Source organism: Magallana gigas, chromosome 6 (genome assembly GCF_963853765.1).
Source record: "Magallana gigas chromosome 6, xbMagGiga1.1, whole genome shotgun sequence".
NCBI classification, from domain to species: domain Eukaryota; kingdom Metazoa; phylum Mollusca; class Bivalvia; order Ostreida; family Ostreidae; genus Magallana; species Magallana gigas.
Window position 1 is genome coordinate 18083050 of NC_088858.1, and position 225276 is coordinate 18308325.

General features: G+C 33.7%; 14 protein-coding genes and 1 long non-coding RNA gene across 48 annotated transcripts; 8 read left to right on the forward strand and 7 right to left on the reverse strand.

The window, feature by feature from the left end:
* Positions 1-2829: 2829 nt before the first annotated feature.
* On the reverse strand, positions 2830-6940 carry LOC105341365 (sodium-dependent phosphate transport protein 2B). Of its 2 annotated transcripts, XM_011447874.4 has the most exons (8): positions 6365-6940; positions 6153-6225; positions 5856-5984; positions 5157-5300; positions 4672-4863; positions 4243-4361; positions 3978-4119; positions 2830-3804 (listed from the first exon to the last, which is right to left on the reverse strand). In XM_011447874.4, the coding sequence occupies exons 1-8, from the start codon at positions 6449-6451 to the stop codon at positions 2903-2905; spliced, it is 1788 nt and encodes a 595-aa protein (XP_011446176.3). In that variant the 5' UTR covers positions 6452-6940; the 3' UTR covers positions 2830-2902. The 2 variants fall into 2 exon arrangements, with proteins under 2 accessions (XP_011446176.3, XP_065943379.1); XM_066087307.1 differs by lacking the exon at positions 5157-5300.
* Positions 6941-13931: 6991 nt separating this feature from the next.
* LOC105341345 (sodium-dependent phosphate transport protein 2B) lies at positions 13932-19932 on the reverse strand. Of its 4 annotated transcripts, none has more exons than XM_011447833.4 (8): positions 19673-19932; positions 18580-18655; positions 18240-18368; positions 16994-17137; positions 16541-16732; positions 16321-16439; positions 15790-15931; positions 13932-15647 (listed from the first exon to the last, which is right to left on the reverse strand). In XM_011447833.4, the coding sequence occupies exons 1-8, from the start codon at positions 19787-19789 to the stop codon at positions 14737-14739; spliced, it is 1830 nt and encodes a 609-aa protein (XP_011446135.3). In that variant the 5' UTR covers positions 19790-19932; the 3' UTR covers positions 13932-14736. The 4 variants fall into 4 exon arrangements, with proteins under 4 accessions (XP_011446135.3, XP_011446134.3, XP_011446136.3 ...); XM_011447832.4 differs by having other exon boundaries at positions 19667-19931; XM_011447834.4 differs by having other exon boundaries at positions 16994-17148; positions 19667-19920.
* Positions 19933-24160: 4228 nt separating this feature from the next.
* On the reverse strand, positions 24161-29398 carry LOC105341344 (sodium-dependent phosphate transport protein 2B). The gene is made up of 10 exons (XM_011447831.4): positions 29232-29398; positions 27611-27652; positions 27390-27431; positions 27157-27235; positions 26828-26956; positions 26417-26560; positions 26105-26296; positions 25875-25993; positions 25622-25763; positions 24161-25523 (listed from the first exon to the last, which is right to left on the reverse strand). The coding sequence occupies exons 1-10, from the start codon at positions 29262-29264 to the stop codon at positions 24652-24654; spliced, it is 1794 nt and encodes a 597-aa protein (XP_011446133.3). The 5' UTR covers positions 29265-29398; the 3' UTR covers positions 24161-24651.
* A 17443-nt stretch (positions 29399-46841) lies between these two features.
* Positions 46842-54428, reverse strand: LOC105322974 (trafficking protein particle complex subunit 6b). Its single transcript, XM_011421890.4, has 6 exons — positions 54277-54428; positions 53666-53727; positions 53157-53274; positions 49886-49969; positions 47312-47405; positions 46842-47067 (listed from the first exon to the last, which is right to left on the reverse strand). The coding sequence occupies exons 1-6, from the start codon at positions 54370-54372 to the stop codon at positions 47036-47038; spliced, it is 486 nt and encodes a 161-aa protein (XP_011420192.2). The 5' UTR covers positions 54373-54428; the 3' UTR covers positions 46842-47035.
* Positions 54429-54546: 118 nt separating this feature from the next.
* Positions 54547-58663, forward strand: LOC105322973 (pinin). Its single transcript, XM_011421889.4, has 9 exons — positions 54547-54701; positions 55598-55675; positions 55796-55858; positions 55949-56024; positions 56293-56396; positions 56732-56807; positions 57030-57185; positions 57318-57456; positions 57565-58663. The coding sequence occupies exons 1-9, from the start codon at positions 54583-54585 to the stop codon at positions 58230-58232; spliced, it is 1479 nt and encodes a 492-aa protein (XP_011420191.3). The 5' UTR covers positions 54547-54582; the 3' UTR covers positions 58233-58663.
* Positions 58664-60579: 1916 nt separating this feature from the next.
* LOC105341342 (DNA repair protein RAD51 homolog 2) lies at positions 60580-70118 on the reverse strand. 2 transcript variants are annotated; one of them, XM_011447829.4, is made up of 10 exons: positions 69959-70118; positions 69750-69863; positions 64379-64492; positions 63792-63928; positions 62710-62829; positions 62212-62395; positions 61903-61957; positions 61645-61763; positions 61283-61361; positions 60580-61160 (listed from the first exon to the last, which is right to left on the reverse strand). In XM_011447829.4, exons 1-10 carry the CDS (start codon positions 70043-70045, stop codon positions 61075-61077), a joined length of 1095 nt encoding a protein of 364 aa, XP_011446131.3. In that variant the 5' UTR covers positions 70046-70118; the 3' UTR covers positions 60580-61074. The 2 variants fall into 2 exon arrangements, with proteins under 2 accessions (XP_011446131.3, XP_011446129.3); XM_011447827.4 differs by lacking the exons at positions 60580-61160; positions 61283-61361; positions 61645-61763; ... (3 more) ...; positions 63792-63928; positions 64379-64492 and adding an exon at positions 65288-67195.
* A 1416-nt stretch (positions 70119-71534) lies between these two features.
* On the forward strand, positions 71535-95025 carry LOC105341341 (kinesin-like protein KIF28P). 5 transcript variants are annotated; one of them, XM_011447820.4, is made up of 26 exons: positions 71535-72081; positions 73936-74124; positions 74623-74829; positions 76893-77021; positions 77314-77448; positions 80606-80769; positions 81885-81996; positions 83423-83490; positions 84042-84175; positions 84401-84482; positions 85809-85942; positions 86116-86170; positions 86309-86432; positions 86578-86838; positions 87081-87185; positions 87443-87588; positions 87769-88029; positions 88433-88596; positions 89097-89117; positions 90170-90213; positions 90340-90384; positions 90501-90618; positions 91390-91413; positions 91740-91754; positions 92444-92551; positions 92908-95025. In XM_011447820.4, the coding sequence occupies exons 1-26, from the start codon at positions 72031-72033 to the stop codon at positions 93063-93065; spliced, it is 3054 nt and encodes a 1017-aa protein (XP_011446122.3). In that variant the 5' UTR covers positions 71535-72030; the 3' UTR covers positions 93066-95025. The 5 variants fall into 5 exon arrangements, with proteins under 5 accessions (XP_011446122.3, XP_011446124.3, XP_011446127.3 ...); XM_011447822.4 differs by lacking the exon at positions 91740-91754; XM_011447825.4 differs by lacking the exon at positions 91390-91413.
* A 1725-nt stretch (positions 95026-96750) lies between these two features.
* LOC105341340 (uncharacterized) lies at positions 96751-99658 on the forward strand. The gene is made up of 2 exons (XM_011447819.4): positions 96751-96996; positions 97515-99658. Exon 2 carries the CDS (start codon positions 97527-97529, stop codon positions 99030-99032), a length of 1506 nt encoding a protein of 501 aa, XP_011446121.3. The 5' UTR covers positions 96751-96996; positions 97515-97526; the 3' UTR covers positions 99033-99658.
* Positions 99659-102657: 2999 nt separating this feature from the next.
* On the reverse strand, positions 102658-105043 carry LOC105341339 (CREB/ATF bZIP transcription factor). Of its 4 annotated transcripts, none has more exons than XM_066087661.1 (3): positions 104935-105043; positions 103275-104837; positions 102658-102881 (listed from the first exon to the last, which is right to left on the reverse strand). In XM_066087661.1, exon 2 carries the CDS (start codon positions 104789-104791, stop codon positions 103985-103987), a length of 807 nt encoding a protein of 268 aa, XP_065943733.1. In that variant the 5' UTR covers positions 104792-104837; positions 104935-105043; the 3' UTR covers positions 102658-102881; positions 103275-103984. The 4 variants fall into 4 exon arrangements, with proteins under 4 accessions (XP_065943733.1, XP_065943729.1, XP_065943732.1 ...); XM_066087657.1 differs by lacking the exon at positions 104935-105043 and having other exon boundaries at positions 103275-103362; positions 103659-104928; XM_066087660.1 differs by lacking the exon at positions 104935-105043 and having other exon boundaries at positions 102658-102878; positions 103275-104928.
* A 1833-nt stretch (positions 105044-106876) lies between these two features.
* Positions 106877-108525, forward strand: LOC105341338 (uncharacterized). Its single transcript, XR_010714977.1, has 2 exons — positions 106877-107788; positions 108191-108525. It is a non-coding gene; the product is annotated as an uncharacterized lncRNA (long non-coding RNA).
* Positions 108526-111036: 2511 nt separating this feature from the next.
* Positions 111037-117287, reverse strand: LOC105341337 (uncharacterized). Its single transcript, XM_011447816.4, has 4 exons — positions 116759-117287; positions 113188-113379; positions 111792-112016; positions 111037-111121 (listed from the first exon to the last, which is right to left on the reverse strand). The coding sequence occupies exons 1-4, from the start codon at positions 116998-117000 to the stop codon at positions 111037-111039; spliced, it is 744 nt and encodes a 247-aa protein (XP_011446118.4). The 5' UTR covers positions 117001-117287.
* Positions 117288-117756: 469 nt separating this feature from the next.
* Positions 117757-162019, forward strand: LOC105341336 (ninein-like protein). 13 transcript variants are annotated; one of them, XM_066088654.1, is made up of 33 exons: positions 117757-117774; positions 121267-121351; positions 124284-124500; positions 130332-130608; positions 130753-131015; positions 138436-138550; positions 141736-141905; positions 142260-142540; positions 143048-143120; positions 144942-145084; positions 145397-145537; positions 146941-146973; positions 148773-148935; positions 149222-149338; positions 149615-149704; positions 149861-150053; positions 150696-150791; positions 150942-151129; positions 151676-151815; positions 151929-152349; positions 152560-152722; positions 153158-153348; positions 153437-153472; positions 153995-154189; positions 154895-155050; positions 155400-155513; positions 155618-155728; positions 155942-156055; positions 158158-158271; positions 158920-158988; positions 159394-159589; positions 159792-159913; positions 160153-162019. In XM_066088654.1, the coding sequence occupies exons 3-33, from the start codon at positions 124309-124311 to the stop codon at positions 160339-160341; spliced, it is 4866 nt and encodes a 1621-aa protein (XP_065944726.1). In that variant the 5' UTR covers positions 117757-117774; positions 121267-121351; positions 124284-124308; the 3' UTR covers positions 160342-162019. The 13 variants fall into 13 exon arrangements, with proteins under 13 accessions (XP_065944726.1, XP_034323588.2, XP_065944732.1 ...); XM_034467697.2 differs by lacking the exon at positions 117757-117774 and adding an exon at positions 118345-118536; XM_034467704.2 differs by lacking the exon at positions 117757-117774 and adding an exon at positions 118348-118536 and having other exon boundaries at positions 149861-149936.
* Positions 131598-133429, forward strand: LOC105341334 (galactose-3-O-sulfotransferase 2). The gene has a single exon (XM_011447802.4). The coding sequence runs from the start codon at positions 132175-132177 to the stop codon at positions 133411-133413; it is 1239 nt and encodes a 412-aa protein (XP_011446104.3). The 5' UTR covers positions 131598-132174; the 3' UTR covers positions 133414-133429.
* Positions 133919-136546, forward strand: LOC105341335 (galactosylceramide sulfotransferase-like). Its single transcript, XM_034467708.2, has one exon. It carries the CDS (start codon positions 135067-135069, stop codon positions 136351-136353), a length of 1287 nt encoding a protein of 428 aa, XP_034323599.2. The 5' UTR covers positions 133919-135066; the 3' UTR covers positions 136354-136546.
* A 33003-nt stretch (positions 162020-195022) lies between the features above and the next one.
* On the forward strand, positions 195023-219243 carry LOC105341331 (probable G-protein coupled receptor 139). 10 transcript variants are annotated; one of them, XM_011447794.4, is made up of 3 exons: positions 195023-195162; positions 202762-202818; positions 217802-219242. In XM_011447794.4, the coding sequence occupies exon 3, from the start codon at positions 217808-217810 to the stop codon at positions 219005-219007; it is 1200 nt and encodes a 399-aa protein (XP_011446096.1). In that variant the 5' UTR covers positions 195023-195162; positions 202762-202818; positions 217802-217807; the 3' UTR covers positions 219008-219242. The 10 variants fall into 10 exon arrangements, with proteins under 10 accessions (XP_011446096.1, XP_011446097.1, XP_065944403.1 ...); XM_011447795.4 differs by lacking the exon at positions 195023-195162 and adding an exon at positions 200796-200946; XM_066088331.1 differs by lacking the exon at positions 195023-195162 and adding an exon at positions 201444-201504.
* The last annotated feature ends 6033 nt before the right edge of the window (positions 219244-225276 follow it).

Consider the following 225276-nt stretch of genomic DNA (forward strand, 5'->3'; position numbering starts at 1 on the left):
ATCTTATTTTATTTTCTACGAGAAACATAATCAAGAACAACAAACATCGCTGTTTAAAGAAAACAAGCAACACCCCGAGTTTACTTTGTTTGCAACGATGGCTCCTCCGTTCAAAAAATGAACGCAGTTTTATTTGTTTTTGGTGATATTTGAGTTTTGAATGATGTCTGTTTAAAGTGGTTACGTAAGCTTATAATGAGTGCTCTTTGGGCTCCAACAGGTTTGTCATAAACATTTTACAGACAACGTTCAATCAAAACATGATAAAAATCAAAGTACTGAAAGTACTGATAGACGGAGGCATCATTTCGAATGAAATTAATCTAATGAAAATATGTGATTTTTTTTTTATTTAAAAAAAAAACAGCGCGCTTACCGCTTATCATGTTAGAATATTCGCGAAGCAGTTTAGTATTATGGTAATTTAAGGTCGCGAGGATATTTTCCAAGTTGACATCAGAGTTAGGTAGATGATATTAAAATAATTAGTGTTGTTCTCTTATTTTAACCATATAAGCTTGTTATATTACTAAATTAAGGTGTTTATTCTTTACAAAAATGGAAGTAGGAAATTATTTTGCATCACAAAACAACATGGGAAACTGTACATGTTATTAAAGGCATACAACTCGAACTTGAAAAATACAATGCAAACTATTTACATGTATGTACACGTTTCTTTCCTTGTGTATAATTAGATTAAGTCGATATGATTATTTTCCGTGTATAGTGATTTGCAAACCCAAGGTAGAAAACGGCATGTTTCCACACCTGTTCAAGACAAAAGATAACCTCTAAATTGCAAACAACTTCGTCTTACCGTACAACCCCCTTTCTATCTTACAGAAGGGGTTTCTTGATTGGTAGTTGATTTTATTCAACTCTCCTATGCAGTTACTCTGGCAAACCGAAACTGAAACAGTGTTTGGACCTAAGCACAAATCATCACCGCTGACAAGACTTAGTTCTTGAAAATAATCGATATTTTCGATGTAATATACGCTGAAACAATTTATTAAAGGGAACTTATTTATAAATACCTTAAAAATACTAGTAGTCAGATTTGAAATAGTACGAACAATTTAGAATTTTTTGCAGTGGTATGTATTCCTACGCCAGCGTTCAATATAGTCTCGTTCAACCATCAGCTGTCTCTGTACATCTTCGGCAAGCAGAGAGTCAGTCTATAGCTAGAGGTCGCATCATCAAGCTATCACGTGATCTGGTATCTTTTACTCGTGACAGCCAAGCATCTGGTTGAACGAGACTAGAGTTCATTATTGGTTGGATCCATACAATTTTTGAAATATTCCGAGTACCGATAAATAGTTTGATGAAATCAATTCTATTTTTAAATATTACACAACGTGATTCATAAAAGGTTTTCTCGAAATTCTTGTCGAAAAAGTCCGAGAATTCATATTATAAAAATGTGCGTAATTCAAATACAGATTATAAACTACTTGCCAAGCAAAATAATTAACATATCCTTAATTTTAAGATAAATAATAATCGATAAAATTAATTCCCGTCTGTACTTCAGTTCTTTGATTAATGAATGTCGTCGATCCAGATATTTTCTTATCATGATCATTATGAGAGAGAGAGAGAGAGAGAGAGAGAGAGAGAGAGAGAGAGAGAGAGAGAGAGAGAGAGAGAGAGAGAGAGAGAGTTTTAGGCGTAATTTTATGTACATTCATTTGAAATATTGAAATATACTAATATTATATATTCATAAAATTAGGATCCACAAAAGAATATAGTACATTGTGATTTCGATCCAGCATGCAGTCTCAGTCTGAGTCCACGTGTTACCTCTGTTAATCAAATCAACGCGCGAGGTGTACCAAGATAAGGGGGAAAAGTTTCGTTCTAATAGTTTTTATTTCAAGTAAGGAGAAAAGAAGTATGCCTAACAATAAAGTATTCTACACTGTTTGTGATGTTTTGATTTCCAGTAAAGAAAAAGGAAGCATGCCTAACAATGTAGTATTCTAATCTGTTTGTGATGTTTTGATTTCAAGTAAAGAGAAAGGAAGCATGCCTAACAATGAAGTGCATGTATTCTTTACTGTTTGTGATGTTTGATTCAAAGATTGATATACTGTGTTTGTGAAGATTGATTCGTATACTTCTTTTTTCTCAACAGAAATCTCTCTCTCTCTCTCTCTCTCTCTCTCTCTCTCTCTCTCTCTCTCTCTCTCTCTCTCTCTCTCTCTCTCTCTCTCTCTCTCTCTCTCTCTCTCTCTCGTTGATACTAGGGACACAATAAACACATGAACTTAATTTTGCTATTTATTTTGAATATGCAGAGAAATCAAGTTCAGTTATATCGTACCAGTTTGAATGATATATATATATATATATTATTGTTTGCATCTTATTAAAGAATTTTTGTTATTTCTATCTATTTTATTTCACGCGCGACACTCTTATCAGCTTGTAATAACACTCTGACTTCCCAAATCACTTGCAAGGGGGGAGGGGTATTGCAGCTGTAAAGAAAGATACGTCTCCGCGGGAGATTAATTGATAATACGCGAACGATATACGACAGAGACAAAGAAGCACACCATGTTTATTCACTGAATCTCATAATTATTCATTATTTCGTCCACCGCTAGATGGTGCTTAAGGAATCCTCATTATTTGACGTCACGGGCAAGACAATCACAATATACGGAGGCTGTTATACAGCCTCCGTCTAAAAATTGACAAGAAAAGGCGTTTCACACCAAGGAAGTCGGAAAATTTTTTCCAATTATCAAATTGAAAGACCCCATATAACATTTCCATCTATTTCATAAGGAACGACAACGAGATAAGAACTTGGTAGAAAATAAATCTATGATTAGTGTTTATTAAAACTATTACCATGATTACCAATGAATATTTTTAATGACTACAACATCGAGCTTTCTTTTTCCTCTGCATTTCCCGCCATTTTCTCTTCTTCCTCATGATGATGATGATGATGGTGATGGTGGTGGCAAACCTTGCAGAAACCAAACATGTGTTTAAATAGTCGATCCAGCGGCTCTAGTGAGCGAAAATAAATGGGTAAAAACTTCCAGTCTCGAAGCTTTTTTGGTAGCCACTGGGGCCTCTTCCTCTGAAGAATTTTGATAATACAAATACTTAAAATAAGGCAAAGGAAGGTTGTTCCAACAGCAGTCAGAATTTCCCAGCCTGCTTGTGACAGCCCGAACACAGCGAGGGGGAGGAGGAAAAAGGCCATCAGCAGATAGAACAGCGCAAACCAGCGGAACTTCGCTGTTGTGTTGCCAAGAAACTTAGACATACGTATCGGGAACCTCATGAATGGGATGGGATACCATAGGCATATGGCTGAAAGGTTGAAAAACAGATGGCACATCGCAATGCGGAGAGAGTTTTGAAGTTGTCGAGTTCCATTTTGTGTGTCTGTGGCAAGTGCTGCAAGTATTCCTGTTGTTGTTGTTCCAATGTTGGAGCCAATAGACAAGGGGTACATTCGGTCTATGCTAACGACCCCAATGCCTACTAAAGGGGTCAAGGTCGAGGTAAAAATGGAACTAGACTGGAGTAATATCGTAAATCCCATTCCGATCAAAATGGCAATGTATCCGGTAAAGTAGGCTGCTTTCCCCGGGAAATTGTAATTAATGAACTTTTTAATAAACTTTCGGATGTTTCCTTGCAGGAGAGAGTTGAGCAACTTGACTATTGCAAACAGACAAACACACAAGAGAATTAGAGAGGCAATCAACATGATTGTTCCAATCACAGAATCTGTCAGTCCTGAGTCAACAAACAGATGGGTACCTGATTAAATATATGATAAAATTTCAATTGTTGTTGAGTTATATGTTGTTATTTTCAGTGACATTTGGAGAAAGTGAGACAAACGTTCATTTTTTAAAAACGCCTATTTCAGCATTAGTAAAAACAAAAACGCCTTTGAAATGTTCGCGAAATTATAAGACAGTTTACTTAACATTTCTTGAGACAATCGGTTTTGGTAAAGTTGTATCCCGTTTCATTGGAAGTTGTAGTTGTCTTGGACAGACAACACGTCTTCAGCAAGCTGTAGTCCTTATCTCCTTCTTTTGCTATCATACCGATCTTCTTGGAGTCGATCTAAAGTTTATAACTTAGTATCTTAGAACGACCAATATATAAAAAGTTGTTCACAATTTAAATATTCATGTACTGTACAGGTATGTGTATATAGTGTATTGTGCAACTTCCGCAATGTCTTGCCTGTATTATAAGTTCGGTAAAGGGTTTTGTCACTGCTTTCAACAAGTCTTTGTTGGCGTCTTGTGACGTTTCCAGCCGCATATTCTCGACAATGGTACCGGTCAGACGATAAAGATAGTCTAAAAAAGAAACAGTGACAATACTAATATAAGGTTGTAGAAACTTGGGACACATATGGTATCCTTATTTCAAAAGTGTAGTAACAATATGCAAGCGCATTGTCACGAACGAGTTAATAATCCTTTGTATAATGGCATTACATGTTTACAAGCCAAGGGTTAAATTTTCGGTCCACTCCGCTCCCCATAAACCCGAAGAGCAAGATGGGCCCGTACTCCGCTCCCCATCAATCCGGGTAGCAGAGTAGACCGAAAAACCCTTGACTTGCGAAGATGGTGGTCTATTGGAACACTGTAAGACGGTACTGACCAGTGGCCACCTCCAGGGGAAGCAGTACGATGACAGACAGCCAGTTAAACATGTCGTGGACCGTGGCGCCCGCAAACGCCCGCCGGAAGTCGTTACGATGAGTTATCTCCCCCATGGAAACCAAGGTGTTGGTCACAGATGTCCCTATGTTGGCACCCATGATTATGGGAATGGAAAGTTTCACCGTTAGAACTGGAAGAAAAGAATCATACTAGTTTGCAGACGCAGATCAAGGATTTTTTTACTGGGGGTCCCTCGTCTTTAACCAACTCACTCCAACCCCAAAGCAGTTTCTTAGAAAAATTTTCTCAACTCAAAGCTTTTCCGACAAGTATTTAATAAAAGGTGGGTTAACTCTAGAAACTTTGAAAATTCTACGATGAGTGTGCCCGGTGTCCCAGACCCCTTCCCCTTTCTAGATCCGAGCATGAGTTTGTGTTTTGCTGTTCATTTCACAGTAAACTGAGCAGCAGACGTCCACTCACTGTCGGCTGCCACCATGCTGACTACAATGGAGGTGGTGGTGGAGGAGCTCTGGACCAGCACTGTAGACAGCAGGCCTATCATCACCCCACACACAGGGTTACGGATCAGCTCACTGTCCTGAAACACACGACCAGCCGTCTTACCTTCAAAGAACAAACAAAATTTTCAATAGCTTATTTCACGTGATTTGAAAATCTTTAAATTGATCTAAATGTCATCGTTTGTTTTTGCTAGTCTTTTTAGTACTGTACTTTTCTTAACCCATGAAAAAAACCCAACGTGCTTTAGCTTTAATTTTATTTTCAATGCCACAAAAACATAAATGAAATGCCAAAACTATTGGTATACATTTAACTATCATCAAATTAGGTAAGGAATTGCCAGTAGAAGCAAAAAAGCCCCTTAATTTCAATTTATTGTCAATTCTGTTATTGGAAGTTCTTTATTCTTTTGAAAAATACGGGGGGAAATGTCAATTCGATGCAATTTCTTCCGCCTTCGTTTTATGTCATTTATAGTCGATCTCAAATCGATTATATGTCGAATTTGACATTTTTATAAACAGATTATAAAGTTCAAGGTATACAGTGTTATAAACAACTAAAACTGTTATTTTATCATGAGAAATTATAACTTTTTTTGTTTCTGTGATTAGATAAAAACAGGAGATACTGATATTTCAATGTCAATGTGTTTACCTCCGAGCAGTCTAAAAGCCGAGCCAAGGAAGTCCAAAGAACAAATGAAAAAGTAGAGGCTTGTGAATATTAGAATTATCCTTGTAAAGGCCCATGTACCACGGAGTGCCTTCCCTTTGGTGTCCAAGTCTGCGGTAAAGAAATAGTCCAACCAATGTTACCAAAAAATAGCAATATAACTGCTTAACGTGTGTAATTTTGTGTATATAGTTTGAAAACTGTTTATCGTATTTATTGTTTTCTCCTAAATTTCCTGGCGATGTGCAATCGGGGTTGTTTCAAATTTCACAACCATACCTGTCCAAGGAGTCCCAGTGTCTTTAAGTTCAGGGCATGCCCACGGATCCTCTGGGGGTGAGATCTTCTCAATCTGTAGAGAAATTTTGATTCATAAACAAATTTTATCTTACCACAAGGACACTCAATTCACGTGGTCTAACCGTGCAACCAAAACAAAAATGCGTCGCTTAATTTCACGCAATAAATGAAAGGTCAATGGGATGCTTTACTAAATGTGACGCATTTTCCTCCACATTGGCGGTATGTAATGACGCGGTATGGACAAGCAGCGCGTCCCCACCCGCGTGCGACGACATCTTGCTTGTTTGGAAACTACTTCTTTCGTGTCAACGATTCACATATATTCTCGAATACATTTATAAGATAACGCATTGTAAAGATTACAAATTTAGAATGTCAACCACTCGTATACTAGTGTTTAGTCTGGTTAATTCTATTTGCAAATCAGAACTTCAAAGGTTACATTCGGAGCACAAAGTTTCAGAATGTATGAAAAAGCTATGAAAACACGATTTTTTAAAATATTGTTCAAAATAAAAGGACATTTGTATATGCATGCAAAAATATGTTATATGTCTGTTAAAAGCCTAAACCATACATTTTTACATGTATCGAGGTATATTGGACTTTTGACCCCCAGCCTCCGTTGTGAATTTTTTAATTTCAAAAGTTTCATGACGTACGAGTACTAACAAAGAATCTATTTAATTTCAATCTTTATGAATATTTAATCACTAAATACCCCGTGTTAGGAGGATAGAATTACCATCATTTTAATTTTTTTGTTTAGTCTCTTGACCGCAATCACTATTTTCTTTAATTTTTTTGTTAATAACGTGAAGTCCTCTTGACCACATAAAGGTCATTTAGACTATCAAGGCCAAAAATGGCCAGGTAAATCATGCAATCAACTGACCCAAATGTCGCGGCTAAAACCATACCGCCAAAATGAAAGAAAGAACTCTCTTCATTTTGCCCACTCACTTTACGAAGTTTAACTAAAATTTTATGCAATTAAACTGTTCATTATGGTATATCACTCCTTGATGTGGTTGTATCAAGAATTTCATGAAAAATATATCATTGAATTTTGTAGACAAAACATACTTTAAAATATCTCTAAATTTAGATGCATTTGATTTGACCTGATTGCACTTGAAATGCAGTTTTTTGGTGTTGGCTTTCGTGGCAAATATTTTTTAATAAGCAAAATAATCACATCAGTATGTTTTAAAAGAGGAAAAGTTTTGATTAAGAAAAATATGTATATTAGTACTTATAAAGTAAATCAGAATACATATTTTATCTAAGCAATTTGAATAGCATTTTTTTTTTTAAAAAGTCAGTTTGTAAATAGATATGCACCTAGTATTTGATTAACATAAAGATACATTTTGTTCATAATCTAAATTTTTTGTTGTGCGTGTGTGTGTGTGGTTTTTGTTTGTTTGTTGCTCAGTTGATCTAAAATGTGATATCTAATATATTTGTGTTTTATGACATGTACATTAATATGTATATATTTTAGATTTAAAAAATGGGTGTTAAAAAGTCAAGTTTTGCAAATTACGGCTGAAAAAATTCAGACTTTTTCTATGTATTTGCATGCTTTTACGTTGAAATTCATTCAAACTTATCAATTTTGAATTCTTAATGTTAAACAGGGCATGTAGAATTTCTTCTAAACATACAATGTAGTTTAAAGTTTATTCATAGTTAAAAGATGAAATAAAATGTAAAGTGTACATGTATTTTCCATTTTTATTTTGCATGATTTTTTATCGTTTTTCCACGAAAAATGTTTTTTTTCCCCGGCAAATTCACCTTGTTATTCAAATTGTTTATTTGCCTCTCTCTAGTATACGCTATACAGGCGTATCGTAGGGAGCGGTTTTACAAGTCTAATTTCAGTTTTTACATGTATAAAGCCCCTTTCACAATTGGCGCACGATCAGAAGCAACAAAATATTTGTGCGACCGAAAAAATTAGATATGAATCGTAACCTGTTGCCGAAATAATCGCATTTGAAAAAAGTATTCGTACGAAAATCGCACGATCTAAGCGAGCGGTGTGCGATCCCAGCGCGTTAAATCTTGCGATATATATTGTGTCTATATGCGACTGTTGTACAATGAAAGCGACTGTTGAAAGATAATGCGATAGGATCGCGCGAGAGACCAGGGGATCGGACGATTGAACGTGCGCCAGTGCGATTGGACATGCGATCATGCGTTCCATAATACGAATGCTCGTGCGAGTCAGAGTATATATCGCCCATCTCCGACGCTCTTCAGTAGACATAGTTGTAAGCGAGAGAACATGCTGCCGAAGAAGAAACGGAGATGCAGCAGCATTTATTATTATCCTTAATATGATTATTCTATCTGATTGGTCTAGAAAGTCACGTGACAGGGCGATTTCATAGGAATAAAAAAGCCGATATGAGCATACGATGTAGAAAAACATGATAAAATAAAAAATATTTAGTAATTATGATTCTCTTTATATCACAAAACCAACTTAACTATCTATGATTCGAAATTATGAAAGAAAAGTGAGACAGTAACATAGGAATTCATGCTATCACGATGTTATTGCTATCGAAAAGTCAAACAATTTTTATAAATCAAATTATTTTGTTTAATCATGATAATGTTGTTCGATATAATAAAACGTTCATTGCATTAATGTTCATATGGCAAAACCCTCGGTTAATATGATTTTTTCTTGGAGTAATAAATCTTCATATTTTCCTCACCATCATGCAATAAATGTATATTGTCAATTGTGGTCTGAAACAGAGATGCTTATACAGGGTATAATGTTGAATACTAGTGGCATATTGAGGGTGATAAGTCGTGCAATGATGGTAAAACATTGCAAGATTACATAAGACGTGTTGAGCAACAGTCTCATGGTCGCAAAACATACACATATACAGCAGCGATTCGTTTTACGACCTTTAAAAATCGTGCATCACTCTTTGTCATGGGACTAAGAACACTTATTTGATAAATTGAAATTGAAATCAAAAACAACAACCAATTCAGCAATTACATTAATTCATGCGGGTATAAAGGCAGCGACATTGCAGAAAAAATACTTGTACATAACCAGTCTTCGCGGATATGCTAATTTTTATTTGCAGTGATCACTATATTCCTAGCTGGCATGAATCATCAAAGAAAGCATGCATTTTATTGTTTATATTTACATATTTTTTTTAACAAATATGAATTGATCTCAGATACCGGTAGCATTTGAAAGTAACTTAATTATTGTTTATGTACATCAATGCATGTACGTTAGATAAAAGAAACAGCCAAATCATCTTATATAGGAATTTTAGATGAGACCATCATGGTTATTTCGTAGAGTTCGTTGCTCTCATGCAATGTAGCAAATAAGTTTTGATCGATCACGAAATAAATCAATTATTACAAAACTCAAAAGCATTTTTTTTAAAAGACACCTATTATCTGGTAATAACGATGACATGTTTTATTATATGTATTTGTTTTGAATTGCAGTTGACATTTAATTTTCCTAATAATGCATTTAAAAGATGAATCATGTGTTCGTCATATGCAGAAATATCTTATTTTTTAAACTATTTTGAATTTATATCATATAGATTTCAGACTTGCCAATTTCTATATGAATTACAATCAATTTTCTTTGATAAAAATCGCGGAGAAAATACTTCGTGCATGTTAGTATAAGCTTATAAAGTTTTCTTTATAATTTAACTTTATCGGACGAATCTTGGGGTGACTTGTTCTTCCCTCAACTTTAACAAAAAACTTGTCCTTGATCTAGAAAACAAGTGAAGTAACAAACAGCCATTTTGTATTGTTATGTTAAGAATGCAATTAAATAAGTAATGCTTGACCTACCCGTTTCTACCACGTGTAATTGAAAAACGTGCTCGTCATCAAATTCCTTAAAATTGTAGATATTTATAGATTGGAAACATTATATGTAAAGTGAAAAAAGATTTATGTTTAGCAATAAATAATTAAAAAATGAGAAACTATTTCATAAGAGACTCACCCTGCAAAAGTTCTCAGTTAATGTTTGTGTAAGAAATTTGCCATCTCATAAAAGAAAAAGCCTACAGAGGTTATTTTAAAAATGAATTTAAATAAAGAAAAGACTTAAATTATTCAGCAACACCGGTGAAGCAATCTAGGATAAGTATTATATACTTGTTTTTATGTTTATTTTTTACGGTAAAAGAATTAGTGCGTGAATTTTCAGAGACCTTTTTTCAAAGCGAAATATAAATCATTGAATTTTAAATGTATAAAAAAGCTCAGAAAAGCAAGGAAAAAGACCAAAGACCACATGTTATTAAATCAAAAAGCTAAAAGTCCAAAACAGGTTCTCGCTTTTTATGGCATACTTGAATGTAATTGATATGGATACATTTAATGAAGACAGTGCTGTTAGAAAATGGACAACAAATACTTGGTCCAAGGGAAAAAAAGGAGGATGGATCTCAGACACCACGTGGAAAAAAGAAGAACAGACGAACGAAAAGAAAAGAAAAATTTGGTCAACTAAATCAATGAGGCAAAAATATAAGCTCCAGGTAGAATATCGAGTTTTAGATAAGAAAGAAGTACCCCACCCCCCCCCCCCCAAAAAAAAATGCTTAAAATGTAGAAAAAGCCGCATCTAAGCAAATTATGCAGACCATATATAGAACATGCAACAAAAACACTAACTGGTAAATTCCAGTCATCAGATTTACCAGAAATGGTTCCTGTGTCTATAAGGTAAGGACACGCCAAATGATCTTCGGGAGGTGAGTTCTTCTCGTTATTTGAAGGTCATTCGTGGCCAATATTTTATCATGACACAATGACAAATGATTTAACAAATCATTTAACATGATTTACGTTCAATTTGTTAAAAGAGACGCTTTACCAAATGTGACGCATTTTTTTTAAAATTGGTGACATTTAAAGGGGAAGGAAAGTAAAATTTATATAGTACCCTAATTCGATGAATTAACATCATTTATGATTCTAGATCATGTTTTTCTCAATAAAAACCCACGGATAAAGAATAATTCAAGAATTTTCGATTGCTTATTTTAAATTTCCCGCCGCTAAGGGAGCTGCCATTGAACTTTAAATTATGACGTCACACCATCTATTCCGGTTTGTCTCATCAACACAGTATAGCAGAAGTAAACATCATCGTTTGTTATAGCAATACCCTTTTAATGGCAAATTCTGATCAGTTAGGTATAGAGCCATATAAATTTGAGCCTATTCTCTCTCCTGACGAAACTGAAGCGAGAAGAAGTTTCTCTGCATCACAGACAGAACATGTTCCATCGCTGGACGAATGGTGTATATAGTTGTGGAAATTGACTTTGTTGGGTCCGGAATTTCAAAAAAAAACTTTTCCTGCATCTTCCCCTTGTGTTTGTACAGTTAATTGCTTGACAGGAAGGCATAAATCAGCTTTTTTATACACTAACAATGCTAGTGATGTACCAAAGATGTAGTCCTAAACCGGAATAGATGGTGTGACGTCAAAATAATTTATTTTGTTGGTTTTTAATACAGAAGAGTTCCACATCATGTCAGCCTCCAGGAAATGCAATTTTTATAAATTCAAAGCGGCATTGAAGCTTATTTATAAAGTTTATCGAAAAAATATTTTGAAATATCTTAATTATTTAAGACATTCTATTATTTGAAATATGAACAATATTTGGGTTTCCTTCCCCTTTAATGACGCATCGTGAACAAGCAGTGCGTCTCCACCCGCGTGTGATGACCCTCAAACTTTGCTTGCTTAGGAACTATCGTATATCGGGTAATTTTCGCGCTGATCTAATTTTAGGGGTTTTTTGCGATCTCTTTTATATCGCAAATAAGTGAATACGCAGAAATTATATCCTATATCATTTTCTATAAGAAGCTTTTAAAATCGCAAAAATGACTGACGTAAATTGAAAATGTTGAGAATGTAACAGATTTCCCCCATTTTCGCAAATTTTGTGACAAGCGAAAGAAAAAAACCCGGATATATGTTACTTATTTCATGTCAACGGCCAAGACTTGAAAGAGCAAGCAATTCACATATATTGTTAATGCCATATCTACGATAAAGCTCTGTAGAAATTACAAAAATTGAAGTATCAGCTCCGAACTGTTTTGATGTTGCATAAGTCATCTAAATACATGTAGTCCATTCTTTCTTTCGTTTTGATAAAATATACATGTAGATAGATGAACGAGATTAACAACAAGCTATCAGAATATACCCCTCTATGATAGATTTCTACTTTATTTAAATTAAAAAGATAAATTGACATTTGTATATGAATGCAAAATGCATGGTTATATATATATCGGGGAATGTTGAACTTTCGTTGCGAATTCTTCAAAAATTTTCAAAGCTTTCATAACTTCTAACCCTGAATTTAGTTCATGGATATTTAATATCTAATCTCCTGTGTGAAGAGTATAAAATTACAATCGCCCAATATTTCTTTTGGTTAATATTATAGTAAGTGGAGTCCTTTGACCACAAAGAATGAAGGCCAAGGAATGGCGACGTATCATATTATAACATCAAGTGACCTCCATGTCGCGGCCTATTTGCACTCAAATTCATTTTTTGTTGTTGCTTTGACTGTTGCGGCTATTATTTTTAATCACATCAAATCTATTGGTTTAATAATTTTTTGTGGCCTTTTTGCAATTAATACTGGCTTATATAAGAATAGTAACGAATTAAATTAATTAAAAAAAAATTAGCAATAGTTTCATAAATTTAAGGCACTTTGTATTTAGAAATGCCTCCAGTATTTTAATGACATGATAATACATAGGGTCTTTGGTATAGTTGTTTAGGGGGAAAGCTGTTGAATTTTTGTTTTTGTTCTTTTTTAGAAAGGTCAAATTCTTGCAGAATAGGACTGACAAACTTTTTATCTACGCTTTTATCTACGTATTTAAATATTTTTTTACGTTGAAAGTCATTTAATTTTTTTAATTTTCAATTTCTAAATGTTAACCAGCCAATTATAGTCAATCTCAAGAGTATTTAGTATTTTTTAGTCTTGTCAATTTCTATTATGATCGGTATGATCGGTTTCCTTTAACAAAAGTTGCGGATAAATTGAGGGATTCTTTACATTAATGTTTTATTTTGGGGTGCTGTAGAGTTTATAAGCTCGAGTAAAAACAATATTTTAGTGATAACAAGCCCACCTCCTCTCTTTCCTGAAATATGTATGCGTTTTATCGCTAAATTGTTTTGAACAGAAATAAAAAAAACAAAACAATTTAAAACATTATTTTCCTTTCAGGTATGCTACCCACCACAAGGAAATCAATAGATAATTTATAAAAACAAATGTTTAAATGTTGAACTTACACTGTGCCAAGTTTAAGACTACATTTTGAATCAATCAAATCAACTTTCGCGGTCGGATAATATAAACGAATTCGAAAGAGGGATCCAATCCCCCCATTATTAACACTGTTTCGTGATAAAATGAACCTTCAGTGATCCAAGTTAAAACTCATATAATATCGAAAATAGGACTGCATTAAATTTAATCGAATACTCTTTCAAGTCGGATTCACATAAATAATAGGAGGAATGAAATCATCCTGCGATTAGTTTTCGCAATTATCAATATATGATTTTTAAAAAAAGTAAAATGCAAAGCATTCATAGGTAATCACCTCTATTTGATCGCGTAAAATACACACCTAACTGTAATAACTCTTAATCAAAACTCAATCAATTAATGCTTTTATTATATATTTTATCTTTCTTGTTAAAAAGAAATAAGAAACATACATATTAAACTGACCCAGCTTTCAGTACTCTCAATGCTTTCATTCATCATTGTAATCACTTTGACTAAGGATCCAGTTGTGTAATATTTCAGACACGACATCAAGCGTTTAACTTATTCGGTTATATTTAGAGATAACTAATTAAAAGTGAGAAGTATTTTATAAGAAGGCCTTCTGCAATTTAATAGAGTTCTCAGAAATGACACATGTTATGTTTTTTGCAAGAAATTACCATCTCACATCAAAGATATAAATCTAAACTGAATGTAAGGTTAAATAAATGAAGATAAAAATTACTCAAATTATTTAGCAACATTGGTGTTATATCAAAAGACTTGAACACAAAATCTAAGACAAGTCTCAGTGTTATGCATGGGTTTTTTTCCCTTCTTTTTCTCAACTGTGATAGAAACGAGTGAATATATTCTGAGACCTCTTTTTTTTACTTTGATCTTAAGGTTAATATTAATAGCAAACATTTTAATAGATACCGAAACAGAAATGTGGCTTTCTTTTTAAATTTAGATTTCAAAATATGTACTGAAATAAATGTCATTTGAACTCGTTATCCTTCATTTGTCTGTACTTGGACACAATTGTCACCGACGCCGTTAATTACTATATACTACTTTATATTACTATATAATTACTATATAATTACTATACTATTACATAAGAGGAGCCTGCTTACAAAATGCCAAGTAGGCTAACTTGTAGACGTGCAAGAAAGCATATGCTTTGATGATTATAACATTTTTTCGTTCTCCGTTGCATTGATCGGTGCACTTTCTGCATGATGTTGATTATGATGATGATTATGATGATGATAATGATGATGGTGACACATTTTACAAAAACCAAACATGTGTTTAAACAGTCGATCAAGAGGTTCAAGTGACCGAAAATAAACAGGCAAAAATTTCCAATTTCGAAGCCATTTAGGTAGCCATTCAGGTTTTTTCCTCTGAAGAAATTTTATAACGCCAACGGCAAACACGATAAAAAGGAAGATAGTTCCAACGGCAGTTAGAACTTCCCAGCCTGCCTGAGCTAATCCAAAGACAACGAGGGGAAACAGGAAGAATCCAACTACCAGATAGAATAGCGCGAACCAACGATACTTGGCCGAGGTGTTGCCAAGAAATTTAGATAGACGTATCGGAAATCTCATGAAAGGTATCGGATACCAAAGACACATGGCTGAAAGGTTAAAAAATAAATGACACATCGCAATGCGGAGGGAGTTTTGGAGCTGTCGAGTTCCGCCTCGTGTGTCTGTTGCAAGAGCTGCTAAAATGGCCGTTGTTGTTGTTCCAATGTTGGAACCAAGAGACAATGGATACATTCTATCGAGACTTACGACCCCAATGCCTACTAGAGGGGTCAAGGCCGATGTAAAAACAGAGCTGGACTGGACCAAGACAGTAAACCCCATTCCGATTAAAATGGCGACGTATCCAGTAAAGTAGGCAGCTTTTCCCGGGAAATTGTAATTTACAAATTTCTTTATAGCAGTACGAATGTGTCCGTGAAGAAGAGAGTTCAGTAACTTGACAATTCCGAACAGACACACACACAACAGAGTGAGGGAGACAATCAACATGATTGTCCCTATTACGGAATCTGTCAATCCAGAGTCCACAAATAGATGAGAACCTGATAAAAGAATAAATATATCCGTAAAAAGAGTTTTCCTGACAACTCAGAGAAGAGCAATGCTAGTTTGCAGTATAAAATCATTATATATACTTCAAGTTTTCTCTTCAGTTATTAAAAGTTTGAAACAGTTTAACTTTACATTTCTTAAGACAGTTGGTTTGGGTGATATTGTATCCCGTTTCGTTGGTAGTTGTGGTTTTCTTGGACAAACAGCAGGTCTTCAGCAAGCTGTAGTCCTTATCTCCACCCTTTGCTATCAAACCAATCTTCTTTGAGTCGATCTGAATTTTTAAAAAAAATGCCTGATGATTTGACTCAAATCACAGCATATGGTTTGATTGTTTATAATGTTACATGCGCGAAAATTATGCGCGTACGGTTCGCTGTAGAATTCACGTTATTCCTATATAAAAGCAGTAAAATTTTCTTAAAAATTAAGACATTCAGTATAACAAAATAAATAGTGCCTGTTTGGGAGGATAACAGTTGAAATTGACACCCCTCGAAAACCATTGTCAACCTCCGCTTTGCGTCGGTTGACAATGGTTTTCTCGGGGTGTCAATTTCAACTGTTACCCTCCCAAACAGGCACTATTTATAAAATATCACGGAATATTGACAAAAAACTTCAATATGGTATATAAAAGCATTGAGTTGCACGATAGCGTACTTGTATTATAAGTTTGGTAAAAGGCTTTGTGACTGCTTTCAGCAAGTCCTTATTGGCATCTTTTGAGGTCTCCAATCGCATGTGTCCAATGATAGCCCCAGTCAGATGATACAGGTAGTCTAAACAGTCATTGAAAATCCATGCATGTACGACATTATCAGTGTTTAATGATTAACAAATTAACTTTTGTGTACATGTAGCAAAATACATGTATACTAACCCGTGGCCACCTCCAAGGGAAGCAGTACGATGACAGACAGCCAATTAAACATGTCGTGGACCGTGGCTCCTGCAAACGCCCGCCGGAAGTCGTTACGATGAGTTATCTCCCCCAAGGAAACCAGGGTGTTGGTCACGGATGTCCCTATGTTGGCACCCATGATGATTGGGATGGACAGTTTTACCGTCAGAACTACAGGAAAAGAATCACACAAGTTTACATGCTCGGGTCACGAGGCACCATCTTACCCTTATGATGGCCTTAACCACCATCGCCCCCCCCCCCCCCCCAAAAAAAAGATTTTATTCCCAATTCAAAACATTTTCGACAAAAAAAAGAGGAGGTATAAATTCAGTAATTCGAATGATTGTTATTGAATCCCATTTAAATCGTGCATGAGTTTGTGTTTTGCTGTTCATTTCACAGTGAACTGAGCAGCAGACGTCCACTCACTGTCGGCTGCCACCATGCTGACTACAATGGAGGTGGTGGTGGAGGAGCTCTGGACCAGCACTGTAGACAGCAGGCCTATCATCACCCCACACACAGGGTTACGGACCAGCTCACTGTCCTGGAACACACGACCAGCCGTCTTACCTTCAAAGAAACTGTATTGTCTAATCGAAATAACATTTAGTCATATCATCCATTTCCATATGTTAACTATATGATTAAACCATTATGAAAGGTCAGAATTTTAAACTCTGTGAAAATGATATTTACACTGCATGTACACCTAATACACTCAAAGAAACTGTGTTGTCTATTCGAAATAACGTTTAGATTTATCATCATTTCCATTGTAACTACTATAGTATATGATTAAACCATTTATGAAAAGGCAGAGTTTTAAACTTTGGAAAACGCTATTTATACTGCATGCACATTTACTGCATTCAAAGGTCAGAGTTGAAACGTTAATATGGACAGTAACCTTGGAAAGGTCGAGTCAAAGCAATGCAAGGTGAAATGTCATCATTGTATTTAAATCAATATGGGTGTGTTAGGTATTTATAATATTCAAGTTAATATTTGTATCAATTTAACACAATAATATACTTAACATCTTCCTTTTTATTACAAATATTTGTTTATACGTTTATATGTATGAGTTTGCTTAAAGAGCTATATATGTGGTCCCGATTCACAACAACAGCAACCCCTCCCCCGCAAAAACAAAATTCAAATTTACATTTTATTGCCTTGTTTTGAAAAAGAGATATTTGCTCTTTTCATCATTAAAACATTTCTCTCTCTCTCTTTTGGATAGCACTGTCATCTTATCCACCAAACGCGCAAGTAAGGTAAGAGAAAAACACTTAACCTAAAAGGATTAACATAAAAATCTTAACCCTGAAGGCTAAACTTTCTCTATAACACTTATTAAAAAACTCTCCTCACAAATAGCTTGTTTGTTTGTTTTTTTTGTCTGAAAGGGTCTTTCCGGATATTGACAATCGTTTTTATTCGTGGGGGTCAATGTTCGTGGATAGCCAAAATTTTTCTGGTTCGTGGGCATGTAATTTCGTTGGTAGTTAAATCGGGATAATTGTAATAGATATTAAACAAATGATTGAATATACATTCGTAGGGATGTAAATTCGTGAGCAAGGTTTACCCACGAAAGCCACGAACATTGGTCCCCCACGAACAATGATGATTCCACAGTACTAGTAGTCTATATAGTATTTGTTTATACCCCCTAGAAGTCTGAAGGCTGAGCTGAGAAAGTCCAAAGAACAGATAAAGAAATAGAGGCACGTGAAGACTAGCGAGATCCGCAGAGAGGTCCAGGCACATCGGAATACCTTCCCTTTGGTGTCCAATTCTTTAGGGAAAAAAATAATACAGTATACATGTAAAAACGTTTAGAAATCAAATAATATTAGTCTACTGAACTTTCATACCTAAAAATAAATTTATGCGCAATCTTAGATTGCTTTTGTGTTTTAATTGGAAATATAATATTTGCGTACTTTAAAGTAAATTAAAAACATGAATTTTTTTATGTTTGATAAATCATCATGTAATAATGCCACCTTCCCATGGAGTTTCTGTGTCTTTGAGTTCAGGACCAGCCCAGGGGTCTTCTGGGGGTGAAGTCGTTGTTTGATTCTGAAAATCAGATTCGATATACCAGTAGGTCTGTTTATTTTGATAATAACCTTACTAATAACTTTGTAGATTGAATACTCAGTAGCTTGTAAGAAAAGTGGTTTTACTTCCAAAATGTATCACACCCTATATCTCTAAGAGAAAATGCGCTTGCATAGAGGCAGTGTGGGTTACTCAATATTCAAAAGCAGTGCCCTAAATGTTACGCCCGTAGCTTTTCGTAAAAATCGTCATTCTATTTCTCTAAAGGAGTTCGATGTTATTTAACACAGGCACGTAGCATTAGGGGGGCCAGGGGGGGCCTGGCCCCCCCCACTTTTTCTGGCAGCAACATTTTTTTTTTTAAATTTACATATAAAAAAATGAATTATAATGGAGTTGGGCCCCCCCCCCCCCCCCCCACATTTTTTTGGAAGTAAGTAAAAAATTGATATGAAAATAAGGAAATGAGGAGTCAAATTGAAGTTACCTCCCCCCCCCCCCCCCCCCCCCCCCCCCCACGGATTAGGAATATCATGATTTGGAGGGAAAAAAATTTTGGTATTTTTTTGGAAGTATAGTTTTGTCTACCCCCCCCCCCCGAAGATTTTTGGAAACTTTAAATTTTTTTTTTGCTTGTCAAGATTTTTTGGATGGGTCTGCCCCCCCCCCCCCCCCACTTTCAAAAACGAAAGGCAAAACTGATGAAATACTGTACATCATGAGCCAGGTATAGTTTTCATTTAAACGCCTTCGGTACATACGTAACCCGGCAGCCTACGGCAAAAAAATCTTACACATGTATCTTATACGTTTGTTTTAGATTCATACTTGTAAAGATGATCTAGGAAAACAAAATATCCTTATTCTATGAAAATCTTCAGTTTTCACAAAATACCATCACATAAAAAGAGCAGAGACGCTGTGGGTGTTTTCTGTACATTCCCCAAATCGACCGACAGATAACCCTTTGTACACACATACTCGTATACTAGTATTTCAAAACGGACTGTCTAAAAGATAATATTTTACATTCACAGTCAAACTTGTCCCCTCGCCTGGTGGTCCCTCCGTGAAATGGTCGGTTCCCGCCACACGGGAATCACCTCCCTCCCCCAATGGTTCACAGCTGATTGCCTCTGGGTCGTTCTGCATCCCTGGGTATGTAACGTGTTGTTCAGTATGGTAAAAACTGCGAATATCCTGCCACTTTGTCACTCCGACGGGAGATGGCAGCTCTTCTGCTGATTGTGTGCATGCTCCCTGTGTTATAAGGAGCTGTTTACGTCTTCTTCATCTCTTGTAATTATCATTTTGTTTTCGTGTATGCATATAATTACATCCAACAGACCGAAACCTAATTCGTTTACATTGTACATGCAGATATATGTGTCGCAAATAACAGCGTGTTTGTGAATGTAACTCTGTTTTGGACATCATCAATTATATGTGACAAAGTACATGGAAAATAGGTTTAAAAGGAAAAACAAAACTTCAAGATTTCTTATTATCATAATTCTTTAGAAGTTGCATTATACTAGTACTGTTTCTTTATTTTAGTAAACATTTTCAGTTTAAAAAAAAATACTTTGAATAAATGCGTTGATTTTTTTTCAATGACTGTCAATAAGGTCAAGGACCATATCATCATGCTTGTTTATGAAGATCTTGGATCAGATAAACCGTCGTTTTTCCCTCCCAACGAAACAGATAAATGTATCAGCAGGTTAAGCGAGTGACATTTAGTATACGGCTGACATGCCAAGACACACGTCGCAGATAAAGAGAATCAAACAATATTTCCCCACAATGTTGGTATTGCGCGTGGTCTTAGCTTATGTATACAATATATATGTATGCACAACAATAAAGCCTGTTTTGAAAGGATCCAAGCTAAGGACAATCCCAGTTAAATTAATTATGTGGTATGGAATCATTTTTATAATACATATATCAATTTATTGTAAAAGACTACGTTTCTGTAATGTTACAGCTTTGTTAGTGATTTTTAATCCCCCTCCCCCCGATCCATTTGTTTATTTTTCTGAAATTATCCCCTGCTAAAGTCACAGCGCTTGGCGCGGCGCAGGTTTGAAATCACAGCGAGACAGTTCGATTCGTGGTATGCTGACCCCATTCCATGAACTGAGAGTATACTTAATTTAGGAAATTGATTACGTGAAATACATTAATTGTAAATAATAAAGACTCATAATTTGTTTGATAAGTAGCAAAAACAAACAAGAACGAAAATAACATTAGGTTTTCAATTTATGTTCTTAGAGTCATATAGGACTGAATAATGGTCACAGTCTGAATAAAGTCTGGAATAAATATATGAGCGTGATTAAAGTACAAGCGCTCGTGTGCCAGTTGAAATACATTATGCGAAAAAATCAAGGTTTTCTGGTTTGTGTTTAAATCTTGTGATCACAATATGCCACAATAGAATTCAATGTCAAAACGTGTATGAATGTGAATTAAGAAAACGAACTTCTGGATATTGCAGGGAAGAAACGCGCTGTTTATCCAGGACAAACTAATATCATTTACTATCCACGCTTAAACGCAGTCAGGGATCTTTTGTGAGGGTCGAGATTTGAGGAGGGAAATTTTGATCTATTTTGTTTAAATTCAAGACACAAAAAGCTCCTTGAAACTGATATGGTTATGCAAATAACATTCATTGGGCCGACAAAGAATAGCTTTTATGTAAGCAGATCACTCCCATGTCGTTTGATTTGAGTGGTCTCCTATTAGTACTTCAGGCTTTATTGTTTGACAGACAGGAACATTTGTGTAACCTCATTTTTTGTCCAGTGTTGCCATACATATATACCTCTCTCTCTCTCTCTCTCTCTCTCTCTCTCTCGTGTGATAAGTTGATGTAAGCTTCTCTCTCTCTCTCTCTCTCTCTCTCTCTCTCTCTCTCTCTCTCGTGTGATAAGTTGTTGTAAGCTTCAATTTAGCATCGAATACAATTAAGAAAGATCAAAACATTTCAAGAATAATTATGATGTAATTTTTGGTCTCAGACAGATCCGTAATCTTGGTTATTGTTTAGTAGGATTATTTTTCTGGTTGGAACTAGTTTGGTTTAGTTTTTTTTCATCTTTTATAGATTGAAAGACCCTGCGGGTATAAGCTGACCATGTAGTAACTTATGGCGTTCTTTAAACAACAACCTGTCAATCTCATATATTGTGTTACTGTTTGTATTAAATCTTTGCATCATAAATGCCGACCATTTATCAAGTGTCTGTAAAAGGCGGCGTCAGAATTTTTGAAATGGCTTTGATGATAATAATTTTAATCTAAATGTATGTTTTGTGAAAAAAAAATCAATTTGATGAACAAATTGTAAATAGGGCTGAATTTGTGCAAAGTAATTGATACTCCTTTTAGTAATAGCCAATTTTAAAATACACGTCTCTTGATTCCCCCGCCTCAAGCCTTAATCTATAACTTTATACAAGACTCAACAATGAAATCGTCAAGAATTTTTTGTCATGTCATAAGACATCAGACGTAGGCCATTACTAATGTTTACCATTCCCATCCCACAGAAGAAAGATCCGGAGAAGTCAAATTTTCTGTTTGGTCCTCATGATCGATGTTCTTATTATTTTCTAAAAATTTATATCATCTTTCCTGCCTGCACTTACAAAAAATGCGCAAAAATATAACATTGAAAGCTTTTTAAAAGCTCTTTTAATACATTCATTTCACTCTTGGTAGTTCAAGATTTTTTTTGCTTGGTTTTCCAAAACTTTATACACTAATGTCATTTGTTGTCATCTACGTAAATATAAGGTGAAAAAAAATTGAAAATCAGGAGTAAACTTGAATAAGATCTTTTTAAAAATAAAAATGCATGAGATGCATTATCCAATGAGTGCTGAATGTCAGAGAGGATTTATATATAGGCAATGCCTGCTATCCCATCCGTTTACATGTATGTGATATATTGAATAATTAAAGATTTTTTAAAACAATGTAAGCTGTGTTTTTTAGAATTTTATTTTGCTGCGAAAACCTGCTAGTATTATAAATCTGCATGTAACTTAAACTTTCATAATGAATAAGATATGAAAAATCATCAACTTTTGTCAGAAGTAAGGGATATATAGCAGATCAATTTTTGTACAGGACGACAATAATTCAATTTTGCTCCGATTAAGGCTTCTAAACGGCTTTCCCCCCAAAAAATATAATATGGCTGACAGAAATTTAAAAACCATGATATCTTTTGTCATTTTAGTAGAAAATTACATTTTTGTAAAGAAAAAATTTCGACATGAAAATGCAGCTCATATATATTGCTTTAAATTAAGACGCAGAATGGTAATTGGGGATTTTTGAGCGTCTGATTTAGAATTGCGTTTTGATTTTCAAAGCAATCAAGCGAATATAGGTAAATGTATGATTTGGATTAACCAGGTGCAGCAACCCTGAAATTCAAGATTTGTTTGATACAAACTACAAGTAGTGCGTGTGTCTTTTCTGAAACAAATTACATGTATAAAATCTGCAATATAACAACTTTAAAGTTGTCATATTGCCGATTTTATATAAGAAATAAAATGTGTCAGAAAGGACACGTTTACATGCATGTATATGTAATTGTTTTTATATTTTCTCGTCTGATTCAGTTCTTTACGTATGCATTTCAATCTTATATGATGCTTGGATTTTTTTGATCAATGAACGTACTAGTATATATTTTCGTATGATAATCTCCCTTCATTCTCGTTGCATCTGGCATTTTTAAACATCATTTTGAGAATCTTTCGTTCACAAGACGTGGTTACGGTTGTATACAATAATACTGACGATCGGAGAACAAAAAATCCAAGTAACACGTATTTACCAAGAATCTGGACTTTCGGTGTGACGTAACTTTCCATAGATAACGCATCAAAGACATCGAAACAAGTTGAAATTGACGCTGGTCCTCAGTGATATATACGCCGTTAATTATTTATTTCACGAGAGAAAGAAATACGTCAACCTTTTGACAGTGGCTTGTTTCGAATCCCCCATTTTGCCAAATGTGCCACGATTGTTTCAAATCAGACCTTTCATCGCTTAAAAAAGAACGTGGGCAGCTTGCTCACCTTCGCTGCTTGGAGGGCGAATTCAAATTCAATTAAAAAATATGACGTCATTCATGATCTTATGACTTATTCCTTTCATTTCCGGCTGCCTTTGTATCATCGATATCAAGGTAACGTTTAGTCTTATTTTTTATTTCATTTTACTGATCATTCGACACTTAAGAAAAGATTTAATAATCAGTTCTCGCTTCATTTTTTATATATAATTTTTTTTTACTGATCATTCTGACGCACTTTTTTCTCTTTAGATACAAAGAAATTATTTAGTAATCGAAGGTTGGATTATTCTTATTTTCCCGTTTTTGTTTTTTTCTCCTTTGCCGAAAATAAATACCGATTACAATTGCGCATTACACCGAAATACTCTATGATTAAAAATTGAAATAATACAAACAACAGACGAAAAAAATACTATAAAATATAAAAATATATTTCAGGCATATCTTATAGGTCCTACAAATACATAACAATACGTGTATAAAAATAATATACAAGTAGTTTCCTTCAAACGAAAACTTTATATCACAGTTTTGTTTCTTTTTTGTCAATTAAACCATCCACATCAAATACCCCAGATAAGTATGTTCCATCTGTGTGTCTGTCTCCCCTCTCTTTCTTTCTCTCTCTCTCTCTCTCTCTCTCTCTCTCTCTCTCTCTCTCTCTCTGTGGATTTTAACAGATCGTCATGGTTATGGATATTTACATTGATTCAAATGATGAACACATTCTGTTACAAGACCTAATCGAAGAGCATTTTGATTTACGTTGGCATTCATAATTGGTTTGCAGACAGGAATTCCAAATTTTATAATAGACCAGATAATTTACTCTGCAAAAATTCAAAATTCAAAATATGTATTCTTGAGAAAGAATATTTACAAAAGGAGGAAGAATGCAATACTACAACTTGGTGTCTATTTGTTTTTCAATGTCGGAGTTTGCCTCCTCGTTTTTACTACATATCTTACAGCAGCCGCACATTTTGGCGAAAAGTCTGTCTAGTGGTTCCAGAGAACGGAAGCAGATAGGAAGGAATTTCCAATTCTGGAGCTTTTTCGGAAGCCAATGAGGCTTTTTGTTCTGAAGCACCTTAATGATAGCGACAAACACAAGCAGACACAGGATCGGAATTCCAACTCCCGCTAGAACCTCGATTCCGGCCAGAGAAATTGCAAAGACTGCGAGTGGGAAGAGGAAAAACATCAAAATCAAATATAAAACGGCAAACCAGCGGTATTTGGCGGTTGTATTGCCTAGAAACTTTGCCATACCAATCGGAAAGCGCATGAAGGTTAGTGGATAAAAGATGAGGATTGCACTCAAGTTGAAGAACAGATGACACATCGCAACTTGCAGTGAATTTTGGAGATGCATGTATCCATCGGATGTATCCGTTGCCAGAGCAGCCAAAATCCCAGTGGTGGTTGTTCCGATATTGGAGCCAAGGGTCAAAGGATACATCCTGTCAAGGCCTATCACGCCCACCCCCACTAACGGTGTCATGGTCGAGGTAAATATAGAACTGGACTGGACGAGAATGGTCAGACCAGTTCCGATCAAAATGGCGAGGTAGCCAGTAAAGTAAGCGGCTTTCCCGGGGAATTCGTAGTTGACAAACTTCTTGATGACTTTTCTGATATTGCCTTGCAGAAGGGAGTTCAAGATCTTGACAATGCTGAAGAGGCAAACGCAAAGGAGGATAAGGGAGACAACCAACATAATACTTCCTGCCCCGGCGTCCGTGAGACCCGAACCCATAAACAAATGGGAACCTGTCAATCAAAAAGTGTTATTTGTGAAATCCATAGTTCGAAGACATAATGATGGGGTTTTTAGGTTTTAAACCGAGAATTTTACAAAGTTGACTTACAGTTTTTAGTGCAGATTTTCTCGCTGATGACGCTGCCAGTCATGTTCAGTTTAGTGATGGTCTTTGACTTACAGCAAGTCTTCAACAGACTGATATCCGTCTCCCCGTCAGTAGCGATCTTGTTGATCTCTTTTGAATCAACCTTAAAAAAGAGACAGAAAAATGAAATTCCTTTTGCTTCATTTTTTTTAGCATTTACCTGTCGATGAAATGATTCTTTAAAATGGGGAAGAAGATTGTGAATTATACTCACTTCGACAATCAGCTTTGTGAATGGTTTAGTTATTGCTTTCAACAAATCTTTGTTGGCATCCTCGTATGTTTGTAAGTGCATACTGTCCACAACCAATTTGCTCAGTTCATACAAATAACCTGTTGGATTGGGGAAAAATCCAGACATTTCAGTAAAAGCAATGATGAATTAATGAAAGGATTAATGATTGAAAGAATTGCTGAATGGGATCTTAGAAGACAATGACTTACCCGTTAGGACTTCCAGAGGCAGAAGAACAATGACAGCCAGCCAGTTAAACATGTCGTGAACCGTGGCACCTGCAAACGCCCGCCGGAAGTCGCCGACGTCCGTGATCTGACCAATGGAGACAAGCGTGTTCGTAACGGAAGTTCCGATGTTGGCACCCATCACGATCGGGATAGCTTGCCTGACGTCTAGGACTGAAAAAATAGATGAACAATTTATTGAGACTGTACTAGCATCTTTGAATTGAGAATGGATCATGAATCCTTGAGAGGATTAACAGGATTTTGACTTTGATTATATAGTTGTTCACTCACTATCGGCTGCCACCATGCTGACGACAATGGACGTGCTGGTTGATGAACTTTGAACCAGGACCGTGGATAGGACCCCGATCATCACTCCACAGATCGGATTACTCAGAAGTTCGTTATTACTGAACACCTCACCAGCCGCCCTACCTAAAGGAAAGTATCGGATGATTAGAAATCATCTATATAAAAATTTTTCCTCTTTTTTCGAAGTTATAAAAAAATTTGCTACCTTCTGGAACATTGATCTTGATTTAAAGACATTTCACCATCATACAACGTATTCACGTATTTGCAAGCTAGCCAACATCGTTTGATTATAACAATTTTAATTCCAACTGCATACTAGTATTTTTAATGTATTCATTGCACGGTTGGTCTAATTCAGTATAATCCATTGATCAAATGCAAATTTACCTCCGAGCAGTTTAAAAGCTGAGCTCAGGAAATCCAGGGAACAAAAGAAAACATAGAGTGCGAGCAGAAACAGCAGAATCCGTACTATGGTCCACACGACGCGGACCACCTTACCACAGCTGTCCAACTCTGTGGAGTAAATAAAAACAATCATTTTTAAAGGAAATCATCTGATTGGATGATTTGAATTTTTTTTATATCATCAAAACTCAATTGTAATTGTACCAGAATGTACTATGTAGAATGTCTTTATCGTCAGTAATTGTAATTTTTTGTTCGTTTACAATAGTTCGACCATTAAATGTCATTATGTGTACAAATGTACGTACCATTCCATGGAGTTCCGGTGTCCTTAAGTTCCGGTAAAGCCCATGGGTCAAACTCTTCCGGTTCCGTTGCAATGTCCACCTGCAAATGGGGGGGAAATAAAACCGGTTACATTAAACTGTGTTCAAAACAAAGTTAAAATTTTCAAGAATTGTTAAAAAAAAATCAGTTAATGGTGACGGTGTACGTAATTCCTTTACGCAAAATTGTGACAAAACTGTTATTTTCAACTTACTTTTTCGTCCTTGGTGTCAAAAGCCTTGTTTTCAATCCCTTTCTAAAATCGAAGAAAAACAAGTTGTTTACACATTGGTTATACGAGATAAATGCAGGTATTAGTGATTTTCAAAAGTTCCCTCCAAATATTTTAAAACGAAATTAGTATCACCATCATGTATAGATGAATCTTATTACATTCAAAGAAATGACCCCTAACAATGGCTATCAAATTCTTACCAGCTGTCCGTTAACTGTACCATTTTTCTCAGACTTCGTCTCCTTAAAAAAACAATTCATGACAATAAACACCCTTATCTATAAATGTGCACAGGTAAATGCGCAACGTGAAACAGATTATCTGAGCGAATCAACATATTATTTTCGGTTTCTTAATGCGACTTTTATATTTATGTGTCATCTTGTTGGGTTTATTAGGTGCGGGTGTAATATAAAATACTATGACTGAAAATTCCATGCTTGCAAACAACAAGTTCATTCAAAATTTATGCTGCGGGATTTATTTCTCAAATATCTAAGCGTGTACAATTACTAAAATATAAGACTAAAATAAGTATCTCAAAATTAAGAATAAAATATATAGGTCAAGATTTTTTTTAAAGGTATTCTAAAAGAGTTCTTATTATTTAGAATGAAGTATCGTATTGCGTATTTTAGAAATCTTGATGATTCTATAATTTCTTTAAAACTGTTAAGGTACAAAAAATAGTTCATGTCATTAACTTTACCATCAACAACTCAAATTCTAAAGAAAATTTAAAGATCCTTGCATATGCATCATTAAACACCAGAGCAAGGTCTCAAGCAACAAAAAACAAGTTAACATATGTTGATGGAAGATAAAAAAAAAAAAAGCCCTGAAAATTTCATTTTGAAATGTCATTTATAGTACTAGTAATTTATAGTTTTGTCTCCTGGTGTTGACAACAGAAAAAGAAACAACATGTTGAATGAATTCCGAGCATGTCTTTACACATTCCGTGCACACAATGAAAACCGAATTATGTTGACCAAGTGACAGAATGTCACCGCCATTTGTTTTCGTCATGCATCAATGGAAAAAATATGCGTTTGGGTGAAAAATGTGAAAAAAAGAGTGCTTGTCGCCTTTGATGGACAAGAATTACCTGTGTTTAATGCTGGTAAATTACTAGGATTTGCCTTACGCATTCTGTTATTTTTACCTGCCTAAGGTATGACAATGACGACATATTAATGACGAAACATTTCCTGTATTACAAAGATTTTGTCAGCATAAATCTAGTGGTAATGCCCACATGTGGCAACAATTTGCGGTTTTACAGTTTTCCAAAAATTATTAGTGCAATACATGTATGACGTCTTCGTTTATTTCCTTTAGTTACCGTTACATCCCTGTCCAAATATATTACTTTAGGTTAAGAAGAAAGTACATGTAAGTAAATAAGTAAAATATTAATCATATTGACATGTGTTGTAGATTTATAGAATTATATACAAAAGCTGTTATCATAAAGCATTCGGACATTTATACGTATATTTCTTATTATAAGGAAAAACAAATTATCAATAAATTAGGTCTACGTGAGGAAAAGTATAAAATGCACTTTTTAAAACACATAAAAGAATAATGCTTTTCTCCAACAAAAAATTGTATGTACCAAAGAACTAGGTATCAAAATAAAAAAAAAAATATTTGTAAAATCTTGATTTAAATCTAAATATGTATAAAATGACAAAAATGACCAGGAAGTCTTTACATTTTAAAGAATGCTAGCTCTGAGAGAGAGAGAGAGAGAGAGAGAGAGAGAGAGAGAGAGAGAGAGAGAGAGAGAGAGAGAGAGAGAGAGAAACATCTCACCGGTATCTCCGAGTAAGGAGGTGGAGAATCCATTGTTCCAGAATGTGTTTATCTTGCTGGTAAGAGATGATGTATAAATGAACATTTATTCCGGATCATGAACTTTACGGGCTTATTTGCCTTTTTATAGACTCCAGTCTGAAATAGACAGGTAAAATGGGCGGAGTCTTACACACCTGCTCCATGCCCCTTTGTCAGTTTGTTGACTCTAGAGAACGCATGAATCACTGGTGATAGACCACGTGGGCGAATTGTCTCAAAAGTAATTACTTCATTGGATAAACGGTACAAAGGTGCGATAATTTCCAAGCAAATCCTACGCTACTTAAATTTGGTTTTTGAAAGTTGCGACATGCAGGTTTGAAAACCTGTTGAATTTTGTTCGGAAAATAGTTTTCTTTGTCACATCTGACTGCTGAAGAATCAAAAGAGACCAAAATAATAGGGTTTATTATCATTTGGCATTAGAAAATTTTTAGAAATTGAAGAATTTGATATCATAATTGATAATAGTGCATTGCACTTTGTTCATCTAATATCAATTCTAGTTTTAAAAAAAGGCTGCCTCCATTTAAAAAATGATAAAAGGTCATTAACTAGAAAAAAAAACCCAAAGTTTTATAATTTTTGATTGAATTTGAATATGTTTAATAAATGAAATCGCAATGAGCACTCCAAACACAAGTGAAGCATGAAGAATTGGGCTCTTGTTTTTATAAATTTTCAGTTACAAGTTATTTTCATTTACAGAAACAAAATAAATCTTATTCGTCACATTTATACAAACTTGCACTTGCATAACTTACCATCTAATTTATACAAATTTAATGCCAAAAAAAACCATGAGAAATTTACCTGTATTAACTCTTTAATCTTTGTTTATAAATCCAGTATTTAATTGTTCATCTTGACTACCTACATATATCATAGATTACCGCAGTATTCTACTATAATGTACAGGTATTATATAAATTTTCAATAAACGCGTGTTTTTCATTCCACATCATCATTTTATTATTCATATTCAAAGATTGTTCTTGTGGTGCAGGGGGGGGGGGGGGGTTGGTGGTTCCACATGCATTTCGACATCTTATAATCCCTCCTTTACATAATTAAGCCTTCAAATGGGGAGGGGGTACATGTAACTCCATTCAATTGACACAATCACACACTTATGGCTTGGAATTTATTCACTCGTGATCTACCATTTACAAATCCCTTATTCATTGACCCACATACCCCGGGCATCAAATTTACAATGTACTCGGTATATTTTTAGCATACACCCCGCGCGCATTTGTTTCACGCCAATTTATAGCAAGGCACATAAATAATATTATATAAACCGTAAGTTTGCAAGTGAAATGAAGTTTGCAAGTGAAGAGCTTCTTTAAATATGATCAATTCGCATCAACCGTGAAGGAATTTTGTCAATTAATATGCATATTATTAAACAAGTTACAATGTCTTAATATCCTGAAGAAAATTTATGCATTTTTATAATATCCTTGTATATAGAAGAAAAAACGTTATTTGTAAGAACGTATACAATTACAATGATGCATTTGGATTTTTTTAATTCAACAAATATTTATCATGCAAATAAGTACATAATAGGATTGGACTAAATAAGTCCTCTCCCCAAGGATAAAAGCTACAACTGATTCGTCTGGATGAAATTTCAAATTCGCTTGTATAAATTGGAATTAGACAGTCCGTATTTGAGAAATTCGAATAAGTTATGAAACTGGTCAGTTTCTAGGTCAAACTGCGCACTTCTGTTTTGGAATACTGTCCACTGATATTATTAAAACATTTTATCCGGAATATCGTTTTTTGTTATATTTTTTGGAGATGATCTTTCAAATTTCTTATTTGTAATGACTGTAGTCAGGTTATGCTAAAGAAAAGAAGCGAATTAGATAGCTTTTTTGCATAATTTTCTTAACAAGCTTGATTCTAGATACGCACAGTATTACAGCATTTAAAACTAGTATTTTAATTCTATTTCACCAAATAATGTTAAAGATGTTAACTGTACGACATATAAGTACATCTTTGTTGATAAAAACAAAACAAATAAGTATTCGTAGAATTCCCGGTACTCATAACAACGGGACCAGAATGTCTGACCATAGAGCAATAAAATTTCATCTATCTGTATATGATAATGAACGAGGAAAGGGGTATTGGAAACTAAATACGTCACTTTTAGGAAGTAATGAATATAAATGTCAAGTCAACAAAATAATCACAGATATAAGTAATAAAGAAGGTTCTTCTATTGAGAAATGGGAGTCTCTAAAAATATCAATTAAAGATTTTTCTATAGCTTTTTCCATCAAACGCCAAAAAACATATAAACAATTAGTATTCCAAATTGAACAAGAAATTTCCGATATTGAAAATTCTAACCATAAAGCAATGGATATGAACAGAAAACGTGTTAGTGATGGTGAAAAAAAATACAAAATATTTTCCTAGTTTAGAAAAGAAGCACCAAACACAAAATGTTATCCACGAAGTTTTAAGTGAAAATAGTCTTCCGAGATGACGATATTCTTGGTGCAATGTGTGACTACTATGAAAACCTGTATAGTTCAAAACTAATATCAAACGAAGACATCGACTTATATTTAAAAAATTGTAAAGTAAATACACTATCTGAAACTGATAAAAACATGTGTGATACATTTCCGTCAATGAATGAGTGTAAAGAAACCGTTATGAATTTAAAATCAAATAAATCCCCGGGCCTCGATGGTATACCCAATGAATTTTATCAATGTTTCTGGCACCAACTATCCTCCTTATTTTATAACATGTTAAAAGAAATCTTTTTGAACGGAAAAATGACATTTTCTCAAAGACTTGCAGTTATCTCCCTTATACATAAAAAAGGAAGAAAAAATGATTTGAAAAATTACCGGCCGATTAGTCTTACTAATACAGATTACAAAATCATAGCATTTATTTTTGCACGTAGATTACAAACCTTTATTTCAAAGCAAATTGGTAATGAGCAAACAGCTTATATAAAAGGCCGATATATAGGTATTAATGCCCGTTTCATTTTAGATATTTTTGAATATTGTGAAAATTTTAACAAAGAGGGGATCTTGCTATTTTTAGACTTTGAAAAAGCTTTTGATTCAGTAGAATGGAATTTTTTATTTAAAACACTAGAAAAATTCGACTTCGGGGAAAACTTTCTAAATTGGATAAAAATTTTATATCAAAGCCCAATATTCAGATTAAAGAATAACGGATGGATTTCAAAAACATGCGAGATGAAAAGGGGAATAAGACAAGGCTGTCCAATATCAGCCATTCTATATCTTTTTGTTGCCGAAATTTTATCTGAAAAAATAAAGAATAATGAAAATATACAAGGCTTTAAAGCTAACTTTATGGAAAAAGAAGTAAAAAATATACAACATGTAAAACTGTGCTTGGTCCTTTTAAAAACATGTTTACAGAAATCGAAACAATAAACAAGTTCTGTATTCATGCGGGATCTAAGGTTAACATTAGTATATCAGTCACGAACAAAGTCATGATAAAATTGAATGTTATAATAAAAATTGGATGAAAATTTATCATGATATAGACACTTTATTCGAATCTTGGAAAAGAAGAAAATTAACATTATTTGGGAAATGCACCGTAATAAACTCTTTAGCATTATCAAAACTCATATATGTTGCAAGTATTTTGGAAACTCCCGATGAAGACTATATCAAAAGTATTAATAAGTTGATATATAATTTCATTTGGAATAAAACTGATAGGATCAAAAGAAATACGTTAATTGGTCACGTAAAAGAAGGCGGACTAGGTATTACTGACGTCGAATCAAAGATTAATGCATTAAAAGCCGCATGGGTCCCCAGATTAAAAGAAACAAAACATTGTATTAAAAGTTATGTAAATAGTTATTGCACTCCAATCAACATAGACATAAACTATTTAATTAATACAACTGAAAATAAAATTGAAAATTATGAAATATTAAAAACTATGCCGCTATTCTATAAACAAGCTTTTGCATGTTTTAACACATGCAAAGACTTACAAAACAAACCAAGCCCTGAACATTTTTGAAGCAACCGATATGGTCAAACCTGATGTTTTTATACAAAGGGAAAACAATATTTTTCAAAACTTGGCTTAAAAGTAATATTTTGTTTGTTAAAGACTTATACTCTGAGGCGGGAACTTTAAAATCGCCCGAGGAAATAGCAGACATATTGATAAACAAAAATAACTGGTTGTGCGAATATAAGATAATTAAAACAATATTCAAGAATTATGAAAACAAATTGGATCTTAGAGTTTGCCAGTATATGAATCAAGTACAATCATATACCCCTTCGTACAATCAATACTCAACTAAAGATTTCTATAATCATTTTATAAAGAAGAAATTTCAAAAACCAACCATGCAATCAAAATACAATAAAGAATTTGATATTCTCAAAAGCGATTGGGAAAATATTTATATGAATAAAATCGACAAAAAGATTTCGGAATTTAATTATAAATTGTTAAATAATTTACTTTCAAATAATTATTTTGTGAGTAAGATAAATAAAAAATGTGATTATATGTGTAAAATATGTACAGAAAAAATTGAAAATTCACACCACCTTATTTTTGAGTGTGTGAATGTACAACATACATGGAAGTTAGTGAGCAATATTTTTGGTTTTGATGTTAAATGGAAACACATAGTTATTGGTTTTTACTCTGTAAGAAATGAAACCACTGGCATGTATAATTTACTTCTTTCTTTTGTTGCATTAAAAATTTACAAATATAAGATGTTTTGTAGACTAGAAAATATTGTAGAAACATCAGAAGGAATCGTATGTAATTTGAAATTATGCATTCAGAAATACTTAGAAATTCTACATTGTATCGGAAATACTAGATATTATTCATTCTTCAAAACGCTCTTGGATAAATTGTAGATAATTTTATGTTTCCATGGGTGACCTGGCCCATGGTTTTTCACATAAATAGGGAGGTAAAAAGAGACTGTGGTGACGATGGATCTACCTCCCTACAAAACGCTTTTCTTATTACAACCCATCAACTTCAATATTTCTGTACACTTCTCTTTATTCAGATCAATCAATAATAATATTATCTTTGTAAAAAAAAAATAACAGTGATTTGTATAAAATATTATTGTAACTTTATACACACATATATATATATATATATATATATATATATATATATATATATATATATATATATATATATATATATATATATATATATATATATATGGTACTTAGTCAGATATAATAGCTGTTATTACTACTACTATTGCTCTTATTACATGTATTATTATTATTATTATTATTATCATTATTGTCACTAATATATTAATTATTATATATTTGTTACTACAAATACATTTGAATATTGTAACATGTACTTTTGTAAATAAATAATAATTAAAAAAAAAACAAAAAAAAAACTGTACCACATCGTAATAAATCATGTATACATCAAGGATAGAACTATGGAAGTTTTTTTTTTAAGAACTTGTGTCCGATCCTTTTGGCTTTTAATAGTCAAAAAAATATGTTTAACTCATTAGATAGTTCAAAATAATATGACCCTTGTACATTTTTCTTAATCATTCAAATTAGTTTATCATGGCATAGAATTTTGATCAACCTTGACTCTAGACATTTTTGAGTGAAAGTTACATTTATTTTCTGAATTAGTTGTTCCTAAATTAATTATATATCATTATATCACACCTTTGGGGGGAAACCTTGATGTTTTAACAGAAATAATTGCCTAATTATCTATAATTAAATCTAAACATAGGCTTGATTTAATCGACGCACTCACATACAAGTTTCACTCAGATTTCACATCCGTCACTTAAAAACGCTCTGCAGAGACTCTGAAGCCTACTGGCTTCGCATTTTGCGTGCCTCGCATATGTTTATAAATGTTATTATGTTTAATGCTGATGAGCTTATTGCTCAAAGTTGAAATAAATAATAAAAAGATTATTGCTATTGTTCTTGGAGTTATTGATGTAAATAACTGTAGTGTTTATTTGCCAAAATTCAAACGAATTTTAAGCGACATACACTACGCTGGAACAAAGTTATAATAGCCATATATGATATCGATAATAATATAGAAACTGAAAATCCATGTGAAACATTTTTATAATAACCACCTATTTCACTCGGCAATATACTCATTGTTTAGTGTTTTAAAAATAAAATACTATCGATAAATTGTAAAATAACATTTTTAATGAATTTATCAGCTCGCACAAATTTGAATTTTGGGTAAAACTGTTTATAAATTCTAAACATCTCAAAATTACAAAACTTTTTTTATTTCGATTACAAAAATCCGCATATATTGAACATTACAAATGATAAAGGGAACACGAAAAACTAATACTCCCCATCGTCGTTTAATCAATAAAATGATAATAGATTTTAAATTTTAACTTTAATCACAGAAATATGGATTGATTCAGAGTACAAATAAATCATAATTTCGTGTTCGAAGAAATTTAATGCGATAGCTACAGCCAATATTTTCATATACATGTACATACATATACATTTTATTAGATTATAAAATATTGAACATGCAGAACAAACTTGGGGTGAATTACATTGTAAAGTAATGCATTACATTACCATTACTTCATGAATTTGGGCATTATATTACCATTACCATTACTTAAATTTCTTGAAGTAATGCATTACATTACCATTACATGAGTAAAGTAATGCATTACCATTACCATTACTTTGTGAAAAATTGACAATAAGTTTTAAAAAATTTAAAATAATTTAAATGCTAAATAAAAAGTTCTTACAAATGTTTCATATATAAAACACGCTTACATGTATTAATAAACATATTTACAGGTTCATGTTCACTATCAGGTTCAAATTTAATGACTTATACAAGATTGCTGTTGCACTGTATGATCAGCAATGTTTCAAAGGTTTCATCTTTTAACTGCATCCTGTCGGGTTTGAAAATCTAAGATATGAGTGTTCAGGCAATAATAGAAAAAATACATGAATCTTGTATTTTCTTTCAGTACAAACTATTAAATATACAAGACTACAACACAGATGTTGAGAGAGAGAGAGAGAGAGAGAGAGAGAGAGAGAGAGAGAGAGAGAGAGAGAGAGAGAGAGAGAGAGAGAGAGAGAGATTGCAGAGTAACAAGGCAGCGCTCCATTAAACTGAATTGAATTTTATTGTCAAAGGATTGGAAACATCTTCTAATAATTTAGATTGTCACCTTCATTTATAACAATTATGTAATGTATTTTTACAAGTGACACGGAAATAAAATAATTATTATAAATGTTTGTAATATTGAGTATAAGCAGAAGTAGAATACAGTCTTATCAGAGGAAATGTAAATACATTGAACATTCAACTATTTCAGACTGACAAAAAATATCTTAGGTTTTTATATTTGAATAATAAAGTTAAATTTTTCCACACTCCTGTATGAAAGTGTGAACAGCTTTATATATTTTCCCATTTTCATCGTCAGACAAAGATTAATCACCTCTATTCTAACGTCTATCTCACTCGTATACAGCTTCAAATATACACGCACTGAATTTCATTTTTCTGCCCTACTTTATACAATCCAATTTTTCCCCATTCTGTTCAGCATAATTCTACTAAATATTTTCATTTAACCCTGTTATCCTTCTATAGTTGGCACAGTTATACTCAGATTTCCTTTATTAGGAAGCTTGATGAGACATCCCTCTTTCCACTCCTCTGGAACTGTTTCTTCTCTCCACATTTTCTTATTTTAATAAACCAGTAATCATAAAATATATTGTCTTTTTACGACAAACTGCTGAAGCTATACTGAGTACCCGTGCATATCATTTATGTAGCCCACTAAAACTAGACGGGTTGATGTTCCGCCGCTTTGTAAAAAGTTCTAGGTAAAAAAAGTACATTCTCCTTCAGATGAGTGATTTTATGTTTGAAACTTTAACCCTAACACTCTCCTATCATAAATTCCGTCTATTGGTTATGCAGTTTTTCAGTATTTGACATACATGTACTTGAAATATGTATAAGCGATAAAAAGAAACCAGGTCAATATAAATATAAATTATGCATGGTGGTTTACATGAGAGAGAGAGAGAGAGAGAGAGAGAGAGAGAGAGCTAGCTGTATATTTGGTCCATTCATTGACATATTTGGCTGTTTACATTTTTAACTGAGAGCGAGGCCTCTGATAAGAATACGACAGAATCCTCTACAACTGGAAATCTAGACCTCCGTGTCTTGATCATCCAACAAAAGACCCACAGCAGCAGCCAATTATTCATGTGTCGGGGGGAACCTTCCATTGATTAATGGTACTAGTACCATAGAAGTACCTTCCATTGATTAATGGTACTAGTACCATAGAAGGTTCGAAAGTAAGGACATCAGTCCTTACTACTGTCCCGATTTAAACTTCGACACACCTTCTGACCCGTACAGATATCATCCGACCCCATTTTCCATCAGATGTTTTCTACTTTTAATTATCACAAATATTGTCTTTGGCTTCCGTTGAATTAAAATTAACATAGCTCATATTGTCTGTTTGAAGTCCTGTTTCTGAGAAAAGTAACAATTGTCTGGATGATGAATACGGATATACAGTTTATCAGTATGTTAACAAGATACAGTTGTTTAATGTACCTTGATCAAGACGAAACCCACCCATTCAGAAAGTTTGATGGTCAACAAATTACATTTACTATCAGATTCACCAACACCAATTTGAAATAGATTGTCTAGCCAAAATCTATTACTTAGAAACAGCAAAAATCCGAAACGTTCTAGCTCTGAAATTTGAAAATACAAAGTTCTTACTTTTACAGATGGCGATAAAGCAATAGATGAAAATGATTATCCATCCCTTTTAATAGAGAATGCTGTTCCTTAACCTCAGTTTTGTTATTATTGATAAACAATTGTCGAGCAAACATTGTATTTTAAGAGAGCTGGATGAACGTGGCCATTTTAGGCTATATATTCACCTCCATTATGCGAAGATGTAAGAAAATATAAAAATTTAAAGTTGAGTTATTCTTTTACGAATAGGTAATTAATGGCCAAAAACAACATATTAAAAAATTTATGGCAAATCTGAAGGTTAACTTGTTGACCACCCATGCACCGCCTTAAATACTTATAACAGTTTGTTGACGATGCACTAGATAAAAGTATTAATTAATTAAGTTTTTTTTTATATATTTGGATCAATTGTTTTCTTTTAAATTAAAAAAAAACTGGTATTTGGTTCATATCGAAAGTTATGAAAAAGAATTCTGACAAGAATTCAATTAAGCATTGAATCATTATTTTTTGAAAGATATAGTCTCATATCTGCAGCGGTGTGTGCATACAAATTGAATAACGCGCGTTAGCGCGTTATGAAAATTTGTATGCACACACTGCTGCAGTTATGAGACTATATCTTTCAAAAAATAATGATTTAATGCTTATATTTACATTTTTTAAAACTTCTTTCCTTGTTTGCAAATGTGATTTTTACGTCAAAATTTCTTTTTCATCCTAAGGGTAAGTTCAAATTAATGGAAGAGCCACTGTAACAGCCACAAGCGTGAACTTTGCTTCTCGCTTGTGACGTTGCATTTTACAGCGTTCAATGTTTGTTATAACTAGAGTATCTTTTCACACACTTTACATGCAAAAAATATTTGGAATGTAAATATTAGTCTGTAAGTAATCCTTAACAGGCTAATTAGTATATATAATGATAGAGTTTAAGGTACATGTACAATATATACATGGCGTATTTGTGCATCGTTTTCAAAAATAGAATCACGTGACCAATTTAAGCAGAGTTATTATAAGCGGTTAATTCGTGATACGATATTGTTGTAAGAAGGGCGGCTTCAGAATGTGTTTTTGCAGGAGGTTAATAACAAGTAATTTGGGAAAGCATTTCTTCAAATTTTAATCATAAAAAAATATGTTGCGTACACCTTTAAATGAGCTAGAAGGAACAATGCAAAAATACATGATTTTCGAAACTAAAATTTTTGTTTGATCGTAGAAATCCATTTTAAAAATTCATCATTATTAACTTTTTCAATATTTCTTTCTTCTCTCATTAGTTTTTCTTTTAATCGTGTAAAAATCCGGACAACCTTTCTTTTTTTCCAAGTAATATTAACCACAGCACATTCGTATCCTCTCCCATCTGGCGGGTGAGCGAAAGGGACTCCAGACCGTAGCCCGAGACGATGATATAACAGTTACATCTAATATTTCGACACAACGACAGGATTTTAAAAAATATATATAAATAAATCTTTTTGTTGATTTTCTTTACCCGTAAATTGTACTTTTGAAATCACTTTAAAAGCAAATCCCTTTACTTCTCCGCTAGAGGTAGATAAGAAAATCATGAACCAGGCCGGTTTTTACGTGTCTCTATACAATAAGCCATTCCACATTTCCGTATTCTAAACTATCTTACCTGGGTCACCAGTACACGTAAATACCTTCCGTCTACAACCATTGGGTGTCGCTAGTAAAAATACACCATTTCTCTTTACTGATATTCTTGGTTTTAAAGATATCATTTTTCAGGTTTATGACAAGGTTTTAGAAAGAGAATGAAAAAGGAATGTCGAGAAGAAATAGGTTGTCCCTTTACTAGGTTGTATACAAATTAAAAAAAAAAACCCAGAGCACAAGTGAAGAAACTGTCGATGAATTAAGGCTGTGTTGTGAATCACGATCGTAGGCTGTGATCACAAACATTGGCGAGCGACACAGAGACCACCTTAACCGTCTACCAATATTAAAAGTATAATATAAATATACAAAAAGTACACAGATCGAACATTTAACATATTAAACTCAGACAGACAGATAGATAGATAGATAGATAGATAGATAGATAGATAGATAGATGAATGAATGAATGAATGAATGAATGAATGAATGAATAAACAAACTAAAACGGTGATTTGGTTTTTAAGGACATTTTACCTCTTGAATTACATTTATATTCCCATCATAGAACGGACCTGTGACTAGACGGGAAAGGCCTTAATTTTTTGTTTGTTCTTTTTTTGATGCGAAGCACTTTAGCTTGTCAACCCAAATTATCCAGTATCTAGCATATACAAGAATTAGTATTATGTCTGGATCAAAAAATCACGGAAACCTGAAAATTGTAGGTCTGAACGGAATACAAAAGAATGATAAATAGCCTTAAGATGTGTGAAAATCTCGAAAATAAATGATAGACTAAATGGATGTGCGTTTCCATAATCTAGGGCAAATGTGCCAAACAATGTTTGGTTTGTTGCATAATCTGAAGGGAAAAAACCCCACACATTGGAAATGGTATCTAGTAAGGTAGCCTAGGTCACTCAAGCAAAACAGTGCATTCATTGTCAATCCAATGGGAGAAGTAACGGAAGTGTTGGCTGAATGAATGTTTATTTCCCTCAAACCATATCAATGGTACATGAGGTACAAAAAACAAAAATATTTACAAATGTACAAATGCAGGGTCAAGTTAGGAAGAGTACAGAGTTAAATAAATCGTGCTAATATTTTTTTTACAAATATGGACAATTTTTTTAATGAGTCAATGTCATTGGTATTCATAAGGTTCCCAAATTTATAAGTATTAACATTTGTTGAATATTTTTCTTCAATTAATTTGTTGCGGAATAAAGAAAATGCCTGGCATTCCATAACATAGTGGTATTCGGCACCCAAAGTGTTTTTATTACATAATGAACAAATTCTATGACATCTTTCTATGTTATTCCATCTCCCAGTTTCAATAGGTAATTTATGATTACAGGTTCCAAATTTTGTAAATATGAATCTTAGATCATTTGGAAGTTTCGTAAGATAAATTTCCTGTCCAAAGCTTTTCTTAAAGATTCTGTAATTAAAACATTTGGTTGAATTTTCTACACTCCTGTACCAATCTTGTAAACACTGATTTATGAGTGTCTCTTTAACAATAGATTTTAGCCATTTGGTACTACAAAAACTTTGATTAATCCAGACATAGGAAAGACCACATGAATTAAGAATATCTCTAACATATTTCAACCATGGGTGCATAAACGAACCTTCAGAAAAACATTTATAAAAATAACGATACATTATATGTGTAAGTTTACAATCATGCGCCACTAAAAGTTTAGCCCAGTAAGTAATTATCCGTACCTTGATTAAGATTATCAAAGGATATCGCCCAGTTTCCCCATAAACCATACAATTTGGGGTACTGGACTTAATATGCAGTACAAAAGTGGCTCAATCAAAGAAGCTGTGTGCCATCTTTTGTTTATCATGTATATAAGTTCCTCTTGTATCAAATTATTTGATTTGAGTGATAAAACTGAACTTGAATTTGATAAAATGTAAATAAAAGTACAAAAAAAAACAAGAAATCATCGGGTTATTTTGACATTTTGAAATTAACAAATTTTGACCATAAATTCTATTTTTTATAATTCTCGCGTAAAAAGTTAAAAAAAAAAGGCAAGAGTTTTCAAACTCAAGACTTGTAAAGCGACAACTTACGTCAATTTTCAAATTTTTAAATTTGGCCGGAAAAGTTCAATGGTTCCATAAGGGTCCTCCACACTTTTTTTAAGGTTGCGGGGGGGGGGGGGGGGGGTTAAATGTGCGCGAACTGAACTGGTGTATTCAAACATATAAGAAAAACATAGAAATAATAATTTTCAGTTAGGGAAATAATTCATTGTTAACATTGTTTTTTTTATTTGCACTTCATGCCATAATTTATAGATTAATAATAATAAATTAATACCGTTTCAGTAGCCGTATTCGTTTATTGGATCTAAAGTTCTGTAGCCTAAGACTGTTCACAGTGCTACAAAGATACACAGAAAAATCATCAACCATATTTCACACGACCTCCATGCTCCATTGCATGCGGATGCACGATCATATATGCTTAAAAATTATAATTTATGTCACGGAGCATGAACGAATTTTAATACGATCTGACGTCTCTATAGATTTAGGAACGGTGTTTTGACTTTCAAAAACGCAGTACTACACGCAAGATCTGAACAGTTGTATAAATGTACTAGTACCTATGCCAAATTTTATAAAGAAGCCAAGGAGCGTTTTTTTTTTACGGTGGATAATAATTTTTTTTACATGATTCCTGCAGATAAGACCCAGCAGAATGCTTCGTTTATCCCTCTATACATTACAAAACGAACATTAATCGAATTTTTCGTATATGCTACGGTGATAAATTTTCGTTCGTTGTGGTTAACAATGTTTTATTTTTATTTTTTTCGGAAGAGGGGGGGGGGGGGGGGATGAGTACTACCAGTTTGTTTATTTCAGGTTTGTAAATAACCTTCACCCCCTTCCACTATTTTTGAAAAATCTATATATCCGCACATGTTATAGAGAACCTACGACTATTAAATTCAGTTTGTGGTTTACACTTACATGGTGCTCGTCTATCAAAAATTAACATTTTTTTTTAAACTTAAACTGTAAAAACAAAAAAACAAAAACAAATTATGCATATTGCATATATGTGCATTTTTAATGGATTCTACATTAACACTTCCTTCTTGGGAATCGACATCATTTCACAACGGGAATCCTTGCGCAAATTAAGTACATCACAGCTACATTTTTACATGCAATAAACAATGCTGTTTAAAGAATATGAAAATTGAAGCACTTTTCATACCGGTATAAACAGGCATGTTCTATGGCAGTCTATAATGATAAAAACCATCCGAACAAGAGTAAGGAGGGTGATGTGTTTACAATCAGAATGGTTTCCAGATCAGGTCTACTAGCTCATCTTCAATATCACATTTGTTGTTTTCAAAGAAGAATTTATTCCTCTCGAAGTTCAAACGATTTTCCGAAATTGCTTCTATTGATGGGACTCGAAAGTGTCTAATCCAGCTATAGTTATTTTCATTTAAATAGAAAAATCACAAAATGTTCAAGCAGACAATTTCAATCTTAAACATGCTTTGCGGATCCCTACTTAATTATTTCTTCTGCAAAGGTGCTGCGATTGCAGGATTATCATTGTAAAAAGTTAAATAAAAGTTGACTTAAAACACGAGTAGGTAAATGCGAGTGTACCCAAGATTAATCTATAACCTTCCTCCCCATTGTTCAGAGTATTGATATCATAATACATGTAAATATGTAATCTCTCTTTCTTTTTCTCAAGTGCTCACCTCAACCAGTTTTATTTATTCCGGCGATTTTACAGGTCCTCATTCTACAGGCATTTTATAATGCAAACATCATTAACCTGTATAAAAACTGTATTGCACGTACCGATGACCTTAATGGGTTTTCATGACCGAGTGCAAAGGCACTAGGTTCATGCCAGCCCCCCCCCCCCAATTTTTTTTTAATAGAAAACAATCGAGGATTGGTGCATATTTTACTGTCGGTTTTCTCTGCACTATATCTAAAATGCATTTTTGATCCTAGATCGAGTTTTTTCTTCGTTTTGATTTGCATATTATTTTCATTTTGTATCTGTGGAAAAACAAGATTAAAAAATTGTGTTGGTTCGATATAGATTTTCAAAATGGTTCGAAACGGAAGGAGATGTTTGGCCCAAGATCTTTTAACATATACCTGTATGTGCACCCCCCCCCCCCTCCACAAAATTGCGAATTTAACTGTGTCAAATATTCATTTTGTGAACCGCTGAACACCTGCATTTATGTAAAAAAAAAATAAAGCTTGTATGCCTTTTTGCCCACACCATACTGAAGCTTCTCCTCTATCTACATGACATGGACACATCAAACATGGCTTCTGGTCACGTACGATGAATTACAACACCATACAAGAATGTCAATTTGTCCATCTCAGCAACACTGCAAATCCGGGTTTTGTCAAACCATAACTAATCTTGAGTCAAAGGTACTGTAATGAATACTCAGATATAAATAGCATAAATGATGACGTGAAGATGTTTTGTTTCTCATCACATCGGCGTTATAATGACCAAGGTTGAGTTATTTCAAAATGTTAAAAAATAAGTTTATAGTAAGGAATTTTTGGGAGACATTGTGGCACGCATTTATCATGGACTGCATCTTTCAATATAACTGAAATCCTGAAAATCGGCTGCAAACTGTAGACTTATGTGTTTCTGATCAATGCTCTACAAAAAATATAATGTGTGCAAAGCATGCAGCTATTATATTTTGTGTCCATGAGACTGAAGAACCCTAACCTTGGCCATATCAAACATAAAGGTCAGACATGTTCTAGTAAAAGGTCAAGGTCAAATGTCAATATCAACGGAAGTCACGCTTAAGACCTGGCCTCCTTGTCTTCGTCTGAAGTTACTATATAAAGTGCGTTACGAAAAGTGAAAACTGAAATAATCTACACCTTTCATTAATATTATTTACTTCATTATGAACCAAGTACCAGAATACCATTCAGAAAATCCAAAACCACAATGCTTAGGGAAAAAATGGTTAATAGAAAAGAAAACTATTTTGATTATTACTATAGCAAGAAAGAAGGACACAACTTATCAAAATAAATACATACGTAAATGTAAGGCCTGTTTTGGACACACCCTGATTTCATATTACTATGTACATTCATATTTTGAACATTGTTTTAAAATTTCCTTTATGCTCAAAAGGGGTGTGAAAATAGTTCTAATTGATATATTAATGTCTGTAAAACCGTGAATATGCCACACATTAACTTTGTGGTGTTAATATAATTTATTAAGTGGTTGCTATGGTGTGTAGTTTTTGTCTCAGTGCAAAACAAGTTCAACAAAAAGGCAGACAAGTGGTTTATCATTTTAAACATCGTTAATCAAATAAGCAAAAAAAAAAAAGAAAAGATGTTTTTTAAACACTTTCTAGTTTGTTTTAATGGGTTTTTTTTATTGGACACACTCTTTCCTCTACTTAACAAACATTCTGTATGTTTTTAATACCAGTAATTTAACATTTTTGAACGATAGTTATAAGAATCTTTTCAAGAATATAGGGCCCACGAGCAACTGAATATAAAATTTCATTGCAAATGGTGCTGTACCCCTTTCCATTGTTACAATAATTTCAAAGAATAATTAACGCCCTATATTGCACACTACATCATATATTTCCCCAAGAAAGGGATGGAAAAAGTTTTTCTTTACCAAAACAAGTTTTACGTTAATGAAATATTAGATACCGTACATGTAAAATTATACTCCAAATTTTCACACACTGGTGTCTGGAATAACCATGAATTAATGAAATGAACTGAAAATTCCAAAAGCTGATTCTTTATATATTTTACCCATTATATTTCAAATCTTGGGTTATCCTGAACTTTTCTGTTGGTTTCATAATTTTTGACAAAGTTTGATTAAAGTACCAGTAGTACACATACAGTGTACAGTAAAACTCGTTTAGTACGAACACGGATATTGCGAATTCACGGATATAGCGAAGTCATCTTGGATCCCCAGCTATGTAAATTTAATGAATTTCTTATACGGTTATAACGAATTACGGATATAACGAAGTGATTTCTAAAGTCCCAGTGACTTCGTTATAACCGAGTTTTGCTGTATATGTTAATTCTCCTAAGCCCCGCTTCCCCATTCTCCATTCAAACAAGCACCGGCACATATATTAATGAGAACACAAACTTTGGTCTGCCTAAGTAAACTCTAAATAAATCTTTCAATTTATTCAATGTTTGGTTATGTTTACAATCATAAATATAGAGGACAATATCCAAAAAATATCCACTGTGATGAAAATTACATAGGAGGCGCATGCTATCATCCTACAGAAATTGGTTTTCTCCAACTCCATCAAAATAGACACGTCATTGAATGAAATTAGATTGCTCTTTAAAGCTACAAATCTTCTCCAAGATTAAAAGGAACCACTTAAACCAAAGACAGTGCATGCATGGCATTATATGCAGTCAATCAAAAGTAAAAACATCAAATTTCTGCATGATCTGTAGTCAAATACATGTAGTTATAATCAAAATAAATCAACTTCTAAGAGACAATTCCTAGGAAGAAAAATGGTGTACCAAAGTACAGTGACACCACATGCTAACAGATGTAAACTGTTAGGCAGATTGGTAAGTGTAACTATGTGAAAGCTTATAATGGCCCTTGGCCAAATAAAATTAATGAAAAGATTGAAAATTACCAGACTATACAAAATTACCTTCATATTCCTCTCTCTCTCTCTCTCTCTCTCTCTCTCTCTCTCTCTCTCTCTCTCTCTCTCTCTCTCTCCTGTTTTTGTCACAATCATTAATTCATAGCAATGATAAATAGAACACGCATTGCATATACCTATAAATCAAAGAAACCTATTGCATGCACTGCTTACACATGCAGTGCTGTGATCTATTCCCTGATTTCTTTTTTTTATTCTGAAATAAAGCCTTCAAAAAAAGCTAAATACTGATGCATAGTGGACACTGATGAATGAAGATGTATATTCCTCATATTTCTCAGGTTTTTTTTAAAAAAAAAAAAGCTCCAAAAAAGTCAATCAATCATCCATTTATAAATCATATTTCTAAACATGAAATCAAAAATCTGCACAAATACATGTTTAAAACATACACTTTAACAATAATTCATAAAAAGAAGTTTATTTCAAATGGAATGATTTCATTCAATTTGCATACAGTATCTATTGCACATCCTTCAGCAAAATCACAAGCTCCCTGATTCACTATCACGCTCTCTGTATCTGAATTTGAAATTTACCTGCAAAGATAAAGATAAATAAATAATGAGTACCGCTTCTAAGTGTCTAAATGATTTCAACACCTATTCAAACATCTTTTGTGTGAAGCATTCTAAAATAACATGTAATAATAAAATAACTGTACAGTTGTTAAACAATGAATTTCACTAGAACCTGTTTTGGAGAATTTAGGGCTTCTAGCTCTAACTTGAACATTACATTGTGTATTTTTACAGAGTTGCACCACGAAGGAAGTTGACTTACAAGCAGGCATTGCGCTGACTTCCGCTGTTACAACACAATTCACCCCTAAGTTGGACAATGCCCCTCGTATCATTCCACAGGGTAAGGCAAGAAACTAAAAGTAACATGAGAAATATTTCACAAAAAAGAACCATCTTGGTACTTATGACACAGTTCAAGCTAGACCACTCACCTTGACCTATATCTCTACTGTATTATATGTTTCATAAAGACCAGGAATTTTTTTTAACTGAAATGGACCTGTTTAGGTTATAGATGAAATATTCATGCAGATTTGCTATATATGTAACAATGATCTACAATGTCATACCAGAAGTGAAAATTATATACTGTAAAGTGTTAAATCTCAATATATGAATGCAGACTATGGCATTTTTTATCTTTAATTATTCATACAAAATATAAATACGTCCATTTGGTTAGCAATTGACATTATGAGACATAATATGGAATGACATTCCAATTTTTTTATAAATTCTAACAAACAGGTGTATAAATACAGTAACATGCATATCAAACTAAAATTTCTTACACAACGCAAATGGGGATATAACAGGTTAACACTTGACGTAAAACCCACAGCATTATGGTGTCATTTCGTAAACTGTGACTCAAGTCAGAGATTGAAATGATTAATTACCAAGACAAGTGCTGAAAATCATTCCCTCTCATTAACTTTATACAACACAAACATGTACATTCAAATTAACAACCTGATTTTTGAAATGTTAATTATTTACAGGTAACATTAAAGGAAAACAATTACATAATGATGGTTGGTTAACCGTTTTTGTCATTAACTTTTTTTAATGTGGGGATGGTAATTGGAAATAATTTCTTAAACCCACATATTACCATAAAATTTTCCCTTCTTGAAATGATCCATTTTAGTGATGTAATGGTAATTCAACTTGTAGATTGTTGGAACTGACTTTTTTTTGTTTTAAGCTTTCAATAATAAAAATTTCTGTTTAATAATTGTTGATTTTTTTAAATTGTCAAAAAGTGGGGGAAGATATTGTACCTTATCAAATATAGTCCATTACTGAAATGAGTTAGAATAATATATAATTTTGTATTAATTGGACCGCCTTTTTCTTCTTTTCTTCATTTGTTACACATTTGATACGCACAACAACAATCTTTCTTTTAAACAATAAAAACTTGATTTATACTCATGGGCTCCTAAAACAAACTTCCACATACACTGCCCAAGTCGTTTTTTTATCCACTTCTGCCTATTGACAGACAATAAGAGATATATAAAGACAGGTGTCAATCACAGTGATATAAAAAGTCATTAAATTGCTGGTGGTTGGGGGGGGGGGGGGGCTGGGAAATTGTTGTTGACTATTGGGCATACATCACATATCTCGCTGTGGGTGAACTTGAAGCGACTAAACTTCAACTAGAAACAAACTGTCTTCTTGACAACAATTCAGACATACATGTTTGAACAACGAAGCAAAGACTTGAAAACATTCTTTCCAGCTAATTTTATTCGGTAACCTTGTTGACTTTTGACATGCAGGATTGCATCAGGAGAAATAAAACATGAGAATGAAAACAAATGTTTAAATCAGGGGGGCTCTAAATCCAACTTTCAAATGCAGTGCACAACAAACTCTCTTGAAATCCATATAAATATACTTGCATCAATGGAAAGTACAGAAATACGAATTTCCAATTTATTACAGTCATTTGAAATTTGAATTGTATATTTACACAGGTGTAAAAAGACACTAATGGTTTAATTTACCTGTATTCTTATACAAAATGTATGATCAAACAAACTTTTTCACCTCATCACTCATTATGCAAGATTAATGGTTTCGCAAATTCACATCTTGCGATGTATTTGATCTACTGTACATGTTTAACAATACAAGATAAACTCAACAACACATTGCTAACACTCTTATAACAAAGATAAAAAGAAATTGGAAAGGAGAGCATGAGTGACATGAACATGTATATACATGGTCTTTGGTATGGTTGATAGCAACTACTGTGGAATCATTTAAATTCATGGGGGCCAATTTTCGTGGATTGTGGGTTTTTTGCTTCTTCATGGGGATGTTAATTTGTGGATGCATCGGGGATGTAAATTCATGGGGGAGAGCTACCCATGAATAACAAGAAAATTGAGCCACCATGAATTGTAATGATTCCACAGTATACTTCTTATGTCATTCTAACTGTGGGTACAAAATGATACAAAAGAGAGATTTTCTACATGCCATGTATTTAATTAACCATTTATTAAAATTAAAAAGGTCACATCAAAGCATTAGCCATCACACAATCAAATTTATAAAATTCTGAAAGAGTCAACATTGAACAGGTACAACTTGTCAATGAGAGGTGTCCCAGTCCATATACATAAGGTCACCTTTTGCACAAGCTTTTGTTTGGTCTTTACAGATTGACTTAAGAAAAAGTACCTTACAAAATATTTTTATCACATATCTGAGCAATTTTTTGTTTGTTTGAAGTCCAGATATTCACAGATCAAGCTACTATAGAATTTTCCTGCAATGTTATTCAGTGAAAAGAAAGATAACTTGTACAGACCTTTGGTGCAGCCTCCATGAATTGTTTCCCATTTGACATCTGGGTAAGAAATCGGAACTTGTTATCCTGCAGAACATACACTCCCTGAAACAGGAAAAAATCACCACCTTATTCAGCAGTAGTTGACAATATTCAAATCACATAATATATTACGTAGTACCATTGTCAAAAGTTGTAACATTTTTACAAGTATTCAAATATCCATAGACATGCAATTCACACATTTACAGTACATTGTAAATGGCAGTACGAATTTATGAACAGAGTGATATACCCAGTATATATTGAACATTGGGAAATAGCATCTTACATTTAATGTAGAAAAGATATAAAAGAAAGAGTACTCTTTGTGTACATATTAATGTCTGAAGATGTACCATTATGTAAGGTAGATATACATCAGATATTTATTCCACTCACACAAGTGCCTGTGTCCTCAGCCAATGTATTCTATCAGATCACATAACAAAGATCAGTTGATATGCTCATCTCTAAGTCTAATGTTCATATTACTTTCTCTTTAGGTACCAGTATCTTTGAATGGTTTAAATTGCTAAGTTACATGTAGGATACAAAGATTAGTTTTTTTTATGTAAAAAGGTTCTTTGCAGTGCTTGTCTTTCAAGTTCCACACAGACCACACTACATGTATTATATCCAACCTAGTATCATAAATCTCACATTAGCTTACTGATCTAGGGCTACGGTAACTTTTTGAACTTTTTGAGAGAATAATTCCTACTCTATTCTAATTGTTTATTTAACTCTTTCATGTACAAAATATCATTGATGGTGGGAAGTTGAAAACCCACTCATAAAGAGGTGCATTAATTCATATTGTTATACTTTCATGTTAAATACTGAAATCTGATTGGTTAAGACGCAGTTAATAATATTTACTATTACCCTCAGCGTTAGCAACGCACTTGGCAACGGGTGACATTAAAAAATGTTACATGCGCGAAAATTATGCGCGTACGGTTCGCTGTAGAATTCACGTTATTCCTATATAAAAGCAGTAAAATTTTCTTAAAAATCTTAAAAAAGACATTCAGTATAACAAAATAAATAGTGCCTGTTTGGGAGGATAACAGTTGAAATTGACACCCCTCAAAAACCATTGTCAACCTCCGCTTCGCGTCGGTTGACAATGGTTTTCTCGGGGTGTCAATTTCAACTGTTACCCTCCCAAACAGGCACTATTTATATAATATTATCTGTGTTTAAAACATGTATATTATACATGTACCTCAAAAATTTAAATAGAGTTTTACTTTTTCATTAGTGGATTGAAAATAATGAACTTATGAAATCTAGAAAAGATAAACAAATGAAGTGACCCTCTGTTAGTAAACATTTTGAAGATTTAAGCAAGTTTCTGCAGATGCAAGTATATAGTATCAGTGATTCATTTTGAGGTGCATCCTGCATAAAATATGCACATATTTCGCTAATGAAAAATAAAAAGATAAAATTACTCCTGAACCAGAGTAGATTAACCAGAGTTTAAGAAAAAAAAACAAGTGGCAGTTCATCTGAAATAATAACATGCTGAAAGGGACGCTGATCCAGATTGTGAAATAAATGAGTCGTGATAAACAGAGAAAACTCAAAAGGGTCCCAGTGATAGCACTTATCCTGTCTCTTAATTTGTTTGGTGATTGAGAATTTAAGTTTAAATATATGTAGCTTGTTTTATATTCATGTTCTTTGTGGAATAAAATATGAACTCATTGTTTTCCTCTTGGGACTCATAGTTATGATTTAGAGGGAATGTCAGACACGTCGGCCCAACAACACCTCGGCCCAACGACACTTCGGCCCCAGGACACCTCGGCCCAGACGGGTTGGCCCAAAATTTGAGACACCTCGGCTCACGTAAAAGACATCTCGGTTCAAACAAAATTAAAACAAAAATATTTGATTTAAATATTTTTATTTTAATAACATATATATTTTATCAAAATATTACATATCAAAGACGTGTAAAAGAAATTGAATTAATAAAAAAAATGAGACCATTAAGTTCTAATTGTTAAGCGAACAAGAAAGTAAAATTAAGAAAATGACGACAATTTCGACAACGACAATGACACTAATAGTTAAACAAACAAGAGGATGCAGCACTTTCCTTTTGAGTCGCAAACGCGTGTCACGGGTGACAATGAAGATTACATAATGAGCAGTTAATTATAAGATGATAATCACCGAAGTCCATATATATCCTTTCAATGATTACAACACCATATCAGATTTACAAAATCGTCAGAGAAACAACACATCATGATATTTCATTTCATTATTACGCAAAATATTTTTATTGTGTCCACTTTCTGGTCAGTCTTTGTAGATTTAATAAATTCATGAAAATATCTAAATATTCCAATCTTTAAATCCTAGATTTAACACTAATATATATTTCAAGTGTGTCATCAATTCCTGAAATTTCCGATCTACAAAATTCACATATTCTATTATTATTGTAGTGAAAGTAATAAGATTTCGACAACCTTAAAGTCATAAAATTTCTATTGGCTGTTGACAAAAAAAAAAAAAATGAGACGCGTGACCATCCAATGAAACAAATACAAAGAGTTTGATTGACAGGTTTAGTCATACATGTATGCAAGTGTGACCCGATATCCGAAGTTATGCGCGCTTATTGTACATATCGATGTAAATTTAAAAACAATAGACATGACCTGTTCTCTAAAAGTTGATTTAGGTTTGTTTCTATCTAACCTTCCACATAAAAAATATTTTTTATAGACTTTAAATGAACTTTATTCATTAATGTTGTGTACTAACGATATACTAATCATTCAGTGTTGATTAAATAAATATGATCATACTAATTTTAAATATAATGATCATGTGCCCGTCTTGTACGAACATTTTGATGCTAAATATCATCTGTAAATTTTATCACATTTAGCAGCAATTCAATATTTCATGTCGTTGGTCATTATCTTCAAAAAAGAGATAGAAAGAAGAAACAATGAATAGATAAAGTAATTATCTGCCCCTATTTTTTTTTTTATTATTTATTTTTAGTAGAACCTAAAGTTTCATTGGGCCGAGGTGTCTTTTACATGGGCCGACGTGTCAATAAATTTGGGCCGACCCGTCTGGGCCGAGGTGTCAAACGCCCTTGGCCGAGGTGTCGTTGGGCCGAGATGTCCGTCTACCTTTAGCGGGGTCCTATGGACACATAAAGATCATTTTAAAAATGAATCACTGAAAGTATTCCAAATAATCTGACATTGCTTACCTGATGGTTTGTTCTAAGATTGTCAATCTGTTTTTTGTACACATAATTCCAAAAGTCTTTGCATATGAATTTCATAGTGTCCAGTTCATCCTTAAATCTTGGACTTTCTTTAGTGAATCTATCAAACAGACACAAAATACCTATGTATTTTCCTAGTACAGTAAAACTCGTTTAGTACGAACACGGATATTGCGAATTCATGGATATAGCGAAGTCATCTTGGATCCCCAGCTATGTAAATTTAATGAATTTCTAATATGGTTATAACGAATTACGAATATAACGAAGTAATTTCTTAGGTCCCAGTGACTTCATTATAACCGAGTTTTGCTGTATAAGTGAAACAATTAGAGAAAATTGTATGCAAGTTAACAAGAATTTTACAGAACAGTTAAGAAGTACAATGTACTTTTATCTGAATGGACACAAAAAAAATTTAAAACATGTAAATAAAATTCTCTTATTTTAGATGTTAACTGATGATTTTAAAAGTATAAACTGAAAAGTACCTTTCAACTAAACTTTGTCCAATTCTAAATCCAAGCGATTCTAATTTTGCAATACACTGGTCCTGAAAAAAATAAATAATCATCAATTTAACGAAAACATCATGAAATATTGGCATCCTCATTTGCAATATGATATAATTGTGTAGACCAAGAGGCAGTAAGAGCACAACTTTTAGTGTGAAAAAAGAATAGAGAAGCATATTCAACAAAGCACAATTCAAATGATTTAAGTTGCAATGTAATAATAAAAAAGACCCTTGCTGCAGTTGCACATAGTATGATAATGTGTAGGAAGCAACTTAAAATTGCAACTATATAGTATATTCATGGTTTAATTTTTCACCAATAAAACGAATAAATTGCAGACATTTTGTGACATTACTGATCTGCCATGTAAATCTTGACCAAATCTTAAAGGTTTTCAATCAATATTTTACGACAACTTAGATAGACAAAAAACAAACTTTCTATTAAAAACCTTTCACAGTTCGAATTTCCTTATGTTGAATATATTGACAGCATAAAAATACAACTAAATAAATTAATTAAACAAGAATAACCATATATTTTATCTTTCTGTTAGCAATAATACGATATTCTAAATATCATACTTGGTCGGACTTTTCACAGGATCTGTAAAACTGACTTATTATTTCCATATGAAGATACTCTAAAATCACCTCATCCGCCATTTTGAATTTTTTCATCAATATTAGTTAATACGGTCGTGTAACAAGTCGTACACACATCCAAACTAGTAAATATCCAGAGTATATCTCGAACGCATGTTTATTTTTCCATATTTTGACAACTTATTTCGAATTAAAATTGACTGGTGATTGTGGAAGTACAGTAAAATCTTAAACATTTTTAACAGTTTATGAACGACTTTACTTGTGAGTTGAGTAGAAAAAAAAATGGCGGAGGTGCGTGGTGTCTCAGCTCTGCAAAATGAGATTGAAAAGGCGAGAGAAAACTTGAAAGGTGTCGATGAAAATATAAAGAAACTGACTGGTAGAGATCCAACAGAAAGGAGGTTTGAAAATTTTGCTTGTGTCTATTATTTGCTTAGTTTTACTTTCATATTTATTGATCTGCGTTCAACATTGCGTCTGCACATAAAAGTAACCTGATTTGGACTGAGTCGACACCTCCCTTTTAAATAATTTATAATATTTCTTGATCCATTAATTACAAGTTTAACGGACTTTTTTAAAGGGTTATTGCATTAATAATCTATTAACCAGGAAGTCGGGTAAAAAAAACTAAAGAAGAATTATGCGTCTCTAAAATTTTGTTGTAAGAAAATGACACCAGAATAACACTTTAGCTTTGTATGTTGCATATTTCTGCATATCCGGATATGTTAACAAAAGAAAGGCACCAAGTTTTTTAAGTTCACACATATACACTTGCATGCATTGTAACAACTATTTCAATAATAGTGACATCTTCGCCAGCCAAGGGTTTTCGGTCCACTTTGCTCCCCATAAACCCTTGCTTTATGGGGAGCAAAGTGGACCGAAAACCCTTGGCTGGCGAAGATGTAATAGTGATAGACATGATAAACATCCAAAGAGTTGAAAAAAAATTAAAAAAAAAAAATTTCAGCAATCTGTTAGAAATAAATAACTTTTTGATGATAATGACATGTAAGCAAAATGAGAGTAAAGTAAAAAAAAAAAACTTCTCTTTGTTTCTTTTTTTCCCCAGCAGTGGCAACACTTCTTTAAATTTTAAAACACACACCTTGTATTCTTTTGTAGTACATGTATTTCTTACAGTAAAACAAAAATTAAACAATACAGGCCATGAAAATCAGCCAAATATGAATACTTTTTAAAGACTGTTATAAATATATACCCAGAATACTGTGTATACATCATTTCAGCTTCATATTGCTGATAACTGATTGTTGTGGTATTTTTGTAGACAATTTGCTCCTAAAAGACGTGTGGTGTCTGTATCTGGTGAACTTAGAGGTAAAGAAAGGCTTTTTAGCCAAGCCAGGTTAGTACTAATATAACTGTAAACATCACTTTAAAAGACTGCTTAATTATTTTTGAAATTTCTTAATTTACATCACTGTAAATTACTGTAATGGAACAAACTGCATTTTATTTTTTATAGGAGAGAGATTGAAGCGTATGTTTCCCCAGTCAAGCGAAGAGTTGTTGGAACTGCATTTTCGAGGTATATATAATTAATGAATGAAATCAAATTTACTGTTGTTGATTACCATAACCAAGCAATAATCACTGACTTTCTATAATGATACTGCAGGCTGGGACCGCCTCGTTTGGCTGGGAGAGACAGACAGAGGGCTGACAGTGGTGATGAAGAGGACCTGCCCAACAAGGTAAAGAATCTACAGCCAGAGAAGCCATCGTGATCAGCGCATATATGATTTAGCTTGTCTTTTTCTGAAGTTACATGAAAAATATTTTTGCATTTATCATACATTTCAAGAAAAAATCATAGATGTAGCAGTCTGATTTTACACTAAAAAATGAATTTTTCCCCCCAATACATGTTTATGAATTATAAAAAAGGTTCTTTATATAGCTTCTACATAGAGTAAATTGTTGATGTTGTAATTTTGCATGGTCTTAATTTTGTCTTTTTAGCCAGCTGTTCAGTCTTCAGTAGGAAATGTCATTACCTCTAAGACACCAAGATCAAGAAAAGAGAGCATGGATAATCAAACTTCTGACAGGAAGGGTAACGCCAGGTAACTGAAAGACTGCACAACAAAGTGTCAGATAAAGTTTTATTTGCATCGAGAGTAATACAAGAATTTGATGTGGTCAAGAGTTCTTTGGGAGACTTTGTTTAAGGTTTATCACTTCCCTGTTAAGTTAATTTTGATTTTGTTAGAAGGATTTTCTATCCGAAATTTTATTCAGGATAAAAATTATGCATATAATATTATGAATTATTTATAATGCATAAAAGTTAACAGTGATTCAATATACTAAACATTTTGATAATAAGAAATCTAATTGTTGTGAGTACTGGAACATCACAAAAAGTTATATTGCCACAACATTTTTTATTTAAATTTAGAAACAAGAGAATGTTCGGACTACTTCTCGGGACTTTACAGAAGTTTAAAACAGAGGCCAAAGAAACTGAAGATAAGGTAAATATCTAAAACATGCAAGCATATTTGTTAATATGTTTCATGTCAAAAGTGTTTGCCATAATGGATGTAAAATTATTTCATTTCATTTTTTTTTTGCCCTTGGATTACAAACTGATAAGATACATGTAATAATATTTAAAGACAAAGTTTAAATGAATAGAAATATTGGTAAATTGAAAGCAGAATTTAAACATCTAATGACACATTATCTTTTTAAAGGAGACACACAGAAAAGAAATAGAGAAGAAGTTGGAAGACAAATTTAAACAAGAAAAAGAAGAAATAATCAAAGAGAGGAAACAACTCTTTGAAGAGAGGAAAAACCAGCAAGCTAAAATACAGCGACTAGAACAGAAAATGGAACTAGTTGAAATGGTAAATAGCAAATAGAATCTTAGAAATATCTAGGATATCTTGTAGAATCAAACTTTTGATTTTTTTGTTTGTTTGGTTTTTTTTCATTATTAATATTGCATAAAAATATGGTGTTTTCCTTACCTAAATTAGCATGATGATTCTGAGAAAGAGGTAAAGAAGCTGGTCAATTTTCTCCGTACCAAAGCCAAACCACACATTTTCTACATGCCAAGGATTATGAACGAAACCTTGACAGCAAAGTTGGTGGACACCAAGACAGCAGTGGAAGGTATTATTTAACACCCCCTTTCCAAACATGAATAGACTTTTACATAACTAATTTTTTGTTCTGCATGTGTGCAATTTCAAAGCTGATTGTTACATGTGAACTTTGTAGAAATGATTAAAGAAAGGAAGAAGAGACTGGAGGAGGAAATTGAAAAACTGATGGCTGAGGACGACCTTCCAGATGAAAACCAGAGTGATGAGGAGAAAGAAACAACTGAGAAAACAGATAAAGAAAACATCAGGAATTTTAGACGTAGGAGTCAGTCGGGCCATCAGGATGAGGAGACTCCTAGAAGGGGATCAGAAATAGTTAAAAGGGAATCCCCTAGAAAGGGGCGGGATAATAGTGGGGGGAGACGTAAAAGTCATGAGGGAGGGTCACATAGACGGGACTCTTATGAGGGGGATAGGAAACGCCGAAAGTCCTCTGCTGAGAGATATGAGAGCTCCAGTAAGTATCGAAGGAGGAGTGATGGGGATGGGGGGCGAGATAGGCATAGTAGAAGGGACAGTCACAGGTCAAAGAGGGATGATGCACCAAGGGAGGTTAAGATAAACTATGATGATCCAGAAATGGAGGAAACTGAGGAACCAACAAGTAAAGGTGAGTTACAGGTCAAACCTCCAGTGGAGACAGAGGAGGAGGTCGTGGTTCCTGATTTGGCAGATATCCAACTGCCAGAGGCCAAGAGTGAAATCGATGAGCGGAAAATAGTAATGCCAGAGGATGCAGAGGATGGGGAGTATGAGGAATCAATGGATGCTGTGGATGAATGAGGTGTGAAAGGGTGTTATGTGAATCTTATTTCATGCATCATGGAATATAATTTGCCGGTGAGTATGTGTGTATGATGTACTGGGGTGAGGGAACTGAAAGAGAAGGGGGGAAGGGTTTTCATTGATTGTGTGAGAGGGATTGATTCACAATACAGCAAGAGGACCAGTACTGAACTGAAACATTGTGGGGATAGAAAAGGCTTGAGGATGAGTGTTCATTTTAAATCAAGAAACCATGAAGCAGTTACAGGGATAATTGATTAGATTGAATAAAATCCATCATAATTATGACAGTTCATATACATTTGATACCCTTTATTGTTAATGTTGTAAATAAAAAATTGAGTTGGTAGAGAATTCCATTTTTACATATTTCATTTAATGATTTAACCACTTAATATTTGTTTGAAATAAACTTATTCAATACACATCCTGGTACTTGTTTTTTATGAGAATCTTTATGATCTTTGCCAAATCATTCCCTGGTTAATAAATTGTTACAATCTCAATTATAACTTGCTCACAGGCACCTGACGTTATAAATTTTTTCTAATAAAATCAATACCCTTTACCCAATATTAAACAGGTATAGGGTATTCATTATTATTAATGTGAGAAAAATTTATGATGCCAGGTGCCTGTGCTTGTACTTTTATTTAAATTAATTGAATACCATATTTAGTTGGTTATACACCCCCTCCTGAGGGATTAACTACAGGCAACATTATGGCAACAAAAATGAAACCAGGAATTTAACAATGTACCCTGATAGTAACCAATGGGCAAATACAAACAGAAATAATCAGTAATGATATCAATGCTGGCATTTTGTGTAAGATGTTGGTTTCTGACATGTCTGCTTTATTCTTGAATAATATTTTGAATTCTTTCAAAGGTAATATTGGAAATTGTTACCCTTGAAAAACCGTAGTTGATCTAGAATGAGCCTGTATCTTGGTCACCAATGCTGCATACGAGTTGTCAATTTCTGTTGCTATAGCTTACACTTGGGATGTTATTGATACTTCTATGAATAACTGCAGATCTGCAGCCAATTTATGCAATACCAGCTATTATTCTCAAAATCAATAATTTACCAAAGGCGTAATGTTCACAGGCGCAAAAATCAATTGCACCAACGATATACTGCATATTCTTAGTTGTGTCAAGATAAGTCGGAGCAGATAAGTAGTGCAGGTATTTTTTGATTATCTGACTTCCTGGTTCTTAACCAATCACAAACCAGATCATAAAGACGGGCATTGTTGACACAATAGCTCCCCAGCTGTGTATGTGGCATGTCGTACCAGTAACCATCAAAGCAAACTTCCTTACAGATTTATACATGTATTGAGATTTGTTTTATTGTTAGGATAATAAACAATTTTCAGTTTGTGATGTTCACAATATTTCACAAATGTTTCTGAAAACAAAAAATGTTACACCAACCACTGAAACAACGAGGTATAGAAGCTAACCTTCAACAAAACAAAACCTGCCTTAACATAAATAGAGGTCATTATATTGTGAAGATCAAGTTGAAATTCAGGAACTGGGATTTCAACTTGCCAGATATATAGATCTTTAACATATAGCTCAATCTGCTACAAGACTGCACAAATTCAATAGATTGGAAGCCATTTCATTCCTAGGTTTGGTGATAATAGACAATTGCAAAGTAGTTTTGAGATTTGTTTAATTGTTAGAATAATAAACAATTTTCAGTTGTGATGTTCATTTTGAGTACATTTTGTTAAGGTTTAAAACTTCACTAAAAAATACTGGATACTGCTCATCCATACTCATTACTTTGCGAAAGAAATCAGATGAGTAAGATAAATACCTCGGTAATTATTTTAATTATCATTTATATTGAAATGAAGTAACCATTCACTCTAATTTATATCAATGTAAGCACATCTTTCCATTATCAATAGTTCCTTTTTAAAATAATGGTATTTTGTAAGATTTTTACTCATGATAAAATTCATTAAAATAAATTTTGGAAGGTACAGTCAAACTTCGTTATCTCGAACTAGATGGGACTGTTTAAATAGTTCGAGATATCCGAGTATTCGAGATATTGAGGGTAAAATACTTAAAAAAATAAGTGGTTGGGACTTAACAATTCACTTCGACATATCCATTGTATTCCAGACATCAGGGTTCGAGATATCTAAATTTACCTGTATACAATGGCATTTATTAACGTGTAATAAATGAGTAGAAACAGAAAACCTTTTTCTCAAAGTAGCTTACCTCATACTGGTTTATATATTGCTTTTTTTTCTATTAATCACCACAACAGGACCTTAAGATGCATATCATCATTTTTTATGTAAAAAACAACATATACTTCAATAAACATTTCTTGAGCTGCAGAACTGTAGCTCTACAGGAGAATCTGGATTGATAGGCTAAGAGCTACTGCAAGTTTTTGTGAACATGTACAGTGTACAGCAATTCCGAGTTATTTTTAATGTTCAAATGCGGAACTCCAAGGTCTGTAAACAAGATTTTTCCTGTACATCTACAATTCAGTCCTCTGAATGCACATTATTTGCAGAATGAAAGTCAGTAGCAATAGTATGTACAATACATCACCATGTTTTGCAAGACACAACTGGTAAATCAACACTTTATGTGTACCATACCAGGTACATGAAGTGAAAAGCAATAATGTTACATATTTCAAACTACTGTTGATCAAATACATGAAGATGCAGAACTCCACTTCCCCTTGCTCTCTTTCTTTTTGTCCAATTTATTACAAACGAAGATGTCCTATGCTATAAAAATAATCCATCTAAAGATCTGTTCATTCATACTTTCACAATCTGGATCATGTGTTGTAAAAAGGCAGTGAAGTCCTCACGTTGATTTGTTGGACTCCAGGATCTGTACCAGCATACAGACCAGCTCCATCTTCTAAAATCAGAAAATAACCATGACTTCTTTAGCTGATTTTTGGTAACTTTCCTAAATTTATAATAAAACAATTTCTCAAAATTGTCATATCTTTAACAACAGGCAAGAAACCTTGTATTTACCTTCTTGTACAATGCCATCCTTCTGTATTGTGTAATTGAATGCTGTAAATGGAGCAACAGGAGACTTGGCCACCAAAACCTGAAAGATTTTATTCATTCAGGTAACAACTGTACTTATGCATCGATTTCATTGTTGTTGGACATCTACATGTAAGAATGCAGTTCATCTAAGCAAAAAATCGTAAAAAAAAAAAAGAACTTAAGTTGCATCAATAGTTTCCATGAGAAATGCATAGAAAGACATTTGAAAAAATATCTAACATCATGCAAAGTATTTTTGTTGTTTTGAATCTTCCAATTATAATAAAATATTCCAGTTCCAAAATAACACGAATTCATGACTGTTGAAGCTTAAAACTCACTTGTCTTTTCTCTCCGACCAGATACTGGAGAATCAGGCGAGTGTTGACATTATGACTCCACGTGTTACCAAGAGCGACAGTCACATAGCCATCTGAGATTTCTGTGGTCTCCTCCTCATCTTTAATGTAAATCAAAGAAAGTTACTAATAAAATATTGACAACTGTAACAGGCAATGCAAACAAAAAAGCGACTTCTGTGAGTTTAGAACGTAAAGAAAGCAATAAAAGAAGGATGATTATGCCTTTTAAAAACTCACCTTGTTCTGTTGCTTGACGACCAAATCTTGTTGTAATCTGATTGGTTACTATCACCTGTATGTACAAAAGTATTTAAAGTTTAAACTTAATGCATCGTCGGATACCCATGGGTGATCGCGTCTTTTACTTATCGTGATAAGTAAAAGACGCGATCACCCGTGGGTATCTGACGATGAACTTAATGATAATTGCTGGTAACTATTTGAGTAAGACTACTTTTTATTGCTACTAAAGCAGAAAGTAATTTATGTCTCTATCTTTACAGTTAATACTTAACATCAAACAAGACTTTTAGTTCTTTTACTTACAGGAATACAGAACACCTCGGCTATGTACTTGAGGAGGGCAGCCTGGCGGGACAGGAAGTTAGTTCTCTGGACCAGGTTAGACCCCGCGCTAGAGCTGAACTCCTTCCTGACCAGGGACGCAATGGAGTCCACAATAACCAGCCTTATTCTGTTGGTGATCACTTCTTCCTCCAAGCTCTCCAATCTTTTCAACGAAAAGAAAGTAACTTTAATGAAATTAAATTTTCTTACTTGAACATATTTTTGCTTTAAATTAAACTTCATGGAAAATATCCAGAGTCAACGTATTCCTGTTGAAAGATGATTCATGAATTTTAAATTCTCTAATTGTACAATATTTGTCTGTTCTTGTGTACTTTTAACATGCATTTGGAATTGAAATAAACATGGTAATACAGTAATAAAAATTTGTTTTTCAAAATTTTTGTTAAGTGAAACACTTTTCAACCCATTTTACCGGTATATAGCACAATGTAATAAAATATACCAGGTACTCACTTTTTGATGAGTGAAGCACAAGTTTGGTGATTATCCACCAAAACATTCTCTGCCATTCTACACAAATCTTCTTCACTGTTATATAAATCTGGAAACTTGTGTTGAGCAATTTCTACCAACCTACAAATAAGTAATACATAACCACCTCACAAAGGTCTGAGGTACTGATAAATATATCTATATATAAATAAATTATCTAGTAGCTAAACTATATTGTATTTTCAAAAAGCATATTCATACTGTAGATTCGAAATTAAACCCGAGTAATTAAATTCTGCATAAAATCGAAAGAGCACTTTTTGCGGATTTTAAAATCTGGCCATTATTTTCTGAGAGTTGAGAACTATATAAGAAATTAGGAGAAAAGTTCAACGTTTGTGATTTTATATTTAAACCGGCGGGATTGCGGAATTAAATACTCGCGTAATACATGTATAAGGAATTTACAGAAAGTCCCATTCAATGCACTTATGTGCACCATTGAAGTCCATTTTTTTAACAGGGCAAAAATACAATACATGTATTGTCATAATCAAAATTGCCTAAAAGCTGCCCCTGTTTACTATACCTCTGTACACTCACTGAATGCTGCAAGAATGTGCCCATTATCTTTATTCTAACATTGAGTCCATAACCTCTCTGCACAGAATGATGTCAGATTGTGACCAATACCTTATTGTTAACAGTATGTTCATTAACTTTCTTCACTGCATGCTGTCGACTTTATATTTACCTTTCTGCACTGAAAGCTGTGTGTCCATTGACTTACTACAATCAGTGCTAATAATTTGTCCATTTTGCACTAAATAAAAACAACAGCAAAACTCTGTTATAGCGAAGTCCTAGGGACCAACGGATTTAATTCGTTAAATCTGTAATTCGCTTTATCCTTATAACGAATTCGTTATAATAATAGCAAATTTATCGCAAACAACTTTTCTTTCACCAGACTATAATTTTTGCGAATTGCGGCTTAGAATAAAAATACATTAATTTGATATACCTTTAATTACCTTTCTTCAATGAACACTTACTCGATGTCTTTAACCTTTTTCATTGAAAGCTCATTTTGTGTCCATTACCTTTCTGCACTAAACGCTGACTCTGTGTCCATGTAGAGGACTTTTCCCTCCAGACCTCCTCTGTTCCCTGGGAGGGTGGCCAGCACACTGAGCATAGTACAAAACTGGGTCTTACCACATCCTGAAGGACCAGCTATCTGAGTAAATTAAAAAATCAATATCAAAGCAAGTCAAACACAAATCTTATAATATCTCCTATTACATATACAACAGCCAATATTATATGTACCAGTATTATTTGATTTTCATATGGCTGAAAAATGTGTTGAACATTTTTTTTCTAATTCAAAGACTGAAGAGATTCTGAACACTAAATTCTCCTCATCTAATTTTCAACAATTTTTTTTTAATAGATAGGTTCCTGGTGTGAAAAACAAAGTGCAAGAATATTTTTTCAAACAATTGGAAATTATTGAAAAAGTGCCTATTTCAGAAGCAAAACACAATTTAAACTTTGGAAATCAAAGGCATGATTGAAGCAGCAAGATTTTTGGTTACTTGTTAGATGCCTGTTATTTCTATCTTTATCAGTTGAAACAATTTTTCACTGGCATCTGAATCATCAGAGCCATCAAATGAAAACTTACTTCAGTGACAGTTCCCATGGGAATTCCTCCATGCAGAACATGATCCAAGCCATGTAAACTTGTTTGGAAAAACTGTCCATTTCCTTGCTTTCGTTTGGTTAGTAGCTCAAAACCCTACAAATGGCTGCAAACTTTTCATACATGTTGGTATATTCGCATCCACTGCGTATTTTTCATTTCATTTCTTTAGAAAATCGATAGTAATTATTTCAGATCTACACTGACTTGCCAGAAATCTACGCAATCAAGTATAAATAACATTTGTGCACTAGAACAAAATGCGTGTATCATTAATAGTTTAAAACTGCTTTCAAATGCATTTTTAGTTAACTACATATGTACATGTATATGTCAGCTTTTTAAGTAGTTATAATGATATGATTCCCAAATCATTCATGATGTCTTTTTCGTACTTTTAGTGCTGTCTTTGCATTTAGTAGATTATTTTTTTATTAATCACAACTAAAGCTAAATTTAGAGCATGTACTCCAAAGAATTGCATGGGCTGACATCCAACTTCTTAGTAGTTGTAGTCACCATTGTAACATTTACATATAAGGAAAATTTGCTGTAACTTAACACTTATGTGGAACTTTTTTTTATCAACATTGATCATAATTTAAATATTTTGATACCTTTTGCATTATCAATTGAATCAATGAATCAGAAAATGACTTTGTAAGTGTATATTTGTGTAATTAGTGTGACCAAACGTCACATATTATTTTAGACTGGTTCTTGACTTAGTGAATCATGTGTCACTGCAAGTGACGACTGATGTTTAACTGTGCACACTTTGTTGTGTATGTCCATCTGTCGGATTTAGTCATTTTTGTCCGATTGTGTGATTTCATCTTTAATTTCATTTAATAAATCTACCAGTATTAATCATACACCCGAAATCATGAGTCTTCCTGTAACACATTTTATTCTTTTAAATGTACACTTTTTATACACAAGTAAATGTACATGTACATGAAAAGTAAAGATGTTTCTTTTAAAATTTGTTTTTACCAATTCTGCTTTGAAATTCAATATTTCTTTAGAATCCATCATTACATTTGTAAGTAACATTTTGTTTTCGTTTTCTAGTTCTCCCATGAGACAAAACACTCCCTTGAACAGGAACACTCAGAGCAACATCTCCAAGCATTTCCAAATTGTAATTCTCTAATGTGTTGCTTTTGGATGTGACACTTTCTTTTGTGGTAGTCTTTTCATGTTGATTAGCTATGGCTTCCTCTGTGCTGGGATCAAATCTGTCCTTGCCTTGCATAAAAGCTTTTAAATTTCCATCCTGGAACATATGAGCACTTGGTGGAGAGCGAGATGGTCCCATATCAGACAGCGATATCTTTTGTCTCTTAGCTTCTCTTTGAGTCTCATGCCTTGCCGGGTGCTCCATGCATTCACTACTGGGTTGAACAACCGTCTGTGACAAAACTGTTGTTTCAGTGGGTTGCTCTGAACTGCTGGAATTGTGTTGAGATGTAGATGAGCATGCTGACGCATTCTCTTTCTCCTTTTTAAAAGTCCTTCTTTTCTTTTTACTTTTACCGATTTCTTCAATCTCTGAAGAAAACTTTGTTTGAGTCTGAACAGACAGATCATCCATCTGCTCTGTAAGTTTTATGCTTTCATATCGAACTGTCTGCAGCTGCCAGTACCCGTCCTCCTGCATTTTATACCTAAAACGTGAGTGTCCTGACGGCCATCTGAATTTGTGCTTCTTCTTGAGATGTGCGGTAAGGTTAGACCCACGAGTAAACAGAGTAAAGCATACATGGCATTTGTATTTCTGAGTGTTGATGTCCTGATGAAGTCTTTTGAAATGATTTTCTAAACTTTGAAAAGTTCTTGAAGTGTACGTACATTCTGGTATATGGCAGTGATATGGAACATCCATACTGTGACTTTCAAGGTGCTTCTTCAGATCAGCTACTGATTTGGCCCCATGTTCACAATGATCACATTTGTATGGTGTCTGGGTTGTATGTCTGTACTTCAAGTGTGATTTCAAACTAGAAGGCGTGGGACATGTCATATCGCAGCATGGACACTTATACTGGTTCACGTGGTGACGGACATGGTCCCTGAGCAGTCTCTCTGTTGTGTATCGTTTGTCACAGTGGGAACATTGATAACACTGAACATCCGTTTCTTCCTGCCGTTTCATATGGTCAAGAAATTTTGTTCTGTTTGAAAACAGACCTCCACAATTTGGACATGCTATGATTTTTTCCTGCGTATGGCTCCTAAGGTGTTCACGTAATTTATATCGACTTTTGGACACGGCATCACAACCTTCCCATAGACACTTGCAGCCCCCGGGCACATTGTTTCCCTCTGGAAAACACGAAACATGACTATCCACATGGCGATAAAAGGCTTCTGGAATGTCCATTATTGTCTCACAATGCTGCCATCCACACTGCAGTCTCTCTGGTAATTCTGGGATCAAGTTATGACTTTGTCCATCTAACTGACATCCTTTAAGATGAAGGTTCTCTACCAATTGAGAACCCAACTCTTTAATTTTGACATGGAAGGAATGAAAGTACACATGTCGAACAAAATCAGTGACATGGCCGGTCACCTTCATTTCACAGTCTCTCCACAGGCAGCTGTACTCAGTAGCTTCTTCCAAAATACCATTGCTCATAACTCCTGTCAGATGTACTTTTAAGTGGTCAGTAAATTGTTCCATGCTCGAGAATTTTTCGGAACACGACGCCCATTCACACATCATTGACAATGGAAGGGTTCTCAGGCCCGCTAATGATGTCCTTTTCTGTTTTTTAGGTGGCATCTCTCTCTCTAGATTAATAAAAGTTTTTTCTTTTTAACTTGGAGACTTTGAAGTGTAGATTTTTTTTAACCAAGGATGTATATTATTTGCACTTTATATCTCTTATCTATTATAATTACAATGAAGTTTCTGAAATACACAAGACCACTTTTACCCCATTTTTTGAGACTTATGTAGAGGGTGCCTATCCTATTAGTATAAACATGTACTTCCTTAATAGAATGGTCCATCCAAACAAGTGACAGTGAAGTTAACATGTTCAATTTTTTTCTAAAGTAAAGAAGTGAGGGATATGTGATGTGGGTTGAATGAAACTTTTGAGAATACCCCTTGGCAATTCGGTTTGTAAATAAACAATTTTTTTTTACCTAAAAATAATTGATATAGATGTATTAAAAACTACATGCAAGAAATGTCATCATAATATCTGGGGTAGAAAAAATGTGACTCGGACGCGTTAATCTTTTTTTTCCTTTTTCCTCTCCAATGGTACGACACCTGAGTTTCAAATATATTAGTATTGGAATATTTCAAGTAAAATTTGATTTGACAGGCAGCAGAGGCTGAGCTGTACCCAAGAGAATTCAAAACTTTTTTTAAAATTACATTCTCTACATTAAACATCATAGCAGTATAATGGTACGATAATTCATGGCCCAGCCCATCATTTGGTGGTCAGCCTGATGCCTCTATGGATACCAATTTATTACCTACCAAACAGGGATCAATTTTCATTCATTTTGTATTTTGTTTCCTGAAGAAAAGGTGCATCACGTTTATCATTGAGGAAAATGTAATCTCAGCAAGATTCGCTGAGATTAAGGAAAATATTCTGATATGCTTACTCTGAATAAAACATTGGGCGTTAAAAAGAGGTTAAGACAAGATTCATTAAGGAAGTTACATATGATTTCTGTCTTCAAAAAGAGATATAAATATTACATAACCTTATTCCTTGGGCTCTTTACATTCAACTACAATCATCTGGGTAATTGAAAACAATTGAAGCCAATGAAAACAGTAATCTTTAACATGTTCAGATACGTCAAAGCTCAATTGAGATAAATACATGCTTATGTTTATATAGATGATAAGAATCAAATATAACATGTCCGTGGAATGAGGCCATGCAGTATTCAGGAATAAATTCAGCTTTTCTGAGAACAAAAAATGTTGTTATCAACACAAAAATTGACAATCCTATTTTTTTTAGAAATTGTTTTATCTATTATGAAGTAAACATGTCAGAGTACTCGCCCTGAAGATAAACATAATGGAATTTCTTCAGAAAAAAATTAACCCAAAATGTGACTCACGTTCAGTTGGTAAGACACAGGGCAGGGGTTGAAATATTCCAGGAAAACTCACTAGCCCAGGGGCTACTAGTCAGTAAAAAATTACTAGCCCAAAGCTGAAATCAGCTAGCCCAACCATTTTAAGATGCAAAATAAAAATATATGTATAACACAATTACAGCTGTTTAATTCATTTTGAAATAAATTCTTCTCAGAGATAACACATTTTATGTTTAAGCTTTATTCATATCAAAATACAGTTCTGAATCCCCTGATTTGCTAGCCCGATGGACTATCAGTTGGTAAAAATGAGCATGCCCAAGTTTTAAACTGACTAGCCCCGGGCGCCGGGCTACCATATATTTCAATCCCTGCACAGGGGCTTGCATAGGAAAAACATAGCTAAAATTGTGACTATCTCAAAGGGGAAAAAACTAGAGAGGATGCAATCTTAGATACCACCTCACTTCATCATCAAATTTCTCATTCAAAACGTTATAGAGTCGTTTTACCGGTAACGAATATTTGCCAGTATCAAATAATTTTTAGAAAAATTATTGGTGAAAAACGAAGTTAAGGTTTTTAAAAAATCCAACCTAGGTAATTATAATACAGAAATAAATATTCTATTAGTGTGTGGAGTTGTTTGACATCGGCACGATTATTTACCATATTATTTACAAATTAAAAAGGTGACCCAGATATGAAAATGGAGGGGGTTTTGAAATTACTATCTCCGTAATTCATCCTTTATATTTTTGGAAGTTTGATACTACAGTTTAGAAGGACAAAGAAACGTGATTTAAACAAAAAATAAAAACATTTGGAATTTCGATAATAAAAGTCGCATGCACGACGAAACCGCATACTGGTTCGTTACCAGTAAAACGACTGTACTGGAAACTTTCACCGATTTGTATTCCTTTGGTACTGTTCTTTTCCAGTGCAAAATGACAGTTTGGTGAAATATGACGTAACATTAATTGTTTCATTTACGTCACTTAATTATCTACCGACTGAAATTTCAGCAAAGTATATCAATTTGCCCTGCAAGAGAGCAGTACTGCAGTTATCATGAAGGGGTCTATTAGCTGATGAAGCGAGGCCTTATCCAAGATGGCGTCCTCCCTTGATATTTTTCCTCCGCTATTTTAACAAATTTTTTTTCTATACAAGCCCCTGTGGGTAAGATAGGTGTGTCATAAAGGTGTTTGACCACCAAATGATACAGTCAAACCACCAACCAGATACATATATGTAAACTTACAGTTGTACACACAGGGACACACGCCAGTGAACACTGCTGTCGTAAATTGTGAATAGTGAAAATTCCGAATCCCAGTAATTTTAGCAATTCCAAGTCAGATCTTGACAAAACGTCCTACAAAATCCAAAACAAACTTTATGAAACTAATTTCATTATGAACATGCAGCGTAATTTTTTTCTGGTTGTATTATATATGTTTAAATGAATACCTTGCATGTGATTAAATTATTTTTGGCCAATCTCTCAACAACATCGACAGACAAAGAACGTATTCGCCTTGTTTTCTTCGAAGACATTTGACATGACGATGACTGAAAATTTTTACATGGGAGTTGAAATATGGCGGATTTCGCGGCGCCGGTAAAGTAAAGAAAATACAAACCAAGTTCGGTTATGAAAACCGGATTTGATTTGATACTTTCGTGCATTGGGTGAACAAAACTAAGCTTGTGCAAAGATTATTGCTATTCATAAAATTGTATAAATGTTCATTGTTGACTTTCTTTTTTAGATTCACATCAAATATATCATATTCAATCTACATTGGTCATATATTGAACATACAATACAAGGTGTTTCTCATCTACAATACAAGGTGTTTCTCATCTTCAAAAAACAATTTGCAAAAATTACACAGACGTTTTTCTGTTTGTACAGGAGGTTTAGATTACATGCATCTACCAGTTTCAATAAATTATGGATGGGCACTGTTCTTAGGTTTGTTAGGACAGATCTGTCACATTTTTTTCAGTAAAGATAGTTTTAAGTAATGTTGTAATTCGTATTCATTTTGGTTTACAATTTTGCTATCAATTTTAAAAGACAATTTTCCAGAGACAGCTTTACATATATTGTTTTTAGTTGTTCATTTTTTTTTATAATGTTCTTGTAACTTTTTATCTAAAATTTTGTGACATATATATTTAATCTTTGTAGCAACGAAGACAGTTTTGTATTCCATATCTTCCAGTCTCTTATTAAATTTGAACACTATATTCGATACATAAAAATACAAATTTGGCTATTGTGTAATTCACATTAAACAGCAATATTTGGTGCCTTTCTATGTACGCCTAATTGAAGATATGAGAACTTTACACCCGTTCGGCCCCTTCCAAGTCACATGAATTAGGATGAGAGAGAGAGAGAGAGAGAGAGAGAGAGAGGGGGGGTGGGTAGGATTGTGGTTGCATCATTGGAACGATTACATTGCTTGTTGGGCCGGTCTAGTAGAGCGGGGTCGATTTATTGCTAAATTGGTTCAAATGTACTTGAGGACAGTATACCGACCCCTCTCCTTTTTTCATTATTTAAATTATCCTTAAAGTTTTATGACAATACTCTTCGTTGCGAAAAAAATACCATAAGGGTCCTCCACACACCTGGGAAAACTTCTGCCTACAAGCCCATTCTTCTAAATCACTTAAAAGATGTGGATTTTTAGCATGTATTTGACTTGAAAATGACACTAAAAATCTCACTTTTTGGGGGAAAATCAACTACCGCTGTTCATGAAAATAAAAACCCCTTCAATTCGAACTCGGAATAGACTGAAGGAACATCCACTGCGCCACATGCCACAGAGACAAACAACAAATATTAATTGGTTGTATAAAGTGTTTCACAATGCGCTAAAATCGCCTTGTTGTGACGTACTGTCATAAAAAAAGAAGTCACGGGGTGTCGAGGCTCAATGGAAATTCTCTCTCTCTCTCTCTCTCTCTCTCTCTCTCTCTCTTTCAGCGGATAATTCTTTCGCGAGTTATCTCCCTTAGTCCACAACGTTTTGAACTATTGATCGGGTGCTCGACTGGAGTACCCGACGTTTGATATTGAACACTTGTCACGTACTCGGCACTGCGCAGAAACAACGAAACAGCAGAGAATCCCACGGGCATACAAAATAATCTTCTAATCTGCATAATTATGGACTGTATAGCAGATTAAACTAAAGCGGTAACAGTGTATACTATACTCTAATAATCGCACGAGCCTGCATGCACTGTCAAAGCAGTGGTGGTTTAAATGGTCTGGAACCTTAATATTTATCTACTGACACAGCGCTCTTGGAATTTTTATACCTATTGTTATTGACCATATCGAATGTGTATGGGAAATTCTTCACGCTCCCCTTTGGAAGTATGTGCGCACGTGTGATTTTGTTACAATGATGCGGTGTTTGTTAAGCTTTTTGGGATGATCACTATATTTAGGAATTATTCATACCTGGGATTTATATCAAAGTGTTCAGTAGTAGTATAGATTAATTCTTCTAAGAGATATGCCGGGTGACAGTGTCAAAGTAGCTGTTCGTGTCAGACCATTCAACCAGGTAACGAGTTTTTGACTGCTTTTTTTTTTCATTTTCATACATGTCATTTACTGATCAGTAGAAAATTCAAAGTACTTGGAGAAATTGTCCTGCCATAAAATTCTTACAAAAATTCTCAACATGCTGTAGGTTTTCTATCCCCCTTTTTAGCAAAATAAAGAAAAAGACAAACTCTTAATTACTGCTCCCCATGCTATTGGATTAATTTAAGAAAACAAAAACAATACTGCACCAATTCAGGCCACCTAAATTCAAAACACAATGTATTTTATAATGTAGCGTTCTGACGGTGTTGGATATAACTGATTTACTGATAACAATTGGCACACGTACGATACATTTACCATTCCGACAACTATTATTTTTTTTGAACCAGGAAGGTATATCTACATTGTAAGTGTATATACAGGTATTCTATCAACTCAGTGACCACAACAATCTGCATTTTAGAATTTCAATATTATCTCCAGGTAGATCAAAGTTTAACAATGATCATGATGACAAGCCAATATAGGTGGTTAAATATCTTTGTGTTCTTGAGTTAAATCACACATTGGTAGGTTAGTGCAGCCAAAATAAAAGGATTTAAACAAAAGGGTCGATCTGCATACAAAATCGAACTCTTACAGCATGGTACAAAGGATTTTAACAAAAACAACAACATTTTGTTTTTTGATGATTTGATAAAATAATCTTTCGAAAACTTGAAAACATGATTTTGTAAAACACATTGTTTGGAAGAATTAAGGTGCATTCTTAGAGCGCAAGTGTAGGAATAAATTGCGAAGAATGACCTTGAGTCAATTTTGCGCAATATTTTCAGTGTTTTATATATAGAAACAAAGTAGTTTTGGGAGATAAATACCTACATGTAGATTTGTAAGATTATGACCACACTTCAAAGCTATCTACAGCTAATCCAAAATAAACATTTATTTAGCAACACAACAATGCCACAATGCATTAGTCCTAGCCCATTCTTTGTGAAAATACTTAAACTACATTGTTATGTACAGAATCTACTTAATAATGTAAAGCCTCAGTCTCGTTTGTTCTGAGGTGTCAAAACCAAAGAGTTGGTTGGAACAATTGTATGAATTCACAGGTAGATGCAACATGACCCCCTACATACTATATATATTGCAATAATTTTTCTTCATGTTCCAACTTTTACATTTATAGCTTTTTTAATATCATATCGGAAATGATCCGTTACATACCAAGGAAAAAAATCTCAAATATATATGTAGTAAATAGAATATTTTCAAATACGGTGTTCTTTTTCGGTGCTGAAAAGTTTAATAAAAATATTTGTAGAATTATCAGAATACTTTGTACATGTATATTACGGTACCATTTGACGTATACCAGAAAATCCAAGGAGGTATTTGTCTGGCTTAAGAAGATTGAAGTAAACCAACTACCCAGTAACTGTGAAGATTAATGCATGCACATGCAGATCGTTTAATAGTAGGCTAAATGCCATGTGTATTTTCCTGATAAAAAATAATGAAAGTTTCATATGCGAGAGTGCTTTTAAAAAAAAAAAAGGGGGGGGGGCATGATTCCTATTGGAAATTTATTTGCTAGTAAGATAATGCTCCTGACATTAGTCTTGTTATTGGTCAGGGCTAAAATACTCTAATTAGGAGCCATGCATATACATAGTGATATTTATACAGGGAATGAGAGGTTGACCATAAAGGGGGATAACTCTTTGACGTGTGAAGAATGACGTTGAAGTCCATCAATTTCGGAATACATGTACTCGACAAGAAATTCCATTGTTTATGTACATAACGACCATAAATGTCTAAGCATTTTTTATACAACAACCTTTATCTAATATTGCAGAGAGAGAAGAATGCTGGCTCCAGTTGTATCATTTCTATGAGTGGAGATTCTACAACAATCAAAAACCCTGAAAATGGATCCACTAAAATGTTTGCCTTCGACTACTCCTATTGGTCACATGACAGCTTCCAGGAGAATGGAGAGGGTGTGTTTACTCCGAGGTCTGGCTCCACTAAATACACAGACCAGGTACAGATTCCTGAATTCATCAATATTATTATGTAATGGTAACCCAATTTTTCTATGGAGTGCTTAAATATTGCTAAATTTTGTTGCATTCAATCTTAAATGCACCATAAAGAAATTAATCCCCAAAACTGCATGTGTTTGGTTTTGTTCCAAGAGCAATCAATTCAAAATCTGCAAAAACAATGGCACCTATACATGTATATGTTTCAGAATAGAATTGCAAAAAAAAATGCACCTACAGAAAAATCAGTCACACAATGCCTTTTAGCACTGTGATCTGTGAAGTACATGTATTTTGATATAAATTATCATAAATTCTATTTATGAAGGGCAGGCCTTTAAAAATCTGTATAATTAATTTTCAGAGTCAGAATAATTGCAATATCACATATTGTTTTGACATCATCAAACTTTAATGTCATATTTCATTTCAAAATTCTCAATATTTTTGTCCATGTGTAAATAGTATTATATCAGTATTTTTGTTTTAATTTTCAGAGACGAGTGTTTCAGGACCTGGGGCAGGGGGTGCTGGACAATGCATGGCAGGGCTACAATGCTGCCCTCTTTGCCTATGGCCAGACTGGGTCAGGGAAGAGCTACTCTATGATAGGGTATGGACCAAACAAGGGCATCGTCCCCATCACTTGTGAAGAGCTGTTCAAAGCAATAGAGACCAATAAAGACAGCCAAAAACAGTTACAGGTAGGGGCATCTGTGACCATTTGGCACTGAGAAATGAGGAAGTTTATATCTTCAACTTTTATTTGTATGGTTAGGGACTCAGTGTAATAAGGAAATATGGGTATATCTTCGATTTTGATTTATATGGTGTAGGGACATAGTCAATATATTTCCCATTAGGTTGTTTTATAGCATAAGATTAACTTGAGAGCTTGAAGGATATTAAAGGTGCCATGATGTTGCAAAATGTTTCACATTAACGTGAAATGCTTCAATGAGCAAAAGGTTTTCTTCCTGATATTGATGAAGACTCCAAGATAGAAATGTCTGTTAACAATATGTAACTATAATGGGCAATTTTAAAGAAACATTTATTTAGTAGGATTTCTTTATTTGAAAAAACCAGTATAAAGTGTTTGCAAATTGACATTCTAGCCTACTTGTGAAAATGAAGTATCCATGGAGGTACAAGTGATTGCAACAATTATACCATATATGTTGTTCTCTGCTCCAATCCTAGTTTAATTGCATTATAGTGCATCGGAAACATCTTCGCAGAAGATCCAAGAACTATTGCATGCCCTGAACAAAGAAAAATCGCATTGCATGGATGAAATGTAAAACCTGAATTTTTCTTTCTCCTTTCTCTTTTGCCTGTCTTGAAACGAGGATAAGAAGATTTGAAACATGTATGCAAATTGTTGTTTTTTGTGCCAGCCAGTTGGTGGCATTTTTTGTAATCAACTCAGTCTCTTTAAAATTAAACACCTCTCTGTTGAATATATCAGCACCGCTGTCTGTTGCCCAGTCACTAGCCTGTGTCTTGGTTCCCTCCTTTCCTCGTTTCTCTGATTTATTGGACTGATATATCCTATTTTGATGATGTGTTTCTGTTAAGTCCAGCCTTTATTTCAAATGTTCCTTTGTACATCCTGTAGACGTGACTTGTACAATAAAAGTCCCTCCATATTTTGTTGCACAATTAATTTAATTTATGTTTGTATTCATGCATACTGAAAATGTTTTGGGATTTGGGGAGAGGGAGAAAAAGGGGGAGAGGGGGGAGAGGTAGTAATAGCAGTATTTACTGGTAATTGAAATGGGAATACCTGGTGAATGTACTGGTAGTAGTAGACAATAGGACATATCGAATTGCCAAGTCTGAGGATCAAGCATTCGCATGATTGATCAAAACCAAATGAAAAGGTTTTTTTTATGACCTTCATAAAGAATAGAGAATGCAGAATGGCACTTCTGTTTTCAGAAATAAAATTAAGCAATAGTCTTATTTAAATCCTTGATTTAGCTGTCAAGATGAAATACGAACTCCTGAAAAATTTGAGCTACCCAATACCCAAAATATGTCTTGAGATAAGAGGTTATAACAAAAACAGATGATTATTTTTTTGTTAGTGCTAGGGTTGCTTTATTAAAACAACCAAGGCACGTACCTTGGGACACAAAGAAAATTAAATTCATGCATATTCTGTAATGTTAACATACAATGTATTATCATTTATTACAGTCTGTTCTATGAAATCAAGTTTATTAAATATCATTTATCATGTTGACCTGATTATTTTCATTATAATGCCCCTTTTATTGACCTTAGAATCTTTTTTGAACCTTTAAACTTCATCAATGACATTTTTCCCCTTTTAAACTGATAATGCCTTCTGAATTGATTATGCTTCTTTAAAAAAAATCTGCATGTAATCATAGCTATTTAAAGCAAGAATGTTTTAAAGTTAAAAAGAATTTATAGAGTTTTTAAGACGTAATTTGGTTCATGTAATGGTTTGAGGGAAAATGAATTGTTATCTTTCCAAAATCATTCACAAACATATATGTTAAATTATAAAAACATTAAATTACAAAATATATCTTAATTACTTTTCAAAGTTATAAAATCCAATGATACTGTTTTAATTACTGTATATTTTTTTCATTTTTTTTTTATATGCACTTAACTTATAATTTAGCTCTGCTGCATCATAAAATTAGTACCGGTAGTACGACAATGTCCAGAAATATGAAAACTATGTCAGCTTGAGTCTGATTTATTTTCTGTAATTCTATCTAAGGTATCCTTCAGCATGCTGGAGATCTACAATGAAAAAGTCAAGGATCTGCTGGTGAAGTCAAAGCAGGCCACGGAGGGCCTCAAAATCCGACAAAATCCGCAAGCCGGATTCTACGTGGATGGACTCAGAGTAAGACCTAGCAGCTCAATCTGACCTTCTAAGACTGTGACAATAATTATCTGAAAAAAACAATCAATTCAGTATGTTGTACATGTACCGGTTACATTCAAGCAACAAACACAAGAACAGGAGTACATCATGTTTTATAACATTATAAAATATTTACCAGTACATAATGACATAATTTGAAATAGCTTTAAAACTTGCAATGGCAATGAAGAAATATTCCAAACAACAATTTAACTTGTGATGTCTGACACAGCAATATGTAATAAAACTTTTTTTTTGTTTTATTGGTAAGAATGTACCAGTGAGGAATTACAAGGAGATAGAGAAATTGATGGAGCAAGGAACGGTGAACAGAACCACCGCCTCTACCAACATGAACGCCACCAGCAGCAGGTCCCACATGGTCATCACCATCCGATTCAATCAGGTAATTCATCATCATCATCATCATCATCATCATCATCAATGTAACAGAATTCTCCTTCCCCTTAATATTTGATTACATTTTTGAAGTTATGATATAAAGGATTCTTAAATCAGAAAACCTATATGTACTACATAGCCATCATCTCAAGCCTCGGGTTTTGTGTCCATGTGGAAATAGAATGGACACAAAACCTGTGACTTGAGACAATGCTTTACAGCTATAGTTTCCATAAAATCTAATTGAATGCAAAAACGAAAATGCACATATATCACCGCAACCCACCCCATGTCAAGGACATGGATAAACTGAAAAAGAACGGCCTTTGTCTTGTAAAATGCTAGCCTTTCTGATTTTGTTGGGAGAAGACAACTAGTTGTGACGATTAATGTCTAGAGGACTTAATATGTCATGGATTTATTGTGAATCTTTAAATGGTAACCAAGACACTGAAATGTGCCCCTGTTATTATGTTTACACACTCTGGCTGAAATACTTAATGAATTATGCAATGATTTACCTTTGAGTAAAAACATTTTATGAGGCATTTTTGAAAAGAATTTGTTTCTTAATTGCCAAGGAACCAATGTGCTTTTATGGTATGGGAGAGTGGGGAATATGACAAAACATGTGGCAATCTCTCGTAAACGGAAATTACGTCTTAGTGTGGCAAAGTCATTTTTATTATTAGGCATGTCTCCCCGCACCAGTCACAATGGGTTTATTTCATTACCCCCTGCAGGTAACATAAGTATGGACATTAAATTACTTATGGGATCGGAGCATTCTTCCATCATAACTGATAAAACAAAATGTTTTTTGAATTTAAAGGATATCACTTCAGGTTTCCAATCTAAAATGTGTAGCTAGGTAACTTAAGGACTATAGAGACATTGAGAAAATCTATGTTTTTTATTAGAACAAGTCTTGAATTTATTATGATATGAGTTAGTCTGAATTATTAATACATTAATGATTTACGCAAACAAAACTACGGAAGAATTTCTAATCATCTGAATTGGATATAGAAGTTTGCACGTATTGGGGTAGTGGTGTGATAGAGTAAACGTTATAATGACCATGAAGTGGTCTGAAGTAGTTTACAACCACTTATCACAACAGACAGAGACCATAAAATCATCCTTTGTACCGAACCAAGTACTGAGCCAAGTCCCACGATCTGTGGGTACTCGGAGCCTCTTGACAGCTCGAACAATTGATAACTGAAGAATCCATCATTGTTTCGTTACATTTGTCAATCAGACATTTTAGGATATTGAAGAAATTATATATTACTGTTTCTTATGTAAGAATTGTTATGCTTTGATGAAAAGTCACAGGTGAATGTTAAGACAATTTTTTTTTTTAATAGAAAAGATTGTATTTCATACGTAATGTCACAGAGGGGTGCAATATAATAAGTGTTGTAGTTACCCAGTAATTGTTATTCAGATAAGGTTGGTACAAAGGTAAATGGAGTTTTTTGCAAAGTGCGTAGAGGTAGACTCATTATCTTGGAGTTAAAGTCCTGAAAAAGTCTCAAGATTAACCTAAAGATTTAAAAAAAAAACAAAAAAAAACAAGGCCGCGCGCGCCTGCTATATATGATCTAAGCACACACTCGGTAATTTATTCAAAAAATGTGGGGTTGAGTGATTTTTTTTAGAATGAAAATAATGAGTGCATAATTCATTATTTATGTAAAATGTCATTTTAAAAAAGACTCAAAATTCTAGAAGGTATTTGTCCAATATTATCTGAGATATATGGATGGAAACTTTCATAATTCAAGAAGTGTTTCAGAATTCGCAATGATCAGTCATTTTCCAAAAGGCTGAACAGCCCGATAGTGTTTGACAGAAATGGGAGAAATATGGTCCATATCTCTGATAGCAATGTTTGTTGTGGGATATAATGGGTGCTGCAAGTTTGCCCGGCAATTGAGTATCAAATATTGTGATTGAAAAAGAAGTTCATTCAGTTGCAGCTTTAAACAAATTATTGAAATCAGTTTGATTGAGACGGGAGGTGCATGCATGTTTCGATTTGATCAGTAGTAACTATTGTCAGAGTTCCATCAAAAGGAAGGAATGAAAGTGTGCTTAACAACATGCATTGTACCAACTGGTACAATGTCAATATATACACACAAGAGAGAGAGAGAGAGAGAGAGAGAGAGAGAGAGAGAGAGAGAGATTAACACTTCATTCCTATGCTCTGCCATGCATTTTGGGTAGGACATTCAGTGTTTGTTCCTTTCAATTCTTCTGTACCTTAGCCCACCAATCCGACAAAGGAGACTCTCTAAGGACTGTATATATTATCTTACTTAATGACCATGTCTCTGCTCTTCTCCAATTTTGAATTCAATTTTCAGAGAAAATAATGTACCGGGGTAATATGATGGAACCAACATGTTGTGGATTGGATTCAATTTGTACCTACACTTTAATACGTTAGATTTTCAAATGTACCCTATCTGACCTCGGTCAGACTATAAGTTCTGGATTATCTGTGAACAGTTTATTGAGTGTGGAAACTTTAATTCAAGACCAAATCCTGCTTATTCAAATATGGACGCACATCCTTTGACCTTTGAACAAAGTTCATTTAGTACAGATTGAACATTTTGGTACAGGTATAAGGTATTCTTAATAAAGAAACTGAATATTTCTACAAAGCCCCTGCCCCCCCCCCCCCCCCCCCCCTCAATTTAGAAATAAAGTCCATTTAAAGATATAAAAAAAATAATTAAAAAGGCAAATAAAATTTTTTAAGAAATGCCACACAAATGTATCATGATATACTTTCCATTTCAAATTAATGAATTTTGGATACTGTGTTATGTGGTATTACAGCTTGTTGGGGATCAATTTTGAAGATTTTGTGGTAACATCCCCTCATAAATAAATTTCCTTATTCAATATTGTTACCATAAAATTACATATCAATGGTTTCAACTTATATTAAATTAAAAGATACTGTAAACCAACTTTTATTCGTGTGGGAGAAATTTTCTTGAGGTCCGTGAGAGCCACCCAGCCTCCTTGATATATAATTGTACTAAGAACCAGTACATATTAATACTATTAATAAATTATATATTAATATATAATAATAAGAACCTCAGTATGAATTAAATATAGCCATATTTTGACAGGTCATAAGGAACGCAGGGGGTGAAAGTAACACGAGAAGCAGTGACATTAACTTGGTGGATTTGGCAGGAAGTGAACGGGCCGACTCGACAGGTGCTACAGGGGATAGGTTAAAGGAGGGCTCAGCCATCAACCAAAGTTTGTCCACGCTCGGAAATGTTATTAGGTATGACACTATCCAACACTGGGAAATGTTATCACTTAAACAATATCATACACTGGGAAATGTTATAAGGTATGACACTATCCAACACTGGGAAATGTTATCACTTAAACAATATCATACACTGGGAAATGTTATCCGGTATGACACAATCCAGCACCAGGGAAATGTAATCAGTTAAATACTATCCAACATTGGGAAATGTTATAAGTTAATCACTGTCAAACACTGGGAAATGTAATCAGGTATGACACAATCCAGCAGCAGGGAAATGTCATTACATGTAACACTATCATTATTTGGAAATATAATCAGGTATGACACTATTTAATACAAGGAAAATATTATCAGATGAAACACTATCAAAATTGTGAAAATGTATTGATACTAATCAGGTACATGTATAACACAATCCATTATTGGGAAGCTTAATTGAGAACAATACTAGCCAATTTAAGGGAAATGTAATCAGATGTAACACATTCAAAAATGTGGAGATGTAATCAAGTAAAACACCATCCAACACCAGGAACTGTTCACATTTGTTACTATCCAATGTCAAGAAACATAATTAGGTATAACTTTAGAGGTACATTTTTGCAGCAAAAGAGAAATGCTTTCAGGTATTACACTATCCAAATAAAGGAAATGTAATCAGATATAACACAACACTTGGAAATACATATATAATCAGGTATAATACAAATCAACATTGGGGAATGTTAACGGGGTATTCGGTATGAAACTATTTAACAGCAGTATCTGTAATCAAGTGTAATACTTTCAAACATAGGGAAATGTAAGATGAAACACTATCCAGCACCACGAAATATGATCAGGTATTAAACTATTCGAAATTGGGCATACCAGTATATATTATCAAGAACATGTAAATGAACTCAAATTCAAACCATGATTGGTGTATGCCATTATCACATAACATGTATATGTTTTAAAACTAACAGTCTATATCTATACTTTGTTTTTGTTTTTCTTTTTAGTTAAAAAATGTTTTACATTTTACGAAAATCTTGCTGCTAAATGGTACTCTCTAGGGAGATTTTAAAATTGGGGCATGTACTGTAATTAACTTTTGACTTTAAAATGTTTTGTTTCAGTGCTTTGGCAGACATTGCTGGGGGAAAGAAAAATGTATTGGTCCCTTATCGAAACTCTGTTCTCACCAAACTCCTACAAACGGCCCTCGGAGGCAACAGTCGAACCATCATGGTAACTTTTCATGTATTGAATGAAATTAATGAAATTACCTTGATGAAATCGTAAGATTGATGCAATGAAAAGGCAGTAAACTTTTAAGTGTATCAGAATTAAATGGCACACATCCTGTTCCTGTGAAATTTAAGACATTAATCAGTTCCATTACGATCATTGAAGTATGGATGAAATGATGATTCCTGAGAGAAATAACTACGTAGAATAATGGTGATAAATAAAAGAGGTAGAATAACATCAGTAAAGTCATGTTAGTCTAAAAAAAAAAAAAACCCTGCAAGTTCTTTGACATTTGATTACTTTTCTTGAGAGTTTGATAATTTGTTTCAATCTGGTATAAACTTCTGCTGTTATAATGAGATCTAATAGATTGGAAGAACTTGAAATAGCATGAGGTTTTAATTTAATGAAGCGGAATACCGTAATTAAGATGCAAACTTGTATTTACATAGTCACAAAAAGCGGTAATTATTGTCACTGGAGGTCTAAAATATATACTACATTGTATAGATTTTAAGTAATATAGACAGACAGTGGACTAATCTTGCAAAGAACTCGGTGTCAAAGGGGATAAAATACATTATTAACCTGGATTTCTAAATTTCTTAATAGTGGGTGTGCCTAGATTTGAATAGCTTGTGAATGAAAATAATAGATGTCTTGCTGCCCATTTTAATGTTGAATATGAGAGCTCGAGGTTAATTCATTGGGAAATTCAAAATTTTAAACCACTGGTTAAGGTATTTAAAGGAATTAACTGAGAAAGAGGCTATTGTAGATGCTCATAGGCAACCCTTATAAAGGGAAAGGTTATAAAGGAAATAAAGGCATGCAGTATTGATGACGATCGACCCACTGGGTACTCAGCCTATTTCTCTGTTGTCTGGACAACCTAATGCGGCCATTTATTGCTATAATCACCGGTAGCTCATTAGTACCAGTGACTGGTCTTAAGATCGGAAAGCAGCCGTCAGATTGGCATCATAACCAAGCAGAAATGCCGGGGCTGATATCAAGAATTCATGCTGTTTTTTTAGGGTACCTGGTATCAGTAGTACTGAATCTGCTACTCTTACTTATTTTATTGATCGCGATTGATCTGCAACCCAACGCAATTTCCTGCATGCTTGTTAATACATGTAACGGAACTATTCAGAGAATATTCAGGAGAAATTTGATAAACATAATCAATTAGTAAATATTAAAACACACTCTGTGATGATGATAATAGCAATAACAGCAAACAAGCACTCAATGAACCTAAATTAATATTTCATTTGAGATCCACGGCCCACATTCTTTTAATGGACATTAAATATTGATGCTTAATACACATGACAATTGATGCACTATTTCTTTTGTTTATAATGTACCAAAATGGAAATAGTTAATCATTATTTATTATTTCATATGAATATTGTAGATAGCTGCATTAAGTCCTGCTGACATTAACTATGATGAAACATTGTCAACACTACGATATGCTGATAGGTAAGGCTGCAAGAGTTATCTCCCTGGAAACAGCAATGACTGAAAGATGAAGTTAAATTGTTAGTAAAATGTAAAAACATTTCAGATAAATTCAATTTGATTGATCCTTTCAGAACTACAGTATGGAATAACAAAAAAACTGCAGTGCATTATTAATATTTTGTTTTGTTAGCTATCATATTAATAAGGACACACAAAACTTTCCTCAATTTTTTATCACTTTCCTTGATATATTATTCCAAATTTATTAAAATTTAAACCTGTTAATTCCCAAAAATTCAGAGTACATTACCAGGCTATTTTTGGAGCTAGAATATTTAGAATTCTACTTAAAATAGCATGCAAAATGCATTTGAATGCTTATGAATGAAGTCATAGTACATGTATATATTTTAAATTGAACACTTATTATTTAAATAAAAAAGTATCATATAACAACACAAAAACATAATTATGGAATTTCTTAATTGAAATCTCCACATTGGGGAGATACAAAAAATAGAAATTAATGGAAGATAGGTCGCGTCTGAACTTAACTGTTTAATAATCAGGGCCAAGAAGATCCAGAACAAGGCCGTGGTCAATGAGAGCCCCACTGACAGGCTGATCCGTGAACTGAAGGAGGAGAATGCCAGGCTCATGGCAGCCGTCGGCAAAGGCGGAGGGAAAGCTGATGACTCAGAGGGTGGGGACATCATGTTATGTCAATGATACATCACAAAATTTTATAAATATAGATCTATGACGAACTTAATCTCATTAATGGTAAACAAAATTTTTCATAAAGATATCTTCAGTTAGTACTGTTTTTGTCTGCCCATTGCAGTAGGGATAAAAATATTTTTTTTAATGTGGCCTCATACAGGAACTACATGTATTAAATAGAATGCTTTCAATTGTATTTCAACAGAATTGCAGAGACTTCTAAGAGAGAATGAGAGAAGAATGGCAGATATGGACAAAACATGGGAGCAAAAACTTGAAGAAGCAAGGTAGACCACTGGGTCAAATGCTTTTCCCTTTCTGATTTGACTCTATATTTTTTTATTTAGGGGGGAGTTAGAGAGACAACACTGTTAACATTTTGTGTAGGAGGGAGTTGGAGAGAGGACATTTTACAGCGTATGATATTTGTCTGTAGAGGAAGTGGGAGAGAGGACATTTTACAGTGTATGATATTTGTCTGCTGACATTTTGTGTAGGAGGGAGTGGGAGAGAGGGCATTTTTACAGTGTATGATATTTGTCTGTTGACATTTGTGTAGGAGGGAGTGAGAGAGAGAGGACATTTTACAGTGAATGATATTTGACTGTTGACATTTTGTGTAGGAGGGAGTGAGAGAGAGAGGACATTTTACAGTGTATGATATTTGACTGTTGACATTCTGTGTAGGAGGGAGTGAGAGAGGACATTTTACAGTGTATGATATTTGACTGTTGACATTCTGTGTAGGAGGGAGTGAGAGAGGACATTTTACAGTGTATGATATTTGACTGTTGACATTTTGTGTAGGAGGGAGTGAGAGAGAGGACATTTTACAGTGTATGATATTTGTCTGTTGACATTCTGTGTAGGAGGGAGTGAGAGAGAGAGGACATTTTACAGTGTATGATATTTGACTGTTGACATTCTGTGTAGGAGGGAGTGAGAGAGAGGACATTTTACAGTGTATGATATTTGACTGTTGACATTTTGTGTAGGAGGGAGTGAGAGAGAGGACATTTTACAGTGTATGATATTTGTCTGTTGACATTTTGTGTAGGAGGGAGTGAGAGAGAGAGGACATTTTACAGTGTATGATATTTGACTGTTGACATTCTGTGTAGGAGGGAGTGAGAGAGGACATTTTACAGTGTATGATATTTGACTGTTGACATTCTGTGTAGGAGGGAGTGAGAGAGGACATTTCACAGTGAATGATATTTGTCTGTTGACATTTTGTGTAGGAGGGAGTGGTAGAGAGGACATTTTACAGTGTATGATATTTGTCTGTTGACATTTTGTGTAGGAGGGAGTGGGAGAGAGGACATTTTACAGTGTATGATATTTGTCTGTTGACATTTTGTGTAGGAGGGAGTGGGAGAGAGGACATTTTACAGTGTATGATATTTTTCTGTTGACATTTTGTGTAGGAGGGAGTGGTAGAGAGGACATTTTACAGTGTATGATATTTGTCTGTTGACATTTTGTGTAGGAGGGAGTGGTAGAGAGGACATTTCACAGTGAATGATATTTGTCTGTTGACATTTTGAGTAGGAGGGAGTGGGAGAGAGGACATTTTACAGTGTATGATATTTGTCTGTTGACATTTTGTGTAGGAGGGAGTGGGAGAGAGGACACGGAGGAGTAGATCATGAGGAGGAGCAGGCAGAGTGGAGGAGACTGCCCTACTTCACCAATGTCAATGAGGACACACAGCTCTCTGGGGTCATCAAACACTGCCTGCGTGTAGGTCAGTGGCTAAATAGAAACACTGTTAAACCTTTCCTTGCTATAATGTTCTGTTGCATAAACACTGTTAAACCTTTCCTTTATATAATGTTTTTATGATTAAGGTAGAGTTCATGTATTTTTAAAATAAGGATCCAATGCAACAGAAATGATTTCTGATATCCTCTTATTCAGGAGAAACAACCTTTGGTAAAAGTTCTACAGCCACATACATCATACGAGGACTGGGGTATGTAAATCTTACCTTATTCTGAAATAAGAAGAGCTACCAGTACATTCATCTGATACATTAATTTATATTGCCACCTGTGCTAATGAAGTTATTTTCATATAACTAGGGATTGAGTGAACTGACTTTTTCTTTCAGAATACAGGAACAACACGCAATTATCAAAAACAGTGGTTCAAAGGTTACCATGGAACCAGTCAAAGGAGCCAAGATTTACGTCAATGGGATAAAGCTCAAGGCCAAGCAAGAACTCTGTCACTTGGTAACTTAAAATTGTTATAGTAAAGTATCATTACTTGTGATTGTGACAAAAGCAACCTACTGTTTAATTAATGAAGGAGAAGTAGAAAATCCTATTCAGTAATTTTACATTTATTTTTTATGTGAACAAATTTTTAATTTTACAGAGCAGAATAAAGTTTGGGTCCAGTTGCTTGTTTTTGTATGTGGGGCAAGTTTCGGAGAGGAAAGCAAACGACGAGAAGGAGTATGATTATGATTATTTCATGGCTGAATTGGCGGAGCATCGAGGAGTGGCCATAGATTTGCAGACGCCGAAGATTAACGAGTCAATGGAAAATCTTAAGTCCTATGTCTTATTCCAAGAATTCATGGACCTATTGCCACAGATATCTGAAGCTAATGCAATTAGTTTAGAATTAAATAAGGTAAAAATGATAATATTAATTTTTTTTTTATTACAACTGAGTTAATTACCACCTCTTGCCATTTCATATTTGAAACATGTCAGTATTTTAGAACCTTGAGTTTGGTCAGTTTACTTAATAAGTCATCATTTCTGCCAGCCATTGCTTTATCTGATCAAAGGTTCAAACAATCGTGATAGAAATTAGATTATATAAAACATAAAGGTTTTCTCCATTTCCAAAAAAAATCTTGTTAATTGTAGGGAGTGAAATTTGAGGCAGAAATTAAAACACCTGCTAGTCATGACACACTACAACAAGGAGGAAAAGAAGTTATAATTCAAGTTACAAATGAAAAAACAAAAAAGGTAAACACTTTATGTAAAAGAATCTTTGCCATTTATGTAGACCAGAGATGCATGGATGATGCATTTCGGTTTCATTTCCTGGTATCCAACCAATATTTACTAGATGAATTAAGCCATGCAGGAGAGAGAGAGAGAGAGAGAGAGAGAGAGAGAGAGAGAGAGAGAGAGAGCAGTTATTTAATGACATAGTCAATGCGATCTACTACATACTGACGTTTTTAAGATGAATTTTTATACAAGTATAATGCAACTGACAGGTTTGGATCTGGTCAAAAGAAAAGTTCCTCCACCGTAAGGATCTGATGGAAGAGCTCTACTGTAGGTACATGGATGGGGAGAGTCTTCCTATGGGCAGGGACACAGACCCATTCTGGGATCCAGTGGAAGATATCTTCCTGGGAAGGTAATTCTAGAAAGAATATTTCAATTTTTCATTGTTCCTTCTCAACTAGAGTTGGACTATTATTTTACTATTATGTGAGCACTGCAATAGGGTTGAATGTGTAGAGTACATGCAGTCTCCGACTCCGTGGTAATGTTTGAAAATCTCCACTTTCCACCTCATAATTTTTTATCATTGTAGCTGCCATATAATGTTACAAAGTCTGTCCTACTGTGTGGAAATAGATGAACACTTTACCTTACACAATTACCATGGGAAGGAAGAAGCTGTGATGAGGGTGAAGATCTTCCCACTGAATGACAAGGGAGAATATCTAGGAGATGAAAGTATAGTAGAACCCCGGGAATTACTGGGAAAACCGTTTAACTTTGAGATCTCCATACCCGAGTGCATGGGAGTGCGTTGGTGTTCAGAGGACAGATCTAGAGGGGTCTACTGCAAGTATGTATCATTGGTCAGCCTGGTTTCTATTGAAGACTGTATCAATTCAGATGATTGGGATTCAAAGTTTGTTTAATTATCTAAAAACTGTACCATTAATGGTGGTGCAATTCTAACTACCGATAATAAAGTTCCTTACACTCAAGAATCATCCTGAAGTCCTTTCAAATGGTTTACTTTTTCCTGTAATTTGTATGTTAATTTGGTCATGTTTATGCTTAAAATCTCAAATTTATGCTAGATCAATTTCAAGAATGCATCCTTGGATTTAGATCATACAAAAAGAAATACATATGTATCATTGTCTAAGTCTAGAATTAATACTCAATCAGTGTTGTTCATTAATCTAAGAAGCATTGACATGTATTTAACTCGGCATGAATATGCACTGTTCTGATTTCAGGTTTACCATCATCAGCAAGGAACCAGTGAAGAGTCAGACGGTGTGGGGTAAGGGCTACTGTGACTTTGGTCTGAAGCATCGAGTCCGGGAGAAGAAGGTCACACAGGAGTTCATCAACTACCTACAGACTCACTCCCTGGTGGTGGAGCTCTGGGGGTCACAAGGTACTCATCTACCTGGATCTACCTGGGTTTTTACCTGCATATTTTTCTGATCTCCGTGTCAAAGATGGGTATAAAATATTTCATGAGATTTTCATAAGATTTCCATTTTAACTCTGCTATTCTTTTGGATTTATTTTGCAAATTTTTGTCAATACAAAATTTAGATTTTAATCAATATTAATGAGACTTGAATTTATATGAACTAAGCCACCCGGAGTATTATTGCATGATACATATTGATGTCAAAGCTGTACTTCTTTTGCATGGCTTTCATTTAAGACAATATGAAGAGTATTGCATGTTTGTATCAAATATTGCTCTCAGCATGTAAGTCAATACATGCTACCTACCGGTACTTGTATTTCTGCACGTATCCCTCTATGATCAAATTAGGTTTGAGAAGAAATTAACAGAAAAAGAGAGAAAATAAAAAGATTATCGATACTACATGTTTTATCCTTGTTGGTCAATAGCACGTTGAAATCCAGGCTTGTTTTTAGGTGGACCATACCAAAATACATGTATGTAACCACAAAGTGTGAACATTTTCATATTTATAAGAAGCGATAACTCTCTGCAACAAGTAGCTTTAGTTGTCATTGAATTGCACTTCTTAGGCAATATTCATGAACATGCAATCATGCTTTTTTTGCAAAACAATTTATATAAAGCTGTATAGTCTTCAGCATACTATTAGGGGTTCAGAGTGATCTGAATAACTAACTTTAGACAAATACTAAGTAATGGTCAATAAGGAAGGTTTAAGTGAATCAAACTCTTGCTGCTGCTTGCATAAATGGCCATGCAAAAATTGACAATTTGAGAATTTAGCTGTTAATTAAATCTTTACTCTATAGTGTTTAGTGTTATGCTTTGTTTGGAAATTATTGCAATTCTATATGTTGTGTAGCAAGATGAAGAGTAATTTACAATTTAAAAGAAATATGATATTACAGTAAATATTCTTATGCAGCCATAATGCTTCTGATCATTATAAATGTAACGCCAACCCATCTCAATTGCCAAATGATTTCAAAGTTCCAATGTCCTCGCTACATAGTATGTAAAACCCTGCTATAACATTCTTCTCCCTGTATACTGTCACCATAGATATAATTATGTTTGAATCGCCATGGTACTATTGTTGGTGTTATTGTAGTTATTTTACGCAAGCACTTAATTCCGGGATTCAACTGTTTTCCATCAAATCGCGAAAACATAAATGCGAATTTTTATCATTATTTTATGTAACTTACATATGTCTAAAAAATAAAAGCGAGATTTTTAAGTAAGCGAGATGTGTTTCTCATGATTTTACACGGGTATTAATTCCTAGCGTTTAGTTATGAATTTACAGTATATAACTGTGCAATCTCTACAGGTATATGACTTTTAAAGGTCTGAATTATGTTTTGATCTGCATGTTAGTCCTTAAAAAATATGTACCGTACCGCTGATTTTCTAGAAAGCTTTATTGGGGTAAATGTTTTACTGAACAATGCGACTATATGCATGTACTATAGATAGCAGTAACTGAAACTGGTAAAATTTAAAATGATTTTTTTTTTTGTAGTGAATGAAGAGGACCAAATACATCAAACGTTTAATGGAAGCAATGTAAATAAATTTGAAGATTTTAAATAATTTTAACTACATAAAGATATTGCAAATTGGACTCAGTAAAATATACCGGTATATAGACTTAAATGACTCACAGTATTATACACTGTTCATACATTGTAGGGTCATGCACAGTCGGATGATGTTTTTTCACAACTGAAAAATAAGGTAACTGAATCAATATATGATTGTATAAAAGGTATCCATTTTTAGTGTATCTGTAAGTCCCAGTGTCTCAGAAAGCTACTTGTATGTCAGAACCCTTTTTTTCCTTAAATTTCTAGGATTTAGAGATAGAGCATTTGACAAAAGATTTGGATGCCATGAAGAAAGATAATTTTAACCTGAAGAAAAAACTGGATAAGCAACAAACTCAAATTGACATGAAAAAACAGAGAAGAGGTTAGTATATATATAACTGCATGATAGACACGTACAACAGTGTGATAAGGCTTGAATATATCCAATCTCTGATGAATCATTTTTTTCTTTGACCTATGCAGAAAACTTAATGTAATTTGTAACATAAAACATGAGAGTTTGATACTCAACAGTATTGCCACCTAAAAATGGACAAAGTTAAAGTTGGTCTACTAGGCAAATATCAATTTATTTGAGTCTTTGTACTAGAAGTACAGTCGCACCTGTTTTAAGCGGCCACCTGTGGGACAATGACAAACTGGCCGCTAAAGACAGGTGGCCTCTTATTCCAGGTTTCAAATTAATAATAAAAAAAAACACCGAGTATTTTCATTTTGGCTCTATTGCACAGATTTATTAATAGCATCTGTAATGGCGGCGAACACAGAGATGGTGAATGCACAGCTCGGAATGCTAAATAAACTGTACTAGTATCTAAAAATGTTGGTAATTCCCGATGTGATTAAAACTGACAATAATTTTGTCTACAAATAACAGATAAATAAATACTGGGTACTTTTTCATTGGCATTTCTAAATTGACAATTTTGTTCTTTATTTATATACAGCCTGCAGGGTCAAACTTAAAAAACTTGTTACTGGAGCATTATTTCTTCAATCCCCATGCTTAAAAGTCTGTGCCGAGTCATATTTTTGTCCTTTTCAAAATCCTTTTTTAAGTCCGAGATGGGTGTGGAATTGTCATTTTTCTTCATACCATAATAAACTGATAATTTGATTATATAATCACAAGGTTTAAGCAGTGCTCCTCCAGTTGGTGAGTTTTGGTGTTTGAAATAAGTGTAATATATACTTACTGCTTTCATTGATGTGCATTCTTGGATGTCTCTACCATATTAACCATTTGAAAGATCAGTCATAACAAAAATGATGAATTCTTGTCTTCTGGATTTTTTTAAAGTTATTAAAAATCTATATGTTTATTCTTTGGAAAGGAAGTGTATATATAAATACTTAGTACGAGTTAATTTTCAGCATCCAAGGTTTCTTTTCAGTATTTTATGTACAATTCTCTCTCTGGAGTATTTACGTTACAATAGAGTATATGTATTCACAGGCTCTTTTGTACATTTCTCTTTACAGTAGATGTGTCACAAGGTACTGTGTGCTGAGTTTAATATTGTGGGGTTCTTATAATCTTCTTGTTACTGTAACCTTCACAAATTGTCAATCATTGATCTTGTGATTTTGTTTTGATATTGCTTCACTAAACAGAATTGGTGTTAAAATTCGGAAAAATAATAAAATCACATACTACTGTACACATATCGTTATCTTTAACCATGCATAATAAGCACAATGGAAGATGGTGGGTTGTTAAAAAACTGTACTTACATGGTTTTATAATAGTTACGAAAATTACAAATTGAATCCGTGCAGATTTAATCAAATTGCCAGCACCAATGTTAATCTATGGATTGAAAAATAATTCTTCCACATTTCCTAAAGATATTTACATATAATTACACATAGATAAACATATTTATATACTTTCACACATTTTTAAAAACTTTATGAATACTGGTAAACATTTTAATTTCAAAAAGTTTGTGCAAGATATAGTACAATATCCGATAGATATCTGAAATTGATATATGGCATCTATAGTTTGTAATTATTCTGAAATTATCATCACTTCTATTTGAAGTTATTAACCAAGTGAATAAATATACTGTATTTTCATTCACACAATTTTTGAAACTTTCAGTGTAGTGTCATGTTGTAAATTTTGAATTTACCGGATGGCAGTAAATACAAAGTACAGGGTTTTTTTTTTGTTGTTGCAGCCAGTACAACTGATGTAGGACTTGATGCAGACCTGGCACAGGCACTTAGGCTGTTCTTCAAGGATGTGAAAACTGTGCAAGCACAAATCACAGAAATCAAAGAATATGGTAACTTAAGAGAACCCCTAGTGAAGGGTTATTTATTCACCAAACTAGGGAATATAACATGAATTAACTTAACTATGTTATTAATTACATTTATTAATTATGATAACTTACATATTTAGTGTATATATGCGCGTAAAGCTTGTTAGATATTTATTGGGTTTTTAAAAAAATATATATCATTATAAGTTAAACATTGATTCAAATTAATTAATAGCAGCATAATGATAAATGGTGCTTTGAAGTTGTATCCTAGTTTTAAATTAAAATGAAAATGACCTTGAGATTTTTAATTAGTATAAATTCTGTTATAGCCTATGTCTATGTTATTATGGGATACTAATTTTAATTAATTACAGCTAAAATGTCACAACATGGGTCATCGGACAATGGTAATATAAAGAAATCCCTGGGCAAACAGGAACAGAAACTTCACGAGGTGGAGAGCAAACTCTCTGGCTGTGTCGATTCTCTGAAGGAAAGTGTAGCCAACACACTCCGGAAAGCAAAGAGATGACAGGCCGCTTAAAAGATATATATCATCATATGTTAAAAATATTTGAGTTGCACCTAAGTCATAAAATGGCATATAGTAAAAACTGTGATGAACCAATATACATGTGTTGTCTTGTCCGCCATCATTGGGACATGATTCATGGCACTGCATGAATCAAGACAAAGATTGGGTTGTTAAAACAGTATTAATACAGATATCTAAATCAAATATCTATCTAAAAGTGTTCATATGCATTTTGTCTCAAATCTTTTATCTATCATTATATCAAATGCTTCAGAATCAAAATAGATTAATCTGTTTGGGTTTAAGATGAAGAATATGTCAGATTTCACTAGATCCTAAAAGACAGAAACTATTGAGAGTTTAATACAGGTTGTTAAAATATGTACTTTAGTGTGTTGATTGTTGAAACTGCCATATGTGTTTTCATAATGCTTTGTATGGTGTCCATTTTTTGTTTAAATTTATCTGGAGCTTCAATGTATTTTAATCTGGTGCGTTATTTGTGTATCCATAGTGAATCTGCTGATGATTTGATTGGTGCAGAGATAAGATATGTTTTTTTTTTAGAAAGGTTTTATTGTAGATTTGGTGAATAGAGATGACTGATTGTGCAATATGTTGGGCCGTTTATAATTACGTACAAGGACTCTCTGACAAGAAAGAAAACTCTTCCTGGGATTACTAGGCCACTTTTAATACATTGTCTGCTTGACGGTGCTTTGAATGGACTGACAAAAATGGCACTAACTCCAAACATCAGTGATATTTTTCTGAAATCCCTGCTGGCAAAACATTTTGTTGAATTAAATTTTTAAAGGAATTTGATGTAAAAATATGAATTGTTTTACTTAACAGACTTTTAAAAAAGTGTACCAGTAAATACCAATTTGGAAGATGGCAAAATAAAAAGACTTGGTTTGTTAATAAAAGGGACTCTTTTTTTTCTTCATTGAAAATTTGTGAAATTTAGCTTGCAAGGAATGCTGATATTATATGCATTTTCATTTCTTTTGGAAAATCATTATTCATTTTAGTTGTTGTTAGATTATTGATAAAAAAACCCATGCACTTTTGTTTGGTCGAAAAGACAGTGAACTTTTGCATTTGATGCAGTTTTCCTTTAGAGTACAAGAAATGATAAATTTTGTTAAGGCAACATTAATTAAGTGACTTAGTGTGAAAATGGCCATGGGAAAGTTGGGCTTTATTCCCAAAATTATTTTTGCTTTTTGGTAATGTATCTATTTGGTTAGTGATATTACATTAATATCCATAGATTGGGGGAACAGGTCTCTCAGAGTCAACAAAAACTTACTAAAGAGTTAAGATGGATTATGAATTAAATGGGCCACCTTTCATCCATGTCTGTCTACTGTTTACAGGGAAATATTCGCCCCCTTTTTATTTTCACTTCTGTTGCCCTCGTTGTCAGCGGGCGAATTCTAATGCCTCACATTATCTCTCTTTAAACACAACTCATCTTCGCTAGCCAAGGGTTTCTGATCCGCACCGCTTCTCACGAAGCGAAGCGGTGCGGATCAGAAACCCTTGGCTAGCGAAGATGAACACAACTGTGTCTTGGCGAATTCAAAACGAAGAGAAACCGTTTACAAGTGTAGAGGGACGAAAAATTACAGTGGGTGAAAATAACCCTGTATACAGTATTAATTATATGTATAAGACATAGGAGCTGCTTGTTTACAATATACAGGGTGTGTTTTGACTGTTGGTGTACAATTTTCTGTACAAAATGTGTCTGTGCTGAACTAGTCGTGTCTTTATTTTGTGTTGTATTTATATATTGTATATAGAATCGGAACATGTACTGATAAATTAATTGATACACAGAAGTTTTATTTTATTTGTTCATGAGTTTGAACACCTGTGGATTGTTCAAGTGTAAATGCACAATTTGTATTCAGCAAATCTGAGGGAAATTAAAACGAAAGGAAAAGATGCTGTTGCTTTTTTGTTGTTTTTTTAAAGTGATGTTTATAGCCTTTTAAGGCTGAAAATATCCGAAATTCTACAATCAACTGCAGGCTATCGACAAAATAGATAGCAAGAGGTCATTCGAGATACTTGAAATAAAATGAGGGCCATATGCTTGCTTGTTGAATATTATCCCCCTTCAGTTCCTTTATCCCATGTTAAGAATGGCACGCCAAATTCACAAAAATGTGCTAAACATATACTCCACAGCTGATGAACTAGGTATATTGACTGTAAACTATAGTTTACGATCCGTGAACTTTAGTGAACGATTCGTTAACTATAGTTTCCAAGTTTACGAATGCTAATCTTAGTTTATCTGTCTGTAACTAAACGTTAACAATAGATCTTGCAAACAAAAATATATACATGTATTCACATCGGTAAAACTATAATCTACAATCACAAATTGTGAAATTATATTTATCTGATAACGCTAATTATATTTGTTAACCACAGTTTTCAAATTGTGAAACCGTATTTATTAGATAAATCATGTTTAAAAACGTCTCGAATGAGGTTTGATGGACTAGCTAGATGTATTATCTAGTAGTAAAATATATTGCAACGATCCTTTTTCAATTGTAACAACAGTAATTTTGAATTTCCATGTATGACTAAGTGTTGCCATGGTTATTGTCGATATAGATGTATTGAAAACCAAACTACAGCCGTACACGAGCCCGAATTGCAACTCAAAAGCAAAAAGAGACCTATCGAAAAACGACATGAATTATACAAGCGAACGAGAAATGTTTGAGAAGTTTGCTCCCGATCAGTTAGCGTAAGTCTGCTCATTTCAGTGTGTATCTTTGTACGTAGTTGGAGAAAAATGTAAACTATAAACTAAACCATGTAAAAAAAAAAACAAAACAAAAAAACTGAAGAACAAACAAAAATTATACATGTATAAGAATATTACGACATAATTCTAATTACATGTATGCCACTGGGGTATGGAGTCTGATTAAAAAAAATCTTTGAAACTGAGCCAAGCCAAATGTATAACAGATAGTCGGACGGAAGATTAATACCTAACTGAACCCGTACATGTAGTTGAAAATTATAAATGTTAGAGTTTTCTTCAGAAGGAGAAGTAACAGAGAAAGTACTATATCGCGTCATAAATATGGTTTTTTGTTGTTTTTTTTTTATAAATTTGCTTTTTTGGTCCTTTGTAACTTTTACTTTCACATTCGCATTAATAAATGATCCACATATATAATTGTTTACATATCAAATCAATGTTCGCAATTAAGAATGCAATTATTGATAAGAGTGAGAGAAAGAGAGAGAGAGAGGGGACAGACGGACAGAAAAGGAAGTCAATGTTCGCGATGTAGAATGCATTTTTTGATATCAAAAAGGGGTGATATTAATAAAATGTGACTATTTGGGTATTGCCAGTCTACCCCTAGCTAGGAATAGGGTCAATCATTAGTCCATGCAATCTTTCATCTTACTTGATTTACTAATACATTAAAAGTTATATACGTAGTAATAATACCACCCCCCCCCCCCCCCATGGTTGAAATTCGTCTAACGTCTCATTTTTTAGAGATTGAATGCTTTTGATTTTTTGAATTTATTATAATACTGGTATATTCTATGACCAATAAATGTGTACACCCCTTAAAAAATTATTGAACCATGGCATAAACTGATTATGATATAATGCAAGTTGTACAGTTTAAAAAATTCCAGACAAAGCCCTTTCAGGTGATCTGTGAACTCAATGTAGGAATATTATTTTAAACTCTCGGGAATGGAAAAACACTGCAATCGTGCAAATGATAATCATTAGTATTTCGCAAATTGCATTGTATTGCAAAACAGAAAATGTAAATATTGACCAGGGTATCCCCAGAGACCGACCGTGTACATTTAACTTGATGACGACCAATCTAATAGCCATTGACGAAGTTTGTGCAAAAAGGTAGGTACATTTAATTTTTACGTATAAAACATATGTTGGCATGTTCTGTCATAAACCGTGAACTTTTTTGGAAACAAGGGTCGCAGTTCGGACATAGTTTCTCAAACTGAAACGAAAAATGTATATATACATGTACTTTTTACGGCGTAGTTTTTGTCATTCATTTTGATTATATTTACTTGGATCTACCTTTTATAAAAAAAAAAACAAAAACATTCGAGAACTGTCATTTAAAACCCAAGACAATGAGGGTGTTGGCACACTGTCAGGTGGCCCGTTCTAAGTGTGGTTAATAGTATGTGCCATGATTAAACTGCGTTTTAAGAGATAGTTTTTTTGTACATTTACGTACTTGTATGCTTGGGCTTGATAAAGTATGTCATATTATTTCAACCCTTAAAAACACCATGTCTAATAAAGGATAATGTCTTGCAGTTTTTGCCTTCAAAAATCGATATGTTTACAGCAGTTCTATATATGCGTATCAAACGAAAATGATTTTTAATTTTTCTTGACAGACTAGAATCGATATGGGGTGTTCTGCCAGCACCGAGGTGAGAGCGGTGTCTCCTGAATTTAATGCGAGACAGAGAGCGGGAAACCAGAACAACCCAGGCCCGACCCCGGGGCCTCAGCACAGCACCCACCCAAACCAACATCAACAAAACGAAAATAAAAACCACGCAAACCAACATCAACAAAACGAAAATAAAAACCACACAAACCACATCAACAGCCAACAGCTCCACGATCCTCCTCCTGCATACAACCAAGTCCAGCAAAACCCTGCCCCCCAACACGTGGAACCAAGAACAGCGGATCCCCTGCCGGAGGAGACCCCCATGGATGAATCAAAGTCTTATCTAAAGATAAGGGCGCCATTGACGCCCCTAAATCCCAATTCGGGCCTAGCGGTTGACATGATTCACTTTGAGGGACTAGAATCGAAAATAGCCAAATCTAATGCTATATTGAGTGAAGAAAGTAGTGAGAATATGCAGCATAGACTTGCAGCGTACGGTGTCTATGCGGAAAGTTATAGCTTAAGAGAACTCAATGAGCACAATAATGAAAAGGGATTCGTAGATTTGTTAAGTTTCCATGACGATGCTGTTTCTATGCCTGCTTTATTTGATCTATGTAGCCCATACACGTTCGCTATTAAAAGAAAGAAATTGCTAGAATGGAACCCTGATCTTCAAGAATCTGATTATTCTAGTTGGGGGCATCATTTCAAAAGTCCCTTTTCTGGACCGTTCCTCGATTTGCTCTTTGATGGACTAGATTGCAAAACGATAGTTTTGTGCATGAAAAAATGTCGGGTGAGCAAGATAAGAAAGGATAAAAATGAGGAAATCGCAGACCTCAAACAGGATATCAATGTCGTTATGGAGGAAATATCAAGGAATGTTGAAGAGCTTGGTGAAAGTTTGCTCGAGTACAAAGACCAGCTCCAGCGCGCATGTGCAAAATATAACGTCACTCTTGCTTCCACGGGTGAAATAGAAGAAACGAAAGTTTCCGCTGAAGATTTGAACGAAAAGGTATTTCCACTTCCAGATGTCTTTCAAAAAAATCCTAAACTGTTTCGAAAATGGGCTGAAACATGGGAAATTTTCGACACAAAAGGAGATGGATGGTATTTCAATTCGAAGCAGTGGGAACTGTTCGAAAAGGACAGCAGTGAGATGAAGATTGATGACACGAAACTCCACCGTACAGAACTGGACGATTTACCGTCTCTCGATTTGTCCATTGAGGGAGAAGCCGGGTGGGACGTGATTCCGGTGGATATAGTTAAGAATGACGTCACAACACCGCAGCAAGAGAAAACTTGGAAAATTCGAGAGAAGCGAACGGACTTGAATGATCCGGTGGTTATGGAGAAGAGACGCATGGCTATTGAGGAATACTTCCAAAGGATGTACGCAGAGAGGTTCACATGGGCATCTAAACGGGTGGTAGAACATAGAGGCTTTGCTGACAACTTGATTAAAGGTGAACAAGAATTTTTGGAGCTGTGTGAAAAAAGTTAGCTAGCTTCAAGACAAAAACTTGCACCAAAACACATAACCTTAAAATTTTACTTTTTGTATGAAAATAATATGTTGTTGGTTGTTGGGAAGTATATGTTCAGTACGCGTTTTGGATTTTAACTTTAAGGGATAGCGTGTACCACAGGACTCCAGCCAATTCTTCCTCATGTCTTCTGTAAATCTGTTTAGAGTGTATTGTATTATTGTTTACAAATATTGGTGTTCGGTACTCACGTCTGTAAAGAACGCCTTTTTGGGGCAGTTTGCATGATTGTGGGTATATAGAGGAATAAATCAGTCGATGAAGTATACTAAAGACCAAAAGACGTTATATTTGATCTATTTTTACAGTGTCCGTTAATAAATATAAAAAAAAGAAAAATAAGCGTGTTGCTGAAGAAATGAAATGAAAGCGCTGACGTTTTACAAATAGTGTTGCTTTTTTTTTTCTTTTTTTCATATATTTACATTTTCCTTTCTGGTAACCGTCATATTTTGTTAACAATTTGTCAGCAATTTTTATTATTTAACGGCCATCTTGAACATTTAAGGACAAAAGCATATACATTTCTTGAACTGGCTTGTTTCTGTCCAAAATTGTCAAAAGATAAATAAGCAATAAATACGAGGTTTTACTTGTTGTTTTGCAGCAAATTAAGCATACAAGGACAGAACAATGCTTTTAAAAAATCTCTGAACTGCATGGGCAGCTACAGGCTTCAATTGAAGATTAAAAATCTATAAAAAAAAAAATATGAAACGAGGCCAGTAGTGTCCAGTCGTCAACCAGGTCGAAGCTTGCCCATTTCAGTTGTAACGGTCTCAAAAAAGGGTACTCAATTCTTAAAATGGGTCTCAGAAACTATCAGTGGGCACGAGATATAATATGTCTGTCTATTGACGTACATTAAAGTTATAATTTGTTTGAAAAACATAATTATGTACATGTATATTCTTTAAGAAAATATTTTTACACCTATATCCCACTTCTCAAAAGGGATTCTTCTCTTGATCACTAACCACTGGCAGATTTCGCTAGAAAAAAATGTGGTTGGAAAATAAATATACGGATTACAATAACTGACCGGAATTACAGATGTGGCTAAAAACCTAGTTATTTTTTGCATTCCAAGCTTTGCTCTAGTTCGTCGTCTTTTAAGCAAAGATGCATGAATATTTGAAGTGCTTAAAATCACCAAGTTGAACAGTTTTGTTTTGTATTAAAAAAAACCCCAAGATAATGCGATTGGTCCAAAAATTGCCTAAAAATTGTAAACAAAGAGGCCCAAGGACACAGCGCTCATCTGAGAAACAACGGGGTCATATATACAAAATATATATGGATAATGTAGTAGGTATTCTGTACATTATTATGGATTCTAAATTTTTTCTCCAGATATTCTTATGTTAAACATTGAGCTCTTCTTGTAACAGGGTGATTTCAGAGTCACATCACATATTGAGTTTCGTAGTTCTGAAAATCTCAGACAATTGTTCACACATACAGTAAAACTCGGTTATAACGAAGTCCTAGGGACCAATGGATTAACTTATATCCGTAATTCGTTATATCTATATATTTACATCTACCAAGTATTATTCCCTCTATTTCTTACGAAAACTTACAGTTAATTCATAGCTCTACAGAAACAGCCAGACTGAAATATACATGCCCCGTTTATCGATTGGTCGAAATCTACAGCAGCTGAAACTGAGAAGATATTGACAGGTCTGAAATTGACACGCCCTGTTTATCGATTGGTCTAAACCTTCAGCGACCTCCAAATTATCACGGACTGCACGAAGTAATCATGATGATGTCAGACTCAAAGTCTCACAGGAGACGATTTGGCTGTTTCTTCTCGCTAGCGTACGTACATTACCAGTAATTTAGTGATTTCTACTTATTTTTCATAATCAATTTATTAATTAGTTAAAAGAGAGATGTTAATATAAACAATAAAATGCTTTCTTTTATGATTCATGCGGGTTATGAAGGTAGCGATCATTGCAGGAAAAAATTACATATATGTATTTTTTCTGCAATGTCGCTACCTTCATATCCCGAATGAATCCCCAATGTTCAAATAACGAATTCGTAATTTATAATAACTATAGGGAAACTTTATTCACTATATACATATTTCTTTCACCAGACTATAATTTTTGTCCATTGAGGCTTAAAAAAAAATACGTTACTTGGATACCTTTAATAATAGGATTGAGTTGAAAAATATTTATGAAAATTCATTCAAACTGTTATGTTAAATGATAGTGCAAACTTTTTTAACTGTAAAGAAATTCGTTATAAGTTCGTGTTAAATGCCGTTATTATTCACCTCTACGGAATTCAAAATGAGTTCGCTATATCCGTTAATTCGTTATATCCGAATTCGTTATAACTGTAAAATTTTGCTGCGATTTGGTAAGAATTTTACCGGGGATTCAAAAAAACTTCGCTATATCAAAGAATTCGCTATATTTGTGTTCATACTAAAGGAGTTTCACGGTAGGCCTATATGAAACAACGTCACACTTTTAACGCCCAATAATTGTAATGGGGCCCCAAGTCTTAACTGAGAATTAACAATCTGTCACGGTACTTGCATATAAAAGAAGAGATAGTCATACCATATATTATATTATTTGATTTTTTTAGCACAATATAATTTCTGTTCCCAAGTAACCCCCCCCCCCCCCCAGCTCTAGGACCCCGGCTCGATTAAATTGGAGTATTCATTTCCTGAGGATGCCTCTACTCAAATTGAAGCTTTTCTGGCCAAAGAGTTTTTAATAATTATGAAAAATGTCCACAATTCCGGGCAATGCACGGCCAACAGCAATAGATTACTTTATTCAAGTATTTATTTCAGAAGCCCCATCCTAGAGCCTTAAACCCCGACCCATGAGATTTAAAATTCAAGTAGAAAGATTCCTGACAGGTTTTTTAACATTCAATAAATTTTCACTATATGGCCCAATGGCCACATCCTTGTCCCTGTACCCTCACCTTAGGGGGCTTGAACTTCACAATTTAGGTAGAGGGCTTTATAGACATCATAACTTTGCATTTCGTTTTTTCTCAAAAATACAAGATATAAGCCCCCCCCCCCATTCAAAAACCCAAACTTCTGCCCTATGTGCATTAATTTTCTCAATTTAAAAACAGGACATTATAAAAATAATAACAATGCAATAAGTTTATCTCCTGACTGCGATACTAGTGTTACAGAAATCCCCCCCCCCCCCCAAAAGATTTCTAAGACAAGGCCATATTGACACAGCGCAGAGGGCCTCAACTGCTGACCCTAGAGGCATTAATTTCACAATTGAAGAAGAGGGCTTCATAACATCATAATACATTTAATTTTTTTCAAATAAATATGGGAGTAGAGAAGATTTTCTAAGATATAATACATTTTCACTATATTATATGGACATACTGGCCCCACCCTCAGGGCAATGAATTTCACAATGCTGGTAAAGAAATTTCTGCTTATCATAACCATGTGCTTTAGTTTCTCTTCTGAAAGTCAAATTTTAAATTAGCACTAATTTTGGCCAAAATTTATGGCCTCTGGGTATGGCTCTCATGGATAATTTTCTTAAGAAAACGCAAAACAAAGCAACTTCACAATATTTAATGTTCAAAATATTGTACAGTGTAGAGATATATACATTTTTTTATAAGCTGGAGTCAACATATTTATTCCTCCTGTCCAACCAACATAAGAGTCTTTGCAGAATGTCAGATCACACATCACTTACATTATTACTTACACTTTACACCAATGTTTGCATCATGCAGGACTTCTGGACTTGTTTATAAAATGTCAATCACATCCTCTTCTGATGCCAATGTTACATGAAAATGAAAACAACTACCAATCTAATACAATGATCACCAATATATACAAGATTTCAAAATTATGCAAATCATTGAAGTCAATAAATAGTGCAATATGCACAAGATGATAAAGTATACAGAAGTTTTCAGAGATATCATTTCTTATCAACATTTTTCAAGATTACAAATTGTTGTCTCTGGCACAACATTTAAAGTGTTTTTCTACTCAAAAATGCTCAAGAACAACAAATGTAAATTTTCAACCAAAAGAGCCCAGGGTCCCCATTCAAATTGATAACTTTTATAAAGTGGGTTGCAATTCCCCTAATGAAAATGAATTTTAATTGAAATTTAAGTAAACTTTTCAATTTAATTTCAAGCAATATGAACCTTACCATGTTCATGAAAACAATTGGTATCGCTTCTCTTAAACACTCGCTTCTCAAGCCAACCCTAGCTTAAGATAGTCATTCTGGTCATCAACTGAAAGAGAAAATAAAGTCATACATTAAATATGCAATTTTTCACATTAATTGTACTAATTTTTTTTAAATTTTTTTTAGGGGGGAGGGTGTTAATTTGTGATTTCAAATTATTATCATATATATTTTTTGTAAACTAGTGGTAAAGCATTAATAAAATCAAACAGGTGAAATTATAAAGAAGAGTCGCTTGCCCCTTTTCCCGGGTTCTCCCAAAGTTAAAATGATAAAGTATCATGACTTAAACAGATAATTAAATGCAAACCTAAAAAAAAAATATCAAATAACGACACATACATTAGTTTTTATTTATACTCCACCGTTTAGATGACAATTTCCCCAACAATCTTGTCAATGGAGGTTGAGCTGTAATTGTAAACAGATTTGTTTAGATTCATTTTTCAGAAAAATATGGGCAACATTCTTTTTGATTTGTTGTTCTTAAGCAAAATGCATTCAAATAACAATGATTTAAAATCAAATAAACATTTCAAATGTACAAACTAAAATCATAAACAGAAAAACAAGCATTTCATAAATTTAGAACGGCTGTTGTGGTAAAAACTGCTTATGGCTAATCTTTTGATATTCACTTCTTTATTTTATGATTAATTGATCACTTTTTAAACACTGATTTTGCCATAGCTGTGGTCTTTTTCCTGGTTCTTTTTAGATTTCTTTGAACACACTTCACACAATTCCACAGAGACTGAAGATCCAGAAATGTGCAAACAAATGCCTTTGGAATTTGCAGACATATCAACACTTTCAGATGAATTCTCACATATACCTTTTGTAGATGAACCATTTTTGGTGGACTGCTGTGCCTGTTTGGAAGATGACCTTGTAACCTTGCATTTTTTAGACTCAGATACATTGTTTTTTCCTTCGTTCTCTTGATTTTCTAAACACCTTTTTTGATTCGAACGTTTGGGTTGGGATGTGACTGAATTATTGTTTTTTTCTGTTGTTTTAAATGATGTAGACAGTGACAGCCCTGGGATGTCGGATATCTTGTGTAGAATAGATGCTAATGTGGACTGATTAGCAAGTACACCCTTTAAGTACTCTACCTCATCAGTGAGGTTTGTTACAGTTTTTTTCAAAGACTCGCACTCATTTTTCAATTCCGAATTTTCCGACTTCAACATGTCAACAGATTCCTCTAGATTTTTCACATACTCTTTCTTTTTCTGTCGGTTTTCCCGTGCATTTATAGCATTTCTGGACATGCAAGGTGCATATTGTTTGTCCTTCTGAGATTGTTCTTCTTTGACAATTGAAATAACTTTCATGTTCTTTTGAGAAATGTACCCCAAAAGACGGGCGTCTTGATTTGACTTAACTGCTTGCATCTTTGGAGTAACGGTATCTATACGATCTTGCTCAGCGAGTGAAACAAGACCATCGAACAAATCCAGCTCACTCATTTGTGCTGATCCGGACAAAACTGAATCAGAGTTATCTTCGGTGTCACTGTCAAGAAACGAAAGGGGGCTAATAGATAACATCTTCTTATCTAATAACCTGAGAAATCGAAAGATTTTTTTAGATTTCTCCCAATAATTCTCACCTTTTGCTTTTTTTCTAGTAATGGCGGTCTTTCTCTTTGTTTCGTTGCATGTGCGTAGTTCTTGCGGCAGATGAGAGCGCATGCGCAAACATATTATGGACTCGTACTATAACATATTCGATTTCAAATCAATGTAGTGTTGACAGTTACCCTGTATCAATTTATATTAATTCTTAATTAACTGATTAAGGGTGTTGTTTACTCAGGGTTTGAGTTCTAGAATTCGGATTGTTATAAAGTTCAATGTCATGAGTAAAATTTGTTCTAAACACAAAAAGTATCAGTGAAATGAATTATTATTGACATAACATTCGATATTTCTACTACATTATGGAATTATGCCAAAACAAAAATAGACTTTTTGCCAAACAGAGGAAATTCGGACTAAATTTTGCAGATTTTGTTTTCTGCCAAAACATTTTTGGAAGTACTCTAATATTAAAAGTTGAGAATTTATATTTTAGTCTATATAATTTTGCATATTTTCTGGTAGTTTTACCTCATTTATTCATTATAATAACCTTATGGCATGAATTTAAAAAATATTGAAATATGCTTAAAAATGAGAAAAGACACCATATCTCAAAATTTTGATCATTGACCTCATATAAATTATATGCCAACAGAATAAGATCAATATAAGTAGTTTAATACTATAAATGTTTTTGTATTATCATCATTCAATTTTTTGTAAAATTGGATCAAAAATGGATAGGAATTTGAAAAGTGATAGAGGAAATTCGGACTGGAATATTTATAAAAATTGTGAAGGAAAACTTAATGCTTTGTATGAATTTAGTATCAGTGCCATTCGTTAATTGTATTTCATTTTCAAAAGTGTTGAGCAATTTGTATTATTTTCACAATTAAGAAAATCTCAACCATAGTGTAAAATTTTAGGTGATTTCCTTTAATTTTCCAAAAATATACAATGGCCATTAACTCAAAAAGTAGGTCATTGACCTACTTTTTTGAAAATGAAAAATAACACTACAATAAAAGGTCTATAACACACAATAGTTGGTTTTTCATTATCATCAGTGGAATTTTTTTTCATTCTGAGTAAACGTCATCCTTAAGATCACTCATCCGAAAACAACTTCAATACATGTAGCATTTAATGTATTTTACTCAACGGAACGAATGCTAAAAATTCGCTTTTGACATACTATTTATAGCATTCATAGGCAGATATCGGGGGGGGGGGGGGGGTCCGCCCCCCCCCACCCCCCCAAAAAAACAACCCCAAAACACATTCATTTTTAAACCACATTGCAAATTTCCCAAAAATAGGCCTCGGACCGCCTGGAAAACAAAATTTTTTCATTTTTTCTTCATTGGATCATGTTGATAATTCAAATATTAAAGTTAGCAAGAAGTAGAATCATTTTAAGAGCTTGGACTTTGGTAGTTGAGTCAAACGGCAATGTGACGTAGGCCTGTCTATTTCAGTGTAGGTCACTCGGCCGTGGCTCTTTAAAATCAACCAGATTTTTCTGGCTTTTGAGCTAAGACAACGCCGACAATCGCGGTGTTATATTTCGCTTGAAACCATGCAGCGACATTTTTAACTTGATTTGACGCAAGAAATAGAAAATTTCGATCTATACTGAAAGTTCAGGGCTTTGTTAATTAAAATGGTGTTAAATTAACATTAATTTAACGTCAACATTTCAAATCTTATTTTTAACATTCTAGTAGAACAGATATATCATGTACGTAATTGTTTAAGTACATGCACGTTTTTTTTTTCAACGTTAAAAATATCAGAGGTGGTGCGCTTAAATAGGATAACGTTTTTTTGTAAAGTAAATATAGTATATGCAAAGGATGAAACTTGAACCAATAGCGATGAATTCTCCATATTTAGAGTTTAAATGTAGTTTTTCGTATTTTTGCATGTCAACAATTAATCAATGGATAACTTTCAATAGACATTGCATTTGCTTGAATTCATTTACTTAAATTAAAAGATGCTGAAAGCTTGCATATTGTCAAGCAATTGCGTAATATGTAAAATCAAACAATTCTCAGCGATGTGAAACAAACTTTTAAAGTTCCGCTGGTGGGTTTGATGACCAAAATAAACATGTATGTGTGTAGGTTAAAGGTGGCCAAACAAAGCATGATTAATGTCGTGCCATTTTGGTTCCATGCACTCCTTTTAAAGAGATTATTATAGTGTTGTACATACCCTTATATTTTTGACACCATATATACATATAATCTTTTTCAATGCGCTTTAATCACATTTGACTTACTAAGATGGCTTCGCGTGAAAATCAATTGAAGAATGTAGGACAGACAAATTTAAGGATGAATCCATTTTTTCGCTGTTTATTTATCATTTGTGGTCATCAAAAGATAAATGGATCTTGTAAAACTGATTACATAACCCCTAAGAATAAAAGAAACCCACCAGCGGAACTTTACAAGTTTGGTCTCACATCGCTGGAAATCAATTGTCTCGCGACTTTAATACATTGAGGGATTAAAGTTATAGCCCCAACACATACATTTTATATACAACCGTATCTTTTTAATGTTTTTGTTTGTGTTAATCATTCCCGTGTACACAGAACAACAGAATGCCCCCTTGTTGTGTGTGTAAGCAATAGGCAGGTCTTTTGTTTGTTGATTTCGGAGTTCCCACCGATCAATTGAGTTTACTACGATGGAATCTCCAGTCGATTTGTAGCCCGATCACAGAGCCCTTCTTCAAGCGGACGGTCAGCATGTCAGAAAATGGAAGATGAGTTAACAGATTTGTTGAATTTTGGAACCGTTTGCGTTTTCCTCTTAATAATCCTCATCGCTGTCATCGCTCTCTGTGTTCACACCAAAAAAGCTAAAGGTACGGTTGGTTTATTTATATTTTTGATATCGAGATATATATTGCGATAAGAAACTAACCACATGGCCGAAGGAGCGTAGAAGTCTGGTTAATTAAGAGAGTGCTCGGGCAGAGATCAAGTGGTCAGATGATTCTTATAGTATAAATATAGGAGAAAATGGACAAACGACTGGCTAGAGTATATTGCATCAACTTTCAATTTTCATCATTGTTAACAAACGAAACTAGAATATGAACGCCCTTCTAAGTTTCGATCTTGTATCACTATCATGCTGCGTCATTTATCATTTAAATTTAATTACATGTATGTACTGATCGAGTTGAAAATCAATGAAATGCATGTGCATAAAGGTACCTATAATTAGAAAGACATGTTCGTATACAAAATAATGTTTATTTCAGTTGCCTCATCAACCCGGCGAGACCCCAAAAGACATCTTCGAGCCAGTGCAAACTACAAAGGCAAACATCGAATCAACAGTAACCGCAGTATCGTCTCTAGTGTCGTCAGCTCAAACGAGGATTTGGCGTCATACTACGAAGTCTACACGCTAATTGTGCCCCCGACATATAACCCGACAGACATGAAAACTAGCGGTAACTTGATAGAGGAAAATGAAAATTCCGGTGACATAGCAAAACCTTGCATGCAAGATCAATAGTTTAATACATCATAAGGAATTGAAGGGTCGTCATGGTTTTTTTTTTCAAAAACCGTTTTGCCAAAACATTAAAAACTGACAAAAAGCTTCTGAACGGGACATTATCATGGACTCTTTAAGGGAGCCGACGAGTACAATGAACGCTAATATAGGCCTAACCTTATTACATTATTTTTGAATGGATTGGAATTAAGGCCATGTATTATATTTTTGCAAGCTTGATAATCGGTTATGTAATACTCTGAATAAGGATGGAATTAACATATATAACGTTATGCCTGCTAAAACAAACATGTTCGTACATGTATATTCCAATTAAAGTTTCGTAAAAATGTACATTAAAGCGTTTTATTCTAAATGTCATTGTAACATTATATTTTTAAATAAGTTAAATTACTACAATATATAATGTCAACGTATACAAGTATATACAAGTACAACATACTGAAATTTGAAGGATTATTTATTTTCACTGCTGAAACTTGTAGAACACTGCATATGCCGTAGACTTGAGGGAGTTATGGGGTGTTCAATCCCTCAAATTTCTCCCCATTTCCATGCTTACATGTACGATGCTAGATTACTACTTCTGTCCACTCCAAAGTCTGGACTGAAGATTGGCCGGGAAGAGAAGGGGGTGTCTGGGGTTACATTTATTTTTTTTTTTTTGGGGGGGGGGGGGTGGGTGGGTGGGAGTGAGGTACTACAAACACTTACGTTGCAACACTAATAGACTATTAGTTTATTACATCGCCACATCGATCCATGTAAATCGTCCGTTTTAATCTTCAAGATGAAATATAATCTCGGCTCAAGACGGACGTTTATCAATAATGTGTTCAACATTCGACAAGACAAGCTTTTAGGATGGTAGATTTGTGACTTGGAAACTGCATGGCTTGCTTTTATCTCGATGTCATTGGAAAAAGAAAACTTTCTCAGGATCTGCGTGCAATCATCAAACATCAAATCACACTGATTTAGTTTAAACACGCATTTGTCATTTATAAATTGTTATTCAATAAAAGAAGACAAAACTCAGATACAAATTAGAATTTTTGTTTATTTCAATGTTTTATTTACTTGAGTATGAGAGCACTATGAAAAGCTTCCAAAGGAGGAACCTACTTTTTTCTTTTATGTAGAATACTTTTATTCAGATTATCTATGTTAGACTAAAACTTATATAATTCATATGGATTTTGGCAAATAATACACTACTTTATCCTTGGTAACGTGAATGTGATGGTGTGAAGCCCTGCAGGTCTGTAGCTATTCCCGAATTACAGCTACAGACCTGCAGCTAGTGATGGCGACTGGTGAAACAGTAGTACAAATAGTTCAGAGAGAGAATTAAGCACGATAACACACGGAAGAATCTTTCACTGGATAACGGAAATCCATTTGTTATCATAATTAACTAAATAGTTCAATAATTCAGATAATACAAGTATTTAGAGTGATCGTTCTTGATACTATATGCACGATAAAGCGTGATAATATTTTTCATAACATTATACAATAGACATAGAAATTTCACGGTCTTTGTAAATTAAGGTATGGCTGGATGGTAGGAATATTTTTGGTATATATTGAGTTCCCTAAGAAGAAAAGCTTTGTATAAAGATAAAGAAAAATTTAAAGCTAAAATATATTTTCTTTACTCATTTAAAGTGATAGTTTTGAAAATATCATATCTACAAATATGAGGTACAGGCACGTAGCATCGAGAGGGGGGGGGGGGGGGGGGGGCTGGCCCCCCCCCCCACTTTTTCTCGCAGAAAACATTTTTCTGAAATTTACTTATAAAAAGGTGAACTAATATGGAGATCAACTATTCCTTTAGCTTCATTTTCACCGTTGATTTCCTTCATTTACACTTCCTTTTAATACATGTTCTCAAAAAAGTAAAAATTTAAATGTAAATTTAAGAATTTATGGAAAAATGTCTTCTGCAAGAAAAAGTGGCGGGGGGAGGGGGGCCGCTTCTTTCGATGCTACGTGCTGGCTTCCAATACAGTAGAATCTTTATTTACAATCCTCAACAATGTTAGATAACTCTTATTAATTGGTATAAGGCTCATTGATATAGGAGACCAAGAAGTTGCTGTTGCACTGATCAAAAGTTTTACACATATCACCACTTTTCATCCGTATAATTTTTCATTATGTCTTAAAAAATTTGCATTGTATACCGGTGTCTTTGTAAAATGCATGAATTCCAAACTAACATTATGTTTATTTAAAGGATTGGGATAGGAGATATTTGTTGCCCCAAAAATTCATCTAGAGATGATTTCAATATTTTTACTCATATCCAGAGTTGTTGCACCAATCAAATAATCATGAGAAAACAGTGATTTCTGAATGATTGACCATTTGAGAATCTGGCACCTGAAGCATGCACGGATCTAAGGGTATTCTGTTAAATCCAAATCCACCTCCCTTGGAAATTTCAAACTTCTTTAATTTACTCAGTGAAATTCCCAAAAGTAGGCCTCACCCCCCCCCCCCCCCCCCCAAAAAAAAAATAATTATCCCTTTGAACCCCCCACCACCCCCTGGAAAAATTTTCTGACTCATAAGTCAATCTTGTAAAATCAGAATCGACTTTCCCAGCCATTCCCAACACCATCTAGTAAGTTGTCTGTACCCCATCTGTTGCATGCGCCTACAAAAGATATTACAATCAGTCTTTGTAAACTGTACTTATGCGTATGTGTAGCCAAGTCCCCCAAAACTTTTGCCAAACTATTGGCGTACTAGTTCCTTTATACAGGCAAAGCGCAAGATTTTATATCTCTTGGAAAAAAAACATGCTATACAGTATTTTATGAGTTTTGCATTGTAAGAGCGAGTTATCTCCTATTGGTTGTTAAAAGGCGAAAACTTGGCTTTTATTCAGTAAAACATTAGACCTTTCAACCTACAACAGGTATTAGTATAACCATAATCTTATCACCTTGACCTATACTTTTAAGTTCTGCAGTACTTGTAAAATCCCCCCCCCCCTTTTTGCTCCTCCTTTATGGAATAAACCCCAAATCAAACAAGAAAAGTGTGGTATGGATATACATATGTACCGGTAATTGAAACATCTAACATCTAAATACCAGCTTGCTCCATATTAATTTTAGATCAAAAACCTTTATTTCTCAAGACTATCCTCCTCACTGACAATGTTTTTATATTTGTAAAATGTTAAAAAAATTTCTCACGAGTTTGTCATTAACAATGATACAATTCAAAATAACAGTGAAAGGTCATTAAACATGTAAAGAGCTATAACACTTAAGTATACAATGACTTCCAGAATCGTAAATTACACTTTTTATAAATACCTGTTAGTTTCGGGCTCTTCTTCATCTTCCTCATATTGTTGTCTGTATGCATAATAAGCAATGTGAAGAACAGTCGGATTTAGGCAAAGTGGATGAAAACCTTGATGCTCTGTTATACATGGCTTCCCTGGGTCCTCTGCAAGCACAGCTTTTACTTGAGGGATTTCCTGGCAGCACACAGACTCTTTAGCAGTTGTCATTGGTGGGCAGTGTCCACACATGCACCTGTACAGAAATTTTTGTTACGAGGTTTTTGTAGTCTTTAATACAATTAAAATTGGATGGTATGGTGCTAATGTTGCTCATTTAATTTCTAGAGAGGGGGCCACAACCTCCCCATAAAAAATCAAACTACATGTAATCAAATTCATTTAAGGAATAAGGAATCATCTTTGGGTATTACCAGATAATAGGTGATAATTTCGGTCGCAGCATGGTCAAATCCAATAAGCCCAAATGGCTTTATAATAGGTTTGACCTTGCTCCGACCGAAATTATCACCTCATTATATTCAAAGATTGATTCCTTATTACTTACATTTATATTATTTCCAATTTGTACACTTTAAAATAACATTAATTATAATTAATCAAACTATAATTTGTTTACAAATAACATTTTTGTACCTATAGAAATTACATAAACTCTGGTGCTTATATGAATAACATTACAACATTACTTAGATTTAGAACAAGCAATCATAAACTGCCAGTTGAGACAGGCAAATGGAACAATGTACCTAGAAATCAACGATTTTGTAATTTATGTAGAAATAACATTGGCGACGAATATCACTATACATGTACCGGTATAATGATATGTCCAGAATTGAAAGAATATAGAAATTTTAAAGCTTATTTACCATCAATGTATTTTAGAAGACCAAATGCTTTCAAATTTTTTGAATTATTTTCATGTAACAAATTAGCTGTTATTAATAACTTATGTAAATTTATCAATATTATAAATAAGAGAGTCAACTCTCCAGGTTGATGTGTACAGTATACAGTCCCCATTGCTTTTTGCATAATATTGTCTGTATTGTATATTTTCTCTATGTTGTTTTATACAATATGAGAATAAATAAAATGAAAATGAAATAAAAACCCTATATTTTTTATGTAGCACATGCTATGTATTACCACGCGGCGCAGTCAATACCGTTTTTCAGTTATGCTATAAGACATGCCCATTTTGTGTCACTCATGTTTTATGAAGTTATTGGGCATTAGGGTTCAAAATTGATTCATAATGTTATCACAGAAAAAGACAGTTGAAAATGTAAATACATAGTAATATGTCACCAAAAGGAGGTCTTAACATAAAGAAATTATTTAACATATTTTGACAGATTGAATATGTTTCCATGCACTTACAGGCCTATATATAGCCTTACCATTCATTGTTTCCTTGTCGTTCTTTATCATCCATTTCATGGGTAGATTTTTTAGATGTAGTTGATTCTTCATCGGAACTGACTTCAGGCTCAAAGAGATAAGGTTTTGAGCCTAGAGGAATCATGCTGTCAAAATCTTCAAAACTTGAGGAGCCATTGGAAGTAAGGTTCACACTACTGTTGCTTCCATCGCTACATGTATATGTGTACATGTATAAATGTAGCTATATTACAAACAGTAATCAATGAGTTATGAATGTACACTGTCTTTACTATTTTAATACCAAAAGTTGTTACTTTGTATAATTGAATTAAAACAATATCTTTTGCAAAATAAATTTTACTTTACTTTTCTTCATGTAACGTTCTATTTAATGTTATTTGAACACCCTTATAGATAAAAAATCATTTCACTGTTAACAGTTTTAAACACTACGAGCTTAGAAGTATAAATTAGCTTTGCAAAAACTTTTTAAATGCAATACTGTATAGAACAAGAGGCCCATGGGCCACATCGCTCACCTGAGGAACAATAGGTATGATAAAATCAGCTCAATGGAGTCATAATACAAACAATCTGGACAATGTACAATAATTCATGTAAATCCTGTATAAATAAAATCCATTTTCCCCTGGATATTCTTATGTTTATAATCATTAGTCCCTTTTCTAACAGGAAGATTTTATAGTCATATCATATGTTGGGTATTGCAGTTCTAAAAAAGATCCCTAACAATAGTTTATATATGGGATATAAACGTACATCAAACTCTGAACCTTCTAGTGAGGCCAAAGAATTGTCCTGGGGCCAAAGTCTTAACAATTATAAAGAATCATCTGGCTGATTAGCTTCTGAGAAGATTTTTAAAGATTTACCCTATATATTCCTTTGTTAAATTTTGCCCCCCCCCCCATTGTGGCCCCACCCTACCCCTGGGGATCATTATTTTCACAACTTTGAATCGACACTACCTGAGGATGCTTTCACACAAGTTTCAGCTTTCCTGGCTGATTAGTTTCTAAGAAGAAGATTTTTAAAGAATAACTCTGTTTATTCCTATGTAAAACATCGACCTCCCATTGTGGCCCAAACCTACCCCCAGGGGTCATGATTTTCACAAATTTGAATCTACACTACCTGAGGATGCTTCCACACAAGTTTTAGCTTTCCTGGCTAATTAGTTGCTGAGAAGATTTTTAAAGATTTACTGTATATAATCATATGTTAAACTTCGATCCCCCATTGTGGCCCCAACCTACCCCCAGGGGTCATGATTTTTACAACTTTGAATCTACACTACCTAAGGATGCTTCCACACAAGTTCCAGCTTTGCCGGCGAATTAGTTTCTGAGAAGAAGATTTTTAAAGATTTACTGTATATATTCCTATGTTAAACTTCGATCCCCCATTGTGGCCCCACCCTACCCCCAGGGGTCATGATTTTCACAACTTTGAATTTACACTACCTGAGGATGCATCCACACAAGTGTCAGCTTTCCTGGCTGATTAGTTTCTGAGAAGAAGATTTTTAAAGATTTACTGTATATATTCCTATGTAAAACGTCGATCCCCCATTGTGGCCCCACCCTACCCCCGGGGGTCATGATTTTCACAAATTTGAATCTTTACTACCTAAGGATGCATCCACACAAGTGTCAGCTTTTCTGGCTGACTAGTTTCTGAGAAGAAGATTTTAAAAGATTTACTTTTTATATTCATATGTTAAACTTCGACCCTCCATTGTGGCCCCACCCTACCCCCAGGGGTCATGATTTTCACATCTTTGAATCTACACTACCTGAGGATGCTTCCACACAAGTTTCAGCTTTCCTGGCCGATTAGTTTCTGAGGAGAAGATTTCTAAAGATTTACTCTATATATTCATTTGTTAAACTTCGACCCCCCCCCCCATTGTGGCCCCATCCTCAGGTGAGCTAGAAAGGTTATAATAAGTTTACAATTCAATAAGTTGGTTTCTGGAAGAACAGATTTTGAAAATTTTCGTAATAAATATTGACAATTTTTTTTACTTTTTTAATCTTTAGCTTTTAAGATCTGTGTACAAACATAGAATTGTGAGCAATTCTCTGTATCTTGCTTATAATTCGAAGCTTAACACTCAAATATGGTTACTTAGTAAATAGAAATTGTAAACAATTAAACACAAGAAACATGCACTACATGTATAACAAATAAAGAACACAATTTATTTTTTCGAAATGAATCATATATATACATGTATAAACCTACATATTTCCGTAAGCGATATCAAACTCTATTTAAACTGAATAAACTAGAGAAAATGCCGAGCATCTCAACAAAACCTATTGCATTAATCTACCATTACGCAAAAGATAATGCCGCATTACCGATAGAATGAATTGTATTTCAGTACCCCTACATCAGATTTTGCTGAATTTGCGCGGGTAAACAGTTAACATAACTGTTTGATTTACCGAAGTCTCTGTTTGATTTGATACGTAAAAATCACGAAATACAGACGATAGTTTCCAGGTTACAAAGCATAAATAATGAATTGAAACGAAAATCAGAACAAGCTAACACCAACGTCATGTGTGAAAACTGTCAACACATTGAAATATTTAGCCTCAATTTACTTCACAAAATCGGCACCAATATATTTTTCATGTTTCAAAATTTCCCTTCATACGCGAACTGTTGCACAACAAGCAAATTCATCATAGTCAGATCGACCCTTTTTCGTATAATGTCATGTCTGCTTTAAACAAAGAACCTCGTTTTAGAAGTATGGAATACGAGTCTTGGTAAAATGGGTATGCAAACCCGTGCCGTGGCAAAATAAATGCCGGGGCAGATCGGCAATCGTCAATTCCAAATACGCATTATTTTGCAGCAATATCTACAGGGAATACAAATATACTAGTCCATCAAATATCCTAAAATTTTAATGAGATTGGCAGATTAATAACTGCCAATCTTTTGTTTTGCCCAGGGCAAGTCTTGCCTACCCATTTTACCGGATGCCGAGCCCGAAGCTATTAAACTGGTTGAAACACGCCTTTCCTTTATTATTATTTTCGTAATAACTTAGATTTGAAACACAATTACCCCTTAATTTTTGCAATTTATATTTTCCTTCCCATAAGGATAATTTATGCTAAACTACGTTGAACTTGCCTCGGTAGTTCTTGAGAAGAAGATTTTTAAAAATGCACCCACCTTTTCCTACAGTTTCAAGGTTTTCTCCGCTTTGAATACAGATCGGACTTTTATTTTTGCAATTTATATTCGCCCTCCCATAACGATGCTTTGTGCCAAATTTGGTTGAAATTGGATAAGCAGTTTTAGAGAAGAAGTTCAAAATGTAAAAAGTTTACAGACGGACAGACGGACGGACGGACAGACGGACGACGGACAAAATGTGATCAGAATAGCTCAGGTGAGCTAAAAAACAAACATATTGACCACAGGCACCTGACGTTATATATTTTTGTCACAGTAAAAAAAACCTTTTTAATAGATAGAGTTATGAGAAAAAAATATCTCGTCAGGGTGCCTGTGATATTGACGGGTCTATGTAATCCCTACCATTCACTGTTTTCTCTCCGTTCTTCATCATCCATTTCAGACTTTTGGGGACTTGATGCAGTCGTTTCTTCATTGGAGTTGACTTCAGGCTCGAAGAGATAAGGTCTTGTGCCAAGAGGAATTATGTCGTCGATTGATTCATCAAAACTCGACGATTCGTAAGACAAATTAAGGGTCAAACTGTCATTACTCCCATCGCTGTATCTTCTGATAATCGTTTTCGCCGCCATCATCAATTGCATCTTCTCGAGCCTCTCGGACTTTTACTTACCTCGGTTCTGTGGCAGGGTGAAAAAGGCCCGAGAAGTTGCGAGTGTAATAGAAGGAGGCAAACGGCTGCGAAACATGCTAAAGACACTAAGCCTTCTTAGTTGCCTTATTCAATGGCAATTTATGAAAAGAAACTTTCAAAAGATAAGTACACACATACAGTGTACACTGTACATATTTTTACAGGTAAGTTACATATACATGTATGTCGACAAATGGGGTAGAGTATTCTCTTTTGAGAAGTGGACAGGCATAGCCTACGTGGATGAAGGCTATGCCTGTCCACTTCTCAAAAGAGAATAGGGGTAGAGGGGTGATACGGAATCGGATGAAACACACAGTGTGGTGATCTGGAAAATCGGATCACACTCAAATTGATAGTATCATGAAGGGAAAATTTATGGGTATATAATTAATATATAAAGCAATACTATAGTATAATCCTTAATTCTGTTTCAGATTTCTGCACTGGCATATATTTTAAGGTTGTTTGGTTGAGGAATAATCAATGATGCTTGAAGGAAGACAAGAAAATGGACATTGATGGACCAGGAAGACATGTCCTTGACCTATTTCATCCTTTAGACTGTGTACGGCAAAATGAACTTGTGCTTTTTGCTGTCACTGGTTGGCAAATGGTTCGCAAATTTTGTGGATCCAGGGACTTTCTTGTTAGTTAGGTCTTTTAGGATGCCACAGAAAATAAGCCAAACATTACAAGAACATTTTTACCTGAATCCATTAAGGTACATATAACATAAGATGCAAAGATTGAATTACTTGTGACATTGAAGAGAAAGTAAAGCCCTAAAAAATCTTTTTGAATAAAACAGATAAAGACCTCGAGTCTACATCAATAAATGTGAGAAGAATGCAAACCAGAGTTTGTTCAAGGTATTTAAATGCCCTCATTGTGAATTGCCTGTTGACTTTACACACGCACACAATTGTAATATGTCCTGTAATCTGTGAAGATAAACTAATTGGATAAAACAAAGACTGAGCTAGATGTGTATTCTTTTGTGTAATGTGTTAAATGCTTAACCATGCAGTGTTTGCCAGTTCAAAATATGATAATGCAGTATAAGCACTCTAGGTATCCTCTTACGCCAGTAATTGTCATTTAAACTGAAAATTCCATTTCTTTTACGAAAATGCCATTTAAATAAATGGGGGTTTAAAACAATATGTCAACTGGTATTTAACCATAAATTTTCACTTATTGATCCCTTTGAATTTTCAAGTTAAAACAGATTATTGTGACAATTCACGTAGGTAATTTCAAGAGGTAAAAAAAATTCTGGATATTAGACAAAGAATAGATTGGTGATTATCGGGTTTATGTGGCTTTATAAGTCTTCTCTTAGCTCAAGAGCTGTGATATAGATATTTGTATACTCAATGCACAGAAATTCCTTGGCACGGTATTAAGCTCCTACAGGATGTGTAACGGTTAATCTCTGAAGATTTTTGTGTTGGAATGAAATTTGCTGACATATTAAATCTAGGTAAATAATGTCCTTTTTATGTAATTATTAATTGATTTATTAGAAGTGATTTTATGATGAGCAAAACTCTTATGAGCATCTCGTTCTTTGGTTTGATTAATTGCGCTGATTTCAGTATTTGGAGAGATCGAAAATTTGCCAAAGAGTTTAGTACCATATTATAAGTAAGTTTTTTAAGAACCTTTTTAGGTATTTCTTTTAATTTTTAACTTAACAGTCAACTTAGCAGTCATAAAATTATTTACCTGTAAGGCTTAATACACGTATATGTGCTAAGTTTGAACGTAATTGTGGCATTAATGATTGAAATAGTAATTGGTACTCTTGAACGTAAAAGCCAAAGTGTGAAACACTTCAGCAGAAGTATTTTAATGGTGTCTGGGGTGGTATTAATGTAGTGTTAATGCATTCTATTAATTCTCTTTCTGGAGAAAATTTTCTGATTGTCAAATCTATATTTAGTTAATGCAGATATGGTATATGTATGTATTCAATCAGAAAAAAGGACTGAAATGGGCTACATAATACATTATAGCGTTGTGATTGTTTTCAGGGTTTGTATGTGTTTCAGTATTCATATTTTGATCATGAGAAATTAAAATGCTTTGTATGCAAGTAATCATCGTACATTGTATTACATTTGTAGTGTATATGTGTGTGTCATAAATTCTACCTCTGGGTTTAATATTAAAGTAATATTTTTACCCTAATAAGATTTGGTAGTTTCTTTGACACATTTCAATAATTTACAGGATGCAAGTAGTTAGACTGTTTAAAGTACATGTATTTTGATTAGAAAATTTCACCAATGACTGTTGATAAAACATTTTCAAAGCATGGGCATTTCAGGCACTTTAAGATTGGGCTAGATTAGGATTAGTTTGATTTAGTTCCTGTGTGTAGACAATGTGTATTCAGATGATGGCCGTAGCAGTAAGATTTGGTAAGCTAGATTAAGTTTTAACTTTTTAATCAAAGATTTTAAAACCCCATATTACATATCTACATTTAAGTTAGAGTAAGCTGGATTTAATTGAATGCATGCATATTTGTATAAACACTAGTAGACTGTTGGGTAAGAATAAGCAACAAAATAAAATGCTGTAATGAAATCTGTTAAAAACAATGGAAAATATTGCATATAGTGACATCCATGGTTTAGTTCCTCTGTATGCATTAATAGCTAGCTGAAGATTTAGGAATTGTGAATGACAGTGAAACGTTCCATATTATTACTGTAAGGTGCATGTGAACTATTAATTGGAGTTGAACTGAGGTGAAGAAAATTCTTATGTATTTCTGCTTCTTAGAATGCTGAATGTTTTAGGACTTGTCATTTACAGGGAATTAATAGAAAGCTCTTATTGTGAACTCTGGTGTTCTCCCACCAAGGGTAAGTCTACATTTTCATGGTTTAGTTACATGTAGATTACATAGATGGTTTTATTGACCACTGACTTGCAACCCCTCTCTTCCCCCCCCCCCCCCCCCCCCCCCCCCCCCAATTACAGTTGTTTAATGCAATTTGAAGCCTGAGGTGTATGGTTTATTGATTATATAACAGGTGTATTCATGAGACAATTCAATTAGGCAGATCTATAATATGGTAACAAATGATATTAAATTGCCAGTCATGGCGTATTGACCTAGCCATCCATCACTCACAAATGCTGCCAGCTTATTTCACAATATGCTAGAGATTTCAGAGTGACAAGCAAGGTAAAAAATATTGCATCATGTCCACTGGTTAATTTATATATTTTTCTCTTCTTTAAAATTTATTTCAATGATTTTGATAGTTTGAATTGCATCTAGTTTGATAGAGCTGATATTATATATAATTATTCAATGATCCAAAACGTTTTAATTGAATCATATATGTCTGTACAAACATTCTGAAAATAAAGTAGTAAGAACTAGACGCAAGAACGTGAATTCGAGATATTTATAATAATGTAATGGCACTGAGTCGTCAAGCGGCAGGTCATATAGGCTAAACACATTAGAAAAGAAGAGAAAAACTCGGTGTGATTTGACTTTGAGATGATAATATTGACACATATCTCACTCATATCATAGATCAAATAAATGGGATTTATTAACTTAATCTCATTGGCCTCTAGTATATGTGCATCAGGTTAAGGTAGTCTGGAATAGTATTGTCAGAAACTGATCACTTTTATGATAATAGAGTGTAAAAACACAATAACTCTGTTGATCTTGGGGCGTAATTTAAATCAACATTCTCTTAAAGCAGCGGCCTTAAAATGAACAAGACTGCGGATTTTAATTATGTCATTTTTTTTTTAGAAGAGTGTATATAAAATTCAAGACATTTTAATGGATTTTTTCCCCCCTGTTTTTAATTATGAATTTTAAAACAACTTTTTTGCCACCGTAAGATTTTATAGGTGGGTCGCGTTTCTGGATCAGAGTTTCTTGAAGTTATGTTATCAACACTGTTTAGATTTAACAATTGAACATGTCACTATGTGTCATCAAATTTCAATCATATCTTCATTAAAATACCTCCTTGTCTAGAACAGCCTTTACATTGATAATTCAAAGGTATGTTAACTTTACATGATCAGAGTTGTGTATTCCGTTTAATAGCTCTTTGGTTGTGAAGGTCTGTTCCTCAGAAATATGAATCTGATTGTTTCCAACTCTAGGTATGTCTTGTGCGTTAAGTACAGTACTTGAAGGTCTCTTTCAATATCATTTTTTCAGGACTAAAAATGTGAAGCAAGTGGAATGATCCTGATTTGAGAGAAATAGAAAAAAAGATCGAAATGGAGGGAAACTTATTGTTAAGGTAAGGTATATGCTATAGTGCGTGCACTACAGCTAGATAAAAAAAGAAACAAAACAGTTAAGGGCCATTAGTTCTTTTTTTATTAACAAACTAAACTTTATACCTGCTCGTTGAAGGTGAATCTTTTAGCATGTTTTTCGATGAAATTGTCTGTATTGTAAAACATGATTTGTGTTCTCTTGTAAATCACACTAATAACTTTCTTGGACAAAAAGGGCACATTCGTCTAGTGCATACATAATATAATTTCGTCTTAGATTATAAATGCACTAAGATTTCAATGTCAGTTGAGAAATGTATTTTTAAAAATATTTTAGTTGTATGCCAGTATGTTTGTCACTTGCAATTGCTTTACAAAAAGCTCTTATATTAGTTTTGTGCAACAACTGAAAAATGTCGTCAGAGCAAGATTTTTACAATTGTCTTGCACCCAATGCAATATTACATTCATAGTATTTTTATAAAACAAATCCTTGGAGAAGTATTATGCAAATATTTGGATGTTATACATTGAAAAAATCCTTATCATTTCATGAATTGTTAAATGTTATATGAGATGTAACTTGTAATGTTCTTGATGTTCATTGCAACATGTGCGGATCCAGAAAATTTATCCAGGGGAGATCCAAGGGATATTCAAGTTTCTAGGGGGGATCTAAGACATATTCTTGGGTATTTTACTATGTAAATTAAAGAAATTTGAATTTTCCAATGGAAGGGATAGTCCTATCCTTGACCCCCGCGACCCTTCCCTAGATTCGCACATGTGCAGGTTAATTAAAATGACAGCATCCCCCCTTCTCCATGAGCCATTTGAAAGGGGAGGGGGTGGGGGGATTAATGTTTCAATACCACTGTGTTTTAATACATGCATTGCATTCAAAAATCATACTTTTCACATGAAATGTAGCATATGTCTTATATGAAATGTAAGTAAAGATAACAAAGAGAGAAAATTACAATTTGATTATAAAGATTACAAGTTACACTGAAATATTTTGGCATCTTTTATTCCTTTATGTTTACATGCCGTGAATATTAATTCAGTGAATGATGAAAGAAGTAAATTATTTTATTATTACATAGGGTACACAAATGCTGATTTTTTTTTATTCTTTTGAACTAAATCATCCTTAGAAGAGATCGAAATTCAAGATATACTTAAATGTTTTAATTATAACTACATACTTGTAACTGATATCCCAATAAAAAAATTTTAGTGCTTTGATTTTCGATGTATATGCATTATAAATATTTTAGAAATGATTTTATTTGTTTATTTCTAATAAAATTATGATTGAGTCAATCAATAATTGATAAGGAAAATGTCTGAAATTTAGAATTCTGAAATGTCGTAAATATGAAAATGTAATTTGCCAATGTAATTTCCCCAAAATTTTTCGAAAAAATACTTGGACATTAAAAAAATACCTAATATTCCATGATAAAACATGTCTATAAGTGTGTTGTCTTGTATGGGTTTGAGGAGGAGATAATAACACTGATTAAATAAGATCATTGAGATATTGTTATCATCAAGTAGTCAAGCATTAGTTGCATAGGTCAATATAAGGCAGCTGTGTGTTTTATCACAGGGGGTTGAAAGATATGTTGGTAAATATACCTTCTAGTACAACTGTCATATCAACACAGGTACAAGGTATTGTTGATTGATTTAGAGCTGAAAACTAAATTAAGCAGTCAAGGTGAAATAGGTGTTGCAGATCAAAGTTGAACATAGTTTTGAGGTGCATCCAGCATAAAAGATGTATGGTGAAAGTTGGATGGCTTTATTGGATTGGCTTTAAATGGATTTTATTTCTTTAAAAAAAAAAGGAATGTTTTATTGACCTAAGATGGAGTTGGAACATGGTAAACCATAGGTAAATACAGGTAAATCATGATCAACAGAAGTTAAGAGTTTAAAAGATTATCTACTGCATTGATAAAAAGGGGGGCTGTCTGGAGGAACAATAAAGTTTTCTGTCTGTTATCGGAGACTCTGAGAGGTTCCCAATGATAGTTTCTGTTGTGTTTGTAAGTAAACAGTTTGAAGTTTTATTCTCTAAAATAGAGTTATTGAAAATGTTGTTCATCTCATCATTGAATTTTTATATTGCTCATTACCAAAATGAGATGATCTATTTTGAAATATACACATAGGAGTTATTTCCCTTTGATTGCATTTTAGTGACACTGCTTTTTATTCTGTGTATTCTTTGGTTCTTCGTTCTTAGTGCAAATTAGTTTCTTCTTTATTCACTGATATTCTGTCTGATCTATTAGAAAAATATGAAAATAAACAAATATTTGTGAGTGTAAAGAGGATATATTATTGTGGTTTTTGGTCATATTTTTTATGTAATTTCATGTTTAGATTTTTAAAGCCTATATTGATTGTTATAACATGTGTCTATGTCAATACCTATCTATTAGAAGGTCAAATTTGGTGTATTCTTATTGGATTCACAAAGAAACCTTCTTGGAAATATTCACTTATTCACCATTCATATGTGTCACTTTGTCGGTACATTTTTATTGATAACATTCTTGAGAAACTGATTTCATAGAAAACTTTGTTTAAAATTTGTGGGTTAATTCAGTGGGTTTTTTTTCTCTGAAATTTCAAAACACTTACAGTTTAATTTGCTCCTTTTCTATTGGCATAAAAGACATGTAATTTCCCCACAATTTTTGATATGGTAAAGGTTGGAAAGCTAGACACATGCATGAAAATTATTGTCAAACGAGAGCATATCAGCTGTGTACCAGTACAAAGGAACCCTCAATTTTGTGTCACTAAGTAGAATAGGGAAGGAAACAGAAATTAATGATTTTTAAACTAAATAACCTTCCTTGTATCATAAATTGTTTTTTTTGTTCTTGCATTTCTGATAAAAAAGCCCTAAAACGGTGATCCACATTTTAACAGACAAGGTGGATGAGTAAGTGGAGAGATGGATGTGGAGGATGTTGAGGATGTGGATCAGTACATCGCTCAGCTGAGGGACGTGTTTGATAGCTGTGACATCTATGACCAGGGCTACCTCAGTCGCAGCGAACTCCTGGCTCTGTGTCACAAGTTACAGCTAGACGACCAGGCGGAAGACATAGTTAACCATCTCACAGACAATGCACAGTGTGAACAGGTAGGGGAGATATTTATCTCAGACAATGCACAGTGAAGACATGTAGGGGAAATAATTGTCATATACATTGCACAGAGTGAACTGGTAGGGGAGAAATTTGTCATAGACATTGCACAGTTAAGACAGGCTGGGGAGATAATTGTCATAGACATTGCACAGTGTAGACAGGTAGGGGAGATAATAGTCATAGACATTGCACAGTGTAGACAGGTAGGGGAGATAATAGTCATAGACATTGCACAGTGTGAAAAGGTAGGGGACATAATTATCATAGACATTGCACAGTGTGATCAGGTGAGGAGATAATTGTCATAGACATTGCACAGTGTGAACAGGTAGGGGAGATAATTGTCATAGACATTGCACAGTGTGAACAGGTAGGGGAGATAATTATCTCAGACAAGACACAGTATGAACAGTTAAGGTAGATAAATTTCTAAGACAGTGTGCAGTATGAACAGTTAGGGTAAATACATATTTCAGACAGTGTACAGTGTGAACAGTAAAGGTAGATATATATCTCGGACAGTGTGCAGTATGAACAGTTAAGGTTGATAGATATCTCAGACAGTGTGCAGTATGAACAGTTAAGGTTGATAGATATCTCAGACAGTGTGCAGTGTGAACATTTGGGGTAGATACATATCTTACACTGTAGGCAGTGTGATACATAGTTTTGACTGTGCAGTATGAACAGTAAGGGTGGAAAATATCTCAGATAATGAGCAGTGTTAACAGTTAGGGATCGAGATACATATCTCAGACAGTGTGCAATGTGAACAGTTAGGGTAGATAAATATCTCAGACAGTGAGCAGTGTGAACAGTTAGGGTAGATAAATATCTCAGACAGTGTGCAGTGTGAACATTTGGGTTGATAAATATCTCGGACAAGGTGCAGTGTGAACAGATATTATTTCAAGGTGCAATGTGAACAGGTAGGGGAGATAATTGTCACAGACATTGTGCAGTTTGATCAGGTAGGGGACATAATTATTGTCAAATCAGAGAATGAACCATCCACTTATCAGTTGCTTCCAGTGATTTTTGTTTTTGATTTTTCAAAATTAAGGGACATATAGCTTTTTAATAGGAAAAAATCATTGAAGTATTTGATGTTTGGAAAAAATACATTTTTTGTACTGGCACATTGTATTAACAAAAAACTGATTTTCAAAATTTTTGTGTTCTTCTCTTTTATGCATCTTTGCTAGCCAAGGGTTTTTAGTCCACTCCACTTCCCATAAACCTTGGAAGATCTCATTGCGAAAACTCGGTGATGCATTTGCGCTATCTAGCAAGCAACTTGGGTGTCGTCCGTTGTATATTTACATTTTGATCAAATAAAACAATGGGTAATATACACTTACGTCATAAATTCAAATTTAAAACATGTAGACTAGCGAGAATTGGAACATAATTATTGATGCTATTAAATAGGAATGAAGATCTAACCCAGATAAAGCAAGTAAGGTTTTATTTATACATACCTGTCAACATTCCAAATATTTCTTGGGGGAGAAAACGCGCGACGACCTTTTTTGATAGTAAAAAGTCATTGCGCGTTCTTTTAGTTCATACTGAAAACTAAGAAATAACAAATATTACACTTTAATGTTCTTTATTGTAATTGTAAGCTGCTGATTTAGTTAGTTTTAGAGTGTCCTTAGAAGGGGTCACTTGATGGCATTCCTCTTTACAGTTTATTTGAGCACATAGAAGACTACATAGTGTCTGATTGTCCATGGAAGCTCTTTGTTCTGTCTGTATTTTTCTCACAAGGGAGAAGTTACACCCTCTCACAATCTGCATTGCTGTTTGGGATACAGCACATAGACTGAGCAAATTTACTAAGACGTATCTTTTCTTTTTTGGCTTTGGTGGTGTATTTTCCATGCTTTAAAACTTCATACATGATTATAATAAGGAATGTCATATTTCCAAAACTTATTTCCATTTATAAGCCGTTCATTAGTATATTGTCATATTTTGCTGCAGAGTGTCAATTTGACACTAGCTGGTATCCCGTTGTCATTTTCTAAAATTTCCACATCTGGCATGCCTGTCTCTGTTAATAAACTCTGCTAATGAGAATCGGAAGCAATTACAATCCCAGTAATCACTGGTAGCACAGTTGACACCTTGTTGATTACCTGTTATCAGCGGCAATAAACATGTATCTACCGATAAACAATGAACTGCCATCTTCTCTTTCACAGGAAATATGGTATTATTCAAAGCAAAATCAGTAAAAATTCCGGATTTCCTAAAAATCGGTAGAAATTGGGGGTAAAAAATATAACGTTAGACAAGCGATAGAATGGGTTCAAAATCGGTAGACTCCCCAAAAAATCGGGAGAGTTGACAGGTATGTTTATAGTGTTTGTAGGGACTTGTACCGGGAGTGAAAATGTCGCTAATATATGAAAGCACACATACCATAAAACCAGGTATCTTCGATGTGAATATTGCGGACAAAAGAAATTAAATAAAACGCAGCTCATTAAACATTTAAAAGCAATTAAATAACATAAGCAGGGACGTATATACTAACGTGATAGGCAAAACTTGTTGAAAGCACCAAATGTTATACCAAAGATCACAAGTGTGTTTCTTCTAAAGTTTATTCTCAAGTGCCTGTTTTAAGCACTTTTAGTACTTTCAGTGCTTTGATTTTTTTGGTAATGTTGTATCTTCCAAATATGGGGTGCTTCATCATGATAGCTTCTCTGAATTTTATTACCGAGGAATACCGTTTTATAAAATAATCTTCAAAATTAAAAAAAAAAAACAACTTTCCATCTCTTTTGTTGCTAGATTTGACATTTATTGACCCATATCAGATTGGTTTTGATTCCTGATGCTTAATTGCTCCCTGGACATACAAAGTTGATCCTGACTTTGTGACTTTCATTATCCATGACCTTGGTGGTGCCTATTGGAATTCAGATTTTGCTTACATTTCCTTAAATCCCATCTACTTCTTCTACATTTTCAAATAATTAAGATATGTCATCAAATTACACTCAGCTAGATGAAAAATTGCTTTATCATTCACAGGTTCACTTCTGATATTAAATGATTGACCATAGGGTCTTCAAATTTATCAACACTTTTAATTGATTTCATGATGGTTTAATAGTCAATTGATTACTTCCCCTACTCAGTGAGTGCTTAATTTTGTGGTACCCTGGGGGTCAATGAAGATTAACACTCCTCACAGAAGCCAGCAATATTAAGGGTTAACAGAATTATAGGAAATTGTTAAACCTCAAACCCCTGTCAATGAAATGGAGTTAAATGTCTCAGAGGTATTCCTTGTACATCAATTTGGATATAGGTCAATTTACAGAACTCTTGATAAACAAATGTTAATGAAATTTGGAATGATGTTTATTGAGTTGAGGTCACCTTATCAGTGTTAGCAATATGTATATAACAGTAGCTCTTAAGTGATTTGTTGTGATAAGTAAAAGTGTAAATCTTATTTATGTTCTAAATTACCTAGATTGATTAATAAACATATTGATTTCTTAAAGAGTTGCTTATGTACTTTCCAGTATAAAAGTTGTTTTGAAAAGTAGATACTGTCGCATTTGTTCTAATTTCTGATTGGGCATTGTTCGATTTGCTGAAGACTTAGTTTTTATATATTTATCCCATTTAGAGATTGTATATATAATGTATTGAAATCAAAGGAAATTCCAACAAGGAGTTTGTGCAAAATAAATTGTTAAACCCAAGAATTTCAAACTACCTGGTAACAATACTGTTACAGTAGATTCCTAATTAAGGTAAAGGTCCATACCCCACTTGATAAATAAAATGCGTACAGATTTTTTTCATATTTTTCAAACATGTATATGAGCATATGTTCTTATCAAATTTTACTCAGTTGGTTGGTCCATCGGTATCATTAAAGCTATGGCCGTGGCTAAAAATAGAACCGATTGCGGAAAACGGCGCTTTTTTCATACATAATGAATCTAAGCCTAAGCCTGAAATTTTACTTTCACAAAATCATTTTTTGCCTTGTATCCTATGTAAAATGAAGGAATTATCATTTCAAAACAAATAATTTTTTGTTCACTTGCTTATATATTAAAATATAGATAAATCTGCTAACAAATGAGATACAATGATTTAAATTTTCAAAGCGAATTTAAGCTCTTGTAATTTTATTTACGTACAGAATTCTCTGAAATATTGATATTATTTACCCCCTAACGTCCTTAATCAATTGGAAATAAAATTACCCAAAGGACCGGCCTTTTCAGGATCACAATGGGCATATTTTTGGTAAAAAACATTAAAATATATAATTTGAAAAAAGATCCGTAAAAATAAAATTGTGCATAGGTTTATTCTTTCATCACTCTAAAAAAATATGTTTAGCTTATTGTTAAATAGAAAACATGATTTAAACAAACTGTTGATTAATCTGTATTATTTAAATCGCAAAAGATGGTTTCTTTTGGAATCTTTAATTATAATGGATCGAGATCGGTATTTAGAAATTGCAGACACACGCGTGGATAATGCTAACTACCTGATATGCTTTTAAGACAAACCTCTATTCAACCTTTTTTTTAACTGGTTTAAAGACTGTTCTTAAAATGAAATAACTTTTCTTCAGCGTATGGTTTTATTTCTAAAAACATTTTTTGTGTGGAAAATATATATATGCTCGTTGCTAAGCGAAAAGGATAAAGATGATATCGGTCAAATTATTTCCCCTTGTGTATTTATCTCCCTTATGCACTGGAATAGATCTCGGTCAGGATTTCATTTTGGGTGTTTATGGACTTTCGGGGATTAATGTTCAAATATTTGGATTAAATTCAACCTTATAATGCATTGATGTTTATGCAGGAAAACAGTAAGAGGTCTATATTTTCAAAACGAGTACGCAATCGACACAACCCAGTCAAGTTTTCATATCGCTGATTAATAGGCCTAATTGATTGCAGTTGTCAGTATTTTGAATAGCTTTGTTTTGAATCAATTTCTAGGTCAGCTTGATTTCAGAACAAATATTAGACCCGGCCTCGTTAAATTACACCTTTTAACGCTAGCTCTCAATTAGATCGGGCACGGACAAGACGTAATAACGCGTGAATTACGTCAGACGTTGTTTTGTGACGTATGGATAATTACCTTAAATGTTAGGTATTAATTTCCACATAAAATCGCGAGAAGAAACCCTCGCAGATTTTAAAATCTGGCTTTTACAGGTTTTAACTATAGGATATTATTACAAAAAATTTGTGATCGCAATTTTATATTCTCACGATTTGATATGAAACAGCGGAGTCAAGGAATTAAGTACATGTACTCGCGTAAAAGAAGGAATTTACAATATGCAATTGGTGTTCTGATTTACCAATGAGCCAATCATTGATGATTACTGCAAACCAACCCGTGGTCTAAGAAATTTTTGCAAGGTTCATGAGAGCCTTGTCCTTGCAAATATTTCTTGCCATGAATCAGTCCGCAACGTCTCTGATATGCTATCTACCAGACAGTCTTAGAGTACCTTTTGATTGCAAAAATAAGCTGCCGTAAACCGCTGTATCCCTGGTAATTCGCAAAATAAAGTCGCTGCAAATAAAAATTGGTTTACAGTATCATATTGGGTAATAAGAACAATGATTATACATGTATACAGATTCTAAACTAGAAGCCAAATTCTTTAAAATATTATATAAGCATATGAGATAGAACTATTTCATTCATTGCTGAATTTCAAAAAAGATTTGCTGTATATGAATATTTTGCTGTACACACTTTATTCTTGAAAGATAAAATGTATTTGAACTATTAATATTTTCAGATTGACTTTGAACAATTTAAAGACAATTTTGTGAAGATCCTCTGTCAGTCCGCTGTGGAAAGAGTAGAACAGCAGAATGATGTTTCCCTCACTGACAGCGTTCATGAACAATTCATGGACGCAGACCAGTTTGAAGATGCAGATGAAGAAGAGGAAGAGGAAGAGAGCGATGATTTAGTGGAAGAAGGGGGTAGAGAGTCGGAGGAAAATCCACAGGAAATGCCAGGATTTGAGAAACATGAAGAAGAAGATACAAAGGAGCAGGAATTTATTGCGAGTATGTCAGACTCTTTGAAATATACTGATTTAATTTCTTGATCTTCTGCAGGCTTCATGCATGTATTTTATAGATCAATAAAGAAAATTATGGAAATGAATGAGAGATGATTTAAAGAAGCAGTGTTGGTATTGAATTTTGCAGCGTCTTTTGATTTGTTGGACTTGCAAGAAGAGGAGCTTTCACCAAAGTTTGTTATGGGGAACAAGAAATACGGCAGAAGATCGCGTCCATTCGAGTCCAAGGATTTTGAGGAGCTGATGAAATTAACTACAGAGAATGAGAGTGCAAATCATTCCGATCATACACAGGCGGAGAAAGTCGTCCCTGAACTGGACAGAGTGTGCAAGAGGCCCCCGTTACCTCCAAAGAAGGGGAAACAGCAGAAAGACTCCCAAAAGATAATAGTAAGATAGTATATTTCTCTTATGGTGGGGTGTAGTTAAGAGTTTCAATAAATCATTCATAAGTATTGGGAAAATATCAAAGTTTTAATATGTTCAGGTTTTGTCATTTTCCAATACCAATTAGTTGTATAGATTATATATAAATATGATATTTAAAATGAAATTCATTTATGCATAAGAATCTTCACAAAGATATTTTGATTGACTGTAATGATAAATAGATCAGCAGTTTATAACAAAAGGATTGGGCAAAAATTCTTTAAAAACCCTCTCTTATGTAATAATTCTATTCAGTATCAAGTACAGTGATATCAAAGGTCATTATCTACTATTCAGAAAAATGATCATGATGTGTGTATATATTCAAGTAATCTGCTAGGGGTCAGGTGTCAGTTGTCAGTCAATTAGTCAGCTTTTATTTGAAGAATTGTATTGAAAAAAACATGAGCTGGTATTTTAAACCTCTTGTCAATATGTGTTGGTAATCAGATTTAAAAAACTAATTAATTACAGGTAATCCAATGGCACTAGATAGTTACATATATACATGTGGTTTGAATTATTTTTCAATAACATGCACTGATGACAAGTAATGTTTTGGGATGTATGTGGGTACAATCAAAGTCAGTTGGGTAGTTACAAATATCTCTACTTTCACTTTGAATTACCTGTATGTGTTGTTAACACTTACAACTGCGTTAGTCAAGTGTAAACGTGAATAAAAGTAAAGATTATAGATTTTTAGTTTGGACTTCATTCATGTAGAACTGACGTGTGTTAACTTGATCAACAGAAACTCAGACAATGAATATGAATTTATACAAGCATGGAAGATATATTTGTCTGTTAAATGCTGATAAAACCATGTCAAACGTATTGATTGTATTGTAAATGTTCAGGTGAGTGTGGATGTGTGTGTACATATACAAGTCTTAAGGATATACACAAGTGCATGGAGGACGTAGACAATTGAATTTACCCAGAGTAATGGTTTTGCAGTATAGTTAGAGAGACATACATGTAGACCAGGATGTATATGTAAATTCATGTACAATATCACTTGTTTATAAGCTTGTCAAGGACAAATGTATGGCTGTGTGAAATACCGGGTTGACCTGCTTAAGAAGGATTAATTATTTACCTGTAGACCTGTGCTTTGATGTATGCCATAGTCATGGTGGCCCCCCGTTTCATCATCAGAAGAGTTATACCTGTTGTAATTTTCCTGATCTGTATCATACTGTTGACTAGACATTTACCAGTAGATAAAAGGGACAGAACTCTGGCAGTCTCAGACAATTCAGCTTTGGACGAAGTGAAATACTGGGAGGAGCGAGTTTCAAACGACATCAATACTTCAAGTGAAAGAACCAACTTCGTGTTTATTAAGTGCATGAAGTGTGCCACACAAACCGTGGCTAATGCTCTGCGCCGCTTCGCCTTTACCCACAGGTTGAATGTTCTCCTCCCCAGGGACAACAATATATACCTAGGGTGGCCGTATCTGATGGATAAAGTGGACTACAGGCCCTCCGACAAAAAATTCAACTGTCTCATTGAACATGCCATCTACAGTCGAAATATTATGAAGCCGCTGTTTCCATCAGACACAAAATACATTACAATTATTAGAGAACCGTGGAGTCATTTTCAATCCACATTTTACTATTTTAAAGTACATGTTATTACAGATATGAATAACGCTTTAGATCCATTGGTAGAGTATCTAAAACAAATACGAAAATACGAAGCCATCTATAAACATCACAACTCGTATCCTTACCGCTACTGCATCCCTGACGGGTTTTCTGTGACTAAGAATCTACTGTCGCATTGTTTAGGGATGCCATTAGGTTTCCCAGAAAATCGGACTGACACTTCCCATAATGAGGCATCGGTGTATTCATACCTCAAACAACTGGACGGGGAGTTCGGACTTGTCATGATAATGGAATACTTTGATGAATCAATGGTATTTCTGAAGAAACTAATGAGATGGTCATTTAAAGATATTGTTTACGAGAAAGTGAATGTTGGTAATTATTCAACTGAACCTTACCCGGATTACATTAAAGATATCCATAAAAAGTGGAGTTCTGTTGACTATTTACTGTATGACCATTTCCGTAAAAAAATGGAGTTAAAAATAAGAAATGGAGGGCTGGAGTTCCAAAACGAATTGAGACAGTTTAAAAAGATTCTTCGTGAGGTTAACCGATTTTGTAAATCTGTGAAACAGTCATCAAGACTTACTGCCAAGCTAACTCTAAGGGAGTTCACTTTTAGTGGTCATGAATGTGCTTTTATGGCTGAGGATGTTAACCATTTGGATTTGTTGCAGAAAAGAAGTGATGCGGAACTGAAAGGAAAAATTCCGTCTTATAAGAGGACCTGTTGATTGAAAGATTACAAAAAACATTCTTTTAAAAGGGTTGGGGAGGGGGGAAGGAAGGGGGAAGACTTCAATTCAGTAATTCAGTTTCTTGTAGACATTTAGTCTTATTGTTTTTTAAAGAAATCATAATACAGTGTGCCATACAGTATTATCATTAGAAATAAAAATATTTTTGGATGCTGATATCTTGCATTTGAAGATATTATTTGACTTGCTCAAGGAAATTAGTCCAACATATTAATGTCCGATCCACATACTGTCTCTTACCTGCATGTATTTACTGTCGTGTTGTAGATCGTATCGTTATATTGTTATTCATGTACTCACAGGCACTTGTTTTTGTGATGAAGTTTTCCCCATACTCTTTATACTAAATAACGTGCCATATATTTCTATATACAAAATGTTAAGGTCAGACACAGCCTATCATCCATTATTTTAAATTTTTTTGTATCTCCGCAATGTGAAGATTTCCACTTCTATAATTTCAATGTTATATTTTCATGTTAACTAATATTTTTCTATCTGGATATATAGTTTCAATTAAAAGATATATACTATGACATAATTAATAAGCACTGAATTGCATTTTGCATGCCATTAACAGAAAAATTCAAAATGTTCTAATTCCAAAAATAGCCAGGTAATGCACCCTGAATTTTTGGGCATTAACAGGTTTAAATCCAAATAAAGAAAAAAAATAATCTATTAAGGAAAATGATCCAAAACAGCGGAACTTTGTGTGTGCATGTCCTTAAACAAGGGATATTTAGGTCTTGAATCATGCCTATGAATTTTTTTGATTGATCACAATGTTAAATGCATATATTAAGAGAGATTCTAACTTCTAACTGCAAACAACATTATCAATTGCTTCAATGATTTTTATTATTAGAACAGAAGTAATGAAGGAATGCTGAAATCTTTTTTTTTTTATCAACATCTTATTTTTATGTATTTTTAATGTAAGAGGTAGAAATAAAAGCATATTTTATGAGGGGAAGTATTGATGAAGGGTTCACTGAGGCATCCCCAAAAAAAACTTCATTCAAAGTTTCTTATTTAAATGTGTGCAGATTAACAATTAACGGTGTAAAAAAAAAAATACATAATTTTCCTAAACCTTGAGAGCTGAGAAACAGGGTGATCACAAGAGATAAAAGTACAGTGATGTCGATACATTGGTGTGAGAGCGAGATTGTGTGGTATTACTGGATCAATGAGAGCTAAGCTGATGCACCGGAGAAGACACTGGTTAATAAATATATTTCAGATCTGTGACATACTGGGGAAAGACGGTGACAAAATATTTCTTCAAGGCATTTATGCGAGTCAGACATAATGATGTGGACCTGATTTTTCAGCTGAGAGCTAACTTACTAAATTGCAGTAATTCACTCACATTATGAACTCGCAGAGATACCTAAAATGTAACCAGGCCATGGGGATTTACCGGTAGTTTAAAATTCTTTTTTGAATATATATCTTGGTGACATATATGAGATATATATTTTTTCTCGAATGAGTGAGCAGATTTTGGCATTGACAGATTTGCATACTTTTGATATTATAATAGTCCTGCAATATATTCTGTGACTGCAAGACGTGAAAAGTTTATGAACTCTGGAGATGATATGTATTCTGTGTGAGGGCTAGATGATGAAAATTGCAATGCTCCTATGGAGGAAGAGACTGAAAATCATCATGTTCCTCATGCTGTTTTTTACAGCATTAGTTTACCTTTTAAATGTTTCCTTTTTAGTCCTTGACTGTACCAATGCAAACGTTAATAGAAAAAGGGCAAGCTTCCGTGAGAGTGATGTGGGAAAGGGACACAGCTGCACAGAGAAGACCAATTTTGTCTTTATCAAGTGCATGAAGTGTGCAACAGAAACTATGGGGACAATAATCAGAAGGTTTGGTCTCGTGCGGAACTTAAATTTTGTTGTACCAGTGAAAAACAATATCTATTTAGGATGGCCTTTTGTAATTGAGGAAACGGATTACAGACCTTCTAAAAAGCCTTTTAACATTTTAATGGAGCATGCAGTTTACAACAGCACAAAAATGGAGAAAATAATGCCAAATAACGCTGTGTATATAACCATCATTAGAGAACCATGGCGCCGATTAACTTCTTCTTTTTGGTATTTTAGTCTTGGTTACACAGTAGAACCCCCAGTCAATTTCAGTGAGTATATTCAGAACATTCAGAAATACGATGAAATCTACAAGGAACCTGAGAAAAAAGCCTTCAGATTTTGCTTTCCTAATGGATTCTCTGTGGTGAAGAATTTAATGGCACACTGTCTAGGTATGCCCCTAGGATTTCCTGCGGGTCACAAGGATATCTCCATGAACGACACTGCAATTATGCAATATATTGGAGAATTGGATGCCCAATTTTCTCTCATCATGATTGCCGATTATTTCCCAGAATCATTAGTTTTGTTGAAACGCTTGATGTGTTGGACATTCAAGGACATTCTGTATCATAGCAGTAATGTCAGAAATCATAAGATTCAGGAAATCATCCCTACTGATGAGGAATTGAAATTGTATTATGATTTTAGTAAAATTGATTTTATCCTTTACGAACATTTTAACAAATCTTTTTGGAGAAAAGTCCAGAAACAAGGCCCAGACTTCTTTGATGAGGTCAACCATTTCAAAGTGGTGCAACTTTTGATGGAGAGATTTTGTTTTGTTGAAAATAATGCTAATTCCAAAGGACAATTTTTGACTATTCCAAAGTCCAAATTTAACCAAGAGTTTAACATATCTAGTGAGTACTGTAGTTACATGACAAGATATCTTCTAGAGGACATTAGAAAACATTATAACAGAAATGAACTCGATGGAGATGCATCAAAGTACTGGTATGCCAAAGAGCCTGACAAAGGAGAGATTCCAAAAAGAGGCTGCTCATTTCCCCTGATATAGTTTAACATGTTTGAAATTTCAAAATCATTTGATATCAATTATATACAGGTATTGTGGAACACAAATGGGTTACATTTTTGTTTTGTTAGATTTTTTTTTTGGTTGCTGCTATCTTTTAAAGTTAGATGATGTTTATGAGAAATATGATATTTATACTTGTGATGTATGCTTGTGCGTTCAATAAAATGTGTATCTGAGGTCTATACTTATCTATATAACAGAAATGACTTGGGAGTTGAGATGATAATGGAAAGTCCATTGTCACCCGACCACATGATGCCTCTACAGCTGTGCTGGCTGTCAATAATGCATGAATGCATCCGAACAGTATAAATCTGTTGCTGGCAATGCTCAAAAGAAAGAACGAAAGATTTATGTTGATAACCTTGAATCCATTTAAGGAGGAAGCAATTTTTATTGATTGAAGTGCTTAAATGTAAGTTAATTGAAAAGATAGCTTCTCTGATCATGCCTGTATGTAATGAATATGACAGAAGTGCTTTAAATTATATCTATTGCATGGTTAAAATATTCCATGCAAGTAATTAGGCAGGTACAGTACATACCATCATGATCAAGTTCTAATACATAAATCTATTAACAATGCAGTCATCTGTATAAGTTGTTCTATTTCTTCACACAAGCCCTTGTTCTTTCCTCTTGCATTTTGAGGTGGACATGTATGACAAAAAATATTGAATCTGTAAAATACGAAAATCACTTCAGAAGCCCGATCAATACACATTAAAATCCCTTTTTCTGTACCTTGCAGTAAATGCATGAGTCAAAGGCAAGAGTTGAACCTTACATACAGACATGAAATTTGGCACTCATCGTCCCGGATTTGTATTTTTAAAGGTTCATTGCTTATTATGTACCTCAAGAATTTAATAATCCTTTCCCCTCTAAAACGTTTTCCACTTTTGCGCCCCGGTGTTATGGGACTCTGAGTGGGTTATGTCGGGGAAAGAATAACATTGACGACTGGGGTATTTGATCACTGGGGACACCCCAAAACCATCAGCCAGATAGATTTAAATGTTTTGAGTTTTCCCTGATACACTCAACAATAGATAAGTAAATTGACTGGGGAATGTGTTTTTCTTAGGATCAAGCCGGTTCCTTTTCGCTGTGTTTGATTTTCTTATTTGGATGTATTTTCGGTGCTGGGGCCAATATTTTCTCAGGAAACGATAAACTGAATCTGAACAAGTATGAGAGGTGTTGATTAAACAGTCATTGTGTGTCTAAAGAACCTGGATTGCATTGTGAGAAAAAAAAATAACAATATAATTTAATACTAAGGTCCAAAAGACGTCAGAAATGGGAGTTCTTTTACCATTGGAGGTGTTTATAAAGTTCCAAGCTGAGGTTAATGGGAGTGATGTTTAAAGTATTGGTCCTATCGGAAGTATATATTGATATGATGAATGCCTGCTACAAGTAGTTGAAATTCATATCTTTAACTGCTGGGAATTCTGTTGAGGGGTTTTAAAGATATTAAAGTGACTAGAAGAAAGGCCCTGTTTTCAGTTGATAAACATTTTTGATTACTCCTTGTGGAACTCTTCAGGTGTTATTATGTCGTTAACGGTGCCAGACCAATATTCAACAATTTGGTTCTATTCAGATTAAGAAATTTAAGGATTTGGAGTCACATTCTATTTCTGGTTATAAGACTCTGAAGAAAAATATGTCGGCTCATGTCTGAGGGGATATTGGAATCATGATTAAACAGAAGTTTCACCTTGCGCAGTTAAATCTTGCCGAATTGATAGATGTAAGTATGGCATTTCGGGGAGTTTCTTTTCTGTGTCATATTTTGTTCTTTGATTGACAAGTTAAAATATTTTCGCTTCAAGGTAAGTCTGAACAATCAAAATACATCTGAGAATTGATCTGCACATTGTGTGTAAATGGATCAAGCATACGGTGAGATCACAACGGTAACTGGCAAAACCTGAACAGTTGACATAACACAATCAATATAGAAGTGAAGTACTGAGGGACACATACACAACGTTTTATGGTGAAATGCCAAGTTTTACAAGATGATTTATGAAAGTTTCCTCTGTGTTATAGGACGATGAAGAGGCTGGGGACCAGGGCTCGACACCCCGGGAGGAAGACAGAGAAGACAAAGAGGAGGAAGAAGAATCAGACGGAGAGATGGAGAAAGAGATGTTTGAAGCAGAAGGTATTATGCATTTAGAAATCAATGATGAAGGATTGAGAGGAGTTAAAAAGTTATTACTGGTTAAAATGAGATGACACCTAGTAAATTGTTATAGCATCTATTGGTCTTATTCAGTCATTTGCAGACACCAATTTATCACTATAAGGAATTATTTCATGAGCCTTTATTTCTGGCTTGTATTCTTAGAAGATGTCAGTTAATCAGTTCTCTGAAAAATGGTATTCATTATCATTTTCAAGATTATGACTTGTTATAGTGTAATTAATGAATTGTTTAAGCCATGCACCTTGCTACAAATACAAAAAAAATGCCCAAAAGCATGTATGATATGATTGCCTAGGCTTTTATTTCTGGCTTGTATTCTTAGCAGACACCATGCAATTCTCTGCAAAATAGAATCCTATATCAATTGATTTTCAAGATTATGACTTTGTCTAATGTGCATTTAAGTTATAATTTATGAAGTGTTAACACATTTTGAGACACAGTTGTGAAAAAATGTTCATTGACAAAATGATGCCATGCAAGGTTGTATGCAAGATTGATTACGGTAGAAAAACCCAACAAAAAACGATGCATTCATTTGAATTATTTTTAGAAATATGCATTCAGTGATTGGAAAGTCAGAGAGAGAGAGAGAGAGAGAGAGAGAGAGAGAGAGAGAGAGAGAGAGAGAGAGAGAGCACCCAGTCTGTACCTAATGCTTATACCTCTACAGACTTAATTGCAACACTTAATTATGTTTAAAGAATTTGTGAATTCTTGATGTCTTGATGTTACTGTATTAAGTTAATGTGTGGTGGTAAAAGAAACGTGAATGTTTTTCTGACACCTGTATTAAACAACACCGATACTTGTGACAGCATTGCTGAACATGTACATGTAAATCTATCCATGGTTAATATGAAGATACACGTATTACACAATCCATGATAATATGACAGCTAGTGATTATAGCTAGCTGGATACTTTTCTTATTTGATAAAGAGGGACAATTTGATGGCTAAAATTGAGTGACACTGTCGTCTGCCTGATTTTTTGATCATATTTAATATTAATACACAAATCAAATCTTCAACAGCTGACCTCCACCTTGACCCTACCTTTGTCAGTTATATAAGTGTACTGTATATACATATAATTACATGGAAATTCTTATTTTGCATTCTTGATTTGTCGTAGTTCTATAGGTTAATCAGCCCGGGAGCTGTCAGGCCAAAGGGCTGTTATACAGTGAACGAAGGTTTATATAGAAAGTGATTAATATATAAGTTATTAAATAGTATTTTTTGTATCGCATCCTATTAATTAAGCTAGCTGACAAGGTCTCAGTATATCAGCCAGAGAGCAGTGCAGCTATGGGGAACTAAATGATATAGGAGATGCAACATGGAAATGCCATGTCATAATTTTTATATTAATAGAGCATATGGAAAAAAAACCAGTACCAAAACATTACGTCAATGTCAGTTATTCTTGTTCAAAAAATTGTGCGGGAGTCAAAAAATACTCTTAAATATTTATCACACAGCTCTTCATTTTCTACCATACATGCAGGGGTATTTTACATGGTTTTAAGCTTACCGCGTAAATTTCCCCCATGTGTAAATAACCACTTTTACAGTAACACAGGGGAAATATATATTCCTAAAATATGAAATGATGCCGACTTGGTGGAGAAATGCTTTCAGTACTGTTTATGATAAATCTTATTCATGACCAGATAAAATTACTGGGTACATTGAGTTTACTCAAAATACTGTTGTCATGTAAAATAACTGCTAAAGTCTTCATAGCAATCAGAATTCACAATATTTGACCTGGAAATAATGTTTTTCATGTCATGAGAATAACCAGACCATATATGAACAGTTAAATGGGGTAGAGATGGAATGAATTTGTTTACAAAACACATTCCAAAACAACATCTATAATAGTACATGAGTTCTCTGGGCTAGCTTTTTAAACATTAAAATTTACATTGGAAGCTTTTTACCAGTAAATTGATCACCGAAGCAAACTTGTTTTTTATATTTCAGTGTTTCTATATGCATTTCACTCTGTTTTGATCATGCTTTTATCTTTATATTTCAAAACAGTATGTAAACTACAAACCTTCATTCAAATGATTTAACCCACCCAAAAATAGGAAGTTCCTGATTTGCATGAAGGTCACAAAAATGCCCATTAAAGATGGCTTTTTATTGATATCTCAAAGCCAAATGAATTTTTGAAAAAAAAAATATGAGAGAAGTTTTCGTTATGAACAAGTAAGAAGACATTAAATATTGAAATTGTTTATGAAAAGAGAATCTTTTTCATAATTATTTTTTAAGAGTCTTTGTCACCCCTTGACTTTTACTTTTTAGGACAGTACGTCACAACATAGCAATTTCAAACCATTGTAAATCTGGTTATGTCACTAAAATTTGGTGTCTATCTCTGTAGCGCAATGGGTATAATTTCAATCTACAAATCTGCAGGTCCCGAGTTCGAATAAAGCACAGACTTTTGTTTTTATAAACAGCAATAAATTTTATAAAGTTGATAATCAAAGTCTTATGTATGCTTAAATTCCATATCTTTGAGGAATATATAAAATGGACTTGTATGCAAGTCTTTTCCAGAGGGTGTGGAGAACCCTTAAGATGCTTTTATAGCATGAATAAAGATTTGAATAGAGAAAAACTTTCTATATTTGTCACGAGACATAAAATTGATCACTTTATTAATCGTAATTGCACCACCTTTAGGATTTCAGGAACTTTATTTATATTTATGTATTTTTTCCCATGCCTCCACTTTAATATTAAATTTAATTTCTTTTCAATGTTTTATGTCCATAGCATTAGTCCTTTGATAACTGCAGTTCTGGTGATAAATTAACACAGAAACATCAAAAGATTATTATTAAAAATGAAAAGTTTGCAAAGTTATTGCATGTATAAAATTTGGTTGAGAGTCAAAGTTATTGTCTTGATCTGCTTGGAACACAGCTGTTTTTTATAATGCTTGGAGCAATTACGCTTGTAGACTGCAGCAGCTCAAACGTTGTTTTTATTTATATTGAATAGATGTTGGATAAGGATGGGAATTTTTATTGCTAATATGGTGTAAACGGTATTATATTTAGATCAATCCTAAGTTGCTGAGTGATGCATCTTTATGATTAATTCTTATTTCAGGACAAATGAACTTGAACATGTCTGAACTGGAGCAAGCACAAGAGATGAGCGGAACTGAGGAGTATCTACGCAACATCTGGAAGACCTTAAATGTGGGACTAAATGGCTATATTACTTCACAGGAGCTGGGCCAAGTCTGTGATCACATTGGCATGGAAATGAACAAAACTGTAAGCAGCTGACAGCTAGCTCTATCTGAAGGAGTTACTGTTATCAAGATTGCTGTTTGAATTATTGTCAAGATTTTTTTGCCTCTACATGTATTTAGGTTTTATTTTGAATAATTGCTGTTTTTTTGTCTTGCCAAGATTCATTCTTTTATTTTAAGAATAATGTTTATAATTCTCAGGGTTTGAGTTTTTCAAAATTAATTTTTTAGTAAAGTTCAATGTCATTGCATTTTGAGTTAAGGTCATTAGTAATTGAGACATGTGATTTGTAAAGAATTAAGTCTTCATTTTATGAATTAATCAAATATATGAGTTCTCTCATGTTTATGACTGGTAAATGACTGTGTTGTGTAGGAGCTGCAGCAATTGTTTGACAGACTCGACACAGATAGTGACGGACGCATCAGCTTCGATGACTTCGTGGGCGGTGTCTTCCAACACAACAGCGGTGGTGCCTCTTCTGGTCAGTCTCGGAGTAGGGTGGGCACCCCACGCTCCCTGACCCCCAGGGCTCACTCTGCCCAGAAGAAGTTCCGAGCCTCGGCGCAAGGGGCAGAGGAGCGAACAACCCCGTCCCTAATTAGTGGAAGTGGGTCATCCGGACTGTTTACTGTCCTAGATGATGAACATACAGGGTGAGGATATTTATACATTGTACTTTATCAAGCAAGCAATGTAGCATATTGCTTTGCAGTTGTAGAATGAAAAATTCTCACATAATAACCATCTGTTGCAGTGATAATGCCAGGAGTTACATTTTATTAATTTGTTTCCTAAGATGTGAATCTAGATCAGAGTTTTATCCTTGACTGATGTTATGTGGTGATTTTTTTTTATATTGGTTTACATTATTCATGATATTTTTTAGCTGCAAAATATCTCTTTTGATCCAATGATTAAGATTTTAAAAATGAATTCAATGAATAGATAATTTACGTTGGCAGGTGTTTTGTTAAAATCAATTGGTTTATCAGTTTTGAAGTTTATCATTAATCTTTTTAAAACATGTAACTTATGTGATAAAAAAAAAATCCTTCAAAAGTTCACTTATTTGACATTCTATCAACTCTTGTTAAATGATAAAGATGCTGATTGTCAGCAGTATATTGAATGACTTGACCTTTTACTATTATATTTCATAGGTTTGCTATGCCAGAAAGCATAATTGATTTGTGGGAAAAGTACAATGTTACAAATGGTGCTGATATTATTCTTGTAAGTAAATACCGTATTTTTCGGGGCATAGGCTAGTATTTTTTTTCTCCGATGAGCGAGCCCCAGCCGATCCACCGGTATCGGCTGATCTTAGACTCAAATTTGAAAAAATTTAACAGTAAAATACCACACAATCCACTGTTTTTATCCGTTTTACTATTGTAGCAGTTTATTATGAGGGTTGGTTTTTTTCATTTGTTTGAACTATTGTTCGATAGTTGTCCCGTTGATAATTTTTGTAATGACATCGTGAGTAATAAAATGTACTGTACTGTACGAGGTATTTCTTTACAATCCCAATCAAAAGAATTTTTTTCCCACGTTCGTGTATGAACCCTGGAAACTATTATTGCGTAGTAAAAAAGAAAACGAAACCTGGTAGAATGTAATATGACAGAATTTTTGTGAATTCTTCATGTCTGCGCTCGTAGAAAACACGGTTTCTCTCCTTTTGACTGCCTGTTTAATCTGTTTATTGAAGGATATGCTCTCAATTTATAATATGACTATAGTAATTAAAAAAGCGTTACATAATTTTGTTAATGTATGACTTTTTCAGGAGGCGTATATACATGTAAAGATGTCTGCAAATAATCCATTCTCATTTAAGAAATTTTGTGGTTTATGTATACCACTAAACCCAGATAGGCTAAGACTTTAACATGCATAGCCTCAATTGTTCCAATGTCTCATTATAAGACAGATACATGTATTGTGATATTGGAATAGCTAGTCCTTGTTTACAGCCATCTACTATATGAACACACTAGTGTCCAATGATTATGTCAGAGGAAATGCAATTCAAACCAGGGAAGTAGCTTTCATGTGTAGGAGAACTTATTATTAAACAATCACTGGTCTTGGGTGTAGAATAAATCAAATGCTTTGTGTTTTTCCAATTAATTTTCTGTTGGATGAAATAACGGTATTCTGGTGTTGTGTGTATATACAAAGGTGTGAAACCTGTGACATAAAACACAGCCTGGGGGCACGTAGCCTAGTGTACACCGTTACACTTCATTGCATTAACTGTGTTTTTAACATTACAACTTCTCTGCATAACGGCAAGTCACTATTTAATTAATTAATGGAAAGAACACAAAAATAAATATTTTATGTTTGGTATTTCGTTTTCTCATTCATAGCGATTACGGGGGATAACTCTATTTGAATATGAAACCACGTGTTCAGCTAATGGATGCCATACCCCATATTTACAAGTGGCTTTCAAAGTATAACTTGATTAAATGAGATTTAGCAATAAGGTATTAATAAAATATAAAAGGTTTGGTAAAATATTATACCTATTAGTCCTACCAGACAGAACCACGGAGGTTGGTGTTGCAATTAAATTTACACTATGTAAAATTACGATACATACACCGACGAATACGGAAGAGACCAAACAGCCACAAAACACAGATTAATTTTTAAAAATTGCTTAAAATATATATGTTAAGCAAATTTAATAACTTTAATTACTCTTTTAACTTTCTACATCAATATTCTGAAAGTATATACTTAATATGATGACTTCCTTAATCAGCGGTCATACTTTCACTACATAGTAATCATCGATTGAAAATCGGCTTATCCCCCAATTCGGCTAGTCTAAGGATTTTTCTTGAATTTTGTCTAAAAATTAGCAATTCGGCCTATGCCCCACATCGACATATGCCCCGAAAAATACGGTATATGGTATACTCTCTCTCTCTCTCTCTCTCTCTGTTATGAAAGGAACTTAAAGGTTTTTTAGACCTTACCCAATTGCACTAGAATTGAAATTTATTTTTCTTGTTATGTGACCTGTATGTGTTCTAGGCCCTGGGCTTTGATTTGGTGACAAGGATAAACCTCTGTGACCTCTCCTATCTTCTGGAACAAGAAATGATGGCAGCAGATGAGGAGAATGCCATATTTCAAGCTGCATTTGCCTCTTATCAACAGGAAATCATACATTTGAAGTAATTCAATTTAAAATTGTTGGTACATGTATAATAAAGTAATTTATACGTTTGTTAAGAAATATACTCTGGTTTCATAAATATTTGTCGGCATCATTTTTCCGGGATTTAGTCATATCGCTTTGTTTAGGACACTAAAATTTTTGACATTAGTTCAATCTATAAGGTTTATTGTCACTTTTCCGACACTTTGACGTACATTAAAGTGTAAAGATTAACACAACAATGAAATCCAAAATGGGTTGTCAACAAATACAGATTAAACCATAGTAATTGATGGCAGGAAGAGAGATAACTCCTTTGGTGTTTCAGATCTTCTCTAGAGCAGCAAGTCTGGGCTACAGAAAAACTCAAGCAAGATTTGACAGAAGCTAATGCTCGGAATGCACTTTTGGCCAAAGAAGTGGATGAGAGACACCTGCAAATTGAGCAGTCCACAGAGAAGAAACTGAGGTAGGACACACATCTGAACATTTATAATGTTTATACATGTGTTTGTTAGAGCACTGATTTCACATCTTTATTCAAGTATCGTACCTTATCATATCACCTGAGTCACTCGGTAGACCTATTGCTATCAGTTTTTGTCCATTGTTGTGCATTGTGCGTCAATTATGTATACCTTTAAGTTATACTGTTGGCTTATTTTCAAGTACCGTGCTTGAACAGAAATTGTGAAATTTTAGATCCACATCTCCCAGGGGCCATAATATTTCAGTAAAAAATGTTTTAAAAAAACCATGCAATTTTAAACAAATTACATTCTCTACTCATGGGTATCTAGCAGGCACAGTGAGTGCATGTTACAGATGGGCAGGGAGGCTTCTACCAAAGTTGTGAAATTCAAGATGTCTGGGTTAGTGTTTTAGGACTGGTGTTATGCAGGAATCTTTTCATCATATAGTGAAAATAAGGGATGGGAGGATCCACCGATGCATCGGTGCATCACTGTATTTATTTTGATGATATTTGGATCGATACATTTACCATTAATACAACAATACCCAAGTGAACTTTTTTTTATTTTCCAAAAATATCTGAGCTTCATATATCGGCTATTTTTAGTTTGCGCGCCTAATATGAAAGTACAAAGATGGCGGAAACCTTGTAAAGTTGTCAAAACTGTTAGGAAGATAAATCTGGAGTGTGGAAAACTTTTGGATTACTCTTTCATTAAAAAGTAATGTATACGAGACTAAAGTAATTTATAAATTGTGCAACGCTCATTTTAAATATAATGAAATAACTTTGGATATGCGGTAATACATCGACAGATTGAATAAATTTTAAACCCTTATTCATGTTTTCATTAAGTTGCAATGTATCGTGATATGTATCATATCGCATCTTTTGTATCGTGATATGTACCGAATCGGTTAAGTACAGTATCGTCCCAGCCCTAGTGAAAATGCATTTCTAAATAAAATTGTATTAGCTAGCAGTCTAATTTTGTAAAACTGGCGCCCCCTGGTTGTTGGGTTCTGACATTAGTAATAAAATGAAATGTGCATAAGTGCATTGGTATTTCTAAAATACTTCCCTTCTCTAAATTCTTTGTGAAGGGAATTTAACAGAAATAGAGAACAGCTTTATACAAGTTTGACATATGCCATCTTCCAAGTTATAACACCTCTTCCCCAAGTCCCTCCTATCTTGAAAACTATTGAGATATGACACTCTAACTCATATATTCATGTATTTATAAATTGTAACCAATTAAATAAAGTATGAGACATTTTATGATTCAAATGCTGTTCTATCATGAATTTTTCACTGGGTAGTATGATACTCAGGTGACTGTTGCGGCCCATTGGCCTCTTGTTTTCTTGTACACATTCTCTAACACATATGTTTAGGAGAATTCTGATTCAGATCACAGAAACTTACTAGTAAGTACAGAGGGATTCAGAATGACTTCATTAGATCCCCCAAACCATCGTCCTGTAATAGATATTTACCTTTTAGTTGTAATGAATGCTCTGCGAATGATAAACCATTTTCATTTGGGATTAAGGTTATTAGTTTTTAATTTGATTTCAGTTTCTTTTTGTTTTGTTTTCAGATTGAATAGATTGGGTGTTAGTAGTATTTTGCTTTGATCATTCTGTAGTTATGATAAACTACAGAACTTACAGAACTGGCATATCTGGTTTACCGTAAACTAGCCTTTTGTTTGCATGCATGAAAGATGCTGTTGCAAATAGTTCTTGTTCAAAACCTAATTTTATTTGTTTAAATCAATCAATATATGATTAGGGGCAGTCATAAATTTAGTCACTTTGCAGTTTTCACAGGCTACTGCAATTGCAAAATAACGTCGCAGGAATTAAACACAGGTTTACTGTTTATAATTGTTATGATAAAGTGGTGGGTTGATGTAGAAGTAGTTGGAGTTTTATGATTAATACTGTATAAAGGAAAATATTCACCACCTTTTTATTTTCGGCCCTTTTGCTCTTGTTGTCAGCAGGCAATTTATAATTTAAGACTAGGTTAATTCCTATGTCTTAAATTATCTTTCTGTAAACACAACTTTGTCTGGGCTAAACTGTTTACAAGAGAAAAAGGGTGAAAATAACACAGGGAAAAATTGACCTTGTGTACAGCATACAATTATTATGGTATGATACCCAGAAATTTGGTTCCCACCCCATGTCCCCCCCCCCCCCCCCCCCCCCCCCCCACAACCAAACAATATGATTTGATGAGAGCAGACTACTGATACATAATGTCAAAAAACTTATAAAACATATCGATAGCAAAGCTACTCAAATCTAATTTGTCTGTCAAATTAATCTTGTTATTTTTCAGAATTGAAAATCTAATGCCATTTGCATTTAATTTACCTTTAAATTCCCCAAACTCTTTGTACATATAAATTCATGAAACTCAGATTTACACCAAGTCAATGGAGTTTAAAGCCCAACATCTTTACTTCCAATCTTTATGATGGGAAGTTGTAATTATTCTATAAACATACTTGATAAATCCATTGCCAAAGGTAAACAAGTCAGAGTATGCATGCCCTCTGTCTTATAGCTGTGACCAGGTATAGATAAGTCTACTCTGTGCTCAGATCAGCAGGTAATTGGACTGTCAATATTTGCATTTTTCTGCAAAAGGGAATAAGCTCGTTTCTTTTGTACTTGTCTTCAAAAAGGTGTAATTTAATGCTGAGTTATCTGGGATTTGCAATGAGATTTAAGAAAATTGACACTAATAATTTGTATAAATGCAGCATTAGATGTATCATTAGTTTGTGATTTCTGGTATAAGTCTTGCTATCAGATGACAATTCAAGGTAAGCAGTTTTCTGTCCTAACTCCTGTTTTATATTCTGTAGATTAAGTAAGTAATAATATTGCAGTAAGGGTGGGGCTGCTGTGGAAGAGGGGGTAGGGTTACCAAATGTATCGAAAGTTATTACCAAATGTATCGAAAGTTATTACATTGGTCAGATTCCTTATTAAAGTTTCATCCAGTTGATTTCATCAACATTTCATGAAATACTCCAAGTGTTATCAATATACATTTATTATAATGATAAATGAGCAAAACAAAACAAAAAAGGAGAAAATTTTTCAACCCCATTGAATTGAAGCTGTTTACATTATAAACAGAAAACAATATCATTGTACTTAAATGTGATCCTAAAGATCATTATTGATTTTTATTGATATCTAATCAGTTCCATAGAGAAGAAATACCAAGAGCAGTTAAAGGTCCTCCAGTCTGAGCTGGAACAGGAAAGGGGACAGAACAGCACCCTGAGGAACAGACTGGACTCAGAGAAAGAGAAGATTGAGGAGGAGGAGAAATCTCTGAGGCTCAGGCTGATGGCCAGTCAAAAGGTGAGGACAGGGCTTCTGTTGTATCATAAATTTCTGAGACTGCTGCTAATTGCTAGTCTAAGGTGAGGACCGAGCTTCTATTGAGTAATAAATCCCTGAGGCTTAGGCCGACGGTGGGTCAAAATATGAGGACCAGGTTTAAAAGAATTATAAAACTCTAAGATTCTGGCTGATGGTTAAAAGGTGAGGACTATGCTTCTAGTGCATCATTAATCCAGTAGATATAAGGACTTTATTTTGATAGTTTTGCTTTTTAAGTAATTACTTTCGATTGTATTGTTTTCAGGATATGGAAAAAATGGAGAGAGAGATGATTGAGACTAGTGAGAAGCTGGCAGAGAGCGAGAAGTTAAACTCAAAGTTACAGAAAGACTTGGGAAGGGTCGTAGAACTACAACAAAAGGTCAGCACAAACACCAGTCACATCAAGGTCATCATAGTCTATGAGGAGTTGTAATGGCACTGACTTGTAGAAAGTAGCATTGCCCATCATACATGTATAATTGAATGTTTTCAACAGAAGTTTATCTAATTTAAGAAACTCATTCTGAAAATATACACTCAAATAAATATGGATATAGCAAAATACCAGGGACAAGCAATGAAGGTTGATTTGTAAATTCATAGCTTTTGGGATTCTGTAACATTATTATGATTGTCTTTATTTGTTCCTCCACAGTGGGAGGAGTATGAAGCCTCAGACCTGATGACGCCTGACCAACAAAGGGCTCACTTGGACAAACTCACAAAAACTACCTCAGAAAACCAGGTATGTTGGTCAATTCATTTACTACACCTAATGCTAAAAATGTCTATGATATTGGAAGAAATGTCTGGAGAACTGTTAGATAAAAACTTGTAGATGTTAATCAATGGTGACTGCAGTTTATCATTTTGCAAAACCTTTTTCATTTTGACCTTTCAGAAACTCAAAGACATGAATGACGAGCTGACAGCCCAGGTTCTCGAGCTTCAACAGCAGGTCCACAGCCGCAATAAAAGTGAGCACTCGGGCAGCCAGACCCCCCACTTTGGGTCACGTATCCCCATCAGGGAGGGGTCCTTCTTGTCAGACTATGTTAAGACCAAGCGAGGAGTTCGCTCCTCAGTGTCCTCAGGTAAAATGTCTCAACTTGTCACCATCCACCTGTAGATGTGGACTAACAGATATACCTGGGATGTTGTGACTTTTCTCTCGCTTGTATGTATATATATATACAGTATACACCCCTCTCTCTATCCTCACTGGTCATTCTTTGATTAATCGATGTATAAACGGTTGTTTACAGATTTCAGCAAATGTAATGTATATGAACAGTTGTATTCCTTTAGACTTCTCTGTTTCTGCATTTCAGATACATACATATATGTATTCTGAAGCATTCTTTATTATTTTCTTTAATATTTGATAAGATGTACTCTTAACGCAGCACCCAGTATATAGGATCTGCCTATCATGATTACTAGTTTTTTCTATAAGTCAATGATCTGCTTTTACCATTGGTAACTTCCAAAATTCTTCATTTATGAATACTCTGTATTTTTGCAAGCATTTGTAAATACACTTTGCAAAGCATTTTTACTGCAAATATGCATTTGATATAAAGAATTTGTTTTTGCTTAATATGATAATTACTTCCAGCTAAATATTATTTATTGCAATTATATAAACATGAAATTTTTTTTTGTTAAATTTGACATTCTTCAATGAATAACTTAAAAATGGTCCAATATACATGACCTTGATATCTGATTAACAGAGAACTCGGAGGACGAGGGCCTTCACATTCCTAATCACCCAGGGCGGGTACGTCGACGCCTCCCTCCAGCCCCTGCTGATGACGACGACACTTGCAGTAAGTGCAAAATTATACTCTGTGTCTGAATCATTTTTTGCATGCTGCTTTTTTTTTCTTTCCTAAAACCAGCTTAAATAATTATACTCCAAGGATTAAGTTTAGGAAGTTTTATGATCCTTCTTTGGTCTGTATCCTGAATGTTTGTAGGTGTGAGCAGCATTCAGAGTGACAGAGACTATATCGAGATCTTGAAGAAGGAAATCACTGACCTGAAGATCCACCAGGAGCGGGAGAAGAAGGACCTGGAGCTCAGTCACAGAAGCGAGATCCTCCTGCTGGAGGAGAAGTTCCAGGCCGAAAAAGACCAGCTACAACAGAAGTTTAAGGAGGAACAGGTTAGTCATACAGTCTGAGTAATTATTTAGTTCAGCTACTGACTGATGGCAGTGGTCACTCATAGACCCTTTCTTAGTATCTGGGGTACTGCTATTTGCAAATCGAACAATTTTAACAAATTTTAAGTTGGTAGGTAATTAAATGACGAAGAATAAGCAATTGTTGTTTTATCATTATTCCCCAAACTATGTCAGTGTGCCCTGCAAAAGAGCAGTAACGTAAGTCTATAGACTGAAGGAGTCTATAGATGTTATAGGTAAGTTGAATGAAACATTTTTCACCTCAAGTTGATGTATTTGGTATTAACTAGTGGATTCCACTTTTCTTAGTAGGATTAGTTTTAGTGACAATCTGTATATCTTAGTCTAGATTTCAAGTAAAGATTAATTCTTGTGATACCAATAAGGTGAAAATGTAACTTATCTCATCTGGAGTTGCCTCTCTTTGTTCATCATTCCTTATAATTCAGTTTGATGTAAAGATTTTATTTTTTGTTTGACTTCCTTTGTATAGGATATGTACTGTTAAATCTTTCATAATTATAGGACAAACTTCTGAAGGAAAATGAAAAGAATCTGCAGATGGACTTCCAAGCGAAATTGGAGGAGACTGAAAGGAAATATACTGCTGCACAGAAAGAGATGGAGGAAGAATTTCAGCAGGAAAAACAAAAAATTATAGACCGGTAAACTAAAAAGATGCATTAAAAAATGAACAAATGGATTCCCAAATTTATTTTAATGTATGCTGTGGCTTAATTCTAATGACAATTGATGCATGTAATTCAATTGTTTTTAGGTTACAAGAGGAATATAAAACCGAACTACAATCCCAGATCTCACAAATAGAGAGTGAGCATCAGAGGGACAAAGACTTGGAAATGAAACTGGCCTGTTCTATGGAGGAAATTCAGAAGTTGGTGCAGGAAAAAAATGACTTGCAAGATCAACTTGCTTTCCAGAAGGAAGAGATCCTAGCCGAGTATGAGCAAGAACAGTGCGAGCTAAAGAATGAACTCGAGTCCACTCTAGTGGGAACTGAAAGTGCAATAAAACAATTAGAGAAGGAGAAAGTGCAATTGTCCACGAAAATAAGTGATATGTCAAAACAATTTGAATTGGAAAAGTTAAAAATTCAGGAGGATTTTGAAAGGGAACTTCAAAAACAAGAAAATGAGTACCAACGAGACTTACAGGATTTTGAAAATATTTTTGCTCAGGTAAAATATTGTTGTTATATTAATATACATGATAACTTAACTGATTTTTCAAATTATGATCCCAATTTGTTTGAACAACAAAAACTCCATCTTAAATGGTAAACATTTTTTTTTTTTTACCAATTTAAGGATTTTTAAAAAATAAAAGTAACAATTGTCTTGTTGGGTAATTATTAAGGGATGCATGTTTGTGCTATTTCAAAATGACAGGGAGAAATTGGCCTGAAAGGGAAGTTAAGGGAGGACTTTTATGAGCTTCTGGAAAAACACAAGGCAGACATAATGAAAACTCAGAAGGAGGCCATGATGAAAGATCTGCAGAAGGAGAGACTGTCCATGGAGAAAGCCTTTGCACAACAGAAAACTCAAATGGGTAAAACTCTTTTGATTGATATTCAATGAAAACAAAGGAGGAATGTTCTTGCATGTTGATAACAAGCAAGGGTAATGTATGAAAGCTGTGAAAATAGAAATTCCTGACCTTTGAGTTAGAAGTAGTAGCTCTAAAGAGAAGGATCTACTGACCATATTTGCAGTACGTTGCTTAAAAATAAATACTGGTTTTCTACTTTTTGACACGAAGCAAATATTAAGCCAAAGGTGTAAACTGATTTTCAATTAATAGAATACAAGTAGATTATCCATGATATATTTGTACTTAATGAACCGTTTACTACCGGGTACTTGTACAGATTTACATTAGCACATGAAATTTTGATTATTTTTTGATTAAATAAAATTTCTGTTGTTAGAAATTTTAACAGGTTGCAACATAATGTTCTCCTAAATGCATATAATTTCACCACAGATAAGAGTTATGAGAGAGAGAAAGAAGAACTTGTGAAGAAGTATGAGGAACAGGTGCAGTTTCTACGGCAACAACTACACAACCTGGAGGACAAAATGGTGTCTGAAAGAGAGGCTCTGACCAAGAAGTTCCAGGATGACAGGGCGGGGCTGGAGGAGGAGCTAGCGTGTGCCATTAGGGAGGAGTTAAAGGTAAGGTCAAAAGATCAAAGGTCATGACAAAAAGATTGGAGTTGTCTGCCCTTGAAGTTCCTATTTTGATTTTTCACATTTACTATAGAGACACAAAGAAAGGCAGAGAAGGATGGCAAAGCAGGTGATTTATAAGTTTGTAGTGCATTGTTTTTACAAGCTTAGTTTCATCCATCAATCATAGAGAATCCATTTACATTCCTAAGTATGCATTTAGAAATTGGATAACTAAATACTGATGTGTTTGTGTATTGAAGATGAAATCGTGGAATGATATTTTAATTCATTATTTTGAAGGTGCATTTTTAGTCTAACTTTCATCTTTTATTTGATTTTGAAATTCATCATTCATATTGTGTTGATACAGTGTGTTTATATTTTTTTTATTTAACACATCTTTATCTATGTAGGTTTATAGGTTTATGATCTTCCAAAAATTACAGCAAACTTTACTATTTGATTTTATTTTCAGTACTTTGTTGAATTGATTGTGTAGCATTTTGTGTTATGTTGTACAAGTCATATTACAATTACTTTGGTTTTGAATAGAAAAATTTCATTTATAAATAAATTTAATCAAGCAGGTAGAACATGCATGTAAAATGTATCTCAATTCTTGACTGATTATAACTCGTTTTGTACACAGGACGAGTATGTGAGTCAAATGGAGAAGCTACAAGAAACCTATAATCTGGAGAGGAAACAGCTGATGCAGCAGAGTAACCTCTTACAACAGGAGCTGGACGCCATGTTTAACGAATTCAACAAAGAAGCCAAAACCACCAAAAAAGTGGATGAACTCAACAGAACCATCACAGCTCTACAAAAGGACAAAATATTGGTAGGCAGAATCAAGCAGAACAGGTTTTATGCATAATTCAAAATCTAAAAAAATATTAGTATTATTGCTTATTCTGTAACGTTCACTCATGATTGGAAAATCAAAGACATTTTCACTTGTCTGTTTTCCTAGCTTTCTTTGTCAAAATTGTTGACCATATCTCAAGTTGTTTTGCTGTATTAACCTTTACAGTCAAGGTCAAAAGTAAATGATAAAGTTAAGATTATTAACCTATTTTCAAAGTCTATTTAAACAATACTTTTCATGATGACCATTACTCAATTGTTTTAGGTAATATGTGAACAAAAATGCAATAAAAAAAGGTACTGTGGAATCGTTAGATTTCATGGTGGCTCAATTTTTTTGGAATTTGTGGGTACCTCTCATCCACGAATTAATTAACATCTCCCACGAGTTAATAAATTAGGGCTATAAAGTCATATTCCTCTTGCATGTATATGAAAATACACTAATTACGTCCCCACGAACCTGTAAAATTTAAGCAATCCAGGAAAATTGGCCCCCACAAATTTAAATGATTCCATATTAATTGTAGCAGCCCATCACTTTGTATCAACTAAAAAAAATGATAGGCAAATGAAAAAAATAAATTTTTTGTGTTTAAGAAGTGCATGAAAAGAAAAAAAAACAATTAAGATAAGAATTGTAAATATGCTTTAATTTGAAAATCATTTGTATGATAAGGCTGAGAAAGCCCAGGCAGAGCTTCAGAAAGCTCTTCAGATGACAAAAACTGCTATGGAAAGTCGCATTGCTGAGATTGATGAAGAGAAAGCAAGTGCAGTTAATGCAGTGAAGAAGGAAATGGTGCATGCATCGATGGAAGCAGGAAAACAGAAGGTATGGGCCGGGTGTGATGAAAAGTGTGAAAATCAAACTGTTAAACCTGTAATACTGTCTTCAAGTTTTAAGATGTAACTTTAAATTGCTAAATGTTGTGTTGTTGATTGGTGTGCTATAAGTTGTGTGCTTCTTAATGTGTTTGACATTTTGCTAATAATGGGTTGTTTTTTTTATTGACGTGTTTATCTTAAGTGAAAATAAGCTTGACCCAAAACATTACCATCAACCTCCAAATCTTGAAAGTCAATTTTTAATATGTTGCCGTACTTCTCATAATGGATGTATGATGTATTTGCTAAATATGTTAATGTTTCAATTAATATATCTTAATTGTGTTGGATAAAAGGCTACATTAGATGCAGTGAATAGGGAAAAGAAAATCTTAGAGAAATCAGTCGAAAAATTACAAAAGGAAAATTCTGAACTACAAAAAGAAGCTGACAAAAACTCTGAATTACAGGTAACAATCTTATGATAGGACAAAGAAAAATAAATTATGATAAAACTGTCTCAATCATGCACCAAATCAATACTTAATGATTAAATATTTGTTCCTCCAAAAAGGAGAAGATAGCTAAATTAGAAGAAGAAAACAGGTCTCTTCTTGATGAAACTCGTAAACTGAAGTTCCAGTTGGAACAGTTCCAGAACACAGTTATACCAGCGCATGCCCAGGTATACACAAAGTTATACAGCAAATAGAGCATGTTAGTCGGGTATAAGGGTTAGCAATAACTCGCAACTGATAATTAATACAAGCAGTTGATTACTGTACAAGTATTTAGAATGAAATAAAACACTATATCTCCTCTATGAAATGTTTTAATTATCCTAGATGTTACAGTTCCATTTTAATCCTCACTTTTTCTCACTTCTCTGCACCTAAAGCATGTGATTGACAAATTACAAGAACGGAATACGTTCCTTGAGGAAAAACTGTCGACAATACAACACAAACTGCTGCGGGTGGATGATACGGTCGATAAGCTGGCCCATCCCAAGGTACCCGCAAATCACCATCAGAAGTCATTGATCGGGTCATATAGCTCACTCAGGATAATCTGGGTCATAAACATATAGCTCACTCAGAATAAGCTTCGACATCCAAGCAAGCTGACCATCAATTAGCTACTTATAGACCTCCTGTCTTTGTGAATCAAAACCTGTACACATCTATACCTATACTCCTAACCAACAAATCATTGCTTTGATCCATGCATACATAACCGAAGTTATTGCTCATCTTAAGATATTTATGTTGAACCATACATATTATAATGGTTATTTATTGACAGTAATTTCTATCTCCATATTGCCTGCTTTTGTATATTCAACCTGCTTTATGTCATACTTTTCAAATTCATCTGTCATATATTTTTTTATTGTCCTGCTAGGCTTAAACAACCATATCACATGGTATTTTAATAGGAATTTAAGTTGTTTCCCCAGCCTGAACACTGAATAAATTTTCTATATATATGTTACCTTGGTAATTTAATTAAGTTCTACAAAAGTATAGTAAATGGTACCAAATCCTGCAACTTTTTCCCACTGTATTGTTCTGATTTGTTTGTGCTGTACGTGTTGCATTAGCCGGATGACTCATTCTGTGATAGTTTGCTCACTAAAGATTTCACTGGTTTGTTTGTGGATCAAGTTCACACCTTCAAAAAACAAATTATGAATTACATATATATCAACTGGACCTTTTTTCGTGTATTGTACACTGGCACTTTAAGATGAAAAAAATCTCGTCTGTAGATTCCTAATCAAATGCGAGGAATTAATATCTTTGTAAAATTGCGAGAAGCACCCTTCGTGGATTTTAAAATCTTGCCATTATTTTTCTTTAGAGTTGAGAACTATAAGAAATAAGGATAAAAGTTCCACGTTCGTGATTTTATATTCTTGCGATTTAATTAAACAGCAGGATCGGGGAATTAAGTACTCGCGAAATATAAGGAATTTACAGTATGCAGTATCAAGGAGTACAAATATGTGTGGAAATTGCATCGGCATAATGGAATGTTTCTGTTACTGCAACATTACTTGTATGGGCATTTCTTTAATAAGCAAGCATTAGTATTATACATGTACGTAGTTTATTCAAAATGTATGCATGCTTTATATTTTATATTTACATCAATATCATTAATCCTTTATGCATTTACCTCTATTATTAACAGCTGTTTAGCCCCTGTGCATGTTTTATTTATTTTCAGTGATGTGAAAGATTTTAGATCATATTATTAGCACAAAACATAATTATAGAATAAATATTATATAAAGTGGAATATAAATTTAGCCACAACATTTCTGACCAAGAAAAATTTGAAAAATTTATATTCAATATGCAGATCATAACCCCTAAAACCTCAGTACCTTTACAAAAGATAAATGTATTAAATATGTTTTTGAATTATCTATTTGTTTGTGTCTATATACAATAAACCAATTTTTATTAGCGTGCGAGAAATTTTCACGATGTTAGCGAGAGCCTCGCCGTCGCGAATATTTCTCGCCGCAGACCAGTCCTTATCGTATGGTTGTAATAACAGCACGGGTCTGGTAAGGCTTGGTCACGAACATAAGTCGTCGTGAACCAGTTCCTCCATAGTTAATCACGAAATAAAGTCACTGCTAATAAAAGTTGGTTTACAGTATTTTTGCTATCATCAAAAAATTAATATGATTAAAACAGAGTTTACAATCTTCTGTCTCAACAGAACAAGGAAAATGTCTATCTAGATCGTTATGTATTATTTTATTGCATGTAGAATGCTAACCAAGTAGTCACCTTAGCTAAATTTTAATTTCATTTTCCATATATTTAACAAAGGTATGGTAGCTGATACATTATGCTCAAATGTTCATATTAACAATTATACGAACAACATCTGACTTTAAAGCTTTAAGAAGATACATGGAAACTTGACAACTTGAAAAATAATATATAAGTCGTAGCCATACAACAATAAAAAAATGAAGTCGAAATTTAGTCTTTTCCATTTTATTTGATTTTTATCATATCATTTCTGTATAACCGTGACCAATAGCTAATCAGGTAGCATCTATGCTAAGTGTCTAGTACTCTCCTTTTCTAGAATGGAGCTAACCTTAATGGCCATGATGAATCCAGCAAGATACTGGCGGAGAAGATGGACAGTCTGACAGCTCACGAAACGAACGAGTCCGCCAATCACCTGTACAAAGAAAAGGTCGGCCAATTAGACATCTGTTTGGGCATCTCCAACTTCTGTCTCGATGTTTAGACTCGTATCAAGCTTCTTTATTTTGGACGAATTATAAAACTGATGAGACTGGCATTAATCTAACTTGTACATGTATATGATTTAGTGCTTGTTTTGATAAGTACATCCTAAGGATTTCTTAAGCCATTATTATAACAAGAATTGTGATTTTACTTAACAGGACTTTTGATTGTAAGTAGTTTTGTAGCAATTTCTGTGACACTTGCGCCTAAATTGCTGGACAGTTTGGTTAAAGAAACCAATTCCATCACCATAAATAAATTTAAAAATCCGTTTACATTGTCCTTGTGATCCAATTCTTTCCTCATAAAATTAAACCTTCAGACTAAGACTCCCAAATATAAAATTGAAAAAAACCCACCCCAAAGAAAGACCCACTCCTCTGCAATCAAAGAACAAATACTGTTAAAAAAGATAACCTTTTGTGCACCACCGATTTCTGGATTGTGAGACATTAATTATGAAATCACAAAATGTTATATATTCACTGATGTACAATTTAAATACTTGTAACATCTGACATTCAATACAATTATCATCATGTGGAAAATGTATAGTATATGACAATTCAGTTTACACTTCAATCATATACAGGAGAAGATGCAGGCCCTTCAGTTGGAGAAAGAAAGACTTGAAGATGAGCTTAGGAAAGTCACTCACATGGTAAGTGGCATGTTATTCTGAAATAATTTTTGATTGTATTAAAGTCAATTCATTTCAGATTATTCTTACATTATTCTAGGAACTCGGATGTAAATTACATGTATTATCAATATTCTTTATATCCACATCAGAAAGTGTTGTATTCAAGATATAAAGGATCAATAAAAGTTACTGTAAAAATATGATATTTGAAAGAAATTAATTTTCAACAACATTTAATTAGCATGTTTCTGAATATATATGTCAGGTACATTTTTCAAATTCATAACATTAAGCAAAGTATTTAATTTATAATTCAGAAGCTGCTTTCCATGCTCAATCACAGTCAAATATAATACATTTAATTATAAAGTTTTCAATAAGTAAGTTTGCCTGTAATGCTGACTGTGGTGTGTCTGTTAACAGTTGGAGGATGCCACCAGTGATCTTGCCAGGTTCCGCTCCCAGAATTCCCATCACCTCGGGACTCGTTCAGGAAGTCCCGTTGACATCGAGAACTTCACCAAGTTACAGATTGACCTGGTGGATCAGCAGAGACAGCTCCGGGAACTGCAGGAGTTCATGGACAACAAGGAGAACGAGAAAAGTCGAAATATCAGAGGTCTGTACAACACAAACCAAAATCAGTATGCTTTGTTGTTTGTGTGGAATTGTAAAATATGTAGATAATTTGGTCCTCCTAAAACTCATGTTATCTTTTCATATGAATGATCAACCAAAATGTGATTCAAAGACTTTAATGGTGTGGAAATGGGGGTAAAAATAAAAATATGATATTTATTGTTCTTTATTTTTTTTCATAGTGAAAGAAAATGAACATAAAAAATTGATTAAGCATCTAGAGGAAGAAAAGACCAACTTGACAAGAAAACTCAAACTGACTCAAAAGATGCTGGATGAACAGCTAGAGAAAATCAATGCTCATGTAAGTCATTTGGCCCAATTTATGAGGGAAGGAATCAGGTGATAAAAAATTTTGTTTTAAAATTTTTTTTTCAGATTTAAATCTTATATTTACATTTTTCTGAATCCTGAAATGTGTTATGATCTACGTGAACTGGTTTTTGCCTTGTCCTTGTTTATTTTTTTTTCATTGAATTGTTGCAGTATGCCTACATGAACTGGTTATTGCCTTGTTGATATGTTTTTGTTGAATGGTTGCAGTATGCGGATTGTGAAAAGAGGAACATCTTGGTGGTGGACCTATACAAGGAGAACTCAGACCTAATGGAGGCGCTGTACCTGATGGAGGAGAGAAAGAAGGATGCGGTCTCCCGCTGCTACAAGCTGGAGGACCAGTGCAAGGTGCTCAGGGTCATGCTCAAGAAGGTCTGTCATGTGGCCATCACATGACCCGGTCACATGACTCGTTAAACAGAGGCCACATGATCCGTTAAACAGATGACACATGCAAACTATGTCTGATATGCAAAAGGAATGAACAAAGATGGTGCTAATTTAAGGCACACTGAATGTGGAGTGTATGGCCCTTGTGGCTGTAAGTTTGAACCTTTTCCTTACAAATGCAGCTGTGTTTTAGAATACAAGACATGTTTCTACTGCATCAATCATTCAAGGTGCTCTAACACTGAGACAAGAAGTGATTAGAATATAAACTCCTCACGACACCAGCTTTTGTCAGTGACCTGTGCTGATGGCCCCACTTCTCCTCCCAGGGAGAGTGCTGGAGGGAATTCACCCTGTGGTTTTGTGATGATGAGGAAGATGATGATGATGATGATGATGATGATGATGATGATGATGTGGATGATGTGGATGATGTTGATGATGATATCCGATGGTACAGAAATCCATTAGATCTTTAAAAGAATACTTGTGCTAAAATGAATTTTTATTTTATGTTCTACATTTATTTAATGTATGAATGGTGTGGTTTTGTTTGTGTATGAAATGTGCGAATTTGGAATTGCACAAAAATATTAAGAATAGTTTATGGTTATGCAACATATTTGAAATGTTGTGGGGTTTTAAATGAAAGAGCAAATGTGGTGATGGATTTTTTTTATTGTTAAAAATGTTCTTTAGTGACTTAAAATGTTTACAAATGTTATTAGGGATTCCCTGATACAGCCTGTAACCTATTCATGTTGGTGCAGATTTTTTAATTAAAGTCATATATAAATAGAACTTCATTTAGTTCAAAGTGCAAGCATACAAGTAATCTTTTCTTTCATCTATTTTTAAATTTGTTTGAAGTTCGAAAATATAAATGAAAACTAATTACAAAGAGAGGGAAAAATTAGGGCAGTATTTATTTGTCAGCAGATACAGGGTATAAGTGTATTGAGTTGTCAGCTATACATGTATATGTGCTATATATATTTATTAAGTGCCAAAACATTGTCATTTATTTTTAGGAGTTCAATTCTTGAAACATATTCATTACAATGTCTAGACCTATTTCAATCAATAATTAAATTACTTAAAGCAATTAATCGCTGCAAGATTAAAATGTTTTGAAGCTGATATTTTTTATCATTTGAAGTAAATTTTCCACCAGTTATTACAAAAATCAAACATCTTGTCTTCCAACTTTTTGGGGAAGAGTTTTACACCACCCCACACATATTAGTCCTATGACAACTTTATCTGCTATTCCATATACAGTATCTAAAAAAGGTCACATGATATGACATGTTATAGTATTGAATAATATTCTAATATATAGGTTTATTTTAGAAATTCTTATTTTTAATGACTTGTTCTCATATTGTCCATCCAAAAAAAGTCATACTTAAGTGCCTTACCTCCTGTCTGTGATATTGTGGATGCTGAGGGGAATGGGGAACTCTGCAATCATTCCTGACCAATGTCTCCATTGACTGTGATACAATATAGAACTACATGTACTGATTAAATCATGTTATCTTGAAATAGTACTACTGTACATCAATACTCTGAGAAAGGGACGTGTAGCATTCACACAAATCAAGTGAATTACCATATGTGATGAATTTTATAAACTTTTGATTACAAATGCAAGTAGCAATAAAACACGAGAAAAATCTTAGTTTTTATCCTGTTGTGTTGAACTGTAAATATCATTGATGCAACTTTCGAAATCTATGTTTATTCAAATCTGCAAAATAGTTTAGCAGCGAGCGGGGGTGTCATCACTTTCTGCACTACTCGGCTGATGGTGTCGCCATATATATGTCGCGAGGAACACGGGCTTGTCCCACGCCAATTCAGCCATGTTTGACCCTGCCTCAGCGGTACGTTTTATATGGCTTTGGCCCTGGCCTGTCGCTGATATTGATGGATGGGGAGGCAGGTGTGCAGACATACATTTATTTAGAACTATATTTAGTAGTCCTTCTACTTCGAATTCCTTACATCATTACCGCAAATTTGTCGCTGTTTCTGTTTTAATAACATTAATAAATTCCGATGGAGTAAGAATTTTGTACTCTTCCTTTCAATTATATTGATTTTTATTAATTTGTAATTAACAGATGGCCTTTTGCGTATTATTATTAACCAAATATAAAAAATAACTAATTAATATAGGAGAAAAATTAATCTGAAAATTATGAAAATACTGCAGGAAGTTTTTTTTTACTTGGCGACTTAACATTTGATTTTGAATGGGTTCTGTGCCATTAGTTCAAGGTTTCAGCCACTCGAAATTTGACAACCCCTACGGCCTATTTTACCTTTATTGATGTTATTATATTTACAGGCACTAATTAGTTCTTCTACTTGTATGATATTTTCTTGCAGAATCGTTGATCACTCGAATGAGTATAGTTATATAATAATGTTGTGTTTAGCATGTACTATGCCTAAATAGTAGTCAGGGTTTGATACATAGTGCACAAGCCGGAGGTTCGGCATAGTATGCTTACGCTATACATGTACATGTATAAACCCTTTGAATACTATGCGAAAATAGATAACTTGAATATATAGAGACAAACTGACAGGAGGCATAATGATATATGTTAGCATAATCGGTGCAAAATAGTAACCTAGCAAAACTAATGTAACATAGTAATCATTATTAAGATGAAACGAAATGTCACGTGACATAGGATAACAAATAGTAACGACAATTGTTAGATGGCATAGCTTGTGCCTTTACTACTAATATTTCAGATAAAAAGAAATACAATGTGAACAAGTTATAAATTGTAACATGCAATCTTTAATGAATTTGCACATAAAAAATAAGAATTTCCTTATCTTTATAGTATATTAATTGATATTGCATGCAGACGTAATTAAACAAATTTAATTTTAGTTGATTATTATATAATCTATGAATATACAAGTTCTGCAATTTAGAAATTAATGGTGCTTATCCCACAACTTTATAATTTTCTTCATTATTAATCAGAACAAACAAAAATGCACATTTAAGTTAAAAGTTCTAAAAGAAAAAAAAATTCTATGACATTTGCAGGAAGCCACGAATAAGTATTCCTCTCACACGTTTGATGATGATGATGTATTAACCCGTGGTTTACCTCGTAAATGCATGAGCTTCTAATTTTAGGTTTTCGTGGTTAAAACAACTGGTAGCCCACTTGTTGTAGCTGATTCAATGATGACAAAAAATCGAGACAGAAGTGACGTGAAATTAACCACACATTTGTTACCTTTAAAAAAAAAATACATTAGCCTGACTAAATACAGTGTATTTTTGTATAATGCGTGTACATGTGTCCTCGTTCCTAGGTTTATACTCAGATTGCAGATATAAATATACAAAGTTGAATGTTGATAACGTCACAGTTTTGCTTTTGTTCTGTACACTGAATCAGGGGCAACTGACGTTAGTAAGATTTATTCTATAATAAAATAATTCCTTTTCGAGGAGTAGTTGTACTATAAATTGTTTATAGTGCAAGACTTTATCTTACTATAAGAATACTGCATACAGGGTTATTTTCGCCCTGTGACATTTTCGTCCTTCTACCTTTGTAAACGGTTTTCGCCCAGTCTTGAATTTGCAGTTAGACATACATACTCTTTTTAATTTACACAGTTATTCAAAAATTGTTTTTAACTTAAATTTGCCCTCTTGCAACGATGGCGAAAGAAACTAAAATAAATATTTAACGAGGGCGATAATTATCCGGTATAAACTAATCATTCCAGAGTGAGAGAGAGAGAGAGAGAGTGATATGAAAACAATCAAACCTCCACATAAGTGAAATATAAATTTATTTTAAAACAGCAAAACCTATATATTGATTTGTTTTTAATGAAAATCAAAATTCTGTGTCATTCATATCATATCCATCATTGGAAATAAGTCATTCCAAGGGGGCGTAACAAAGGTCACGTGAACAGTAAAATCTATTTAAAAAAAAATTAAATATGGAATTATTATGTATTGTGCGGCAATTTAGTTCTACCTTTGTATTTCCTTTTTAACTTTGAAGAGTCAATGACTTGTTTCAAAATGTCCCTCCCATGACTCCACTTGCATAGATTAGGTCACAATGTTAACCTATATTTTATTATTTTTTTCGGTGGAACACTCATTGCGGTTGTAAATTAAACTACTTGATTGAATACAAATATTTCTTATATAAGCATTTGTCAGCATTTTTTTTTTATTTTCATGAAAATTTGTTGGTTGTTATATATGGTTTGAAGGTTTGTCATGAATAATAAAGTTTTGACGGATTTATGAGTTAGAATATCAGCAAACAATTACATGCACTGCTGAGCCATGAGGCAGACAATTTGATAGAAGTACGTATTTTTAAAACCTCCTCAAAACGATGCGAAAGCTTGAACTTTTTACACCACTTAAAAAACAGGAGCTAAAAAACATCCCTCGTGTTGATATGAATAACACAAATCATCCTTAAATCGAAGACTTAATAAGCAAAAAGGAAAAATAACCACTTTGTTAAACCCCCACCCCCACACCACAAAAACAAACTACTGACAAGACAGCCATGTTACAGAATTGTCTCGCTTTCTTTAATCAGACACATGTGGTAATGTAAAAATATCTTAAGGTTCATTGAACCTCAACCAAAACAGACAACTCTTGATGAGATTCATGACAATGCATGTATTCCTTTACGTAGAAGAGGGAAACGATGTCACATTATCCCCTTCACGCCAGGTATGCGAATATTTGAAATTATTTCGGCGAAAGCATTATTCTATAGGATAGAACCCCGTCTCATCATTAACTAATCGAACGCCATGGCACACTTTCACCGACTTTGCTGTACTTTAAGGGTATACCATGGCACCAATTTGACCCAACCAAACCCCACATCAGAGGAATCAATCTTCACGAATCTTGAAAGTTCCAACTGGATCAATTTATGCGTTTTAAATGTTAATGTCCCTATTTTCTGTTGCATCAATTACTGTTTATGGTAATTTTTCTTTTACACATTGGATACAATTTGCCATAAAATTTAATTTATCGTCTTTGTTAATCACTTTCTTCGTCATTTCTTGTTTTTAATATTAAATCTCTGTATCGTGTAATTATGCATGCACCCTAGCCAAGGATGATCGCATAAGCGATTTTAGCTCACCTGAGCAGAAGGTTAAATGAGCTTTTCTAATTAAAATTTGTCCGTTGTCTGTCTGTCGTTGTTTTCGTCGTCGTCGTTGTCATAACCTTTTTACGTTTTCATCTTTTTCTCCAAAATCATTATGTCACTTATAACCAAACTTGGCATAAGGCATCACTGGTTAAGGGGATTTAAATTTGCATGTTCAAATGAAGGGTCAGGCCCTCAATAACGGGTAGATAATTTAGAATTCTTGAAAATTTGTTGTTATTGTTCAAAAATCTTCTCTTCTAAAACTTTGTGTGAAAGCATCCTCAGATAGTGTAGATTCAAGTTTGTTAAAATCATGGTCCCTGGGGATAAGGTGGGGCCACGATGGGGGTCAAATCTTTACATAGGAAGATATTCAAAAAATCATCTCGACAAACTAACATGCCAGAAAAGCTGAATTGTGTGGAAGCATCCTCAGGTAGATTCAAGTTTGTTAAAATCATGATTCCATGGATGCAGGGTTGAGCCACAATGGGGTGGGGTCGAATTTTAATATAAAAATATATAAAAAAAAAATCTTCTGGAAAAGCATTCAGCCAAAAAATAATAATAATAAAACTTGTGTGGAAGCACTGGTTGTGCAGATTTGAGTTTGATCAAATCATGATTCCCTGGAGAAAAGTGACACCACAGAGGGTAGGAGGGGGGGGGGGGTTAATAGGAATATAGAAAAATCTTATCACAAATACTGAAACAACAAAAGGGGCTTGATATCTAATTAAAAAAATATTGATAAAAAATAGATTTTTTAACATTTTGTGCAAGATCTTCTTTACTAAATTGTCAAGATATTTTGAGTTTGATTCTGATTTAGTTATGGTTGCTCTGACTTGCTCAGGTGAGCGATGTGGTCCTCGGGCCTCTTGTTTTTTGAAATTGCTTATCAGTTGATTATCATTTTATTTATTAGAAATATCTAAGATCGATTTCATCTATATATACTATATTAATTGTTTATGTCATAATAGTGTTAAATGCAACGCGTTTGTCAAGAGAAGGCAATAAAACTTGTTTACTAACAAAACCACAACATTTTGCGGTCATTAGTGGTATGATTGAATTATCTTCAAAGAAATCATCGCAAACACACGCCACAGCCTATCAGTAAGTGCCATTGTACTAGTACTTTTTTAATGAAGAATTCATTGGGTTTGAACACAGTTAAATGTAAAAAAAAAATCATACAAATACTTCGAACAATAAACAAGAGATCTTTCAACAGACAATGCATAGATTAAATGTAGATAAACTCATACGAAGTACATGCATATATAGATATTTTGATTGTGAAATTAAGTATTGATATTTAGAATATTTGAAGGGAATTTTACATATTTTAAACCACCCCTTTACAGCTTACACATCGTTCAAAGATCATCCGGATTTCATTTTTGCAAACCTGGTTGTGTTTCATATTAATTGTGCATCATGCAACTGCAGTTGCTGTTTAAAAATAGTAACGTTAATGGGATTGACACACGAAGAGAAGAAATGCAAGTTGTGGCAAGAGTGATCAGGTGATACGGATGCAATTAGCAAGATTGCATCTTTAAGAACGTGCATGCAATATTGATTCAGAAAGATTTCGGATCTTCGACAAGGCGTTTACTGATGCCAGAATTAGGTGGCACGGGACAGTTGTTGTTTTTTTACAATTCATTTTAGCAAGGGGATGCGTGTCTTCGGAACTCTGTAACTAGAGTTTCCTCAGTTCCCATTTAGCACAAATACCTTTTATTCACTCTTTATAAGACAAGTCCCCAATTTCTGAAGAAAATTACCAGTCAAAACCTGTAAAATTTTCTACATACTAGTTTTTAGGAGATTTCTACCCTTTAATATCTTGCTATTTTTTCAGCTTTTTAGACCTCCTCCAGCTAATTCACTGCAAAGGGTTGACCTTCCGTACCGTGTGCATGTTGCACCATCACATGTCAAAAACTTACTGGTGTATAGTTTAAAATGTCACATCCACCTACTTATCGTGTTATTTTACCACCCGTCTGTAGCTTGCACTTTCACTGTGTAAAGTCAACACAACAGTCAGAGCCGCAGATTTCGCATTTTACTCCTGATTCTCATGTATATGGGGCCTACATATTGCACATCAATTTCAACAAGAGACGGCCCTCTAACTAAAGATACTCATTAAAAATCATTTCATGAATTTTAGCAACACTCATAATTAAGCTTTCAAGTACAGCAACTCTCAATTTTACAAAAAATATTGACGGTTACTTTATCCGAAACTGTCCCTTGCTTCCTTAGTCTGTCGCACAAGTGTGCCCTTGAAGTGGAAGTTCGTCTCCCCCCCCCCCCCCCCCCCCCCCCTTCTCAACTTATTTAACGTCTTATCGAGTACTTGTCATCGTGTTGAAACGCCGCCAATTCAGTGAAGACAAAAAACCCATCATGCATACTAAACTTGCTATTGTTTTTGTGCATTATGTGCATAAATGAATATTTTTTGCATCTGCCCGTAATATTTTAGGTAGTTTTATGTATAAATGCAGCAGTAAACACGGAATGTCTCTTCCAAGCATATTTTAAGCTTTTCTTGAGAGATTAAGTTGTTTCTGTGAGAAGAATGTTATTTTTGTAAACACAGTTTAGAGTAAGCCATCTTAATGGAAATGATCTTTGATTCTAAGGCATACAAAAAATATTTTGTAAAGGTTATTATGTATTGATTTATGTTTGGAACGCGCTGTCCACTTTCAAAATACTTCGCAATTATCAAGCCAAACATGCCTCAACCCATGCAGTTTATTCTCGTATAAATTTTGTTGCTGATATATTGAATTCATTCCTATCATAAATGTTAACAGACTGTATATCGGGAAACATACCGTTTTAATTTATTTAAACCGATGACTTTGCGACAAATAAACATATGGTTATGTCAAAAGTGTACGTACATAAAGAGAATTAGCAATAAGCCTGTGTTGACAGTTTTTCAACCTGTTTAATATTCAGATATTTTTTCCAGAGTTATAAATGTTGTCATATTGACTTGCTGTTTCGATCAAAGTTTTGTCTTTCATTGTCTGACCTTTTCACTTCTTCAATATACACAGGCACCACGTGTCTGTCTCGGTGTGTATCGTTACAGTGCGTTTACACTTTAATCCCTTTTTCATATCAGTATTTGACAAGAGTTATTTGAATTAAGAGACGTGTAATTTACTGTTCATGCAGAGGAATGCAATAAACAACAAAAAGGGTGCTTTTTTCTCTCTCTCTCATTTATTACAAAAATAAATAATTTTGCTATTTTCAGTTAGCAATTATATAAAGTTCTGTAACGTTGCTACCTGCAATGTTTGCTAAATGACTTGGTCTGTGTGACCATTTACTAACTTGGTTTTATGTGACAGGAGTAGGGATCATGTATTTTGAATTAAACATATTTCATTGTATAAAAACATACACAAAAGTATTAGAAACGAGTTCGAACAACTTGCCTGTTATTCTCCTTAAAATGAAAATACACGTAATAATACACAATATGTAGAACATGCACAATCATAAAAATTCTTCAGTTAGATTATACGTGCATTTTGATTGTCTTGCTGTTGGAAAAAATGATTTGCCTATATGACTATAGGTATCTGAACACAATATCATCCTCACACCTTTTTTAAAACTAAGATTAAGAGGCAAGTCAAGAAAACAACAACAAATTTTTTTTCATTGTACCCATGCTAAATAGTAAAATATGACATTATGATAAGGAATGGAAATCAGCTAGACAAAGACGCATGGTAAGATAGCATATGATCGACCCAGCTCACCGGTCTTCTGGAATTTAGGTTTATATGTACAGCTCATGTTTTCCTGCTAATTAATTGAGACAATACAAAGCGATATTTAAGTAGAACATTGATGTTGCAAAAGAGGAACAGGACAGGAGATTAGCCTTCGCTTGTAAGTGTGTTCGCCTACAAATTACTTTGTCAAATTAACGGAAATTTGTCTCGTCGAACAAGGGTAACATGCCCGCTCTGCACGCGCAAAATGCACGGCGTGGGAGGTGATGAGGTTTGAAATGAACATGACAAAAACACTCACTGACCTGTTTTAGCTTGGGGGAATGACTCCAAAAATAGTTATGATCTTGTTGTATAAATCGGGTTCATATTTGGATTTTGTTTCAAAGGTCACGCAAGTACGGTGAACAATTAGCATGCCTCTTCCTTATTTAGTAGAAATAAAATTTTAATTATAACAATGTATAGGGTCTTTGTTTAACAAAAATAAGAAAAAAATATTTCAACATTGACTTCTTACCAGTCATTCACCTGATTGGTTTATATTAAGAAGAATTTTAACACAGTATATTATATTAAAAAAAATTAAAGGCAGGTATCCTCACAGAATGCGAACAGATAGGAGTCAAAATATTGTAAAACATATCTTAGATTTTTCTTAATCATTTATAAACGTTTCTAATTTCATTTTTTTTTTTTCAAATGTTTAAAAAAATATTTATAGACATTATTTAGGCCTACAATGCTACATGAACAATCATGTAGATTCAGCACATAACTTTTATTTTGTTATTGATTTCACATTATTAAATTTGAAAACCAATTAAATTAGTTGTATGTGTAGATATCAGTCATGTGTGTCAGATAAACAAATCTGCAAAATGCCTTTGATTGTCGCCACACAACACAATTTTACATTCCGAGTAAACACCTAATAAAACACCAGTTAATTACTTTTCCCACATGTTAATTACATAACCACAGATTCACTGCTTTGATTGGTCGCTTTGCACTCAATCAAAGCTTCAATTTCTGTTTTAGTAAAATTATGAATAAAATAGGAAATTAAACGGACGAGAATTCATATAAAACTGTCACAAATGCACCGGTAATAAATCCACTTACAGATGTTTTGACCAAATAAATACATTGCGGTTAATTTAGATCTAACATTGTGCAGTCTGAATGTGAATTAGACAGGTTTTCAGCAATTTCAAAAAATCCAAAATTAGGTTTACATGTAAATTAGCTATTCAATGATGCATTTTACTGAATTTAATTTAAAATTTTGAGTAAAAATATATCAATATGACTTTCATACAAGTAAACTCGACGTAATAAATTTTTCTTTTCTCTCTCTCTCAGTATTTTTTGGGGGTTGTTGTGGGGTGGGGGTTCCCAAAGAAAATATAAAATTTGGCACATACACATATACATGTGTTGTAGGTAAATATCGAATAAAAGCATTTGGTACCCAACGAAACCTTGTGAAAATTATTTCATAAGTCACTGAAACATAGTAAGTCTTTATGATTTTATTTCCAGAACCGGTAGCAGTGTCAAAATTAAAGCACGTCTTTAAGAGTTAATTTTTAAATTTCAATCGGTCATTGTGGATGTAAATATGTTAAGTGTAGTGAACCCTTTAGGTTGATTCCGCAACATATAATATTCCTCTAAAAAATTAAGTAGATTATCACTGAATTAATTTAAAGTAATGACATGCATCACTGTATCAGTCAAATCATATGTTTAAAACAAAGTTTATATTAAATAATAATAAATTACATATTTTCTGCCTTTATTCACAAACTTTGATTTTTTTTCTCTATCCGTTACGGCAGGAGTAAGAGGACACATACTGAAGATAGAATGTCTTGTATGACGACTCAGAACAATGAGATGTGTACGTACACTTAATATATACATGTGTTTTCCTGGAAAGGGAGGGGATCCTATAAATTAAGGCTAATATTTTTTATTTCATTTTGGATGACTGTTCATTCTGGCAGATTATTTATCCAACTGATACTTGGTATCATAATTAAAAGATAATGGGTATTTGTGAGAATTTCCCAGAAACTTTCCCTTATGATTAACTAAAAAAATAGTAACTGTATCCCCAGTCATTGGTCACGTGATAATCAAACATTAACAATCTAAATGTATTAAGAAAGGGCAGTGTCAACAGACTAGTCAAGATGAAAATTCAAGAAGAAGAGAAATCATCAATAGAAGGAATTTCAATGAAATGCTTGGGAAAGTGGTTTAAAGAATCCCTCATAGACAAGAATAGCATCGAATACACAAAGAAGAGATTCCAAACATGGCTGAAAATAGTTGACGGCAGTGGGTTATCGGGAAAGTATAAGGTGTGGATATACCAGCATGGGATAATGCCGAGACTAATGTGGATCCTTCTTATATATGAAGTTGCAACTACTACATTTTAAGCCATGGAAAGGAAAGTAAGTGGGTCTCCGAGAAGATGACCATTATTCACATCGACTAGACTCTACGGCAACTCAACCCAATTGTGCATACCAGTATCCTTAATGGTAGAAGGTTGCGAAATGTCGTCTTGTAATGACTTTAAGAGACTCAGAAGATGACAGGATTGCTAGAGCAGGAATCCAAACAAGGACAGGAAGAAAGTGGTCCGCAAAAAACAGAAAAAAACCAAAAAATAAATAAATCAGTGGACCAAGCAGAAGGTATGCTTCACTTACGAGACATCATTAAAACACAAGCATCGGACGACAAGGAGTGGGAATGTCACATATATCCAACAGTGTTCTAAAGCATCAACAGCAAAAAGGGGCACAATAATTCAGGCTAAAGTAAGGCGCACAGAGGAAGATCAAAGGAAAGCAAGAGCAATGGAACTTAGAAAGCAGGGGGGCGCCTGGATGAAGTGGGACCTGTCGGAGCAGGAGTTAACCTGGAAAGAACTGTGGAGGAAGGACCAGTTTAGAATATCATTCCGCCTGAGGTCAATGTTAGGCACATTACCTTCTCCGGCAAACTTGCAACAGTGGGAATTCAGTGAAGACACAACTGTATGCAGTGTTGAAAGAGAGGGACCATGACGCATATTTTATCAGGATGTCGAATAGCTCTGACTTATGGTAGCGACATGACAAAACCTGCGGGAGTTGGCTGATGTATGGTTGTGGAGAGGAAAAGAAATCGACCAGCAGACTCGAAGCAAAGACAGATACAATTTGTGAGACAAGGTGAATCTACAGCTAACACAAAAGCGGCAAGCCGTACATCATTGCTGGACAGAGGAAATGACTGAAAATTCGGAGTGGAAGTCATCTTGCTTGATATGGCACTGTCGAGATGATCTGTGCTGGAAGTCAGAATTCATCGTGTAGTGGATTGGTCACCACTGCTGAGCCACCAACTAATGGATGCAGTGGTACAGGGGCGAAAAGACAATGGGAACCAACAGGCGAGCACAAAGGGCGGAACATACATGTATATATAATAAGAGGCACAAAATAGAGTTTCAAGCTTACAGTTAGCAGAAGTCCATCTTCTCTAAGTGTATACCAGCTCTTTTAAAAGTTATTTAACTTTGGATTTATTTAGAACATTCAAAACATTTTTTTAAACCAAACAAATATGAAGTTGTGTAAAAATAAAAAATGAATGAAATTAAAAACGAATTTGCATAGCAATAGAATTTCTCTTAAAACTTAACATGAAAATTTAATTAGAGTAATTTAAGATTTAAAAATAAATCTTCAAAATTGAAAAAAATTAATTCAAAGCTTTTGAAGTGACAGAACCGTACCTATTGTTAGACTTTGAGGAAAGAAACAAAACGAAGAAAAGATTTATAATGCTATGTTCTGCGTAACATCAATCACATGATACCACTAGCATGCGAAGCAGACCATGAATCTCTCATAAATAATATTTATTTTTATTTACTTACAACTGCTTTAAATAATTAGATATCGATCGAAGAAAATCACCATGCGCCAGACAGCTGATCTATATTCTTCCTTTTTTTTTTTTAACAAAATGTCAGTCAAGGCGTCATTATATTTAAGATGCAAAAAGTGAAAAAAAATTAAACATAAAAAGATATAATTTTTTCTGAATGTCAACTTGATTATTTTTAGTAATCAAATAAATAACTATAATAATACGATTATGAAATTTTTCTTCAATCTTTGGATAGGATGTAGAATGAAGTAAAGAAGAAGTGGATGAATACTTCAGATTATAAATAAAAAGCATACTAGTACGGTCTAGTATAGGACCAAAATATATATCATCGCAAAAATATTGGGAAGTACAACAATACCAAAATAGCAAATAATCATTCAGATTATTCATCTCTTATTCACTGTTGTTTATACATCTCTTATTCACTGTTTGTTCAATGGTCTAAAGATTTAAGCATTATTTCGGGGGAGGAGGGGGGTAGGGGGGTATACAGACGTAAAATTAACTTGAACTGCCCTCTTGACTTTAAACAAAACTAGAATTTGCATCAACGTCAATATATCACGTGATCTTGGGGTGGGGAATTCCTATGCCATCCGTATAGATTAGAACTATTTATCTTCTATCTTTTGATAGATCGCATATAATTGCTCTTTGAGATTATAGGTTAATATATTTCATAATAAATGAATTTAATAAGTACTACAGTACTTATACAAAAAAAGAAGTAGGCCATCCATTGACAAAGTTACACAACAATCACACTGAATACACAAATGTCACTGACCTAAAGTGACCTTATATCATTATACATATGAAATGATTTGTTCGTAGAATTAAAGACAAAATATTACTATGGTGTCATTAAACATCGTTTGCAGAAATCTTCGGTAATGTGAAAAAAATCATAGTTTTGATAATAGGTACAATATAGAACCATTTTAACAAGACCTTGGACTTTCGGTAGGATGTAACTATCTTTTTCTTGTGTCGAAACAAGTTAAAAATGACGCTGGTTTCAAGTGAAATATACACAGATTGAGTAGTCTTAGCTCAAAAGCCAGACAAATCTTGCTGATTTCAAAGAGCCATGGCTGAGTGGCCAGCAATGAAATAGACAGGACTACGTCACACTGCAGTTTGACAAAACTACCCAAAGTCCAAGCTCCTGTTAAAATGGTTCTAAATTCATGATATATACAATTGTACTGTCCACGGAATCTGTTTATGCTTATCTTATTTCGATGAAGATTTGAAATCGTTAAACGAAAATTGATAAAACGACACTATCATTGCATTAAAAAAAAAACCATCTATAATTTTTGTGTTATGTTATATTACTAAAACATCACAAATGGTGTTGCTCAATACAGACTAACTCTGTATTGTTTCAAACTTGCATTGGGGTGTTTCATTATGTTGTCCTAAGCTAACTTTAAATACACTTACATTCCTTTATACATGTTTTTTTTTTAAATTTGAGGGTTATTTCATAAAATTTTCTAGCGTTTATATTGCAAGTTATATTTAAAACTAGTGTTATAAACTCCCTTCCAATGGTAATTTCTTAAAATCATAATTCATCAGAATTGATATCTCTATGATACATGATTGACTTTAAGCTCTTTTTCGTAGCTGAAATTAAATGTTTGCGCTAAAGTAAAAACTTTTGCAAAGGAAATGCAAAAGCATTCGCATATATGAGGTTTATCTTTAGAAATTAACGATAAACCTATGCGCTATGATGTCCAACTTTCTTAATCAACATCTGTTCCTGGATCATGCGTAACTGCGCAAAACTTTCGCATTTTATTATTATTTTGTTTATTAAAACGCGTATTTTGCGTAATGATGGCAAATATTCTTTAAAAATGCAGTATATTTCTGCAAGTCCTCCGCTCGCAACGTTTTCCTAAACTTAATGAAAAGTAATATATCATTTTTGCATAAAAGTGAGAAATGGATTCATAGTGACTATATATATCATTCGTTCCCGCCTAAGATGTGTTAAACCAATCATCTGATGGCTTATAAAGAATTTTTGCAGTGTTGTACTTTCAAATACAATTACCACTGTTTGTAAGGTTCTTATTTTATTGCTTTCCTCACATGGGATTGTTTGTCATAGAGAAACTATTCAACACTTCTTAAATCACAAAAACCTCGCATTTTTTTAATGTCAACGAGCTAACAATGACTTGATGAGGACATATGAATTTCAGCGATAGTCCTCCGTGAACTAAGGGGGAAAAATCACGCAGTCATTCAAACATTTATAGTATGCTGCTACTGATAATACTGATAATAAAATACAAATTACAAGTACACGTGTAATTATAAAATACTAATCTTCATTCTTTAGATTTGGCCAAGGTTTCATATATTGCGCAATGCAATCCCGATGTAGAGTTGCCTTTCTTGCTAGCGATGAGTCTACAATTCAAATGTATCTAAAAACAAAAATGACTTGTAGTATTGGTTTGATGTTAGTTTAACAATTCTATTTTTCCATACAGTTTCTTCTTCCTGCTGAAATTTAAAAGTTACACTGATTCTGACGTATAACATTCTAAGTAGAAAGCAATAGACTACAAAGTGAAACAATCAATCAAAATAGAAAAGAATAATAACGATAAACTAAATAATGCAAAATTAGTTAACACCTATTTAGTATTTACCATAAGTGATTTCACAGACGAAAACGGATATAAATAAATTAATAGATGAACTATAATAATAATTATGATTGACAGAACCAACATTTATGCGTAATAATATATCGCAACGACTTCAATCAATGTCTCTTGTCAAGAAATATTATTTTCAATGCCAAGAAAACCACGACGAATTGGTAAAAATAAGACACGACCCGATCTTGGGGTCGCGTGGTTCATAAAGTGACGTAGGTCATAGGTAATGAGGTCATAAAAAACAGTTAGGCTATTACAATGTATTGAACTTTGATAATTGCTATTATTGTGGTAATAATTTAAAGTTTAAACCTATGAAATGTCAATTCATTTAGACGTATGGCTGACTGTTGCACGTCATTTTCTATAAAACTGAGCATGTTTGTTTTTAAATTAGTGAAGCATTATCAAATAAAACTATTTCTATTTTGAAATACTATGATTTCCTTGTCACAAAAACTTCTATTTCGAAATAACCGACAACAAAAAAAGTCAGCTTATGAACCAACTACGATAGTGTTGTATAGGTTATATAAATCATCCCCAGTTATCAACTTAACTATATGTTCTGTGTGTTTTGTTCAATCGATGGTCTCTTATCATTCATATCGATTCCTATTTGAATTTTGTCATAACCTTTACACACCCAAGACCTTTCGGTTAATTGTCAAGTCTATATGAATTTTAATAAGTATTTTAATCGAGCTTAAGGAGCAGTTTATTAGATAATATCTGACAAAACCGTCCAATTACTTGCATGTAACGACCGCAATCCAATAATCATGAAGGACTGTTAAAGTTCAATTTTTCTGACAGTGCTCACAGTAGAATTTGAAATTTATGCCTTAGCGTTGAAATATTTAACGAGCTTGTTAAGTGTTTCATGCTGTTGTCTTCTAAACAACACAATATCACCTTTTTTCAATTTGTAGACAACTTTACTTTTTTTTAATGTCACACTGGTTATTTCTTTTAAATTCATTTTAAACCCATCCGAAGTCATCATTTGAGGGAGAAAAAAGAAAGAAAAGGAAAGTACGCTATTACTTCTATACAGTCTATCATTTGTTAAAAATAAAACTATGACTAATAGGTTGTGAAAAGCTCTTATAGAAGCTGGGACAAATTACATTATGAAAAAGACCAAATTATGTACCATCTTGGGTTACTAGTATATTTGTGTCCACTTTTAACAAGAAAAATAATCCTTTTAAATACACTGTAATTCATTAGTGATGATGCTCGTAATGATGTAAATATCAGGCTAGAGAATATGACAAATGGATCAAATAAGTACGTAAAATCAACTCTTAAATACTGGGAATTCTTAACCAAAAGCCAAAGTGTGTACGTTGTGGGGGAATACCTCAGAGTGACTTTACACAAAAGTTAATCTTACCCACGTAAACAATATTGCCAAAGTCACTTTGGCATTGTCCAAAAGATTTGCTCCTTTATGTCATGCATGAAAATTAAATAAACAAAAAGAACGCTTGTTAATGATTTAGAATTAACGACCTTGTCAAACAACGACCGTCACTTGATGTTTCTGGTTTTATAAATTGTGTTCAAAAGCCAAAAAACATCGAAATAAAACTGCGATATGCTATTAATAATGATAGACTCCGGAATTTAATAACTGCACTTGTTTTACGACTTTCAGGGCGTGAGGACGCCTGTCCCTGGTTTTCTGACCTCCGTACCAGTCCGTACAAGATCAGTTACAATCTGTGACGTCACTGGTAGCCATGAAAACAAGGACATCTAATTTGTCCTTAATTTTTGTTTTTAGAAAGGTATGATTTTTTTTTAGAGTTCTAGAAAGGTGCAAAACATCTGAGGCTATAAAATGCTAAATATGATTTTTCTTTAGGTTAGCTTTCGAAACTAAATGACAAGAAAGAAAGATAATTTAACCATAAAAACTGTTACATTGACATAAAGATAAAGAAAACCCATTAAAAAAGATTTAGTTTCTGTCAAAAAAAAAATGAAACCATTCACACGGTGAATTTTATTGGAGTAGAGCTTTGGGACTTTGTCCTTGACTATTTCGAAGAAACACATTAAATTTTATATAAAGGAATGATTACACGAGCCATTTCCTCATCTGCTACATGTGTATTTATGTTACATTGTATAATGGTGGGAGGGTGTGTGACATCAATATGAAATGAACTGTCTTCTTTGCATAATGGGATATCAAATTTTATTGACAGAGTAATAAATCTCAAAGAAATTTGTCATTGGATGCTAAAGTACACCTTCAATGCTAGTCGAAGACAATTACGGCCATGTTGAAACAAGCACCCCCTGTGTATCTACATTTATTTATCTGACTCTAAATTATAGTTGATTACCATTCACTTTTAATACTGATGTTGGGTCTTCATACATTATATAACGTCACGTGATAATCGTAATCGCCATACAAATAGAGCATTCACGCGAACAGGACCACGTGCATGATGTATTGATACGAAAAAATCTTAATATACAAAAAAGTGTCAAATAGCGGACCAATGCCGGCAAAAGTGGAGATAGAAAATATTGACTTTGTTATAATGTCATACTTAATCGAAAGAATCTTAATAGCTTGCGTAAATTATGAATGTTGACGCATCTTGCCTCTCCCCTCATAAGTACACTCTTTCTGTGACTCAAAAATAAACGAAATTGACGCCCAGTGACACAGTTTGATTTATCATCGATACAGCACCATAGATTAAAATGAGCCATGTTTCAAGTCATTAAAGCAAACTCGATGATTTAATTAATGGCTTTGTTTCGTTGTAATACTATGCATTTTGTTTCACAAATCTAATTTATTAATAAATATTGCTTTGTTTTTGCTTTCTTCAAACGTTTAAGGTATCAAACCATAATTTCATACAGGGACGTACAAAATATATTAACAATTGTGGAATTTCCTCTTTTTTCTATAATTCATGAGTTTATTCTTATCTAGGATTGTCAACATAGCAAGTGCAATGTTCTCATCAAAGGATATTGACCTTGACAGAAGTATAAAGAAGAAGAAGAAGATTCGAGAGAGCGAAACCTAGACACGCACGGGTCTTTGGAATAGACGTGAAATACACGAATGTTATAAAATGAATGTTATTCTTAAGTAAACTACAAAACATTTTTTTGGAATTCAGAATCGTACGGTATACGATGTACATGTGTTATGTTTCTCGCATTCAGCGATGTAGAAAGGGTTTTATCAAATTGTAAAGTTTAGGCAACATCTTTCAGCTTGTCTTTCTTGTTTTTAAGAAAGTCGGTTTTATAAGTTATCTCTCTTCAATTCAAAATTTTCAGCACGATCCATGTCCTTAACCAAAGTAGTATTTAACCATTGATATGATGTTACTAAATCAGGCAATGACTGTAACGTTATAACATGTAGATCTGTGCAAAATACATAAATCACCCGACCAAACAAATAAATTAAAAACAATGGGCTGTGACCGACTAATTTATGTCTTAAATGGAGGACATCGCCCGGCACCATTTGGTAACTCTGACTTCATTAAGATTAACCAGAAATTTAAAAATATAGAAAAATAAAGATTAAAAATAAATAGATGATGAATCAATTTCACCATTTCCTGCTTCCTTGAGCTGTTTTGTGGTTAATTGTCGTAATTTTAGGAGCCTAATGGGTTTTCATTTCTGAGTGCAATTCATTGTCGCCTTGAATACTTAACACACTTTCTCTCCAAATAATGCAAAAACCGTATTTCCTCATTCAAAGAATCTCATTTGGTAATGGGGACAAAGCTTAGCAGGATGATCTAGCGTTTTACCTATATATAAATAACTAACCTCAAATTACAGAAACGTTTCATTTTGTAACGTTCTCCTAACGTTTCTAAACTCCCTACAAAAACTGATGTACGATTTCGAAGAAAACTTCAAAAGGGATAAAAAAATCTTGAAGTCTGGAATGATTTACAATGACCTTGATTCAAAGATGGCCCAGACGCTACACGGTTTTGCAGCCATTCTAAAAGAGAAAGGTGTCTGTGACACAAAAGTGTCATTCAAAGATTCGATTAAGAATCAGCTTCGAAAAAGTTTTTGGAGTTCTTTGAGTTTTATAATTTAAATTGATCTTGTAAAAGAAATTTACGTTCAAAGATCGACTGATTTGAGACAGTTAACAAGAACTTTGCCTGCAGCAGTGTATTGAAACATGTTTAAGAGAACTCTTCCTCTAAAAATGACAAAACATTTTTCTGTGTTGCATATATTCCCCTTCTGAATTGGTCGTCGCCATGACCTGAATTTTAATGCTTTGATAAGGAATTGCACAAGAGTTCATGATTTGTGATGCCAAAGATTGAAGTTTGCAACTGGCATCAAAATAAGTGTCAGTACTGAGCACAAAGATTGTAACATTTGTTTCGCGTTACAACAGAAGGGGTTAAGTAAGATAACTTAATTACAACAGGGATTAAAATACAACACAATAAAGTGAATTATACAGTTATTAGAGGAAGTAGTTACAAATACAATAGAAAGCGTTGTTTCAATGAAGTGAACAACTAAACAAAGGGTTGTATAAAAATATTACGATAGAAGGCGTTTTAAAACTGTTTTTGGCTTTATCGCAATCACCCACGTCAAAGGAAATACATTTTTTTAAATCTTAATTTATACTGTCAAACTTCTTTTTGACAGTAAAATATTTGAAATGTAATATCTTTCTTTACTTCTAAAATGAGTTGCAAAATACAGTCACAATCATATTAAATATATTCCATTTTTCTACCTTAAAACATCGTTAAACTGTATTAAAATCATGAAAATGCAATCTATGACTATCAGAAGTATAAAAAGGCAATATGAAATATCCAAAGCATTCTACATAAAAAGAGTTAAATAAGCTGATATACGATAGAACAGTTTATACATCACATAATAATGTAGGTAATGTTAAAAACAATCGAAACTTTCTGTGTCCTTTTACAACTCAATAAATTAGTCACAAAAATATAGTTATAATCAGCAATTTCAAAATAATTGTTCCATTTCATAAATCCCCCCGATGTCACTGCAAAAGCCCCTCAACCAAGTGCTACTATTATTGCGTCCCTCTATCACCGCACCCCCATAGTCTTTATTCTCTAATCATACATCCTTGATTTATTTCATTGGATGACTTACATCAGCTCCCGCACGACGCCATTTTGTAATATATTTCTGACATTTTATTTGTCTTCCTCCAACAGATACATTAGCTGTTTAATAGTACTCACAAATTTATGACTTATTGCAGGAACTGAACTGTTGGTCTTTACAATTCAACGCATTTTATTAGACCCAAAACGAGTTCCTTATTTTACTTTTATCAAAGATTTATATGACTGTTCACGCTTGTTCGATGCAAAAGTAAAAGCTGACTCAGCAATTTGAATGTGCATGTACAACAGAAAAAAAATCCCAATAAGCTATTATATTTGGAGCAATCAAAATGCAAGAGAAGAGCACTAAAACTACGCCAGTAATACAACTAAATTAAATTTTAAATTTTTTAAAAAAATCCCAATAAGCTGGGTTTTTTGGGGGGAACAATCTAAATGCAGGAGAACAGTACTAAAAGTACACCAGGAATACATTTGGTTTGCAATGCAACCGAATCACTAAATAAACTTGGTTATGATTCTAGATTGAGTCAATTTTACGGTGGTGATTCGCCGATATCATCCATCGTATAAATCTCCGTGTGTGACGTAAACCACGGCGCAATCAATCCGTTAACAAATTGATCAGCTTGCTAGCATAATGTGATAAACTGCAAAAAGACGCCATCTTTGGCTCTCAATCAGATAGCGGCTTAAGAAATTCGTGGCGTTTGGAATTTGTACAAATTATTCAATTCACTGATACAAGAAATTGTATCAAGATAGCGGGTGATGTATTGCTAAATGTGGACCTGTCTGATGAATTATTTAACAAATGCATATATAATATATATACTTCGGAGTACAGTAAGATTTAGTATTTGGTACCATAGATTTGAATAAACACCCACCCAACATCCAACTATTAAAACGTGCAGCAAAATATATCAGATGTTAACGTTCCCCCTTGTTCGATCAGAAAACGATATATTTACATTCTAATAATGGGTTTTCCCTTTCAAACGAATCTCTTATCATTCTCTTCGCAAGAACATATGTTTTACAAGGTTACATCACAATATAGATCCCCACGCCAGATCCTCTTCTTTGATTTCACTCGTTTTACGACCGACTCCTCTTAACTCCTCTTACTAGGTCAACAATGAGAATTAAGAGCGACAATTTATCAAGGGTTGAAAGCATTTTTACAAATCTATTTTTCACAACCAAGCTATGTTTAATCGATATACGTCATTTCTTTCGCTTGTTTGTCCCACCAAAAACATTTATTTACATCAGGCAGACGATAAAAGGAACCTTTTTTGTATCATTTTCTTCTTTCGATGTGCTAAAAACTTCCCATCTTATTTTTATTCCCTTGGAATTGTTTACAATCGTTTGTCATTGACTAACCGTGTAATAACTATCTTTTGTTGGATGTAATGAAACGCTTTGACCCAAATTAATGATCGCTGACAGACTTTTACAGAAGTGAAAACAACAGCTGATCTTGTCTTTCAACATAACCAAAGACTAATATGTTACAGATTGAAATTTCTTTCATATATGTATATCATTTTCTTGTAAATATTTATCAATATATTTCTTTGAAAGTTTTGTTTATTTGAGTTATCTCGAGAACACATAACATTCAGAAGAAAAAAAGTCATGACATGAATTTCATTTTTTTTTTTTGGGGTTAAGGAGGTCGATTTGGGTTTTTTTGCGGAAAAACTACAATAGCATAACTCTTTATTTTTTAACCATATGTAATTTAAACCAACTCTAGTTTATTTGCGAAGGTTCATGAAAATCGACCGTCTGGTTCTTTTTAGGGACCATCTCAAAATAGAGGTACATTTACTATATGAATATATAGGAAACTGTCATTTTCCGCACATCAAAGCAGTTTAAAAAAAACTACAATAGCTTTTTTTCTCAAATTATTATATATGATTAGAAATATTATTTCCTACCTTATATGTAAAAAACACAAAATTCTACCGTCTGGTTTTTAGTGGGGGCCATCTCAAAATATTATAATGCACCAAATTTTGCTATATATTTGGATCATCACGAATGATGATTGGTATAATGGATTCATTCCAAAAATGAGGAAAATGTCCTCGAGGATAGCATCATTCTGTATATAAAATTTCAACAGCGTACAATTTTTACTTTTTCTTTTATATTATTTCTTATAACGTACTCCTACAAAGCTTCATTTTATCATAACGTCATAAAAGCGCAATGGCAATGCTCCCCTACCGCACAACGTAAAAATCGTGTAAAAAATAAAAATTTCCTTTAAAAATCTAAATATTTTTATCCGTATTTTGTTTATTGTGTTCAATTTTATAAATGATATCGAAAAAATTCATAAGAAGTATAAATCAACTGTATTATATTAGAATGCGCAAAAACATGCGCAATGCAAACTAAATATACCGCTGTTAGATTTTGAAACATATTGTACTTTTATTCAATATGTGTTATATTTAAGAAAGATCTCCCTGCCTCTAAAAAATAACCTCCCACTTCATAGCAAATACTTCTCTTGGTTATGTGAAACTAAAAAAAATCAAGTGTACTTGTGTGGGCCTCTCCCCTTTCAAAGAACTAGTTTAACAATTATTCCTTCTTTTTTCATCTGTAAGAGAATAAGTAAAAGTTTATGAGATGATGCATAGCAATTCGTTATCTCGGACGGAATATAATTATAACCCCATATTCTTAATCTGAAAACTGTTGCCTGCCACGAAACATTACAGGAATGATCTGTCTTCTTGTGTTCACACTTCTGATTCTATCACTTTGAAGCTGATGCAAAAACTATTTTTATGAAAGGTAATTATAGCTCTCCGAAATTCGTAGAAGTAAAACATCTGTTTTAGAATCCGGCTGAGTGAAATCTGAAAACGCCAAACTAGCAACGTTCACTATACTACATGTAGTATATAAATGACATAGATATATGTTGTAAAGGATATATTTTTTAAAAAAATACTGTAATGATTTAAATTAAAACTGAATGATATATTTTAAATGATACTAGTATTTGATGGTTTAATAGGCAGTTCATTAAAACACACAAAAATATAAAAAGGCAAAAAATACTGATATTAAATTTAAAACAACATACAAAGGTCATGTACTCTTTAATTTTGTATATTTCTTGAACTATATGTATTATCAATTAATAATGAATTTGAGTAATGCCAAAATATTTTAGGTCAACCGATTACATTTGTAACAAGTCCATTGAATATGTAATGCAAAATCATTCTTCTTTTTTCTTATTTTTGTTTTTTGTTTTATACAAGAGGGTCTTGCGTTTATATAGACATACTGTAGTGGCCACAGACTCTTGCCCCAATTCTGCAACGAAGAACACATTGAATAAACGCAGAAAATAGAAGATAAATAAAACAATGTGAATATCTTTCATGATTGAATTTGACACTAATAGTTAGAACCCTGTTTTCGTGTTTCATGTGTGGTCGTCCATCAAGATAATAGCTTCTTCGAAAGTTAACCTTGTAAAGAATAATGATTACTACATATTGTTCACACATAAGTCGGATGATAGTGGTTGTGTTTCTTGATAGATTGTGGCGAGTATTAATGGTTGCATGGTATATTGACGACATTGCTCGTTGTAGACCACCCAACAATCGCCGTTTCTGTAACTAATGGTTCGATTTGATTTATAGAAAAACTTATCTGCGATTCCGTGCAGTCATAAAACATGGAAAAATGTCATTGTTTTTTTCCTTTCTCGACGATTTCTTTTTTAATTTGCCCTACTGATCGGGTGTCTAGTTGAAATGTTAGTAGAGGGCTGTTAATTTTCCTTAAGATTTCATTTCCGGTTCCTGTATAACTGCTTGTAACACCCCGGATGTCAATTTTGTTTTTAGGTAAAGATAAAAAAGAAATTGTACCTTAAATTATCAAAAGGTTAATGTTTACGGTAGTTTTTCTCCAGTAAGTGAATTGAAATTACTCCGGTTGGCTTAATACTTCATTAGCTGTAACCTGCTACTGCTAACAGTTTTTTTGCATAATTGTCACAACTGTTCATGTCACCAACTTCGGCGGATACTTGGGAATAAAGACACTTTCCTTATCCCTGGATTTAGTCTGTCATTAAACCAAACAATACTTGTTAACTACACTGATTTATGACTCGTTTGAATGGCCTCTATTGAAAATGTTATGGTTCCAATAGAGAGAAGTCGATGTTTGCAAATAAGATACACGTTGGTTCCTGACACTGCTTCCAGTTGGCCAACAAAACTAATACACGCAATCAATGGGCCCGATATAAAATGTCAGCACTTCATTTCCGGAATGAGGATGCAAAGTTTCTACTTTTTTATATTCATCAACCTCTTTCTTAAAGTAGCGTTTAAATAAGCCAAATCATCTTTCCCTGAAGTACATGCACCACGCCAGATTGTTAAAACGTCGTACTCGAATCAGTCTATCTGTTTAAAAGACATTTTCAAAGAGTAAGAAAGATTATCAAAAAAAGGGTTCAAATTTCTTTTTTCATGAATTTGATTCTTCCCCATTTTGTGACGGTGGTCATAGTGGATAGATCAATTCAGGTCATCGTGGAAATGATTGCGTGCTTACTGTGCAAATGAAAAAAACCCGATTTTATGATGCCTTAATTCCTTTAAGATTAAGAATTTAAGATCTCTCTCTCTCTCTCTCTCTCTCTCTCTCTCTCTCTCTCTCTCTCTCTCTCTCTCTCTCTCTCTCTCTCTCTCTCGTCTTAATGCCAAAACGTAAGAAAAATTGGGTCAAACTTTTGAACTGTTGTTTATCCTTGTCCCAGGTTTTCTGTTTGATTCCGCTTGGATGTGACCACAGAAATCGGGAAAGGTTGCTGTAAAACTACGATTCAATACATATCAAACTGTATAACAAATGAAATGAGATTCTCGTTATCATAAAGACAAATAAAATTCTGATGAAATACTGTATACAAGGAATTATTCGCCCCCGTTCAATTTTCAATCATTTCACCCTCGTTGTCAGCGGGCGAAATTTTCCATGTCTAATATTAAGTAACTTAAGTAGCAACTGTGACTGAGCGAATTCACGATTGAGCGAAACTGTTTGCAAGTGTAGAAGGGCGGAAATTACACGGGACGAAAATAACCCTGTATACAGTACATGTACATGTTTGTCTTACAAAAACATCTAATTAACTCTATTTGATAACGATGACACGTATAAATGCATTTCCTTTGGATTATACTATACAGATGCATTTAGTAGTGGGGTTTATAATATGAGTTCATTCTTGAAAAAAAAAAAAATTAAAATTCTGTTTTGACAGTATTTTACTTGGTGTTTGGTACATTTGAATAGCCAGCCATTCACTAAAAAGCATTTCATATCAAATATTTGATTCCATTATTATGTGTCGTTATGACCTTACTGTCATGTTTATTTCCTTGTAAAAGAATCAGCTGATACTTCTACTATATTAAGATATGACAAGTGTTTATACCTTAGTTATGATCAGAATTGGACAGCTGTTCCCTTTTTTCGAAAAATGACTTAGTGTTATACTTATAATAACCAGATTTTCATTGTTTCAGTGCTGATTTTACTAATATTAAAATGAGTTTGACAGAATCTATTTAAATAGATTAACTATTGTGTGTTCATAAATCTAACATGTTCTAAAATAGATGGCAATTAGTTTTCCTACTGAAAAGAAAATTGCGATTGTAATAAAGCATATCTTCATAATTTTCTGATTTGTAATCAGTTCGAGTAGGTGTTTAGTACTTTAATGTTCAGGTATCTGGTATATTTTATGAAAACATATCGAAATAAAGACCAGAGGATCTGTAATTTATGCAAATTTTTTAAGTCAATAGTCAAACATTATCGTTGTTAGAACTCCTTGTTAATGTCAGCCATTTCCATTCATGCCCATGCCGACTGTTCGTTATTTATAACGATTAATTACTCGTTTAACAAGACAGTCTCATCAACAGGAAGCCACCTTTGTGCACTGCATTCAAATTTGTCTTCATCTCATTAATTAAGATTAAATAAGTCAGAGTAACACGATGGACTAATAACGATATAGGGCAAAGGCATGGAAAAGTTCCGTAGGTATGAAATCTTCATTTGAAATTGTATACATAGTTTGATATATATACATGTATGCCCCAGTAAGACTGATCTTTTTTGTTTCCATTTGATAATAAATGCCATTGTCAAAATTGAAAGACATAGTTTTACCTGTGCTATACTTTTTGCTGATGACTCGGGGTAAAGGCATACATGCATCAACGCTTGAATGAGCACCCCATCCTTAAAGGTAAAAATATACAAGCTCAACTTTGTGTTATTGCAAACAATCCTGCTCAAAGTCATACTAAAATGTTATGTCACATAACCCCCAGGACCCCTCTATTCAATATACATGTTCCTCATAAAACTCACGTGTCAAAATTCTGATATTGGGAAAGTAGCAATTTTCTTGCGGGCTTAGGAATTTCATTTTTTGAATATGAAGGATACCGAGAGAAAGAAATTAAGAGGCTGCTTAACAAAACCACACAAAGAGGTATCCTGTCCGTTACAATCTCTATCATTCACAGCATAAAAAAACAGAATGTTGGTTTGATGACATAGACGAAAAATGCTTCTAGAAAACTTACAAAATAATTCTACGTGGCACAAAAAAAGTTTTTCTCTTTGAATTGAAGGATATTATGTCAATAACAATCAGGTATTCTTAGGGCCCACCTTAGATTGTGTCAAAGACGAATAATGATCTTTCAAATCTTGTCCTTTTTTTTGTAAATGTTTACATAAAATTTTCGATAATTTGACAGTAGTTGTTTCAAAATACACGAATTTCGGCTTATTATTCATGATAACCAGACCCTGCTTTCATATGTTTTACATTTTGATATATATTGCATAGCCTGTTTTACGGCAATTCTTCCTGATTTCTGTGGTCACATCCACGGAAATCAAACAGAAAGTATGGGACAAGGACAAATGTGACTTGCTTAAATCAAATCATTGTTGTTAATTGATATATATTTAGAACGCAGTTGAATTTGATAAATCATACAACAAAATAAATTGAACATTTTTTTTAAAGAAAAATTTCTTTATCTATATAAATTATGAATTTGTCGAGCAAGATCGTGTAATTGCTTTTTGTCTTTATCCATTAACTAGTTTTGCGTTTTCGTGCAGATATGGTTTTATTATAATTTTTTTGATATCATTAAATAGAAGTTGGTAAAATAAAAAAAAAATTCCGCATACAATCCACGAGATATTGCCAAAATATCTTCAACATTATCACACTTACAAAAACAAAGCGATTATTAGACTACTGGGATATTGGTTCCAACGGTATTCAACAATTATATCAATTTATACTGCTAATTTCAGTTAACACGATCTTCTGAATTACATGTAAGTCATTTAGTGCTATATAGAATGGTATTTTAGTGTTTCCTTGGGTTGTCTAGATAATTTTGACAAGTTTCATTGTTTTTTTAAGCAACGATTTAGCAATTCTAATGTATTTCCTTCAGTTTTTTAAACAAATAGTATGACAAAAAATTCCTATCTGCTATTAGTGATGACAATTTTGATGCATTTGCTGTGTACAGGGGAGTTTTATAGATTTAGCAATACCAGTATATCCACATCTACCATTTTGTCCGTTGTGACCAAATATGATAGCTACGACAGAACTGTGTTTTATTGTAATCGCATGTATTTATTTATAGATTATAGATTTGCTGGGGACAATTCAAACAGTTATCAATTATTGCATATAGATATTATATGCACCTGTTCTTTCATTCTTTTTTTTCTTTTCTTTTTTTACATAAACATCACTAATGTATTGTGGATTGCATTAATTCTGATCTTTTTTTTTAACTGTATAAAATTGTTCACCCAATAGTAAAATTTCGATCTATATATTTATTGTTATTTTGATGTGAAAATTTCTTTCTATCGGAATGTCAATTATATTATAATAATTTGCAGGTGATTCCCCTTATTCTACAGGTGAAAAGGGAATAATATGATATGGAAAGAACGGTACCTTTAGGCATCATTAGGACGTTTATTACCAGTTTAATGACATCAAAAAATATTCAAATTATGCAAAATACCATTTAAACTATTTCATTTAATTAAGTTTATACTGTTTATTTGATTATTTATGGAAGTTGTCTACATTGCACGTGTGCAAAGTACTCTTACAGAGGATAGAGCGACTATCCCCGAAAGTCCCTTGGTAGCAAGTTCCTTCCCAAGTCAAATTAGTAAATAGTTTCATCACAAAATATGTCCAATTTAAGAAGTGTTTGTTTATACGCACGCCCCCCAAACATGACCAACTTCTGAGTAAAGAATAGTTCTAGGGCATCAATTTGATTAAATGTGTCTTTATGTACGAATTATGTCACGTCGATATTTTTCACTGGGTCGAAGTATTTCATATTTGCCGATTGACGAATGCCGAGTCCGATCAAGTATGCTGCATGAATCCAACTATCAGTGGTTATTCCTACATATGTCAGATCTTTCAAATTAGTACATTGTTATTTGCTTCAAAAGGCGTGACAAAATATTAAAGTTATGACATACAAAAGGACACACAGGATAAAAAAAAATATTTCCTCGACTTTCACCTCCTGGGACATAAAACATTTTTGGTGCAGGTAGAAAATGGAGCACTCCGGTGACACACAGAGGCGCGGTGCAAACTCGACAAGTGGTATGTTTAATTATATTGTATCTCGGTTTGACAGATAACTTCTGTTTTTAGCCACTAAAACAAATCTTGCCTCCTCGACTCCTCTGATCATTTTGAATAAATTGACCTTGTTAAGACAACAATATAAATAAAAGGGATACCACCTGCGTGTGCAGTGATCTCAACATAGGTGGAGTGGCGACACCACGATGATCTAATACCACTTGCGACCCTGCCCGACAGACCGACCCTCCATCTAAGAGCCCATGTTAGGATATTTTTTAATTACTAGTATTTGCTGTACATTTCCTCTGCTGATTAGTTGTTGTTTTTTTTTTTTGGGGGGGGGGGGGGTGGAAAACAATCCGATTACTTCCTAAAAGTCCCCAAAATGAAACCCAATCATCAGACAGTTGAAAAAAGTTGTCTAATAGTTAAAAGTGAAATTGTCTCAGGGCTGGATGGTCGTGGCTATTTTTAGATTATACTAATCTCTTTGAGAAGAAGAGTTTGAAATAAAGATTGAAATTTCAAGGCTAAATATATGAAACTTTTCTTCATCAAATAATAGTTCATAGCTAAAAAAATCATATGTCAAATGTTAAGGTTGATCTTATAGGCAATCTGTTGTAGATATATGAATTTTGCCGTAGACTTCAATAATTTTTAGAGCCCTGTTCTGTGGGCATCCTATTGTGATCAGTTTGTCCACCCTTCCGTCCGCCTGCCCGTCCGATACCTCTTGCCTGGAGCATATCTTCTCTCCCCATGGCTCAATCTGGCTCATAATTCACCCACAGAGTATCTTTGGGTAAAAAGTTTATTGTGACCTTGAACCGTGCATGTTTCTAGGTCCAAGGTTAAGGACATAGTAAAAGTAAAAAATCCTTGTCTGGGGCATATATTCTCTCCCCTCATTCTATATTTAGAGGTCGCGTCATCAAGCTAACACTGATGTACACATTGTGATGTTTGTAGGTCGTGTCAGGGCCATATCAGATTACACAATAATCCTTTTTTAATTTGGCTCTTTCTTCACATGTATAGAAATTTTGTGTTCATGGTGTGCAATGACTGAGCCAAGTAAATGTGAAGGTCATAGCAGATCTCTATAGTCAGTTTTAGACCGTAGATTATTTCCATTCGCTTAATCTTGCTCAGATTAAACAAAAATGCCCTTATTTAAGGGGTAATAAGATTGAAAATAGTTAAAAGTTTTATGCCAGTTGGAAAATATCTAAGGTATAGGTCACGGTCAAAGCAAAATTCTCTGAAAAGCTTGTCATCATCCATGTTTCAAGCGGGACCCTTTGAGATGGTCGCCGTCTCAATGTTGTCTTGCTTAAAAATGTCATTAATCTTGTTCAAGCGATAAAAAAAACAACAATAGCTATGTTGCCAACTAACTAAAGACAGATCAGAAACAACAAAATAATCCCAAGGGTCTCGAGGACTACCGCCATTGTCTGAGGCTTCCTGTTAGATGAAGACCTTCCAAGTAAAGATTACCAAAACAAAAGGTTACGTAGGGTCAGCTCCTCGTGGGGCGACATATCATCTTTTAAGCAGATGCAGTTTAAGTTGTCAGTCTCAGTTAAGCTTTATAAAGGTGAGCAATATAACCAGTGAATTATTAATGAAGATGGTTAGCTCTTTATGGGGCGACAGATCATTTTTTAAGCAGATGCATCTGAAGTTTGTCAGTCTCAATTGTATAGGTGGGCCATATCAACTCTGTGAATTATATTTATATACCAGTAGATAACAATTTAACAAGATATACAGCAGTAAGATATATCTTACAGTCAAATGTATCTCGTATCTGTTACTTGAATATCCCGATGTATTTATAATAAACGTTTGAATAACAAAAAACATCCTCACTCCCTTTGCAAAATGATAAAAAAATTAATAAAACTGGATATACATGTATATCCGGGGTTTAGGTAAACTTAACGACGGAAGAAATTCAAGAATCTACAACAATAGGATTTGCGTGATATACCTTTATTTGTTGTACTGTCTTACATTTATTAGGTGTAATAAAATATGTATATCGTCGTTCTACAAGTTGCTCAACGGGAATTTTTTTTAATCAGTATTGTTATCCATTTTGATATTGTAAATCAATCTCAAGCAGACGTTCCTTCGTTTACACAGCCGTTTATAGCTTTCACTGCTCCCAGTGGTCTTTCATACACCTTCACAGTTTCTCGTTCAACACCTGTGGATGAAAATTTTGTCAACATTGCCTTCTAATATCTTAACACCAAATCACAATCTCGATCGAAGGAGCCGACTTATTCGCTAGGATTTATAATCTTCGTTTTAATCTGACTGCAGTATTCTTTTTTTTATTATTGATATAGATAACTCTTTTGATTGCTTGATGCTGTATAGGAACTACACTGCACTTATTGGTCTCCTATTAACTGCATTGTCTTCCATTCTCTAAGGCTAAAGGGACCCCAAAGCTTACAGTCCGATTTGTATTTAAAAAGAAAATCAATAAAAACAATGAAAAATTTACTATCGGCGTTTCGGTTCAACATCGTTTTTGCGCTTTAGCTGATTTTTTTTTTTTTACAATCGCTGTCCTTATAATCAATGATACAGTTCAAAGATATGTTCATAAGAAATCACAGTTTTTTGATTTGCAAAAGAAAGCACACATCAGCTTGGAAGAAATGAAAACCCGTAGTCAAGTTAACTGGGAGATTTTAATGTAGATTTAAGCTACTGAAAATAAACGACAGTTAATCTCAAGTTATGGGGAACAACATGAAAAATCCGCCGTTGATAGTCCTCTAGCAACAAAGGAGGCTTCTTGCAGCGGCGATTGTTTCTATAAAAAGTGAATGTTGTTTTGTGAAAGGCAGACTAGTAATCCTGTTCACGTAGAAGAGAAAATCAGATGTCATAAACAAGAGGATATCCCGGCCGATGAACATAGATACGACAGTACACTTTGTCCGGACTCTTTATAAACGACGCCATATGCAACATAGATCAGACTTATATAGCAAGCAAAATGAAAAGAATACCCATCCCGAAAAACTTACTTTAAATTATCGTCATAAACGCATGATGTTGAGTTGTTTGTGATTAAGACGTGATGAATAGTTTTCTAAGCGACATGTGTCTATAAATAAGAAAACTGAAAATGATGATTAATTGGTATTTATTGACAAATATAGGACAAGCATCAGCCATTGACTGTTTTATGCCATAGGTGACATGCCTTGAATGCTATTTAACACCTTTGCTATTCGTTGAGTAAGCCACAAATCAATGTACAACCGCCGTTATGACATCATCGTTAAGACGTTTATGAGTTTTCTGTTTTGATTAATTTTTTCTCGCTGTTTCCTCTCTTAAAAAATATTGCTAACTTTATTTTCCGCCTATCGGTTTAAAATGAATTTGAGGGGAAAAAAACCCGTATATATGCGCATGACCAATTCCCAATTTGTCAACCAAATAAACATGGATAAAATTTACCAAAGGCGATTATGTATCTTTAATTTCAAGAACATAAACAAAAGAAAATACTGCAATGACGCGGGCTTGGTCAAGAAATCGATGTCTCGTATGACATCATTGGATGTTCATTCGGTTGATATTTATTGTAATGTGGACACATGCTTACAATACTAAATAGCATTGACACAAAAATAGAAACCAGATAACAATTTCAAAACGTCCACTCTAGGCATCTTTTATTTGTTCTGATTGCAACCGAATGATAATGTACATGTATTTTAGTTTTACCCGTAGTTTCTACGAGCAACTATTTCAATTTGTTTAAGATTAACAACAAACCAGAGATATACTTTAACGAAAATGGATTAGTAGTAAATGTATATGGTGATAAATTGCTGGACTATACATCAAAATAAGCTATTTTAAAAAGACTTATCATCTTGAAGGCTTGTCTTTTATATATCACAATAAAAGATGGTATGTTTTGCACCTATCGTTGATTCTTCGTGGTGGAATAAAAACAAGGTGCGCTTCAGAATCGTTCTTTTATTAATTGCCTGCTTAAAATCCAATGGAATTGGAATTTGCATAATTAATTAATCTTTTCAAGCGAGATTTATTGTAGCAATAAATGTTTTTTAATCTACATGTTTTATCGATGCAATGAAAATAAAATTTAAACAAATGAAATGATATGACGAGTGTACACAAAAAGAACCCCTCAGACTTGTTCGTGAAAGTGAAAGATCTGGTCCGAACCAGTACCAGATTGATCGAGACAATGATTAAACGTTAGATCTTTTACTATAATTCACCATATTTTCTATCAAAGAAAATAAATCTAAACATAAATGCACTCGACCCTTTGCGTAGGTTCCATGATCTCGTAAAATGGTACAGCTGTACACAGTATGATAAGTCGTATGAAAAATAAAACAGTGTTACTCGTTTTTGCAAGGTACAGAGAGTAACCGTTTAAAATGCATTATTTCAATTTTATGTATACGTTAGAAGAGTTAAACCAATTTTGAAGATGTTTTCAGAAAATGCTTTCTGAAAATGTGTTGTTTTTTTTAATCCAGGAGATTTTATAAGCTTTAACAGTAAAATACATTAGTATCGGTGCTTTAAAATGGTTGACACAAAACGGAAATGCACCTGCATGAGTGTTTTACAAAAGAAATCTCATTTTATTTTCAAAATCGAGGAGGAGAGATTGAAATTTATACCATTGTTCCTGAGTCTTAGGATGTTTAAATAACAGGGCCGGTAAACACTTAGATATGGTTGTATAAAAAGTTTAATTGTTCTTTTATCCATATGAAACATTTTAATCCCCCTGGCGGTCTAGGTAGTTTCTGCGAGAGAGGTGAAATATTGTATCGCCATTCTGCGTTTGATCTTGCTGTATTTCTCTCTGTGCAAACAGTCGTTACCGCACAACAAGTAAATGCAGTAGACAAGACACTAAAAAAAACTCGAGCACGAAGACAAGTTATAAATGTGTAGAGTAGATAGATCTTCCAGGCTAAGGCTTATTTATTTCCATCCGATGAATTCCGTTTAATCGTAAGCAATTTAAATAGAAGACGCATTGCAACAACATTTTCTGCTGCAATATAAGGTTGCCTAGGGAGCATTAAATGCGCATGCGTTGTTTATATTTGTCGTTCGGAATGTGTTAAGAGATAATTTTGTTGTATAACACAGGGAAATTATCATCATATGACAAAGAGCAAAGTTTCTGGACAAGTTTTGACCATAGAATTAGGAGAAATCTGACTTTTTTAACCCATTGAGGTGAGTATTAAGATTAAGACCATATTTTTCCATTCCACTGTCGTAACATGCAATCGCTGCTGAAACATGAATATTATCTTAAGTAATGTTAATAATATTTCTTATATTTGAAAGCTTTATTGGTACAGATGCACTTAAAGATCAAATATGTATTTTTCCTTCAATGTAATAGATTAGGACAGGCAAATCATAGAAAAAAAAATGTCATTTGCATTTAACATTCCCTATCCTTTTTGTTATGACTGGTAAATGATGATTGATTTGCACAACTAACTAATACTGAGGCTGAGAAATTTGTTACTCTTGAAATGTATTCACAACAGACCCCAAAACAATCAAAGAAATTACAAAAAATTAACGTCAAAATCTGACACTATAGACGAATGACACAAGCTTCGAATAGAAGCATCCGGGCGTCTTTGATGTGAACTGATTAAAATTACAAAATTTAAGTGATCTCATTGGAAGAAAAATTATCGTTTGATGAGTAACAAGGCAACGAATAAGAAATCGATCATCTATAAAAGTACAAAAATAGGAAGAGATGTTAGATAAACCATAGATACAGGCCTGTATAAAGCCAACTCCTGACAAGTATAGTCGACCTTCTGATCAGAATTGGAATCTATTATTCCAATTTCATTCTATTTCGAAATCATCTTAATTTAGACAACTCTCTGTTAGTTTTTAATGAATTAAAAAAGCTATTTTTTTTTTCAAAACATGTCCTGTGTTATGAATATGTAATGAAAAAGGTTATTATAGTTACTGTATAGGTGGATGCAGGTAGCACACGAAGCCGCGGTCTGAATACCCCAATAAACTTTCCTGCTACAGTACCTCTGCTAAAAATTATCCCGACCCCCTTCCGCTATGAGTCGCAATATTTTCATTGCATGTTCCATAGAATTGGAGTCTTATTCTATAAGAACTTTTCTCGCATATTTAGATTAGTTTTATGCGAGTCTGATGCGAACGATATACTCAGTGAATACATGATATATTTTAGCATATACCAAACTAAAGTTACCTAGTCATGTAGATGCACAGTACTAGTATATTAATTTAAAACTGTTTTATTACAAGTTATAAATTTTAACGGGTTCATATTTAAACCCTTCTATTTACGGGTACCTTTGTTTGAAAATGGGATTTGTATGTATAGAGTTAAAGAAAAATATTTTATTGTAGGTTTTTAATGCATAAGTTAACAACTTATAGTGTAAATGAAATCATCGTTAATGCATGACACAAAACATTGAACAATCAGTTCAAGCGTTAAATATTATTAAAATTTGGTGATTAATGTTGAACTTCGAAATAGATGTGATGTGACTAATCACAGGAACTGATCTCATACATACGATTAAATTTGTGAAAAACTAAAAGTGTGGAACTTGCACAGAATATTATGAGCGTTGATTAAACAAAAACAGTATATTCTACTTGAATTGAATTCAAGATTGATATGAAATTAGACATGAAACAAGAGAAGATATTTATTATTAAATAACATCCATTAATTAAAATTTAAAACTTTGGCAAGTTTTTTTTTCAATGACTACAAAAGTACAAATTGATTTGCAGTGGATAAAAATACAACAAAAATGAGTACGAGTTTAGTATTAGTTAGTACTAAGACTTTATCCTGATTTGTATCTTTGTCATGTCATGACAGAAGCCGACGATTCTCAGAATCAGCCTCTAAAAAAATAGAATAAGCGCTATAAAGAGGTGTTGTGAACTTAAGCATTAATTCATCAGTGATAATGTCAAAAAATATTTTTAAAATGTATTTTTGGAATGACCTGGTTAACAATGGTTTTATTTCAATACCTCTGATTGGTAATTTAAGAAAACATATTTTTAGCGTTGGTGCAAAACACATTATTTTTATCTTTTGATCTGTAAATACAATGGTATTTTGTTTAGGATGAAACGAAGGTTAAGTTGTGCAAAACAATGGTAACTCTTTAATTTACAGTTGTTTTGTTTTACAATATATTTGCATTTTTTGTATATAAGAAACATTTCAAAACAACCCCTCAATTTGAAATACCCTTCCCATTTAACTGATGACGCTTTATGGTGCATTTACAATGTGATGTGAACGAAGTACGGAAAACACCGTTATAGCACAATAAAGATACGGTAACGACCAATTTGTAATGTTTATTGCACATTTCTCCTATTACCGTTCTTTTAAATTCCATAAAACTTAAAGTAATAAATCGACCAAAAAAGCCCCCCCCCCATACATTGTGTCTGATAAATGCTATAAAGCTTTGCTATAAACCAATTCAACATTTTTTTTCTTTTCTATTTGTTTAAGGATGGAAGTAGAATAGCAATTGACTTTTATATACCCTGTATACAACTGGATCATTATGAGTACTATACTTCTCCAGTACTTCTGTTCATAATTGACCAACATTTAGTGGGAACTATTTTTTTTAGATCAGCGCATTGATATTGCTATTAACCACAAACAGATTGCCGAGAATGCAATTAACACAATACATCGGTTGTTTGTGCATCGTATTAATTAAAGCATGCATCTCAGTGGGAGAAATATGAGAGGAAAATTAACCAAGAAATTGTATGCCGATAAAAGTTCCAGTTTTAGCAACAGAGGAAGAGAATAAGTTAATAGACATCTGTCTCGAGGCAGCTATTTTGAGCTTTGTTTAATTAACACAAATGCAAATAAGATTGGATTATGAAGTGTCTGGCAACATGGCCCAAAACCATGTCCCTCTTTGTCAAAGTCCAACACAGGGAAAGCAATGAAGGGACACCACGTGTGGGGAAAGGCATAAATCTCTCACATATGTGGTGTGTCATAATAAATGCTTAAAACTCCAACACCGCTTTTCTAATTGGTTCTAGTTTAAAGGAATCTTCAATGCAAAAAAAGTCAAATTAGCTGATTATGTGTTCAGTGCTAAGTGATCACTTGTACCATGGATCGGGGTGAATCTTGCTGCCATCGTAAATTCTAACAAAACATAATGGTATCCTTAATGAGTGGGAAATTAATGCCAGGAATTAATTGCAATCGTATCAAGTGCCACAGAAAAAGCCCATTAACGGCAGTTACAGATGTTAACATTATTTTCAATCGTTTGACGCTTACGTAATATTGTATGACAGTGGCAGCGGTTTTTAAAAAAAATTGCCAATATGGTTATTTGTTTGCAGAGTATGGGACAAGTTCTTCAAATTCTCGGATTTTAAGTGTAATCGTGTGAGATATTTGAGATAAAAATACCTTTAGTTACACAAAATGCCTTCAATTCCCGTAATAAAATTAAAATATTTTTGGGTCAAACATAAAACAAGTTCAAAACACGTGCAAGATAATTAATTTTTTCCTCAAAAATATATCAGAAAATTATTCCAACTTCTTGATTAATAACATCCATAAAAAACGATCCTTTTTTTTACATGGCTAGAATTATTTGCAAAATAAAATGTCCAGAAAGGAACTGATTCTTAATAGAGATAGCACAGTTCTACCATGTACATGTGGTTTTTACATGTATGTTTACAATGTCTCGTCTAATACATGTTTTTTATATTCCATATTTGTATATTCCGGTATGGCTTTGATCCACCAAGAAATGGTTCCAATCTTTTATTAGATCCAGGACACATTCTAAATATCTTTAACAAATACTAAACCAGACCATTTACATCACGTCCGATAATCGGAGTTGATCTCTTTGTTTCACCCTTAACTACGAACGTATGCATATAGATGTCATCCAATGGCCCACTGAAGGTTAAAGCATAATTAAGCGACGTTTTATCACGAGCTAACACTATCGGATTATTTCTCTGTTATAGACTTTAATAAATCTATCTATATTGTAGTTATAATGGGTTCAACACTGATCATCCACTGAGAATTTTCCCATATCTGTTTTTTTTCATTTAGGGATGTATGGACACCCCAATTTTGTGTTTTCCTTTCAAAATGAGCAATAATTTATTTTTTTCCTTTCACGATTTTGATGTCTAACACCAAGCGCAAAAGGTTTCAGTTAGCTACTGATCTGCAAGTCATGAGCTCAGAACACGCTAGGGCGATAAAAAAAATTTATCGCTAAGAGATTTTCAAAATCCATTTTCGGTTAAATTATATACAATAAGAAAACGGAAGTTTTTTTTTTTGGGGGGGGGGGAGGGGTGGTAAATGTCAGTGTATGGTCAATCATAGAAAATTGGATTTAAACTTATAAAATTAGCTACAGGTACTATGGGAAAAAAGCATAGTAGATGTAATTATAATACCAAAATATTTTGTTTAAAAAAAAGATGTCACGAAATTACATGCTTTTGCAAAGCTGCATTGGTACTTCTCGTTTGTTGCCTCAATACTTTGATTTCATTTTCAATGTCCGGAAACGCTATGAATCTGCTAAGAAAGCGTGAAAAATTGTTTAATAATTTACTTAAGGGCTTCACAAAGTCACGATGAAAAAAAAAACTGTTCGTGTTAATAGATATTACAGTATCAAGTTGAAGATACCTTGATCTTCTCTGTAAAGCGGTACCTAATGAATTTATGCACTTTAGTAATCTATTTCTAGAATACACCATCTTTAATTTTCTTTAAAAAATATATCAGATCATATACATGTACTTTGCAAGTTTTTAAATACAAATGTACTTCCAATTATTATTTCAATCAAGTTTTGAGAAGAAAAAAAGAGTCATTAAATTCTATTTCCAGCAAAAACTTTAAGAAATAAAACCGACAACGTTGCACCAAATTATCCCCTCCTCAGTTTCAACGTTTTTGTAAACAGGGGTCTTTAATTACAGAAGCAAACGTTCCAAGGTGTCTACTGAAGCGTCAACTGTTTACCAGTGCCTTGTAAATAACTTCTTCAGATGCTTTGCTCTGGTTTAAATCTTTCGTAACTGACATTAACCGACGGAATGCAATTTCTCTCCCCTTTGTAGCTGGTGGATCTTTCACCAATTTTAAGAGTCTCAACTCTCTGAGGTTAAGAGCGCCAATTGAAGTTATGAATGACAAGGGGAGAGGTACAATTGTACTCCGTAGATTTTCTTGCCAATGAAAATGTTTTCTTAAATTCTTTTAAACACAGCATTGGCATATTCTAGAATATGTTGTTACCCTTATTGTTTTTAATTCTCTGGATTTTTTAGCTTTGCTCTCTGTAAATGAAAAGTTCAATTATCAATAAATAAAACAAAGTTACTTTTTGATAGACGGATTGCTTCCTCAAGTGTTAAGTCGTTGTTTAAATAGATCGGTGATTGATAGCTTTAGATAATCTCAAAGGACAATGTTTGTGATTAATCTCAAAAAAAAATATGAGATGTAACATCGCACATTTTTATATTTTCCAGCCATTGGATAAAATATATTTACTTAATCGATCTGTTAACTATTGCCTTATATTTGAAAAATTTTTGGGCTGGAATAAACTCGATAAAGTTAAAACTATCTAATTTAACTAATCATATTTTTGTCTCAATATTGACATTTGCCGTGTGATCTTGTTTGTACATACGTATATGTATGCTAAGCCCACTTTTGTTTCCCCGTCGTATCGAAACTCGGGGAAAGAAACCAAAATGACTTGGAAATTTTTACTTGCCGGGATACAATAGTGCATGTGCATTATGCAGTGTTTTTATTGCATGCTTATGAACACGTGCATGCCAGTTTGTGTCACCGGTTGATTAAAGCATATCATGAGATGAAGAGCAGATGAGAAGGGAGACATACCTTCAAGTATACTTAAGGTAATTAAGACACTATTAATCTAAATATGAAAGCAACTAAAAGTAACCGTCTCCTTTGCTTAATGTTCCTGGGAACCTATTTTTGACTCTCTGCTTTTAAACCACACCAAACCTTAATATCGATGATATTATTCTGGTGCTGTAATTCAACATGGTGCATAGATCGTATGCTTTGTGTAATATAACAGAGTATATGTATGTTATGTATGAATTAGGTGAAATTAATAACAACCCTCTAGGTGGAATGTTCTAGAAAATTAAAATACGTGTATATGTCCGGTTATCCATTTGGCAAGACTAAAGGGGAGTCCGTCACAATGTAATTCTGTTTTTAATTGAATGACCCCATGTGGACAATTGTTATCTCCGGAGCTTGACTCTAATCACGTCAACCCATAATGCAAATCTTTTCACAGTCCGGGGAAGGTCGGGTTCGTTCGAGACACAGATAGGCCATAACCAAGATCACAAAACCCTTAATTCACCGATAACCATTTATAATCTGAACATCAACATACCAACGTATTGTTGTTTTGCCAGCAAAACAGTTTTGCAAAGGTGAGCAAGGTTGGACATTTAACAAACGAATCTTTTAAAGCAGTCTAATTTCATTCACGGATTTTTCATTAAATTTTCATGAAACAGGGTAAGTAAAGAAAGTCAATTATACGGAAGATCTATAAAAACAAACGTAATTTGTTTGAAAGTTATGCAGATTTTGTTTTTCTTTGGTATAGAACGTATTGGCACCCTAAAGAGAAAAGAACCCCTTCGAATTCTCATTCAATTTAAAAGTTCCCAGAGATAGCTCTCCGGAGCAAAAGGTACATTTCTAATGATGGGTTTGATAGGGCATTAACTCATTTTTTCTGAAATTAAATCCGGGTCACCCAGTCTTGATATAGGGAATCTATTTGATAGACGGCAAGTTTTGAAATCGGATACATGAAGACGAGGCTTTGTCATTCGTTTTTTTTCCCTTAAAATTATTCAATCTGATACGTATCAAAGAAACCGAAATATTATGATAATGCCGCGACTAAAATATCCACTTCAAACGACTTCTGATGGATACCAAAGTAGTCTTGAACCTCTGAGCTATGAGACTGATAGATTATACAGAATGCAAAACAACAACCAAAAAACTCAAAAGGTTATAGCAAAACCACAAATACGCTTAAACGATAAAAAAAATAATAAAAATTGCAGACAAGTTGTAGAGTTAAGTCAATGTTTTAAACCACAGATAATATATTCCTTAGACATACAATATTGTCAGATAAAAAGAGAGCTTTGTACTTTGGGTGTTTATTTTTTCATTTCTTGACGCATTTAAGATCTACTTTGGAGTCTGGGCATAAATTACAAAGTTGGATTTCTTCACGAAACCTGCTGAAATTTTTACAACTTTACCTTTAATCAAACAGTGATACGTTGTTTGCCTTCTAATTATAATTGTACTTTCGCCCGCTCTGCATATGCATGAGCTAATGGCGAAAGATGTTTCTAATCTGTCGAAAAAATCTCGGCGTTCATGCTTCAAAGCATTTGTAAATTTATTTCAATAACAAATTCCTCACTTGAAAAGTTGAAGACAGTTAACGTTGGTTTTCATCAGCGTTGAGAAAGGTCCACCACCTATTAAAAGTTTTCATAAGATGTGTTTGGAGAAAATATTTTTTTCGGGATTTAGGATTAGATGAGTAAGTCAAGGACGTAACCATGAGAAAACAATGACTCAAAAGCACCGCAATCTAATTCAAGTGGCTTCCTTCTCTAAAGCTTTCTTGATTTTGTTTATTTATTTTTTTTTAGATGGGATCGGTTTTGTTGTGTTAATCTAACTGATTTGGAACGATACACAGGAAGAAGGTAAGCATTTTCACTTACTAACAATGCAAATATTGAATAACCATATACATATAACTTTTTTCTTCAGAAATATAGTAAAAATCTCACGCATAATTCTTCATCTATATAGGCATCTTCCCAAGTCAAGGGTTTCTGAGAAGCGGTGCGGATCAGAAACCCTTGACTTGGGAAGATGCCTATATAGGACGTAACAATAGGAGTACCATTTTGTAGAATCGGGGAATAATAAAAGTACGGAGTAACTTCATTTAATCGCCCTCGACAAGAATATTACCAGATGATTGGTTTGTTGATTTATTTAACATGAAAGTTTACAGCAAGTTCATCTCTGATAATTTTTGGATTTTAATGGCTAAAAGACAATTCAACCATTGTTTTAACTGCGGCGAAATCTCTATAAGAGTAGAGAGATTACAATTCGAAATTTGTCTATTTTGACATATAGGACATAAATATGATTTGGTGTGTCTATAAAAACCGTACAGGGTTTGTGGTTTTATATCTTAAGTTACCATGTATAATGTTAAACTTAATTAATCTGATCTTTATATAAATTCATTGAACGGTCGAAACTTTTATTGTAATAATACATGATGACATGAGTAATAAATTTCAGACAGGCATTACTGTTGTTTGCATAAATTTTAGAAAATAAGCCTTCAGAAAACTTCAGATACATCCATCTTTAGAATTGGTTCTTGTAAACGTTCTTTCGTTCAAATTAATTGTAATTATCTATTAGAACACCTTAATTTTTTTTTTGTATTTTGACATTCGGCCCTAGTTAATCTAGCAAGAGCGTTATGCTATCAGAGACGGTGCATAGCGCCTGAGAATTCGTGTTAACATTGACACGAGAGCCACGGTTTTAAATTTGTCACCTGTCAAACTCTTTTTAATGAGTATTTATATGTGAGGTGCATATTACGTTGTGTCTCCTAAAAAAATACAGATGTACTGCAATGTAAAGGTATGATCCGCATGAAGGAGGTAAATTAAGTAAGCCGTGTGCCATTAAATACCTAAATCGATGGAAAATGTCCACTGCACGAAGAGAACGGTAGTTGATAAAAGAGTTTTCGTAATAAAAAAAATAAGAAGATGTTTTAAAATTACACTTTAAAGTGCAGATTGATGGTACGGATTACTTTAAGTTTAGAAGAAAAATAAACAAAAAACCCTTAAAATATTTGCCCCCCAGGAGAATATAGCGCATGTCATTAGCACTCGAAATGTTTCTTTTTTCCCCCGATTTCTGTTATCAGAAAATGATGTTTCGGTCACGAATCTTCTATATACATTGAGGTTTAATGTAGTAGAGCTTTTACTGAAGAAATAATGTAATGATTAGGACATTTGAACGATTGATAACCTAGATTCTACTAAAAAAAAACCAGAAAAATAAAAAATTTAAAAAATTTAAAAGGCATATTAAAAAGATAAATATTGTTAAAGAAAATATTGAAAGATGGAACCAAGGACCGCGGTTATTGTCCTTTTGAACATTAAAATATTTTGACATCTCAGGAAATAAAAAAAAAAAAGTTTGAATTAGCTATAGATTAGAATCTGGCTATTTTTCGTTTTAAGGTAATATAAATGATTTGTATAATTTTTATTTTAGTTGCCAAGGAAAACTTTCAGCCTAATCTATAGATAATTTTCAAGAAAAAGTAAGAGATTATCTATAAATTAAGAACTTCCTTCCAAAGGGAACTAATTGGAAAATAATGAAAAATGGGTTACTAGTATATCGAGACATTATATACAGGAAAAAACTTTTATGAAAAAAAAATGTAGAGGCTAGAATTTGTAAATGTGAAACCGCCTGATAGTTTAATAAAAGCAACATGTGATCCATGTATTTACAGAAAGGTCAATATTTCTGACCATGGGGGTGCGGTCTTTTGGAGACATGTTTATAGCGGTAAATGTAGTATTAGGTTAATGACTTGAGATAGAGTTGGACTGGCAAGGTGAGCGACGTGGCCCATGGGCTTTGTGTTCAATTTCTTATATATATATATATATATATATATATATATATATATATATATATATATATATATATATATATATATATATATATAAAACACGTTGTATTATGCAAGTTTAATCTATCTATTTTCTATCATATCAAAGCGAGTGTTTTTGAGATATCGATCTTTATCATTTGCGGAGTATTCTCTACAGATAATATAAATAAACACCAATCAGACAATTTAAAAATATTAGTTGATATTTCTTTAATCTTGAACTTGAACATCTATGATTATATATAGCATCTTTAATGACAACAAACTAATAAAACGCAACATGAATGCATTCTGCCGCTGGTGATAAAACGAGTTCCAACATTCACAGCTCTTTAATGTGGGTTTTGAGAAGTTTTCCGCGACACCAAGGTAAAGATATTCCTTAGGGGTCACAATTTACCTGTCATTCTTCGATCAAAACATGTGAGTACGTTTTAATGAAAAAAATAACTTCGTTAACTTATTTTATTTGAAGACAGAGAGATGCCCTACAATACCTACTGTATATCGAAGCAAAGAGTTAGGGAGAACAAGTTTTTTCTGACAAAAATCAAAGAGTTTGCAGCGCAAGAGATTTTTTAATTTGTGTAAGTCGTGATTCAAATCCAACCTTTTAAGTTGTCAAGGATTAAAAACATTGGAACCGAACGCCTGTTTTATGAATCTATAACATCGGTCTGCGACGGCAGGAACATCTAGGGCTTCCTTTGGAATCGCACTAGTTTTTCTTTGTTGTCATATCCAATAACCGTCGTAATATTTCAAATGAAAAGAATTAACGGAAATTGACACAAGTTTGTATGTCTCCTGTATAATCGGTAATCTTCGTCTCTGTTATGCCAATTCAAGTAAAAAGATGTGCTTGTTCTACTTAAAAGTACCTTTGAAATAAGAAAAAATAAGTCAATGCAGGGCAGATTCGAATCGACCGTTGCTTGCATGTCTTGTTGTAAAACCTAACCCTGCAATCGTGAAGCACCAGTAATTACTTTGTATGTCTGTCTGGTCGAAAAGTTCGCGTTTTTTCTGCAATTTCTTTCAAGATCAAGTAAATGATTGAGTGAAGAAGACTTGTTCAATCATGAATCTGCTTGAGACAGCTTCTTGTGTTTTCTGTATATATATATAACCCATACTTCTTATACTTTTCAAAGGATATAATATTGAAGAATCTTGGTTTTCTCTATGTACATGTATATAGTTAAACAAACTCATGAGGCTTGCACCGCGGTTTTCTAAAAAGTTCTATGAATTGTTGATGTTCTTCGATGTTATTATTCACTCTTGTCCTGGGACTTTACGACATCGATTTCTTTAGGTAAGACATTTAATAGATGTTTCAAGTATTAAAAAAGGAAAGTACAGTTTCATCGGCGAGTTTTACGAGCTATAAAGCTGCCAATCCATATAAAATCTAAATCCGAGTTCAAATCAATATAATTTGAAAAAAATAAGTCAAATAAGACGATTCGACCCAAGTTCTTAACCAGTAGATTCACTGTCACAAATAAAACAAAACTGTTTATGATGCATGAATCTTTATAGTCTAAAACAATAAATTTAATTTTCTTAATGTATTATTTTTTTTTTTTGGAAATATTGATATTTTTCACAATTGATCACATTAGATTCAGCACTCTATAAAGTAAGAAAATTCTTTATTGAGGATAATGTTTAAATATACTCATATCATGTACTGCAATATCTCCGTGATATTGCTAACAACATCTGATAGGACACAGTAGAACCATTTAAATAAGGCCTTGGACCTTCAGTAGAACGTAACTGTCTAATTCTTGCGTCAAAACAAGTTAAAAATGACGCTGGTTTCAAGCGAAATATACACCGATTGCGTAGTCTTAGCTCAAAACCCTGATAAATCTTGTTGATTTCAAAGAGCCATGGCTGAGTGGCCAACAGTTAAACAGATAGGCTTACGTCACATTGCTGTTGGACACAACAACCCAAAGTCCAAACTCTTGTTAAAATGGTTCTTACTCTCGCTTTATTTCTCGTTACGACGACAAAAATAAAAATTTTAGATTGAAGCATAAAATATGTGTAATAGAGTAGTTTATTCCAACGCCACTTACAAATGGAAGTCATTGGCAACGGAAACAAAGAAAGTAACATCTAATTAATATAAGTTTTGAGTTTAGTAGTATTTCTAATACTGACAGTACCACAAAAGTACCATATTTCGAAATATTTTCTTCAACGGATTAAAGTAGCAAGTGTCATTCAAACAAAATCAGGGACCACTTGCTTGCTAAACTATGATTTAAGCGGAGGACATATTATTGACTTTCCAACTATTTTGTTGAAAAAGAAAAAAATTCATACTACTTATTTGAATGCAAAACATTCTTTGTTTATCGTTTCAAATTTCAAAATAAAGTACTGAGTATAACAGATTCAACCAACTTACTTAGGGTTAATTAATTTTTGTTTAATGAATTCACTTGACTGTTTTAAATCATTTTCTTTATCTCTTTCCCTTTCCCTTTGCTTCTCTGGTTATTTCTTTCATCGTATTATTACATTTGAAGTAATTGAGTCATTACGTTTCAAGTAAATATGTAAGTACTTTGTATTACAGTAAACACTTCTCATATGTCAATGTATGGGGGAATTTGCAGAATAAGGATTCTTTTGAGCTAAACTAATTATAACTCAGGGGAAATTGGACCGTCATTAGCAATGGCGATTTATTTCAGGAAGTGGCCAATTTTTTGTTGTTGATCGATGCTAGGAGTTGAGTTGTTAATCGTCGTCATTTTGTAATAAAGTATCAAAGTATTTAACCTTTTATTTTCTAAACATTCATCAAACACCTGTGACAAACTAAATATTTGTATGCAGAGCCTTCGCGCAAAGCAGGAAGCAAGGGGTATAAATTGTCCCGCTTAAAAAAGCCAACAAGTTGACATTTGTCTGGTAAATGGAAAAGGCAGACACAACATGGTCCAAAATTCTGGTATATTTACATTCGTCGCATGCCATCGTCGCCATTAACATCTGCTCAAACGTTGGTACAATCGTTACATAATATCTATATCGTCATCTCTCAGAATACTTTTCCCCCAACGTCAGACGTTGCCGATACATGAATATTTATTTCATATTTACCTTTAGGTATAACAGGGAACAAGCAATGGTTAAATAGAATGGATATCTTTTAAAACTAATGAGCACTTAAAATAATTTTTTATCTTTTATCTTAAAAGTTGCTCGTCCTTGCATCACTCATAAAAATATAACTATGATGGGTTCTAAGAACATTAAAAAACACATTTTAATATATTAACTAAAGCATTCTTTTTTTCTTAAAATCCAGATTATTTTTAGAGACATAGATTTCAGATAACGATTTGATAATGCACCGACTTTGATCGTGTGTCATATGTCACAGAATTCTGGTGATAAATATATATCCTAAAGTGTATAATACCTCCATAAAACATCTAAAAGTGCCTGAAATAGGCATTATAAATTACTGTACTTAAAAATCGTAACCTACATAATCTCCGTATATCTGTCATTTATTTTTTTTTTTGCGTTTTCTGCAACAATTGCTTGACACGTCACTAATACATGTAAATAGAGGTCTTGTTAGCGCTGTAACAGCAGGAAAGAGAAGCGATGCTATCGCTGCCATTTGAGGAGTTATTTTATGCCTAATTTGTCCCTTACACATACAATGAATACTAGAGAGCGACGCTGTTGTATCTGCGCTTGTTCGAGCCCACTTTTCGATATTGAATTCTGGCTCTTTGAGTCTGAAAGTAACGGACCGCAATCGCGTTTTACGGAAGAGCGAATCCCAAGGTCGAATCAACAGGAATCGGATCTGTGGATGCCCTCTTCCTTGTTTAACCATTTTTTCGATGGCTTGTCACATCTCCCGTTTAAATATGAACAACATCAAAAATGTTGTATAACGTTGATGCACAGACTTGCTCTATTGTTTTATCCTTCCTTTTTCTATCTTTTCTTTTTTATGTCTTCATCTATAAGCTAAAATGTACCACCCATCCATCAAGCAGAGTACTATTTTTATCCAACACCCTTAACATCAAAGAGCTCAGCATCACTGGATGCATGGCTTATACGTTAAGTAATAGGAGTAATGTGTTGTTCTCTGCGCAATATGGAGACTGCGTTACTGGAATTGTTTAGTCTGCAGAAAAGATAACGTAGAAAATGTCACAAGTGTTCAAAGACATGTTTGAGATTAGAAGCGCGTGAAACCGAAAGTCATTCGTGATTCATCAATCAGGTTTATATCTCGAGGAAATGCGTTAAAAATACATGTATACATTAATATCACCGTTTCTTGAATTAATGGATGTTGTTTTTTTTTCTTCAGATTTCTATCTCTATATTTCAAGCTACTATTTAATTAATCTTCTTCTTAAAGTTCGTTTTTGGGCATCCATTTCCAGCTCAGAACCGTCAAATTAAGATTGAAAGTGCAGGAGGATTTATTAGGAGTAATAAAACTACAGTATCGGCCCGTAAATCACAATCCAGATGTAAAATGACAGCAGAAAACAGTCATTTTGTACCTTAAAAAACGTGTTTTACAACTTAATTTTGAATTACAAATTCTATTAACCGTTTCTGTCTGTAACGTTCGGAGACGGTACAACATAACTGCAATCTGTAATCACTGTTATCATAATTGAAAAAAAAATTCTAATTTATTTTCTTATATTTACAGTCTAGCTCTCAAACTTGCTTTTGCTTAAAAAAAAAATCAATACTCCCTTCTTCGAAAAAAAAAATTGTTAACAATATCAACCGCATAATACATCAATCCAAATCCCTGACACTTATGTAAAAATAAGCAGACTAAAATTAGAAATCTTAACATAAACGTTAAGACTGAATATAAATAACTGCAATTACCTGGGGAAAGTATCATGCAATTTGAAAGGTTGAGTATCCTCCAATGGATCTTTGAAAGCTGAAATTTGATTGGTAGATAGAATGGTGGAAAAATAGCGAACGAAAATTAACGGCATATGATTAAACTATTAATATGAATGATAAGCACTTGAATCTTTATTTCATTTTAATTGGTTATCACTAGCTATTGATTCACACTTGTGTTCTGTTGGAATGCTTTCATTTGTTCAATCAACATGGGCCTATTGGATTCATTGAAGGTACGTGCAGAATGATATGTCAATAACAAGTTAAAGATCAAGTGTATTTTAGCATCAGTAATCTAATATAAAAAATATCTCTGCTAATTATTAAGAAAATTTTTGAAGCAACTCATCGTAATTTAATTTTGGTAATCTTGAAATGTTTTGCAATTGTAAATCGAGCAAACCTTTGGAGTTAAAACTCCCTGAGCAAAAAAAAAATATTGTTCCTATTTAGAAACATGCTCATTTTGCAAACGTCAGATTTAATTTCATGCTATTTTAAAACCCCACATCTGCAAGACACCAATTTAACTATTTTCATATCTGCATGCAATTATGCAGCTAAGATCTTCAAACAACAAAGGATAAACCATCTTAGAATTAAATTAATGTCAATTCCTATTTTTGGTTTAAATTTTAGAAGGTGACAAACGTGTCCGTTTTCAACGTCAATATCCTTTCGTCAACTCAAAAACAATTCTATCGGACTAAAATGGAAAATTCAAATCTTCTTCTGTGTGGTACAAAACTATTAAGACAGCATAAAGTTGCGACAAGCATGGCAGTTTATTATAGTTCGAAGACATTTACATTGCTGAAGCGCGGAGATCCTTGAAAATTGATTAATCCTGTTTCAGAGTGTAAATATTTCATATTTTTTACTTCTGTTATATGGTTGCATTAATTTAATGGCCATGTTATTGCATTGACCAGGTTATTCAAAAAGTACTCACTTCCCGATCAGACATAAAACATGCTTTAGTGAAGTGATCTGCATAGGACAGCCAATAAATTGGTTTTAAAGGCGAAAAAATCAAATCTTGTAAAAAAAAAAAAAAAAGATAATTTATTTGTTGTGGAAAAAATTAAGTTTAGTAGAATGAGTAGAATGTATTGTTAAAATAAAATATCAGATATTTTTTTTTAAAAGAGATAAAATTGTATAGGTCTTGGTCCTGTGTTCAAAATTTCCAATCAATTAATAGGGAACTGCCTACTCAAGTTGAAATTATCTGCACCTTAGTTTATCTGATTTCTTCTCTTTATCATTTTGTTTCTTTTGTAATGCAGTTCCTGAATTCGATTAAATCATTCTACATTTATTCATTATTTAAATCTGTAGAAAGCATTGAATTAAAGTATATAAAAAACCCAAAAGGACTCTCGACCTTACCTTCGTTCCAAATATGATTTCAAAATTTCTGTACGATGCCACCTGCAAACAAAAATTCAGTCGACTCTCAGATGTGTCAGATCTTAAAAAAACAATCATTTTATTTTCTAGCTTGAATTTATTAGCATAATTAATAATCATATGATACAAACTGTGAAAGAAAGAGCGATTGGCTGTTTCTTGAGCCAGTCCACCAAGGATTCAGAAATATTGACCTTTGAAAATACTAATGACCTCAAAATTACCTTACGTGTGCCAATACAATCACATTATATAAATAGTGCCTGTTTGGGAGGGTAACAGTTGAAATTGACACCCCGAGAAAACCATTGTCAACCGACGCGAAGCGGAGGTTGACAATGGTTTTCGAGGGGTGTCAATTTCAACTGTTATCCTCCCAAACAGGCACTATTTATTTTGTTATACTGAATGTCTTTTTTAAAATTTTTAAGAAAATTTTACTGCTTTTATATAGGAATAACGTGAATTCTACAGCGAACCGTACGCGCATAATTTTCGCGCATGTAACATTTTTTAATGTTACCCGTTGCCAAGTGCGTTGCTAACGCTGAGGGTAATAGTAAATATTATTAACTGCGTCTTAACCAATCAGATTTCAGTATTTAACATGAAAGTATAACAATATGTAATGTTATATCATGTAAATATATCACCAAAAGCTGTATCATACGCGTACAAATGTAGCTTTTGATGCTCTAAAGTTACATCAAAACTACTTTTTAGAGTAAAAGTAGTTCTGAGGTTTTTAGTCAAAGTTAATACAGATTATCTATTCTTTCTATGATAGTTGTGGTTTTTCTTCAGGTATAGCTAGCGGTTAGGTAAATCTCGTCGAAGATTGTTAAAAGTAAGACAGTAATCTTAATTAAAACTCAGATTGTCAATTTTATGAGTTTTTGACAAGACATTAGCCACAAACGAGTGTGTCTTCAATTTGTTGAATTGAAACTGTCATTTTCCTAGGCGAGATAAAAGAACATTAACGTCTTCGGTGTTAAATAATAACGTTTTTCAGACCTGATTAAAACCATTCACATAAAGTTTCTTAAAATAGCTGAGAAGTACGAAAACACTAGGAATTCTCGCTTAGTTTCTTAGGGCGATGAACTGCTGGTGTCTAATGCAACATCCCTAACCAACAGCACATTGTGTGCGGAGAGATATCCAAACCCTGTAATTTACCGTCGCGAAGATTTCCGCCCAGCTCGAAGTAAACTACATGTTTTCCCTTCTATTCAAATAATATCTAAAATAGTTGCAGGTGATAAAACGGCCATTTTGAAAGACTTGTCGCAATTATGGTCATCGTTGTTTAAAACAAGGAAATCTTTAAATAATTTTAACAACATATTTCCGCAAGTCAGACGACTTGTTTTCCTGTAATTGGTCATATCCGATATATCCCACAACTGACTGACCATCTCATGATCACTGCCTATTATGAACATGTACTTCCTGCGTTCAAAACAATGGAGATACTTGGCAATTAACAATTAGCAAGAACATTGTGTTCTAATTAGGACAAAAGGAAGCGCCGAGTGTGTACGTCGGTCCTTGTCTACAGACTTGAGTACGATAAATTATTTACTCTGAAACATATTTGTGGCCAAACTGTAATGACATCCATTTGTTTTTAATGATATTATGAGGTCATTAGTTATTTCATGACGGCGCGTGAGTTATGTTAAATAACTATGATCTGATGTAAACAGCAATGAACTAGTGTGCCCTCATGTTGAGAAGAAAACAGAACAGAATATTAACATGCCAATTTTATGTGGAAAAAAAATGTTGCGATGTAAACGTTAAGAGATATCGATGGAAATCTTCGATAGAAATTTTGCAAATTTCGAGTCAAAATCTATCTGACGGGCCGCCTACACGATCTATTAAAAGGGTTTATTGTTTGTTTGAAATTTGTTATTCTGAAGGTCTCTCATTAGCAGTTGGAGATGTTTACGATATATAGACTAAGTTGTCTACTCTAATTGAAACACGAAGCAGGTGCGCGCACCAATCAACGTCTGAAATCTCGTAAATTTTCCCGCTATATTTTGCCCCATTTATCTGAATAGTTTAAAGTGTATGGAAATCACTTTAATACCCATGATGCGCATTAATATTTATTGACATGATAAAGGCCGCTGGAAGAAATGGACCTCCGTGCCATTAGATGGTGCTATAACAGACAGTTACATGCCAAAACAGCTAAACACTGTACCCTATGATACCTAAGAATTGATGAAAATGTATCCCATATATTGAAGACACTAAAATCCAGAGTTCCGGATTTCTTGAACAGTTCATGGCCCAACCAAATGGACTCGCAGATACTAGGTCACACCAACCACCCTTTCATAGTTGAAGGCAATAAATTGTCCAGATTTATTTAAAGCTGGACGATCGATGTGTCTTGTTCTAATCAGCATCTGGATCCGGAGATTTGTTACAATACTTCGTGAAAGTAATAGTCTAGCTGAAGCGATACTGCGAACAATAAGTCTTAAACATTCAAGCGGAATATTAGCTTTTGCATTGTTCTTTCTGGACAATTAATTGATTCGTTTAACAGATTGTTCTTCCCATAATGTTCTGTCTGAATGAGTCTCCCAAAAAGAAATATCGACATTTATCAGTGAATAACAAAGGGATGAAATTATTGCAGTTTTCGTTGTAACGGTTTTCGTAATGAATCTGCATGTGAATAAATAAATGGCAATTTAAGTTCCGTATGTGTGAACTGCATTTTCACATCTATGCATTTTTTGTTAATTTTTTTAAAATATATTCCAATAAATATGTCAAATTTGTTAAAATAATAAACATTGGGAAAAATAGGAAATGTATCGTGTCTAAGAGGGGTCATTTCCTAGAGGAAGGCGTAACATGGGATAATTAGCCATCCGCTTTCACCCTCCCTGACCGCGTAATGGCTATGATTAAGCCCATCACGTGGTAGTTATTTGGGCACATTAGAGAGGGGGTCACATTTCCTAAGATCACTGGACCACCAGATGCGTTTCGTGCACGTTATCTCTTAAGAAAAAAGCACACAATGTCAACTATTATAGTGATAAAAAAATATAGACGTAATTCATGGACGGGACAGAGAAAGTATATCCAGGCATATTATTAACTGTGAATCCAATCTCATAGGCATACGGAGGTCCCGGCATGATTTTCATTGACGCGCGTACATTTAAGTTGGTTATAAGCAAGCGTTGTGACGAGGTTGGGAGTTTGTGATCAATTCTCCCGTGTTTACGTCGGAGGTCGGATCACTGGATAATTTTTTCCTGTTAACATAAAAATCAGATTATAAGCGGATGTTAAGTTGACACTTGTCAGAAAAGATGGATTAAAGTATTATCCGAACGACATTATGTAAGTACAGACAATGATTTTTGATAGACGTATTTTTAGGATGAAGATTAACGTTTCCTTGATATGAAAAGAAAAAGTATAGTCTGTAGATAAGCGCATTGAATAGAAAACAAAAAACACCAACGAAACGTCTTATCTTGGCATCAGGAGCGATCCGGACAGCCGTCAGATGGTCAGCCAAACACACAGATAGCGTATGACGCCGGGCGGCTGTCTAACCCTTCCCGTTATATATGTGCTATGTGTAAGTGGTAATGCATTGTGATTCTCCCAGTATCTGTGCGTCTTGTACAGCGGTGATCTACTGTAAGTAGTTCCTACACAGAATTGGTTTCGCTGCACCTGGGTAACAAAAATTAGCGATAACGAGAAAAAAGCCTTTGCAACAGAAACGACGACAATTTTGTTCACAGCACGAAACACGTCTTCCATAGATTCGTAGATGAGTGACGGACACACTAGGTAGTCATATCTTAGTGGCCTTGTTGGCTCGGAATGGTTATTCGGTGTAAATGCGCGCTTGTGGTAAACCATTTAAATCTTAAGTTATCATTTCTGTAGAAAACCAAAAGTGAATGTCAGTGGAGCCCGAGATCATTCAAATTTTAAGACAATTTGGATGTTAAACCAGACATGAACGCTCGTTGGTTCAATGTTTGATTGTGTACAAACCAGATGAATTTGATAAACTGTTTGTTGATAAAATCAGGACTTTTTCTTACCTGTGTGCTTTTATTCATCGATACAAAGTAAGTTTTTTTGTATTTACGAGTGACAGAGAACGTTTCTTTTGAGTTGTTAATACCTTGAGAACTGATATGAAATTTTCCCCAGCAAAATCAGCTTCACGAATTTTTGATTCGTATTAATTCGTATTAATTAGAATGCATTGATTGTCCAGATTTATTTGGCGGTGTAGATTCTGCTTGTAACGGGCGACAAGAGCCTAATTAAAGCCTCGGGCTGTGGAATAAAGCGATAGATTGCTCTATATAGGAAACCTACGATCTATACACCTCAATTCCATAACAACACAATAACAACAGACAAATCATACAATTTATTTGTTTCCAATTGTGATGTTGTCTAAAAGAAATACAGAAATGTTTTGGTGTTTTTGTTGTACTTCCCAGATTTCTCTAGAATTTAAAGTTTGTTCTTTGGTATAAATATAAGATTTTTTTCTTTAAAAAGTACGGTAACATTATAATTTTGCATGTATACTGCATACATTAGTTGAATTATCAATTCTTTAACGGAACTTAATTTCATGTTAACATTTATAAAACTTCATGACTTTCTGAATTAGAATTTGTTTTTTAAATTTTCCCAATGACACAGAGTGTTAAATTTCATCAACTTAATACTAATACATTTAAGTCATACCAAAGACGATTCATAAGCAATGGAGAAATAATATAATTTGTAATTTTATAGCTTAATTTCATTGAAATTTTATAAATGATTGAAATACAATGAATGGATTTACTATATATGTGTGCTTTAAATGGTTGATGATGATTTTAAATTTTTGAATTATATTTTTATATTATTGATTTACAATCCAATATCGTGATCTGTTAGATAGATATCAACATCGAAGGTTTTTTTCCCATGTGACCTCTCTTTTGAGCACCTCTTTGTGAATTGTACTCGCATTCTTGGAGCTTGTAAGATCCTAGCAGCGCTGACCCGCGGATTGTAGCGCCTCAATCACTGTCTTGTGGTACATTTCCCATCGCTGCGCTTATGCAACCCCGTGCGGGCTTTAATCAATTCATCCCCTGATGTCTTAATCAATATCGTTCAAAGTCCCCTGATAGATCGCCAAATCGTTTTTCTTAGCATATCTTTTGATTAAATTTTTTTTACGCAATTAATAATTATTAATTTCTTTGACTGTTTAATCCAACTTCTAAAAATTCGACAATGAGCCTAAACGAAGAGATTGCTGCGGCGAATTATGCGAGAAAAGGGAGAAATTCTACAAAAGTATTCTCCATTAATTAGCAAATATTTACAAGTCATTCCCGTAAGGTACAACAGTTAAGCTCATTAGTTTAACCATTTTGACGACTTTCATGATTAATGGAACATGAACATCGGTGCCGCGTCTTGACTCAATCTTTCCCTGGGATTAATGGTTTGTTAGTCTGCTCGTCCATCTTCTGGAATATCAATGAATGCATTCTGAATGAACAGGGATCATGGCGTTGTCACGTGACACTGATGATTATGTTTTATTGTATTTTTTTTTATTGGGGGGGGGGGGCGGTTACTGCACCGACTTTGCAGAACATGGCTGTATTTTTCAACTCAACTGTAATTTGTGTTGTTGTCATTTTTTCCTCTGCTTGTCCCCATTCTCTGGGTTAAAACCATGACTAAACGCTTTATAAATGGTAGAGTAACTTTGGCCTATGATTACAATAATGAATAATTCATGGCGACCATTTTCAATTAGTTTGAACTTTTACAATGCTCTTGTCCATTTAAAGTAGATATGATTTTGTAATAATAATTAATAAAGTAAGGCTGAAAACGAAATTTTATCATGCACCAAGAACAATCTGCAAACAGCAAACGATGAGAAAAAAGAAAGATAAGAAAAACAGTGAAAAATAAATAAACGTCTAACATTCCAAGTCGGTTTTAGACTGAAAACGAGGATTGTTTAGAGGATAAAACATTCCGAGGAGGGAGTAGGAATTGTTCAACTTCAATTAAAGTCTAAACAAAATGCTTTTAAAACGCTAAGCCATGCCTAACTAATCGAAGTTCTGATTCCTTTGTAAACATAGCGTGTGGTCTTAGCAAGTGAAAAATCTGTGCGTTGCGCAAGAAATTGCACGTTTTAATAAATGAAAGGAGAAGTAATAATGCTTCTTATTGCTCTTCTTTTGTAAGTTTTGCAATGACAACTCGCATATTATTGCTCTTTTTGGTATATTTTAGTATTCAGTTTTATATTTATTACAACTCGGATACATCGCAACTCTATCGTGCACATTTCCTTTAAATTATTTAAGATCCAGTAGAAATGTAATTTTTGGTGCAATTTCATTATAAGTTACTTGAAAACCAGGCACCAATGCATCATGAAATTTTGAGCAATAATCTACAAAAAAATCAAAAAAATATTTTCCTCCTACGATATGATATACTAGTTTTGTTCTATGAAACGTCTCATGTCATTTTTTTTCTCCTTGCAGACGACAATGTCACTGAATGCGTCCTTTGATAGTAACCTGACCACACCTCTGTACAACGAATCGTCCACCGCAGCCATCCATTATGACATATACTCTACTTTCTGTCCAGAGGCCGTGGCTGTCGATAAATACGTCACTCCTTACACTTACGTCATTGGATTTCCCGGGAACATATTTTCTCTTATCATATGGCTCCAGCGGCGCATGCGCAACTCATCCGGATATTACCTTGCTGCTTTGGCTCTTGTGGACCTTGTGTTTTTGTCACTGCAAGTTGTATATGAACTCAATGAAAAGTGGGAAGTGAAATGCTTGGATTTACCTTTCATTTGTGAATTTTACCCCATAATATTCTTGACATCTCAATATTTGTCCCCGATTCTAGTACTGTCGTTTACTGTTGAACGATACATCAGTATCTGTCACCCGTTCAAAAGAGAGGCATGGTGTACTACGAGAAATGCTAAGATTGTTATTGTCTGTACAACCGTGGGTTGTTTATGCATAAACAGCATTCAGGGGTTTTTCTGGTCCTACGACTCGCAAAATAAGAAGTGTTTTCTTCGAGGATCAGTGGTTGAATATGGGACTGCGTCGTTTTGGACAATATGGACTTGGTGTGTGGAAGCATTTGTGTTTCTGTTAGTGCCATTGTCAATTCTATATTTCAATATCCATGTGATTGTGGAAGCTAGAAAACTTTCAAAGTTTGAACAGAGTACGCTTCATTCCCGAACGCATCGAAACTCCGCAACAACAGTGATGCTTTTAGCAGTTTCATTTTACCAAATATTTACCACACTTCCGGTGACGGTCATTGTGACCCTGTATTATACTTTCCCTCCAGGTATCGAGAAAGATTTACCGGAAATTACGGACGCTTGGAGAGCACATTTCCAGTATTACTGGGCAAAAACTGTTATTGAAGAAATAGGTATGACTCATTATGCTGGAAATTTTTACATATATATGCTGACTGGAAAAATTTTCAGACAGGAGTTTAAAAAACTTATGAGGCCGTTGATTGGCGGACTGAAGGTTAAACTTACAAACACTTCAATGACCGAATATTCAACTGTCCGAACCGGAAGTGTCAAGAATAGAAAGGAAGTCACAGTACGCATGTGCAATGGAAAGTCCAATGGTCACCCAATAGACTCTACCGAAAGTGAGCCTGTTCTTAACTCTTCCGAAACTCAGTTGTGATGTTTGAAGTGAGTGCATGCAAGTGTGAAAATAATTGGACCAAGAAGATTATGTTTGTTGTTTAATGTTATTCTATCTATTTATGAAATTTGTAAATAATATTTATTCTATTAACATTTGTTACTTTATAAGCAGTGACTGGATTACTACTTGTAAACTAAAAACGTGATATACAATTCTTACATAGGCGAATATCTCTTCAGAGTAATATTGAATGCATCTGAATACTATAATAAAATAAACAAGTTAAAAATCTTTCTTCTGTGATTTTACCTTAGTTGAACGCTGACAGATACATTAATATATAACCAATATATTATTAAAATTATAAAGGGAATGTCTTGACCAGAAACATTTTTTAATCATTTTGCCTTTTTTTGACACTGGTCTAAGTTCGAATTATTGAATTACATTTACCAAATGTTAGAACCCCTAAACGCCCTACCTCCCCCCCCCCCCAAAAAAAAAATAAATTAAAAAAAAATGAATATAATTGCTAAGAAACTCAAAAATATGTGGAATGTCTTGCCAGTAGCAAGACTTGTATAATGAAATAGTATGATGTAGCACTTTGAGGAGTGATACTGGTCCAATCACCGTCGGTCTTCGGGGGATCCCAGTTATGTCCGTTAATGCACTGGGGACACGAATCTTGCATTAGGTGTAGACATGTATAGGAAACAATAAGGGACGCGTCACTGGATGCAGCCAGAACGGCGGAAAGATTTCCTCGTTTGATGGCCGCCGAAATGAGACGTCTGTTGATTACTAATGAAAGTCATATACCGAAGCATTAATCGTCTGTACCTTGGTAAAATAGCCGAGAGAATAAATTATAGCCCAGCATGTTCGATCCCGTTTAGAAAGTGAAATTTCCGTGAGGACACCGCGCTCATGCAAGCCTCAGTTTAGTTTTTTTATGCATCATTTTTAAGCCAAACATGAAATAATTTTTTCATTTTTGGATTGCTTAGCTACAAAAAATTGACCTCAATTACAGAAATACGTTTTCTCAATTTAATTAAAAAAAATCAAAGCCAATCTTTTCTAGAAAAAAAAATCGAGTTCTAAATTAAGAATTTAATTTGCACTTTTTCTTAGCAAGAAACATGCGTTGAATATATATTTGATTGAATTAGTATCAACGCACAAAAATAAGAGAAAATTTCTTTTTCTGTAATCAAGATGGGATGGTTGCAAATGTATGTACTAGTAAATGTGTTTACAATTTCAAAACTTGCATTCTGTAGTGTTTACTTTCGTGTTTCAACTAATTTTCCGGCGAATTGCTGATGGTTAATTGAAAGACTGTCCTCCGAAAATGATTTCCTTAATTCAAATGAAAATTGACTCTACGCAAAATTCTCTAAGGAAAGATTGGTGCGAGCACTTTTAACAAGCAGCAAGGCCATTAAGCGATGGGACGAGGAACGAAGGTCAACCAACGAAGTAACATCTCGTAATGCAATTACCTTAAATCTCGCGAGATTTCATTGGGAAAAGAAAAACAATATTATCTGATATGTATGTGACGATTTTGCAGACTCTTCCTGCAATCCAGACGTTAATGATAAGTTTTAAGCTATAAATCGTTCATTGTACACCATGGGTCCATTGTTTGTCTTGTGCACAACACTATGGGTGAAACGGTCACCAACAACACAGATCGAAGAGCTAAACAAAAGGATGACCCATTGTATCTCGGTACATACCTGCTCATTGTGCGCTTTGCCCGAACCATACCACTCAATGAAGAATCTGGAAAACCTGATTGTATCAATAAAAGCTTCTTTTGTTGATTAGTATTATACTAGGCCTCATATTTGTAAAAATGATAGCTATCGCAAACAATAATCAAAGTTTAATCGAGAGTATGATGACATACGTCAATATTCACGACCCAATAAAGCCAATCACGAAAAGAGTTGAATGATAGTGTACCTTGTTTACTACGATGGTTGTTGTTCACAATTTGCCAATGTGTGGGTGGAAAACGTACAATTAACCTACCTGTCCTTAGTATACATTTTTGCAAAATCACACCAAGCTAAAATATTTTTGTCATTAAATGAAGATGTAGCTATTACAAATTAGCGCTCTTTAAATGCGTGATACATGTATTAAGAACTCTCTAAAATGTGCTTGGAATAAATCTATGTCAAGTTTTTAGAATCACATTTCCACCTATTTTAGAAACAAATGCCAAGAAGCATCCTCTTCTAAAAGTCTGTTACATATTCATTTGGTAGAACGATATTGTATTTCCGTGTATTGATAGATACAATGCAGAATCAATACTTTACAACACTTGTTGATACTGTATCTTCAATATTGGATTCAATTCATATATTTATTAATAAATGATTAATTGGTCCCCTCTTGGTCCTTGCGATCTATGCCCTTACAAATTATCGATATCTGTAAAGTCAATATCTGCCACTCCTAGCTTAGATATCTTGAAAAAAAAATTTCTTGAGTTGGATATCATACATGTATATTTTGTTTTATATCAAACTTCAAAGAGAAACGGAACACGTATGATATTAATTGATAATATTTATCAAGAATAATTTTCATAAAAGGATACAGTTACAAAATTATTCACTTTTACATTATTTATCTTTTAATCTTTTTAATGGGAGCAACATCTCGGAAATCGATCAAGTAGCTCTACCTACAATTACCTGGTATATCATATGTACATACATGATACAATAATAATCTTTTATGGTATAAGATTACATATTTATCTGACATAAACTTCATTCCAAATGACGAAATAGAATCTGTTTTCCAGGATTTGCTCTGTAACATAGTGATAATCTGCTGTGCTAAATATTATCTTTATTGATTGTTTTCAAGATATCATTGGAGGAATTATCGTCAAACTTGCGTAGAAAGTCCAATGTCATCCATTTTACAGTTTACAATAAACAAGATTATGTATTCGTATACGAAAATGTTACAACCGAGATATTTTATATCCACATCAGAGAGTTTTAGTATTAGAGGGATGGAGAGGATATAACTTCTCTGTAACCAGGGTTTCCGTGTACCTGAATAGCTTATCAGCATTATATGCTATGCTATTCTTCCAGAAAAAATACAGTATTCATTTATTGCTAATGTCAACGAATAATACCGTGTTTCAAGTTTGTGATTTCTTTGCATTAGATAAAATACAATTTTCTCGGACATTTGAAAAAGGTGAGTAAGTATAAAAATAATTCGTTGCCATTATATAAATAGTGCCTGTTTGGGAGGGTAAGAGTTAAAATTGACACCCCGAGAAAACTATTGTCAACCGACGCGAATGGTATTCGAGGGGTGTCAATTTCATCTCTTACCTTCCCAAACAGGCACTATTTATTTTATTATACTGAATATCTTAATTTTAAAAGAAGACTTTACTGCTTTTATATAGGAATGACGTGAATTCTATGGCGAACCGTACGCGCATGATTTACGCGCATGTAACAATTCGTTGTGTTACCCGTTGCCAAGTGTGTTGCTAACGCCGAGGGTAATAGAACGGATTATCAACTGCGCCTTAACCAATCAGAATTGAGTATTTAACATGAAAGTATAATAAATCTGATTATTAGAAAGACTCTTTTTTAATACTCGTCCTACACAACAAAACGTGCCACACATTCTCTCTCTCTCTCTCTCTCTCTCTCTCTCTCTCTCTCTCTCTCTCTCTCTCTCTCTCTCTCTCTGTGCACTACAAACATAATCAAATCTACTTTCAAAGTCGTACGATTGAAAACTAATTTGGTCCCATGTTCAGAAAAAAAAAATCAGCGATTATTTGTCCCAAACGAGAGACCGCAAATGCCACGCGACCATTGATGAATAATAATTTTGCGATGTTCTATTGATTCACACGTGTCATATGTCTATTTTAAAATCGCTGATTTATCATTTGCCCTTTGTAGAAAAAAAAACTCATCTCCTGCAGACTTAACAATTTTCTACAGAATTGAAAATCAGAAAGAATAAAAATTAATCAAAATGCAATTCGTTGAAAAGATGTCCAATAGTACAAATGTATTGAGAGAAAAAATGTAGCTTGACAGTTACAAAGATTGGTTAGATTTCTCCAAGAATGGCTCGTAATATGTATTTCCTGGACCTTCCAAGATTATTTTTGTTTCTCTTGTGACGTGTCAAGCGAAATGAAATTAATTCCTTTCAAGAAATGGGACGCGTTTCAGTTACAAGACAGAAATCAATGGACGTTCATTTCGAGTGAAACTGTTAAACTCATGAATACAGATAAAATGCGACGCTGTTATTCTTCTCTTCTTTTTTTTTTTTTTTTTTTTTTTTTGGTTAAGAATAATACGAAGAGAAAATGAATTGCGACTGTTATTGAAAAATTTAAGGGTGATATCGAAGAATTTCCATATGAAATTGGAAAAAAAGGAAATAAATATGAAATACAGTTAAATGATTATTACTGATGATTCACTAAAACAATACGATCGAAATTCGTGATTAGATATAGAATGACACAATGAAATTTCAATCACGGTCGAGGTCAAATGAGATGTAGAATGGATTCTAAATACACAGGAGAAGCCATTTAAATAACTTTTCTGTGCTATAAATTATAGTTGTAAATTATCATTGATTGATACTTTCTATTTATGGACCACTGGTTTGTCAAATTATAAGTACGACTTCTGTTTTAAAATATCTATGGAAACCTTTTATGAATGATTTATATGCAGAATGAAAACTTTGATTTGTGTAATAAACAATAGGCCACTTGTATGTAATCAGTACTATATATAACGTAATGAAAAAAATAATGTAAAAATATTTGTCAAAATCCGGTCTGCGATTAGGTTCTCCTATTGTTTACAGATTGATTTAAAATTCAGATTGAATTTTTGTTAAATGAAAAGGTCAAGGGCCAGTATTACAAGAAGTATCTATTATCATACGAGTGCAACACAGAATAAATCAATTTACTGATACATATTAATTAAGGACCCACGAAAATCAGCTGATTATTTTATCATCCGATTATTTACGGATTTCGGAACTTAAACTGCGTGACCCCGGGTCGACTCGTTATTTGCATACAGGAAATCATTATATTCACCTGTTTCTTCTTTACATCATTAGCAAACGTCATATACGTCACCTCTGATTTAGGAACACCGATCGCTGGAGATGATTGATTTGCGAATTCCAAGAACAGGTCAATATCATAAAATAGTGATAATCCGGATTGTATCCTTTCATCTTAAACAGGTTTCGGGGCATCGGAGTGCACAATCTACGACTTCTAATTCATTCGTTATAGAATCCTTTGAAAAATTGAGCGCATCATTTCCGAAACTACTACAAATGGTCGCGAGAGCATGGGAAATATAGATCTGAAGAACTTTATGAAAGAACTATATATGATAAGAGTTCAATTTGGCCCCCATAATTTGCCATTTTTTAAGTGTTACTGGTACAATAAAATGTTAACTAATTTTTTAGAAGAGTTGATATAAAATATATTTTTCATCTATTTATTTGATTTATTTGCACTCACTAGCAGTATATGACGTCAGAAGTGACGCCATTTCTATAATTCAATCAAAATCAGCCAAAAATTGACTTTTTTCTTAACTTTTTACGAATGGGAAATATAGAGCGCATGCTTGAACAATGACAATTTTTTTGTCACTTATCAGTCTTGGCTAGATACATCTCTGATTAAAATATTTTATTTGTTCAAGAATGCGCTCTATGTTTTCGGAAGGAAAAACTGCTTGAGAACAAGCTGTTTTACGCTAAAAATGCAAAAATGGCGGGAAAAGGTTGTCTTTACAATGTCATATTTCTAAATTGTGGGCACTTGAACCAAAATGAATATTATGTAAACACATCACATACATATCTGTACTGAGAAAACAAAGAATGATAGTAAAATGATGATGTTCATTTTAGGGGGCCATTTCAGGCCCTTATCATATATAGTCCTTATCAAACGAGTTTTTGGGAAACATCAGAAAAGAGTGATGTCTTGTACATTTAAGTATCCATAAAATCTCTTATTCGTGTAATAAAAAAGTTATAAAGTTACAGATTGGTTCTAATCGACCGTTAAAGTTGGATTTGGTTAAAATGGTGTTCTGGCTTCTTTTTTTTCTTTTGGTCATTTTTTTTCTTGCAACAGAAAAGTTAGCTCACTGTCGCCAGCTGCCAGCCATTTGAGCTCACTTGTAAAAGGTTGTGTAAGGTGATGCCACGGATCGTATCATCAA

Bases quoted from the DNA above. Each gene is read 5' to 3' on its own strand.
- LOC105341334 (XM_011447802.4), top strand. From the start codon at position 132,175: ATGTATGCCATAGTCATGGTGGCCCCCCGTTTCATCATCAGAAGAGTT.
- LOC105322973 (XM_011421889.4), top strand. From the start codon at position 54,583: ATGGCGGAGGTGCGTGGTGTCTCAGCTCTGCAAAATGAGATTGAAAAG. The intron at 55,676-55,795 runs GTTAGTACTAAT...TATTTTTTATAG, and splicing joins AGGCTTTTTAGCCAAGCCAG to GAGAGAGATTGAAGCGTATG. The intron at 57,186-57,317 runs GTAAATAGCAAA...TACCTAAATTAG, and splicing joins AAATGGAACTAGTTGAAATG to CATGATGATTCTGAGAAAGA.
- LOC105341331 (XM_011447792.4), top strand. From the start codon at position 214,786: ATGACGCCGGGCGGCTGTCTAACCCTTCCCGTTATATATGTGCTATGT. The intron at 214,834-217,801 runs GTAAGTGGTAAT...TTCTCCTTGCAG, and splicing joins CCGTTATATATGTGCTATGT to ACGACAATGTCACTGAATGC.
- LOC105322974 (XM_011421890.4), bottom strand. From the start codon at position 54,372: ATGAAAAAATTCAAAATGGCGGATGAGGTGATTTTAGAGTATCTTCAT. The intron at 49,970-53,156 runs GTAAGCAATGTC...TTCCTGTTTCAG, and splicing joins ATCTTAGAACAAACCATCAG to GGAGTGTATGTTCTGCAGGA. The intron at 47,068-47,311 runs GTAAGTCAACTT...TTATCTTTGCAG, and splicing joins AGTCAGCGCAATGCCTGCTT to GTAAATTTCAAATTCAGATA.
- LOC105341341 (XM_011447820.4), top strand. From the start codon at position 72,031: ATGCCGGGTGACAGTGTCAAAGTAGCTGTTCGTGTCAGACCATTCAAC. The intron at 77,022-77,313 runs GTAAGACCTAGC...TTTATTGGTAAG, and splicing joins TCTACGTGGATGGACTCAGA to AATGTACCAGTGAGGAATTA. The intron at 89,118-90,169 runs GTATGTAACCAC...TTTTTTTTGTAG, and splicing joins TGGACCATACCAAAATACAT to TGAATGAAGAGGACCAAATA.
- LOC105341365 (XM_011447874.4), bottom strand. From the start codon at position 6,451: ATGTCGTCGCACGCGGGTGGGGACGCGCTGCTTGTCCATACCGCGTCA. The intron at 4,864-5,156 runs GTGAGTGGACGT...CTTTTCTTCCAG, and splicing joins CAGCATGGTGGCAGCCGACA to TTCTAACGGTGAAACTTTCC. The intron at 3,805-3,977 runs GTTAAGTAAACT...ATATTTAATCAG, and splicing joins AACCGATTGTCTCAAGAAAT to GTACCCATCTGTTTGTTGAC.
- LOC105341337 (XM_011447816.4), bottom strand. From the start codon at position 117,000: ATGCAATTGATGATGGCGGCGAAAACGATTATCAGAAGATACAGCGAT. The intron at 113,380-116,758 runs GTAGGGATTACA...ATATACATGTAG, and splicing joins CGGAGAGAAAACAGTGAATG to CGATGGAAGCAACAGTAGTG. The intron at 112,017-113,187 runs GTAAGGCTATAT...ATTTCTGTACAG, and splicing joins CGACAAGGAAACAATGAATG to GTGCATGTGTGGACACTGCC.
- LOC105341336 (XM_066088654.1), top strand. From the start codon at position 124,309: ATGGATGTGGAGGATGTTGAGGATGTGGATCAGTACATCGCTCAGCTG. The intron at 141,906-142,259 runs GTAAGCAGCTGA...TGTGTTGTGTAG, and splicing joins GCATGGAAATGAACAAAACT to GAGCTGCAGCAATTGTTTGA. The intron at 159,590-159,791 runs GTCTGTACAACA...TTTTTTTCATAG, and splicing joins GAAAAGTCGAAATATCAGAG to TGAAAGAAAATGAACATAAA.
- LOC105341339 (XM_066087657.1), bottom strand. From the start codon at position 104,872: ATGTTATCTATTAGCCCCCTTTCGTTTCTTGACAGTGACACCGAAGAT.
- LOC105341345 (XM_011447832.4), bottom strand. From the start codon at position 19,789: ATGCAGAACGACCCAGAGGCAATCAGCTGTGAACCATTGGGGGAGGGA. The intron at 18,656-19,666 runs GTAAAATATTAT...TCTGATTTTCAG, and splicing joins GGACAAGTTTGACTGTGAAT to AATCAAACAACGACTTCACC. The intron at 15,932-16,320 runs GTACGCTATCGT...TTAAAAATTCAG, and splicing joins TTACCAAACTTATAATACAA to ATCGACTCAAAGAAGATTGG.
- LOC105341340 (XM_011447819.4), top strand. From the start codon at position 97,527: ATGGGGTGTTCTGCCAGCACCGAGGTGAGAGCGGTGTCTCCTGAATTT.
- LOC105341344 (XM_011447831.4), bottom strand. From the start codon at position 29,264: ATGGATTCTCCACCTCCTTACTCGGAGATACCG. The intron at 26,297-26,416 runs GTGAGTGAACAA...CTATTTTTTCAG, and splicing joins CAGCATGGTGGCAGCCGATA to TCCTAGACGTCAGGCAAGCT. The intron at 25,524-25,621 runs GTAAGTCAACTT...TTTGATTGACAG, and splicing joins GAAAATCTGCACTAAAAACT to GTTCCCATTTGTTTATGGGT.
- LOC105341342 (XM_011447827.4), bottom strand. From the start codon at position 67,187: ATGCCACCTAAAAAACAGAAAAGGACATCATTAGCGGGCCTGAGAACC.
- LOC105341335 (XM_034467708.2), top strand. From the start codon at position 135,067: ATGATGAAAATTGCAATGCTCCTATGGAGGAAGAGACTGAAAATCATC.